This window comes from Dermacentor variabilis, chromosome 2 (genome assembly GCF_050947875.1).
Source record: "Dermacentor variabilis isolate Ectoservices chromosome 2, ASM5094787v1, whole genome shotgun sequence".
Classification (NCBI taxonomy): domain Eukaryota; kingdom Metazoa; phylum Arthropoda; class Arachnida; order Ixodida; family Ixodidae; genus Dermacentor; species Dermacentor variabilis.
In genome coordinates, this window is record NC_134569.1 from 102,015,204 (window position 1) to 102,292,825 (window position 277,622).

Sequence of the window (277,622 nt, forward strand, 5' to 3'; positions counted from 1 at the left end):
TGGAAAAAGGACCCTACATTGTAATTTATTAACCCAATTTTCCTCCTTTTTTTTCGTAGTTTAAGATTCGGGGCCAACGATAACCTCGGAAATGATGCAAGTTTGCGGGTTCTCAGTGTGCGATGCTTCTCTTTTTTTTTTTTTGTGGAACTAACATAGCAGACAGAAAATACTACTTTCTATGCAATAGCTTTCAGCAACGCCGGAATAGCTGTAAAATAATTGTTCAGCCAAGCTAGGTGTGTCGAAGCAGACAGATTTATAGCTGATAAAAAGAAAGACTTTATATTTGTGCTACCTCGGTGGTGTAACCGGTCCGTCCAAAATATGTGCTAGCTTGCGTCTAAGCAAGAGATAAGCGAGCCCGTATACGCGAATTACTTCCCACGCCACCTGTGTTGTCCTAAAGTGGTGAGCAGTGGCCGGACAAGGAATGTCTCTGAAGAAAACGCCTCGACAAGGGCACACGTCTTCATCAGGCTCCAACAATTCGGATCCAGCGACATTCCCTGTTCGACCACTGCTCATCTTTTCGAACATCCATCTTCCTGCAAACTTCTGCCTTGTCTGCGTTGTTCTAATAACTTTTGTAGCAGTTAATACGTAGTGCTCGCCGTGTTCCAGCGCTCATTTTTTTACGCTTAGCATGAAAACTACAATAAACGAGACGTGACATGGGCAGGCTGTTTCCCAACACTGTGCGACTTTTGCGACCAGATCGAACGAAGGTTCATTGCAGCAGCCTTGGCGGAAGCAACAAGTGCAATAATGATATCCCAGGGGCGTGTAAGCTGTGCACCATGGCGCCAGGCATAATGGCGTATGAGATCGCACATATTAAGCAGCTTTCTAAATTTGACTTCTCTCTTTCTCTCTCTTTAGTAGTATTGCTATGGTGGAGAATATCGTAAATGAAAAAAATGGTATCTGCTGCGTCTAGCTACAAGGGTGGAAAAACAACAACTCGAGGTCATGTTCGCTTCAAACAAGCCAATTGTTGCATGTGACAAGCCTCGGAGGACTCGAAAGAAATGGGATGACGGGTTTGGCTAAATTGTGTAAATGCGACGAGTTTATTGCCAGTGGTTTTTCAAATGATAGGAATTCTTCACTGACGCAGAAACACAATTTTTGCACTAATCTTAACTAGGCTGTCAAAGCAGTCTTCACAGCACGGCTTTCAAATAGTCAGCCAAATAACGAGATTTTGCCAAAATGTCACCCGCGCTATTTTTTCAGCGGAGCTGTTATACGCTAGATTGTGGCAGTGTGTGCGCGTAGGAAAGAAAAGTGGCGGCCACCCCAGAGATTGAAGAGCTAAAGCATAAAGCAAAATCCTATCGCCGGGTATGTCTCAGCTGCGTTTAATCGCGAGAAGTGTCAAAGCGTATAGTGATAAAAAGATATCGTAATAAAGAAAGTAAAACCGTAAGAGACACCGCTTTATATGGATTCCGGTTTGACATCGCGGGCTCTATATGCAAACCACGCAACCTCATCTCAGTTGTCTTCCACGTGTGCAATGTGTAGGACGGGTCTGGTGAGGACTGCAAAAGAACAGCGCGCCTACGAAGAACACCGTCGTGAACAGAAGCTGGCGACGACGGGTGGCACACGTAATGCGGACGAAGATCGTGCTGCAAACGCCAAGCGTATGCAGGTTTAGTTAAATCACCCCTACCGACTCCACTACCATCGTAATTGTGGGTGACATCAACATAGGCGTGTCTTGGCCAGACGGAAAGTGCTTCGTGTCGTTTTTCTCGGAAAGGTTCGGCATGCAATGTGTGGGGTTCTCACACCCATGCTCTTGGGACAAAGGAACGACAACACAGTAGTACGAACAATCACAAGGGCATTTATTGCACCTTTCATAGATCAATGCCTGCTAGCCGAGTTGTTATCCACAAAACATGCCGATGGGCGCGTGACAAATCTAGAAGTCCGGCTCACCGCGACCGGATAGCGAGCGAATATGTTCGCCCCATGCTGGATCCCAACGCCTGGTCGTTCGCGTGTACGGTCACGCGAACGGTGGCGCGTTCCAAGGCGGCCACGCGAGACGGTCTCGCAGAAGAATGGATCGGCGCACGCGCGGCACGGCACGTCCGCACTGCTTGCTGTCCCGAACCCAAGAGGAAGCGCCTTGTCTTTCGGCGCCCAAGTAACCCCGCCTGTCGGCGGCGTTAGCAGTGCACCACTCGCACCATCTCTCGTACTGCGCCTCAACCACTCCGACCGCAGCGGGCGCCAGGCCACGCGGCGAAGCCGGATTACAGGAGACGCGCTATGCGGGAAAAACATATCAGGGGACGCGCGAGAGTCGCGCATCCCCACAAATGTTACACAAACATCAGTGTGTCCACGACGCGTCATCGATCGTGCATAGACCTCACATTGGCCGAGAACCTTTCCAGCGACGCCACAGAGCCACTAGTTTTATGATCGCTACGATAGCGATCATAAAGCGATAGTCACCTTGGTTACCAAATAATAAATCCAAAAAAGCAAGCAAAAGGAGGTTAAAAGCAAAAAATAAACAAAACATTGAGCATGCAATTGAATAAAACAAAAAAAGTCGTGAATAAACGAAATTTATTGTGGTATGTGTCTTATATATTGAAATCAACATATTTATTTTCAACATATTTAGCACCATGTATGCAGCTCCGCAGGTCATCCGCCCTCACAGAGTGGAATGGTTCTGAATTGTTTTCTCATATGGCAGTGTCTAGTATTTGTCACCAAACTTACAAAACTGTTTTTTGCGATAACCAGCTCGGTTACATTTCCTTTTATCTCCCTTCATTCCTCGTTGCGAAACACAGCAGCGATTTCGCAGGCTTCGGTGAACGAATGTCAGAGAAGTGGTTCTTGAAGGGATAAGGAAAGGTTGACGCTGTTTTCTGTAGCCCTTCCGGGAGCACGGCTCAGCGTCAACGAATGTCACCGACATCCGTCATCTCACCTTCATGTCCACGTTCCCCCTTCCCTTGCGCAGAGTAGCAGACTAGAGCGCGCTAGCTCAGGCCTACCTGTCTGCCTTTTTTCAAATGAAAATTTTTTCCTAAAGGAACTCGTCAAGTAGGTCACTGTATCTTTATTTAGCTCGATCGTGCACAGGAAACCGAAGTGAAGCACATGCGATCACTGCAAGACGAGAAACAATTCGCCGAATTGGAATTAAATAAAAAACAAACAGTCACCGTGGGAGTGGCCCACGCGTCATCCACCTGCGCACGCCAATATTGGCCCACGAGGCAACGCCATCAGTCCATCTTTGCGCACCCAAGTGCAATACTACGGCGATGAATGTTCTTCTGTCTCTTACCAGATATGCTTTCCTTCATAAAGGGCAGCAGCAGGCGGCGTGGTTACTCGCAACTCCCCACAGGAACTCAATATTATCTCACAGATAGATGTGTCTGCAGAGTTATCGTTCGGAGCACGAGCTGCATAGATGCTTGAGCACGGAGCACAGGAAACGAGTTGTGATGGCAGTGTTTGTGGCGCCGCATAGGAGTGAAGCGATGTAGACCTCACCAGCCGTGGCAGACTGCAGATACGGGAAGTTTCACCTCACGGCATTGTAAACTGTTGCCACGACCGACTCATCGTTATCGAAGGCCCTGTTGACTGCTGGCTGACCTGTGACCGGCATTTTCTTGTGGAAGGACAAGACTCCTCGCCTGCGGACAAAAAGAAAAAAAATACGGGAGACGGCACGCAACAGTACCAAGCTAAGCACAACCTAGTTTACAAATTATGTTGAATAAGCAAAATAGGACTTCACTAGCATGTTCGTGCACCGAAGGTCTAGTCTTACACATAATAGCTGCTGCTTGTACGAACATATTGGTCAACGCCGAATAGATTCTTACGCTTGCTGGGCGTAATTAATGAAGTTTATTGGCTCAAACTTGGACTGAAACGCAAAGATGACTTGCAGTGCGAAGTGCTTTATTGAAAATGAACTTTTTATTCAATAATCGGTGGTAGGTGTGATCTTTTGAATGTTCATAACTTTATCGAAATTCGCCCTTCCGGGTGATATATATCGTTTGGCTAGCTGAAACTACGGATATTTTTGCGTTGAAACCGTGTGCTTAGATTTAGGTGCACGTTAAAGAACCTTAGGTGGTCGAAATTTCCAGAGTCCTCCACTACGGCGTGCCTCATAATCAGAAAGTGGTTTTGGCACGTAAAACCCCAAATATTATTATTATTTTGCGTTGAAACTTCGGATATTCAAAGATGTCCAGACCAATGAGTAGCGGAAGCAATTATTTAAAACAAATTATTTTAGAAAAATAAGGAGGCCTTCCCTGAACGGCAATTGTTCAAGATATGCGTAGCATTTTATGGCGATAAGTGTGGTGCGGCATGTGTTGTGCGAAGTAATGATTTGTGTGGGGGTTATGCTGATGTAGTATGCATCATATGTACATATGCAGGAGTGCGACGATTAATATACACATATTTACATTGCCGAAGATATACATTCCGCACCACGCCGACCTCCATATATACAGAGTGTTTCAGCTAACTTTAGCCAGAGCTTAAAAAACATGCCGATGCACTCTAAGACGACGACACCAAATGCATTTTTCTCACTTTTGTATGTAGTGTGTCACGCTATGTTTTGTATGTTGCTTAATTATATAATTAGTCAAGATTAATTAACCAACTTTTGAAGCAACGAAGTTAGGCAAATATTTCTAACTATTAAGTATTTGTGTTTTTCAGCTTACTGCGGATGGTCCGCGAAATAAAAAAAATTACCATGTCACATACCTACTTGCGCGCCGTGTTTGTAGTGCAGCCAAACTGTCCGCGTACAAACGACATAGCATATAGCAGGACGTGATGCAGCTAAAAGGCGACAGGGCAGTGACGAAAGTGTTGGCTGCGCAATTTGCGCCAGCGATCTGCTTCCCTCGCGGCGGTTCATGATAGCGATAAGCAAACGCAGCGACAGCGCATCCGGCTAAATTCTATGTTCGTTTGTGCGCCTATCGCTTGGGAGTATAGTGCAATCACGGCATGCATTCGGGCATGTCGCGTGGCGTCTTTTTTTTTGTTTGTGTGTATTTCGCAAGCATCGGCAGTAAGCTGAAAAACACTCATACTTTTAGATAGAAAGAGAAGAACTGTTTATTCGGACGTTTTGCAAACCGCTCTGCAACTTTCTAATTGGAATTGTTTTCCTAGCTTCGTTGCTTCAGAAGTATGCTAATTAATCTTGACTAATTATCTAATTAGGCAAAATACAAAATATGGCGTGACACACTACATATAAAGGTGAACAACATGCATTTGGTCGTGTCGTCTTAGAGCGTATTGGCATATCTTTAATATCTGGCTAAAGTTAGCTAAAACAACCCACACTACGTTTTAAAACCTATGTTGAGTATGCACCCGGGACTAGCCCATGGCTATGGGTCCAGTAATGCTTTCATATTTTGTAAAATATGTTGTAAATAATGAATGAATGAATGCTGCACATATCTTCGGAAGTTCTCGTTCAGTGAGTTTCCAGTTGGCAATGGCCGGCGCGGCATAACCGATGCCGTCATAGGCAGCGGAGGGGAGGTGGGGGGGACGACTGCGTGTGCATGCGTAATTAATGCACGAGTGACGCATCCTCCCGTTTTGGTTTCCCTTTAGCCACCTTCCGTGCACTGGTCGTGTGTTTACCAGGGCGTCTAATACAACTTGCGATCCCCCATTCAGTATAAGCTTAGGCATTTCTGGCCTGCATTTAACTCCTCCCGTCTACCGATAGCATACATGGGAACGGCGAAAGCGGAGGGGCTCGTTGAATGTTTTGCGTCGACGCGCCCATCGTTAACGCGGACAAGGGGTCGTTTGTCACTTCACTCTGGTTGGCATCTATCAACTGCACACTCAATGCGGTTGAAGTGTGCACTCTCGGGCTGTACTGGGAAAGGTGTTTTCTGGCCTCACATGGAATTTTTCGACCGACTTCTCATCTAATGACATACATTAACGCTATCGATGACTTGTACTCATTTAGTCGTCGTCGCCGCTGTTGAAAACAGTGTTAATGGCGAATGTACCACTCATGGAAAAGTTATTGCCTAAGCTAGTCTCTGTTGGAAACTCCAAGCGAGTTTTTGCCGCAGATGTCAGCGTCGCCGTGAAGTTCCGTATATATTCAGGCATATATATGCTATATAGCATGCCATGATAAACGATATGTGGTATTTGCGGGTTATATTTCCACGCTATTCTGTCTCCAAAATGGCTCATACCAGATATTAAATTCTTGACAATATTATTCCTCAGAATTTTGAGAATGGCCCACAAACGAAATGTCATGAAACAATCATGAAGCAGAACACCGACAGCACATGCCTCTTATTTTAAATCTTCTCAGACTTAAAAATTAAAAGTGCGAAAGAATAACGGAGCGCAAACCTGAAAAGAACTTAACTTTATTGGCTCCTGTGCTTACTGCATTCGGGATCGACCCAGGAAAGAAGTTAGACACGTACCCGTTACGGAAAAGAGGGGTAAAGTCGCTAAGAAAGACGTTGGCTTTAATTAGTAAACCTAAGTGAAATTGTCCGATGGCAGTGATTCAAACAGTGGACCCCTAGCACAACAGCTCGCTTTTACGTAGCTTACGTTTACTTGAATTCACACTGACGCTACAGCTACGAGCCTTACACTTCCTGTGATATTCTGATATACTATCGCATTCATTGCTTCGCCCTTACGGTGAAACAGATTTTCTTTCTCTTTACTTGCCGACGATCAAGTTGAGGCATAGAATAGAATGGGCGGGCGCCGCAGCGGCATCCAAGGGAACAGATATAGAAGAAAGCATTTGCCGTTCCAGCTCTATAGGCCTGTACAGTCACTGCATCGGCAGGCCATTGGAGCGACCGCTATGGTGGCAAGTAAGTAACTGGTTCCCTGCTCTCTCTACAACCGCCTTGCAAGACTTTCCGATGTCCCTTGACATCAAATTCTATAGCGTCATGCTCCCTTGAACGCCGTCATCCCCGTCTTAGCTGACAGGTCACCAGTGGTGAACAATTCGTCTTTGACATGTGGAGCACACGGCAGTCAGGGAAGCAAAGGCACAGTGCGTAGTGCTGTCATCGTGTTTTCCCTCGACTTTAAAACATTTGCAGTTCTCACTTCTGCTTTCGAAGCTTCAAGGCGAAAAAAACCTGCCACCTGCTTAACTGGTGCGACGCGTACGAATTCAGTGCACGTCTATGAAGCATTGCTAGCTGAAACATAGTCCCCCACCAATAAATGCGTTGACCGAGTGACATGTTATGTTTGTATTTTCCTCAGTTTTTGTTCCACTATCTTTTTAGGGTTTTCATAGATGGATGGATGCAAACAACTTTATTACAAATCCGACAAAGTTTAACGACCCGGGCTCAGGTCTCCGAGAAAGGGACTTCGAGGCCTTGCCTCGTCGCCGCCTCTCAGGCCCGCTGGGCTGCCCGCTCTTGTGTATTGAGGTTGGAGCTGCGCAGAACGGCGGCCCACTTCGGCGCAAGAGCCTCCGGAGCTACTGCCATTTTAGCTGATGTAACAGGACGCTCCCACAACATGTGCGAGAGCGTCACTCTGGTTCCCTGACATAACTTGCAGAGAGCACACGGGTATTGAGCGGGGAAAATGTGCCGCAATCGCACCGGACTGGGGAAAGTGTGTGTCTGCAGTTGTCGCCAAACGACTACCTTGCGACGTCTCAGTTTGGGGTGAGGTGGGAACACTATCCGCCTGCCTAGGTTATAGTGGTTGGTGATATCATTGTATCTGAATAAGGGTTCTTGCGTGTTTCCAACCAGGAGATCCGAACTCGAAGAGGGGGTATCCACCTCTGCGCGGCGGGTCAGTTCTCGCGCAGATGGTCGCGCCTCGTTGCTGATGGAAGGTCGGAACCGATATCGCCGAAGCTGAATCGCGTCTCTGATTTCTTACTGTGCGTGTGCGTTTGCACTGCCTACAGTTATATTCACAATTCCAACGACAAGCTACAATAGGTTGCCAACTCAGGAATGCAACAAAAATTACCACAGAAGCAAACAAATCAAGAAGTGCTGTTTTAGATCACCCACCTAGACCAGATACGGCCACGTAAGATGTTGAAAAGCTCGAAAGTATGACTCCGCTGCTGGGACCTAAGGAAGCTCAGCGTAAGGAGAAGCTTGGGATGTAAAGGCGCGATGGACCTTTTTACTTCTTCAGAGGACAAGACCAAGTGCGAAAAAATTTTCAGACGTATACCTCTGGGCTGTTTAATGGATTTCGTGTTCGATAGAAAGTCAAAGAAATCTGTTCGTCTGCACGCTATCAATAAATCCTCTTTTCATGTTTGCATAACTGTTCACGCATTCCACTACGCATGAGGTGCGACAAAACTTCGCACGCCAACGCATACTGGCAATACGCGACAGGGGGGCGTCCCCCCCCCTCCATAGATCCGCTAGTGCCTCATGGTTACCATTCTATTCCTGTTATATCAGGAGAATGATTGTTACCTGAACTCATTGAACTTTGTTTGTTTGTTTGTTTGTTTGTTTGTTTGTTTGTTTGTTTGTTTGTTTGTTTGTCTGTTTGCTGGTGTTACTTTAATGCTTTGTAGCCGCTCCCCTATTCAATGCCTGATGGCCCTGAGTGTACTATAAATAAATAAATGTATCAATTTATTATCTAATTAATTATTGAAATATAAATAAACGTATCTAATCATGTACAACGACCAGAAAAGTCCACGGCTTCGTTGTAAAAGTGACGCCACACACCTTCGTTTGTTTGGTGACTCGTCCTGTGTGGTATCTTCTGCATCTCTAGTGAACAGAGGGCAGAACCACAGGCCCTGATCGCGGCCGAAGCGCTCGCCGTCCTCAATGGTCTGCGGCATGGCCGTCCCTACTGTCTCCGGCAGAAAGAAGACCAGCACGCTGCCGAGCAAAGCTAGGCAGCCCATCACCAGCATCGGCAAGTACTCATCCAGTTCAGCCTGAAAGAGCAGCACAAAAAGGAAAAGTCCATATCTGCAACGTGCTAACTCAAAGCGGTCGGCACACGCCTCACATAGGTTGAGAGAGCATGTCTGTCATAGGTCAGGAGAAGTAACCTCGTATCGGGTCATTTTAGTGGATCAAGAATAGCAGGGTATGGTGTCTATAAAATGCAAATCGAGGCCGTCGGAGCTCATCGAAGCTGCACTGAGGTGGTAGTGACCAACGGTTCATGCTTGTCGGAAGAATAAGGCGAAATCATAAGAAGGACGGAAACATGACAGGTATTGTTATTATTATATTAGCGCAGATGTAAAATAAGCAATGCTAGTCAAAAGACATCGAATGGTTGTCGAAAAATATCAAGGCGTGCTAAAGGTTTGCTATGAAGCGTAAAATTTAAACGCTGCGAAGAGGGTGTCTATGCAGAATTACGCTGTCCTTGCTCTAAACACAGCCGCAGCAAAATGGTAAACCGTGGCACTGGGCTCACAAGAAACGCAGAAAAGGGGGCCCGATGGGCAAGACAAATACTTCACTGAGGTGGCAGTTTGGGCTTGACAGACTTGACACTTTGGACTTGAAGGCGTAACAGGAGACAGCTGGTTGTGAGGTAACGCCAAGTGTGTCCAGTCACAGCTTCTTTTGTCCTCATTCGTGGCGCGCTGCGCATACTGCTCGTAATTAATCCCTAACAAGGCCAAATGGCCACTTTGGCCAATATGCATATGTTTTTTTTTTTTAGCGAAGTTTTCTTTGCCTCTTCTCGCGACTTTCCGGCAGCGTGTGCAGCAGCTGCTGCTGCTGTGGTCTTGCTCACACGCGCTGCTGGGTTTCTCGCAACGCCACCATATGGCGCTCGCCTCCACGCATGCTGGCCGGCGCCGAGATGCGTGATTAATTGAATTGCGTGTAGCCCCATAATGAAATTAAGCTTTAACACTTCTGCCGCGACGCGATGTGCCATCTGAGGCAATGATAATGCTCAACCCTCTCAGAGAATTTGAATAATGACGTCCAACAACGCCTCAAACAAACACGTATCCTTGTGTGTGCGTGGCCTACGCAGACAAACAGCAGTGTTGCACGCAAGGTAACGTTTAACACCAACTCATCACTGTCGTATTAGACAAACTCTGAAGAAATGACACATTCGCCGCCAACATCACCGCTAATTATCATCAGTCGAAGCAAACGGCATATAGAGCTTCGCTTTCAAGCTTTCTGTACATGTATATTTTCTTTTTGGAGTCAGTCGTTTCTGTAACAGTGTATCTCTGAAATGTCCCCCCCCCCCCAACTATAACGCCCTTGTGGCGCTGCAGGTATTCGAATAAATAAAAAAATCCGCAGTGCGTGGGATCTGCAGATATTTTTTTTCTTTACCATGCACGCAGCAGCATACCGTCAGACAGCATGCTCGAACGCAGATGCTAGTGAACAATGCCGAGAAGGATGTATAAAGTATTGTGGTATAAATAGTGGCAAAAGCATCTTCGCACATGAAGACCATGAGATCGTTCGACTTCATTACGAAATTATGGCGAAGCCATCCTCGCTCCTGAAGGCCATGACGTCGTTCGACTCCATTAAGAAATCATGGTGAAACTATCCTCGTACATGAAAACCATGACATCGTTCGACTTCATTACAAAATCGTAGCGAAACCAGCCTCGCGCTTCAAGCACATGACATCCTTCGACTTCATTACGAAATCGTGGCGAAACCATCTTCGCCCTTGAAGACTATGACATTGTTCGAATTTATTACGAAATCATGGCGAAACCATCCTCGCACTTGAAGACTATGACATTGTTCGACTTCGTTCAGAATACTGCTTCTGGCTCTATTGAAGTTCGGCACGAGTAAACAGCTGTATTTTCTATCCTCATTAACACGTCAACATTTCTTGCCCAGAAGTAGTATGTGTTATATTATTTTCCTTTTTCCTTCTTTTTTTTTTTCACTGGGCATTTTTCTGTACCACTGGCCGAACGTTCAGAGGGATGGCAACTACAGAGTATATTACAGTCCGGGACAACCGATAACAATGCAACGGCAAATGCACGACTGCTCAACTCAAAGGGAATTTGAATAGCCGCGCCACCCAATTACGTTCGCTCATTTCGACGGAGTCACAGTGAAGGGGAACTTTTTTTTCAACATTGGTGTCCCTCGAGAACTTTGTTTGGAGCGCGGGGAAAAAGGTGGAAGGTGCACTGATTTCTTAAATGGGCCGCCCAGCGTTGTGCTGAATTTCCTGATTCAGCGCATTTGTGTCTCGGCACTAACACTGTAGAGATCGTACCAGGGAGGCGACCTGTGCACCGAGCAGTCCACCAGCGTCTCCGAGCAGCCTCTGAAGAAGCACGGCGCGACCGCGGACGATGGTGGGGAATACTTCCGACGCCATCTGGTACGTGATGTTGTAGCCGCCGGCGAACGCCATAATGAGCATGGTCGCCATCACGAGCGTCCAAGTGGCCGACTCTGCAAGGTTAATGCCAGCAACAGGAAAATAAGGAGCGTTAGCACTGCCGCAAAAACAATGGCCCCATAATCTGATCGTTTATTACCAGAGGAAAATGGAGTTTCTTAAGCGGTTATAATGACATCGTAGCAGTCAGGTATCTGGCTATAAAAAGCCTACTTAGAGCATTAAAACATTTGAGAGGACATAGCTGATACGCTAGTTATGATCGCAAAATTAGAATTGCATTGCTTATGATGTGTCAGATATTCTTCTCCCAGTACTTGTGCAAGAAATTCGTGTTTTTCGGCCTTATGCGTAATCTTTTTGCGTCATGGTCGCGTTCTAATAGTTACTTGCTTAAATCCAAAGTAGCGCCGGATTAGTGCTTCAGACATTCTGTGAGTGCATGTATTTTTATTCATTCACTAATTTATTTTTGTTCTTGCTGCTGCTGCTTCTACTGCAACTATTACATGCTTCAGTTGCGACAAGAAATCAGAGAAGCAAGCATGGCTTTTATCCCACTGCGCCAGAGAACGCCCGCCTTCTAATGTGATGACGACACTCACCGCTCCTGAGTAGCCACATGATGAGGCAGACAGTGCCACCGATGAGTATAAAAATAGAATTCGGCCAGCGTCGTCCAAGCTTGTCCAGCGAAGAGATGCATATGATGTTCACGGGCAACTCGCATGCGATGGCGATCGAGTACGTTGAGTATATGTTCAGGCCAAGCCGTCCCAGCTCCAGGGTGGTCACGTTGTAGCACATGCAAACTATAAACCTGGATGTAGCGTATGAAATGCAACCAGGCATGTGTTTTATTTTGGTATTCTTTTACTAGGGGCGTGGCATTCACGATGCAGTGTCAATGAAGGCGTAGGAGTCACACGTTGGCTTCAGTTTGACACTTTGGAAGCTATTAATATCACACTTCCTTCTTCTGTATCACTCGCAACAGAACTTACGGAAAAAAGTATATTGAACACGACGAATCCCTGGGTTTAAAATCACTTTAGCTATTGGTCAACCCATGACACGCTTCCAATGCACCTCATGATCACCACTAAAGCGAAATCTTGCGCTCAGAAAAAAAATAAAGCAGAGGCACGTCATAACGAAAAAGCTATTTTACAAGCTGCAATTGAACACTTGTTATGAAATCGCAATGCGGTTAGCAAAATGCACTGGTGTGTCTAGTGCGTAAAAGATCTTGCGTCCACATACCAGCCAAGGTATATTAGCACCATGATCTTTCTGATGTTAGGCGACTTGAGCATCAGCAGAGTGCCTTTCCAGAAGCTCGGAGGCTCCTCAGCGGCGGCCTGGTTCTGCACATCGCTGGCTGTCTTCTGCAAGTCGCACAATGGTAGACAGGAGCAAATAATTAATGCCTGTTTTGTGGGGAAAGTACTGAAACAAAGTAACACTGGTAGGCTACTTAAATATTCTCGCGCTAGCGCCACTTCCTAACGTTATGCATGGTGTGCTTTATCAGTTTTATAATCAGAACAGAAGCCCAAACACCGAAACATTTCGCAATCGGCAGGCTTATTACAGCGAAGCTGTTTATGTCTAGGGTTCCGAGCCTTTTTCGCGTTCGTCAACAAATCTGTGTGAACAAAAACTATCATTAGCGATGGCTCGTGCTACTGCTCGCGCGTTCGTCGTCGTCTTCTGCCACTGCTGGTTCCGTTGCCGCTCATATTATGCGAGCCTTCCCATACTGCCCCTCGCTCTGCGAAGGCGCTGACGGCACTGGCCCATTGCCAGTCGGTGTGGTGATTTCGGTCATAAATTATTCGCCTCAATATATCACTCGCGACTTTGTCGTCGCCTTCGTCTACAGCTGGCTCCGATGCCGCTCACCATGGAAGCGTTCCCGTAACGGCTGCTGGCGTAAATCGCACATGAAGAAACAACTTGCTGCAGGTGCGGAACGATCCCGCGTCTTCGCATTACGCGTGCGCTGCTCTACCAATTGAGCTACCGTGGTGCCGTTTTCCCATCAACTTTCCGGAGTACTCATGTGTTACTACTATAACTAACTCTGGGAGTGATAGCCAGCTCCACCACTCACAAACCTTGACGGCGAATGTGGAGCATCCTTTCTGCCGCAGGCGTAGAGTACGTGATCTTTTCGGGTGAAGGCAACTGGTCTATAAACCCACACGTGCTACCTGAAGACATCAGTGCTTCTGGATTCGAAACCCTCGTTATGTAATGAACGAGAAGAAGGGGGGGGGGGGGGGGGTTAACCAAGGGGCCCGATTTTATTAATTATACCATAAGAAGCCAACAAACAAAGACACCAAAGACAACACAGGGGAAATTACTTGTACTTACTTGTCTAAAATAAAAAAAATTATAAAGTAATGGAATGGCAAGTGGATTACAAAACAACCTGCCGCAGGTGGGGAACGATCCCACGCCTTTGCATTACGCGTGCGATGCTTTACCAATGGAGTTACCGCGGCGACGTCTTCCCATCCACTTTCTGGGGTATTTATGAGTTACTACTACAACTAACCCTGGGAGTGTTTGATGGCTTTTTTTTTTATATTGCTACGAAATAGCCACCGCAGTGCGGCTGCACTGAAGAAGGGGAAGACGACGTGGACCCGCGTCGCCATTTTGGCCTTCCGTTAGCTTCCTCTAAATAAATTGTATATAGCATTGGGCTACAGCTACACGTAACAATATGATTAATAAAAGACGGGCCCCTCGGTTAACCTTCTTTCTTCTCGTTCATTACACAATGAGGGTCTCGAATCCGGCAACATTGATGCCTTCAGGTAGCATGTATGGGTTTATTGACCAGTTGTTCTCACCCGAAAAGATCACGTACTCGTGACGCCTGCGGCATAAAGGAAGTTACACATCCGCCACCAAGGTTTCTGAGTGGTGGCGCTGGCTAACACTCCCCGGGCTAGTTCTAGTAGTAACCCATAAATGCCCCAGAAAGTGTGCGGGAAGTTAGCGCCGGTGGTAGCTCAATTGGTAGAGCACCGCACGCGTAATGCGAAGACGTGGGATCATTCCCCACCTCAGGGAAGTTGTTTTTTCATTTACTTTCAATTCCAATTGTTTATCATTTCTTTATTTTCAATAAATAAGTATAAGTAATTTCCCTTGTGTTGTCCTTGGTGTCCTTGTTTGCTGGCTTCTTATGATAGAGTGGGTGAATTGTGGCATAAACATAGCTCCCACTTCTTAAAAGTTTCCCTACTAGTCTACTAGTATATAATTTTCGATATGCTGCTTCGATAGCTGTTTAAAAAGAACTCAATAGCAGGGGGAAAGGTGACTGCCACATAAAGAGTACGCCTATCCGCGTGGCGTTTTATTGATGTCAATTTTTCTTAGCAACCTTAGGGACCATATTCAGAATCAAGATGCTATACTGTGCGAATCGCACACAAGCCTTCACACTGCGCGCCTAAATGTTTCAGTGTGTTATAATTGAAAAAAAAATTATCCAATGTTCTCGAAGCGGTAAGGCATTCTTAATGTTTCCGCGACTGGGCGTACGTAATAACATGTCAGTGTTGCTGAACTCTGAGTGACAGGCTAAGCGTTATAGAGTCTCACGCACCTACAACGATATGACCGCTACAATGAAGCATTGACGATATCCTTTCAGAATGCGTATCTCTCAAATGCGTTGCGAACGCTTCTACAACGAAGATCACTACAACAGATTTGCCTGTAAAACGAAGGAACATAGGCTTCTCCAGCGGCTGCTTTGTTGCTTTACGACGAAGGTCACGTGATGGGGCCACCACTGCGCTCCACAGACTCCGCTCATTTGCGCTCCGTGCTAGCGCTAACGGTGGCGCTATAGCCACGCACTTGAAAAGGGTGCCGATGTAAGCGAGCGTTACAATCCTGCGGCCCTGCTCCTGGAATTTCTCACTTCGTACGCTGAATGTAACACAGAAGCGGGCGCGAAGGCTGACGAATGCGTCGCAGATGATGACGATGTTATAATGTACTACTAACTCGCGACCGACGACGTCGTCAAGGCCATCTAGAGCCGTAAAATTATCGACTCATTGGACTAATTATCTTTTGAATTCATCTCAATTAAAGGCTTTTCGGTCTCTTGTTGAACGGGCTTAGTTTTTCAACTGTCAGTAGTAGGGTGCGCGATTTTTAAAACAAAATGTAAGTATAACGAACCATCTTGGAGATCTCAAGCACTTCGTTAAGAGGGCGTTTGTCTGTATTGCAACGTACAGAAGGGTCGGTATGAGCCCTCCGAAGAGCACAACATTCGGCCAACCTTCATGGCTTATGATGACAAAAAAAGAACGGGGGGGGGGGGGGGGGGAGAGATGGGACCCATGCAGATGCGGGCTTTTCAGAGTTAACAAGCAGAATAATTATCTTTTTATGTAGCCAAGTGACTTGTGGAAATGTGCAATGTCTCTTGCGAGTACTTTCTTCTTTTAACTCTTTCAGTTTTCGCAGACGGGTCTATCTATTAGTTAAAGAAATATATAAGACATTATCAGAAGGTCATATTTATTAAGTTGCACCTTAAAAATTCACGATATTGTTAGAGAAAAGACGGGGAATGCGAAAGATGGAAATTCAAGACGATGAGCGAAACGTTGTTCACGTTTTGCTCACGATATTGTTAGCACACTTGCGTTGATTTTTAGACTGTCAATGGTTTTTTAGGTTGTCACGATATAGGAAAGGCAGTCAGGACGGCGCTGGTACTCCTGTCCCTTTTTTTATTTCTGCGCGGGCAGTTGCAGCAAGCCAGCCTCCATTTCACGACGATAGCTGTACGACTGGTGTTTTGCACCACCTATTCGCCATATGGGTTTCGCAACATCGCAACAACACATTTCATGTTTGTGTGACAGGAACTCAAAAAATCGGAGGCTCTCCGTCAGTTACGCTGCGAATTGTGCAGTGATCACTGCGTATAGGAAGCCATTTTAGTGTACATTACCTTACATTCGTATGCTGCTGAGATAACGCGTTTTCACTCCATGTTCGTATCTCTTCTATTTCCCTTAAAAATTGATGTGCAATAAAAGGCTGTTGGATTCACCTGTACAAATTTTGCCGCATTGTAATGGGGTTATCGTGAAGGACAAATTCGGCGTGATATTAAAGAAGAGAAAAAAAAGGAAGCTTCAGGATAAGAAAATATTCGTCACGGCAGAACTGACAGCTAATGTAAGCAGGTCTTCGGAAGGATGTCCCTGATTTAAATAGCCGTTGAAGTTTTTTGACAAGGTGTGGCCAAGTCGACTACAGCTGAAGTTAAAGGAGTGATTGCTGCAAAATCATGCACTCGAATTGCCCGAATCTGAAGTCAGTGATTTACATATTGAGGACGAAAATCAGGCTAGTGTGCTTGACTATTAAACAGAAATCAGCCCAATAATCATGCTATAAGAGCTCGGTTCTCCAGCATGGCACAAATAATTATGTAATCATTTAATTGGGCTACTTAAAGACATGCCTAATTCCAGTGTCCCGTCGCGGAGTAAAAGCGGTGGTACGGTAGTCACTGGTACTGATCGCATCGTATAACAAGCATTTGAATGCACCAATTGCCCTACTGCACTGGTTTCTTTCTGCAACTTGCCACTGTGCATCAAGACGTGCACTGCCAGTGGTGTTGATCTTGCGCCCCCTTGCGTACCGCTTGAATCTGTTTGGAATTTAGCACGGGATAAGTTTTGTCAAGAGGGCTCGAAGATGACTTTTCTGACGTCCCCCTCGATTCGTTTCGAATGCAAAGGAGGCCGAAAAGCATAATTTGTGAAAAAAGTGGTGCTCATGCAACGAACGCAACATGCAAATTGTAAGGCGAGGGGGACTGAACTCACGTAACGCGATATTTTCATTCACTTGCCTTCAGAAGCTTATCGAGTTGCTCTTCTGACGCGTCCTTGCCGTTTATACGCGCAATCCTCTGCAGGATCACAAGGGCTTCTTGCTTGCGGTTCACGGACAGCAGCCAGCTAGATGATTCTGGGACCCACCTTGAATAAAAAGGAAAACATCTTTAGCGATGTACATTTGTAACGTGAACAGCAATAATTGTCTAGGAGCCGGAGGAGGAGTGTTGCTTGCTGCAAGCGTTGCCAACATTGCCGGCAAACGGTTCACCCGAGCACCACTTATTACGAGCAGTATAGGGTCTGAAGCCCGTCACATTCCATCTGGTAACACAAGGGAATACAAATAGCGAGGGTGGATTTGAACCGGGGCCCGACAGGCTGCGCGGCATCCATTCCAGCACAACCAGCATCGCTGACCATTCACATTCTAGCCCTGATATCACGGGCGAACTTCAGGAGGAGCCGAAACAGCTCTCTCTTAAATACCCAGTGTCCTCACAGGAACAAAATGCCACTTGCGCTCGAGTTCGGGGCCATGTTGCGCTTCAGTTCCTCTATCAACACTTTATGCAATAAGCGAGTTGCGATGGAGTTCGGCAGTATATCGCGGACGTTCCACTTGCGAAGAAGATATTCAATTAAGTTTTCTTTTATTCATACACTTTTTGAAGTCGACACGGACTAAATTAGGGCATTATTAATGTTAATATATCGTCCTCATGAAACTGTCGTACGTCCAACTGCCGTCACGCTACTTTTTGCTCTCGTCGCGGATGCGCGTTGCCTCCTCTGGAAACGATGAGAGTAGAAGATGTGGCAGTATAGCAACGAAAGGCGGTGCATTGACAGCGGTAGCGATGTTTAGCGTTGCGCTTGAACCTCTCGGGCGATGTTGACGCGACGCAGCACGCAAAGCAACTGCTTCTGGGCCATGGCCTCTCAGGACGCTCGCGTGGTGCGCGTCGCAACTCGATGTGGCACGATGGGGCACTTCCACGTTGCACGAACTGTCGGCGCTAGTCAGCGCCCAGTGAAATACTTGACAAGCTTAAATTAACGCTTAATACGTAAAATAAATTTACATCATGGTACACATCTTTACATCGCGATATGTATTCTCCTGTATTTGAACTGTGCCCCCTACACTGTTATTTGGTACTCTGCTGTATTCACTTCCTTTTAGTTGACTTGTGAATCAACAACCAACACCTTTGTATATAGTTACTGTTGCTCTTTTTTTTTATTCCTGCTATGCTAGGATTTACTTTATATTTTTTTTTTTGTATCGGACCTTCAGCTAGCCTTCGGCTACAGGTCCGACAAGTGATTGTTACTTGTGTATTATAACCTGGGAAAAAATAAACATCAAACATCTAACATCAAACGCTTATTCGCCAGATCTTACACACAGCAGCCCAGCAGTGACGCTCATGGCAGCAGTGGAAGGCAGAACGCTGCCCTTAATTGCTCCGTCACCGAGGTGACTGAGCGTAGTGTTAACGCTGCGTCCACTCCTCTTCGTCGTTTTTTTCTTCCTGCCACACTCACTGCCCGCGTAAAGACCGTCCAACCTTCCACGCGCGAGCCGCGCATCAGGACACAGCGCCAGCAGTGGTGGCGGCGGTGTGAATAAGCTTCGAGCGTCCACACAATTACTGTCGCAATAATCAGGGAGTCATACTCACCAGAAGATGACGAGTAAAAACACGCTCATGGAGGCATTCGTAGCGATGAGCACCCTCCAGTTCTGCAAGAAGTACGCGTACCAGGGCAGCATGGTGGCCAGTACAGTCCAACTGGTGGCCCAGATGAAGGCAACCAGGGTCCTTTTTTCCGATATGGTGTACTCCATCACTGCGGAAATCACACTTCAACATCACGAAATCAGGCGTGTATTGGACAATGGCAAACAGATCTTACATACGGAACGCCTTGTGAATTCCGCGTTAGAACTGTAAAATATCACATTGATAACGCCTTTCATTACTGCATAAAGAGCCAGATTGCAATTTGGAACGCCGTGACGAGTACACATTTGCTTGGATGAAATATCGTGATTTGATGCATCACCCTTGTCATATGGAATAGCATACTAGGCGTGTGGCCTGGCAAACATCTGCAGCATCTCTCTCTCTCTCTCTCTGTTTGTCTCGATCTATCTGTCTAGCTGTCTGTCTGTGTATCCACCTATCAACATCGCAGCTGCATTTTCATGAGAAATTGACGAAACATTGACTTGCTCCCAGTGTCATGATCGAGCACAATTTGTATGTATTTTGCAAACGCAGGCTTCTTCCCTAACTGTTCACCAGGGAATAAAGCCCAGTGACGAGCACATTGTGACATTCGTTTTTTTTTTATTATTATCATTACCGCTTCGGTAATGCCAGATAGCAGTGGAAGTTAAACCCACGATCTACAGCGATATCATGGCTACGGCAAGTTCTGTCGGTTCTATAGCGCTGACATGCCATTACCCATCTACGAGCCTATATGATAGGGATCGCCGCAGTGGGGAACGAAGAGACAAGAAAGGCAGAAGGCGGGGATGTTAACCAGAAAAGCATCTTGTTGGCTACTCTAGGCGGCAGGAAGAAAATGGGGGAACATAAAGATGTGACGTTCCTTAGTAGCCAAGCACCTTGCCGCGAACGTGATTACACCAGCGTTGCACTGTTAAAGTTGCTTTTCAAAATTTCAAGTGTTGTTATAATTGTTGACATGTAGCGTTAATGTAACTTCACTATCGTAGTTCCGGCACAGGGCCCAGGGCCCTTTTCCTTAATAAGCGCACGAAATACATTTTTACATGATCATCGACTAGACGGTTTACATCAAAGCAGTTGTGAAAAGTGAAACGCTGCTTTTCACCCCTTCTAAGTTCCCTCTTTCGTCAGTCCTATAAGAAATAAGCTGCAAGATGCAACCTCCTGCGAACGAAGGCGATACTCTGCTTAGTGGCACTTGATAACGCCGCGCTTTTTTTTTCTTCTGTATATCTCGCTTTCTCTTGCACAAAACGGCTAGGCTGATTCTGCGCATGCAACTTATTTTCCAAATTATTTGCAAATTATTTGCAATTATTTGCAACAGACGTCCCTTTTCGTTAGCTTCTTGTTTCTGTTTGCCCGACATTGGCCCACTGCGGCCTCCGCCGTCACTGAATTCGTGCTGATTATTCGTTACATTTGACAAAATCTAGACTACGCCTGTTTTCTTCGCACGTAAGAAGACTCGTGTCAGGAATAATGCCCTGCTTTTCAGACCACTACCTCAGCAGAGACCTCAGTGCCATCTTATGACTCAATTTTCCAATCTCTGATGCATTCATACGCGCAGTATTTGGCTGATACAATTCTTGCAATATATGATCTGAAGGCTGGTTACATTAATTTAAGGCGTAGGGCTGCAAGGCTGGTTTTATCTGTTCTCGTTGCGCATACGAGGACAACACTAGTTTTGCGAAGCGTACTATTGACTGCACATTTGTTGCCGGCATAATAATGTGAACGTTGTGCTTTATCTCGCCAGTTGGAACTTCGTCCTCTAACGCGTATCCGTAAAGCAATGGCAGGTGTAGCGTTGTTCTGAGAGCGCTACTGACATTACATCATGCATGTTTCTCTGTAAGTTGAAAAAAAAGTAACCGCAGACTTGTAATTTGTGCGACTGAAAAAGAAATTCACACACTTGGAGAGTTGCGTCTTGAGTGTCCGTATAAGTGGCTATCGCAATAAAAACTATGCTGCGTACCATCCTTAGGGTAACCATATTGAGCGGCCTCGTGCCTTGAACTTGTGCCATGCAAATTTATTAAAAGACGAGGATGAAATTACAAAACGAATTCAGTAATATGTTCTTCTATTTATTCTTTTATGACGTGGTGCAGGCTGGCACCTTTAGGTGACGCCGACTACTCCTCGTTCATGGCAAACCGAATGAAACAGTAAATGTGTTGGAAGACACTCAATAGTCAGAGACCGTGAAGCGATACGAAGTTCTGCGCTCCAATCCAGAAAGCCCAGGAAGATAAGCATGTAGTGTTGTAAAAATAAATACAACAACTTAGAATTCTTTCTTACTCCTCGTTCTTTAGTACGCCTTTTATTTTTTATTTCGGAGCGTGTTCTAAAAATGATGACTTAGCACAACTGCTTCCCCCTACTCCAATGTAAGCTTTGAACGTCACTAAAGAAAAAGTCGCAGTTTCGCCCGAAAGGGGACGCATCGGTTGCGATAGCTAATTAGTAGACAGTTATAGAGAGCGAGATATAGAACACTTTTATTCGTATGGGCTCGTCAGGTTGGCCAGATGACCGCCAGGCGATGCGTGACGGCGACTTCTTCGGCTCGCACCACGGCTCGGAGTAGCACGTCCGGGCTGGAGCTAAGCGGCGCTTCCTCCCACGATGAAGGTGAGGGAGAGTCCAGGAGTTGGGGGCCGGGGGTTCCTCCTCACAGTCCCAGAGGATGTGACTGAGCGTAGCTAGCTCGCCGCACAGGTGACAGCACGGACATAGTCTGCCCGGGTAAATGTGTGAGTATACGTAGGGGTTCTGGTATGAGCGTGTCTGCAACCTACGCCAGGTGAACTCGTGACGCTTGTTTAGCTTACTGTGTGGTGCGGGCGCAGTGTGTCGTGTAAGACGGTGATATTGGGTTATGTCGTGATATGAGTGCAGGACTTGGATTAAGGTCTCCGGGTCCAGCAGGCCCACCGCACAGCCGACGAATCCTCGAGCGTGTTGGTGGGCCGCTTATTTCCCTGGATTTCCTGCGTGAGCCGGGGCCCATATTAACTCTATTGAGCGTGGTTCTTCATTGTAGTATAGTGAATTTAGGAGTGTTAGCATGGTGTGTGCCACTATCCCTCGCGGAAACTTTGTTATGGCGGTTTTGGATTCACTCATAACTATACAGGCGTCTGTTGAGGCCACTGCCAACGCAATGGCGGCTTCTTCTGCTTCGCTGGGGGTGGCAGCGCGTAGGGAGCTCGAAGCTGTCTGTGCCTGGAGCCCAGGGCCTTGAACGGCGCCAATGGCGTAGCTGTGTGGTCGATCAGAGTACTGCGCTGCGTAGACGTATGCCGCGGCGGAGTTGGTCCCGTACGTCTTGTGTAGAGCCTAGGCCCTCGCTGTTCTGCCGTCGTGGTAGTCGGCGAGTGTGTTTGGGGGCAGCGGTTTGATGACGAACATGCCCCTTATGTGTGGTGGGATATTGGCGGGGTCACTGCTAGTCGGGGACGCTCTGAGGCCCTTTCGAGCGAGGATCCAGCGGCTGGTCTTGCTGCCTCGGAGACGGTGAAGCTGTGATGCGCGGTGTGCTTAAATGAGTCCATCGACGGTGTCATGAACTCTCAGTTGAAGAGTTTCTCGGTGGACGTGTGTCTTGGTAAGGCCAGGGCTACCTTGTATGCGTGTAGTACAATGCAGTCGAGGCGAGCTCGTTCCGTCCTCTGTAACTGTAGGTATGGTACTGCATAGATGAGATGGCTGACGACAAAGGTCTGGACTAGTTGGAGCAGGTCCTTCTCCTTCATGCCTTGCTTACGCGCGCTCACTCTGTGTAGCAGTCTCGGGTTCTGGTTCACCATCATCTGGAGCTGGTCCATGGTGATGCCATTCCGCCGGTTCTGCTGTAGTATCATGCCCAGTGCTCGCATGTGCTCGATGTGGGTGACTGGCCGCCGGTCTGCGCGTATAGGGATGGGAGGTGAGGGGGAGTTTTGCTTGCTTCGGTTGGGTGGCCGGATCAGGAGGAGTTCCGATTTGTGCTGTGAGCACCCTAGTCCCAGTGCGTTCACCTGTCGCACGACGATGTCGGTGAGATAAAGGAACGTTTCTTGAACTGTGCCGTCCGACCCTTCACACGTCCAGAGCGCGATGTCATTGTCGTATAGCGTGTGTCTGAGTCCCGGGACTTCATTCAGTTTCAGAGGCAGGGTGCGCGTGTTAGGTTTAATAGGAATGGTGACAAGACTGCGTCTTGCGGCGTTCCTCTGTCCCCGAGCCGGATCACAGGAGAGCGCAGGTCCCCGACCGCGTGCTCGACCGTTCTGTATGTGAGGAAGGACCTCATATAGTTGCAGGTTTGTTCGCCGAGTTGTAAGTCGGCTAAGCTAAGCTAAGCTAAGCGCCGAGTTGCCGTACGTTTCATTCATAGCAATTACAGCCGTACATCAAGCGTAACTGCCATGAAAAACTCTCTGCTGCTTGCTCCTCTCTCGGGCCGGCGTAAGTGCTTTCGCCTTGCTTTATTTCATAAACTATATTTCCACAATTCGTAACCACGTGATAATCTAATATCACCTCCTACCTACATTTCCTCTCGCATCGACCATAGCCATAAGGCTGGAATCATTCAGTGCCGCACCAGAACCTGTAACGAATCATTCATTCCTAGGACTTCTCAGGAATGGAACCACCTTCCCGGCGCAGTTGTCGCAATCAAGGACAACTCAAGGTTTCGTTCGCCCTTATCAGACATCATTACTCCCGGATGCAATTAACTAATCACATCTGTTGTTTGTTGCTGCTTTGTTTATTTACTTGTGTATGTTTTTTTTACCCACTTCCCCCTGTAATACTTCGGTCTTGAGGGTACAATAAAAAAAACAATCAATAAGCTCTCGAGCACTACCGCGTGGAGCACGTTGTCAAAAGCCTTACGGACGTCCAGATTTACGACGGAGCTTTCGCGCTCGAACCCCTGTCTAGATGCAAGAGGTCATGGTGTAATTGGAGAAGGACGTCCTCTGCAGACAATTGTGCTCGAAAATCGAGCATTGTGGATGGTAGGAGATCGTGTTCCTCTGCAAAGATCTGCAAGCGGCAGAGTATTACATGCTCCATGAGCTTGTCTAGACAGGAGGTGAGTGAAATGGGGCTAAGATTCTCTAGGTTCAGCTTCTTGCCCGGTTTTGGTTTGAACACCACCCGTGCGTGTTTCCACTTAGGAGTTAAACGGCTGGAGCGCCAGCACTCTTTCCTGTATTCGGTTATTGCTCCCAAGGACTTCGGGTCGACGAGGTTACGCAGCGCCTTGTTCGTAACCCCGTCGGAACCAGGAGCTGACGTCGTGCGCAGCTTGTGCAGCGCAGCGTGGACCTCTGCGTCCGAAATATCAGCATCCAGCTGTTAATTGGGAGCTCCGACGTATGTGTCGCTCCGTCTCCAGATGTCCATGTACCGGCTGGCGAGCTCCGCCGGCAGCTCCTCGTCGGTGCCAGGGTATTGGTGTATTAGTTGTGTCAGCTTATCGCGTGCCGTTGACTTGGTGTTGCCGGGATCCAGTAGGTATCGCAGCAGGTGCCATGTCTCTTTGCAGCCCAGCTTGCCGTTGAGCCTGTTGCACATTTGGTTCCACTGCTGACATTCCAATGTAGAGGTGTGAGCCTCTCTCTCCCGTTCGAGCTTCGCTATGCACCGTCGCAGCTTGTGGTGACCTTGGCGCTGCCATCTGCGCGTGGAGCTTTCGCGCGCTTCCCACATGTGCAGGAGGCGGGAATCCGTCGATGGCTGCTCTTGAGGCTCCGCCATTTCGTATGTCGTGGAAGTCACGTCCCGGCTCACCGACATGATCAATTCGTTGAGATTCAATACGGAGTCGGGTGCTGTTTCTTCGCGTAGCTGACGGAATTTATCCCATATCGTAATGCGGGCCGTGGCCGTCTTCGCCCTGTTGGCGGCCGTTTCATAAGTCAGCGACAAAATGTAATGATCAATGCCGACCGTGTGGCCCGTGTTGTGGCAGCGGGGGCCCGCTGCGTTCTTGTAAAGAACGCCAGTGGTCTGGCATGGTGTTTTTGCGCACACTGTTACCGACCCGTGTGGGTTGTTGTGGGTCGTTGAGGATAGTAAGATCTAGACCGTCCGCGGCCTCCCATAACCGCTATACGAAGCAAGGATAGCAGTTTTCTCTGTCGCATAAACTTAGAAACATTCGCTTACTAACTGATATATCAAGGATGGTTTGACGTAATAGTTATGTGGAAACCCGCAAGGTGGCGAGAAGTAATCAATAAAAGGAAAATGAGACATCCACCCTATCGCAGAAACTGCTAGAAAGGGTACCCAAGGAAAACCTAACAAGGATAGTGCCAGCGCGCACAAGCATACATGAACGCATCACACTCGATTAGCGCTGACACTTGCTGTCGAAACGCTTGTGCGAACAAGCGCGGCAGCCGCAGCGAGCGAAGTGACCTTTGTTCGGTTTATCGCTTCAACCCAAGAGCGGCCAGAACACAGTGCGCACAACGGTATGGGCCGTCTGCAGATCCCTCTCAAGATACGACACGCGCGACGGCGCGGCCGTGCAAAGTACGCACTTGGCGGAGTCGAAGCCGCCCGCACCCTTTTGCACTCCCTCCCCACTTTCCTCCATATATGGCGCGCGAGATAGAGCCGCGATCGTCGGCTTCCCTCGCGTGCTTTCACTCGCACAGACAGCACACGACGCGCGGCAGCGGCGGCGACGGCAAGAATGCGCCTGGAGTGTCCATATAATTGCTATCGCAATAAAAGCGAAACAAAAAGAGGCTATCGTCTACCCATCCTTCGCGTTCGTTTCAACAAGCCTCATAACTAACTATTTCTTCAGACATTGAGCACAGTCACACACTCGGAGAGACTTCATAAAATGTACGGATCAGTCCCTGTAGTATGGACATCTTATAAGCAACTCTTTTGGAATTCTCATCTACGTTAAAGCGCACTTGCGGCACTACAAGTGGGTGAATGCTATCCTATGTCCCTTTATACATTCCAACAACTCACCTAACACAAATACTGTCGTCGTGACCGTGTAAGAGCCTGCGGCAGCGAAGAACTTGAGGATCGTGTAGCTAACGAACTGGGAGAAGAAGGCACCGAGCAGGTTGCACGTGGATCCCACCACTATTAGCAGCAGGGCCGTCTTCTTGCGGCCAATTCTGCAGCAAAAAAAAAAAGAAAAAGATAAGACAGGTGAGCCTATATGCTGACAGGAGCATAAGTATCTGGCCGGCAGCAAACGAACTGCGAGCCGACCGCCAAAGCAAGCCGTGGCGTTGCGTCTGTGTGCGGTGGGATACGGTTAAAACTTCGAAGCATAGAGGAAGCAATGAACTAGGAGGCAGCATTGCGAAAGACGAATGAAGCCAAACCAGTCAGCCCAACACGTGCTCGTAAAGTGAGGACACGCGGTAGGATTTAGTGCTCCCGTTCCGTCCACGCTCTGCAGGCAGAACTTCGAGCAACTAGTATAGTCTACGCATCGATTAAAGAACTACCAGGAACCAAACAGGTCCGGACAATACGCTAAACCACAGGGGTCACCACGTTGAGCATACTTTCGAGTAAAAAAGCGAAGGTGATGGCTTCACGGGAAGTTTGCTTGTCATGGCCAAGGCAACTGTGTTGACGTAATGCGGCCTTCCATAGTTTATTTGCTTGCTCGAAGCTTCGAAGCTATCGATACCAGCGCCCGTTTGGACGTCGCTCATGATAGTCACTGCGAAATGATAGTCATGATGAGAAATAATTATTTGTGTTTCTACTAGATCCCTCCGTGCACCTCCTTTAAGTCATCGCACACTTTAGTAGATGAAGGAAAGAAAAAAAAATGAACTTGGCTGGAGTATAGCTTCGTGAATTCAGCCTTCGCAAGGCAAGCTGCTCTCAATTCGTTGTCTCTCATGCTTACACTTGGGGAATCAACGGAAATGGGCACATTGCACGTTGAATCCTGAAAACAGCACGGCGGTTCGTGTTAGCTTTGAGTGCCGTTGGCCGACGAACTTGCCGCCGCTTTCTCCAGCTCATGCCACTCGCCTTCTGCTCGCCGCATTTGATGCCTTTAGTTCTTGGCCCCCTCGATAACAGGAAATTTCGTTGCCGTTGCAACGGCAACACTACCTCCGAAGTGTGAGCTCGGTTAGCCGCGCGTTACAACTTCCGCGTGGCGCAGCAGACAAGTAGCCGAAAAACCCAGCGCAGTCGCGCTCTGTCACCAGGAAACACCTGGGATGCCTCCACGTTCTTGGGCACGTTTCCCTGACTGCTCATTTTTATGTTTTTCTTTTAGGTTTCAAGAGTGTCACGTGATACGCCTTTCTTTTTTTTTCTCCTTTTCTGGCGAGACTTTGCAAGGGTGGTATGAAAGAATTGCAATCCAAGGAGTGGGGAACGTGGTCGGGCTTTTAACATTCTTCATTTGGTATCAGCTCTAGTTGGACTGCCTATAAGGCTCAAAATGTTTTGAAAAGCTTATTCTATTCGTTCTTTCACAAAGGTACCTTTTCTGTCGAAACTATTGGGAACTAGAACTAAGTATTTACGCAAGAAAATTAAGACAATCTTTTTTTCTGTTTTTTCATGGTGGAACGACGACTGGGACATTTTTTTCTTTTTATTTATTTATTTTTCTAGTAAGCGCCCATCAGCTTTCGCATATTCATTCTACTTCCGAAGTTGTACGAGGCACTTATTCAAGCAAATATTATTACAGTGGTGTCAAACTGATAATTTACCAAACCGTCCTCAGTATTACAGTCCTTCTTATGGTCAACATTATTGTAGCCTTCCTTTATGTTTCTGGTCTCCTTGCGTTGATGTTTTGCTTTCGCTTCCAGTTTGAATTCGCCTTTTTTTAGCCCCTCCGAGTCCATCGATCATGAAACACAAATCTGCAGGAGTAACCCATAGGTGCTCTAGCGCACTTGCACTGTAGCGGATGCGATAAATGTAGCGTTTTCGTGTCAGTCTTTGCGTTCTCCCCATCAGCAACACCGAAAAATGGCATGAAATAGGTCACTCACAGACGCGACGTATTCCCCGAAGAGAACGCGCCACCATAAATAAACAAACGAGGACCGCACAAGAGCTACAGAAACCTCTCTAACGAGCGTAAGATGCGCTACTTAGAAAAAGAAAGTCGCAATACCACAAGCGCAACTCGCGTCAAAAAAAAATGGAGGAAGATTAAGCTTCACCTTCAGAAGTGGAACGCCGATAGCATTCAAAGATCCACGAGTGCTTCTCACGTTTCCCGGTAACTGCAGCTTATGTAACCGTAATGTTTACTGGGAAATGCTGGCGGCGAACGCTATGCACGAAGGCGAGCCTTCAGGGCCGATCTTGGGGGCAGTGAAAAGCCGCGCCAAAAAATTTCAACATTTTCAGGTTTATGTTACTGTTTCGCGCTTTTAATGTTTAAGTCTAAGAATATTTAACATGCACTTTCGATGTTTTGTCTCGTGACGTATGTTTGTGGGTTGCCATTCTCAAAATTCCTAGGAATAGCTTTGCCAAGAATTTAAGACAAGCTGTGAGTAACTTAAGTGATAGAATGGTGCGGAAATATATCCCGTATATACCGCATGTCATATTGAAAGGCGTGGCATATACATATACCTAACTATGCGCGGAAATTTTTACTCACGGACAATTCCTCCGACGCCGACACCTGATTTTCTGCGACACGGATCCCTTAGTGCTGTCGCGTTAATACAAGTTTTTATTTGAATAAAGCTTTACACGAAATCTAGATTCGACGATGGGGCATATACGCACTGCCCAGTTGGCGCGACGAATAAAATGAATTAACTAATATTTTAGTAGTCACGCACAGTCAAGTGTTCTATAATTTTTGAAAGCAATAAAGACATGCTCTATCAAAAAAGAGCGCTAAATCAGAAAACATCAATATTTTGGACCACGGAAAGTCTCACCCGAAAGAACAAATTGCGATACAAGTTCCCATGTGATGTTTACTATATTCAATAAACATATAGCCGATCCATTTGTAACACGTCAAACAACTTAGTACCAATTAATTCTTACAGCGTTATATGTGTTACAAACTAAAGCATACGGCAAGCACACTTTATTTTGACTTTCAAACTGATAACTAATTTCTGAGAAAAACTCGTTATAATTGATAAATCACTAACTTGGCACGCCCGCAATACAAATGGCAGCGAAGGACACGAACTGGCTGAAACACAGACATGAGTCTGTTTCCAATATCCCAGCCAATAAGAATTCCACGAAGCAGGAGAGAATCCAACGAAAAATAAACTCCATCTTTCAAGAGAGTGGATTAACAGCATCGAACATCGCCCAGTTATGGACTGGAAGAAAACAGAGCGCTAACCACTTTTTATTTCATTTGTCCCTTTAATCAGGGAAAGTAGATTGCGTGTAACCACTTGAGTTTGTTTGAGAAGTGCAAGCGCCATCTCTGCAACGTGGGCGTGGTCACAGCGACAAATTTTTTAGATGAATATGCTCTGTTGATTTTTGATGATTTCTCTTGTTATGTTGGTTCTACGACGATCGGAGTGGTTCACCGGCTGGGCTTTTTCTCATAACATTTTTCTGTTTTTCCTACGGCTGTCCCTATGCGGAGACAACGCGGAGTCTGTAGGTTGTATCTTACAATAAAATTTCCTTACGGCCTTTTAATGATAGCTATAATCATACCGAAAGTCACATTAACATTTCCTGTTATTAATGATGAGACGTTTTCTGTTTTTGTTTTTTTACATGCTCCGAAACTTGAGTAATGAGCATATTTTCACATGCTAGGTTTTCAAGTCATGTAGGCAATGATGTGCTCCTTGTGCTCAAGCAAGTATGGAAGTCTAAAAACTAATAAAACACTGGAAAGCAATACCTCGTTTCATACAGTACTAGATCGATGATTCGGCTACCAAATAAACTGAGGAGGAAAGTCATAGCGCTCTGTAGAAGATCTACCAGTGGGTGTATTTCCGTTCTTAGTTCATAGATGACATACTTTGGCATGTTTTCGTTTTTAATTAAATGACAAGCTTAAAGGAACGGTGCACAATCCGTTGTAACCCTTCCTACTTGCCTTTCGTTCGCACACGTTTAACTGTATGTACAAGGGGTGTTAACCTTACTTGTCGGCGAGAAATCCTGACACGAAGTAACCCGTCATCGATCCTGACCAATAAGCGGTGTGGACAGCGTACATTTTCCAGCTTTCGCCGCATATCCACTGATTCTGGAAAATAAGAACGCAAAAAGGCAAACACTACAATGATTGTTCGCGTTCACTCGCAAATATGCGTGAACTCTGTGAAGTTGAGCAAATTTCTCGTAGGCTATGTGATCGTGCTTACTTCACATGAAATGTGGGAAGAGGAACGCGCATAAAGCAACGTATTGGAGTGGATCTTGCCCTTGCTACGATATACCTAATATACGTACTCAAATATTTCTATCATGGTCACAAAAGCGAGCACTTTGTTCTATTCGGCCTCCAAGGATGCTTGGCTGAAAATGTCAGCACTCGGAGAACACAGGCTGGTGCTTTTTCATGCACAATTTTCTATACAGGCATGGAGAACAGCAATCGCAGTACCCATGGTCTGTAGGGCAAAAATGCGAGTAGATGGATGAGATTTCACCTTAATGACGAGGGCCATGACTATACACCCTATATTTCACGCTATGGTCTGCTTGCTCGAAATGATTTGTTCTTCTCTGGGATTGATGTCGAGGACCTTCGTAGTTTCAACAGTAAAGCGTTACAATAGATTTCACTGGTTTCCTTAAAGCGAACCCTCAAGTCGCTCAGAAAAGTCTAACTACCTGCAGGAGTACCTAATTGAGACTTTCCCAGTACTTTCGCACCTACCGCGTGACAGCTTATTCGTCGGTTACTCTTCATTGGATCTATCTATACGATGAGCACCAAACAACCCTCCGGTGCTGGAAAAGTAGTTACCAAATTCACCGTGAGTACATATATTCATACATAAAGTCACAGCATTACTTTAGAGTTAGAACAAAATACCAATCCCGATCAACAAATTAAAGTGCTGAGGAAACCAGTTGATATATATTTGACCCAGCTAGGGAAAAGTTGGGAAGAAACATATATCTCTCAGCAAACAGCCCTGTTATTACAATGTTCCAAATAATCCCAGAAGTATGGCCGACTATCTTGATAACCCGAATGCTCAAAATAAACCCTAAAGCATGTCATAGCTGAGGACTTATATAGATTCGTTCCCATCAAGTTCATCAGTATGACAAAACTCTCAGCACAAAGGCGCTATTCCAATATGCTTGACGACACGATTCAAGCATCATCATTGTTTAGTTTCTTTTTCTTTTTTACATTTAATTCTCTGACACCCTCGTCACTGCCCCGAATCGATGCCGTGCACGCCACCATTATTCTTGATATCAACGAGATTGAATACGCAGTTGAATGTAAGGATCGCAAGCATGCAGAGATACCGTACGTGAACTAGACCTTACAATGAGAGTAATGTTCACAAACAGATACTAGATAGCCATCCTTTTTTATGCGCTCGAGGCCACAAGAAAAACAAAGTAGGCCAGCATTGCAACTTGTACATACCTCCATCGTGACCGACGTGAAGAACTCAATGGGATCGAACTTCCAACCCGTAGGGCAAGTTGCCGCACTGCCATCGGCGAAGCTGGCATTAGCGCCGTCACCGGATAAACTCACCATCTGGCAGCGCCGTCGAGGCAACGCGCTAGCATCCGAGAAGTCTTCGAGTGAAGTGCCGTTGACAAAGCACCACTGGCTGGGTGGTGCGATTAGCACGAATACATGAAAGAAGTAACACAGGGCCGTGTTCCAAGTTGCTAGCACCAGCGCTCCGACCATGATTGTCTTATTGAAAAGACCGAAGCCACCAACTTCCTTCAGCACTCTTTCAAACTCCATGGCCTCCTACTGCAGTGACCTCTGCGTAGAATGGAGGTCATCATCAACATTTCTGAAAAGTTAGCGACCTTCTATAATAGTTGCTAGGAATAAAAAAATAAAATTATGGGGTTTTACGGGCGGTAACCACGATTTTATTATGAGGAACGCTGTAGTGGGGAACTCCGGAATAACTTGGACCACCGTAGGTTCTTTAACGTGCACCTAAATCTAAGTACACCGGTGTTTTCGCATTTCGCTCCTATCGAAATACGGTCGCCGTGTGTTGCTAAGAACAGATACATAGCCACAATTATAATCACTACTGTGAGGATATCATCGCCCTTAATGTGAAATTAATGTGTTCACCATACTGCTTGATCTATGAAAATGTCAGGCGTAGTAGAGGTGCTCACTAACGTCTTTAATTCGAACAGGGTGTTTCCATACTTGATTTGTAAGAACACTAAGAACATTCGTACGATGTTCATGCGATGAAATACGCATTTCTGTAGATAACGTATGACGAGCACTAAGGTTTAAATAAAGTCATTGAGTATTGTGTTCTCAATGGCTGCTAAGAACACCACAGCTTCAGTTGTAAATTTTGCCCAGACCAGTAAATATGCCGTCACCGAGACAACAAAGCTGCTGGTTCGAGGCAAATGCTACTAGTTTCCTTCCCTTGCAGTCCATCTTCGAACTCCCCTATAGCGGGTGGTGTGCGTTAAAATGTTCACTAAGAATCCAAGGGCCATGGAGGTGTTGCGGATAACAAAGCACTGAGTCGTTGCGTGTCAAAGCGACTGGTTGGAGAAATATATGCAACGACAAGAGTGAATGGAAGTTCCTTTGTTTTCACAGTTAAACACACTTGCCGCTCTGCGTGCAGCAATTCAATTGATCGATCAGGAAATTCCCCAGAAATGGTCATTCTTCTGCGATTCTGAGGTCGCCCTTATAAGTTTGCTCTCTGCATTACGCCGTGGACCCCACGAACTACTTGTCGTGGTCACACGGGAAATTTACCATCGGGCAGTTGAGACAGGACATGACATCGTATTTCAATGGTTGCCAAGTCATTGTGGCATCCTTGGAAACGAGCAAGCAGACACAGCCGCTCGATCTTCTCATACCAGTGCCGATTTCGTTGCCGTCCCACTCTGAAGAACAGACGCAGCGGGAAAGCTCCATGGGCTTGCTCGCGAACTTACGTTGGTTTAGTGGAATTCGGCATACTTTAAAAGCTAACACCTTTGTTCCCTGGATCCTGATCTGAAGCTTCCCCTTCCCCATGGCTTACCACGTCTGGAGGTAACTATGATCTGTCACCTATGAATTGGAGTAGCTTTTACCTTGGAGTAGCTTACCTCATCGGAATGGCCACAAGTCCAGATTGTGAAGTTTGTGGATGCAAACAGACAGTAGCACACATTCTGTGCAGTTGTCGTTTCAAATTATAAAGAAAAGTCCTAGGCACCACACTCGACAAGATTGACAACCGTCCCCTTACGGAAACCAGAATTCTTGGACCCTGGTCCCAGCCGACGTCGGCACGAACTGCTTTGAAAGCGATAGCGTGTTATTAAAAGAAGCGGGACTCATCAAAATGCTGTAGGGATTACTTTGTAAATCGGCCAGCATTTTTAGACTTCACTATCCTCCCACGTTATTGGTGGGATGGCTAGACAGCTAGACAACTAGATAGCCGGTAAAAAAAAAACTGGTCTGATAATGCAATTATGCTATAGCATTAATGTTAATATCTAGCAGTGAGATATGTGGCTCGTATAACCTTTCAATATTTCTTTTAAATACCAACTTTCCCTCAATTCATGCAATGGCTAGAATAGTTTACTATATCGCCTCACGCCCTGTTTGAAAGCTCATAGTTTTATAAATCCCTTAAAGAATGCTGAGGTCGAAGCTGAGTTTGAACAACAGCCTTTAAAGCGATCACGAATAAATGTGGTTCTAGCTGTTACCAAAGCAGCGCAGCCACCAAAAAGTCACAGGCCTGCGCGTCAAAGACAGCACAGTTACAGCGTAAGCTGGAGGAGCGGCCCCATAGGAACTCCACTTTCGGCACCAAGCACTACAGGGTCTTCGCGGCGAAGTCTCTTCTCGTTGTTTTCACGAGAACGATCAGAACTCTCCGCCCGGCGTCGACGGCGAGCTGCGGCTTGTGCTGCGGCTTCTGTGTGATTGTCGTTGCTTCAATTCACAAAGAAAAGTCCTCAGCGCCACGCTCGACAGGATTGATAGCAGACCCCTTACGGAAGGCAGAATTCTTCGACCCTGGTCCCAGCCGACGTCGGAACGAACTGCTCTAAAAGCACTAGTGTGCTGTTTAAAGGAAACGGGCCCCATTGAAAAACTATAGAATGTGCGAACTGATGAATCCCTCTTTTCACTTTTTTTTTAATGTTCTCTTGTTGTCTTATCTTTCCTGCCCTTACCCCATCCCCCTTTGCAATGTAGCCAACCGGACACTTAATCTGATTAACCTCTCTGCCTTTCACCTCTTGTTTTCCTTCCTTCCTTGTACAGAACAGACAAGTGATACGTGGTATAAATTGAAGGCAAGATATCCACCATACAAATTAGACAATAGCTGCATTGCAAGCTGTTATGTATATCCGCCTCGTGTATCGCCATGAAGGTTGCCAAAATGGAGACTTTGGAAGTCAAAGCGCGAGAAAATTACCTTTCATTGCTACCGTAAAATGCAAGCATCATGTGGTACATAACAACGGAATAAGAAATTCCGGCAGAATTCATCTCATGATGAATGTCGACGTTAATGCTACTAGCATTGAAGCAATGTAGCGAAACATGGTATTACCGCGGCAGACACACGTACGTATATGGGATGTAAGCAGCAGGGTTCCTCTCTGTCCCCTCGATTCTAGGCATGCTGAGCCATCTAGGAATGCCTTCGCGAAGCCTTCGCATGTGTGTGAATATATACACAGACAAGATTGTCTATATAGATAGAATATATACACAGACAAGATATTACGACGCTGGTTCAATTCCACTCTGCACCGGAGAATGTTCTTACATTTTTTTTTGTCATTGAAGGTGTCGACATACCCAGTAGTACATACTCAGTGGTTTATACCCAGTGAACAAACTCGGCGTCAAAAAGATCGGCAGGAACCCAGTGATCCAAATTGGCATAAAGGAGGTTCGTTGAAGAGCAGCACGTACACACGTGAGCAAAAGCATACGGACCAAAGGGTCACCGAAAAAACAGGATTTATTTGTAATTGACACACATAAACGGAAACTTAGGAGTGCACTAGAAAATTCGTAATGCCAAATTTGGACCGCAGTCTTTCATTTCAAGCTGCATTCAGAGACAGAGGAGAAAATAAGTTTTATCGCCCAATCCCTGGTCCGTATATTTATGATCACGGGATGTACCTAGAGGGTCATACCTAGCGGTCTAAGTTGGCGTCAAAGAGGTTCTTTGAAGAGTGGCACATAGCTAGTGACTCAAGTTGGTCCGATGGTTGGTTTCGAACCCTGATCCCTCAGCAAAGTAGCCCGACGCTCTACACATTTGACAATGAACAACCCAGGGACCCTAATTCGTGGGAAAGTGCTTAGGCGCGGACACACATAAGTAGATACACAGAAACATACCGCAAACTGGGTGAAGCTCCCAAAGAATACCAATAACATTGTATATGATGTTGATAACAAGGACATCGATTTTGTAAGCATCATGCTTCAGTTCAGTGTGTCAGTGCTAAATATCATAGATACAGAACTCTGAGCATTTATACCACACCCACTGAAGAAAAACAATAGCGTGTTATTTCAGTGTTCCTGTTCCTTAAAGCTGTCCTGCTACATTCTTTGAAGGTGTCGAGTCATTAACTTTGTTAACAACTCAACCAGGGGTACCTACACACTCAGTAGAGGACACAAGTATATTTATAAATTTCCCTTGTAATGCTTACAGTGTAATCTTTCAAATAGTTGCCCTTAGTCTGGTTCTATGGCAACGTGGTGTGGCTGTCTACAGCATCATCTGGATCTATTTGGTCGCCTTTATGAATCAGTTCCAACTCATGAATATTAGGAGCCACGAAAAGCATGAAAAGCGCTAGTAAGGAAATCAAACGCCAGAGAATAACTTCATAGGCGGTTTACCCAATACCAGTCGCAGCCGACCTCAGGAAGTTGCACAGGCACCCAGGATTGCACAAGGCTGCGTTTTTCCACGTTTTTGCGAATGGCTACCTCTACTCTCGTTTTCTTTTTAATTCAAGCTCTCCTAACTAGCCGTATCACCTACGGAACTCCCTGCTTGACGCTCAAGCCTGCAGAAATCGAGAAACTCAATGTTGTCATTCGAAAGGCAATCAAGGTAGCCTTGACGCTCCCACCCATGGCTTCATCGGAGAAACTCCTCAAGCTCGGCGTCCATAATACGTGGGAAGAGCTTGTCGAGGGTCATAAGATCAGCCAACTAGAGCGGCTCAAGCTCACACCCACCGGACGTGCAGTTTTGCGCTACCTCAAATACAGTGAAAGCTTCATTGCAGACACAGACCACAAAGCAAGAATCCCACCTGCAGGCCGGTACTGCATCAGCGTTGCAAGTATATCGCGCAATATGCATCCAACTTATCATAAGGAGCGTCGGCAAAGCAGAATCCGCGCACTCAGCAAGAAATACGGGAGAGACCCTGATACGAGGTACACCGATGCTGCCCGGTATATTAAACGAAACGCCTTTGCCCTAAGCGTCACGGATCACCAAGGCAAAGAACTTGCAGCTGTCACCAACCGAGCAAGAGCCCCTGAGACTGCAGAGGAAACGGCAATTGCTCTGGCAATAACAACTTGCCCTGAAGTAGCAGTAATACTAACAGACTCCTAAGCAGCAGTTCGCAACTATCAAAAAGGCCGCGTATCAGAAACAGCGCTCAAAATACTAAGAAATCACATCGCACGCGCCCCGCTCCCCGACACCTACATCAACTGGATTCCAGGCCATCAAGGCATACAGTAAATGAGGCGGCACACGTCGCTGCCCGCGAGCATACCAGCCGGGCTTTCCTGCCATCTCACACTAGGCCAGCCACCAACGTTGATGACATCGCCCTAAAGTACTCGTAGCTTCTGCAAGACCACCGACTCAGCAGAAGAACGTGCGCTTTACCACACAAGAATCTGAGCAAAGAGGAAGAAGTCATCCTGCGCCGCCTAGAGACCAGCACCTACATGCACGGAATAATCATGCACAGACTGTATCCTACGCAGTACTCGTACATATGCCCTCATTGCGACGTTCCAGACACCCTGCAACACACGGTCCAGGATTGCCCACTGCGTGACACATCCACAGACCCTACCTCACAAGCTTCACAAGACGACTCCAAAGAAAGCCGTTCCATATAAGCACAAAAAGAGCGCCCCAACTCACCGCAGATCCATACGATAACTGAAACGTGGGAGGCCAAGCGTTCCTCCGATGACCTGGACGACCAACGCAGTCTCGTCACCCGGGCCAACGAGGCAGCCCAAGCCAGAGGGTTCTTGGAATAAGGAATCCTTCCACCTAGGGCAAACCGCTTTCTGACTCGGTTTACCGTTTCGGAAAATAAAAGTTTAGTTCTCTCTCTCTTTTTTCTGGCACCGTCCATCTTCAATTTATTCGCCATTGTTCTTGCGTCTTTGCCTGCTGATCCCTCTTTTGTCTATTGACAATCTGAACAATGTCCTTCCGCGTCTCAACTTACTGTTTGAGTGGTACGGAAACAGAAAAGCTTCGATAGAAATATTGCAGTAGCGGTAGGCGAGAGCAACGTTCATTGTCACTTGGGACAATCACACCCGTCTTCAGATTTTGCTTTCCCGCAGAAATTCTTTCCTTTAATAACACCGTGCCGTCGTCGCTCGCATTGTTTCAGTGACAAGCCTTTGGGTAGATCCCATGAGTTCATATTGTTACGACGCAACCAAGAGTGGCGCCAGTCGGAAGACGATTTAACGTGTGTGGGTGGAATCGGTCTCGACAGCCATCTTGTTTATGCATCGTTGTCTCTCTTGTAAATATTGTAAATACATCGTTATATGTGACTTCTGCAACGTAACAAAATGGTGGAGGTGCGGAGTACCCACGAGAAAGAACAACGGAGGTCCGCAGTGGTCGTCGTCTTGGACTGGACGACATGATGGACGAATGAGGACCCGACATGGCGCGGCCCACATCAACGCCTACAACCCCGACGATTGTACTGGCTCACCCGCGGGATCCAGGAACGTTCTGTGGCACCGACCACCTCGACTTCGAAGACTGGATCGCCACGTATGAGCGTATAAGAGCCCAAAACAAATGGGATCCGACGATTATATTGACTAACTTGGTCTTGTGCCTACAAGGTACGGCGAAGGTGTGGTATGACAACCACGAGGAAAAGCTTAACTGGGAAATTGCAAACCGAAGCTAACAGACTTGTTCGGCCGTCCCGCCGGGAGGAAGAGCGCCGCTAAGAAAGAACTAGCGAACCGCACCCACACGTCCACAGGATCATACGTCTCTTAAATTCAGGACGTGATGGCTCTGTGCCGTAAGGCAGACAGCGATATGTCTGAGTCGGACACGTTTGGGCATGCACTGAAGGGGATCGCTGACGATGCTTTCAACCTGCTCATGTGCAAAAATTTTGGAACAGTACAGGACAGAGCAGAACAGAACGCTTTGAGCAGGCCAAGAGTCGCCGCATTGTAACGCCGTTCACACGTCTGCCGAACACAGCCGCGACATCCTCTTGTGACGACAGGATAGAAGTGCAGCGACCATCATCATCAGATGACCTGCCCCAGTGAGTCGAGCAACTGGCCTGTAGCATCGTTTGTGAAGGCAATGATAGTCTGCGAAGAACTAGGTAATCTTGGAGTTCATTCTGTATGTGCCGTTGCCGCTTAACAGTTGTCTCATGCTCCAGGTCCATCGAGTGGTCCGCGGTATCCTGCATGCTACCGAAATCTAGCCGAGTGGCGAACCTCAGACGATCGGCCAATCTGTTTTGCCTGCTGTCGTATCGGTCACGTTGCATGCCATAGCACAACCGTACTGTCTCCTCTCCTCTGCGACTGGCATTCACCAGTTACTATCGCCCCGAACAGAGTGAGCGTTGTTACCTGCCTCCATTGGCACAGCAACAGCCAAACAATTAATGACAATCATGCTCATTGGAACAGTCCCTCGTCGTCATTCCGACGTCACCAGTCCCGTTCACCACCAGCTCGTCGACCATCATCGCCCCTATCGCCGCAGGCTAGTCGACCACCGTCCCCGATGCAGCCCCGACGCCCTTCTCCGGAAAACTAAGTAATGCAAATACCGGAGGTGACGGTGCTTTGACGACTCGACCGCAACACCCTCTGATCACTTTGCCGACCAAACAGAACTTAATGTACGTTTTAGTCGATGGCTTCAGTGTCCCAGCACTCATTGACACTGGCACGCGTGTATCTGTGATGAGTGCCCAATTGCGCCGACGCCTAAACAAAGTTCTTACACCCGCTGGATCACGCACCCTCCACGTCGCCGATGGAGGAATGCCTACCGTGCTTGGTATATGCACCGCTCATATTGGCATCGCGGGGCATCTAACGACTGTTTTGTTTGCCGTCTTGGAACAATGCCCCTACGACGTTATACATGGCTTCGACTTTTTACCGCCCCATCCAGCCATCTTTGATTGCGTGTCTAGTGTTATTCAGCTAGAACAGCCCCATGGCTGTTATAGTCCACCAGTCACGCAACCATGGTTATGTTCTCCCGAAGACATCCGCCTGTCGCCTCAAGACACTACGTACGTCACCTGACTATCGTTCCCATCTGTTCCTGACGGCGTCTATGTGCTATGTCCCACCGCTGACATACTGCTTGAAATAATTTTGGCCGGTTCCCATACCGTGTTCACTATCCCAGATAATCATACTTCGCTCCCTCTCCTTCATTTTAACTGCTCGACTCAAATTTTTCCCAGAGGCATGTCCTTGGGCGACATCTCGCCTATGAACGATTGCGAGATATCGGCTCTTGACGCCAAAATTCCGTTGCCCTCTACAGGAACCTCCAATTTACCGACTCTCACAGACAAATTTAGCAAGTTGATTGCGCCTGATCTTCCTCCGGCACAAGCTGCTGACCACCGCCGTCTCTTCGAAACTCACCTCGACATTTTTTACCTAGCCGGCCGCCCTTTAACCCAAACATCAATGGTCACCCATAGTATTTACACCGGAGACGCCAATCCGATACGCCGCCGGCCGTACAGTGTTTCACATACTGAACGAAAAGTGATACAACGAGAAGTCGATGTGATCTTGACTAAAGGCGTGATACAGCCATCTGGACATGACACCTACTATTGCGTCCTGGCCATTTCTGATCTGCACGACATCCGCACTGACAACGGCGTGATGACTGGTTACGTGTTCTGATCGATCATCTAAATTCTGGACATTCGGATCCCACGCTGCGCATGTTCGTGCTCCGCGACGACGTTCTCTACCGTCGCAGCTTACGCCCAGAAGGACCAGAACTTTTACTCGTTGTACCATGCTACCTCCGGACATCAGTTCTTGAGCAGTTGCATAACGCCCCTACTGCAGGCCACCTAGGTGTTACGCGTATACTTACGACCGCGTACGGCGCCGCGTCTACTGGCCAGGTTTGTACCGCTCTGTGCACCGCTACGCTGCAGCCTGTGCGCTCTGTCAGCGCCGCAGAAAACCTTCTTTGCTGCCCGCTGGACGCCTTAACCCCATCGATGTTCCCTCAGAACCATTCTTGCACGTCGGTCTCGATCTGCGCGGCCCTTTTCCGACGTCTAAATCTGGCAATAAGTGGGTCGTTGTCGCGACTGATTATGCGACCCGGTACACGATCACACGAGATTTGCGCACAAGTTGTGCAACTGGGGTGGCAGATTCTGCAACGTAACAATATGATAGGCGGAGAGGCACCGGAGTACAACAGCTCGGAATATCATTAAAGTTTACTCCCCTTACCGTTGACGAGAGCTTCTCCCTACACGGCTTGTACGTACATGTCCCCCTTTCCTTATTGAACATCCCTTTCCTCGCCTTCTACGCAACATCGCACAAACCTATGCCATGCCAAGGACCTGCAGTTGTGCTCGTGAGAGCGTGCCTGGTTTCCACTCATGTAAAACATAGGTGGCACTATTACGAAGTGCTGACTATTTAAGCTGAAAACGCTTTGTAATTGAGTAATCGCTATCTGAATGTGGCGTCGTCGTCGGGCAACGTTTCGCGTTGTGGCTGTCGTGACACAAAAGTGGTCACTCAGGCCATTTGGACAACTTTTCAGAATAATAAAGTGGGATAACAACACCCGAGGGCGTTCTAACGCATTCTTATTCTTGTCTGCCGACACCTCACATTAAGTAATAACAGCGTGTCTGCTTTTCCAAAGTGAGTTGGAGATTTCGAACGTGCGGCTCACGCATGATTTAAATGATTAAATTGCAAAGTACACAAAATCGATGAATTGCGCTAATTTCGGTTCTAACTGTTGCAAAAAAGTCGAGATTAGCTACACCACCATCGCAGTGGAGCGTGCTTCTTCTGTTGATTTTTTCTAAATAATAAACACTGAAAAATTTTTTTCGTTGATTCCTTTATCTTTTTTAACTTCACTGCGTATATTTCTGAAGATTAGTAATTCTGCATAGTTCCTAGCGAAAAAGAAAATACTAGTAGGAAAATGTTTCAATTCAATTGGTCGCAGCGCAACGTAATATTGAATAATCAAGATCTCCTGCCGAGAGACTTACCAGCACGCTGATTTGGCCGGTAATCTCTCTTGAACGACACTAAAATGTAGCTCGAGTGGCGATGAGCGACTTCCTGTCACGGCGAAGACACGAGCGCATCCACGTACCGTTAATTTCCCTAGAGAATCCCTGCAGTCCGGATCAGGCAAAGCGTTGCGCGCAGCGCACTGCGCGTGGCTGGGCTATCTTATAACCTCGCACGACTGCCGACGGCCCGTTATAAAGATACGCGTCATGCTAAGTGATCATCAGCGACGATAACGCGACCACGCAACCACTGCGCCACGACCCTGCGCCGGCGTGCGATCAGAGTATATCCTCTTTCATGGAGTCTCCTCAGAAACAGGCAGCCCCCTAGCAACTGAGGCTGAAACGAAAGTGTTGGTGGAACTTGAACGCATGGCATGCGGTGACACAGCGAGCAAGAATGGATGGGAGATGTGTATTCATTCGAAGATTATAACGGCTTACCCTTACGTCAGAGACATTGCACAAGTATGTAAGGCAAGAATGCGTCGATGCTGCGGTCGAGGCTTACATTCGATGTTTGCAGCCATCACTCTTACAAAATGTCTACACCCTTTGGGGTGTATCTTGCCCCACAACAATGACTGACATCTGTCTTGCCCGCATTTCCTTTCTTTAAGGCTGCGAGCCCGCTACTTCCAAGTCGCGAACGGCACGCACGTTATCAGCGTGACGTAGCGTTCTCGACAGCAAAAGTAGCGAGCGTAGCATTTTCAAGAAAGGCAAGGCAAGAAAAGCAGATGATTATTATCGTTGTGGGACAAATGTACGCCTCAGTGGGTGCTACTCCTTTAAGAGTGATTGCAGACAAACGACGGAGATAACGTTTTCTTGGAAGTAGCATCGCTTCCACTCAAGCATACGTACGTAGAAAGATAACATTTAAATATGTGATAGGGTTGCAAGTAATTTCTTGTCATTGTCACGTTGCCAGCATTCTAAAAGCGTAAGAGCGTAATGAAGTGCGCCGATTAGTGCATTGTTCAAACTCCAAAACAATGGCGTAATAGATAAGGAGGCAGATAAGTACAGATTCCTAAAATCTGTACAACGGCACACAGACAAAGTCGAGGTTGAAGGTAAGCAAAAAACGTCATTGACTAGATAGAACGGGAAACAATAGCTTTCTGCGACTGCCTTGCGATCGACACTCCACTGTAAGCAGTACGCTAAGGAGAGAGCTGCCGGCACCCAAATGTAGGAGTTCAAATAAGTGCGCGCAGTCAGTGCAAGCTGTCCGCCCCATTTCTTTTCCCTTAAAATTGCATAGGGTTAGCAAGAATATCTTTAAATATTGTGCTCTGGTACTACGTGTACCCGCACAGGAGCTCGACTCGGTTGAAGCTCCTTCTAACGCCAGAGGAATACTTCTGAAATGAAATGATAAGAAGAAACAAATGGCCAATCTGCAGTGGCAAGCGCAGTCACGACGTAGACGTGTTTCATCGTCTGCGATAAGGATACGGCCATCAGCACCATATATGACACACGTAAACTGCCGCTCCCTCCGCACGTACGTGGCGAGCTTGACGGACCGTCTGTCCGTACTACTCCACAGGTACGCCCATTTGTCAAAATAACGTGTCAGTCTTTACTGGGACCATTCGGAAACTGTAGTCTGAACGGTTAGCTTCTGCGTCAGCAGCACGGCTGACCATTCATGTTTCCCTCCCCTCTCCCCTCGGACAGGCAGGAGCACTTCGAAAGAGAAAGAGGGAGGCTTTACATCGAAAGTTGTGGAGGTTCGCCGGGTGACTGTCCTTGATTGCTTTAGTCTAAATGAAAGAGGTGTGCATGAAATGGCGCATGCACGCGAACGTATGCGCACACAATGATGTGCAGAGACACCCACGCTCAATTCTTAGCCACCGTGTCAGGCTGATGCTAGAGTTTCGAAGAGTGGCCAAACTTCATTATTAACTTGCAGACTGTTGCTTAAAGCAATCGTTATGAAAAAATACCATTCATTCGAATTCATCTCAGCTTACAATCCCTTTTGTATATTCATTTGCCCTGCAATTGCATCAAAACTTTTTTTTGCCATTGCGTGCCCCCGAAATACCTCTTGTGTGCACAGGGTCTCTTGCAGACCAACAAGCCGGCGACCAAACGCATAATCTTGAGCGTTCTAGTTGATCTGCGGCACTCTGAGGTTCTGAAACTAGAGGACAACGGCTTTATTTTTATTCACTGCCTTGCGCGTTTGAACTTTGGGTAAGCAGTATGAGGCGTAATACGCTCCTCGGTGGACAGTTCTCGTCAGGTTTAAGAGAGACTGGGCCGTGCGCTTTTAAAGCGAAGTTTGCGAATCCTCCCGGGCTTTCCTGCCCGCGGCTGCTGCTGCTGTCTTGCCCAGAAGCTCACACTTAAAAAAAACGACTTAGGTTCCCGACGGTGGAATCAAACCTCGGCCTCCCAATGCAGAAGCCCGATGTCATAACCACTAGGCCACAAACGGATGTGCACTTGCACGGTGCCAAAGCCAGCTAGCTCTCTGAGATGATCGCCGCATTTGTCACATTGTGTAGCACGGTTGCGCTCACCCACCTGACAGCTTGTAACGTGCATGATGGGGTTTTGAGCAAGTGCCTTCGGTATGACCTTGCCGGACCAGGAGAACGCAGGTTTCAGCGCCCTTTGCGCATTTAAACAAAGATTCGCTGTATGTAGATTCCAACAAGGTGCGCTGCATGGATCTGCCGCGATTTGTTGCAGTTGAAGTTCCCTATATACTTTTCGGAGTATCAGAGGTCAGTGTACTACAAGGAACAGACGTAAGCAGACTTCTGCTGGACAAGAATGCGACACTGACATCGTCATCTCAAAGCAGTGCAGGGGCTCGGCATAAAGAAAAATCATAGCAAATAAATCATTAGCGTTACATTAGCGCTTGGTAAATTCGCAATATTCCTCTCGCATTTGATATAACATCCAGTGTACCAATGAAGCACGCCCTGCTTTTCTATGTGTAATCCAAGTTTCTATCCAATGTCCACGTAAACAATTTTCAGGAGATTCGGCTTGTTCCATGTCTGCTACCCGTAATGCTTACGTATGCCTCACGTTAGACTGTCTGGGTGTTGTTCCCCAACAGAAGCTTGCCTCTAATATAGGGGGAGGAATCAAACATGTCCTATTAAATATCACGCCATTGAATTGAGGGTTGTTACGTGCGATCACGCGTGCGTCCTTATCACCTTTGGCAGAGTTATCATCGTTATCGTGTTGATGCTCTCGCTTAAAAAGCGCTGGCTGCGTCAGAATCTTCGTGAACGTTTTTGCCTATTCGACAGCGCGAAAGCCACGTTTAATCTGATTGCACGGTACATTTTTTGGAATTTGCGCGAGCACCGCCGCCTGATTTGGAATGCGCGATGACGTGTGCATAAAGTAGCGAACGAACTTGAGCGGCGGGATTAGATTCTGCGACGTGTGACCATAGAGTAACATAGCAAACAACAAGAGCGGACACTCGAGCCGTTTCGCGGCCAAGCTATAGAGCTTCGCCGATTCCGCTACGTGGTTGAGCACATCAATAAAAATGCGGCTGTGGCTGTGGCTAGCAGCTTGACAGGCGGCACGACGACTGGGCCACGACCCAACATGTGCGAAGCCTGGTCAGGCTCTTTCTGTAAAATGCACCTGAGCATCGTTGGTGGGTTCTTCTGCCAGCGTCTGCTTCGTCGCCGTTTCATGGTAAGGTCACCGCAACTTCTTTTGCGAGTTGTTAACGACTTATTCTCTTCGCATTGCGTTATGCCACTGTTAGCCGCATGAACGAGTGATGGCGGCCTTGCTGTCATGAATAGCTGCTGTCCATTTGCTACGCTGACTTTCATTTCATATTCCTTTTTTTATGCGCGGCAATGAGCCGTGATGCTAGCGATAACAGCGATGCGGCAGCGTCCGAGCAGCGAGGCACGTTCCATACAATGGCGAAGTTGGAAAATAAAATAAAACGGTTCGTTAAGAAATGCGGCCTATGAACACGTGCCGTTCGGGGCAAAAAGCTTTATGTTACGCGCAGCGACAGCTGAAAAAGTATGGTGTTCTACTTTTGCAAAAGAAATGTAGCTATTTCTAAAGCGGTACACGTGCAATATTTGCAGTATTGCAATAATGCGCTCTCTCTCTCAACCTCTGAGGCTATGTGCGCTCGAGCGTTGTTAGCTGTTCTGCATTGGGCTGAAGGTACGTGTTTTCGTGTTTTAATTGTGTATGGAGTCGTTACGGTAGAAAGTTCCTTGTTTCTTAGTATTTATAACTGTGTTCCCTTAACCAAAAAAAAAAATGCGCATTACATGAAGGAGCGCAGCATCTGCATTATAAAGCTTTGCAGGCTCCAGTGTTGCTTATACGAATGAACGTAGCGTCTACATACAATAGCTTTGAAGCCTCCAGTATTGCTTACCTTCTGTCTGTTATTCTACGTATTGCAGGAATCTCCACCATTTCCTCAAAATACACTGTACAGCCAAAGACATCGTGCATACATAAGGGCAAAATTCCAAGTATCAGAAGACGATTGCAAGGCTTCGAATACAGCAGGTGAAGACGCCCAGCACAAAGTGCTTAATTGCAGCTGTTTAATGACGGACACGCTGGCTTACACATTCGAGATAAGGATGCTGGTGCGTGCTCAATTATTTTTGCAGCCATTTTATTTCGGCACGCTACCATTTATATAATTTTGTTGCCCTAATTCACCCTCTTTCGCAGATGTACAAGAAAACACTTCATATTTCTTTTCCTTCTAAAACAATCCCATTTTTAGCAAATTAATTGCTGTCGTGTATGTGCAGTTTGTTTTCATTATCTGGATAGTTGCAACACGTCTTCTATGTGTTTTGCTTGTGCAAAGTTATTGCTATCACGCCATTAATGTCCGACTATTCTCCATTATACCGGTGTCACACGAACACTTTCGATCGCGATCAAGTCCGATCCGGATTGAAATTCTCGACTGCTATTGGCTCCATCGCGCAGCTTGCGCAAAAGAACCAATCGCGACCGAGAAATTCAAATCGGATTGGGCTTGATCGCGTTTAAAAGTGCACCGTGTGACACCCGTATTACTTGCATTTCGCGTATCCCGGCCACGGCGGCCGCATTTCGATGGGGGCGAAATGCGAAAACACCCGTGTGCTTAGATTTAGGTGCACGTTAAAGAACCCCAGGTGGTCAAAATTTCCGGAGTCCTCCACTACGGCGTGCCTCATAATCAGAAAGTGGTTTTGGCACGTAAAACCCCAAATATTATTATTATTACTTGCATTTCGCTGTTTCTTCCCGTTTTCATGTATCGGCCTCTTACAACCTTGCTGCCATAAATTGTCTGCTACTTTCGTGTTCTTGACTGTAAAACAAGTTGATTTATATTTAAGGAACATGGCACATTTATTTACGATACACCTTTTGTAGTGAGTTACTAGACGTACAATATCATAAGCGATAAAGTTCTACTTCCTCAACAGTTGGCATGATTGTTGCGCTAAGTTACAGCTTGAAACAGCAAATATGAATTTAAATGAAACTAACATGAGTGAAACACCTTTGCGCGCTCGTCGTCACAACATATAAACAGCGGCACAAGCGCCTGCATGAAATCACTCGATTTAAGCAACGGCACGGGTCACACAAGAAATACAAGAAACGAAACTGAAATTAGGGCCTTCGAGATTCGGCGGCGTACGCGACCATCTTGGAGGCTGGTGCGTTTCGCTGATTCCGCTAGGTGCGCTGAGAGGCCAAGTCGGCTAGAATTACTGTATATGCTACTGCAGGTAGCAGAGTTGCGCGTCTGTTTTATCACGCCGCTAGCGCCCCTATTGGCAGAGCGTCATCACGTGGTAGTCAAGCAACCGTGCATTGCGGAGAAGCAGATGCCCGGGCCAATTTTTGTATTTCCCAACGCCGCCGCTGCAGCGAACTGGATTGACACAAGTTATCGCCAGTCAAATTCAAAGCGAATCCGGCCGACCTTGGCGTTCGCTGTTCGCGTGCGCACTAGCTGCGGAGAAACAACACAACGTGCGCAGCGCATCTCACAGTTGGTTCATCGCAGTGTCCGCGCAGTCCCATCGGAATGATATAATGACCGGGTGCTCTGCTCCCGTCTGCACGAATCGCTCTGAAAGCGAAAAAGCTTTTTATTCGATCCCATTCAAACCCATGCACCACACTGCTTTCACAGAACTGTCATAAAAAATCCAGCTCACATTTTCAGGATAATGCACTGCTTTGGTTGCTGTTTCTGAACATAAAAAGGTTACACAACTAAGTACAGATATTTCATCTACTACTGCTTATGTGAAGTAGGATGCAAGAGGAATTAATGTCGTTATTTACCATACGGTAAGGGCCTTTACTGTGTTTTGCATCATTACCCATATTGTAGCTATGTCAATCCTGTGAGAGAAAAACTTTCACTACACTACCACAGGAGGTTACCTTTCGAATCCCTGCAGTGAAAAGGCACATAATGAAGTGGCACTTGAAGGTGTGGCTGATATCCAGTGCCTGCTAGTAGGTGGGTACGTTTCTACAGCAAATTTAATGGGGTACCAGAGTCGAACTACTAATGGTTGATCATTTATTCACCAGTAATATTTAAGACTGCCTACACGTTGAGAATTTTGGCACATAAGCAGGTACGCCTATTGCAAAACCCAGTATCCAGTGTCCAGTGCAGCGCCGGATTATGGGCCCAGTGCCGCGCGCTGGATGCTGGGGTGCTGGGCAGGCGCGGCGTACTGGGAGGAACTGGGTACTGGTGCGAAAAACAGCTCTAGCGCGTTAAATACGCGGTGCCTGGACACCGTATATATATTTTTTGAGAACAGAAAGAGAGAGCATTTTGGCGCAATAAAAAAAACCAAAAAGCTCCGACCAGGATTCGAACGTCGGACCTGCAAATCCCAAGCCCGGTACTTTACTACTACGCCACGCCAGAAGCCGAACATCGGCGCATGATTTTCTACGTCAAGGACCAAGAAGCAGTTTTAGTTTCACAGAGAGAAGTCTCGCTCAGTCATGGTAGATGCGCTATCCCTAAGCAACTAAAGCTCACGCCTGTACCACGAAGAAAATTTAGCTGTCCATATTCAGTAGCTTGCTCGGAAGTGCCACAACACCGATTTTCACTTGCGATTGGCATTTTAACTTCGAAAAAAGTCTTAAATGAACCACTGACCCGGGACGCTGTATTGGCTGTTACTACCGATTTGGATAGCCGTTTGTTGTTCTTCACGCGAAGGATATGCAACGTTTTCTTAGTTCAGTGATGCCTTTCAGTCGACACGTCTGTCTATTCATATATCTTCGTCAGAGAAGCGCAGGCTAGGACTGTGATCCTTCGGCGACAGCACATATATACCTGTGTTCATGACGCGTCACATCGGCGCTCATCGCTACTTGTGCTGTTTGTGCGCTCATGCTACTTGTGTTTATTTAAGGACACTGATGCGAAAGCTGAAATATGGTGATTTATCCTTGTTAGACTTCTTGATTCCTGAGCCTAGACGCGCCGAGAGCGTGCAGATGGACTCGGTGGATACGCTTGGCATGAGCTTCGGTGGGGACCGATCTCGGCGCCTTTTCTTGACGATCTTATTCAGTCAGCTGTTTCGATGCACTTTGTTTGCGATTAGGCGGAAAAGCAGTCCACAAGCGATGCAAAAGCGCCCACGGTCGATCGACAATACGGTAGGCAAGTCGCCTGCAAAAACAGAGTGTGGCTTCGCCGCATAGATTTGGTTGCTTGCTAGGCAAGATGGCGGACCTACGCGCAACTCTGCTACCTGTGGTAGCATATACAGTAACTCTAAAGTCGGCTAAAACCCCTTAAACTTCGTAAAGTAGTTCCACGCTTTGAAGAATACCGCCTCCTCCTCGCGCGCTCTGGCCGAGGCCAACGCCGCGTCGCTATTGGCCTATTAGCATCACATGGGCCCTTGCGCCTTGCTTCAGTGCCATTTTGCTACGGAGTCACGAGGAGCGCATGTCGGTGGCCTTGCTACGCTCGAGCAGTGTAGGTGGCGCCACGGTCGAGGAGGGAGCGTGGAAGAGAGGAGAAACGAGGAGGAATGCAGGCTGAGGAGGAGGGTGTCGCTACTTTACGAAGTTTAAGGGGTTTTAAAGTCGGCCGCAGGCGCCTTTGTGAGTGTCCACTCTTTACGTTTACTATGTTACTCTATGGAGTGACTGCTCTCGCTGCTATTGTCGTCAGTAAGGTGTTGACTTGCCTTTGGGTACGAGTTAATCGATGAAAAAGTTCCGAGTCTTTCTATCACTCTTCGCCGGTTTTTCTGCTTATGCAAAACCTGCGAGATGACTACGCCATCTCGTCTGACTAAGCAAGGATGGCAAACACCGCGCTAGTATTGTCGCTGCCCGAATTCCATCAGTTGACGTCATGCATGCCGCCTACGGTTCGCGCCCCATCCAAGCTTCTGAAACGCGTGTCTTAGCTTTAAAAGGGCTGTCAGCGGGACCGCGGCCATCTTAGATGGGGCAAGCTAGATGTACGAGACAGCCTCCTTACGGAATTTTGCATATTGTCTAACAATATTATAAAATCCGTAAGTACGCACGTGAAAGAGGTTAAACGCCTTCAAGTGAACCGAATAGCTGAATTCAGGTGTAAAACACTATATTAGGAAAATATTCGAGGTCGAAGTTCTGTGCTGGAAGAAAATAATTAAAAAGAGAGAAGTGAAAGTGTTTCATTCAACAAATAAAAGAAAATTACGACGATCTGTCCGGATTCCCAAACCGAGGACGCCAAACGATACACCTGCGCCGTCCATTGAAAGAATCCACGACATCCGTCACCCTCTTGACACGTGCTTCAATTTCCTTCGTCCTTTTGCTTTTATGGTCAGTACATAGCACCTGCCTTGCGTTTACGACAAGCGTTTGCAGAGAAAGGAGCCGGTCAAGTCCGGATTCAAGATAACAAACAGCGTGCAGAGAGGGTTCTCGGCCATTGCACTCCTCACCAGGTGCATTCTCTATTTAGTCGAGATTCCGAATACAAACCGAATGCTTTCTTTCTTCAGCTGAAGTCATCGAGTGGATTGTTTAATATTTTCTTTCCTTAGAACATTCGGCACGTTCGGTTTCGACCGAAAATTGTTACAGTTAAGGGCAGAAATAGCTCGATTATTGATTGACATCTTGCTTAAAACAAATATGAATGCCTAATCTGCGCAACCGATACATCAACCGCGGCGAAGCTATAAAAGAAAGTTATCACACCTTTCGAAAGTACTGGGAATCTGTTTGCTGGCTCACGGTCTCGTTCGCAAATGCAGAAACCGATGCGTGTGCTCGAGCTCTCTGTGGCTGGCTCCTCCTTTACGGTGGCGGCTACGACGCAGTCATGCGTTCCAGCAACACGGCGTCTGTATTCACCACCGCAGCTGTACCTCTTACATGGAGCTGATATAACGCATCACGGCAAGCATAAGTTACGGGTAACTGTCTAAAAATTAAAAAAAAACGAAACAGGCAGACTCCAGCTCCATTTGACATCTACGTAAAGCGAAGTATTCTTGCTGTGATTGGCTCATGAACCATGTGTGTGTGTACAATATGTGGAGTGTGGTTTTCGAGATATAAATATTAGTAAGGCTATTTTTCTTTTGCCTACGCTTCGTGTAGGCTCGTGCAGACGAGTGTTGTCTCGGCCAGAGGCTATGACGTCGTGTGCTGCCCTTGGTTCACTGGGCTGTAGCCAATCAGAGCAGACTGCGTGTCGTCTTCAGCACAAGCAGACGAAAAGCGCCCGATTTCGAACTTTTCAAGACTTCGCACTTACTGGCTTCGTATATGTGCCCTCGCGTGAAACTAAGAGCCAATGTACGAGCTTCCTTTCAGCAACAAATCTAGACAAATTGCAGCTAAATACATTGCGAACGCGCAGCGCACGAACACAACTTCTTTATGCATATAATACAGCGCGGAGTCTGAAAGAGCCTGTCCCATCCTCGAGTAAGATAAGTTTGCCTTCTTGAATGATTAGCTCACCTTCACCTGCGACAGTCTGCGACACACAGTAACGCCACCACTTAGCTCCCCATCGCTGCCGCGAACCTTCACTATCGTCACCATATGAGCGCCGACAGTGGCAGGAAAAATGGTGCCATGCGTGTGCGACGCCAGCTTATTTGTCGTCTGCTACCTACACTCATCGAAACCGCAATGTAAAAAATGTAGTTTTCATGCCACACGACTGCTATAAAGGATGACTTCGTACAGGTGGGCGGAGCTACGCTTTTTCTACGCCAGTTAAGAAAAATGGCGACTTCCTACACTACCTACACTTGTGTAGCCATTGTAGGTTTAAAAAAATAGCCCTAGTGTTAAAGAGCAGCATGTCGAACGATCAAATGATTTTACTTTCAGTGAATTACATGCAGGCTGGATATCATATACACATATTCACATAGAGTGTATATATATATATATATGTGTGTGTGTGTGTGTGTGTGTGTGTGTGTGTGTGTGTGTGTGTGTGTGTGTGTGTGTGTGTGTGTGTGTGTGTGTGTGTGTGTGTGTGTGTGTGTGTGTGTGTGTGTGTGTGTGTGTGTGTGTGTGTGTGTGTGTCGGCCTGGCCCCTTTTCATCAATTCATCCTTCAATAAACGCAACCCATCGCAACAGTTTTGGTGGAGGTGCGGGGTAAAACAACGGCACCCCCGTCGAACGACAACGAACCGCCCGCAGAAGCGCAATCCGTGGAGCCGGAGTCGCCGAATTAGCGACCTGCCACCGCATACCCGCCGTGGTTGCTCAGTTGCTATGGTGTTGGGCTGCCGAGTACGAGGTCGCGGGATCGAATCCCGGCCATAGCGGCCGCATTTTCGATGGGAACGAAATGCGAAAACACCCTTGTACTTAGATTTAGGTGCACGTTAAGGAACCCCAGGTGGTCAAAATTTCTGGAGTCCTCCCCTACGGCGTGCCTCATAATCAGAAAGTGGTTTTGGCAAGTAAAACCCCATAATTTCAGATCTGCCACCACAGATAACTTCCGACGGCGACAAACCGCCACCTTCTTCCAGCTACCCACGGCAGCCCTACATCGAACCTTCGCCGGAAAAGCCGGGGTCGCGTTAGTATATGTACAGGGTGTCCCAGCTAACTTGGACGAAGATTTTAAAAATACCCGAGAGATATAGAAAAATCGTACCGACTGTATAGTAGTCGTATGTACTTATCGCCAGTAGTTTTTCATCACTAAGTATTACTTGATTAATTAGTTTTAATTAGCTAACGTTTTAATTATTGCTTGAATCGCGAACATATGAATTACAAAGTTGTAGGGCAACTTAACCTCCGAATCAAGCATTCATATCGTGCTGAAGTGATCCTGGTTGTTTTTTCCAAGAAAAGACAAATGCCCGCGAAATACGAAATAGATGCGCACTCGCACGCCGCTACTATAAAGCGCCTACAACCAACCATGCATTGAAAGATATACGGCTGCATTCTCTTATCGACGCATCTCACAAGGCTCGGCTACGCTTATCAATGCGTCAGCGGCGTGTTGTCTTGATGCCGCGACTATCACATAGCGTGAAGCCCTGTATCGAGCTGCCGCCGCTAGTAAAGCCGTGTATCTGTGGCTATTCGCTTGGGAGCGCTTGAGTAGCGGTTCGCGAGAGCGTATGTATTTCGTATTTTGGATGTTTCGCGCGCTTTTGTTTTTTCTCAGGATAACCAACGAGACAACGCTGAGCACTAAACAAATGCTTGATTCGGAGGTTCTTTGAGGTTCCCAACAACTTTGTAATTGATATGTTTGCGATTCAAGCAATAGTTAAAGCATTCACTAATTAACAGTAATTAATTAGGTAATACTTCGTGATGAAAAATATACTGGCCGTAAGTGCATACGACACCGTGTGTGTGTGTGTGTGTGTGTGTGTGTGTAGTCATTACTTATAGTGTTGTGTTGCACTCTTGGGGTGTGTTCCGATTCTCGCCAGCGTTCCGAGGCGGTAGCTAAGGGGACAGCTGAGAAAGCTTCGAGCTCACATAACGAACGCGTTTCGAGCCGTCTGGAAGACGCTTCTGCTACATGACGCCATCTCGCGGCCACAAAAATTGTTGAATAAATCACACATTATTTCTGTATTTTAAGTGTTTGCGACCGCGAACCTCTGCCAAACGCGAAGGCGTGGGATAGCGCGTCTGCGTTTCCTTGTGCGCAGACAACCTTCCTGTCGCCTTTCCAAGCATCCTGCTCAGCCGCCATCTTATTTGGATGGGAAAATACCCTGCATCGTTTATAACGCGACAGCGTTAAGGAGCTGGTGACGCAGAAAAGCCGGTGTCGGCGGCGTTGGCCATCAGCGAAAAATCCGCGAAGGTAATTCATAAATAAAAAGAACTTTCTAGTTGGGCTGGGTGGGAATCGAACCAGGCTCTCCGGAGTGTGAGACGGAGACGCTAACCCTCAGCCATGAGTTCGATGCTTCTAAGCAGGACAAAAGCGCCTCTAGTGAATGCGGTGTTGCCTTAGAAATGTGCCGTGGAAAGTTATATTGCGGTGTATATCGGTAATTATGAGCATGTAAATTACAGAAGTCGCAGTTAAACGAGTAGCGAAGTGCTTTTCCGATACATTTCTTCTGCGCTTAGCGCACGCGCAGAGCAATCTTGCGGCAAACACAGAAGACCCCCTCCTCGCAATTTACGGCGCTGCCCCGACAGGTGGCGCGCCACTCGCCCGCTTCTCCCCTTCGTCTCGTTTGAGCGCATTGGGGCCGTGCGGGGACCGGTGCGAGGATGAAGTTAGGGAAAACCCAGACGAGGTAACGGGTAACAGTCATCACTGCTTATGGGCGTAAGGGTTATTGCAGGGTTTGATGATGGACGCTGTTTCGCATGATTTTATTTTCCAGCTTATCTAACCCATATCACCCGCCGTGGTTGCTCAGTGGCTATGGTGTTGGGCTGTTCAGTACGAGGTCGCGGGATCGAATCTCGGTCACAGCGGCCGCATTTGGATAGGGGCGAAAACACCCGTGTACTTAGATTTAGGTGCACATTAAAAATACCCAGGTGGTCGAAATTTCCGGAGTCCCCCACTACAGCGTGCCTCATAATCAGGAAGCGGTTTTGGCACATAAAAACCCATAATTTTAATCTAACTCATATCGCGGGTATATGGTTCCGAGGATCTGCCAACGTCGCGGCGAGCAGTCAGGCAAGGAAATAATGACGCAACAAACGGAAAAGTTATACGCAACTGGCGCTTTCTCCGGCCGCAACTCGTTCCACGAGCATGCAGACCAGTTGACTATGAACTGAATCCCTCTCCTGGTCCCTGGATCAGTCTGAGCAAAGAACGTTCAACTAACGAAGCAATAGCGATGCGTCTGAGGTTTGCAATAGCTGATGACAACTGAACGGAACTGAACGATGTGCAACTGAACGCGAAGAGTAGATACTTATAATATCACCAAAGGCCGATTATCATAGCTGAAAAAAGGCAACCTTTTTTTCTTTATTCTTCACGCAAATCATATACCCGCATTGCCCAGCAGCGTTACTTCAGGGGCATGCGGTACAGTTTTGCAAAAAATGCGACTTCATTCGCAATTAACACTTACGCACTTGACAAACTATTCCACTCGATAATACTTCTTCAAAAAAAACTGAATTAGTGAGCAGGCTCCGCCCTGGCTCGATACTCCCTAATTTTAAACAGATAGTCAATTCGTGCAGACATGTAATTTGGTGGCTGAAAATAATTATGACTATTTATCCCAGTTTTCTTGTCATATACTGCTTAGAAAAGCGTTAGCCTCAACTTTCTTTTACTGGATGACAACTCCTCCTTCTGTCCCTTCCGTCCTTTCTTGTTTGCGCCAAAGCGATCATATTTATGGTCTACTCAGTATTAACCTGGTAGCCACTCGTTCCAGGCACGCTTCAGTAGTTATTTGCAGACCCGTACGTTTGACTACCGAACTTTAGAAGAAATTAGGGAACCGTTTAATTCGTGTACTTCCAGTCTAAACGGAAGTACTCGATATATACGTATTAGCAATGTCGAAGATTTGGACAAAGCTAATTTTCTTAAACGACAACAAGTACAGGAACCACAAATGCGTTTCTTTATTATTATTAAGGGGAAGAGCGGTATCCGTTTACGAATATTATGTTGATTGACCAACATTTCGCTGTGTTCGCTGAGTTATCGTGGTTTGCCTCGTTAAGATGATGTATTGCGTTGTTGTCATATTAATGTTCGTTAAATCCCGACGCGCTAGGCCGATCTTTACCACACAATGGCTAAACCCATTTCACCTAAAGAAAGATTAGAACAACCTGTTCACCTTTACTTCGCGTGATGTTGAGTACATTCGTGCAAATAGAATGGTAAATATTTTAACAAAAAATAGTTGGAGTAGTAATTAATTATGAGTAATTGGTTTTCACACCTATCCAAAGCTTAAACTGCGCTTCAGCGCATAAAAAGGCCTACTATGTGATTTCCGTTAAGTTTCTTGCACTTATATCAGAATTTTGAGGTACCATACTCAGCGTCTCAAAAGTTTCACGTTGGGCTTTGGGGGTAAATATGGAGAAAATATTGTTCTAATGTGTAACCGGCCTGTGCTTTGCTTGCCATGGATGAATGGTGCGCCCTGTCTCAACTATTTGCTCATTTAACACGCTCATTTGCTCCGTTTACAAGGAGCTACGTTTAACCAAGTTTTTCGATGGCAAAATGTAAATGAAATCCTTGCTATTCTTTCTTTTACTTTTGTTTTATACTCCTTCGAAACTTAGACAAAAAGTTTACGGCTTTCGATGCGCTATTTAAAGCCCGTTTATTCATTTTCTTTGTTTTTCTTTGTTAGAATTTTTTCTTTTTGTCGTGAAGTTCGAAAATTGCACTCTAAGCGAAACCCTACCATTTAGATTTATTTTCCATTACTCCTAGGTAATGTTTGAAATAAGGCATGATATACTTTTTGCTGTGGTATTACATGACGCCTATCCGCGGTGTTTATGTCACGAGGGCCCGTTCATAATAAAGCCCCCGCGAAAATTACATAAATTTCTTCTGACACATCACAAGTGTTTTCGATCGCTATCTCAGCTCCTTGAGTGTTTCCCTAATCAGGACGCGTTTATTATCCTGACGAATTCCTTCTACACTTTCTTCAATGACTCAGAGAACGGCGCCACCTAACGAATATCTTATAACTTATTCAAGGCGTATTCTGTCTGTAGAATTACGGGGAAGGCGAAAGTTTCATTTCGTCCCGTCTGCTGCTCTTCACGGGCGAGGGCGATGATCCACGTCATTGCGGGTCACTGGCAGGAGGACAGCGTAGTATGTTGGCCCTTCTGCTTCCTTTTCTCATATCTAGCGAGCCTGAACCGGTTACAAGCAGTCTGAGGCGCCCAGGTCGCCGCGCTCACTCTCTGCTCGTTTTCGTCACCGCTGTGCCCGGTTTATAGCTCTTTGCTTCGTCCGCGGCTATCCCGGCGGTTACTGTGTCCAGCGCTCTGCAAGCAGGTGGGGATTCGTCGCCGCAACAAAATAAACATCTGGCTCTTCCGGGCCGTATTCTGTTTGATGTGGAGTGATGGGAGAACATGAACGGTGGCTTCTCGACACTATCTGAAACTGCCGACTTTTCGAGCCAGTATTACGCATCTATCGCCATGTGTTTTTCCACATTCAACGTGCGCGCATATGCGACTATTCGGGCGCGTTGACTCCGTTTTGAAACATTCCTCCTCATTCACGCACTGTTCATCGATTGATTCGTTTATACGTGACCCTGTCAATGACAGTGCTCTATTTTGCCTGTCAGACTTGCGATGTCTATATTATGAAACTGAGACACTGCCATTTCAGTGGACCTGCGCCAGCCACGTCCATAGAATATGGCGCTCAGTTCGTTTATTGTATCCTTCTATCGGTTTTGTGACGTTGTCGTATTTTCCCGTGCTGAAATATTTTTTTTCTGCGACGGCAGTTAGGTGCTCGAAAGTGAACTTGCCTTTTCCGTACGTCCATTCTGTTACGCTGACGACGACAGTAGTTGTGACGAGGTCGCCTTCTCATCCTGAGCTTCCCCCCCCCCCCCACCATTGGCCGAAAAACAAAAAAACACATCCACGTGGACCGCCCACGCCCAGCCAAGCACCACCGGCTTCTTGGCCACTCCACCGAAGTTAGCGAGCGCAAGTAGACGAAGAAAAAAGCGAGCAAGTAAAATCAAGATGTGGTTCTTCACTGTGGGAGTATGCTGATATCACAGTAAATTACTTCAATGTCGGAGGAGTCGCTAAATTATGCCGTTTCCTGGCTATGCATTCTTGCATCCGAAAGGCCACAAAAGCTCTTGCGCAATTCTCGAAAGCTACTGGACTGTATACGAGGGCTTGTGACAGTGGACATTCTTTTGCGACTGGCTCTGTGAATGACTGCCTCTTTATTATTTTTCTCTCTCCTTTTTACCTTGTATTCCCCTCTCTTCCTTCCAAAGTGTAGGGTAGCCAACCGGGCACTCCCTTGGTTCATCCTCCCTACCTCTTTCTCTTCGTTTCTATCTATCTATCTATCTATCTATCTATCTATCTATCTATCTATCTATCTATCTATCTATCTATCTATCTATCTATCTATCTATCTCTCTCTCTCTCTCTCTCGCTGATGTGTTTTTTTTTTCTGTAAACAAATATGTAGGTTTTCTGCTCGTTCAGAAAAGTAATGTTTGGCTCAGGTATTCATCGGCATTGTATATCGAACGATAGAACGGGTTTGTTAGGATTTTTGAAAACTACGTTCCACGGATATATTTGACTTGCATTTGATATCTCCATTTTTCATCGTTTAGTCTCCTGTTCATTTTCCCCCTTCGTTTGGAATTTGGAATTTAAAGATTAGTGAAGTAAGGTACCTCGATTCCTTTTCCCAAGGAAAAAGTAATGTATGCATGATTTGTCTCATGAAAATGCTTTGAAACGAAGCGGCCATACGCTTGGAAACAAAATCATCATAGTTTAAATCGATCAACGCAGAAAAAGAGTTTATGTAATTTACGTTAGACAATGGGAAAATTTCCGAGAGGAATCTTGACAACTCCTTTAGTGCCTTTTGTTTTTCGGAACTAGAGTTCTCGCAACAGGCCTCCTGTAGATGGCCTCAGAAATATAGTTCTTTTTTTTTAGACAATACAGACAAATTGGAAGTATGACAACAGTTTCGAGATTATGAGTTCCCAACTTGTGCGACGAAATACATCGGTGGTCCAATTATTTTTGAGCTTCAGTGTATAAAAAGAGATTTTGTTAGAGAAGTAAATCGAAGAACAGCGCATTTTTTATGAGTGCTCAAAACTGCTACTAGTTTCAAAATTTGTTTCATGTATATGCGCTTTGAAAACACACCGCTTTCAACCTGCAAACTGCTGTAGGTGCACTCAAGTAATAACTAAAAGTCAGTTTTGTAAAAATATTTTTGTTAGTCAATTATATTTGCGTTAAATTTGTTTGATTTCTTGTGCAAGTAATGTGACCCTCTAAGAGTAATCCAACTTCGTGTGATCCAACCTTGTGCATCTTCGAGTAATCAGAAAATTCTATTAACGTCAAAAAACTAAATAACTGATACCATGCGGGGTGATTAATTCCGATCTTTATGAAATTTTTAATTATCGCGTCTTGCAGATACCATAATTCTAGTCCTTGAACTGTATTATTCAGAGAGGTGGACATTAGTTGCACGCGAAATCAAAACATATATTCATCTAATTAGAAAATCACTAATTAACTTCTTAATTAATTACTTTACGGTACATATCGCAATTTACGAATTGTAGCCGGTAAGTTTGCTAGGCCTATTCACTTGGGATGGATTTCCAGACTGACATCAGTTTGGGTGTATGCGCCATCAAACTCGCCGTAAATTGGTACTGTTGTTCTGCTTACTTCATTAACAAAACGCTCTTTTATGCATTGAAGCACGATGTAACTGGAAGGCCCGTGTATTTAATCTCGCACTTAGGGAATGATATATCGAAACTGCTGTCATACTGGAAAGTAACTCCAAGTGGATACGCCTTGCAAACTCAGTGACAAATCGTAAATTGCAATGTGCCGTTGTAACTATAGCGCCGTAAATTAATTAATAAGAAGTTACTTCGTGAATTTCTGTTAATTAGTAGAATATATGTTTTGTTTCACGTGCTATTATTGTCAGCCTGTTCTAATAATCCAGCTCGATGCTATCGGCCACAGACGGTTTTTTAAAATTTCTGGAAAACTTAAAAATGGTCATCCCGCATTAGCCACCAGTATAATAAGCTGAGCTTGCGCGTTGGGCCTGTTCGTGCGTCACATTAAATGCCACTGGCCTAACGCATGTAAGAGGATACGCAGCGGGACAGAAAAACGCACACAGCGCTAGCTTTCAACAATATATTTCCGAGATGAGCTGTACATATATCCTTCACAAGGTGCGTCGCTGGACACGTGCTCCGAAAATGTCAGCAAGCGCAAAAAAGAAAACAAAACGCTCAAAACACACGCCACAACGGCAGGCTCGTGTATGCGTTTATGACATGCGCAAAGTTATAATTAATTTGTTGATAATGTAAATATTATTCCTGCACCAACTGGCGCAAAAGAACTTTATTATTATTATCATTATTCTGAAGATGACTGGCTAATTTCACTTTAGAAGGTTCTTTCAAATAAGTTATCGTTGGTCTGGCTCTCATTGCCTGACAGAGGCTTGTTCGTGGGAACGAAATACTTGCGCCGTCATGTTCGTCTGAGTATACATGAATCTTGACTCACTAGCGGGGAGTCAAACGGAGCATTCCTAGCTGTCCGTACAAAGGCTCGCTAGTCAGGTGTGTGTGAGCATGGCGGCTTGTATAGAGAGCCACTAAAATGGTATATCCGTCGTTTATGCTTTAAACTGACGAGTCCGCGGCCAGAGGAGTAGCTGCTGATCCCAGCTCGTCTTCATTAGAATTCCGTGCCGCTATCCTTGCCTGCTTCTCAAGCCACCTGCAAAGAAGAAGAGCCCCTCTAAGCATAATATAATCGTGTGTTTCTTCAAGAACACACCTCTCAGAAATGCTGCACAACCGTTCCTGAAAAAGGTTAACGGAATTGGATCTTTAGGAAAACTTGTATATAGGCCATGTGCACCAACGATGAAGCAGGAAAGTACAGCGCAATGGCAGGCGAAGACATCCGCACATTCATCTGCTTCCGGTTAAACTGCCGGTTTCGACATTCTAAAATGCATGTAAGGTGTACAAGGTTTATATCGTTTACACGAGAGGTCCCAAACGCAGCTTCCTGACATGTTAATATTCTAACAAGGCGGCAGCGGTGAAGTCTGTGCTCCATATTATCACGTTTACATTGTTCTTTCTTTTTTTTTTTTGACGGTGAGCATTTTTCATTGGGTTATCACTGTTATCAAGTTGTCATTTGGTGCATGATTTAACTGTCGCGCTTTCGTGCTGTCATGTTTCTGCTTTACGCTGTTTCTCGACGCACCAGTACACCAAGGCGGTGGCGACGATGACGTCAGTGCAAGCCATCGTGTGGTACACAAGGTCAGGCAAACGTTCTGGGAGGGGGGGGGGGGGCAGCTTGGTCCTTCAAGTTCGCAAGAGTATTCCTATAGGCTTAGCGCCGGTACGTGTGCCACGAGCCTCTTGAAGGGCCCCTCACCAGGCCCCGCATGAAATTTTTCTTATACTTGAAGTTGGAAATCCCCCGTCGGAGGGAGCTTTCTACCTCAATAATTTCTCGCAAAGTCTCGGTAATACGGGAGATGGTAGCAAACGAAGTGTTGCGTCGCGATGGTATACGGGTAAGGCCAGCTATACCCTAGCCGCAGCACAGGCTCTCTCGCACCACCCTGCGCCAGCACCCACAGGGAACATTCGTCACCTGCTTTCTTCTATGCATGGTAATCGAGAGCTTACGTCCCCATTACGTCACGAGCACCGCGTCTTGTTCCTTTAATGCGAGCAGCTTTCTCTGGCTCTTTCGTCCGTTTTCGTACTTGGAGGCGGTCGGTGGTCGAACTTGCGGTACAAAGGCGGCGAGGGAGAAAGCGCGTGCCCTCGAACAAACGAGTTGCGGGGAGGGGCGCGGGAAAGGAGTGAGACCTGTCGCGCAGCCGAATTGCGATGTGTGGGGTGAGGAAGGGAGATCGGGGAATTTGGCTCTCGTTCGTTCGGGCTATTCGTTGACATTGAAAATAACCGTCGATGGTTTCTGCACATTTCTTTCTCTTCGTACGTTGATGCGCGGCGCGTTTTCGTTGCAGTTTTCCGAGCTCAGCACTTACCGGGAATTCATGTGTTCCCGTTACTGCTGCCTATTGGACTCAAAGACACCTACGGGATGCGTTTAGCTTGGCTAATAAATAACAAGGATGCCAGGAGGTGTCGCTCCGCATGGCAGTGACCATCTCAGCAGCAGAGATCCCGTTGTTTTCTGTCCGTTGATCACGTATTGTTTGTTGATTGTTTATTAACTGCAGACGAATGGGAAGGCAGCCTGAATTATAACCAACTATCTCAATACGCAGTTAAGAAAGTGAAGATCAACCCCTTTTCCATATAACACTCACACGCATACGCAAAACACATAAAGAGGCTCCGCTTACAAAAAACATAAATGCAAACAAGACAAAAGAATAACGCTAACCAGAAGAAACTAGCCGTATCCGACCTCGTTAAGAATTATAAGTTCACTCCTACTGTGCAATAAGAACACTATTGTACGCGCACACACGAATGCCATTGTTGAAGCAGTCCTGAAAGTGAACACTCGCTATAAGCATAAAGTTCGCCAGAATGTATTGTTCAATTAAAATGGTTAGCTTGCTGTGAACGAGAAAACCTCTTAGGTGTGTCAAAGCACATCGCTGTTCAGCTGGATGTGACCATGGACCACATGCTTTCGTTACAGGATAATCACGTCTATCCAAGTGGCTCACTTTCACACTCTAATCGACCCACTGCTCGCCCTATTCGCGGGAATCTTTAAGTTTTCTGAGAGACTCTGATTCCAGTGATATATTTTACTAATCTTGTAGGTCGTGTTACAGTGTTTTGTTTACGTTGCAGATCTGTGATCTGCAGTGAGTATCATTTGATTTCTCGTCATTTCCAATCGTAGTGGTATGCCAGGCGTGTGGTTAGGCAAAAGACGCAATAGGAAACATTGGTTGCGCTTTCTAGACAATCACATGTAAGAAGACAGGACAGGCGCCTGTCCTGTCTTCTTACATGTGATTGTCTAGAAAGCGCAACCAATGTTTCCTATTACAATGAACCAACTTGCCCAACAACGCATCCTGCTAAAAGACGCAAAGATTCAGTAAAGAGCATCTCTCTCTCTCTCTCTCTCTCTCTCTCTCTCTCTCTCTCTCTCTCTCTCTCTCTCTCTCTCTCTACATGAGAAAGTGCTCCGGAGAAGCGTTTGAATTTCAGCGGTCTCAGCCCACTACGACTCATCACACATTACACTTACTCATGTGTTTTAATTTAACGCCTAGAAGCAGAACGCAGAAAAACAAAGCGATACAAGTTTATTATAACTCAACTACAGGATCGTCGTGAAGAGCTTTAATGATGTCTACAAAGAGTGGGCCCTCAGCCTCTTATTGGTTTGGACACATTCATTGCCGCGCACCACAAGTTGCGTGGCAATGTAAACGGCACTATATCGTCTGTTACAGCAGAGAATTCCAGCAGAACTTTTTGTTGGGCTAGTTGGTGCATGTTACTGAAGTACTATAGGCGTTTCTCCGTGTCTCTTCTTGTGTCGTCTGTTTGGCGCTATAGTACTTCAGTAACAGCAGAGAACACCCGGCCCTTTTATTAGTCATTTAAGTATGCGCATCGCCCCAATTGTCGTCTGGCCAAACGATGGAGAAAATCAAGGCCTTGGTGGGCCGCTTTCCAATTTTTCGATTTCTTTCATGCGTGGCAAACGCACGGGCAAGAACTTTTACTGGTTAAAGGCCCAGTATTTCTATTACACAAAGTGTGAAGAAACTCTATTATTCCGGGTGCAGCTGGGTGTCGCGTTTACCAAGTCATACTCGTTTATAAGTGGAGGGGGCGGTGCTCTTAACCTGTGACACTTGCGGCTGTGATGGAAAAAAAAAATAATCGCTCGTCTTCCGTGCATCTGCCTACGTTATATTACGGAGGGGTAGAGCCTGTGTACTGCGTTAGAGACAGTGCACAGCCGGCCATGGTCAGAGCAAAATGCACTATAGGACAGTGGTCACGAAAGACGTACTTGCTAATACCAGCCACAGCGCTAGTTCGCTACTTGTGGTCCACAGGACCACGAGACAGGCTTTGATGGTGATGTGTACCAGCTCATAATTCTGTGCTAAGATTTTCGTTTCGCAACTAATTTTGCTCTCTTCATATCGGACGAAATCTCTTTCTTGTCGTGTCGGGTAGCGGCGATGGCTATAGAGTCCAACACTTTTTGTGTGCGTGTAGTGGATCTTTTGGCGGAAATAAAGAAATTGAAAAAATATAAAGAAATGAAAACAACCCCTTTTTTCTAGTTAATCTCTCCGCTTTGTTTTGTTTTACTCTCCCGTTATGAGTCTTAAGTTTCGTACCGCGCGCAGCTAAAGGGACCGAAATGCATTTTGACGTAAATTCGGCCCAACCCTTCCTTCCAAGCTGCGCGCGGCGGCTAAAATCAAGCGTAAACATATAGGTCCAGAACACCGTGGCCCAGAGTCAACGTCGCGCTAGAAAAACACACTTGTAAAGCCCAGCGACGAAAACCAAGAGCACAGCCATAAATCTCAGCAGGGGAGAAGACGCAGCCCAGTGAATGCAAGAAGCAGAATCCGTGAGACAGATGAGAAAATATTTAGATGCAGCCGACAGTGTGACACACAAATGAACAAAAATAGCATTTCTGAGTGTATGCATATAGTTCAATTAGTTTTGCAGCATTAAGTAATAAAGTAGGTACAGACAAAAGCCTATCAGCAGGGCATTATTATGCAGTGTACAAAAAGAAACCTACAAATTTAGTCACCTGTTAAACACCACCTCGGCCAAAAAAGGTCTGGTGGACCAATCGATGCTGTCTCACACGGCGCGAAGTCATCCACTACCTATCTATGGCGTATTAAATGGTAAAATATTCCTTCGCAGATGCATGTCATTCTGACAACTGGTGCATCAAACCCAGCGAAGCTGTACGGGCGATTTCTCACGCCCTTCTGAAGTACTATTAGCCCCGAAGTCTCGTTGAGTGGCGCCCTCTCGCGTCTGACGTCAGCGGGGAGACTCCGCTGCAGCGACGTAAAGGCAACTTTACGCAGTCGGCTGATCTGTTCTGCTCGAGTGTTTGAAATGCGACTCGATAGGTTAGCAGAACAGTGTATGTGGAACGTTTCCGAACAATATTGCCTGCGAAATCGAGCGGAGTCGCAGTCATTTCCACACTTAGTGTGGATTGCTCATGGTGTCGTCTGCTAGGAATAAGTAGGTGCGCGCGCCTGCACGGGCGTTGATTTCTCGTCATTGCTGTTCGTTGTCGGGGTCCACTCATAGTGACTTGTCGACCATGTTTTGACGATGAACTGCAGCATTTGGGCCTCGGCTATCGGTTCTGAGCTGTAATACTGTCTTTTTCTTCGTCTAGTGCACGTGGCGTGTTCGGTCGCCCGCTCCATTGGCCAAAAATATTTCAATTTTGTTGCTTCCGAGCGCTTTGGGCATATCATGAAAGACATCTGATGCCATTCTCAATAAATTAGGTCGTCGATGGGTCAATGCACATCAATGAACGTGCTACTTTAGCGGCTGTGGCACGAGCATAAAATTGCATTAGGTAAGTGATGCATCAGCAGCTTTAAATTGTTTGGCACGATGCAAATAGCCCAAGCCTATCAGAAAACAGGAAAAAATTGTGAAAACATAAAATGTGTGGCTGAGTATTGGATCTCAGATTTGCCTGACATTTTGTGCATCTTTCACTTTCAACCGGAAGTTTCTAAGCATGCCGTCAAAAAAAAGGAAAAGTGATGTACGAGCGGAGGTTTCAGGGCCACAAAATTCACCAAACAGTGATGGGCGCAATAAATTTTTGGCGCAATTAACAAAGCCGGCTAGTCTCCCTTGCATGGCTGAAGGACAGCTGCTCTGTGCTTTTGTGGGTGAAGGTCGTTAGTAATTAGGTTGTCACCGACTTTATAGGGGTCTGTTTCCTGATTGCGTTGCTGCGGCGTTTGAGCAAGGTCATGGATGGCTCTGGCATATCGCCTACAGCTTTCACTGCGCAGCCACCCACAGGCGCGCTCGAACACAGTTCAGCGACGTGACGCTACGCTACAGTACTAAGCCGGTTGCTTTTCCCGCCGCAGCCTTGAACTCCAAGCGGACCTCCAACGCGGACTCGGTAAATCGCGACGTAAAAAAGAGAAATTCCGCATTAGCGCTAAAAATGGAACTGCGCCAATTAGTTGCTGTCTATTCAAGTGAGGTATACACAAGGCAACTTTTATTTCTTAATTATTGAATACGTTTCAAAACAGATTGGCAATCTCGCCCGAAGGGCGAAGCACTGACTGCGAGAGCAATGTTTAGCCCCGCGCTTGAATTTATCGGACGGTGTCCTAAAACGTTTATTCATCTAATGCGGACGCGACATAGGCGGCTGCAGCTAAATTTCTGACACCTTTGAACGCTTTAACACGCCGTGTAGAGCCGGTAATCGAATCGCACAGGCGTCACTACGCTGCACGCGTAAAGAACCATACCAGTAAAATTGCATACCTTTCAAGTTTCATCACTGAGATTGTTTTGCACTTTTAACATTTAGTAGTCTGAAAAGATTTAAGGTGAAATGTATGCGCTGTGAATGTTATGCTTCATGATATTCGTGTTGGGGTTGCCGTTTTGAAAATTCTGAGGAATAATTTAGTCGAGAACGTAAGACTTGGTATGAGCAACGTTAGAGCTTGAATAGTGTAGCAATCTAACCAGCATATACGGCATAGACGAGCCTATAGCGTACATAAACTGAAGTATATACGGAGCTCCATGACGGCGCCGACGACGAAACTTAGCGTGAAGTATCTATATAATTGCTATCGAATAAAACGCGGCACTTCGGCTGTGATTTTAATCATTTGATACCTTTTACGCAGTAGCACGCCGAAGGAAACGGCTGAACTGCCCTATAACTTCGCTGTGGAATGCACGCCAGGCCAAGCAAAGCATTTTAACAAAACAAAAAGTTCGGCAAGTGATACACACTTCTACCACAAGAAGGCGAAAGCCTGCTGCACATTTGGCAATACATGGAGTTATACAATCAATGTTAGACTTCTTTGTAAGACATATTGGTAATGCATTAAGTTATACAATAGGGGCTGGAGTTCTTGCAAGACATAACGAGCCGCAATGGGAAGTACACGTGTGGCACTAAGGCGACCTCCTCACTAAGGCGCAGCGGCACGCGATTCTTCCGAAGTCGCGTACTTGCGCGGCCGTCCTCGCGAGCCGCAAGAGCGTGCATGCTCCTCCATCGCTCGCCGCCAACAACCGCCGCCGCCGCCCCGACTGCGACGTCAATGCGCAGAGCGCGCGCGCCCGCTATTCTGCGCAACCTGGCGCGACAGCAATTACTAAACTTAAAATTCGCAGACTGCTTACGAGTGGGAATGCGAAAGCATTATACTGTTTGTAGACCTCGGAACGTCATCAGCGCGCTCATTTTATACACTCATGACGTGGCACCACTTCCTCCGCACCAGGATCAGGTGTGCCGCCCAATGACGGACGCACTGGTCAGCGAGATGGCTGTGACGCGACGTGTGCAATCAGGCACTCACTAGGCACACATCGGTGGAACGATGAAGGTGATATCAGGACTGCGGCATGACAATGGGAAGGCGTTGATGATGTCATGACAATGACAAAACGACAATGGCATCACAAATGTATGGCGAGGATCGCGTGACGACGACCGCATGACAACGATTGCGTAACGACGATTGTACGACGTTGACACAAATGGCGATGGCATGACAATGGTGTGACGACTAGTGTGTGTGACGACAATAGCGCGACGACTGTATTAGGAAGCCTGTATGAGGAATATAGCGTGACGACGACGGTACGACGCAGTCAGATGACTAAGCTGGAGTGAGGACGATGCAACGACCACGATGACATCACGGCTGCATAATCACAACGAATGCAAGACTACTGTATGACAACGATGGCTACACGACGACGGCTTGACAAGAGTGACATTACTGATCTAGAATGACGACGATGGAACTATCACGACCTGATCACTCACCCGTGCACATTGCTAGTGGCCCAAGCTGGTAGACAACTTGGACTACTGAGCGATATCAATTGGAAGACTTCAATAATGTTTTCCCATTGTCATGCCGCAGTCCTCATATCACCTTCATCATTCCACCGATGTCGATGTAAGAGGCGTGACAATGACAGAATGCGTGACGAGTTTGATGACGAAGCTGGAATGAAAATGACGGCACGATCACGGCGGCATGACGACGACAGTATGACAAAGGATGCATGGCAGTGATTGTTTAGCGATGACATTACGGTGGAATGAGGAAGAAGAAATGACAACGATGGAACGATGAAAGTAGTATGACGACAGCTACATGACGACAATGGGATGAAGTTCCTGAAGTGATGATGGTAGTGAAACCACTGCGTGACGGCGAGGGCATGACGACAATGGTACGACGCCGATGGCATAATGGTAGCCGGATGACGAAGCTTGAATGAAGACGATAGGACGGCAACAACGGCATCACGATCACGGTGCGACACAGCGACATTATGACGACGTGGCAGTGACATCGATGACATTAACAACGGTATGTGGGAAATTGGTTGAAGGTGAGTGTATTAAGACGATAACATGACGATGACTGCATCAGAAAGACTGTATGACGACGCTGGAATGACGACGACAGCATGACAAGAGTCTGATGATGAAGCTTGAACGACGACGGTGAAACGACCATGATGGCATTTAAGACCAGGAGCGCAGACAACGTGACCCAAGGTGGTAGACTACTTGGGCCACTGAGTGGCTGTACAAGGCGTGACGATGACGGCATGAAGAGAGTCAGATGACGAAGTTGGAATGATGATGATGAAACGACCGCGATGGCATCACGAACACATACGTAGTGACCCAAGCTAATAGACAATTTGTGCCGCTGAGTCGGCGCAAGAGGCATGACACCGATGGCGTGACGAGAGCCATATGATGAAGCCGGAGTGACGACGATGGAACAACCACAATGGCACCACGCCCAGGTGCCTAGTGGCCCAAGTTGACGGACAACCTAGGCCGCTGGATTGGCGTAAGTAGACAGACAGACAGACAGACAGACAGACAGACAGACAGACAGACAGACAGACAGACAGATAGATAGATAGATAGATAGATAGATAGATAGATAGATAGATAGATAGATAGATAGATAGATAGATAGATAGATAGATAGATAGATAGATAGATAGATAGATAGATAGATAGATGTGCTTAAAACGCCTAAACTTGGCAAAGAATGCTTATCGCATTAAAGGACGAGACGTTTCGGACCCCGCACGTGTCTTGCTCACGAATACCAAGACGCTCAAGCTATTCCAGATAGAGTGGAAAGGCAGGAAGGTTAACCAGATGCGAATTTCCTGTTTGCTACCCTGCACTGGGGTGCGGGAAGTATGGTTCGGAAAGAGGGCAAGGATATAGAAACACTCATTCCGTGCAAACTGATATGTGTTCATTCCCAACTTAATTGTTTTTAATTTCGCGGTAATATGTTGACTTTTAGCTAAGGAAATGGACTAAATCCAGTTTCTTTTTTTTATTTTGCGCAGAAACCCTTGCGCCGGCGAGCGAGTGTGACGTCTCTTACATTGAAATATTTATTTCATGCTTGTGCCATTGGGGCTCCCTAAAAGTACTTGACCTTTTCGAAGTTCAATCTATGGTTCTTTTAGAATACCATGAATTCCATTTATACAATTAAACAATTAAGTAAGTCCGGGCAGACGGCGTCAAAGTATGTGACGTCACGGCTGGCTGTTACACAATCTTCAAGCCTATTCTCGGGGTAAGGGCGAGCTTTTTTTTTTCTTTGTATTGTAGCGGCGTCATTCACTAAGGATGCTCAAATAACTTTCATCTGTGGTGTCCTTTTAACCAGGCCTCGACACGTGGCGGATGGGTCGAGCATAAACAGACGGGAGATAGCCGTCACTGCTATCAATAGTTCTTGTAGCTGTAGCATTTTTAGCCCTGTACCTGGTTCGACGTAAATGTTGGTCGTGTATTGTCACCGGATGTAGATTGTGAGCATGGGGGTGCACCACGAGCACTTACCTATTCTTCCTCGCGCGCTTGGCCACCGATACGGGGCAGAAGCAGAGCGTCTGGTCCTTTCCAAAGTTCTCGCCGTCTTCTATGCTCTGCGGCAGCGCCTGCTCCAGGGTTTCCGGGAGGAAAAACACCACCACAGTGGCAGCCAGGGACAGCGCTCCCATCACCAGCACGGGCGTGTACGTGTCGCGCTCCACCTGCAGTGGCAGCAGCAGCAGTGCATGGCGCTCTCAGAGTCTTGTCCTTGCTACACTCCGTAATCGTGAAAAATGGTCTCATTCTTGTGCGCCTGTAATCACAGGTCCATACGAAGCCAACGGCGTTCGCGGAATACGGAAAATGAAATTGAGGAACGGTTGGCAAACGAAAGAAGCCTCAACCAGGAGCAAAAATTTCTGCGAAGCGTTGTCCTGACAACGACGAGTTTCTCTCGGGCTAAGGCTTCCCTTGTTCGCCCACTGCTAATAATATTACAGGTAACACATGTGGTGCTTAGCTTCACTACCTATGCGTCAGAAATTCATAGCACTGGCAAAGTTCAGGACTTAGGAGGAGGGGGAGGTGGTGGTAGTAAAGCCATCGAGTTTTGTACGGAACCAAAGCTTATGCTGACACCGAGGAAGGCGCTTCAAAAGCTTCAACTCTGGTCATCCAAGTTTTACTCTATACGCCGGTCTAGAAGAAAACTTGTTTCTCTTTCTTTCTCTCTGTCATTCATGTGGGAATCCGTGTCCCAAGACGGTCGCACGCGTGGCAAGCGTCGCGTCGGGCACGGGCGCCCACAGGTTTAGGGGAAGCGGAGAAGCCGTCCTTTCGCAAGCGGCGCACGGGAATGTTGTTGATTATTATTATTGTTGTTGTTGTTGTTGTTGTTGTTGTTGTTGTTGTTGTTGTTGTTGTTGTTGTTGTTGTTGTTGTTGTTGTTGTTGTTGTTTATTGGCATCCGCTTTGAAACGGGGTGGTGGCAAATAGTTACTAGTCTGCTTGATTTAATCAGGTATGCTGTACATGTTTTTCCTTCCAGCATTTTCGATACATATCCTTAATACTTTATTTTCTTGTTCCTCAAAACGTCTCTATCTACCTTGTGCCGCTATTTATGCCTGTAACGGATCTGGTCGTATCAATCTCTTCCCTGTTTTTTTTTTTCACCAATACTCTAAATGTCGCTTGCTTATCTGGACTGCTGACCGGTTGATGCTTCCGTACACTTTAAATACAAGCGCTTCTGGAAGGCGTAGATTACCTCCGAGTCTCACTGGGTGAATCCGTTCCCGTCCACTTACGATGTCCTGAGTAGTGTCCGTATTTTTGCTGCAGCATACACATGCCTCGCACATACACATGAATCGCAAGCGCTGTCAGCGCCAACGGCCGTCTCACCTGAGAACTCTCCGACATTGCCCGAGGCTCTTTGGTCAGCAGCAAGCGGCGAATGCGGAAGCCTCCGTCGCCGCTCCAGTTTTCCCGCAGGGGGTTAGCCAACCACATTTCTGCGTTGGGGTATGGCCGCCCGTACCCCAACTGGAAAGTAGGAAGGCCTTCTTCACATATAACGTGTTATTCTCTCCGAAGGAACCCTGAGTGATGGAAACTGTAGCTAGCTGGCCTGCTCAAAGTGTTAGTTGCAATCGTATTAAATATTTTCTGAGTGTGCACGTGGTTGTCGTCCATTGTTTCCTCGAGATTTAATGTGCAGCGGTTGATGGGCAGGCGCGTGGCAGCCGCGGTGCGCTGTGTGCCGAAGCGTAACGTCATTGGCGCCCTCTCATTACATTTTTGGGGCCCCTTCGGAAGGCATTTATTGCGATTGCGACTAACACTATGAGCAGGCCAGCTAGCCATAGTTCACATCACTGAGGGTGCCCTCGATGAGAATAACATTCCAGCTAAGAAAGGGTTTCCGAATTACCAGCTGAGGTAGAGGCGTCCGTGGCGACTGCCACTGCAGAAATGTGGTTGACTAACGACGTGCCTGAAAACGGTAGTGGCGGCGGAGCCCTCCGCACCCGCTGGCGACAAAAAAGGTTCATGCCTTCTCGACGAGAACTCACCTGAGTCGCCTGGTGGCGCTGACAGCGCTTGCGCAACCGCGCGCAACCCGCGTAAACTAAGTTTTTTTTTTTTTTCCTCCTTTACCCAAACCTGCTTGGCGCACCCACCCAGAGTTTGCCGCGTGGGTGACCGTCTGGGAACAGGGATTCCCAAAACCGTGGCCAGTGATTATTATTTTTTCTTTTGCGAGATAGTAAGGGGTGTGCGTTCGCGCAACAGTACATTATGTGCTTGCTCACCAGCGAGGCCACTTGGATGCCCGTGAGTCCGCCGACGTCTCCGATGAGCTTTTGAAGAAGCACCGCCCTGCCCCGTATAACGGTGGGGAACGCCTCTGGCGCCAGCTGGTTGGTGATGTTGTAGGCGCCAGCCATCGCCATGATGGCCGCCACGGCTAGGACCAGCGTCCATGTGCTGGACTCTGGTATAGGGAGCGTGAGCAGTGATTAAACGATCCCAGGTGCCGCCGCCGTGTTTCGATGGCGACGAAATGCAAAAGCGCTCGTGTACTTAGGTTTAATGCACGTTAGAAACACCCAGCTGATCAAAATGCCCCATTTGCCGCAACGAGCCCACACGGGCCCCCTGTGTCGCCGCTGCGGTCACGTATATTCAGTCGCATTGATGGCTTTGTATACCGAAATGGAGCAAATAATGGATAATTATTTTCCAGATTACATTAGTTTGTCAGAAATTACATATCTTGGGATTATTTTTAATCAGCAACGGCTTTTAAAATGATATCTAAAGTACCGTTTATTTGCTAACATGCCTAAACATGCCCTTATCATAGATATTCTGTACCAACGAAGTCACAGATATCTGCATAAAATTCAGACTTTTTTTATGGCAGCATGTAGAAACATACTGAGAACCACATTCTTTTCAGATTCGAAGAAAACAAATCTGGACTTTATGCGATACGGCGCCATTTTTTTACTTTCGTATCATCGCGGGGATGTGTCATGGTAACTAGAATCAATGCTATTCAGCCACAGCATGTAACTAAATATCTTTAGAGTCGTAGCGGCAACACTTTTTCTTTGGGAGCCAACCAAAATGCAGATTAGGCAATATCCGCAAAAAGCGCTTGTGACTAAGCGGACGCTTGTTGATATTTCTTTTCTTTGGAGCAAATTTTTTTTTTTTTACTAAGCAAGGATTGATGTTGTTGTCATTGGCACTCATGCAGCAAAATATTTTAATGATAATTAATAAATGGTAAGCGCACGCACCCTTAATCATAAGTTCGGTACGGCAAAAAAACATGGGCTTAAATGTGTTTTTAAAAAGTCGCAGTTCCGCCCGCAATGCGAAGCATCGATTGCGATAGCAAATTACTCCACAGCCATAATAAGTAAGGATAGCAGATTTATCGGCCGTATAAACTTGTAAATACTCGCTTACTAACTAAATTGACGAGCATGGTGTCAGCGCGCACAGGCACACATACACACTCGATGACCGCTGACACTCGCTGTCAAAACACTGGCGCGGCGGCAGCGACAGAAGTGCACCTTCGTGCTATCTACCGCTTCAAAGCACACTGAACGGTTGGAACACAGCACACGCAAAGCTACGAGCCGTCGGCCCACGTAGACTCTGCCCCTAGATAGATCGCTTTCGATATAAAGCCCGCGTGATCGAGCGCCATACGCAGTCACTGCCGAAGTACAAAGTCCCTCTTACCTACCCTGCCCCCCCCCCCCCCCGTTTCCTTACGCGCGGACGGCCTCCTGGAGGATGGCCTCCTACCGAGTTTCGACCCTTGTACACGCGAGGTTGAGCCCTGATCGTCGGCTCACCCTCGCGCGCTTTCACACGCACATACAGCATACGACGCGTGTGGACGGTGTTATCGCCCTTGGACTTTACACTGAACATCGTGACGACAACGACGGCAAAAATGCGCATGAAGTGTCCCTATAATTGCTGCAAAAATGAAATTACAGAAACTCCACTAGAGTTGTATAAGTATATGCGTAAGCATTGTGCCACTTGCTCGTATCCGCGCAGCCTGGTGTCATTACTAATCTTATCAAACTTGATACGACCAGTATTAACCTTTATCAACCCGTATCGGTCGTTATCAGCTTTATCAGTCTCGATCCGATCCTTATCAACCCCTATCGGTCGTTGTCAACCTTATCTCGATCTATCCGATCCTTCGCAAGTCTTATGTGGCCTTATCCACCTTATCGGAGATGGATAGATGGATGGATGGATGGATGGATGGATGGATGGATGGATGGATAACTTTATTGAGGTCCCTCGGTGCGCGCGATTAGTGCGCAGCGGGCCGCTCCCACGTCGGGACAGAGAGGCCATGCCCCTCCGCAACGTCGCAGGCCCGATGGACAGCCCAGAGCTGTGCTTCAAGGTCCGAGCTCCGTAGAGCTCGTTCCTACTCTTCCTTGGTGGTCCTGACCCGACCTTTATCAACCCCCATCGGTCCATATAAACGTCAGAATTGTTCCGACCATTATAAGCCCTTATCGCACTTCAGCACCTTATCCATCCGCGTCGAACCATTATCAACCGTGATGAGACCCATGTAAACCCTCATCACTCCTTATCATCGTTATCAACTCATTGACTGCTTATCTGTATAGACCAAAGCACACGTACGCTTGCGGACGCGCGCAAGCTCGCGTTCGCACGCCCACGCATGCGCAGACGGTGTGGCATGGCTCGTACGCGTCGAAACGCAGCGTGATCTCGAGGAACAGCTCCTCCCTGTTATCGCGCGCTTGCGTTGCCTCTCATCGGCGCGCCTGGATACGCAGGTACGGCGCGGAACGCTCAACTCTGAGTGAAGCAGATTTATATCATATAAGAAAGTGCTTCTTCTTTCCTTATTGTGGTGATCTAACAGGTATAAAAATATAACAATTACGTTTATAGATATCGAAGAATTTTGAAACGTTGTAAATAAAAAAGTACGAAGCGGCATCTGCCAAGGCGTCTGTGAGTGAGCCCAGTGAGCGCGAGCTGTCGCGCGTCTTTGTGGATGCAAACCGCCATTCCCCACGAGGCGCGGCAGGCGCAAGGCGCGCGGACGTGAGCTTGCGCACGTCTGCAAGCATACGCGTGGTCTCGGCTTATGTGTTACGCGACGCGAAGCGCATGAGGCCCCAGAGATCGGTGGAATTTTTCGGTCGGTGAAAAAACGTCGCAACGAACGGCGCATCCCGCGACCACAGAAACTCATCTAGGATGTGGCACTTTTGGCATGAAATTTTTGGAAAAACGAATTTTTTTTTAATGTCTGCAAGGCTCTAAGTCGGTTCTACATGAGGTCCTAGAGATGGCTTTTATTCCACGTGATTGTTTAGCCCAGTGGGTAAGATCATTGGGTGAGGCACTAGGCTTTTGAGCGGGAGGTCGTAAGTTCGAAACTCACCACTGCCAACGCTTCAGAGCGCAGCCCTTGGGTGCCCATTATTGCGTTAAGCGCTGGCGAGCCTCGTCTTCCCTCAGCGTAACCGAGCAAACGTGGAGCGCAGCAGGGAATGAAATACGGTGGTAGCGAAGAGAGCACAAGGAGGAAAGCGGAGGAGGAGAGTATGGCAATAAGGTGAAGAGAAAAGCAGAAGACTGCGATAGCGAGGAGAGGGCGAAGAGAAAAGTGCAGGAAGCCACTTTGAAGCGACGCTGACGGCCGCGCATCCGCGACAGCGGCGGCACCGGCGAGCCGGGGAAAGAAGAAAAAGAACCAGAAAGCTCACCTTCGCGCATAGCGTTCGCCACCAAGCGCTTCGCGGTGAAGAATACGGTTACATAAGGGGCAGTTGCCGGGAAGCGGCAAGTGTAGCATACGAAGCAAGGGGGTGACGCAACTACACCTTCGTATGTTAAAGAAGAACCCGCCTTGCAAGTGATTTGTGTTGTGGCAGTTCTATGTGAAGGCCACGTCTAGTGAGGACTCCTGAAGAGCAGCGAGCATACGAAACACGGCTAAAGAGAGTTTAAGTGCGATTCTTTTGCCTCGTCAATGCTTTGTCCATGCACGAAGTAACGGCACAGGCAGTTGAAACGTCTTATACAGGTGTGACAGGTACACTCCTGATGGCGATCGGGGCTGATCCAGATCGTATTTCTCGATCGCGATCAACAATAGTCACTGCTACACTGTCCAACGATCCGGATCGAGTTATTATCGTCTGCTGATCGTCAGAAACTCTCAGAACTGCATAACCTATCAGCTACAAATTCAGATTTGCAAAATATGGTTAAATTTGGACAACAGTTTTACAGCTTATTATTGCTGGTAAAAGAGTTTTAAACATTTTTTGTTGAGCTGGCTTCACTTGCTTTTTTGAGCGTTTTCAGAATACTGAGCTAGAGAGCGCAAACATCAGCCTGCGATCGTGATTAGGGGGCTTACCGCGATTCTCGAATCGCGATCGCCCAGATCCGAATCCCGCAGGATCGCGATTGCAAATGATCGTGTAGCGGCACCCAATACGGATCAAGCTCGATCCGGACCGGCGCCGATCGCGATCAGAAGTCTGCGTGTGACAACGGTATTAGGCTATTCGTTAGGTAAAGTGCATGTGAATGTCGCCATGTGAATAATATCACGCTACGTCGCAATGGGTAATTGTTTTACTTGCCGTTTACAGTTGTCTAACCAGCCTCACAGCGCAGATTGGAGACCTTTTTTTTTCTTTTTCGGGGGGCATCGTGTTACGGACGGACACATTTTCTTGTTGGGTCGCTTAAGAATGCTTATGTATTAACTGTATTTTTCAACACAAGTCTATAGAACAATATCTATCCGTGGCTCATATTTTAAAATGTTTTAAATAAAGTCCCCGGCTGCGGGGTCCTTCTCAGTCGTCGTCGCCGCAAATGGGAAGCGGCTGGGAAAAGTTCGTAGCCGGAAGACCAGTTCTCGTCTAGTAAGCCGCAGAAGGTGCCCGAGTCCAAGGACTTCGAGCCGCCACCTGAGGCCACCGCAACGAAAACTGACAGACCATTCGCCTTAATAGGGTTTTTCTCTCTTTAACAAATGATGATACAAAATTTAGCCACTATGAAGGTACAATGCCCTCGACTGTAGCTGCGAAGTGCTTACGCGAAGGAAGCCATTAAATTAGGTGCACCAATAGTCTTTCGTTTCAGCAACAGCATTACCACGAGGTGCTTCTATTACTTTTCCAAAACAACTTATCTTAATTACAAATGTTTCCTTGAAATATTAACTAGTTAGACTACTTCTTTTTAGAAGCACTGAATCTTACTTTAAACTCTTGGATATAGCGAACGAAAGTTGATTTAACACTTAATTAACAAGAAAGAATTTGTGACACTAGTTTTCAAGAAGTAGGGCGTTGGACAGCTGGCAACTTGGGCAGTTTCGCCTAAGGTGTGTACTCATGGGTGTACTAGAATAAGGTTGAGTGGAACGAGCGACCGGGGTGTCGCATGCTTTGCTGTGAGCAAGGAAGTTGGCAGTGAGGCGGCCGACGACGAAAAATACCGTGGCGCCGGTGCGATCGAAGTACAGCGGGCCGCATCATGGTCACGCCGTTGGAAACTGCTGGCGATACTGATCGGCGTGCTCGTTCGTACTATTTCACGCGCTCGTATATTTGCGATCGAGCCGCTCCAAACGGCGTTCCTTGCTACATATTATGGCTATTCATGTCTTAAGAATAAATGTATTCCTTTTTCTTTTCCTTTTCTTTTGTGTGTGTGTGTGTGTGTGTGTGTGTGTGTGTGTGTGTGCGTGTGCGTGTGTGTGTGTGTGTGTGTGTGTGTGTGTGTGTGTGTGTGTGTGTGTGTGTGTGTGTGTGTGTGTGTGTGTGTGTGTGTGTGTGTGTGTGCCGCACAGTGATTGCACGTTCATTGCGCGCGCAGTGTCGACTGTCATCCTACCCTGGGAGAACAAACATTTTGCTTTTTCTTCAAGCAGCATGCGTATACGTCGTGTGCATTTTTGCGCATCCGGGTGTAGTTTCCCATCAGTAGGTATTGCGAAACGCAGGCGCAAAACATGTAATCTGTAAACATGTAATTCGGAGTAATTGGTGCGGGACTTTTATTGCTGTCGGACCTCGGGCGTCGAAAACAGTTTTATTTACCTATTCTATACACTATATACCGCTATACACACAGTGTACTGGCGGTACAGAGTCTAAGTTTTAACCCGTACACCGTGCTTGCCGCTAACAGCCTCCTCCGAAAGAGCTACCTATGCGCAAATAGCAGCAAAGATCAAGAACCTCTACGTGTTTTTTGTTGTTTTTTTTCGCGCAGATTTCACGCCACTACCAAGCGGAAAGGCGTGGTGGTGCCGTGTTTGTCACTGCAAACACGCTTATTCCGTTGGAGAGTTTTCATTTTTTCAATTGATTCATTTACGGCATCTCATAATTTTTCTATTATGCCGGGTGTTTTATTTTAACCTTAGCAGAATTTCTTTTAATCACCTTTGGCACATAGCACAGATTTGCTCATTAGTCTGTAGTCTGCTCATTGAGCTGGATTATTCGAAGAGGCCGACATTACTTACACGGGAATCAATATAATTATTCACTAATTAACAAAATTTTAATTATCAACTTTTTATACTCACTTTAGCACAAATATTCCAATACGCGAATTGACGCCAGTGATGTCACAAGGCACATCCACATTAAACAAATTTTTAAGTTAGCAGCAATTTTTAGATAAGCACTGTAAAAATTGTGGTAACAATGCACTGCTGTTCCACTTGTTTACCAAAACACCTTATTAAACATTGAAGCTCAAAAATTACTGGAACACCAATGCATTTCGTCGCAAATTTGGCAACGCATATCCTAGAACTGGTGTCTTCCTCGAAATTCCTTCCAAGTTGGTATGACTTTCGAAATCCCCGGCTACAATTTGTAGATTTCAATATGTGCCGTAAAGTAATTAGTTCAGAAGTTAATAAACAAAACATTGTTAGTCAAATATTGATCATGGGTTCTCACGCAAATAGCGTCTGCCTCTGAGAGTATCTAGCTCAAGCAGTAGAATTGTGCTACATGCTGCAGGTTATTTTCAAAATTTTTGGTAACTCGCATCCTCCTATTCGCACAACGACCACTGTCCCTTGTGGGTCGGCCAAGATGTCTTCAACGCACTGCACCAGCTATGTAACTTTGGTGTTACGGCGCTCCGCTGCAAGCACAGTGTTAACTCTCTTCCTCTTTCTATTCCCCCTTTCCCTTACCCCCCGTGCAGGGTAGCAAACCGGACGCTCGTCTGGTTGACCTCCCTGCCATTCTTCTTGCTTTCTCTCGCTCTCTCTCTCTCTTCACGGGTGGGGCCGGCCCTTGGTGTTTTCGAGGCTCTCCTAGCGCTGAACAGCAGGCTTGTGCTGACAAATGCACGGGGGACCCAATCTCGAAGCCCGCACTGCCGTACACAACACGCCTACGCGACCGCGCTACCTGGCGACGTCTTCATTTCCTCCCGCGAGCGGTGCTGCCCAGCAGCGTCCGTAGCGCCGCCTAGCTCAGGTTGGGAAGTCTTTACGCGGGGGCGATACCTTGGCACGACGCGGCACACGGGGCAACTATTGCCGCGCAGCAGAATATGCGCCCTGTGAGCTATTTTAGGCGCCTCACAACGCTGGCGTGTTAAGGACCGCCACCAGCTGTAATAACGCACTTAATAATGCGTTAGCATTAGGAGGGTCAAAGTGGAAAACTTCAGCGGTGATTTAGCAGTAAACGTCGGAGAAATGCGATAGAAATACGTCGCACATCTTTGAAGTCCCAGATCCATGATTAGAACAGCGCTCACCACATGGCAAAATGTTCAGTTCACTCGATAGAGGTCCTGCCCTTTGGAGGAGCGAAGTGCAATTAACGGTGGTCCTGCAGGCGACGAATAAATCAGTCAAGACTAGAAAACCTGGTCAGAGCAACTTTTCTCTTTGAGTAGTACAGCATCTACCTAGCATATCAAACAACATATATGGAGCCTCCAGCCTCAGCCACATCCATAGACCTAACCTTGCATTCATCTGACGTCCGCGTGAAGTGGTCAACTGCACCTGACCGCATGGGAAGTGATCACTATCCAATTTTAGTGTTTACTGCCGACTTCCATATGCGCGGCTCTAAAATTAGCCATGTCGTTAATTGGGACACATACAGGGAACAACTTGCATGTGTTTCTGGTGATGTCATAGACAAAATGATTTCTGGTAAGATGGCTGTTACCACAGCGGTCAAGTTGCCTAATCATTTTCCGACTCCGGATTTAAAACTCAGGAACCTCCTTCATGGAAGGTGGCTCACGTTGTCCCAGTGCTGAAGCCCGGCAAAGAAATGACAGACTTGGCCTCGTGTCGTCCTGTATCACTGACGTCGTGCGTGGCTAAGCTCATGGAGAAGCTGGCAAGTAAGCGTTTATCTTGGTGGCTCGAAGATAGAAGGGTTCTGCCAACATGCATGACTGGATTCCGAACAGGTTTAAGCGCGCAAGATAGCGTCTTGGACTTGATAAGCCATATTGAACATCAAAGAGCTTTCGGCCTTTCAACACTAGTTATTTTCCTAGACGTATCAAAGGCTTATGATAACGTCCTTCAGAGCTCAATACTAAATAGTTTGCAGGCCATGGGCGTACAGGGCTATCTTCTGCGATTCATTCACTCATTTATCAGTCATCGGAAAATTCAAGTACGATTAGGAAGTACCACAAGCACCGAAAGGGCGGTATCGCGAGGTGTACCTCAGGGAAGTGTTCTTTCCCCAACGCTCTTTAACGTTGCAATGGCTGGTCTTCCCGCTGAAGTGCAAAAACATTGCAGGCATGTCCATATGTCGATATACGCGGACGACATTTGTCTTTGGTTAACCGGATATCAACACAAGCGTTTAGCTCTGATAGCTCGACAGGCATTACTTTCAGTTCAAAATTACCTTCAAGGTGTTGGGTTGACTCTCTCGGTAGAAAAATCTGGCTTCATCATGTTTCCAGGTAGAGGAAGAAGGTATGCGCGGCTGAAGATAGACCTTAATCAATCTTGTCTTCGACAATTGCAACACAAGCGCTTTTTGGGCGTCATTATTGACTACCGCCTACAGTGGCGACGAGCTGTGGACTCGGTTGTGACATCGATATCTTCGCGTCTCAATGTGATCCGTAGAGTTGCAAGTGAGCAATGGGGAAATCACCCTTCTTCTATGGTCAGGTTGCACGATGCACTAGTGACGAGTCGAATAATGTATCAGCTCCCTTTAATTTCCCCAGCGATATCACAGCTGGAACGACTTGAGATTCTGCACAGAAAGGGCCTAAGAAGGGCTCTTGGCGTTCCGCAGACTGCTCCTAACAATGCAGTACTTTATGCATCTCTATCGAGACCTCTTACCTTAGTCGCTTCACAAAGGTTATTGATGCAAATTGGCCGCCTCAAACAGACGGCAGCCGGCCGAACCCTTCTACAGCGCCTTCGAAAAAGATCCGAGTCCCGAGCGTACTTGGCCCTTAATACTCTTGGTTACCTGGGTCTTGACGCTAGAGGTCGAACTAAGAGGTTGAAGCCACCTTGGTCTTTTGCGAGCCTCGATTGTTCGTTGGCAGTTCCTCACGTTCGTGCTAAGCGGAGTTCTCCTTTGGCGGCAACGCGTTCGCTCGTACTGGAACATCTTGAAACTGAATATGCACGTCATCTTCAAATTTTTACTGATGGCTCTGTGGACAAGGTCACAGGATCTAGTGCAGCTGCTTTTCACATTACCTCTTTGAAGTATGATTGGTCCGTTCGCTTCACTGCAGTCGTGTCCTCCACAACGGCAGAAAGCGTTGCCATTGAGGCAGCTCTCAAAAAGCTACGGTTTTGTACGCCTCAATCTGTTGTCATTCTTACAGATTCGAAATCCGCCCTTCAAAGGTTAGAGCACGGGTTCCCTACTGATGCCTTATCTCTAAGCTCCTTACGTTCAGTGCAAAATCTCCGTGTCAAAGGCTTCTCCATACGATTCCAATGGGTGCCATCACACATAGGTATCATAGGCAACGAGATGGCGGACAGCCTCGCCCATCGAGCGCTGTCTGGGAATCCTTTGAGAAAAGTGCCTCAAGAAGACAAGAGACTCTTCAGAGAAGCGGTGTCGTGCCACTTCAGTTCTTTGTGGAGCTCACCTCACAAGCCATGTGTGATCAAGGGTCTCAAAAGAAACCAAGCCACCTTACTGCTCCGCATTCGCACGGGCTCTGCTCGTACCCCTGCGTGGAAGTATAAGACTGTCCTGGCGTTATCACCATTATGTTCAACGTGTGGTGTGTGCGGTGACATAGAACATTACCTAATGTGCTGTATTGTGTATAACGCGGAAAGGAGGGTGTTATTCGGGTCCCTCAAGAACACAGGACTTCCTCACAGCTCTCTTCAGGACATTGTTTTCCCGCGCAGGAACCGATTGTGTAGGAAGGAGGTCTCTCGCCTTCTGTTAAATTACCTACAAGACACGGATTTGGCTTCCACATGGTGAACTGAGGAGTGACCATTTGTAATTGGGAGGTCTGTGTCTGATTATGTGATTTATTTATTTCAAGTGTCGCTACGGTGGAGCAATTGCCGGCAGCAACTGCAAGGCTAATCCCACCAGTAGCCTACAACAACCCAACTCAACTCAACTCAACTCAACTCAACATATATGGACCACCACACCAACGCCGCCGACGATGACGACGGCGAAAATTCGTCAGGAGTGTCCATGTAATTGTTATTGCAATACTGCTGAGTGAAATTTCAAGTACTGGCGAATAGATAGATAGATAGATAGATAGATAGATATATAGATAGATAGATAGATAGATAGATAGATAGATAGATAGATAGATAGATAGATAGATAGATAGATAGATAGATAGATAGATAGATAGATAGATAGATAGATAGATAGATAGATAGATAGATAGATAGATAGATAGATCTGACTTCCGCTGCTGGCATTAGCGTTGTGCGCGAGCGCGCTATAGCGTGCCTGTTAAGTTCCTGTTTGTGAGCATTGGTCTGAGCACAACGGACAGTAAAGGTCAAGCTGACGTTGCCTAATATTTCACTAGGGGTTGACTATAACATCCGCGATTTCCCGTCGGTCTCATCTCGTGCGGAATCGAGGTATATGGGGTGGTGTGACGCTCTTCAACACGCTCTGCGTCACACCAGCGCTGTGAGACCCCTGGTAGCTTCCAGGGGCCTGCTCCTTCCGCCCAGCAGCAGTTGCTTTGCGTGCTGCATGCGTCGAACCAACACGTCGCACCTGCGTTTAATTTGAATACTGTCCAAGGAGATCAAGCGCAACGCTAAGCATTGCTAGCGGTGTCGATGATTTTGCCTTCGGGCGATACTGCGACTTTTTTCCGAACTTGTGCCAAGAAAAAATAATTATGCGGATCCAAAGCACCCCTCGCTGTCTACGGGAAGCAAAGCTTTCGTGATGTGATTAATCAAATGCTATATAAGTTGTCCATTTCATTACTTTGGCGTAAACGGAGCTCGCGCACGCGCATGTGCTCTTGTAGCATCTGTGCTATACGATGTGACAGACGCCACGATCATCTCAAAGAGCAAGTTGGCGTTGGCACGATAAAAGTATACGTGCGAGTGTGGCCTATTCGCTAGAGCATTGGGCTGCATTCCAGCGTAATCACTATCGGCGTCGCGCACGCGATATTATTCAAGGTTATTTCGCCTTCGAATCAGGGACAACATTCTAGAATGTTTCGGTGTATGCAGACGCGGGGGGCATCGAGCGATAACCTTGTAACAGTAGCTAGTCGGTTAAAAACGGTCACCGGGAGAAAAAAAACGCAATGTACGCATGTCAATATGTCCTTGGCCGAATCCAACAATAATTTAGCTACAAGTCTTATCTATTCAACTATATATTCGACTTATTTCATCTCCGTGTAAGTTTTATCCAAAAGAGCAGATATTCAAGGCATTGAGAACAGCTCAGCGAAGCTTGCAGAAATTTCTAGGGCTTTCGTGATAACTCTGTGGACCGTATCACATGGCACACAAAAAGGGGTGTGGAGAGGGGAGATTTCAATGTATCGTTGTGAACTTGAATATTTTCCACATGACGCTACAGCAAGAAATGAAAAGAAAGCCTGAGCGCTGCGTAAACTAACAGAGAAGATTTCCAGTCCACTTTCAGTGCCTCCCGCAGCATGATTCCACCAGGAGAACTGCGTTTGACACACGTTATAGTCGCAAGCAAAAGCTCTGCGATCAAGGCACCAGCAAAAAAAAAAAATTAAAAATCGCCAAGCGCAGCAGACGTCGCATTGCTTCAGTACATTCATTGCATTGGGCGAACGTGAGCTTGTAGGCTGCACCATTTTATTTCTTTTTCGTGTAGCATGTAGGCTGCATCATTCTTTTTTTATCCGCGGCTGCATTGATCTCCAAACTTTTACTCGCAAGTGTAGAAAACATTGGCAGTTTCGCCCAACGGGCGAAGCATTTACAGTGATAGCAAGGTTTAGCGTTGGCCTTGAAATCCTTGGACGGCGTTTTGAGTAAATGCGGGTACGACGTGGCTTGAAGCAGCACGCAAGGCAACTTCTGTTGGGCAGAAGGAACATCGCCCTGGCGGCTACTAGGCATCTGAGAAATCTAGCCTCACGAGAGCCCCCAGTGGCGCTGTAGGGGTCACTCTTCGACGATGCATGACATTAGACTGGAGCAACGGGAAGCTATCGACATTAGAGATGGCACAGTTAAACATTAGATCAGTAAAGAGCACTGGCTCCGGTACCGGTGAAATTGCATCACTTTGAGCTTGTGAGCCGACGTATTGTTTTGTATCTTTAATACCTTAGGATAAAATCCACGCACTGCGAATGAAATGTTTTATTACTGTTCTTTGCACTCAGAGATTGCCAATATTCTGACGAATATATCAGTCAAGACTAGAAAACCTGTTCAGAGCAACTTTTCTGTTTGAATAATATAGCATCCATCTAGTATATCAAAGGACATATACGGACCACCACACCATTTCCGACGACTATATCGACGGCGAAAATTCGTCAGGAGTCTTGATGTAACTGATATCGCAATAATATTGAATGAAAAGCTCTGGCGAATCGTTACGTGTCCTGGCCTACCACGCCACTGGCGCAATGCTGATTTTTAGGTCGATTGCACCGATGAGACAGACGTGCGAGGAAAAGAGATTATTTTACAAATATTTCAAGAGAAACTGGTACACGTTTCTTCAACTATAGCTGTATTTACTACTTTTATCATGTTTTAAGTGCTCGCTGTCTATATAAACATACACAACTGGCAGCCTTATGGTAAACTGAAGATGTCAGCACCTCAGTGGGATCGGCATATGTTACTCCCGATGAGGGCGCATGGTCTGGCTGAACAAGCAGAGGAATCAAAAAAGAGTAAATGCATTGCATAGGGTCGCATAGAAAGTCTCGTAGAACTGTGGGAACCTCCGGAAAGGAGGAAAGCAAAACCCATACGGCGCAGACAATCGAAGTGTCCCTACCTGGACGCAGTAGGCCTAGGAGGAAACAGGCGACAGCCGAGAGGAACAGGAAGCCGGTGTTGGACCATCGACGACCCACCGAATCCATGAGGACGAGACAGAGGACATTCACGGGCAGCTCGAAAGCGATGGCGATGGCGTAGGTCGAGTATATGTTCAGGTCGAGTCTGCCGAGCTGCAGCGTGATCACATTGTAGCACAGCGTAATGACGAACCTGTGCATACAAAATCATGGCGCGCGTTCGTCTATGAGGGAGGCAGAAACAATCATACTAAATGTCAAACTGATATTTCAGTCTAGAAAGGCGAAGTTGTCATTGAAAACTGGAACAAACTGCCAGATTCAACAGTAAATTAACATAGCCTTTCAAGATTCTGAGAGTCACGTACTCCTTTCTGAGAGTCACCCAGCCGCACGTCACCAGTTGATTCATTTGTTTCCTCATATTATATAATGCGTCTTTGGAATTACACGATGCTTTTTGCAACATGTGATTTCCTGTCGTTCTTTTGGACCGAAATTATTGCTATATTATAGCTAAGCTTGTGTCCTGTGGAAGATTTTTCACAATTGTACAACCTATTAGAATCGTTATTTCCTTATTGATTATTCCCGTTTTCCTCATGTAATGCCCCATCAATGTCATTTAGATTCAATAACCTACAATTATGAAGTATGAGCAGGTGACAGTCTTTATTCGACAGCAGTGAACTTAAGTGTTCGTGCGATTAGGAAATTACGGGAGAAGGGGGGAGGGGGAAAGTTATTCCCTTCAATGAGCGGTGAAAAATAAAGCTTGTGCTCTTGGTTACTCGCAGTAAATATGAAATTGTGGGGATAGAGATGAAAAGTAGGCTCATTTGCTTGATTATTACTCTCGGGATTCGTAACACATTAAACATCAAAACATTTTGTTTTGCTTCGAGAGCACACTGAGTTTTCGTTTAATATATTAGTCGAGACGAAATTTTCATCACAGCAGCTGCTCAGGCATTCTCTGCGGGCTATACAATATGTGTTTAATGAATGAAATCTGCAATCTATTTTTCGATTCAACACGTTATAACGATTCAATCAATTTACGCTATCTCTCATGCAGCACGATTTGCGCACCATCGGCAGCACATTGCGGTAAATTACTTATATTCAAGCTCAATTTGCTTAAACGGGCCCCCGAAACGCTTTTAGAACATAACAAAACGTCGTTGTTGTGTTAACGACGCTCCTGTGAATATGTGAGCCAAATATTATTGCACTACATGCAGCAGGTAATTTACAATCTCTTGTCAAAAGCAGTGAGGAGTCGCTTGCTCTCTCGCATCCGCAGTGTCGTCATCGAAAGCAGTTGGCCAACCAACGCTGCTGGCTGATTTCGTAATCGAAAGAATATTGTCAGTAATACATAATTCTCAATATTCAGGTATATATATATATATATATATATATATATATATATATATATATATATATATATATATATATATATATATATATACCTGAATATTGAGAATTATGTATTACTGACAATATTCTTTATTACTTTATTCTTTATACTGACAATATATATATATATATATATATATATATATATATATATATATATATATATATATATATTATAGTACCGAGACCGATCAAGTTGTCCAGCGCTGTTTATTCCAAAGAAGGCAACGCTCTCTGCTCACGCGCGAAGAAGTAGAACAGGGAAGATGATGGTGGCTATGTACAAATGAAAACGACGAAGTACGTTAGTAGTGCTTACACTACATATATATATATACAGATAAATATATATATATATATATATATATATATATATATATATATATATATATATATATATATATATATATATATATCTGTATATATATATATATATGTAGTGTAAGCACTACTAACGTACTTCGTCGTTTTCATTTGTACATAGCCACCATCATCTTCGCTGTTCTACTTCTTCGCGCGTGAGCTGAGAGCGTTGCCTTCTTTGGAATAAACAGCGCTGGACAACTTGATCGGTCTCGGTACTATAATATATATATATATATATATATATATATATATATATATATATATATATATATATATATATATATATATATATATATATATATATATATATATATATATATATATATCGCCTCTGCGCTGCGCGACAGCTGCGTCTGCTGCGTGTAGCCCCCGAGATGGCGACGGCGTGCTGCGTGGCCTAGCGGGCGCCAAGGGCTGCCGCGACGAGCCCTTTCACCGCCACGACACCCAACTTTTGGCCGGGGCTTTGCCCTCTTGGCTCCTCCGCTGAGTAGCTTCCAGCGTACTAGCGGAGACGAAAAGAGAGGGAAAGCCGGGGATTGGTGCGATAAATCGACTTATTGTTGAAGGATTCGAAACAAAAATTTGCAACAAAAGATTTGCGCAACGACGTGCATTAATATTGAGGCCCATTAAGTTAAGTAAGTTAATATTGAGGCCCATAATTAAGTTAGAAAAATGTTTCAGAGCCCCGTTAATGGCGCTGCGCATATTACAGTCTCGAGTTCCGTGGCGAAAATGTTGCGAAACCCGCAACCTCGGCCTACAACACGAAGGTTAGGGTACAGGAAAATTTTGTTGCCGTACCATGCAAAATAAATAAATATTGTGAGTCGTCGGATTCTTGGTGATTTCACGAGCAGCAGCGTCGTCTGAAAGAAGCTTGGCGGTTTCCTCGACGGCGCGACTTGCTCGTCGCTCTCTTCGCTTGCTTCTTGTTGCTGTGTTTAAGAATGTTAAAGAAAGCATAAGTACCAGTCATGGGGCTCGACCTCGGATTCATGTGCACAGCCACTTAGACGTGAGTACGCAACACTCCGAACATTATTTACTGACAGTGCTGGCGAACTTACCCAGTTCAGAGCAAGAAAAATTCGCACAAAGTTGATCTTACAACGATGGAACACTGAAACAACAGAACACAGGAACTAAGGAACATGCAATACAGGGGTAAGAATGAAGACCCGAATGTTGCACTTCCGACTACCGAATTCTTAAACGGCGTTACGTCGTAAGACCCCGTCAAGCAGCAGGCTATAGTACGATAGCGCCTAAGGTGCGCACATGCCGGAAAGCACTTTCATGCCAAATTTTAAAGTATGCATATGAAAATTTTAACAAACTTTTTTTCTCACATGGCATACGCTCACGCGTTGCTTACATCTAGGTTTTTTTTCTTTCTTTTAATGATCAAAGAAATTTTTCAGCGCACATTTAGAGTTCAAAGCTAAACATGCGTTGTTTATACGCTGAACTAAAAGTCTACAAATGCAAGTTGTTATTTTTGCGCAACGAGCACAGCCTTACTTCATCCATCGATGCTTCCTTTAGCCAGAGAGTTATCCAACCACTATAAAGCTGGACATCCCACTACAGTAAAGTAGAAGGAAGATGTCTTTGCAAGGAACGGCCGGCTAACCATAACTGCAATGCTACCTTGACTCAACTTCTCGGCATTAGGGCATCCCGACCTGCCTGTATGCGTGCTTATACCTTCGAATGAATCATTCAGATATGATGTACGGAAATCCGTACTCATAATTTACTATAAGCTTACTCTACGTTGCTCATTTTCGTAACCTTAATTTAATGATTGATTTGATTTAGCTTCCTGGAGGGGAGGGGGGAGGAGGAGGCATAGAGTTGTTCGTTAATTCGGTCTCGCGCTTCCACCCGCTAGCCTACTGGTTAGCTCAAATGGCACAGAGCGACCATCCTGCCCAGTGTACGATCCCCGGAACAAGAATTTTTCTTCAGCGAAATTTGCTTTTTGGGGACACCGAATTAGGTCCACTAGGGGTACTGTGAAGAACTCACGTGGGTGGCAGTTTTACCTTGCGTTAAACTTCCTTCACTTTAAAATTTCCGCAGAACTTGCTTGAATAATGGCAACATTGGCGTTTGATTCGTGGTATGTCTATATACATGCAAGCTCCTAGCAGGAAATGCGAGGCCACCTCGCGCGCAGGCAGCCATTGCGTAAGCGTTGGCAATGTTTATCTTACGAGCAGCAGTTTGTTGAGGGTTTCCCTGGGCATTTTCTTTCCGTTAATGTGAGAAATCCGTTCCAGAGAGGCCAGCGCTTCCTCCTTACGGCCAACAGACAGGAGCCATCGGGGTGATTCTGGTACCCAGAAGCTGCAGGACCAAAATAGCGGCATAATGTACGTTTACGTATAGATAGGGCATGGTAAATGGTAAGCAAAGCGCATAAAGAGGGACAGCAGCTTGTCTAGTTGGTCTCGTATGCTATCCACAGTTGGGAATTGGCGCTAAATAGAACGGCACGCATATAAATGCAGACAAATGTGAGTGGTCTAGTTCGTCCCCTTATCTGTGTGTGGGTCTATTTAGCGCTAATTCACCAAGCAAGCAGGTACTTAAAGAACATTCGGGCATTACTGGACTGCAACATCAATGAGCACGTGGAACCATGGCGTCTTCTTCCAACATCTAACCACGACATTAGGTTTGTTTGTTTGTTTGTTTCAAGCACGCCAGCTCGGTACACTCGGTCTAATTGCAGTAAATAAAAGTTAGCCATCAAAGAGCTGGCATTATCGGCGTAACGCCAGCCTTGTGGCCGCACCTTTCCGAGTTGAAATAAAATGTCACTGCAACTGCGGCAAAGCCCGCTAATGTTAAGACACTCAGGGCGCTTCTCATTAAGAAAGCGAGAATTAGCTAGGCACAAAGACTAATAAGACAGGACTGGCCCTGATAAATTTGTACGAGAAAGAAATGGTAAAACACGAGTCATGTAAAGAAAATACTGCTCCAGCCTTTAGTGAGTTTTACATTCGCATTATACGCGTAATACATGACAAATTATTTCGTGAAAATGCTACTAAGCTTTGCGAGAAAGATACCCTTCATTCTTCCTTTTGTGTATGTTCGTGTAAAGGAATGCTACATTAGCGATATTTATATCCCCAAGCTCTTAGCTTAATTATGTTGCGATTCAGTAGGGCACACGCTTGTGAGCGTTTTGCTTAAACAGCAATGGCAGAAAAAGCTAGTTTCACAACAAACTCACTGCGAACACTGTCTAGGAGGGTTTGCCAGATCGCTGTCCATAAACTATTTCAGCATTGGTTTGGTGGAGAATGGTCTCATATTAGCACACAAAACCTGACCTGAAGACCAAAAATTCTTTCCTGTAATGTATCGTGCCCGATTCGCAGAATTTGATGATGCCTTATGGACGTCGCACAGGTCATTAGTCATTAAAAAATAAACTCAAGAATTGTTGTCCGACATCGGCTGCATATAGCCTTAAATTCAATAAATGAGTATCTAAGGTAACGGAGCATGCAGATATCTCATGCCAAATCGGTGGTCTTGCACTTCGCGAGAAATTAAGTTAGAAACATTTTTCCTTCCACAGATGGTCAGCGGATCGAACTGGTTCTGAAACACTGTTTCCTGGTCACGACTTCACACCGCCAGAATCGCTGGTACCAAATGGCGGGAACGACTGCGTCCCTGCACCCGCACCCATTCAGCTCTTGTCTGCCATAGAATTGCTTACTCTGCGTGTTTTTCAAAACTTATCTGCGACTTCACCTGACCGACAAAGCTGTTACAAGCTCGAGCCCTTAGGAGTCCTATCCTAGTCCGTGCGCCTAAGAGTCCTGTGTGCTACGTCGAGTCACGTCAATATGGCAGAAGCACAGGAGCTACATTTGACTATTGAAACTCACAGTTCGGAAACATGCCGGCCGGCAACTCTTCAGACTTGCTACTCGACATTCTGCTCAACTCCGTGCACTCGTTCCACAAATGCAGAGCTGTCCGGGTGCACAGATAAAGGTCTTGCTTCAAACGTATAAATCACGACTTCTACGGCCGATTTTTTTTTATTGAAAATGTCCCTGTGCATCATCCAACGTGCACTCTATACTCACTATCTCCCTCTTTTTACTCACCCTTTCCCTTACCACCAGTGTAGGGCAGCAAACCGGGCTCTCGCCTGGTTGGCCTTCCTTCCTTTCCTCTCTTTACCCTCCCTCTCTCTTTTGAAAAGAATGCCTGCATTGACAAAAAGCTTTACGCTAGAACTACTCGTAAGAGTAAATTCTAGCCAATCCTGGTGCTCGACATATCAGCAAAGGCGGCCGACCAAAGACAAACTACACTTATGAAAAGTTTCGTGAATACGGGCTCAGGTCTCTGCTATCCTCCATGGCTAGAAGAGTCAGTTGAAGTTTTCAAAAGAAAAGAGAAGTTTTTCTATAATCAGCGAAACAACTGACATTACATAAACCATACCAAAGTATCATTGCCAGTATTTACAAGACCCATTTAAGGTAGAACTGTTCGTAAGAGCAAATTCCAGCCAATCCTGATGCTCGACACATCATTAGCGAATGCGGCCAGCCAGCGGTAAAGAGAAATTATGAATGAAAAGCTTTCTTAGCTCCGCCCCAGGACTAAATTTCAAGCTTGTAAGGACGGTTCCGTCAACAAAACAGGTGCGGCAGAAGCTCTTTACCATCTTACAAGCGTCTTTACATACCACCTTTACAAGAGAAGTACGCCTGTCGACTAGGGCGCACGTTCTTGTTAATAACAGCAAAATTGGTGGCGATTCTCGAAACCAGAGCTTTCATCAGCACTTAAGAGGCCCCCAAAAAAAGTGGATAATCTATGTACCTCGCATCGTGAAATATGTTCTTGCACGCTTGTGGTCCTTTGCCTAGCAAGCACATTACAACTTCCATATCGTTGCATATAAGTAGTTGCATAGTGCCCACCGGCTCCGGCAATACAAGTAATTCAGAAGTAGCGCAAGGACAGGCGTAGTTTTTTTTTTTTTTTCACTTACATAAACCATAGCGTCCCATTACCACGTTCTTTTAGGCCCTTTTGTGTCCACATACTTGAGGAAAACACTTTTTCGTGCACATGCACTCACCAGACTAGTGCCGCGAGCATGAAGTCGATAACCGTGGTGGACAGAAGCAGGATCCTCCAGCTCTGCACCAGATAACCGTACCAGGGAAGCGCGGCGGAGAGGCACGACCAACTCATGGCGAAGATCAGTGTAATCAGGGACCTTCTGTGGGACACCGTGAACTCGATCGCTGCGAGAGTGCGCGCGGTACGTTAAATGCTTGTATAGTGCGCACCGCGCCAGCCGTAGAGAAGGCGTCGCGACGCCAGTCCATCGTGAAAGCGACACAGTGAATTCCGCACAAGAGATGGCGTCGCAGCTTGTTTTGGGGCAGACAATTTTCCTTTCTACAGCCGCTCTCAAATGTGCCGTTGTGAAGAGCACGTGCTGTTGTACTGGTTGTACTGGCCCCCTTGCAGTCTTTGACGATCGGCATCGTTCACATTAACGCGAATAAGGCGCGCTCACGCAAGTTAGCTGTAAATCTGGCCAGAGGGTCAAGGCAAACGTGCTCGCCGTGAGACTCTGCACTGTCGCACCAGCCATTAGCAATGGAGTGGAATACCTATGACGAATGTCGCACTGCAAACGGTGCCGGCTCCAAGACCAGTAATGAAACGCAGAGCCGTGAAGCCCACGAAGCTGGAAAACAGGGCGCTGAATGCGTTGCCGCTCCCGCCTAGGGCAAGAAGTATCAGGATGGTCTTCTTCCTTCCCAGCCTGCGAGTATGAACTTGGTCTCAAGTGTAGGCCGCACGAGTAGTCACGGTTGCTCTTACATAACAATGCGCAAATTAGTAATTTACATATATACACACGTATATATATATATATATATATATATATATATATATATATATACACACACACAGTAGAGCGCCACTATTCATATATAGCAAGAGACATTGCGCTTGTGTATGGGTTTCCCTCTGTCTCGTTGATTGCTTCCGCGTTACAAAATTAGTTATGTACACAACTTCATATTATTTATTATGAGTTTGTTTAGAATTGTAGGCTATGTAGTTTGCTTTCAGTGTTGCAGAAGATATTCATCAAGCTAATTTTAAATATAATCAGGGCAACGTGAATTCAGTCAACCAAGAGAACAAAGTGGCTTCACGGAGGAGAATTCAACTGTGCATCACACCCATGTCATCAATCACGTAATTTAGAAATCTGCGAAATAAAATCAAGTTCTCTATATGGCTTTCATAGATTACGAAAAACCGTTTGATTCTGTAGAGATACCAAGCATGAGTGAATCATTGCGTAGTCAAGGGGTACAAAAAACACAGGTTAATATCTTAGCAAATATTTATAAAGGCTCCACAACTACATTAATTCTTTGCACGAAAAGCGGGAAAATACTGACTAAGAAAGGAGCAAGGCAAGGAGACTCAATCTGTCCAATGCTATTCACTGCAGGCTTAAGCCTGTTTCACACGGTGGGACATTACACTGCGTTACTCCCAGGTATACAATTTTTGCAAATGCGAACTTCGCTTAACCGTTCCGCATGAGCAGAGCGCGGCAGCTGTGATTTTCGCATTTGTAAGTACCTGCCGGAAGATTGAATTATTCTTGGCGTCAGTTTCCTTCGGTGAAAACAAAGTAACACAGCTTAGAAATTTTTTTCTGTGAAAGTGTGTGTGTGTGTGTGTGTGTGTGTGTGTGTGTGTGTGTGTGTGTGTGTGTGTGTGTGTGTGTGTGTGTGTGTGTGTGTGTGTGTGTGTGTGTGTGTGTGTGTGTGTGTGTGTGTGTGTGTGTGTGTGTGTGTGCGTGCGTGCGTGCGTGCGTGCGTGCGTGCGTGCGTGCGTGTGCGTTACTTTACCAAACAAAAATTAAATAGCCAGGTCGCAATGACGTACGTGTCTACGATCCACGTTGTGATTGGTTCCCCGTACTTGCCGCATGTGTGTTTTCACAGAGAAGTTCAGCACTCCGAACATCGAAAAATCGCACGCACGAAGGGTCCGACGGCCCATTTGCCACAACTATGATTTCGCAAGTTGGAAAACGCAAGGTTTTAAAAGTATTCAAGCAAGTAGGCTTCGAAGGATTAGCAGGGAAGATCAACAGGGGGTATCTCAGCAACCTGTGGTTTGAAGATGACATTGTTCAGCAACGATGGATATGACTTGCAAAAATTGATTGAGAGCCTTCGCCGACAAAGCTTAAGAGTAAGTTTTAACATCATTATGCACAAGACTCAAGTGTTCGGCAGCCTGGTAAGAGAACGATAATTTGTGATTGGCAGTAAGCTTCTAGAATCTGTTCAAGAGCGCGTTATCTGCGCCAAATAGTCACAGGCGATCCTCATCATGAAGGGTAAATTCACAGAAGAATAGAAAGGGGTCGCTGGCACATACGGTAGGCAGCAATAGTAATTGCTTCCCTGAAAATACGTTTGCACTATATGAGCCAAAATTTATACTGTCCTACAGAAACTGCCTTTACATAAACGCTCGACGCCCAGCGATCTACATAGCAGATCTACGTGATACGCTTTTGCGTAGGGAACAATCATATATCTACCGTAGGGCGTAAGAACATATGCTTCGATTAAGGTTAGCGGACAGCACGGTTCTTAAAACTCCACTTCGTTTGTCAGATAACAGATGTTTCTTTTTTTTTTTTTTTTTTTTTTGAACTTGGTTGATAGATTGGTGGCGCCATCTAGGCTGACAAGTGCTAGGCAAAACTCGACGCGGCATATTTGAGCAGTAACATTGTGTGCGTTGGACGGGGCTCGGGACAATGGGGAACTAAATTCGTCGGTCTTTTGAAGAACTGCGTGTCATGGGGCGTCCGTCATCGCTAACTTTATGCGCACTCTCACGAATCCTCGAATACCCACACCTTCAAAAGCCACTGAAGCTCTCGGGTACGAAATGTTTCATACGGGTTCTTAAGAGTCGAGTTGGCACCAGGCGTCTAGAAAATATTAACGTGTGCGTGGTGAGAAATAAGTGTCCGCACATGAACTAACTAGATGCCATGTCAATGCCTCTCTTGCGAAGCAGTAAAACTGCGCACCCAGCGATTCACGAAGCACTAACTTGCCCAAGGAAACTGTGGCATATACGCCAGTAAAGTAGTTTGCACCAGCAAGCTTGGATTCTTTTACGTCCTTCAAAGTTTTCAATACGCTGGCGTCTTTACATCCGCATCATATCGGTATCCCGCCACCGCATTCAGACGCTCCATATTGCCAGCCGCCATATTGCGCTTGACATTGGAGCGCCGCAGTTTTTACTTTGTCATCGATCCGTCAATGAACGTTGTCTACTTTCGTGCGAAGAGTAACTACTAGAATTTCATTTGAACTGATATGGTAGAAGTGATCCGGGGCTTGTGATTTGTTACGTTCGATTTCATTTTCATTTCTTTTTTTTTTTTTTCATTTCATCCGTTTCGCCGAGTGGCCGATGCAAGCGACAACCACGGTGCGGCAGAGTTCAATCCGCATCCGAGCGAATGATGAAAGGTGAAAATAGAGGAAAATAAAATGGATCGTTACAAATCTTTCCGACCTTCACCACTGGCTCTGGTTCTGACGACGCCGCGCCACCGTCATCGCCCGGCTACTCGGTATTGTAAATAATAAGAAAATGAAATGCAAAAAATAATAATAATAATCTGGCGCGAAACGTGGCCCCTGGTGCTTTATTATGCAACGACTCGTTACATATTCCCTTCGTCCTGCCGTTTGTAATTCGCTGGCACTACGTCAAGCTTTCAGTTATCGCCAATATCGGCCACTCACTGCGACGGGGGATAAGAAATGAATGGATGAAAAGAATCATTACTAACACTGCCACTGCATTGCAATGTAGTAAAATATAAGAGAGATCGTCTTGGTGCGTCTTTAGAAACGGGTTAAGCGCGGCCTTATTTCTTACTGCAATATGAAAGCTGGGATTGCGAACAAAAGCGTGCGCTAAAATTAGGCGATAATTGCTCAGGTCGCGACACCAACATAGAAATGCACGGCTGCGAAAAAATGATTAAATGCCTACCTGTCTGCGAGGAAACCGGAGATAAGGCATCCCGCCATTGATCCTACCCAATAGGCAGTGTGCGCGGCGTACATCTTCCAGTTGTCACCACATATCCACTCGTTCTGCGGTGTAAAACAATAAAGGCTGAAGACTAGCCGGGTCATAATTGCTGATTAGAACATCAGGCATGCATACTTAAGAAAAGAAAATGTTTTAAGGCTGGAAATGTCCGTAAGAGCAGGTGCCAGCATATCGTGACGTTGGATATATATATCAGTAGTGAAGGCGAGCAGCCAATGAGAAAGAGACCTTACAAAGGCTTTGTGAATCCGGCCTTAGGTTAGTTAGTCAAGGTTGGTTATTGTCAAGGAGTTTTTTGCTTATTATGGTTATTAAGTGCATTTTGAAGGCACGAGAGCAGGTGTATGGGCACGTGGCTATAGGATTATCACTTCGGAAGCCGGAAACGGAACTTAAAATGTCTGTTTTAGCAGCGTTCTTAGCTCAGTATTACCAGGTACTACCTTGGGTGGCTTCTTGCGCTAGAGCTCGTAGAAATGAATTAATACTAGGCACTGCGAAACATACATGCCACTGTAGTCTGCGTCCTATCATTCCTGGGCTGCTTAATTATGGGCATCAATTGATCGACAGTGCAGCAACAGGGGTTAATCCGAACCATTATTGCTATATATATATATATATATATATATATATATATATATATATATATAAGTGAGATACGAAAGACAGGCAGGTGAACCGGAAGATAGACATCCAGTTTGCTACCCTCCGCTGGGGCAGGGGAGACAAAACGAGGAAGAAAAAGAGCGCTGCCAATAGTTATGGCAATAAGTGAGTGAGTGAGTGAGTGAGTGAGTGAGTGAGTGAGTGAGTGAGTGAGTGAGTGAGTGAGTGAGTGAGTGAGTGAGTGAGTGAGTGAGTGAGTGAGTGAGTGAGTGAGTGAGTGAGTGAGTGAGCGAGTGAATAAACTTTTATTTGGTCCAGCAAAACACGATAAAACGCGCACCCGGCTAATCCCACGACGGGACTGACAGATCTAGTCTGCCTGCCCGATCGCGAGCGCGCTGGACTGCCAGGATTTGGTCCTCAAAGACGGGACTTCGCAGGAGCGCGTCCCACTCTTCCTTGGTGAACTTCAGGCCCAGCGACCCGCACTCCCAGAGCATATGAGGCAAAGTAGCAACCTCACCACAAGCCACGCAAGAACAACTCGGATAAATCTCGGGATATACGCTGTTAAGCGACGCCGGATTTGGGTAGGAGTTCGTTTGCAGGAGTCTGAGTGTAACCGCCTGCGGCCTGCTTAGCTTAGAGTGAGGCGGCGGGAAAACCCTTCTCTATAAGTTAAAGAATTTAGTAAGTTCATTATGCGTTATAGGAGCGCCTCTGTGTCCGGCGAGAGAGTCGCCCGATCCGAGGGCAGCACGGTCGGTAAAGCTACGCACAGCCTCGTGGGCAGACTCGTTGAGGTTCAGAGGAACCCCCTCAATCGCCCCAACACGTGCAGGGAACCAAAGGATCGAGTGCATGGAGGTGTTGCCATGTTTGGCGCCTTTCAGAATTTGAATTGCCTGCCGGGCTACCCGGCCTTTCGGGAATGCACTGACGGCCACTTTCGAATCGCTTACACCCTTTCTCTCCGACCGTCTTGCATGGCGAGTGCAACGGCCACTTGCTCGGCTATTTCGGGGTTCATCGTCCGGACGGAAGAACAGTTGATGACTTTGCCCAGCGTGTCCACGACGGAAACCGAAAAAGCCTTGCCGTCTCGGTATGCAGCTGCGTCCACGAAGCTTGCTTCGATCTCGTCCTTGTTTATTTGCTTCAGTATATTCAATGTTTCTGCCTTGCGACGACCTGCGTTGTGAACGGGATAAACGTTGCGGGGCAAAGGGGCGACCACGATCTTCTTCCCTATTTCCCTGGGGATATGGGCGTTTTCAGCCAAGTTCTTGGTAGGTGCGAGTCCGATCTCCTCGAGGATACGCCTGCCGGCCGGCGTGGTGGACAGCCGAGTTAGCTGGGCCTGTTCCTGAGCCTCGGCTATCTCCTCCGTGGTGTTGTGTATGCCCAGCCGAAGGAGGTCCTCGGTATGCGTTCTGACGGGTAGCCTGAGGGCTCTCTTGACGAATTTTCTAATGAGGGCATTAAGCTTTTCCCTTTCGGCTCTGAGCCAGTTGTGCATGGCCACCATGTAGGTGAAGTGACACAGCACAAAGGCGTTGATGGGCCGAAGCAGGTTGTCCTCCTTGAGGCCACGATGTCTGTTCGCGACCCTTCGGACGAGGCGAAAAGCACTGTCGCAAGGACTTCAGCTGTTCGAGCCCGGCCGAGGGAAAGGACGAGGTTAGACCCGACGCCATCAGCATTAATTCTATAGATTTCGATGTTTTCATTGCCATTTAGCATTGTGATTAGGCCCTTCCGCGTGTAGCTCATATTTGCGTAAGCCGACAAAACTTTTGAATGCTAGCAGTGCTGTTCTACGGTATATAACTCACTGATTTATTTATTTTAAAGAAGAGGTACCACTATCAGAAGTACGATAAATGACTGTAACGGGTGATTGAAACAATACGATAAATTTTCGAGTGGAGAGGGACGACATGGACGTGAAGTAGATCCGTTTACAGCAATAAAGCACTTTCCGATGGGGTGTAATATCATAACGCTCATGTACTTAGATTTGGGCGCATGTTGACGTACACCAGGTGGTCGATATGAATCCGAAGCCCCAGCACTACCGCGCCCTTCCTAAGTCATTGTGCAGTTCGAAGACGCTAAAATGCACATCTTTAAGGCTATGCTAAATATCCTCTACGCGTTACATACCTGGTTACGGCTGCTCATATATTCCTGATTAGTGTATTAAAAACTGTGACATTCTCACGTAGATATTTGTACGAAAGGCTGATCAGCTCGCTGTGTTTTGTGTTCACAATGGACAAGCCTAGAAAAGAAATGTGACCTCGTTGGCTTTTTCTGTAGTTACTGTCCTACCATATTTTCTTCCTCCTTGTTTCTTTGCGCCACAGCCCCGAAATAAAACATCGAACCGACACCTAACTCAAACCAACGTTTTTGCTGTAGCGGGAAAATTCTGCTATTTTTTATATGGACAAGGCGGGATGAGCTCGGAATGATACGTATACGACATTTATATGTGTCTTCTGAAGTTTTGTCCGAAGATTCGGGCCGTTGAGGCAGTCATTGTCGACGACAAGCGCCAAATCAGCGGCCTGCTGGCGCCGCACTAGCATTGTGCGCCGCCGTTTTATACTAAGACAACGGAGACCGGTTGAGGCAAGCAATGGATGCGTCCAGCGCTGGATTAAGGGGGGGGGGGGGGGGGACCTCGAACAGTAGGAGTAGAGGGCCCATTTATCCTAACCTGCTTAGTATGTGGGATCATGGGAAACGGAACTTCGAGCGACACGTGTGAAGCGAGAAAACCAGAACGAGCAGACGGGGCCCCCCGCCTAATGTAACAGCATGCGTTTAGCCTGATCATTTGGGGAGAGCTTGCCGAGCTGCAAAAACAGGAATCCCCCGCCACCCCGGCGGGGCCCTCTTTCTTACGAAACGAGGTGCGTTTGCTTGGAAGAGTTTTAGTGGTTTCTTGTCAGTCCGTCTGTCTAGTGCTGTCTGGAGAGGAGGGGCAAGCGGGAAACACCTAAAACATGTAATGTGGGATGAGGACCTAAATCTCCTTTGGCCCTCCTAACCACCACGCCCCCCTCCACCTCGCAAATAGTTCCGCAGGTGTCCTTCTCATAGAAAGGATGTGCTGCAGTACCCAACAGTGCCTCCCATTCGACTTTTCTTTACCGTGATGGTAATTTCGGCGGGCGAGGATGAGCCCGATAGCATATGATGATGAGTCTGATGGCAGAGTCAAGGCAGGCAAGGAAAGAAGATCTCACACGTGCTTTTGTCCGCGTGCCGTGGGGCATGGAATGTTCACTGTTCGGGCTAGGGTTGTGGAAGAGTAAAGGGGGAAGTTGGAGAGCTGGACACAAAGGCCTGTCTCCAGGGCCCATTCCTGCCTAGTGGCGGCGCACCCTCGCGCGCGCTCGACTGAAAAAGTAGGTCAGACCGACTGCCGAACTTTCCAGGAAGAAGTAGAAAAAGATTACTCAGAGGCGACGGAGGGCGCATAACTTCGCCCGCGCTAGGAGTCACCCTCTCCCCTTCGTTCTCGCGCTCGGCGTCGACGGGGCGAAAGAAAAATCGAGAAACTCCCAGAACAGACGATTGCTCCTAGCCAATAGGAAGACGAGACCGGAACGGGAGAAGGAGCGAGTTTGTACGGAGAAGGAGGGAATTTGTACAAGGAACGCTATGCGTGTGTGAACACCTGCTTTGGCGCCAGTTACATACACACGCGGCGCGCGTCTATAAAAGGAAGTTGATCGCGGGCTGCGATTCAGCCCCGAGCCGCCGGTTAAGCTTGCATAAGCTCGCCCGCTGAGGAGCTCCCGGGTGACGCACCACTCTTGGCCAGCCACGGACCATCCAGGCAGCGTGCGCCAGTCATCGGGACGGCCACCGTTGGACACCTGCCATTGCGTCGGGCTGACGAAGTGCCCGGTGAACAATTAACATCCATGCACGCGAAAATGCTCGGTCGGAAGCATCAAAGTGGTGCGTCTAAACGAAAGGCGAAGTTAGAAAGAGAAGAGCATGAAAAGAAGCTACCAAAGATGACAAAGTACCTACTGAATGCAGCTTCCGCGGAGCAGTATGATCGCTCTACCCAGAGTCCGTTTCAAACTCCCAATTTTTATAGAATACTGTCAATCCAACATGGGGATATTTACAGGGGTGAGCAACAAGTCACATCAATGAACACTACTAAAACATTCTATAGAAAAAGAGCACATAATGATTGAAGACTATTCAAGAATAGCAGTAGTACATTCATATATAATAAAACACACAATGAAGCCAATGTACATCCACCAGCAGGAAAACTGGAAAAAGAAATGTAGAATAGAAGGCATCCTTCAAATACAAAATGCCCAGAACAAAAAGTGTAGGCAAGTGCTTTTCTATCACAAACTGAATCGGGATGGATTGCCTGGCGAAAGCAATTTAGTTACTTATCTTGACAACTTTTTGGCTGATACAGCATGCTCAATTAAATCAATAAACTTTGCTAGCGTTGGCTGCTTCTTTGAGACTACATCCAGTATATTCCATTTACGAATTGAGCGTGGGAAGAAAGAATTGCGAAACGTATTATTAATAAACGGATATTCTACAAGTTCCCATGCATGCCGTCTTCCGGTCGGTCCAATATCACGAAATTTCAAGTAAGAGTCAGGGTTTATACGGAATGATCTATGCAATAGTTGGTATACAAATTTGAGCAGAGAAAGCTTTGCGCGACTTTCAAGGGTAGCTAGACTAGCACGTTGTAACAGAGCAGTAAGCGAGTCAAGGCGTCCGCATCTGTTAAAGATAAAACGCACCGCTTTCCGCTGCACCCTTTCCAAAATGGCGATATCGCTCGCAGTGTGAGGGAACCACTCAGTATTGGTGTATTCTAAGACTGGGCGGACAAAAGTGACGTATGCAAGAAGCTTTGTTTCATGTGTAGAATATGACAAGGCCCGTTTAATGAAGAACAGTTTGTTTAATGCTTTATTTGACACTTAACGCACGTGCTCTGTCCAGCTGAGATTAGACGATGTTATGAGACCTAGGTATTTATACTGGTTTACACTTCGAAGTGGCACATCATTAAAACGGTATGGAAAATCAAGCTTAGACGCTTTATTTGTAATGGACATGAATACAGTTTTATCAATGTTTATTGTCATTTGCCAATCTACACACCACTGAGCTATTTTATTTAAGGCATAATTTGATTTCTCCTGGTCATCGTGGTGTCGTACTTCATTATAGAGCATGCAGTCATCAGCAAAGAGCCTGAGTTTCACGTCAGCATGGTTAGTTATGTCATTTATAAATATTAAAAACAAAAGTGGACTTAATACAGATCCCTGGGGAACGCCCTATAACACTGGAGCAAGGTCGGAGGAGTGAAAGCCGTACTGTACAAATTGGTAGCGGCCAGTTAAGTAATTATTGATACATTGGTAAACTGGCCATCACCTAATATGTAATTAAGTTTAAGGAGTAGCTTAGTGTGCGAGACGCGGTCAAAAGCCTCCGTGAAATCGAGAAAAATGACGTCAGTTTGAATGCGCTCGTTAATGCCGAGGGCCAGGTCATGCAGTATTTCGACAAGCTGTGTAACAGTGGATAATCTAGATCCAAAGCCATGCTGATTCATGTGGAGGATATTGTTCCACTCAATGAAATTTATTAAAAATTTTAATACAATGTGTTCTAGAATTGTGCTGCAAGTGCAAGTGATAGAAATAGGCCGGTAATTAGAAGTAGACGCTGCATTACCTGATTTGAGTACGGGAGTAATTTTAGCAATTTTATATTCGGCAGGACGGCAACAGTTTTTCAAAGATTTGGAATATATGAGATAAAGATATTTGCTGACTGGCTCCGCGTACCGTTTAAAAAGCTGTTGGGAATTGCGTCTGGACCACTACTTTTCTTTTCATTGATGCCTAATAGGAGTGAAAGGATACCTGCCTGCGATAAAGTAGGCGTGCCTAGCAATCGATTATCCCGATTGTAAAAGGAAGGATTTAATTTCGCAGTACCATTATCAGTTGTGAAAACCGAACAAAAATAGTCGTTAAATTCATGAGCTCTAGCCTGATCTAGCGCATCTGGTGAAGCTGGATTAGTCAGCTTTGCATTCATATACTGCCAGAATTTGTGAGGCGCGTTCTCAATAAACTCGTGCAATGTAGAGCCGCAGAATTTTGTTTAGCGTTACGCACTTGTTCCTTAAGTAATCTGGTAAGGGAATTTACTTGAGAACGGCAGCCTGAAACATTCCGTTGCTTGCTAGTTTTTCGTAACCTCTTGATTTTACGTTTGGTATGAATTATTTCACGCGTGATCCACGGATTGCGTTTGTGAGTTGATTTTTACACAGTTGGGACGAAATTACGCATACAATGCATGACATGAAACTTGAATTTTATCCAAATCGCATTGATACTATAACGTTCATCGGTAAAAAAACTACGAAATTCAGGGTACTCGTGTGCAAGGTACGTCATTATAGCGTCATCATTGGCTTTGTTAGAGGCGGGTACTTGCTTTAATTGGCCACGTAATGTAGGTGGGCTAGTGAATGGCAATGAGCGTAAGACCATTTTGTGGTCGGATAGTCAATCAAGTATGTCTACTCGCGACTCATTTATAGGAAGGCTCGGACGGAAAAAGCGATAGTGCGCTACAAGGTAGAAAAAAGTTTATCGTAGAGACCTACAATGTTGTACTTGACAGTCTAGGCTCTGCTTTGCGAGTGCGAAAGGCTGCCTGCACCGAACTCTGCGAAACGTTGGGATTCTTAGTATTGCTAACAGAACTTGGGAGCGAGGCCCCTCTAGCACAACAGGCTGAGAATTTGGTGAAAACCTACAAAAAATGATTTGGAGTCAGCATTTTCCACTGAAGTCGTTTAGTTTGCGAACTTTCTGCACAACTCTGTGTGCCAGGACACGAGACCCCTGGAATTAATGAAGTTGCTGCACGAAAGAAAGCTTACTGATGTGTTTCCGAACCTTTCTATTGCTTTGCGAATGTACTTAAGCTTACCCGTGGCAAACTGTGAGACCGAGCGATCGTTTTCCAAGTCGTCGCTGATAAAAAATCGCCTTCGTTCGAGCCTCCTTGACGACAAGGTGAACTCGCTTGCTATCATGTCCACTGAAAGTGACCTCCTCCGCGATCTATCCTTCGAACAGACTATATCTGATTTCGCCAAAGCGAAGGCGCGAAAGATGCCATTTTAAAAGAGGACTGCTTGCGCTATACATGAATAGTTCCAATAAGTTCGTTGTGTCGCTTGCCAGCCTCCACTTTGCCAGTGAAACGCTGAGCAGTGTAATTCAAGTTACGCAAATCTTCGTTTTTCGTCTCTTGTTTGTTTTTCTTGTGATATTTAGCGTGCTTATACAGAACTGTATTTTTGTTGTTTTTGATAGTGCCACGCTTGTTTGGTGTTGTCCTTGCTTGTCTTACCTTTAACGAAAATATTTTCAAATAATGTTTGTAATTACAGTTGGTAATTTTCATCTGTATTCTAGTGCATTTTTATGGTGTTTGTATTGCCTTGATTATTGTATATATCGCATATTTATAGAGTAACGTGTGTAACGATTACTGCAGTCTGATGCTTGAATTTTAATAAAGAATGTAACAAAGCCTAGCTTCAGAAGGATAGACATCTGAGCTCTGTTGTCTTTTCTATGTTCTTCTTCGTCTTGAGCGCACTTAAAGCCTAGCTTTTGCTGAAAACAGAATGAAGATTAATCACAAAGTGAACATATGTGTTGTTGTTTACAACAGCACGTGTTTCAAGCAAGTTTTGTTGTTTTCCGTATAATAATAAAAATAATAATAATCCCCTTTATCGCACTTCGTTCTTTTTAATTTGGTGGAATTAAAATGAAACATGGCATATTTCCAGTAGCGTTGCAGGCGACGGGGGAGGGAGGGGGGGTCAGTATAGGGAAAGGGGGTCTGCATGTGCATTAGCCCAGGGCACCCATTCTTCTTAATCCGGCCCTGGATGCGTCAACACGTGATCCCACACGGCGGCGCCCACGTACAGGAGCACGAGATAAAGGTGTCTATACATTTATGGTCTTCGTTACAACGTGCTGGTGCGGCCACCACACGCTGCAGCCGTACCCGTTGTCACTGGGGAAGGGCGCGCGCTGAGGGCGGTGTCGGAAGACATCGAAACGTACCGCAACATGATCGTGAGCTTGGCTGACGTTCTTTCGCTTCAATTTAAGGCGAATGGAGGATGAGGATATCAAAACATCTCGTCAGCAAGCCTGCTCTAAAACGTACTACCTAATCAGGCTCAATACTTGAGTAGCTGCATCTTCGAAACACTATAGGCGACGGATTTGTGCGCTAAAATTACGAATGAGTGCAGAATAAGACTGACGACGGGCTCACCTCCATCGTGATGGATGTGAAGAACTCTGCGTTGTCGTACCTCCACCCCGTCGGACACGTGGCGCCGGTGTAGTGACGAGCCGTGAAGTTTGCGTAGTCGCCGCGCTCGACGGCGTCCGACATTTCGTCCACGAACTGGCAGCGTCCTCTGGGCAGCGACGTCATGTCCAAGGCTTCGCCACTCACCATCACTCCCTTGCCGAAACACCACTGGCTAGGCGGCGCAACAAGGACGAGCACGTGACCCAAGTAGCATATCGCCGCGTGCCACGTGCCAAGCACTACTGCGGCGGCGATGACAGTCTTGTTGAACATTCCGAAGCCGCCGATCTCCTTCAGCACTCGCTCGAATTCCATGGCTCCCGGCGTGGTAGGTGGGTGCCGTTGCTTAAACGCTCGTATGTAAGTCGCCGGATGTCAGCAGGGCAGATATGATCTGTAACTCGGAAGAAACATGGTACTTTGGCACCAACATCATGGAATACTTTCTCAGGGCGTCAAACTGGTGTAGCGCCCTTTCGTTCCACGTACAGCCGACAGCAAACATTTCAAAGCCCTAAACTAAAAAGAAATGGTAGGTAACCCTAATCTCTGACTTCGGTGTCTCTTAGTAGAACTCGCGCCTCGGCGTTGGTGTTCTTTAGGTTAACTTTAACCTAATTCGGAGGCAACTGTTCTTCATTAATTAAAGTGACGTTATTAGTGACGTCACTACTTCCGCGTTCTACTTCCGGGTTTCCAGGAATTTCGCCAAAGTCGTGCTCACGTGGCGGTCTCTAAAGTCTACGATTATGTGCTTTGGTGTGCAGCAATCAGTGATTTCTAATTAATTTTAATTATTGCAGACACTTCAATAATTCAACATCTAACTGAACTTATGCTGTGATATCATATATATAATGAAGCCCATGACTTTTGTACTGTACTACATTTTTCTTTTCTGATTTATCTTATATTCCATCCCCGTTCATTTCATCATCATCATCAGCCTGGTTACGCCCACTGCAGGGCAAAGGTCTCTCCCATACTTCTCCAACTAACCCGGTCATGTACTAATTGTGGCCATGTTGTCCCTGCAAACTTCTTAATCTCATCCGCCGACCTAACTTTCTGCCGCCCCCTGCTACGCTTCCCTTCCCTTGGAATCCTGTCCGTAACCCTTAATGACCATCGGTTATCTTCCCTCCTCATTACATGTCCTGCCCATGTCCATTTCTTTTTCTTGATTTCAACTAAGATGTCATTTACCCGCTTTTGTCCCCTCACCCCATCTGCTCTTTTCTTACCCTTAACGTTGCACCCATCATTCTTCTTTCCATAGCTCGTTGCGTCGTCCTCAATTTAAGCAGAACCCTTTTCGTAAACCTCCAGGTTTCTGCCCCATCTCAGTGATTTCTAATTATTTATAATTATTCCAGACACTTCAGTAACTCAACTTGTAACTAAACTTATGCTTTGATATAATACCTATAATGAAACCCATGAATTTTGCACTGTACTACTTTTTGTATTTCTTTTTCTTATTTATGTTGTATTTCCTCCCCGGTCATCTCAGGAGGTGAACCGTAAGTGCTGCGCAAGAAACAATAGTGTGTCTCGATGCTCGTGCCGCTAAAGAGAAACAGAAATAAAGAAAAACTGAATTTCGTTGTATTTTTGCCATTTCAGCTGGAAGTTCATGGGGGAATAAGAAGGTCCCATAGGATACGTTATCAGCGACGTAATTTAATTCTTTTCACGGACGCCGCACTGCGGACGCCGTTTTGCGATTAGGTGCACGTCTCTCACCATCGCTATAGGCAATGCGTCAGTACGCAATCCTGAAATGAAATGAAATGCCGGCTGAATGCGTGAATGGCTTGTCAGAATGAAATTACGCGAGACGTGGCCCACTGCAAACAATGAATTGGGTGGTTTAAAGCACAATTATCATTTCTATATCAAAATTCGCGCCTTCAATTCAGTAATTAGAAAGGTCGGTAATTAATATCATCTAATTAATGATAGCTCAATTATAAGAAAAAAATCCTCCTTCAGTGCGGTGGGTCACTTACTGACAGAATGTCATTGGTTGCGTCCTCGTATATTCAGTATTGTATATTTAAGAGCTTGGCCAACGTTAGCTAAGACACCCCAGTTGCACTGCACTCATTGAAGCAGATCTGATAAGACAAGCCACTTTGCACATTCCGCCACGGAGGAATACAGCTTGGCGTTTCGCGCGCTGGAACGCTTTGAGCGACAGCTAGAAGGCGAGATGCGAGAAGCCACATCGCACTGCTCATGCTTCGCGGAGTCCGGCACTGCAGCAGCGGAACGGTATGCGCGACATTGAATAGGCAGATTTACTTTATAAAGGATAAACATGACAGAGGGAAATGTAGTTGCACGGACAATCTCCATTGCGATGCTATGCAATGCATTGCGATGCGCTCGAGTAACCCCATTTATCAGAAAAAGAAGCTTTCGTGCCCCTATAATCTATCGCAGTCACATTTCGCTTGAACAGAATAGCTGAAGACAGAGCCCTGCTTGAGTGTTTCCTGACTGATGGATTGAAATACCGCCCGCAAGGCTGCAAGCCCGGCCGGCGGCCTTCGTCGATGTCAAGTGTAATGTTTTGAATTCGATCTCATTCGACTTAGCCGGGACGAACACTGTAGTTGCAGAGCTAGAGCGTGTGACCGATCTATATAGGAGCGAACACGCAAGCGGTCACTGTGGGTTCTAAGGCGGCTCTCCAAAACTCTGCATAGCGCCGTAGATCCTACGAACAACTTGCCGTGGGCACACGGGAAAATTGTCGTCGGGCAGTTCAGAAATGACACCATATATGAAACCATCGAACATAACTGGGCTGAACTTAAAACCGCTCTTACTGAACTAATTAATCGATTCGTCCCTCTAACAAAAATGGCCTGCACCGCGACAGCCCCGTGGTTTACCGTAAAGCTTCGGCGCCTTAATAATAAGAAAAAGCGTTTATATCGTAAAACCGATAAAGCCCGCGACTCAAATTCCTGGCACCGTTATAAGACCTGCGATAGGCAATATCAGTCACTGCTAAAATCATCTAAACGACATTTCTTTGCCCATGACCTATATTGTATGCTCACTAACAATCCTCAACGTTTTTGGCGCGTAATAAACCCGAAGAGCTATGCCGATTTAACACTAGTTGATAAGCACGGTGATATGGTATGCCACTGGGAATGTGCCGATTTATTGAATAGTGCATTTTAATCTGTATTTACACAGGAAGACACCACATCATCACCAACCCTTGACAATCTCATTAACATATCAATACCAGAAATAATTGTTAGCGAAGCAGGTATTTCTTCTTTATTAAATAAACTCAAATTTTCTTCCGGATCTGATCACACTGGCGTTAATAATAAAGTGTCAAAACATTTGTCACCTAGTTTGTCACCTATATTGTGTGCACTCTTCTCGCAGTCTTTATCAACTAACACTATTCCGCACGACTGGAACATGGCAAAAGTCATATTTATCTTTAAGTACGGAGACTGAACCCGCCCATTAAATTACTGCCCCATCTCCTTAGCTGGTACTGTTTGTAAATTACTTGAACACATATTGTATACTGAAATCATTAACTACTTAGAAGACCACAAAATTATTGTTGATTACCAACATGGCTTCCGTCGTGGTTATTCATGCAAAACACAGTTAGCCGGCTATTTACATGACTTACATTCATACCTAAACCTAGGGTTTCAAGTTGATGCAATCTTCCTGGATTTCTCCAAAGCTTTCGATCGTGTTGCTCACCATAGACTAGTACTGAAGCTAATGAACCTTAACATACACCCAACCGTTCTTGGATGGATTAAGGATTTCCTCTCATCCAGAGTACAATATACGTCTGTTAACAACAGAAATTCCTCTTCTACCAAAGTAACCTACGGTGTTCCGCAGGGCAGCATTCTTGGCCCTTTACTTTTCTTAATCTATATTAATGACCTGCCTAACTGTGTGTCTTCCCACATCAGACTTTTTGCCGATGACTGCCTAATATATTGATTAATTTCATGCGACAATGACAAAGATATTCTTCCAACCAATCTTAACGCTATTAACACATGGTGTTCAGCATGGTTAATGACTATCAATACAACTAAAACGAAGTTATTATCATTTACTAGGAGCAAACCACCGTATTCCAACATCGTGTGTAATATATAACAACATAATTAAACTTACAACTTCATATAAGTACCTTGGCGTTCACTTACAGTCTGATCTAACGTGGCATCATCACATCCGCCTGACGTTGGCATCAGTTAACCGCTCTTTAGGCCTTCTCAAACGCAACCTTAAGCATGCTCCATCTAAACTACGCAAACTAGCATACATCACATTAATACGCCCCAAAATCAAGTATGCATCAGCTATGTGGGATCCTTTTCAAACATATATCACCCAAGAAATCGAATCACTGCAAAACCGCGCGGCCCGTTTCATTTTTTCTGATTATTCACCCTATACTAGCATTTCAGCACTAAAAGCTCGCGCTCAGCTTGACGACTTGTCCCATCGCCGCAGAATTGCCCGCCTTTCGCCGCTGCGCAAACTTTATCATCATCCGCACCTTCACCGTATCTTTGAACCAGCGACAGCCTTCTTTCCACGCACAGACCATATCTTCAAGATAAAACGCATGAGTTGTCGCTCAGTTAACTATGCTAATTCCTTCGTTCCCCGAACAATTGTTGCATGGAATAACCTACCATCACACATTGCTACTCAAACCGATTTCGCAACATTTCAGGAACTTTTACGCAATAGTTGCGTGTAAATAGCCATCATGTACTGTTTCTTCATACGTTGTTCAGTCTATGTATTGTTTTGATGATTTGTCTTACCGTTCTGCGGGCGCATTGTACAAGTGTATTCATGTCTCATCAATTTGTTAAGGTGACAACTGAAGCAGTTTCGAGCAACACCTCGTTTTACTTGTTTTACATTGTCCCTATTTAATTCCCTTAATTTGTTTTCTCAGACAGTTTTGTATTTTCTATATGAGTTTCAGTTGACTCATGTATTTTGTATATTTTTTTGCTTGTGTGTTTTGCTAGGCATCGTACGTTTGTATAACATTTGTGTTTTTTTGTGAAAATTTTGTATAACTTTTGTGTACTTTAGTTGTTTTTTTTTCGTAACGCGCAAAGCTCGCATTTTTTCATGTATCGGTTCCCCCTACGTAATACCCCTTCTCGGCCTTTAAGGGTACTATGAAATAAATAAATAAAAATAAATATCATCTTTCAATTGCAAACAGACGCAGGCACTCGTCCTGTCCATGACAGTGTGGACTGTGTTGTTGTCATGACAACAAGCGGAAATGCAGTGGGAATGCTCCGCGTGTTCGCACGCTAGCTTACATTGGCCCAATATAATTCAGCGGAGTCACGAATCAAAGCCTTCGTTATCTGGATCCCAAACCTCCCACTCGGCTTACCACAGCATGACGTAACTTCCACATGTCTTCTATGACTTGGAGTAACGTTCGCGAGCCCCTACTCCTTTCTAATCGAAATGGACAATCGGGCTGCTAAGCACGGGGTCGCGCGATTGAATCCCGGCCATGGCGGCCGCATTTCGGTGGGGGCTAAATGCGAAAGCTTTAGGTGCACGGTGTGTGTGTGAAAACATTTATTGGAATGAGGTCCGGAGGCTCGACTTCTTAAGTCAAGGCGGGCCGCTCCCACGTTGGCACTGTCAGGCCAAGCCTTTCAGCGACATCATGGGCCCTCTGGACGGCCCTAAGTTGGTCCTGAAACAATGGACTTTGAATCCTTTTCTCCCACTGTGTCCATTCTTCAACGAGGTTGGGGAGAATCGCGGGGCACCCCGCCAGCATATGTCTGATTGCAATGATGCCATTACAATTGTTGCAGTCCATCTTAATCTCACTCTTTGGATATATTTTATTAATGGTGTACGGTGTGGGATATGTAGCTGTTTGCAATAAGCGCAGTGAGACTGCCTGAGCCCTGTTCAGTTTTGAATGTGGCAATGGGAATTGCCTGTGTCCTAAATAGTAGTGTTTGGTAATGATCGTGGTATTGGCACGTGAAACCCAATATTAATTTTTTTTCAAGATGGATAAATGTCCCAAATGTGTAGTTTGTAGCTGAAAGGAGATAATTGTGCATCTTTTCTATGAACTTCCTTGTCCTCAGCTTATGAAGAGGGCGTGCACGGACACGAACAAGTGCGTCAGAGAAAAGCTGCATACTTGCGAATGATGCCACATATTCTTTATGAAGCACACCAAGGTTCCAGCACATACGTCTGCATCGCCTTGACCCCTCTCTTCGACTCCGTCCTCCATCCGGACTATCACGTAAACTGTGGCTTGGCATTGTTTTTACAAAATACTTTCGCTTCCGCATGGGAATTCATGGCAGTGTTGCTTGCAACGACTGCGAGAGCGAGGGAACTGTGGAACGCAGAATTTGCATTTTCCTCAGTACAGTGCACACAGGCTCGCGACGGCGTTGGCCCGCCTGACCACCGGCCGTTTTCGGAGCTGCGGTCGCCACATCAGAGGCCGATCAAAGCGCTATTGAAGTTTCTACATTCGAGTGGCCTATTAGAAATTTTAATAATTCGGGAATCCGCCACCCCTTCTGTTCATTTTTCGCGCGTTTACTTTCCTTCTCCGCTAATCTCTCCGTCTTTCTTTCCTGCTTGTCCTTCCCCTAGTATATAGGACAGCAAAACCGAACCTTCTCTTCCTGTCAATCTCCCCGCCTGTCCCACGTCATTTCTCTCTCTCTCTCTCTCTCTCTTTCTATCTATCTATCTATCTATCTATCTATCTATCTATCTATCTATCTATCTATCTATCTATCTATCTATCTATCTATCTATCTATCTATCTATCTATCTATCTATCTATCTATCTATCTATCTATCTATCTATTATAATTTCAATTCACAAAAGACAGCGCTCTGTACCACGCTCGACAAATTGGACAACCTTGACCTCACGGATATCAAAATCTTTGAACACTGGTCCCAGCCGGCGGCAGCCCGAGTTTCTTTAAAAGCACTGTTGTGTTTTAAACACCTGAAATCTATGAAACACTGTAAACATTGCCAAACGCTTGCATTGTATTTATGCGGATATAATAGTTTCGTAACTTCGTTTACCTTATATTTCCTATTCTTTAGGTGACTCGCACAGCATTCTGGACCGCTATGCTGTGCGTCGGCTGTTCGCAAACATTCATTCCCTTTTTTTCTGCTTTAACAGGAATGTTTGCTCGCAAATTCACAGTAAGATAATGTTACCAGCAAGGATAATTACAAATAAACACACACGCGCAGTTAAACATGCTCACAAAGAAAAAGTTACTACCTTGGCAAACAAGTACAAAAGTCGAAAACATGCAGCCGCTCAGGAGGTGGTTTAATCGTTGTCAACTACACCACACGCACTCGGACAGCTTACTCTTGAAACACTTCGGTCAACCACGGGGATTCCGCGTTTTCGCTACGCGGATGAACTATCGATTTCGGAAGAACTATCGCACACGTGTTTATCATAACGAACATGGTCACAGACATTGTATTTGCCATCATCATTGTCATTCACGCAAAGCTTCAGTATGGACTGGTGAATTTTAAAGCGATACCTCTGGACTTTCCCCATGCTATTGTTCTATTGTCAGTTCATATACGCACATAAAGTACTGCTCACCAGCAGTACACGCTGCGTTGATACCCTCTGCCTAAGCGCTTATTCACAGCACTTTTTTTTTCCCTAGATGTCCGACTAAAATATGGCCCCGGCAGAGTAAAAAACAAAAATTCCAATTCAACTCACCTAGCGAGGGCTTGACTTGCACTTGACTCGCTTCGATCTTCTACAGTCTTGATACGTGCTCAAGGCGCAGACTGCATGCGTCGCTGATGCACACACAGGAACTGAAGAATCGGCTGTTGCCGACACAAACGGAAGACCGTAGTATGATGTTCGCGACTCTTTACCATATGCATAGAGTAGCTGCCGACACAACTGGTGACTAGCGCGGCTTCCTAAGTGCCTTCAGTGCGTTCTGCAAAAAATAAAAGCATGAATTCTCTGTGACACGTGCGTACTTTCAGGCTTCCAACAACAGCGGTGCATTGACTTCGGTAGATTTGTGCGCGTTTCTCGTAGTGAAAGCGATCTATAGCAAATTGGTTCCAGAGGTCAATACAAGCGGCGGTCGCTGCTTCAGTGTGCGGCTGTGCCTTACGGAGTCTGCTGCGGCGTTTGGGGGGGGGGGGGGGGGGCAGAGAGAGAGAGACAAACGGGGAAGGCGTCCAAGGAGGCGGCGAAGACCGACCACATACGTGCTGGAGCCGCGAACGGCTCCTCTGTAAACTGACTCCTCTGAACCTTCAACGTCAAAACATTAACTAAAAGGAAGGAAGATATCCCATGACGTACCCGATGCTCTGCGATTACGCTCGAGCCTCCGTCGTCATCGGCTGTTGCTGGCCGACTGTGCCTCTTGAAGGACCCGTAGTGTCGACAGCGGCTGTGAACGCCGTTGCGCGGTCTGCGTCAAGGCGAAAGGGTTGTGACGACTTGGGGCGCCATTTATTGAGAGAAATTGAAACTAATGACTCGGCCGCATTTCGACGCTCGCTTAGTGCGACGACACTGTGGTGTATAACAAACAAAGGCCGTTCGACAAGATGGCAGCCGGCGCAAAAGCCCACGGACACGGGGCGGTGGCGCATTCAGACCCAGCGAGCTTTGAGGCTTTCGCTGTCCCGCGGCAAAGTGTCTTTGGGCCAAAGTGGCCGCTGTGTTAACGCGAAAGTGCGAGAGCTTGTATTCTTGTCATAAAAAAACGCTGGATACCCGCACTTGCCTGCTCGGTGTCACGTTTGCATGTGCACGCCAAAGTTTAAAGGAAACCGCAATGCTGTTTACTCAAAAGGAATGATGAACACGTGAACTTATGGAAGCAGGTGTTCTTAGCTCGGAGCAGCCGCAAGTGCGTTAACCAGCCACTTGTTGTCCGCTCGCCTGCGTGTGGGCACGTGTCTGCAGACGCGCGCACACAAACACAACTGGTTCGCGTCGAATGAAAGCTTGAGTTCAACGCCTGGTCCAGATGTTTTCTTTCCCCTCTGTGTTTCGCCTTTTGCGCTGCTTCCTTCGTGATACATGTGTAACTCAACCAGGTGTCCATTCGTTGAAGCGGTTAGGTTTGAAGTATTTTCTGCAGTTCTTGCCCTCGGTCACTGAATGATCCTCGTACAGCTCTTAGTTCTAAGAATCTCGAGGGAGTGTCGGCGGTCACGGTGGTCGGCGCCGCGTCACGGAGCGCCTCTACGAAACTAACACCCCGCGCATGCGCGCGAAGCGTCCTCTTTGTCCGGACGTCGCTTGCTCGTTTATTCAACCGCTCATCCCGACATAGCTCCTGCTGCTTATCAGTTCACCTATGGCTTGCGACTAGAGTCGAGCGAACATCAACTTCTTCGAAATGCGAATCGAATACGACAGTATCGAATTTCGAATCGAATATCGAATAATCAGACGCTTATTATTACTGCAGGAACGTTTACTTAATTATTATTAGGTACCATGTCTGTATTGACTGACATGGTACCTAAAAAGAACTGAAAAGAAACTGAAACTGACTGAAAAGAAAGGTAACTATAAAAAACAAAAAGCCAGTTTTATGTACAAGACGTCTTTGTCGCCTCGTCTCCGTCCGTGTTCTTCTTCTTTTTATTTTTTTTTTGCGCTGTTCGCCTTTCAAATATCACAAATTATCATTTAAGAAGCTGCAAGAATATGCATTCAAGGTATTTAAGCACTGTTTTCTAAAACGCGAAATAACTATCAGAAGTTGTAACGAAAGAAAAAAAAAAGAAATAAAAGTTTCTGAAGGAGTTCTATGTCGTATCTATACGCGTAAACGGGCGTCTTGAAGAAAAACATCACATATTGTAACGTAAAAAAACTGTATCATGAGTAGACATCGAAAAAAAACTAAGTGACAGACTAAAAGCAGAAAACACTTATCTCAGGCATGCTTTCACTGGGAAGCCGAAAACAAAGCTTGCAGTATACATTTTGTATCTGTATTGCTTCGAAAACTTTGTTCGTTGTTTCCCTGCTGATAATTTGCGATAGTTTCTTAACCCGGCACAGAATAGCAGCAAGACTTTGACAGTCAGTTGTTACAAAACATATGGTTCGTTTCCAATATTAGAAACTACCGAATAGTTCTTTTTTTAAGTACGAATACGAATACATTGTTTGTCGAGTTCAATTCGCATTCGAAACTCTGAATATTCGTCCATCTCTACTTGCAACCGTTTATTCTAACTATTATTATTATTATTATTATTATTATTATTATTATTATTATTATTATTATTATTATTATTATTATTATTATTATTATTATTATTATTATTATTATTATTATTGTATTTATTTAGTTATTTTGAAAACATGTATAGACAGGAAACGGCAAGCGACGTTGGCAACTGCCACCGTAAGGGGCACACCACCTACATACTCTTCAAAAAGATGGTGACACAAACACAGAAATGGAAGATAGGAAGGAGGGAAGGAAAGAGGAAAGAAAGAGCAACAGGACAAATCTAAAAGAAGAAAGTAGAACACACAGCACAGGTCACACACAGTAAGGCCAGTCACTGGAGTTCACGCTACTACAATGTGTTGAATATAAGAAATAGCGTGAGAGACCCACCATTTTGTTGGGACATCTGCGATTTTGCTGCGTGCGCAATCCTCAATCAGAGACTGTATCACTCAAGTAGAGAGAGAAACAAAAGAAATAAGAAACGCGGCGAAGTCAACCACAGGAGAAATATTGGTTCGCTATCCTAGGCTGGAAAACGGGGGACGGGAAGGTATGAAGAAAAAGAAATAGAGAGGCACCACACACATGCACACCATCGCAGCCTTCGGTACAAGTCAACACCAATGTCTACTAAAATCATTAGTAAATGTCCATTGCCCTCAAACGAAACGCAAGACTGCCTTCATTACCAAAAAGTTGCCATCTCTTTAATTTGCTTGGCCGTATATTAACATTATCTTCTTTTTCATTTTGCAGAAAAATATCAGAAACATTACACTGCCCTTGCGCAAACAACCTCGAATTACTGCTAACGACGTCTACACTCGCTGACAACTTTCCATGGCAATGACGCAAAAGCTACACTTGTGCATTCTAGTCACCATACTACAGCGGGGAAGAGTCTGCACATTTATAACTGCACCAAGTAATCCGGCAGGGTTTGACAGTGCTTTCTGTTTCGGTCTCTCGTAAAAGGTGTTTAATCAGTGTAGCTTACTACGTCCGACGTTTTCGCATGTAATATAACGTGTAAGAGTAAACCTAAGAAATAAAAGCCACATTTAACCAGGCAGGTGTCATCATCATCACCATCAATCTATTTTATGTCCACTGCAGGACGAAGGCCTCTCCCTCCGATTTTAAATTACCCATGTCCTGCGCCAACCGATTCCAACTTACGCCTGCGAATTTCTTAATTTCATCACCCCACCTAGTCTTTTGCCGTCCTCGACTGCGTTTCCCTTCTCTTGGCACCGATTCTGTAACTCTTATGGTCCATCGGTTATCTAACCTACGCATTACATGACCTGCCCCAGCTCCTTTTCCTTCTCTTAATATCAATTAGAACATCGGCTATGCCCGTTTGCTCTCTGATCCACATCACTCTCTTCCTGTTTCTGAACGTTACGCCTATCATTCTTCATTCCATCGCATTTTGAGCGCTCCTTAACTTGTTTTCGAGCTTCTTTGTTAGTCTCCAAGTTTCTGCCCCATATGTTAGCACCGGTAGAATGCACTGATTGTACACCTTTCTTTTTAGTGATAATGGTATGCTTCGAGTAAGGATCTGAGTATATCTGCCGTATGCGCTCCAACCCAATTTTATTCTTCTGTAAATTTACTTCTCATGATCAGGGTCTCCTGTGAGTAATTGACCTAGTTAGACGTATTCCTTCGCAGAATCTAGAGGCTGACTGGCGATCCTGGACTCTTGTTCCCTTGCCAGGATATTGATCATTATCTTTGTTTTCTGCATGATAATCTTCAACCCCACTCTTACACTCTCTCTGCTAAGGTCCTCCTTCATTTGTTGTAACTCGTCCCCAATGTTGCCGAAGAGGACCAATGTCATCTGCAAACCGAAGATTGCTGAGATATTCGCCGTGATCCTTACTCCTAAGCCGTCTCCCAATTTAATAGCTTGAATACTTCTTCCAAGTACGCAGTGCACAGCATTAGGTATATTCTGTCTCCTTGTCTGACCCCTTTCTTTAAAGGTATCTTTCTACTTTTTTGTGGAGAATTAGGGTAACTGTGGAATCTTTGTAGATATTTTCCAAGATATTTACGTAAGCCTCCTGTACTCCTTGATTACGTAATGCCTTTATGACTGCTGGTATCTCTACTGAGTCAAATGCCTTTTCGTAATCTATAAAAACCATGTAGAGATGCCGATTGTAATCTGCAGATTTCTCGATTACCTGATTGATTGCACGGCTGTGATCCATTGCACAGTAACCCTTCCTGAAGCCAACCTGTTCCCTTGGTTGACTAAAGTCCAGTGTTGTCCTTATTCTATTGGAAATTATCTTGGTGAATATTTTATAGAATACTGGAAGTAAGCTAATGGGCCTATAACTTTTCAATCCTTTTATGTCTCCCTTTTTGTAGATTAATGTAATGTTGGCATTCTTCCAGTTCTCCGGGACCCTTGAAGTCGTGAGACATTTCGTGTAAACGGTCGCAAGCTTTTCAAGCGTAATGTCTCCTCCTTTTTTGATTACATGGACTGTTATTCCATCTTCTCTTGCTGCCTTTCCTCGTTTCATGTCTTCTAAGGCACTTCTGACAGCATCGCTAGTTATAGGAGGAGTTCCTGTATACTGTTCATTACTGTTTCTAATTGAGGTATCCTGACTCCTCTGGATACTGTACAGGTCAGTATAGTATTCTTCCGCTGCTTTTACTATATCTTCGAGATTGCTGATGATATTACCCTGCTTATCTTTTACTGAATACATCTTGGTTTGTCCTATTCCAAGCTTCTTTCTCACTTATTTCAGGCTGCGTCCATTTTTTACAGCTTCTTCAGTCTTTCTCACGTTATAGCTTTGAATATCCTTTATTTTCTCCTGGTGGATCAGTTTTCACATTTCCGCGAATTTTATCTGATCTCCTGAGTTGGACTGTTTCATTCTTTGTCGTTTCTTTATTAGGCTTTTCATTGCTTCAGAGAACTTACGTACTGGTTCTCTTGGTGCGTTGCCTCCCACTCCAAGTGCTACTTTTGAAGCTAGCCTAGTTACGGTTTCATTCATTACCTCTATGTCATCTACATCTCGCTTTTCTAAGGCTGCATATTTGCTTGCAAGTACCAGCCTGAATTGGTCCATTTTTATCCTTACTGCGTCTAGGTTGGCCTGTTTCTCCTTGGCCATTTTTGCTCTTTCTCTCTTCAATTTCACGTGACTCCTAGATCTCACCAACCTATGATCACAGCACTTAACCTTCAAGAGTCCCGGAGAACTAGAAGAATGCCAACATTATACTAATCTACAAAAAGGGGAACATTAAAGGATTTAAAAATTGTATGCCCATTAGCATACTTCCAGTATTGTATAAAATATTCACCAAGATCATTTTCAATAGAATAAGGGCAACAGGTGACTTCAGTCAACCAAGGGATCTTGGACATTACACTTCTATATCGTGCACTGTGCTGGGATCAGCAGAAAGTATGAAATCGATTTCATTCCTTGTTTCACTGTTAAGGCTTTTCCAGGTCCACTTTTTGTTGCTACGCTTTCTGAAGAAGGTGTTCATTATTCGCAACTTATTCCTTCCTGCGAATTCTACCAACACCTCTCCTGTAGCGTTTCCTAGAACCGATGCCGTAGTTTCCAACTGTTTGTTCGCCAGCCTGCTTTTTCACCACTTTTGCATTGAAGTTGCGCATTACTACAGTATACTGAGTTTTCACTTTTCTCATCGCTAACTCAACACCTTCATAAAACTGATCTACTTCATCATCACCGTGACTGGATGTTGGAGCGTAGGCTTGTACCACCTTTAATCTATACCTCTTATTAAGTTTTATTACGACTACTGCTATCCTACCCCGTACACCTACCCCGTACAACTTCCTATCTGGGAGTCGTCTATAGCAGAGAACGTGGCCGTTAGTCAACACTGTATAAGTCTCACCCGTTCTTCTAACCTCAATAAGGACGATCATATCCCAAACAATGCCTGAAAGTTCCTCAAACTGTCCTGCTAAGTTAGCCTCACTCGAAAGAGTTAGCCTCACTCGAAAAACTGTGAACGACAGCTCGTGTTTTCTCAGCAGGCTTAATCTTGGTTTTGCTTCGTGGTCAGAAATTTCTCTCATCTCTCTCTCTCTCTCTCTACATGATGCGGCTTTTCGTGACTAAGCTTCGGTTTATGCTTCAGCGACGTGTGTGACAACCTTGCATGCCTCCGTCAGGAGTGTTGGCTGCACCCACGGCGAAGAATTCAACGGAGCGCTCCAGGTTCTGCTGCCAGAGAAAGCGTACGGATGGCAATCAAGTAGGAACTTGCTAACTATCACGGAAAGCTGGACTGGGCTAGAGGAATAAGCTATGCAGATCGGCGACCGCACGCTAATACACATTCCAATTACAAATACTTGCAAATCAATTTGTCCCAACTTTCACTGTTTCTATGTCACACAGCGGCCGCAGCTCTTAACCTACTTTGTTTCAGAACTAACAGTCCTGAAATTTATTTTCAACCCCAAACACTGGCTTTCTGTTTTTACTCTCCCCGACGCCTTAATAAACTCACGAAGAGAGGCAGGCTAACCACATTCCTCGCACACGGCTGTCAGATAAAAAAAGACAAGAAAAAAGCATTGACTGTCCATCATACATGTAGGCAGCAGTTGTACTTGGGAATCAAGGTTGAAAGTGGGGACGTGCAACCTTGGGCTCGAAATCCAGCGGCAGCAGTAGGAAATACAGCGCTTCCCAAAACTTGCATGGACGCCCAAATCCACCTAACCTTACAGCACTCAGGTTCATTATGACCCCGGACTCACTCTGTTGCTGCAGAAAAAAAAAAAGGCAAAGGAACCTGAGACGTGAAAGCTCGGTTTGAAGGGAAGTGTTCGGGTTCAAGATATGCGCAAAACGAGAAAATCTATCAAAACTTGTATAGTCATCCCTACGACAACGAAGGATGAGCATCTGCAATTCTGTGTGTATATATATATTTGTACACTAAGACATATGTGAATAAATTTAACACTGCGTCTATTCATAAAAGATATTTCGAATATGTACCCCCGTGAACATTTCCAGTGAGCGCTGGAGCAAGGATCATCAGTTTTTTTTTTTTAACCTTTGATGTCTGTCACACCAGCCAGGGTGGCTAATTGGGCTATATAGCAGTTGGTAGTTCATCTTAGTAAGTGAACAGCGGAAATTCCGACAAGGGCATAAACGTGTGGCTGCAGACCATGGTCAGAACAAAGCGCTTTAATTCATCAACACAGGTACGACCGCACCTGCGCATTCACAGAGGCAGCGTAAATGGCGCGGCAATAAGGCGCGTGCATACAGTAGAAAGCCATCCATGCATAGCCGCTTCGGGCAAGGAGAGGTGGAAAACTGTTACGTGGAAGAGTGTATGTTTCGCACATACGCAGTATACGTGCACGATTTACGCACAGTATACTTCACATGTATAAGCCACAGTATATGCCACGTGTACAAGAGTATCACAGTACAGGGGCCCTATAATATAAAACTATTCCAATATGCTTTTATTCCAATCTCCTGATGCCAGATTTGCGTAACTGCCGACGCAAGCATCGAGCGGTCACCCGCAGGGTTGTCTGAAGAGACTGATCAAACGCTCTCCTCGTTGATAGGGATCACTTTTGCTTGCTTGAAAAACTAAAAACATTGCCTACACTGAGCGTCTTGTCTTATCTAATTGGCTGACAACAGGCGAGGAGCATGCTCAAGTGGAGAGGGATTCGATGCGGCCGAGCCACTGCATTGAAAATCGATAACCGGATGATGAGGGTGGTGCCGGCGTTTGCAACTGGTCCGCTTTCCCTTACTTAGCTTGCGGTGGCTGGTCGAAAGTCGCGGCGGCAGGCAACGGAAGTTTAAGAATGTCGCTAAAAGGGATCCTCAGCAAAGAAGAGTTTGTAGAACGAGGTCGTAAGCGTGCCGAAAGGGCTCGAAAACGTTACGCGGCCACGCAAAAGGCTTTATTATACGCAAATGAACCCATGCTATCTGGCAGGTGCTAGTAGCCCGTGCCTGAACGATCGGAGACAGCCATCTTTTATGCCTTTCTGAACGGGGCAGCCTGCGGCTATTAAAAAAAAGTCAGTTTTGTTCGGAATATTAATGCATCTTTAACGCGTACACGTCACTTTGACGCGGCGAGTCTTTGTGGTTTTGTGACGTCGCGTGACAGGCAGGTGAAGTGGGTGCAGCCCGAAAACTTTTGACCAATAGCCGAGGACTAATGGCGAAAAGGCGTCCAATCAGAAATACCTATTTTTCTTTTGTTCCGTCAAATCATGCATATTCAGTGCGGACGCGTCATATCAGATGGCGAGCTATCGCGGTTTTCGTGACGCTACGTGACAGACAGGTGAAGTGGGGGTGGCCCAAAATGTTTTTGAGCAACCGCGGAAGGCTGATGGCAGAATTGAAATAGAAAACGTTTGGAATAGCTTTAGGTTATAGCGCCCCACTAGAGCACCATATAGAAAAGCAATCATTATTGAGACGAGCACCCTGGCGCTGCATTCCTGTACCATCTCCTTTTTATTATGCCAATAAAATAAAAGAGATGAGCGAGAGGCGATATTGATGATGCATGGTTGTTATATATAAATATATATATATATATATATATATATATATATATATATATATATATATATATATATATATATATATATATATATATATATATATATATATACACAATTCTTGGTTACGCCTTTGTTGCCAGAAATGTTTTCCCGATTAGAGTTCTTTCCATAGGTGGCATAAATTCGTCACATTAATACTTAAGCTTCCGTTGGCAGTCAGCACTTGTCTTCGTCCCGTTTGTTGTCCTTGTAGGCATCTGCACTGTTAACTTGGTCAACCTTGGGTGACCAAGAGTCTCAGAAAGATGTGAGCAGCTCTGCTGGTTTCGTAAGGCGCCTGCTCGAATTCAAGCGCGGCAGTGAAAGATATGATAGCCCGCGTCGCCATTGCGCGCGTCCTCTTTGATGCGCGGTTACGAGCAACATTATTTCTCTGAGTGCACCAGTATCCCCAAGAGCGAAGAAGGGCTTCGATGTACAGACTTATGTCTAGACGAGATGCACATGGTAATGTAGGCGATATAGCGTTACCACAAGTATACCTTAATGATTTAAGGTCAAGTGAAGTACGCCAGCTCTCTTTCGCCTACTTGAATCCGACTGATTAGTCTTGTAGAAATTAATAGCAATAAAGAAATCGAAAGAATAATAGAAAATATAGATTGCCAATTTAAATGCAATTTTCGCGGTTAATGGACCTTGTATGTCGCGCGGGAGAAGCCTCGTCACTATTTCGATGGACAGCTTCTTGTAGAATCTCTCTACATGGGTGCCAATCATGAGACACCCTCGCTTTTAGTTCGTGTTTTGCGCACGCCTCGCAATGCTGTAATTTAACACCAGAGACAAGCCTGAGGGGTCTCGTCGATAATCTAATTGGCAGTGGCGCGGTCCAGTTACTACCATTTACTGTGTTACTCATTTTGCTCTCCCATGATTCCTGAGCCGCTGCAAGTCGGCCTGATGTGGACATCTGCGCTGGGGCAAGAAGCTTGAAAATGTATCAGTTGGCTCGTCGCCTGCTGATGACCATTACATAGCCAACGTCCCTGACGTCATCGACACGTCTCCGTGCCGGCGTACAAATTGCGTCAGAGTGAGTTCCCTTTCACCAGTCGGCAGTGGCGCGGCCCAAACACTGCGAGTGACTAAGGTGCAGGTTGGAGCCGCTGCCGACTGAACACTTTAAGCTTTCTGAGCACTATGGAAAAAAGAGGTGAGGCGTGCAGACAGGACACAAGAGTAGAGAAGTGGACAACACGAACGCCGACTATCAACTGAAGGGAGCACTTTAGCCTCAGTGCTCTCTTCAGTTGATAGTTGGCGTTCGTGTTGTCCACTTCTCTACTCTTGTGTCCTGTATGCACGCCTCACCTCTTTTTTGCATAATGAATCCTTACCAACTAGCTCAGCTTTCTCTCGTTCTTTCTCAGCACAATGTCTTGCTGTTTGGTGCAGTACGTGAGACTAGTTCTGACGTAGCTGAACTAACCAAGGAGTTCAATGACTTCAGAAGAAAAATGCGAGACGAGATCAGAGTCATGCATGACAGAGCCTCCAGTACCGCTCTGACTATGCTTATAAATTTAAGACGGCCGTAAAGGAGCTTCAGGTGCTCGTTTCCGACCTGAAAAAAGGTCAGCGAAGCTTACCATTTCTTAAAGAAAGGAAGATCAGCATCTAACAGAGAAAGTGGCGAAAGCTGAAGGGCCTATCCCTATGCTCGAGCAGTGCAGCCGGATCCAAAGTGTAGAGATCAAAGCCTTGCCAACCACTGTGAAAGAAAGAGCATGCGACAGGGCAAAGAGAAAGTAGCTGAGGCTTGCCGTCTCACTCTGCTTGACCCTGTCATCGACATCGCGCACAGTGCATCAAAGAGGACTGACAAGAATATGAACTTGTTACGTTTGCGACTAGGTAACAAAGGTGACATGTTTCTAGCTGCGCCCCCCCCCCCCAAAAGTAAGTAAAACTGTCAACCTCGATACTCGAGTTCACTGGCTCTGACCAGCGGGTATACGTCAGCGAGCATCCCACGCCACAAAACCAGCGTCTTCTCGGTGCTATACGATTTCAAAAAGGCGAGAAATGTTTTGAAAGCATCTGTGGACGAGGAATGTCGCTATTTTCGACAAAGGACAGGTTACTGCAGTGCGAATTGGTTGCCGATATGACCTGATCAAAATGTCGTGGATGGTTTCTTTTACGATGCAGAGTGTATCTATCTTGTTTAAAATGGGCACTGACATTCTATTCATACTGTATCAGTCTTGCGAACAATATTGGCATAAGGCCGGTGGTAAGCTGCTGCAAATCGTTCACCTTAACCATGCAGTCGATCTGCCGTCAATGCGAAAAATCAAGGGGTGTTTTTCTTAGACAGGTCACGCAAGCTTTCGCCTTTCTTTTCTTCCTTTTAGCAGAAGCGTGGTTTCAAGCTGAAACAGATGCTTTTTTTTCGTTATACAACTCGTTTTTTTTTTTCGAAACTGCGTTGCAAAACTAGGGCCTGGCGTTATGTCTCTGATAAAAGAAAGTCGGAGTTTCGCCCGAAAGGCGAAGCATTGATTGCGGTAACAGATTAGTAGACAGCTAAATGAAGTAAGAATAGCGTTTATCGGCCGTATAAGCTTGTAAACATTCGCTTACTAACTAAATAACAAGCATGGTGTCACGCGCGCACAAGCAAACTTGAACGCATCGTACTCTATGACTGCGCACGCTCGCCGTGAGAACGCTGGAGTGAGAAAGCGCAGCAGCAGCAGCGAGCGAATTGACCCTTTGTGCTGCCACTCGTTTAAACGCTAATTAAGCGGCGACAACACAGCGCGCACGAAGCTATCAGCACTCTGCGCACTCTGTCCCCATCGGAACGCTTTCAAGATAAGGCCCGCGCGGCCACGCCATACGCAACCGCCGCCGGGGTAGAACCCTCCCCTCTGCCCGGTGTCTTCCGCGCGACGGAAAACGGCGCGCTCCCTCGCCGCTTTCCTTCCTTGCGCGCGCGGGAGATTTAAACCACTATCGTTGGTTCACCGTCGCGCGCTTTCACTGGCGCATACAGAATACGGCGCGCGGCAAGGATGTTATCGCGCTTGGATTTTATATGGAGCATCATGGCCATGGCGACGGCGACGGCAGAAATGCGTCTGGGGTGTCCATATAATTCCTATCGCAATAAAAATAGATACTGTGGCAAATTCTTCTTCTAGCGCAAACCGACATTTCGGAGCTGCTGCGTCGTCGGAATTATTGATTACTTCTGATTATTTGCGCGTCAAGCAAGCTTTGCACTAAATTGGGCTTGGAAGTTCAGTGAACGCGACGCATTGAACAGGAAAGCGGGAAACCTACGCAAACGCACACACTATAGAGAGGAAAGCGCGTAACACACCAGAAAATAGTCCAAATTTAACCGTCGTTCTACAACCTTCAACAACGAAATGCAACGAATTTAACGAAATAAAACGGCAGGTTTCTTCGTTATAACGCTGTATACGGGATTACTAGCGGTGCTATAAAATGTATGCGTTAATGAGAATTCGTGCAAGAAATTTCGACGATTAGGCAACCTCGCTTGGCAAGAAATAAATCGCCAGCAAACATGAAATAGGAGGAAACAGAAACGGAAATACCCCTGCAATTATAACTAGTTCACATGCTAAAAGTTCCTTGCATAACGTGTCCACATTCGTACACGTTCAGATGTTTGAATCACCGAGATTAGTTACCTGCTGGCTCATAATAATGCAATGCCAAAAATTAAGCATTTGCAAAGCTTCGCGTGTGGGAAGCAAAAATCGACCTACCGAATCGACACTGGTTCACAGCTGTACAGCGCGCGCACCTGCGCAACGCCTGATACAGCGCACATGACCCGCCACCGCTCATCGCCCTTGTGTGGCCGCCGCACTCACAAGAGTCGTCGAAGTCGCACTGCCTTCCCGCTATTTCCGGTAACATCGGTGGTACGGAACATCACCGAGAGCGTTCATCAATGCCGCCAGATGACTCCACAACACGAACACGGTCGAATAACGTCGCCGGTACAAAGAAATGATGGTAATTGCCACCGAAAGCAATCGACTCTTCCGCGCGCTCACGCCATGTTTACGTTCCTTAATGACCGGCGCCGTCTTTCCTCCTCTCCGGCGTCTCATGATGACTCAAAGCAACGCGCAGAGGCGACGACTCCTTTCTTGGTTACCCGACGCGGAGGCTTAGCGGCAGTGGTTTGGCGCTGCTAAGCACGAGGTCGCTGGATCAAATTGCGGCAGCATTTCGATGGGGGCGAAATGCAAAAAAAGCCCGTGTCCCGTGCCTTGGGGATGCGTTAAAGATCCCCTCGTTAAACCCCTGACGGTCAAAATTAATCCTGCGGGGTGCCTGATAATCAACTCATGGTTATGGCTCTTAAAACCCCAGAATTCAAGTCAAGTTCAGTTCCTTTCTTAGTCTATCTTTCCGTTTTCTTTCTCTTATGAGACCGCATTCCTCAAGGCATAAAGCATTTCCCTCTCCGCTCCTTACACCTTTGGTTTCTAACGCTCTCTCAAAGCCTAGGCGCGCTGTTTGACCGCCAAATTACCAGGGTTGCATTAAACATGGCTGAATATACACACTTCGTTTGTGAATTGGCTGCATCCGACTGCGACCAGCGGGTCGACCGCGTTTTGTCACGTATGTTCTCGCTTGAAAGTACGCTTATATGTGGTGGTCTGGGCTAAAATGAGGACGTTATGGCGAGGTCGTTATGCAGGACTTGACTAAGAGTGTAAAATCGCGATCTACTAGAACTGGATCATGTAAAATTGTGGTCGAAAATGCCCGCGTAGAAGCACCCGATCCGGATCAGACTCGATCGCGACCCAAAGAGTTTGTGTGACAGAAGCATACTATAGGACAAGGAAAGCTCGCCAACGGCACGCTAACGACAGTTTTTGCTAGACATTGCCGCGGTGGCATCTCGCTACCTCGATTCAGCGGTGCAGATTATCGCTCAGAATCCGTCACCGAGCGCTGGCCTCGATCTCACATTGTCAAAAGGGTCGGCGCTCGGCGACGCAGACTGTACAAAAGGCACGCGCTCCGCCGTTCACATTTCAATGTTTGTGTGAAGTAGATCCGTGGGCAAAGGTATACGGGCCACAGGTTCGCCGTAAAAAAAATAGAATTTCTTCGTAATTAACTCGCACAAACGGCAACTGACGAATGCACTATCGAAATCGTAATGCCAAGTTTGGCCTGCAGTCTTTCATTTCAAGTTGCATTCACAGATAGAGGAGAAAATTAGTTTCATCGCGCAATCCCTGTTCCGTATACTTTTGCTCACGGGTGTACGTAACATAGCCCCGACAGAGACGGACACGAGCACCGCTCCCGCCACTCACTGTGCATCTGCACAAAGCTTTCACCGGCGCTCAGCGGTGGCCTCCAGCCGAGGCCACGAACTCCAGTGCCCCCTTTAATAACGGATCCGATTTAATACGCGAGAGCCCACTCCACTGACTGCACAATACGGATAAAAATCTTGCATGCGAACAAGCGCTACTTACTTGGCTTTGCCAACAGCAGTAGTGGTTCACGCTTCTCTCCTCTCTTTTGTGAAATACCTGCCCGGAAACATGTAGACTTTCACCGGCGTCTATAGGCCCTCAGTGTTTTCGATGCATCTTTTTTTTTTTTTGCCTTTTGCACTGAACGGCAGACTTGTGCAGACAAATGCGCGGGAGACACAATGTCGGAGCGCGTACACCCGTACACAACTCGCCTACGTGACCATGCCGTCTAGCGACATCTTCATTTGCTCCCGCAGTCGGCGCCGCTCAGCCTATAACCCCTCGATGACTTGAAAGTAGCGACACTCTCCTCCCCTCGGCGCTTTCCTCCTCGATTCTCCTCTAGCGCCGGCTGCGTGCGTTGCGCACGGCACGCTCTTTCTTTTTGTCATCCGCGAAGGGGCCACGGTATTCGATGGAGGCGCATGATTTTGGGCCTATTGCGCGCTCCAGTGGTGTCGAAAATTTTGGAATATGGTGATAACAGCATCGAGAACGCTGAAGGTAAGGTTTATGAGGAGGCTGGTTTCTTCTTAAAGTTGTATAAGTAGGGAATACTGATGTAAAAGGAGCTTTGGCGCGAGTTCTATACTGCAGACATTTGTTTCTGCTACATAATAATACGATGCTTTACTTTGGGTATCTGATCTAGTATTGCTTGTGGCACATCCCTCTGTGTTTCGATATTTTTCTTGGCTGTGCGCGCATGTGAACCGCAGATATTATATTCAGTGTGCCTTCTTATAAAGAATTAGTCGCGAATGCATCGTCCGGCCATGTATTTGTCTTCTTAACGTAAAAATAGCTTTGGCGCTGTTGTCTCTAAACTGAGTAGGATGTGTGCGCGATTTCAATGCGAGCGAGCGTGCGCGATCATGTGAACACCCCCTGCACATCAATGACGTAGGCAGAAATTTCATTCGTGGGGGAGGGGGGGTTGCTCACGTTGCAGCTCGCCCTCCTACTTATAGAGTTTGTCGAGGCATGAAATACATGAATAATAACTGCGTTGCCATTGCCACTTCAAAAGAATTATTGAACGCTACCCAATGTCGAGACATGTAAAATATGTACTTTTTCATAAAAGAATATATTCGTGTGTCACAAATTTTGAGCCAGAAATAACTTATATCAATTGTTTCCTGTTTTTGTCTGTTTAAAGAAAGTATCACGCGAACTTCAGAACTATATCAGTTCGAAACCAGCAAAGCAGTGCATGCCGCATAAGAAAAACTTAAAGGCCATGTAATGAACAAGTTGAGGAAAAATATTGTAATGAAACTTTGTCATTCGTGAAATTTGTTTACATTTTTGTACGTATGCAACGGCCAGGGAAAAATCTCAGTGACGCTGTCCTTCGTTCCAATGTATTGCACAGGAGTAGCTGTGACCGGTCGTGTATAGTAATTGCACTGAAAATATCATTGCAATAGAGAGCACATATAGAAAGCAGAAGTTATGTAAAATATTCATTAAGAATGCGAAGATAGAGCTTGATAAAGGGCAAAAAAAGTGTCACTGGAAACTAAGTTTACTGCATGTATACAAAAAGATCTCGCAACAAGATATTTAACTATACGTATTATTCTGCAATAAATCTACGTATCTAAGCAAAAGCCAATGTATATAATGCGTCAAACAAGGCAAATAAACATTTTGTGCAACCACAAATTCGCAGATCACAGGTCACAGATCACAATAACGAAGTTACCTTTGCTAGTTTTAGTGTCTTGAGATGGATGTTTTAGCACTGGTGAAAAAATTTTGACATTCTTTTCTGTGACATGACGGCACAAATGAATCACCACGACGCTTCGTCTCATCGGACCTCGCTGCGTGCTTTGTCAACTTGTCTGATAATGTGATGATTTGGCTTGTATCGTTGTATTGTACGATGTACGACTTTAGAAAAGTCAGTGCACCCTTGGCAGCAAATGTTTACGACATTAAACCCACACAGTTCCGCAATTGAAAATCTAAAGCACAATTTTGGAAATATCAATGCATTTTAGCATCAAATGTTTCTGAGAACTTCATAGCCATAAAGTTTCGGAATTCAAATCCATGTGCTCCGTAGATTCCGCTGCCTCTGCGAGATGCCGCGAGGAGCCCACTCGCTATAAAAACGCCCTTCAAACTTTGTGCTCGAATACCTGGGGCTCCTTGAATTATGTGACTCCAGGTTCATGGGCGTTGACACGAAATCCAGCCCGAGTTCGCAATGTTCGCGGTGAAACGTCTTGTCGAGCGTGAAAAAGACCACCACATTCTATACAAAATCCGGAATTATTTCCTGTGCCAGGGGTTGTTTTAGTCGGCGGTGCATGACAATAGGAAAAAAATTTGGGGGGAGGGGGCTGAAGCCCCTTAAGACCCCCTCCCCTGGCTACGCCCCTGCTGCACATTGCCTGTATCCATGAGAAAACCAATTAATAATCGTCTCCCATTCGTGCGTGCGTGGTAGCCCAATTCTAAGCAGATTCAAGAACGGAAAAATAATGCAAAAACTACACTGAAGTTGTCTAAGTATGCGTAAGCATATCACCAAATTTCAGTTGGCCCACTGCCAAATTTAAGTTTGCTCATCCCCAAACTTCAAGTTGGCCCACCACCAAGTTTCAGATGGCCCACCCCCAAACTTCAACTTGGCTTATCCCCAAGTTGAAGTTGGCCAACCCCTAAATTTCAATTTGGGGCACCCCCAAATTTCTGTTGGCCCAACCTCGAACTTCAAGTTGAGCCATACCTACTAAAACCTTGCCCATGCATTTTTTGAGGAGCCTTATGTATCTCTATGATATTCTCTTTCTGTGTATTTTTGTCAGGGTTATGTTCCTTATCGTTTATAAAGCTATCTACATTGATGCTATTATAACGATTAAACGTCTTAAGTTGACAAATTACGCATTTTTGTGCCCATACAAGGCATTACACTTTTCTCGTGACAGGGCTGGGGTTCTCACCAAAGAATGCTTACGCAATTAAAACGCAATGTAGACTAGCTAGTACTCATCACCTGCAACGCCACGGGTGTACTTGCCGCTATTTCTTTCAGGGCCTGCATTCATTGTATATAAGTGACTGACGCACACACAGAAGTAAGCTCGAAAGAACGCTCCTCTACACGCCACTATTTCGTTTTTCAGTGATCCTAACAATCACGAAAAGTGCGATCGAGAGGCTGTATCTTCTTACATAATTGTTCACCGCGGAAATAGAACCTATAGTGCTGCATTATCGACTGAATAGCAATTGACGACGTGCGAGGTTATGGAGCCCCAGCAGAATAATCAGAATGACCACCTTATTTTTCTTCAGGGCACAAATTGACTGATGAGCAGGCCGGAGGAAAGAAAAAAAATGAAACATTAGGGGATGTTTTGGTACGAGTAATAAGAAAGGCACCTTACCTCGCGAAGAACACTGTTCTTTGTCGGAACAATGTTCTTTAGGCCAATGTTATGCAGTCACTACTTCTTGCACAAGCCATCACGCTTTCGTTGTGGTATCATAAAAGCTGCATAACCATCTTCAGGCTTCTTGCTGCAGTTATATGCGCTACAGCATGGCATAGCGCTAGCACAACACCGCAAGAAACACAGCGCACAACGTTCACGGCGCCGAGACAGCCGACCTAAGGAGAAAAATGGCGCCAACGAGCTGTGCGCCATTTTGCGAACGAGTTGTGTGCCAGTCTTGCTAAACGCAAGATCCGCGCGTTTCCAGGGGCAACGGCAGGGAGAGCAATCGCCGTGCAGAAAAACGGGCGTGAAACTGATTCCCGCGGAGGGGACGCGCAAGGGTCGAGGAGGAGACGAGGAGGTCGCGCGATGACGGCAGAGTTTAAAGAGTGGCGATACTTTCAAATTATCAAGGTACTTTATCTCAGCAGCACCTGTGGCACCGCCTGGACCAGGTTAGGGAGCCTATAGCGAAGTTCCGGGCGTTTGATGAATGGCTGCGCGGCCACCGCGGTTTCTCTCTCGCCTTCGCTACCTTCCCCACAGGGGCTCTCTCCTCCTCGCTACACACTCTCACAACTCCTCTACGTACACGCATGAGCACACCAAAAGAAAGGTTCCTCCATTATCCGTCCTTAATAGACTTCCGCGCACTTAAGCAAGCTAGCGCACGGTATGACATTGGAGAAGAGGAACACACCTGAATTCACCCAACATCGATTGCATTCCCTCGACTCATGTGTGTTACTGTGGCTGTTACCTGGGCTTCCGCAAAATGAGGAAACGATGCTGTGCTGCTTACGCTTGGGCGTCGCATTCACCAGTGCATATACGTGTTTGATCGGAATGGCTGTTAGCGCTGAGGGCAATGCCTGCGGTGTCGAGAAGACTATAGAACATCTACTGTGATACTGCCCATCTTTTGAAAATGAAAGGCATGGCCTCTGCACAGTTCTAAATCAGTTAGATAGAAAACCGTTCACATTGAACAAGATCTTGAGACCATGGCCTCGCGTATCGCAATGCGTAATTATGCGTTTTCTTTTGTTATTGTGCCTAATTTTTATTTATTTTTACTTGTGATACGCTCAGAGCCAAAGCATTACATATGAGAGTAGTAAACAAAAAGACACAAACCGGTAAAAAAGGAAATTTATTTATCAAACCAAACGTATATGTATAACATTAGCCAGCGCATTCTAAAAAGAACAATGAACATGAACTATTAATACGGGAAAAGGAAACAGGTACGGAAGTGGATGCTATTCGTACAATGTTAGCTAAGGCATTTTTAAAGTAGTTATGGTTTTGAATCATTGTAATTTTCCTGCGTACATTCAACAGAAATACATTGAAGGTATCAAATAGAAAGGAAGTTCGTTCTACAATATGGGGCCCTATAACGTAAAACTACTCCAATCTGTTTTTATTCCAATCTCCTGACGTCAAATTTACGTTACCACAGACATAAGCACCGGGCGTTGCTTGAAAAGCCCAATCAAACGAACTCCTCGTTTATAGGAGGTCACATTTCTTGCTTTCTAAGGAAATAGCATTGCCTACATTGAGCAGATTTTCTTATGGAGTTTGCCGACAGGAGACGAGGCGCACGCTTAAGTGGAGGGGTTTTCGATGGGGCTGAGCCAACACAGTGAAAATAGATAACACGTTGAAGAGGATGGCGCCGGCGTCTGCGATTGATCGGCTTCCCCTTAGCTTGCGGTGGCTAGTCGAAAATCGCGGCGGCGTGCAACGGAACGTTAAAAATGCCGCCAGAACGGATCCTCAGCAAAAGAAGAGTTGGTAAAGTGATGTCTTATATGCGCCGAAAGGGCTCGATAACATTATACTGCGACGGAAAAAATATTATGCGCAAATAAATCCATGCTCTCCGTCCGCTCCGACTAGCTGTAGCGCCAGAGCAATTGGCGAGCAGCCATCTTCTTTTCCTTTCGGAACGGGACAGTCTCCGGCTATTCGGAAAAAAAACTCAGTTGTGTTCGGCATAGTAATGCGTCTTTAACACGTACACGTCACTTTGACGCAGTGAGTTCTCGCGGTTTTGTGACGTCGCGTTAAAGAGAGGCGACGTGGGCGCAGACCAAGAACGTCTGGTCAAACGTCGAATCAGAAATAATTATTTTTCGTTCGTTCGTTCTAATCTTGCATAATCAGTATGCTCACATGATATCAGGTGGGGCGTTTTTGCAATTTTCGTGACGTCGCGTGAGAGACAGACGAAGTGGCCGGTGGCCCGAAAATTTTTTGACCAATCATGGAGGGCTGATTGCACAATTGGAATATAAATGTTTGGAATAGTTTTACGTTATAGCGGCCACTATATGCTGATCTTGTTAGCGTGATCTAAAGTTCGAGCTATGAATTGCGGTGACAAAATCAATTCGCTGTGTAGCTGAGAGTGATGAACGTTTTGTGAAGAAAGGGTGAGGAAATGGAGTTTGAGACGCGATGCAATAAAGGGTAAGTAAAGTTTGGATTTCGTTGCGGTTATGCTTCATTTCCATTATAAGGTAACCATATAAGGTCAAGGTAACCTATTAGGTTTCCTTGACCAGGATCCCAACAGACATCGCGTATTCCACTTTTGTTCCTATTAAGGTCTTTTAGAGCATCTGTTTAGAGGGAAAAAAACAGTAAAAAGTTCAGGCTAGGGAGACTTAATTTTGTTAACGTTGTTAACAACGATACCATTTGTGTTCCTTGTGAGTAAGTCTTTCTGAAGCCGTGTTGCGCATTAGTGAAAAGGGAGGCATGGATCCAAGAAAACTAGCGAGACGAGAAAATAAGATGCGTTCTAAAATTTTACAAGGGATAGTAGTTAATGGAGTCGTGCGGTACTTAAGTGGGGAATACTTGGCACTTGATTTGTAGAGTGGAATCAACGTACCAACTTTCCACTCTGCCGACATAGAACTTGTGTCAAGAGACAGATAAAATATATTATGGTTAGTAGCGTAGCAGAAATTACAGCGGCGCTTTTTATGAACTTTGGGCTAATAGAATAACAGCCCGGAGATGAAGAAGATTTAATTTTGGTAATGGCACTGTAGACGCCACTTGACTCGATTAATACAAAGATTAAGATATAGCTGCAAAACTGCGCGACAGGCAGAAAAGTGTCGGCAATGTCAGAACAGTTTTGTATGAAAGCATCTGTTAAAGCAGACGCACATTTGCTCGATGCAAGAGCGTTTCCTGGGCCGTCAAGCAAGCTTACGTCACAGTTATCGCTGTGATTCATAAACTAAAATGATTCATAGTTTCTTGGTATCTGTTTAGTATCGATGGGAGCAAAGTATTTTGAAGGAAGCTTTTGGCATCTTTAAGTACACTAACGTAATCTTTAAAGTCAAGCATATAGGCGATCCAACATGTGTTGCACAGATCCCTTACGTGTATTCACTGCTACTGCTGATTTCTTGGGATTGTAAGGTCAGTTAAGCAGCACTGCTTTTTTTTTTCGCTACCCTCAGTTTTGTAGAAACTGTAATTGAGTGAGTGAGTGAGTGAGTGAGTGAGTGAGTGAGTGAGTGAGTGAGTGAGTGAGTGAGTGAGTGAGTGAGTGAGTGAGTGAGTGAGTGAGTGAGTGAGTGAGTGAGTGAGTGAGTGAGTGAGTGAGTGAGTGAGTGAGTGAGTGAGTGAGTGAGTGAGTGAGTGATTGTGGCAGTAACGACCGCTGCGTTATCTTAGATGGCGTGCTGTTTGCTTTATCTGCAGACTACGCCATACTTTCGAGTTCGTTCTTGTCAACATGATTCTCATGGCGACGGCACTGTCCATTTCGGCGATTGTGCTGCCTTTTGGCCGATAAGGTGCAGAAGCAGACACCTCTATCCACGGCCAGAGACTCGCCGTCGTCGAGCGTCTGTGGCAACGCCAGGTGCACTGTCTCTGGAAGAAAGAACACGAGCACAGACGCTGCCAGCGAGACGGCACCCATCACTGTCACTGGAAGGCAGCGGTCCCGTTCTGCCTGCGATCGTTGGGGAGAAGAAGAATCAACGAATGGAATGTTGCATATAGTAATCATTTATATAAATCTTGCCCCGAGCAGAAGGCGTTTGGAGGATACATGCATACTTTATTAGCGGTGATTTACCTGTAGACGCAGCACACAAGCTGCAACGAACAGCAAAGACTGACAAGCAACGCAGTTTTTATGTCGTGGTGATTTTTTTACCAGCTTTGCTGTTGCCGACTTAATTTTCTGCAAAAACGTACCCTCTTGCGCCTTCTCAGCAACAGAAGAATTCTAACGGAAGGCTCGGAGACCAACGAACGAAACTTTTTCGCAAGCAGAAGTTATTTTTCGCAAGAGCTACAGGACATTCGTAAAATTGTAGAGAAAGCCCAAATTCGTAAACATTAAACAAAAATTCGGGAGAGCTTGTAGGTATGTAGTTTGTGGGTAAGCGGGCAACCAAGTAGTTACCAACATTCAAGTAAATCAATCACCCGAAATCCGGCAATGTTTAACAACTCCGATGGTGGAGCAGGAGTGCTCGAACTGAACACGTCCAATGATTAAAACACTACACGTGGAGAGAGAGAGGGGGGGGGCAAAAGGGAAGGAAAGACAGAGAGGTTAGCCAGTGTAAATACCGGCTGGCTACGCTGTGCTGGGGAAAGGGGTAAGAGGAATAAAAGGAGAAAGAAGAGAAAAAAACGAGAAAAATTCACGCAGTAACGCGATGTTACGCGCAACAACAGTCAAAGGCAGTCGCACAATTCACAGGCCCTTAAAAACTTCAGCAAAGCCCTTAAGGCCTTGAGTGTCGAAACCCGTCTGGACCAGTGTCCTAGAACTTGCTCTTCTGTGAAGGGGCGATTGTCCAGTTTTTCAAGCGCGATCACGAGCACTTTTCTTGGCACATTGTAATGTGGGTAGTCACAGAGGAGGTGCGCGATCGTCTCCTCGCAGCCGCAGGTGTCGCAAGCAGTGCTGTCTGCAATTCCAATGCGGAAAGGATAGGAGTTCGTAAATGCCACGCCGAGCCACAGGCGGCACAGAAGTGTTGCTTCCGCTCGTGGCAACCCTGGTGGAAGACGGAGTTGCAAACTTGGATCCAATCTGTGATGATGTGCGTTCGTGAATTCACCGGTGTTCCACAAAGTGCGTAAGCTCGCGTGCGAGGGAGCGAAGACTTGTGGCTGCATCTGTTCTTGACAGCGGTATGAGTACACCATCGTGGGCCGACCGGGCAGCGTCATCTGCACTGTGATTTCCCGAAATTCCGCAGTGACCCGGTATCCACTGGTGAATGACGTTGTGTCCCTTGTCGATTGCGTAATGGTGGAATAGTCGGATGTCTGCGACTAATTGCACATAAGGTCCGTGGTTGAAAGGGGACAGCAGACACTGGATAGCTGCCTTTGAATCACAAAAGACCGATCATGAATGTGTTGATTTGGGACCAGTAAACTCCAGAGCAGCACCGATAGCTGCGAGTTCTGCAGCCGTCGATGATGTAACGTGAGACGTCTTGAATTTGATGGTGACAGATTCAGTGGGAAGTACCACTGCTCCAGCTGAACTTTTAGAGGCGACAGAGCCGTCCGTGTAAACGTGGGTGCGTTCGTTGTGTTTGTCATGTAGGAATGAAAGCACGGTTTGTTTGAGGGCTAAAGATGACATCTCCGTTTTCGTTTTGATGCCGGGAATGACAGGAAGTGCCTGGAGTGGATGCAGGCACCACAGTGGTAGAGATGGTCGTGCTGCAGGTGTGAAGTTTGACTGTTAACTCTTCTAAACGCTGGACGAGGTCGAGAAGCAGGAATATACGTATTGATTGGGTGGTCATGTGCGACGGCTATTGTTGCTGCCGTGGATGCACGCCTGGGAAGGCCTAGACAAATTCGCAGAGCATGAGCTTGTACAGACTGGAGGGCTCGGAAGTTCGTTTTACCGGTCCCACTTAGTACAGGTAAGCAGTAGCGTAGGAGACCCAGGAACAGTGCGTTATAGAGTTGGAGCATCGCACTGACAGACGCACCCCATGACTTTCCTGCAAGAAATCTGAGCACGTCTGTTATCATCACTAGCTTCCTTTTTAGGTAAGAGACGTGAGGACTCCAGGAGATGTCTCGATCTATTATCACTCCTAGAAAGCGGTGCGTCTTTTCGTAGGCAATAGACTGTCCATTAATTCTAACAACGTATGGTCTCATTGCTTTGCGCGTGAAAGTGACCATAGAGCACTTCTCGGAGGACACCTCCAAACCTCGTGCTCGAAGATGGCTTGATGTTAGTGTGACCACTTTTTGGAGTCTGGCGCGCACCTGTGGACGGGTTGCTACTGATGACCAAATGCATAAATCGTCTGCATATATCGACACATGGACGGACTGTGGACGGGTGTGAACCAGGTCGATGAGCACGAGATTAAATAGAGTTGGGCTCACGACAACGCCTTGTGGTACACCACGGTAGGTGTTGTGTTGTGATGATGTACCATCCTCTGCTTGTACAAAGAATGGCCTGTCCTTCAAGTAGCTGAATATCCATCGAAACACAAGGCCACCAAGGCTGACATCGCCCAAGGCGTCCAGGATGGCTCGATGTGTTAAGTTGCCATAAGCGCCTTTAACGTCCAGGAACATCGCCGCTGACAGTCTCCTTAGGGTTTTTCGTGCTGAACAGACGAGACAAGATATATGACGTTGTCTACCGAAGAGCGTCCGCGTCGGAAGCCTGCCATAGCGTCAGGTTATATCTTGTAGTGTTCTAGATACTACTCTATACGCGTCAGCACCATCTTCTCCATCACCATTAATAGACAACTGGCCAGAGCAGTGGGAACTACATGTGGAGGTGGCTCGATAACTACATGGCGATCTTCTGCCGAGTCTATATGAGCGCGAAATGCTAAAACGATCCCGTGACAGGCTACGCAGAACACGCTGTAGGAGTGAATGCCGCTATTTCGGGAACTGCTGGTGAGGTGGGAAACAATGCGACTTTGCTCATGTTCGCTAAATTGTGTCAAAGGTCATATTACTACTCCGACAGGCAACTTCCTGTGGGATCGAAGTTGTTCACATAGCAGTAGCGTCCAATAATCTGTTGTTCAATATAATAAGTTTTCAATTTACAGTTCTCAGGAGGCTGGACAAGATGTGGCTGCTGACGTGGATCTTAGTGTCGGTAAATATGTGATGATGTTAAATTATACGTAACGTATCTTTAAAGTCTTCATAACTATTCGTGGCTTTTCGAAATAGTCAATATTTTACTTGAATTTTGTTTTATAGCATCCCATACTTCTCGTATTTTTCCTGATGAATTAAGTAGCCTCTTCTGACGGACTACACTCCTTTCACATGCCCACCTAAGTACAGTAAAGATACTACATAGGAAATTGCAGGGAGCCTCCGAAATACGTATATATATATATATATATATATATATATATATATATATATATATATATATATATATATATATATATATATACGGACGGATGGACGGGATCTCCGGAATAGACAACGCACTCACCCTGACCACACTTATCACGCCTGCCTATCTAACCATGACTGTTACGAAACGAACGAAACGACACGCGTCCGCTTTAATGCCTCATGAAAAGCGTACGTCCTTTTAGACTAGGTCGGCGTCGCCTTATGCCGCACTTGACAGTCACGAACCAAAGTCGCTCAAGAAACGGCAAAAAGTTGTTACTCATATTTCCGCTTATATCTCGTTAGCTTTGTTTGCTCTAAAGCGTCATTTGTCGCACCATGGAGGACCTGGAATTCGTTACCAAATCCAGTCATTACAGTTCCAATGTCACGCTCGCGTCCGTACACCGGCCGACCATCATCTGCCTTCATGCACGCGCACGCGCCCTCACCGTCCCATAAACTTTTGCGACAGCCTCACGTCTTCTAAAGTATAATTCTAACGTCGCCATGGCGCAGCGCGCCGTCACAATCTCACCAGTGCCGCCACTTGCATGCCCACGAGTCCACCGAGGTCACCTATGAAGCGCTGGAGCTGCACCGCTCTCCCGCGGACCACGGTAGGGAAGACCTCTGATGCCACCTGGTACGTGATGGCGTAGCTACCGGCGATCGAAGCGATGCCCAGACCAGCCATCGCCATTGTCCAAGCGCCCGAGCCTGAAAAGTGCACGTGGATGCAAGTGCCATTTGGCTGCCGAGGTGGTAGGCCGCTGCAGTGACGTTAGGAAGCAGTATCGAAATCGTACCTAACGTCACATTGATTTTGTAAAAGTATGTTGCTCACACTGAATGATTTGCGTGCGACAAGTTCGCACGCAGTAAACATAGCCTAATAAACAGGATGTCAGAACACGTTACAACGGTTCTGTCTAGTACATTCATTCAGCGAGCACTGTATTTCACCTCCCGTTCGCGCAATTGCATCCATTCATGTAACGGCTAGGACGAGTCTTAACGCACCCGTTGAAGTGCACAAGATTATCCAATGTTTGTCAAACATTACCGCATTGTCCGTGCAGTGTCATCACAGTTTAGCTAACGCCGGCTTCCTCGTTAACTTCCAGTGCTAAGAACCGTGTAATGTTTTCTTTGAAGAGATGGAGAGATCAAATCAAAGGAAAAAATGTAGGTTAACCAAAGGAAAATGATACGTGTAGAAGCAAGCATAAATGAAAATGTCAAAGGTAAAAGGGACGCCGACCAAAAACATTAAAAGAGACGAAACCAAGACGTTTCGGCTGCCGTACGGGGGCCTTGTTCACAATGTGATAGTTTGCTAATACGCCCAGTAAAGATTAATGAAATCAAGAGTTCGACGAAAACTCTTCTGGTCGGGAATGCTCATAGTCAAGGATAAAAGGGACGCCTACCAAAAATATTAAAAGAAAAAAAATCAAGATGTCAAAAGAGAAACCAAGAACAAGGCCTCCGTATTGGAGCCGGAACATCTTGGTTTCTTTACTTTTAATGTTCTTGGTCGGCGTCCCTTTTACACTTGACTATGAGCAATTCCTACCAGACCAGTTTTCGTCCAACTCTTTATTTCATAAATGAACATGCATTTAATATTTATAAGCTATATAGTACAACACAGCCAGTATGGCAGTTAGAAGATGATGATGATCCCTAATTTATTGACACAAACCCACTGTGATCGTCCACAAACCGGGTGGTCATATAGTTTAGCCTAGCAGCAATGTGTCGTACTGTTATTGTTGACGCGAGTGGTTGTCCCATTGATGACTGTCGTCCTTGTCGGTCGTTCTGCTCGTGCTACGTTGGCATTACCACTGACGGCGAAAGCAGCGACACGGCGCCTGCCAGAAAGCGGCTGAACGGTATACAATAGCTTGAGGCGAGCAACGTGAACAACGTCGAATATAGGTGACGACGTGGAAGCATCGAGTGGTACTATTTCATAAGTGACGTTGCTCACTTGCCGGAGGACACTGTAGATGCCGTGTTGCCTAGTAGATGCCGAGTAAACTTACACTGCAAGCATATCGGTGATTGTTCGAGCCAGGCGCTCAGTAGGGCCGCTCGTTTGAGGGCGGTACGCTGTTGTGAGGATGTGTTCAGTGACACAAGAGCTAAGCAAACCTTCGACCACCCCAGATAAAAAGTAGGGGGGCCTCGGTCTGTGAGAAGTTGTAGAGGAGCCCCGTGGTGTAAAATGGCGTCTTTCAGCAGGAATACAGCAACGTCTGCAGCGCAACTGGTCGGGATAGCTCGTGTGATGGCGTAGCTGGTCTATAATCCGCAGCAACTGCAATCCAATTATTTCCCAGACTGACGGCTGAGGAGGTCGAGGCCAAGGCACGATAATATGGATTTATGGACATCTCACTTAGCTTGAGGAATCCAGTAGGAAGCAATACCGACTTTTTACGGCGTTGTCATGACTCGCGGGCAGCGACATAACGTCGTATGGAACGGTAGAGCCCAGGCCGGAAGAGTAGTCCACCGGAAGAAAGAACAAATAACCTGGTCTCATACCTCACCATGATGGTGCGTCCTAAAAACACCAGCGTGGCCAGCAGTGGGGACATCGTGGAGCTGCGTGAGCACAATCAACCGGAGATGCAATCAACGAGCAGCAATTCATTCCCATCGGGTTGCATGCCCGACTCGTTGCCCGACTCGTTGCACCAATGCGCAGGCTGTGCGTGAGACAGAGACATATGTCACGATATAGAATGTCTAAACTCTGCCTTTACGTTCATTAAAATAATCAACTAGGAAATGCGACGCGCTACCGGCACGAATTCCATGTAAAAGCTGAGGGGCGCATTGGCCCACGAACTGTTCTACATATTTAATGAGGCAGAAGCCACTTTAGCGAATTCATTATAATTGTACACCGGTGCATCGTACCTAAAGTGACAAATTTTATTCCGAGAAGAGGAGAAGGCTATTGTGATCTAACCTGCTATTCTGCAGAATGGAAAGCATTGCATTAAAATTGTCATGTTCAGAGCAAGGCAAATGCCTTGAATTGCAGACTTAGCTTATGTGCTTACGGAAGCATGAAATCGTCGATCATAGCTAAGGAGAAGTCGTTGTCGTGGATGCCTGACTGAAACTGATTTTAAAAGAATTACTACTCGAGCCGCCCCGCCTCCCTAAAGAAGAAACAGTCACTTAAGTATCCTTACGTGATTTGAATGCGAAAGCATTATGACTTCTCTAATTGAGGGGTTACGTCCATGATGAAGACATCATACCTTGTCACGTGTCCTTCCCAACTTGACCTCCTCCTCCTCCTCCTCCTCCTCCTCATCATCATCATCATCATCATCATCATCATCATCATCATCATCAGCCTAGTTACGCCCACGGCAGGGCAAAGTCCTCTCCCATACTTCTCCAACTACCCCGGTCATGTACTAATTGTGGCCATGTTGTCCCTGCAAACGTCTTAATGTCATCCGCCCACCTAACTTTCTGCCGCCCCCTGCTACGCTTCCCTTCCCTTGGAATCCAGTCCGTAACCCTTAATGACCATCGGTTATCTTCCCTCCTCATTACATGTCCGGCCCATGCCCATTTCTTTTTCTTGATTTCAACTAAGATGTCATTTACCCGCGTTTGTTGCCTCACCCAATCTGCTCTTTTCTTATCCCTTAACGTTACACCCATCATTCTTCTTTCCATAGCTCGTTGCGTCGTCCTCAATTTCAGCAGAACCCTTTTCGTAAGCCTCCAGGTTTCTGCCCCATATGTGAGTACTGGTAACACACAGCTGTTATACACTTTCCTTTTGAGGGATAGTGGCAACCTGCTGTTCATGATCTGCGAATGCCTGCCAAACGCACCCCAGCCCATTCTTATTCTTCTGGTTATTTCAGTCTCATGATCCAGATCCGTGGTCACTACCTGCCCTAAGTAGATGTATTCCCTTACCACTTCCAGTGCCTCGCTACCTATCGTAGACTGCTGTTCTCTTCCGAGACTGTTAAACATTACTTTAGTTTTCTGCAGATTAATTTTCAGACCCACCCTTCTGCTTTGCCTCTCCAGGTCAGTGAGCATGCATTGCAATTGGTCTCCTGAGTTACTAAGCAAGGCAATATCATCAGCGAATCGCAAGTTGCTAAGGTATTCTCCATCAATCTTTATCCCCAATTCTTCCCACTCCAGGTCTCTGAATACCTCCTGTAAACATGCTGTGAATAGCGTTGGAGAGATCGTATCTCCCTGTCTGACGCCTTTCTTTATTGGGATTTTGTTGCTTTCTTTGTGGAGGACTACGGTGGCTGTGGAGCCGCTATAGATATCTTCCAGTATTTTTACATATGGCTCATCTACACCCTGATTCCGTAATGCCTCCATGACTGCTGAGGTTTCGACTGAATCAAACGCTTTCTGGTAATCAATGAAAGGTACATATAAGGGTTGGTTATATTCTGCACATTTCTCTATCACTTGATTGATAGTGTGAATATGGTCTATTGTTGAGTAGCCTTTACGGAATCCTGCCTGGTCCTTTGGTTGACAGAAGTCTAAGGTGTTCCTGATTCTATTTGCGATTACCTTAGTAAATACTTTGTAGGCAACGGACAGTAAGCTGATCGGTCTATAATTTTTCAAGTCTTTGGCATCCCCTTTCTTATGGATTAGGATTATGTTAGCGTTCTTCCAAGATTCCGGTACGCTCGAGGTTATGAGGCATTGCGTATACAGGGTGGTGTTTGGATCGCACCGCTGGTACGATCTGTTGGGAACTCGGCGCTGACGCCCGTGGTTGTACCTGGGTCGCAAGCCCCAAGGGTAGCGTTGGCCTGGCGGCCTGGGGTACAACTGGAAGCATCCGAAGGTCCCGGCAAAGCATGAGTCGACTGGTAACAACAAAACAACTTGTTTATTTTAACATCGCAAAGAGTTGGCGGTCAGGTTGACCGAAGTAGAGAGACGGGAGAGCACTTTACTCAACAGAAGAAATCGGAGCCCTCCTTTTGGCGTCCGGGGGCAGCTGTTTTTATACTCTCGCAGTTGAGGGCAAGAAGGAACCCCTCAATAGACGAGCACGTCAATGTACAATGGGCTAATGGTGACGCACACTGTCGTAGCGCTGCCGGTCGGGCACAATGACTGGAATGAGAGGGTGATCCCTGCTTTCGCATCGCCTGGTTCGGGCACAATGACTGGAATGAGAGGGTGATCCCTGCTTTCGCATCGCCTGGTCCGGGCACAATGGCACATACACTCACACACGCACATGAAGACACGTGGCATCGGAACATGCCTGGAAACGCCTGGAAACGCCTGGCGGGGAGCGTTGCGGCGACGACGAACGGGCCAAAATGTCTGCCGCCCCGCCGCAGTCGCGCCGGCAAAACCGCGTGTCGCAGGCGAAACGCAACAGACCGCCCCGCCGGGGGAAGGAGATCCCGATGGACAGGGGACTGCATCCGCTGTCCGGAGGGATGTCGCTCGATGATGCTCATAACCGAAGTCGGGCGTCCCTTGACGTTTCTTGAGCGCAGCGCACAGAGAAGGCCTCGTTCTCTCGTTCAGGTTCGCACGGGACACTGCAAAGTGACTTCGGGAGAGTTCACATTTTTGTTCTCGTTCCCGGCAAGCGTTAGAACTACGCTGAAACTCAACCGCTCAGTCAGCAAGCACGGCACAACCCTCACTAAGCCCTGCCAGGCTCTTTCCCCTTTTTATACCACTGCCTAGTTCCTTACAGTAGTCTAGCATCACTCAGAACGCGTCCACAAATTGGAAAATTGCACTAGGAAGCATATCATCACTTTGAAACACTAAACAAAAGCAATATGTTAAAAAAAATCCTGCCTCAGGAAGAAAAACATCAGTAACCAACAATTTTGAGGCTGATTCCTACGTTAGGGGCTTCGACTTAAGCCATCGGCGTTACCGTTGAGACTCCCCTTTTTGTAACGCACCTCAAAGGAATATTGTTGTAAAGCGAGGCTCCAGCGCAGGAGGCGGCCATTTTTGGGAGAGATGGTCTGCAGCCATTGGAGAGGGCAGTGATCCGTCTCAATGATAAACCTCGAGCCGGCTAGATAGCATGACAATTTCTGAACGGCCCACACGAGACATGCACACTCTTTCTCGGTGGCGCTATACGCCTGCTCACGACTGGTCAGCTTACGACTAGCATACAGGACGGGGTGTTCTACTTCTCCCTTTTCCCGTTGGCACAGTACAACGCCCATGCCTCGCTCACTAGCATCGCACTGAACAATGAACCCTTTTGTATAGTCTGGCGATCGTAGCACAGGCTGGTTTGTTAGGGCACTCTTTAGGGCGCTAAAAGCTCTTTCCTTTGTCTCGTCCCAGACGACTGTTTGAGGCTCTGACTTTCTTAGAGCATCCGTCAGGGGAGCCGCGATATCAGAGTACCTGGGGATGTACCTCTGATAGTAGCCGGCGACACCTAAGAACGACCGAATATCGGTCTTTGTGCGCGGTTGCGGAAAGTCTCGCACAGCGGCCACTTTTATTTCAGAGGGGCGGCGACGACCCTGACCAATCACGTGACCGAGGTAGACAACCTCGGCCTGTGCTAACTGGCACTTAGGAGCCTTGACTGTCAAGCCCGCTTCGCGCAGGCGGGTTAGCACTGCCCGCAAGTGTGCCATATGCTCAGACCAGGATGCGGAGAATATCGCTACGTCGTCTAGATACGGTAAAGCGAATTCTTGCTGTCCCCGCAACACTTTATCCATGAGGCTTGAAAAACAGTATGGCGCGTTCTTCAAACCAAAACTCAACACTTTAGGACGGAATGTTCCCATTGGTGAAATGAACGCCGCATACCTACTAGCCTCTTCTGTAAGTGGAACCTGCCAATAACCCCTGACAAGATCTAGGGTGGAAATAAACTGAGCGCTACTAACTTTCTCAAGGCGCTCCTCGATGTTAGGGATCGGATAAATTTGATCCTTAGTGATGGAATTAAGCCTGCGGTAGTCGACGCAAGGACGAGGTTCCTTGCCCGGTACCTCAACTAAAATCAAAGGGGAGGTATAATCACTCTCACCTGCCTCAATAACACCGAGCTGTAGCATTTTCTTTACCTCAGCCTCCATAATATCGCTCTGGCGGGGTGACACCCGATACGCCTTGGATCGTACTGGCTCTGGGGAGGTAAGTTCTATATCATGAGTAAGTACAGAAGTCCTACCAGGCCTCTCAGAGAACAGACCTTGAAACTCTTGTAATAGCTGGTGTAGTTCGGTTTTCTGCTCAGGCGACAGCGCTGCTTTACTGATAAGGTCACTAATGACTTGACCGGTGTCTTCCCTGTTCGTCACTGAGCCTAGTCCCGGAAGCTCGACCGGAAGCTCTTCAGGAACGTTTACCATCATGCAGACCACTGCTTCCCTTTGTCTATAAGGTTTGAGCAGATTACAGTGGTAAACTTGCTGTGCTTTCCGCTTTCCTGGCAGACTTACCACGTAGTTAACGTCCGACAGTTTCTGAACAATTCGTGCTGGGCCCTCCCACTGCACGTCTAGTTTGTTGTTTAGCGATGTGCGCAATATCATGACCTCATCGCCCACCTCAAAACGACGGGCCCTGGCTGTCCGATCATAATAAACCTTGGCCCTCTGCTGGGCCTTTGTCATTGCTTCACCTGACAACTCCTGTGCCCTTCTTAAGCGTTCGAGGAGCTTAAGCACGTACTCCACCACGACTGGGTCGTCGCCCCTACCTTCCCACGATTCTCGAAGCATGCGAAGCGGAGATCGAAGCGAGCGACCGTACACCAGTTCAGCTGGCGAAAACCCCGTAGCTGCATGCGGCGCGGTCCTTAAAGCAAACATCACCCCAGGCAGACACAGCTCCCAGTCAGTTCGATGTTCAAAACACAACGCTCTCAACACGCGCTTCATGACGGAGTGGAGCTTCTCAACGGAATTCGACTGTGGGTGGTACACTGAGCTGTGTAGCAGCTTTACCCCACACCTTTCGAGAAAAGTTGTCGTCAAAGCGCTAGTAAACACTGTGCCCTGATCTGATTGGATTTCCGCAGGAAAACCAACTCGCGCAAATATGGACAGTAGTGCATTGACTATCTCAACGGAGCTGAGTTCTTTAAGCGGCACTGCTTCAGGGAACTTTGTCGCTGGGCAGATCACAGTCAAAATGTGTCTGTACCCCGTGGCTGTTACCGGCAGAGGTCCCACTGTATCAATAACGAGCCGTCTAAAAGGCTCCGTAATGATAGGTACCAATTTCAACGGCGCCCTCGATTTGTCCCCTGGTTTGCCCACCCACTGACAGGTGTCACATGACCTCACGAAGTGGTCTGCGTCCCGAAAACACCCTGGCCAATAGTACTCTTGCAAGAGACGGTCCTTAGTTTTCTTAACTCCTAGGTGTCCGGACCACGAACCCCCGTGTGACAAGCGCAACAGATCCTGACGATAGCATTGAGGCACGATCAGCTGATCGAACTCCACTCCTCTGCGGTCTAGATACTTCCGGTACAGGACTCCACCTCTTTCCACAAAACGCGCATTTTTCCTGGCGATACCTTCCTTGACATTGCAGCGAATGTTTTCTAGGCTGCCATCCTTCTTTTGCTCGGCTATCAGAGCCGACCGGCTGACTTTTAGCAACCTATCAAGTCCGTCTGACGTAGGCGCGATGAGCAAATCAGTAGATAGCTCTTCTAACTTTCCCTTATCGGGCATTTCCTCTCCAGTATCTGGCGCCTTCAACGCTACAGACTCAATTTTATTCAGTTCGGGCGTGCTCTGAATATCAGCTTGCTGCGCCTCTGACCCTTTTTCGTTGTTTGATAACGTCGGCCCCGCAACTACCGCCTTTGCAGCGAGCTCCCGAACCTTCGATCTGGTTAAGGCCTGAACACTAGCTTCACCAAACAAAAGCCCCTTCTCGCGCAGGAGGTGATCGGACCTGTTTGAAAATAGGTACGGGTACTGGGGGGGCAGCATAGATGACACTGCCGCCTCCGTCTCAAGCGCTCCGAAAGGTCCTTCAATAAGCACTTTTGCTACCGGCAGACACACGCTATGAGCTTCCACGGCTTGCTTGATCCACGCGCACTCGCCAGTGAACATATGGGGTTCTACGTAAGACGGGTGAACTACATCCATCGTAGCTGCGGAATCGCGAAGCACTCGGCACTCTTTCCCGTTCACGAGGAGGTCTCGCATGTAAGGCTCGAGAAGCTTCATGTTCTCGTCAGTGCTGCCTATTGAAAAAAACACAACTTTTGGTGTTGTTTCCGGACACTGCGCCGAAAAGTGACCCGGCTTCTGGCACGTATAACAAACGCGCGCTCGCCTCATCTCGAACCGCTTCCTGCGTTTGGCTGCCGCCGTCTCTTTACGTTTGGTCGGACTGCTTTCACTCGCATCCTCCCTACGCGTGTCCCCCTTTAATCTCATGGGCGTGAACCTCGGCCTCTCAAACTTCGAGCCAAATTCACCCTTTTGACCGTCCTTAGCTCCGCGAGCCCGACGCGTCACAAACTCCTCGGCTAGCTCAGCGGCTTTAGCCACCGTACAAACGTCTGGCCTATCCAAGACCCAGTATCGCACGATCTCCGGTAACCGACTATAAAACTGTTCTAGCCCAAAACACTGCAGAACTTTATCGTGGTCACCAAACGCTTTCTCTTCTTTGAGCCACTCCTGCATGTTCGACATAAGCCTATACGCAAACTCTGTATATGACTCACTTTTGCCTTTCTCATTTTCCCGAAACTTCCGACGGAACGCCTCCGCAGACAGCCGGTACTTTTTTAGAAGACTCGATTTCACTGTGTCGAAATCCTCTGCCTCCTCTCTATCCAAGCGAGCGACTACGTCGGCCGCCTCGCCGGGTAACAAAGTGAGCAAGCGCTGTGGCCACGTTTCCCGAGAGAACCCCTGCTTCTCGCACGTTCGCTCAAAGTTAACCAGGAACAAACCAATGTCCTCTCCAAGCTTAAACGGCCGCATCAGGTCAGTCATTTTGAACAATACGCGTTCTCCTGCACCGTGTGCCTGACTTCCATTACGAGCGCGTTCCATCTCTACCTCAAGACGCTTCATTTCCAAAGCGTGTTGACGGTCACGCTCTTGTTGCTCTCGCTCTTTCTGTTCTTTACGTTCACGCTCTTCTTTTTCTTTCTGTTCTTTAAGTTCGCGCTCTTCTTTTTCTTTTTGCTCTTTAAGTTTGCGCTCCTGTCTTTTTGCAGTCTCCCTCTCTTCAATGGTCTCAAGGCATTCCGACAGCTCGTCATCCTCAGCCTCTAACTCAAGAATAGCCTTTAGCAGTTCAGGTTTTCTTAGTTTGTCTGAGACATCCAGACCCAACTCTCTTGCAAGCTCCAACAGTTTCGGTTTGCGCAACGACTTCAAATCCATGGCTGCTCTGAATGCTGCTTTCTCTACTGCTTACTATTGTCTTGCCGCAAACTAACCCGGCAGCAACGACAACCACAATTACCAGCTCTGTTTCTGACACTAACAAAAGCCTGGCAAAGCTCAGAAGAAGAAAGTCCCGCACTCACCAAACCTCGCAGGCAGGAATTCCGCGCAGTCGTTCCGCTGCAGGCAACCAGTCGTCACACAGGGCTCGTTGCACTGCTCCCGGATCGTCGTTGAGCTGCTCAGCATACAGTCAACTGCATCTCTTCGCTGCTGGCCTCCGTTGTCGTGATCTCACCGCTGGCAGACAGTTGTTTGAAGTCGGAGGCGATCTCACCGCTGCCAACCAGATGTTTGGATCGCACCGCTGGTACGATCTGTTGGGAACTCGGCGCTGACGCCCGTGGTTGTACCTGGGTCGCAAGCCCCAAGGGTAGCGTTGGCCTGGCGGCCTGGGGTACAACTGGAAGCATCCGAAGGTCCCGGCAAAGCATGAGTCGACTGGTAACAACAAAACAACTTGTTTATTTTAACATCGCAAAGAGTTGGCGGTCAGGTTGACCGAAGTAGAGAGACGGGAGAGCACTTTACTCAACAGAAGAAATCGGAGCCCTCCTTTTGGCGTCCGGGGGCAGCTGTTTTTATACTCTCGCAGTTGAGGGCAAGAAGGAACCCCTCAATAGACGAGCACGTGAATGTACAATGGGCTAATGGTGACGCACACTGTCGTAGCGCTGCCGGTCGGGCACAATGACTGGAATGAGAGGGTGATCCCTGCTTTCGCATCGCCTGGTCCGGGCACAATGGCACATACACTCACACACGCACATGAAGACACGTGGCATCGGAACATGCCTGGAAACGCCTGGAAACGCCTGGCGGGGAGCGTTGCGGCGACGACGAAAGGGGCAAAATGTCTGCCGCCCCGCCGCAGTCGCACCGGCAAAACCGCGTGTCGCAGGCGAAACGCAACAGTGGCCAGTTTCTCTAGAACAATCTGACCACCATCCTTCAACAAATCTGCTGTTACCTGATCCTCCCCAGCTGCCTTCCCCTTTGCATAGCTCCTAAGGCTTTCTTTACTTCTTCTGGCGTTACCTGTGGGATTTCGAATTCCTCTAGGCTATTCTCTCTTCCACTATCGTCGTGGGTGCCACTGGTACTGTATAAATCTCTATAGAACTCCTCAGCCACTTGAACTATCTCATCCATATTAGTAACGATATTGCCGGCTTTGTCTCTTAACGCACACATCTGATTCTTGCCTATTCCTAGTTTCTTCTTCACTGTTTTTAGGCTTCGTCCGTTACTGAGAGCCTGTTCAATTCTATCCATATTATAGTTCCTGATGTCCGCCGTCTTACGCTTGTTGATTAGCTTAGAAAGTTCTGCCAGTTCTATTAACTTGACCTTAATCCACCGTGATACAGCTTGCTCTAATTTTACCAACGTTAACCCACCTTATTCCACTTTAATTCATATTAGTCAATTTTATTCCACCCTAATGCACCTTAATGCACCTTGGTCTAATTTGTACCAACCATAATCCACCTTAATCCCTTCTAACGCCTTATCCAGGTTGCTGCAACAAGACGTGTGCAATGACGCACGCATTACTCACACCTTTATTAGTCAGCCAGAACCGTGGAGCCGCCGAGGCGTCGGGAAAGCGCGCACTCGTCTCGCACCGCCGAGGCACGGGCTCGACTCCCACCCAGCCCCAAATGTACGAAATTTATTTTTCAAAGCCATTAATTTAGTACTTTGTTTAGAGGAACCTTTTTTACTCCTTGCGCCATCGGCCATTTTTCCAATCATCGCTTCATCACGCCGGATTTTCTCTCTCATATAGACATATCCTGTTTTCGCATTAAAAGACTATCGGTATCTGCAGCATTTGCACGGTGACGAGGGTTTGAAGATGCAGAACGGGAAGCTTCAGGAGATGTGCAGCTGGTAGCAAGCAGCGGTGTCGAAGGGAGCAGTACCTTGTTAGGACTTGGAGCAGCAGTGACCAAGACGGCGAGGCATCGGTGGAGACGGCTTGATGGCGAAGCGCACATTTGTCAATATAAAGCCGATCTTTTGGTCTTATACAAAAGCGGCATCAAGGTCGCGGCGTCATCTAGGACGTGCTGAATCGCACTGTCAAACTCGCGTAGCTCCGCCTGTTTCTTTATCTTTAACACAAAGAGCGCTTCAGGGCCCTCAAGGCCCGTGTGGTGATGTTAGTGGATCAGAGAAAGCCTATAATTAGTCTTAGCCCATAAGTCTTAGCCCATAATTACGGCCCCACAAACTGCCCTGAGATCATATGGCTTAGTGGTTGCGCCATAGAAAAGGCGAGAGCTGTGAATTTAAGGTGTCCAAAACTTGTTTCGTATGCTACTGTGTTCGGTCTGTCACTTTTACCTAGTGTTCCTGTATATGCTCCCGCAGGGAGCAGAGTTGCGCATAGGTCCGCCGTCGTGATCCAGCTCTGCAGCGAAGCCCCTCCTCGCGCGCGCAGGAGCCAAATGCCGCGCGGTGTTCCGCCTTTTTCTCTGGTGGTCGCGAGCTACAGGCGCCAATTGTTCGCAGGCGCTTAGTAAAGGGCAATTCTTTATACAGGCTACACTCGAATGAGTCATTCGTGCAGTCGGAGGGGGTGGGCTTCCAACCAACCGAAACTTTGTATGTACCTATGTAAACACGCATATACAAACACACACATGAACGTACAAATAGGGGGTAGGACCGCCTTCAGTTCCCCAAAATAAAATACTCCCGTGGCTCGAACAGCTCCAAAGTTCGCTCGCAAACGCGCAGTACGTTGCCACAAAAGGCGGTGCAATGATTTTCATGCATATGAAGTTGTCTTATCATTGTCAGAAAGCAAGAAATGTTTTAGAGAGTGTTTAAAACTTCACACACGTAAGCTGGACACTTAGCGCATATTGGCTGCCGAAACCAGCCGATTAATGACCGTCGCCAAGAGAGCTATCGTGCCTGCAGTTATGTCAGTGACCGTTAACAGAGCGTCATTTATCACTAACCATCGTTCAAAACAGCTGCACGTTCTCGATACATGCGGTGCAGACACAGATTTAAGCGCATTTCAAATGTTCACATGCGCACACTTTAAGCAAAGCTTACTTTTACGATTCATTCATACCGCAGACTAATCAGCTATATAGTATCAGCAAATCTGCAAGTAGAAAAAGATTCAAGATGCAAGAGCTTCTAGATCAAATTTATTTCATATAAGGGAATGCATGAACGGCTGCTGGCAGCACGCCAAGTGTGCTGGTTCTTGGAACCTTGGGGGCAGAATTCAAAGAAAATGGAAAGGCAACAAGCTATTAAGAGTAACAACAGGTTATTTTTATTGCACTAATCACATCAAGATGGCAAACTTGCAGAGTAATTATTCACACAGTGCAGACTGTAATCTGACAACACATTTTTGGCATCGTAATGGCACAATACAAGTGCCAGTACGATGTGTTTCGTATCACTTCACCAAGGTCCTTGACTTCACATCGTCGAATACCGCACCTGAAACCCGCAGCTGCTCCTCTCAACGCACGAGTGACGGTCCGCTGATTGCAATGGCGATGACACTGACGGAAACGACGAGTTCGCATGAGCCGGCGATGCGCCCGTAAAGTTGGCTTCGCAGCAACGCGGATCATTTGACGTCATTTTTCGCGCTCGGCCAATAGCTGTGCGAGCGGCGCCGGAAAAGGTATGCGCAACTCTGCTCCCTGCGGGAGCATATACAGGAACACTACTTTTACCTGCGTACCAGCGCCGCCTTGTGACAGCGCTCGAAATGAACGCACGGAATATTCTAAGGCGCCTAACCCACCTGTACGTGCAAGCCCCATGGTGATGCAGGCGGCGCCTCCGATTGCCAGAAAGACTGTGTTAGGCCAACGACGACCCAGCACGTCCAGAGTGAGGATGCAGAAGACGTTCACCGGAAACTCGAAGGCCATGGCGATCGAATAAGTTGTGTAAATATTAAGATCGAGCCTCCCCAGCTCAAGGATGCAACCATTGTAGCAGAGGCATATGCAGAACCTGCAGCGGGGTGCGAGGCAAAAGAACGATGTGTTTCTTTAATGTTTGTATAATGTTCCATTGTAATGTTTGTTGCACGTGCCAGATTGCAGCAAACTCTGGAGCACTCTCGTGCCCTCTACTTGGGGGCCACTGGTTCTAGGAAGGAGCCATCTTTGTCGCAACCGTGTATAATCAACGTCCTTGCCCTTACCAGCCTGTTCGTGTTCACTGCAAGACGAAGGCCTCTGCCAGCGATCTCCAATTTTGCCATGTCTTGAGTTAGCTGACCCGATATGATTAAAAACTATCTGCCCAAGCACTCTGTACAGATGGTTAACCACCAAAGCCGAAACGTGCGGCCTCGGTGTTTATTACTGGGTAAACCCTGATGGTTCAATAAAGTCTTTCTCTAGTATTGGTTACGTCTTTGTATTTCGTAATGAGGTTACACACACGTTCGGCTGCGATGGAGAGAACGACGTCAGTGGCGGTATGCCCGAAGTCCGCCGTTGTCACTTGCTTTCGATGTATTGAGTTTGTTCGGTGGCTTGGTTAGCAGCATCCGCCCGGCATTGCCGCTTGCTATTCTTCAGAATTAAATTGCTTCAGAATTAAATCTGTCCGTCACGTAAGACAATGAATGGCTCATACCCCCTTAAGCAATAGCCCACACCCCCGTAAACGTGATCTTCCCATTACGACAACAGAAGTGAAATTCTACGCTTAAATGACGAGTAGCAACGGATCCATATGTGGAAGAAGACAACGGCGACGACGAACGCTAGAGCAGTGGCACGAGCTCGTTCGCGCGGTAGCGCCGAGGGGCGCCAACGAGCCAGCTATGGAAGAAGACGCCGACGCTGAAGCAATTACTGCTGATGATAGCTTTTCAACACACGGACACGATATTGGGGAAGCTAGCCGTTAACAGCTTTCCTGTAAAAATTAATTAAACTATGTGTTTGACGTGCCAAAACCACGATTTGATTATTGAGCACGCCGTAGTGGGGGACTCCGGAAATTCGGGCCACCTGGGGTTCTCTGACGTGCACCTAAATCTAACTACACGGGTGTTTTCGCGTTTCGCCCCCATCCAAATGCGGCTGCCGTAGCCTAAATTAGATCCCGCGACCTCGCGCTTAGCAACCCAATACCATAACCTAATGCATTACAATTTCCGAAATTCATTACACCGCCGAATTTACTGCTCTCCCCTGCTGCACTTCCTTTCTCTTTGCGCCCGTTCTCTTATAGAACACCGGATACCTGCCATACGTATTACATGGCCTGTCCAACTCAATTTATTCATCTTAATGTGATTAGAATATCGCCTACTGCTGTCTTCCTGTACTTTAACGTTACGCCTATATTTTGTTGTTGTTGTCGTTGTTGTTGTCGTTGTTGTTGTTTCATCGAGCGTTGCGTGGTCCTTAACTACATATCAAGCTTTTCTGTTAACCTCCAAGATTTGCTCCACATGTTACTAGAAGTAGAACGCAACCATTTTACACATTCCTCTTCAAGGATAGCGATAAGCTGCCGCTCATAACTTGATAAGGCCTGCCGTACGTTTTCTAACCAATTTTTATTTTGTAAATGCCTTTCTTATGGTATAAATTCCCTTTGAGTAATTGGCCTGGTTAAATGTACCCTTGCACAGATTCTAGAGGCTGATGGCCAATCACGAATTTTCGTTCTCTTGCCAGGCTATTGAACGTAGCCTTTGTCATCTACATATTAATATTCAACCCTACTATTGCATTTTGTCTGCTAATGTTCCAAGTCATATACAGCGTTGCTGAACAAGATAATGTCGTCTTGTATAGCCGGCTGGAAACCTATAAGAGCGAGAAGCACACCTGGCTAGCTTGAAAATAATCGCCAGCGTTCTTAAAGGCAAGAAGGTCTAGATTTGCAAATTCTCCACCCAACTGACACATGTCAAAAGCGTTACACGCTTCACGCCAGACTAATATAAAAGCTAGATGTAAGTGGACTTCATCTATGTCAGAAACTCGTCAGGAGACGTACAGACAAGGTCAATGCAAATGATGTGCTTGAACAAGACGCACTGGTCAAGGCTGCGCACTTTCCATCACACTTCTAATAAGCTCGCCCACTCGGCTCGATGTTCGCTAACCCAGTAACGAAAAAAAAAAGTGTTGGGGAGCTGGAACACGTTGCTTCTCAATATTCAGTGCGCTGTGCAAAAGCCTGAAGGTGGTTCCTGTCACTCGCGCATTAGCTTCAAAACTTCAAGTCTGGGCTCTGCAGGACAGGGTCGCAGGAGACAACACAAGCACAAGCACTTGTGATGTGTTTATCGTTTCTTTCGTCCGCATTTAATGTGTGCCCAGTCTTTCGGGATGCACATATGCCAGCTAAGCCGACAAGAGGTCTTGATGAAGGACATACTTTGATCCGTAAGCGTGTTTCGTGACGCGAGGGAAGTGATATGTGAAAACGCCGACTTCTGCTGTCGTTGTGCTCAAGCACACCACATATATATAAGAGTTTCACCGGCAGCGCGACGGGAACATACGCAATTTCACATTTCTTTGGCTTTTGGTCTCAAGCTTGTGTATGTCACCATCATTATTATCAGCCTATATTTATGTCCACTACCCCAGCTCCAAGGCCTTTCCCAGCAATCTCCTATTATCCATGTGCTACTGTAGGTGATTACAAGATATGCCTGCAAATTTCCTAGTTTCATCATACCACCTAATTCTCCGCCGTCCTCAACTGCGCTTCCCTGCCTTTGGCACTGTCAGAGTTGTCGGACGATCTCGCCGCTGCCACCAGTTGAAGGGTTGTAGGTCGTAGGGAGGAACTTGGGAGGAACTAGGCGTACAGGATTTATTTACAGATATTTGCATTACAACAAGATACATTCGACAATCTAGCGTGACTCCCAAATGGAGCACGCAAGACGAAGCATACAGCATACGAGCACGAAGCTCCAAACACACTGACGAGCACGCAGCTCACGAGCACGATGACGAGCACAATGACGAGAACACTGACGAGCACGATGACGAGCATACTGACGAGTACACCCTAGCAGGCGACAAACAGCCGCTTATAAAGAGTCCGTGTTTCCTAGATCCTTAGGTGACAGAACCGTTCGACCAGTCAACATAGCCGAGCCGCCTTTCAGCGGGAGGGCTTACACTAACGCGTACGCACAGCTTTCACTGCCCCCACCGAGGCCAGACGGGCTTCGCAGAACTCGGGGCTTACTTTTGGACCAAAGGAGGCGCCTCTTATTACCCAAGCTGACCCCCGACGCGTGGCCCGCGGTTCTCCATTGTCTTGTGCATTGAAAGGCGCGTGCGACGTTGCCGCCAGATGCATTCCTTCGGGAACTCCCTTGCCCACAGCAGACCAGATCGGCGGTGGCGGGTTCAGTCACAAAGCCCGCTCCGTCGAACTCATCTCGGCAATCCCGCGACGAAGGGCCGAGGACGCTGCGTATTGTTCTCCGCACACAGTAGACTTAGTGACGCCGTGTGCCTAGACGGTGGCGGTCGCTTTCCAGGAAAGGTCGACGCCGCTGTCGCACCTGGCTAGCAAAACCTTGCATGGCGGCATCTGGGCAGGCCATTCCTAACAGCACCCACTCCGTAGCTCCAAAAGACCACCGGTTATCTGCTCTACGCGTTATGCGGCCTGCCCATATCGGCTGGCACGTTAGCTCTTTGATCTACACCGCTCTCTTCCCGTCTCTTAACGTTACGCTTAAATCGTTCGTTCCATCGCTGGCTGCGCAGTCCTTAACTTGTTCTCAGGTTTCTTTGATAACCTCCAAGTTTTTGCCCCATATGTTGTGCCAGTAGGATGCATGATTGTACGCTCTCTTTTTTTTTTTTCGAGAATAGTGGTGGTCTGCAGCTCATGACTTGACAAAGTGTGGCGTATGCGCTCCAACCCATTTTTATTCTTCAGTAAGTTTCCTTCTCGTAATCAGGGTGTCATGTGAGTAATCGACCAAGATAAACGTACGTATTTAGTAATCCTCTACGCACACTGCCGGTCAGGAGGACATCACAATTACGCGTACGTGCTAGCCCTCTATCTTGATTTACTGAGCAAACAAGTACATGATTAAGTAATGCAGGTCATTTTACGTGCTGCTAGCAACTACTATTTGCGCTTCGAAGTATTATCTGGCTTCCAGAAAGGGCCCAAAGAAAATTTATTAAGCGTGGCCTTATCCGTTTTGATGTGATCACAGAAATACGTTACGAATGCCGAAGCGAATGACTAACAAGTTTACAAAAGGTGACAAAGGAACATGCCCCAAGTGCTCGGCTCCTGTGAAAATGTCAGATGCTCGACAGCTACTTTGGATGTGACCTGGAACGCCAGTGAGGAAAGGAGACTTGAAAAATCAGGAAAGGCTGCAACGAAGGCAGAGCTACCTAAAAACTACGGTTTGTTTGTGATAAGTTTACAATGACACTGCTCCAGTTCTTGAGCGACGCGAAGTTGGAAGCTTTTATTTAACGGTCTTTTATGCTTATTGCCTTCGGCAAAATCCTGCCAAAAAAAGTAAAAAGGATGTCCCAGGGAACGTTAGCCAAGTTGTTAAGAAAAGGCTTGCACAACGTACAATCATTAGACCTACGGTTTCCGGTCATAAGTCCTCTTCCGCCACCACGAATGTACTTTTTCACATGTTACCCGGCTAATTATAGAAGAATATTTTTAATTGTTATTTTTTAATTCAGAGCATGGCTCTCGATAGGAAAACTGTTACTGCTTCTTAAAACAACCTATTCAGTCGATTTCAACGAACTATGCCCTGCGTAATTATTATTATTATTATTTAGTTTCTTGAGCTCGCTGTACGCGTAGCGCCCGAAATACGAAAACTGTCGCGTGATTTCACACCGAGACGTCAGTGTTTCTAAAAGTGACTGGACACCAACGACCATGTTTCTTTATTCACCGCTTTGGTAGCGATAACATCCTCATTCTTCTGCGGAATAATAACTATTCTTCAAAAATGTCGCACCTCGTTCAGTGCTTCTCGGTTATACAGCAACTCTCATGCAGGTACAGTTTACTGTAACATGTCCTAGTTCTACGCGATCAACTTGAAATAATAAATAGGCATTCCTTATGAGCATCCCCACACCCGATATTGAATCTGCCCTTTCTGCATTTTCTGAATATAAATACCCGTTTCTCCTGAAAACTCTGTAAAAAGGCAAACGAGTCCGTCGCTGACAGCAAATCAAAAGGAAAGAAATGTGTAGCGGTCAAACCACGTGCCTCTTCTAGAAGTGACTGGTGTAAAGAAAAAAAAGAACATGCTTGTTTTAGCTCCTACGGGCCAACATGGTGAGATGAAATTGGTCATTTGGGCGGACAGCATTCGTAAGGATTCAGGGCTCACCATGCTGCGTAAATCAGCAAAGTTCTTCGTCGAAGCCGGGGCCGCTTCAGCATGGCTTTAGTACTTTCCCAAAAGCTCAAGTTCTCCCTGGTCATGCCTTTGTCGCCGCCCTGCAAATATAGGCCAGTCAAGTTGCGTGAGGACGTTCCTAGTACTTGAAAAGGGCGCGGGGAATTTTGGTGGAGGGGAGTGGGGCCAGATTGAAAATATTCGCGCCTAATAGGTTACGCCGTACCCATCTTTACATAGTATAAGTGCAAACAAAAGCGAAATTTTCACGTACGTGACTATTTCACATCATTATGCTGCAGTGTATACCATCCTACTGATGCGCGCCACCATCTAAATACCACAACAGTTGTTCGCACCCCGTGCTCGAGAGGGAAATCCACATTGCGCACAATAAAAAAAGGAATAAAACCGGGCTACGTATTGCAAGTCCTGAGGCTGAACCGTCTTTTCACAGTGATCAGCCATTTAGTAGACAAAATTCTGAGAGAGAGCCGGTTTCTTCGCTCTCTTTAGCATAATAAGAGGTCTCCTGTTCAGGCGGCAAATGAAAGAAAACGAGGGCAGCAGGGGCTACCAGATTTGTTGCAATCTGCGACTACGAGATTCTGCAATGAACTGAGAATAACCAACGCACCCCCATGCCTGGAAACGCATATGGAACCAACGCAGCGTGCAAACATTATTTGTTTCCATTGTCGCAAAATGCAATAATATTGGCCCATTTGGCAGCCTTCGAGGTCTTTTCTGCAAGGACAGTCATTTTAACATCGTGAACTAACTAGATACCAAATATGACTCTGTTGCTTCTTGAAACGGCAAAACAAGTTAACCTAGTTCCTCCCCGCTACACGTTTAGTGATATTTTGTTCTTTTTAGAAGAATACAAATGATAGCCCAATGCTGAGGAAGTGCGCCAGCGTTAGTAGCAAATTCTGACTGCTAAATCTGCTTATAGCAATAGCAATAGATATTGTGATAGCAATAGCCGTCGCCGTTGGTGTCGCCGCGCTGTCCTCTGCTATCGACGCCCCCATCGCATTTCGCCCCCATCGAAATGCGGCCCCCATATCCGGGATTCGATCCGGCGACCTCATGCTCAGCAGTCCAACACCATAGCCACTAAGCAACCAAGGCAGGTGTCATCCCATTGTCTTCATGCCGTCGTCGTCATACCACCTTCGTCGTTTCAACGATGTAACTGTTTCTCCGTCATTGTATTGTAATCATACTGTCGTCATTCAATCGTGATTATGCCGCCCTTGTCATGCCGTCATCGTCAGGAAGTCACTATCAGACCTCTACTGTCAGACCGTCGTCGTAATGCCGCCGTAGTCGTGCCATCATCACCACTACAGCTTCCTCATCGCCTTCTCGCCATGCATTTGTCGTCATAAGGGTTTCGTGATACTGTCGTCGTCGCGTCATTGTCATCATACACTCGTCGACATCCCACTGTTCTCATGCCGTTATGCCATCGTCGCAGTTGCCGCTTCCCGCAACTGCAGCTTATGCAACCGTAATCTTTACCGGGAAACGCTTGCGGCGAACTCAATGAGCGAAGGTGAGTTTTCTGGTTCTTTTCTTTTTTTTTCCCCCGCACGGCCAGCACCGCCGCTGTCACGAGTGCGCGGAGGCGAGCGCCATCTGATGGTGCTGTTAGGAACCCAGCGGCGCAACCGGCGCGCGCCTCCCGCTGTGAGTGGTTGTGTTGTTGCCCGCGGACACAACGAATGCATTGGGAGGTAGATGTATACAGCTTCACTGTAAAGAGGAAGCGCGCAAACTACAGTAGACAAATAAAGGAAATGATCGTCCTGTCTGTTGTTCTTTCTGGGTCTTCTGTCATTCGCACTCTTACTTATCTTTTGGCTTTGAACGGGCAGTACAATTCAGAAAGGTTCTTAAGCTCCCTCGATTTTGCGAAGGCGTGGATACACTTTAGAGACGTGTAACGACCGGAACTTTGTGCTGACCATAGATGTGCATGCGTGGACGACATCCGGGTTGTTTCTTCACACTGCGTTCTCTGTCACCACTTATGTCTGGGTAGCCTTACGCCGATAGGAGGGAGCTTTGTCCCCTCGTATAAATTACTTTCGAGTGAGTGAAAACACGCGCCTTTCTCAGAGATTTAACAGAATGCGGATTTGTAATTACTCGGTTAAATAGCTTATAACTCGTCACACTCAAAGAACGGAGAAACCGTAGAGAGGTTATGAACACGTCATAAGCACGCCATTTCTTTACTGTATTATTTTGTCAGTCGAGAATCACGCAGTATCCTTTTATAGTCGAGTTTATCATGGAGTACAGTTTATCAAGAAATAAAAAAATTCTGAATTTTCTTTTATGTTCTATAAGTTTCAATACTCACAATTAAAAGTTCCAAAATTTGTTCTCTTGTGACGTTTCTTCTATTCCTTGATGCGAGGCGCTGGAGGGAATGGACCGCCTCAGCAACGCGACCAACTGACACAAGCCAGCTGGAAGACTCTGGAATCCAGCTGTGGTGCAACATTCACATCATATCAATCGCAGTATTTATATTTCAGACCAAGCACGTTACATTGCGATAAGTTCACTATACTTCGTCGTACCGAAGTATGGTGAAACGAATGTGCAGAATGGTAATTTGGCAGCCTTGTAACAACGCTCAGGTTCGGCATTATGACAGCACATGATTTCTATTTGTGTTCTTAAACGTGAAATTTATATGTATTGACGCTGCGTCATAAAATGGAGCACCATTTAAATCCGCATTTAAATGATTACCGACTGATAACACGACAGGTACGGCACTAGACAAGCAGATGCCTGGAAATTCACAAACATGGCGCAATACGCCGTGCCTAAACACGTGAAGTTTAAAGGCAACAACAACCATACGTTTAGCACCGTTTCCTGTAAAGTCGTTCTTCGCACCTGCTTGTTGAGATTATTGTCATTCTCAGACTTGAAAAAGCAATGAAGAAATGTAGCATCTTAAATTTGGTACTGACAAGGGTCTGACAGTCTGAGGGACAGATTTGTGTTGAAAAGTTTCTCAGGACAGTGACAATAACACATGTACCTAGATGTTGGTAAATCTACTCGCGCATAACAACAAAGAAATTAGAACTGAGGAATATAGTCGCACAAGGGCGTCAAGCATAACAATTAGTTCCTTATTAAACAATATTGAAATATATACCAGTAGTTATCTTGCAAGGGCAAAAAAGTTTAGTGTATGAGAATGCCTAATAGGAAAGCTAAGCAGTGCGCTAGGTGTGTCTCCCAAGCGGTCACGCGTGGTACACTTCGTCTGGACTCATGAAACAGCTGTCTGAACGTGTCCCGATGGGCATTGAAGCCGAACGCGGCTAAATTTCCGGCCAATCATGAGCCGTCGTATAAAATAGAAATATGGGTCAACCGTAACGGCACAAGGATCACAAACTTCCTTCCTATGCAAATTTTTTGAGCCCGTGTACGCACTGATGTGTACGTTCATTCCAGCTGGCTTATGCGACAACAGCAAGCTCTCTTTTGGGGTTTTATGCTGCTTCTAGACTGCTGAGAACATGTTCTTTAGCCCCTAGAAATCTTAGACTTGTCAATGAAAAAAAGGAACGTACAATAGACAAAGCAGCAGCAGTACGTCGGAAATTGCTGCACCGTAGAGGAAGGCCCGCCAGTTCTGTGTCAGGTAGCCGTACCATGGTACCGCACAGCCCACCAGTCCCCACGCGGTGGCCCACACAAAGGCCACCAGTGTCCTTCTCTGAGCTACTGTGTACTCCAGCACTGCGTCATGCGCCACACAAACGAATCGTTGCGCAACACGGCAAAGCGCAATTACGAAAAAGTAAATGGAACATATCGTACTAGGCCCGCATTCCCAAAGATCTCTTAATATATAAGTGTTGGTACGAAAACGTTTCAGCCAATCCTGATGCTAGCGAAGGCGGCCCGCCGATGCCAAAGAGCACCTATACGAACGAAAAGTCTTGTGAATTTGACCCCTGGTTACAAGGAACACGGAAAACATATGAAAGGTAAAATAGGTCAACGAGACTCTCGGTCAGTCGGCTAGCCTACAGAGGAAGAAAGTATAGGGGTACAAGTTATGAAGGGAATAATGCAAGCAGTTAATTCACAAAGGTGTAGACACATCATGTCTAGATACAATTAGTGTGCATTAGATCATGTAGACCGAATATTGCAACACTGCTATGCCACATTTTAGCGCAAATTAATGTTGATGTCATGCCTTCGCAATCCGCATAGCAACAAAATGGCAGTTCGCCGCGAGGCCACAGTACCGATGCTTGTAAAAGTTATCAGAAACAAATGCAAACATGAGACAGAAGCCACCAGGACACCACGGCATGCTTTAGACGTTTGCAAAACATGCGAGCAACTGCAACTGGCGGCGCTGTATCTATAATGCAGTCGATTTATGGTCAATCTTTGACGTCCGAAAGTAAAACATGTATATGAGAGATGCTGAAGCAATGGGCACCGAAATAATTTGAAATCGAATAATAATTACAGAATAATTGCAGTTGGATGCCAACAACCGCGACCGCGTTTTAATGTACAGCTCTCGCTTTTGCATCTTTTTCGACACGAATGTGTATACGTGTTCATTGCTGGCGCCCTTGTGCGCGCATACGTACATTGCGAGATAATTGAATACCGTCGCCATAATCGAAGATCCAGTTTTCGTTTTGCCAGCCATACGCGACGTTTACGACCATCGCCGTGTGTGCTCTGTCAGTTTGCTTTTTGACTTTTCTTTTTCTTTCTTTAAATGGTTCACCAAGGCTTCAAGTCGTAGCTTGTGTGTTACACACGGCACCACCGAAAAAGCCAGTACCTAGTTCTTCCATTAGGACCTTTTTATTTGCTTTTTCTGGGAACGCTAATAGAAATACAGTATATCTACTACGTGCATGCGTGAACCTCCTTTGGTGCGGTAGGCAAACAGTCGTATAGAGATCGTTTCCCAAAAATTTCTCATTTTGCCTCGTCGAGGATCACAAGGTCTCGCACATTTCCTTGCCCAAGACAGGACCAGTTGTACATTGTGAAGCAACGAACACGATAACCGTAAGACCCACGGTCATGGTAAATTAGTTATCTCCCTGTACGACGGCGGCACACTACCGTGTGTCATTCCCGTGGTCTGTCATACGTCTGTGACGGGAGCCATCAGTCTGCTACATTTGTGCTGCTCACTACGATGCTGCAGAATAGTAGTACGGGGCATCCGAAAGTTTCTACGTGCGTTTATTTTCTCTCTTGTGTATAGTGACTTGATAATAGGTTTACAATACGTCGGGCGTTGTGGGGCGAACCCCGCAAAGCACAATATATAATTTATGATACGCTGTTTGGTACCTTAAAATGGTGACTTAAGCTAAGCTTAACACAATACACATGGTAGCGTTTTTGGCAAGCTTGTGCGTAGTTTCACTTGGGGAAATGTCAGTAAACCAACTAGGTAATGTCTAATTACTATGGTGAAATAAAATTTCACAGTTTTTTTTTTTCATACACAGCACGGCCAGAAATAAATGTGGCGAAGTTGTTCAACTTTTCCTTCGGGTGGAATGGTGCTTGTGCTTTGTGGGGCTAATTAAGTAAGTAACACCGCTTATATTCATTAGAGTATTTGTTATTTCACCGCTTCGAAAAATAGATAAATTGTTACAGAAGCTCAACAGTTTAAAAGTAGCTGTGTTAGAACGATATATTGGAGGCCTTGCACTCCAACATATATATATATATATATATATATATATATATATATATATATATATATATATATATATATATATATATATATATATATATATATATATATATACACAGTGGCATTAAAGCCAGCCGATGAAACTGAACTTGACACTCACTCTGTTTCAATATAAGGTGTCCCTGCGTGTTCGATGCATTTTTCTCGTCAGAGTCCGTAGCAGGTGTACCGCCGTTTCTACTAGTAATGTCACATTCTACCTATGGTGACAGCTGCCATAAAAATAACAATTAGAGGGATCTGCATGACTTACCCAGGACAAATATCGCACTATTAACGCTCAGTGAGCTCATGCCAGTAAAACACCGAAGCACTGCGAATCCCACAAGATCGATGAAAAACGTCCCAGCGATGTTGGCACCAGTTCCGATAAGCGTTAATATCGCGGCAGTCTTCTTCCGTCCAATTCTGCACTGGAGCAAGAAAGCATGCGTTAGGGAGAGCGCATTTCACTGAACATATTAAAAAGTCACTGATCAGAAGTTTGTTACGAACGTGAACGCATGAAAGAAGGATCAACAAAAAAAACGGAGAGACAGACATAAAAATAGACGAGAGTAAAGGAAGGAAGGTTAGCCAGACGCACGTACGGTTTGCTGCCCAACACCAAAAACGGAATGCTCCTTATGGTCATGCGTTGCTTTCCTGCTTTCTTTTCAGCTTTTACGCTCAGTTGTTATTTCTTCCGCCGTTTAGTCTATCTATCTATCTATCTATCTATCTATCTATCTATCTATCTATCTATCTATCTATCTATCTAGTGACATTGTTTGAACTAGAAGCCTCCTATATACACGAATGTACATTTTTCGCTGAAACTCATTTAAAAAAGATTTTGCGCCTACGTTGTTCAGCACTTGCTCTAATTTTGCAGAAAGATCGCATTTGGTGGCCTACATTCTTCAATGTAACACCCCGTACGATTACTTGCGTGGTTTTTTTTAAAAAAAAATCTGCGAAGTTGCGCCATTGCCTGTTGGGAAGTTAGCTGCTGCGAAGGCAGGGCAAGCATGACTGTCGGCACCTGCGGAAAGCAGCCGTTCCAGGAGGGCTGCCGCGTGCTGCCCGCTCCCATGGAGCACGCAGCAACACTCCCGGAACGACTGCTTTCCTCAGCTTCCGACAGATGGTGACACAAGCTCATGCTAAAGGCTGCTAGCGCTGTGTTTGAAGCGACTGCCATAGACAAAGGCAATCTCGAATTTTTTTTAGTCAGGCAAGTAACTCTACCAAGTGTAAAAGTGAACGATTCTGCCCGCGGAATGCGACCTTTCTGTAAAATTTCACTGAGAACAGAACAGCAAGAAGCGCAAGATAATATTTTTATAATATTTTCAGCTAAAAACGCAGGTTCCTATATGTTTAACTGTGAGTTTTTGTATTCGCTTTCCGTACTAGCAACAATTCCAAAACACGTTTCAATATAAATGCATATTGCCGACGCTCATACGACAAAGAAAGCTGAACGTAACCATTAAAATGAACGTTTGTGGCTGCCATGACTTGCCTAAAATACCCACTTCGCTCGTTCCTTGTTCCAGCAAGATAATTTAAAACCTCCGCTGATATTTAATCGGTACTCATTCGCCACGTATAATGTTTTAGAACAGTCAGCGATGTAAGACAGGGGCGGGGGGCATTGCACTCATGGGGGTGGTGACGACGAGCGGCGCCGCTGACTTGGTCTGTCGACTTGCTATATGTTGCGTGTCAGTTCTCTGTATACTTTATGTTTCCGTGACAGCTTGGTGGAAGGCGCGTGGTTCTCTGGCAACCTGAAGCTGACCAGTGAACACCTCGCGGGAGCAAGAAACCGTGCTGTCTGATGACTTGAACGGTTCCTCACTCGCCATTTCATCGGTAATGCGGCCGGAAAATAAACGTTATGTGGTTTTACGTGCCAAACATACCGCAGTAGCCAAACTGCTATGGGAAATAACTGGTTTATTTTAAGTCTGAGTATATATTTACATATATGCTGCCTACAGAGTAGAAGCAGCAGTCAGTATGGTGAACCAATAGAGGAAGCAGGTCTGCACCTTTTCGTCTTCATAACTTTCATAAAGATGTCTGGCCACGCTTCAATTAGGCTGTATACATGCTGCTTTATACGTCGCGAAGCTTTGTGCTCTGACGAGAGATCATACCAAAGCGCTTGTTCTGTCACTGAAATTCTGAGCGATGAAGTAGTTGCATTGCGCTCGTACCTGTGTGAAGGTGCGATGTAAAGGCGGTATTCAAGTAGGAGGGCTTCAGTTGAAGGCTTTCCGTCTGAATAACCGCCTTCAATATGACAGCTGACAGGAAGCTGACCTCTGAGATGTCTATTTATTCAACCAATAAATGCACACGACGCAGCTATATTCTATACCACCAGTCACTTGATACCTAAAGTACATACCTATCTGATAACGTTCCGCAGATCAAGTACCCGGCCATGGAACCAAGCCAAAATGCAGTGTGGACCGTGTACAACTGCCAGCTCTCTCCACAAAACCACTGGTTCTGCCAAGAATCGAAACAAAGAGCACGTCCATCTCACGCTTCTGAAATGAGGAAGCTTTTACGTGCAGGCCGATCTATAGCTGCTCAAAAGCAATATGGGCATTCTTCGTTTCTGATTTTACAAACGTGTCTGGTAATATAGTTTAGCAGCAGACACATTCGAAACGTGTCTTATAAAGTATAGTATCATACTTTACTCTACATGACAAGTGGGACAAGTCTGTGAAAAATTTCATCAGGGTGCTGCAAGATCATCTGAAGTGATGGGAATTAGACATGCCATAGCTTTATTGTCACGAGCCACTAACCGCGATAACGTATTCTCCTCAATGAAACATATAAGCAGCTATAAGTCCAAGGCTGTGTACCTGCCGGAGAAAAACAACTATCTAGCTTTACAAAGTGAGTTAGGCAAAGGTTCACCAACTGGTAACTAGAAAACCGATACTTGCGATGTTCTTTAGGATTAAAGTTTACAGTCAACACCTCACGTTTTGCTGTCTGTGAACTACCTACAAATATCTATGCATGTATCCAAGACAAACTAAATGCGAAGGACCCGTCACTTTTTTTCTGATTGGTTGGACAACGGCTCTCCAGGCGATATGTAAAAACATCAGGTCCACGATAAATGCCCTGCGTGCTACAGCTCACAATTCTTTCCGGCGGTAAGAGAGTTCTCGAGCGGCAATTTTCTCAGACAGCATACGTTACACGCGTGAGCAAATAAATGTGATTTGTCATTTCTATTGCTTACCTCCATAGTTATCGTCTGGAAAAACTCGCTCCGGTCGTACTGCCATCCTTCAGGACACGACTTGAGATATCCCTGAACGGTTATTTCATTGCGATAAGCGTGTTCTGATGTAGAAAGTGCACGGAGGTCCAGACACTTGCCCCTGGGTAGACGGCTTATCTCATCGACAGATGGTATGCTGCCATTCGGGAAGCACCATTGGCTGAACGGCGTCACCGTGATTAGGAAATGGCCGAACACGTACAGAGCTGTGTGGAAGCCGCTCAGCACCAGGAGTAGCAACATGGCGGTCTTGTTGAACAAGCCGAACCCACCGGCCTTGACGAGGACTTGCTCAAAATCCATGCCTCAGATTTGAAAGTGCGTTTAGTTTCCAATAATGTTCCTTTACCCTTGAACTCTACATCTGGACCTGAAAACGAAGCAGATGAAGTATGGCTTACATTATTCCACTGTTTCATGCGTCACCAGCAATGCAAAACTGGTAGATTTTCTGGCAATGCCATTATTCGCTGGTCGGTTCTGTGCAATCACATGGATGTGGTAAGCCTGTGGCAACGCGCATGAGATGAATTCTGTTTGTCACAACGGGGTCAGGCAGGGCTACCACCAGTGGTAGATCGAAGACATTATCGCTGCAAAAAAACTACTTTTAGGTATTCAGCCAACTTTATGCACGCCTATGACTGGGTAGACTTCATGTTTGACTCGAGTACCGATGACTGTCAGAAACTCAGTGCTAGCAATACTGTTCAGGGGCATAGCGAGGGGGCGGGGGGGGGGGACTAATGGGGCTTCAGCCATCCCCCCTTCCACGAAATTTTTTCGTTCTGTCATGCGCCGCCGACCAAAACAACCGCCGGCGCCAGAAATCATTCTAGATTGTGTCTTTTTCACGCTCGAAAAGACATATCAGCGCCAACATTGCGAACTCGGGCTGGATTTCGTAGCAGCGCTCATGCACCGGGAGTCACATAACGCAATGAGCCCCATCCAGAGCACAAAGTTTCAAGGGCGTTTTGATAGCGAACGGGCTCGTCTCGGCATTTCGTGGAGGCCGCGGAATCTACGGATCCAATGGATTTCAATTCCGAAACTTTGTGGGTACAAAGTTCTCATAAACTTTTGATGCGAAGGGTGCATTGATGTTTCGAAAGTCGTGCTTTAGACTTTCAATTCCGGAACTTTGTGGGTTTAATATTGCTATAAACATTTCACCGCAAAGTCGCATTGACTTTTCTAAAGTCGTACATTGTACCATACAACGAGACAAAACAGATCAACACACTATCAGACAAGCTGACAAAGCACGCAGCGAGGCCCGATGAGACGAAGCGTTGTGTTGGTTTATTTGTGTCGTCATGTCACACAAAAGAATGTAAACATTTTTTCCCCTGCGCCAAAGCATCCATGTCAAGACACTAAAGCCAGCAAAGGTAACTACGTTCTCATTTATTTTTCTACTTCGACTTTTATTCGCGAGGACACATTAAGCCTCTTCAATTTTCTTGTTCTCGCTACCCGCGGGCTCGGTGGCATCGGTGAGCCAACGATGGTAACTCAGTTTTGTGTGCGCAAGGGAGAAAAACGGGGAGGAAGCGCGTCGCCTTCCCTCGCGCGCGATACATCAGGGGGAGAGGAGGGAGGGGGCGTGGGGCCTTAGCATTCTGTGATCTGTGAATCTGTAATCGCGCAACACGTTAATTTTGCTTGTTTGACGAATTATATAGAGTGACTTCTTCTTAGATCATCATCATCACCCTATTTTATGTCCGTTGCAGGACGAAGGCCTCTCCATGTGATCTCCAATTACCCCTGTCGTGCCCCAATAGATTCCAACTAGCACCCACGAATTTCCTAATTTCATCCCCCCACCTAGTCTTCTACCGTGCTCGACTGCACTTCTCTTCTCTTGGCACCCATTCTATAACCTTAATGGTCCACCGGTTATCTAACCTACGCGTTACATGACCTACCGACGTTCATTTTTTTCTCTTGATGTCAATTAGAACATAGGTTATACCCGTTTGCTCTCTGATCCAAACCGCTCTCTTGCTGTCTCTCAACCTTATGCCTAGAATTCGTTCCATCGCTCTTGGCGCGGTCCTTAACTTGTTCTCAAGCTTCTTTGTCAGTCTCCAAGTTTCTGTCCCATATGTCAGCGCCGGTAAAATGCAGATTCTACTCGTTCCTTTTCAATGACAATGGTAAGCATCCAGTCAGAAGCTGACAATGTTTGCCGTATGCGCTTTAACCCATTTTTATTCTTCTGTAAATTTCCTTGTCATAATAAGGGTTCCCTGTGAGTAATTGACCTAGGTAAACGTACTCCTTCACAGACTCTAGACGCTGACTGGCCATCCTGAACTCTTGTTCCCTTGGCCGGCTATTCATCATTATCTTTGTCTTCTGCATATTAATATTCAACACCACTCTTACACTCTGTCTGTTAGGGTCCTCAATCATTTGTTGTAACTCGTCTCCAGTGCTGCTGAACAGGACAATGTTATGTGCAAACCAAAGGTTGCTGAGATATTCGCCGTTAGTCCTTACTCCTAAGCCTTCGCAGTTTAATAGCTTGACTACTTCTTCCAGGCACGCAGTGAATAACATTGGAGAGATTGTGCCTCCTTGTCTGACCCCTTTCTTTATAGGTATCTTCCTACTTTTCTTGTGGAGAATTAAGGTAGCTGTGGAATCTCTGTAGATATTATCGAAAATATTTATGTAAGCGTACTCCTGTACTCCTTGATTACGTAATGCCTCTATGACTGCTGGTGTCTCTTCTGAATCAAATGCATTTTCATAATCTAGGAAACCCATATAGAGAGGTTGATTGTACTCTGCGGATTTCTCGATTATCTGATTAATGACATGGATGTATCCGTTGTAGAGTATCCGTTCGTAAAGCCAGCCTGTTCCCTTGGTTGACTAAAGTTCAGTGTTGCCCTTATTTTATTGGAAATTATCTTGGTGAATATTTTATATAATACTAGGAGTAAGATAATGAGCCTATAATTTTCCAATTCTTTAACGTCTACATTTTTGTGAATTAGTATCATGTTTGCATTCTTCCAGTTCTCTGGGACCCTTGAAGTCGATAGACATTTTGTATAGAGAGCCGCCAGTTTTTTAAGCATTATGTTTCCTCCATCTCTGATTTATTCGACTGTTATTCCATCGTCTCCTGTCATTTTTCCCGTTTCATGTATTGCAAGGCCTTTCTAACAACATGGCTAGTTATGTATGGAGTCTCTACAACCCGTTCATTACTCCTTCGAATAGAGTTATCGTGGCTCCTCTGGGTACTGTACAGGTCAGTATAGAATTATTACGCAGATTTTACTATACCTTCGACATTGCAGATGATATTACCGTGCTTATCTTTCAGGGCATACATCTTGGTTTCTCTTATGCCAAGTTTCCTTCTCACCGATTTCATGCTGCGTCAACTTTTTACAGCTTCCTCAGTCTTTCTCACGTTGTAATTTCGAATATCCCTTATTTTCTCATTTGTTATCAGTTTTGACAGTTCCGCGAATTCTCTCTTATCTCTTGAGTTGGACACTTTCATTCTTTGTCGTTTCTATATTAGGTCATTTGTTGCTTGGGAGAACTTGCCTACTCGCTGCCTTGGTGCCTTACCTCCCACTTCAATTGCTACATCTGAAGCCAGCCTTGTTACGGTTTCATTCATTATCTCTATGTCATTATCTCTCTGTTCTAAGGCTCCATATTTGTTTACAAGTAGCAGCCTGAATTGATCTGTTCTTGCCCTTACTGCATCTTGGTTGGCCTATTTCTTCCTGACCAATTTTATTCTTTCTCATTTCAAATTGAGGTGAATCCTAGATTTCACCAATCTATGATCACTGCACTTTACATAGTACTTCAACATCCTTCGCTATGCTGGAATTGGCAGAAAGCATGAAGTTTATTTGATTTTTTGTTTCACCATTAGAGATTTTACAGATCCACTTTCTGTTACTACGCTTCCTGAAGAAGGTGTTCTTTATTCGCAACTTATTCCTTTCCGCGAATTCTACCAGCATCTCTCCTCTAGCGTTCCTAGAATGGACGCCGTAGTTGCCAATCGCTTAGATACGTACATTTATCGGAGACTTATACGTATATTTGAATATCTTGTTGTGGAATGTTGTGTATGCGTGCAGCGAACTTTGTTTCCAATGACACTTTTTCGCCCTTTATCAGGCTGTATCTTCGCATTTGTATATTCCATTTTATCTTTGCATTTCCAATGTACGAGGGCGAGTCAAATGAAATGGAGCCAACCCATCCCGCGCAATAATGCTTCGGTTCATTATCTGCGAGGCATGCGCGTAGCACACAGGCATCTCTCATTTATGGTAACATTGTATTTCATTGGCCACTGTGAAGCGTTGGAGTAAACGGTTGAAAGAAGGGCGTGAAAGTTGCAAAGACGATCCATGACTGCGCCAAAGCCACCGTGTAATCACCCCCAACACAATTGCAAGGTTGATGAGCTGATTAGACAAGAACGTATGATGAGCATCGATGAACTGGCAAAGCGTGTAAATATCAATCAGAGTTCAGTTCACACCATAATTCATGAACATCTCGGTTATCGGCTCTTACGTGCGCAATGGATGAACAAGATTTTGAACCACCGTCAGAATACGGAGAGGTTCGGTACTGCCTTGACTCATCTGATCATGTATAACAATGAGGGTGACGACTCCTTGTCTACACTTGCGACTGGGGACGAATTATGGTGTCCCTATTGTCCCTACTACACGAGCCTGAAACACGACGACAAAGCTTACAGTGGAAATATTCGAATTCACCACTCCCAAAGAAAGCAAAGGCTGTCATTTCTGCCGCAAAGGTGTTGTTGACTTTTTTTTTAACGTCAGGGGCCATTACTGATCAAATTTGCTAAACCTGGAGTGACTATCAATCATTTCCGATATTGTGAAACGCCGGATCGGCTGCGTATCGCAATCAAGAACGAACGACGTGGAAGATTGACGAGGGAGGTCATGCTCCACGACAAAGCCCATCCCTACGTCGCTGATGTGGTTGACCAAAACGGGCAAAGTTCAAGTAGGGAACCGCTGCAACGTTCGCCATACAGACCAGGACTGTCGCCTTGCGACTTCCAAATTTTGGGGAAATTGAAGAAACAGGTCAAGGGAACCAGATTGATGTCGGACAATGATGTGAAAAAGTCAGTACAGACTTTACAAAGCAGCAACCCAATAAATTTTATGACATGGCAATCACGCAGCTCGTGAGTCTAAATGCTGATGGAGACTACTTTTCAATAAAGTACCCCGTTAGCCGTATATTCGCATTAGTTCACTTTCATTTGACTCGCCCTCGTATATTTTGCAGAATTGCTTTCTATATGTGCGCCCTGTTTCGACTATAATTTCGGTGCAATTACTCACAATACACGACCGGTGACGGCTGCTCCTGCGCAATACATGGGGACAAAGGACAGCGTCATTGAGATTTTTCCTTGGCCGTTGTATATGTACAAAAATGTAACCAGGGTTCTTGAATGACAAAGTTTCATTAAAATATTTGTCCTCAACTTGGTCACTCCATGGCCTTTACATTTTTCATATCAGCGGCATGCACTGATTTGCTGGTTGCGAACTGATGTAGTGCTAAAGTTCGTGTGATATTTTCTTTACTTATTCAATAGACGAAAAACATGGAAGCATTGATATCAGTTATTTCTGGCACAATTTTTGGGACATACGAGTATATTTTTTATCTAAAAATACATATTTTACTTGCCTTGACAGAGGGTAGCGTTCAAGAATACGTTTGCAGCATCTTTAGTAGTGGCAACGCAGTTATTATTCATGTGTTTGATCCCTCGGCAAATTCTGTAAGAAAGAGGCCGAGCTTCAACGTGAGCCCCCAGCCCTCTCCGAATGAAATTTCTGGCTACGCCACTGGTACTGTTCAAAGCCTCCCACCTCCGCCTTTTCTTCGCCAAGCCTTGTCAGTTGCTGGGGTTAATCTGAAAGCTTGCATCCAGTGCTGTACCTTACTTCATTCTGCAGCTGTCTTCCTTACCGAGCCGATAACTCATTCTATTGCTGAAATGGGGCAGCGATCTCTACATAACGACGTAAATCATTTATTACGGTTATTTCTTTCGGCAAGCCATTCTTACTCTTCTGGCTTAACATTCACAAGTGCTAGAAACAAATGAACTATCTGCTACTGATTGGGATGCTCAAAATTAAAAATGCCTATAGTCGTTATACATGCCTTGAATGAAGTTGACTCCTTTAACTCAGTATGCATAGCACTGAATGAATCAAACAATCAATCAATGAGTAAATAAATAAATAAATAAATACATAACTGGCAGCTATAGGCGCAAATGAAGTGAGCTCGCCCGCAAAAAAATTTATTTCTTCTGATTGACCTTAATCCCGCTGTCATCTTATCGCGCGCTTTCTCCAAAGTCCTGTGCGATGTACCAAAAGCCGCAGCAGTGATATGCCGCTTACAGTTGGGCAGTTGCGAGTAAAATATGCGAAAAGAAATACGCAGTGCACGTGAAATCGGAAATCTCCTCTAGTAAAAGCACAAAGCTGCTCATGATTCCTTCGCCACTCACGCGCACGAAGGCGGAAGACTTTCGCTTAACGGCACTCCCTCGTGACTCAGCGATAGTGCACACGTCAACAGCTCGGCGATTAATCATTCCAGGTGGCAGCGGTCGGTCGCCCCTTTCAAAACTGTGCGCGCGCGAGGTGACGACGAGGTACGCGGCGTCGAAAGAAAGAGACAGACGATACGACACCCATGCGCTGTCACTCAAGGGCGTTCAAGGTAAACGTCACTTTCATTCAATGCGCGCCGTGGCAGTCGCACGACTTACGTAACGAAGCAACGATGTGTCGTAGTCTGCTCAAAGTGTCCCGAGTTCCTTTATATGTCCAGGATCGCAGTCCGCTGAGCACATTCGTTCGCCACCATATCCGACGTGTACATGCGTCAGTTTTTGTCTTGGCTGCCAGTAATCCGAAACTCACGTCGCTCGCATCGGTCGGATATCTGAGCGCTTCCCGGTCTGCGTCCTGGCTGCATCTTATACTACGTACGAGTGCTTGCAGATAGCTGCCTGCCGATTAGCTGCATAATTTTTCCGCGTAAAGCAGAGTGTGCTTCGTCGGAGTGCGGGTTCGAAATGGAGCACTTGGCGAAAATGCCAAAACGCAGCAGCCGCTCGTCGGCGAATGAGGTAACGATGCCAAGGCGCGGCACGCAGTTGTTGGCGGTGACGACGTGCGGTGGCCCCGACCGTGGCTCAGAAATAGGCTCTTGGCCCCGGAGAAGTTGCTGCGTGTGCAGAGTAAGGAAAATGAAGCAACACGACATACAGTGGTGGCGCACCGAGGGTTAAATAAAAGAGACTGACAGAAGTATCCGCGAAAGCTGCAGAACGAGATAACGTGCACCGGAGTAATCCGTCAAGGCCCCGCCAATGAATCCCACGCAAATATCAGCCGCTGGCATTCATTTTCAACGTGCCTAATAAGATATGAATATCAAGACCGCTTACGGCTATTTCTTCGATAACTTGTTCTAAGGACACCGCATATGCAGTACTTTCGTTTACACTGTTTTAGGCACGTAAGTAAATTTGTAAGCGTTCCTTCAAAAGTTGCCGTATTATTTCAGGACATCAACCTCACTCTCCCACTCGCCCCCTCTCCTCACCAAAATGCATAATATTGGAACCACATCTGCTGAAGACAGTGTAATGAAGATGGTGTAATTAGCCATTGCGTTTTTTGCTTACTTACGAGGGTATGAGCCATTGCTTACGGGGATATGAGCCATTGTTTACGGAGATGTGAGCCATTGAGAAGGTCACTTAGCTTTTTTTTTTTTTGTGCCACTCGACTAGACGCCGCGTTTCTGTACGTTGTATGCGTTATTCCAATGAATGTATGCACTTTACGCTTCGCTTTGATGAGTGCTTGTAGCCTCTGCATTACGAAAGGAATGAGTCACTGCATTTTTTGCTTGCTCAGGGGCTTATGAGCCATCGCTGATGATGATAGTTTTTTACCATCGTGCCGGACGACGTGTTTTTTTTTTTCTATGCCATCGGGGGTATGAGCCACTTTTTCGCCTTAAAACGAGGACCACATTGTCACACGTACAGTTGACGTGTATTTAACACCAACCAAATCATAGCACCTCGGGGTCATGCGGGGCAAAATGCTTAAGTTGCATGTATTACACAGGTCCGTACAGATAGGAAAAAAAAATCAAACGAGAACAACACATCGCACAATAGAATGATCGGGATACTGCACGCGACACATTTCTAAGAACGACTTTATGAGTATATATAGCCATAGCCTTTAGGAGCGCAGGTTGCACTGGCGGACACTTATGTATTTGAATACATAAACAAATTTATCAACCTATATTTGTGTAACGTACAACGTGTGCGCCACAACGCAGAACATAACTATTATTCCAACATAATGATAAGGACCATAGTTTATCTAAGCAACGCATTAAGACAGTCCCTTCACAGCATAATAGACCATGGATGACACAAGATAGCACCTTTTACTAACTGGCCTGTGAAACCTAGTAATTCCTTAGTAAAAGCAGCACCTATCCTAAGTCTAAATTATTGAAGGTGGTAAACAGCTAGCAAATAGGTAATAGCCCGCGGCAAAGTAACTGCACCAGTTACTACCTCATCACTAACATATTTTTGATAAGAGAGCATTATGTGAAACCTATTATCCTAGCGATGATGATGTGATACGCCTTCCGGAATACGATTGTTTCTTTTTTTTTATCTGAACCACTGTTCGAAACGTAGCGGGGGTGTTGCTATATTGAGAAAATGTAGCTACAAGTGTAACATATTGCCTGATCATTGCCACATGAATTTCAATATCAAACAGCAGGCAGTAACATCTGGCTAAAAGGCAATTGACCTTTTAAGATGCCGCATTGCGTTAGTAAACTGGGACCCCGTTTATAATTCAACAATGGTCGATGAAGCCTACAAAAAAATTTTGGAACAGGTTATTGTGATATATGATTAATGTTTTCTTGGGACACATACGCCACCCACTAAAACTTCATGTTCACTGTGAATTACGCGTAGTCTCATTCGATTTAATATTTAAAAAAAAACAAATTATTCGCGTTACTTATCAAATCTAGAAGTGAGGAGACTCCTTCAAGCTCTAAAACACTCTGAAACCGACTTAACAATCATCTAAGATCAGGAAAAAGGGAACATTACAATAATTTTTATAAACAGTTTTCTGGGAACCCAAAAGAAGAATAAAAACAGTTTAATTGATATCTTAATAGACATTCACAAGCCATGGTAACAGCTTGGCTAACAATAAATGGCGAAGAGATGAAGGATGCAAGACTGCCAGCGGCATTCAATAACATTTTGTGAGGTTGTTAGATGTAAAAGAATCCGGACACATTTCAAGTTTTAGGCGACACAGCTATCACAGTCCTTATTTTACACCTCTAAACAGACTATACGACCCAAAAGGTGTAAACTTCTTTAAGCGTGTAGCTTTATTATTTGAACTGTGATCCATTGCAAAAGAAAAGGTTTTGTTTTGGACAGTGCATTTCATTTTGCATTTAGTTTTCCATTCTATTTTGCAACTAGCCGTAAAGGATGAGCAGCGACTGTTATACATCCATCTGCATCATGCACTCACACTGTCCGACTGTGCGGGATGACGAGGCACTGCTTCCACTAACTACACATCCCAGAAACAATACAATGCGCCTGCAGCCGCTACAAAGGACACCCGTGTGCATAAGTAAGGTTTGGCTTTCGAGCGGATTCTTTGGAAGTGAATAATAGGGTCACCTAGGTGCATTTTCCTTAATTTATTCATTACAAAAGAAAATTCAGAGTGATCGATGTAACAAGTCGAGCAATGACTCGGACCATTACGGCATGTAAAGAGAACGCGTGTGATGTCACATACGGCATACTGTTGCCTTATTCACAGCTTCCACTGTTCTGCTGAATATAAGGGATAAGGGGACAGAAGAAAGAAGAGGGAGGAGTACAAAAGAAGTAAACCGTCTACACGATCGCTCGGTAGCAGGCAGCGTACTGAAAGTCTCAAAGTGTCAAGATTTCAATTCTCAAAATCGAACGAAGAAACTCAATAGTTACAGCGCAGGGCTTCCCGTAGACGAAAAGCGCGACTAGGACATAGACAGCGTTATCTGTGTCCTATAGTCTCTTCTTTCATCCACGTGGAGCCTGGCGCTGTAAGCATAATTAAGGATAACCCACCAACTAGCCCAAACTTTTGCATACTCAAAAGATCATGAAAACACCGCTAAACCGAAGAAAATTTTGTTTATCTTTGTGATTAAAAAAGTGCTAATTTGGAAGGTTCTATCGAAAGGTAAAAAACACGAAGTGGCACACTTTTCACTTGAAATTAAGGATATAGGGTGACTGGAGTCGTCATTCGAAGGCTTCGTAAGCTCCTGCTTCGAGTTTTCGATACCCCGAGCGGGTTAATCGTGCAGCCAGTTTTACGAACCCTAAGAGCGTGACTAACCTAGCACGATTACGCTGCTATACGCGTCACTGTTACTTCCGGTACCACGGCCTTCCAATAATATTCAAGCACTTTCTGACAGAGAGTTTCACAACACACTAAGCGACGAACAAGTTACAGGTTTCCTTCCGGAGTTGACGCGTAACTATTTTAAGGAAAATATATATCTTCAAGAACTGTTCATAACTTACTATATATTTGCTTTCCTTCTAACGATGAGCGAGAAATGAAACAGTCGATCGCCACCTTTCCTACAGAGAAAGGGAAATCACACGAGACCTGTCTGCGGTGAGACCAGTGCTGTCACACGTCGCGAGGGGCTCGCTTGATTTCGCCTTAATAGGTCGCTTGTTTACGCGTTCAAATGCCGACACCTGCAGCCTGTGCGCATTGCACCTGTACGCGAAAAACGATTTCCTTTAAATCAGCTTGCAGCCCGCTCAGACTGCAAAAAAAAAAAAGAAGTGCGTATAAAAACGAATATGCAACGCACCGAAAAGAATAGCTCATGGTCGCGAACGCCGGTACACAGACGCGGGTTTTGTGCAGTATGCGCACAGCAGGTACTGAGCCTCAGTGCCCCTTTTTTGGGGCGCGTGAACATCGAGCGAGGTTTCCAGTAGGAAAGCCAGATTATCTTTTTTTAAGCGTGAAATGTTTTTAGCTCCCGTTGTAGGCGACCTTCGAGTGACCTTGAACCAATAGCCAGAGCCGTTATTCGGGCACACAAACGAGAACATCCGAGCAAGCTGCCAGAACAAAACGAGATCCCCTCACCCTTTGTACAGGACTGCGTTACATACACTAGTTATTCCCAAACAAGTTACAAAAAATATTTCTTCCAAGTTCTTCCTGGTGTTTGTTCGCAATATCATCATCAGCAGCAGCAGCAGCCTATCTTATGTCCACTGCAGGACGAAGGCCTCTCCCTGCGATCTCCAATTACCCCTGTCCTGCGTCAACCGATTCCAAGTAGCGCCTGCGAATTTCTTAATTTCATCGCCCCACCTAATCTTCTGCCGTCCTCAACTGCGCTTCCCTTCTCTTGTTACCAATTCTGTAACCCTAATGGTCCAACGGTTATGTAACCTGCGCATTACATGACCTGCCCAGCACCATTTTTTCTCTTAATGTCAACTAGAATATCGGCTATACCCATTTGCTCTCTGATCCAAGCCGCTCTATTTCTGTCTCTTAACGTTATACCAAGCATTTTTCGTTCCATGGCTCTTTGCGCGGACCTTAACTTGTTCTCAAGGTTCTTTGCCAGTCTCCAAATTTTTGCCCCATATGCCAGCACCGATAAAATGCGGATTGTACTCGCTCCTTTTCAATGACAATGGTAAGCATCCAGTCAGGAGCTGACAATGTTTGCCGTATATGCGCCAGCGGATTTTTATTCTTCTGTAAATTTCCTTCTCGTAATCAGGGTTCCCTGTGAGTAATTGACCTAGGTAAACGTTCTCCTTCACCGACTCTAGAGGCTGACTGGCGATCCTCAGCTCTTGTTCCCTTGCGCGGGAACAAGAGCTGAGGATCGTTACATCATTATCTTGGTCTTCTGCATATTAATCTTCAACCCCACTCTTACACTACCTCTGTTAAAGTCCTCAAAGATTTGTCGTAAATCATCTCTAGTGTTGCTGAACAGGACAATGTCATAGGCAAACCGAAGGTTGCTGAGATATTCGCCGTTGATCCTTACTCCTAAGCCTTCCCAGTTTAATAGCTTGAATACTTCTTCCAGGCACGCAGTGAATAACATTGGAGGGATTGTGTCTCCTTATCTGACCCCTTTCTTTATAGGTCTCTTCGTACCTTTCTTGGGGAGAATAAAGGTAGCTGTCGAATATCTGTAGCTATCTTCGAAGATATTTACGTAAGCGTACTCCTGTACTCCTTGATTACGTTTTGCCTCTATGACTGCTGGTATCTCTACTGAATAAAATGCCTTTTCGTAATCTATGAAAGCCATATATAGAGGCTGATTGTACTCTGCGGACTTCTCAATTACCTGATTGATGACATGGATGTGATCCATCGTAGAGCATCTCTTTCTGCAACCTGCCTGTTCCCTTTGTTGACTAAAGTCCAGTGTTGCCGTTATTTTATTGCAGATTATTTTGGTAAATATTTTATACAATAATGGGAGTAAGATTGCCGATAATTTTTCTATTTCTTTAATGTCTCCCGCTTTGTTGATTGGTATAAAGTTTGCATTCTTCCAGTTTTCTGGGACCCTTGCAGTCAATAGACATTTCGCGTGGAGAGCCGCCAGTTTTAGAAGCATTACATCTCCTCCATCTCTGATTAAATTGACTGTTATTCCATCTTCTACTGCCGCTCTTCCCCGTTTCATGTCTTGCTAGGCCCTTCTGACTTCATCGCTAGTTATAGGAGCAGTTTCTGTGCATTGTTCATTACTGCTTCGAATGGAGGCATTCTGACTTCTCTGGGTACTGTACAGGTCAGTATACTATTCTTCCGCTGCTGTTACTATACCTTCGAGATTGCTCATGATATTACCCTGCTTATCATTCAGTGCATAGATCTTGGTTTGTCATATGCCAAGTTTCCTACTCACTGATTTCAGGCTGCGTCCATGTTTTACTGCTTCTTCAGTCTTTCTAACGTTATAATTTCGAATATCCCTTGCTTTCGCCTTGTTGATTAATTTTTACAGTTCCGCAAATTCTATCTTATCTCTTGAATTGGACACTTTCATTCCTTGTCGTTTGTTTATTAGGCCGTTTGTTATTTGGGAGAGCTTGCCTACTGGTTGTCTTGGTGCCTTGCCTCTCACTTCAATTGCTGCCACTGAAGCCAGCCTAGTTGCATTTGCATTTCCCTTCTCTTGGTACCCATTTTGTAACCCTAATGGTCAAACGGTTATCTAAACTGTGCATTACATGACCTGCCCAGCTCCATTTTTTTCTCTTGATGCCAATTAGAATGTCGTCTATACCCGTTAGCTCTCTGATCCAAACCACTCTTTTTCTGTCTCTTAACGCTATGCCTAGCAATGTTCGTTTCATCGCTCTTTGTGCGGTCCTTAACTTGGTCTCAAGCTTCTTTGTCAGTCTCCAAGGCACTGCCCCATATGTCAGCACTGGTAAAATGCACTGATTGTACATCTTTCTTTTCAATGATAATGGTAAGCTTCCAATCAGGAGCTGACAATAGAGAGTTTTAGCCCAGCGGGTTTACGGCCAGCGGAGCGGAGCGGGCGAGCGGAGACACGACTGCGCATGCGCACAACGCTGAGGCGGCCAGCGGTTTTACGGAGCAGCGTTTACGCCCGCTGGAAAGCACTCCCCAGCGGAGGGTATACGCAGCGCGCGAGCGTGCGTAAGCGCGCGGGAAATGCAAGATGGCAGCCGCGAACATGAACGCCGGCAGTTCTGCATCGACGACGGCGACTGCGGCGCTGACCCGTACATTAGTACTCATTATATTATTAACAAATAATGTACTGAGAACATGTAATATATCTTTATTCAACATTTCTTGCATTATAAAAGCAAGCGTAATTGAAATTCATTTCTCAGTAACTCCTATTCGGACCACTAGGTGGGGAAGCAGAGCGCCCCGCTCTCTCCGCTCGAGCGGGTGAGTGATCCGCCGAGCTAAAATTCTTTTTTCGCGAGCCGCTCCGCTGGCGCAACGGTGGAGACCGCGAGCGGAGCGAAACGTAAACCCGCTGAGCTAAAGCTCTCTAATGTCTGCCGTATGCGATGCAACCCCATTTTTATTCTTCTATAGATTTCATTCTAATGATCAGGGTTCCCTGTGATTAATTGACCTAAGTAAACGTACTCCTTCACAGACTCCAGAGGCTGACTGGCGCTCTTGAACTCTTGTTCCCTGGCCCGGTTATTCATCATTATCATTGTCTTCTGCATATTAATCTTTAACCCCACTCTTACACTCTCTCTGTTAAGGTCCTCAATCATTCGTTGTAACTCGTCTGCATTGTTTCTGAACAGAACAATGTCGTCGGTAAACTGAAGGTTGCTGAGATACTCGACGTTGACCCTCACTCCAGTGCCTTCCACGAATTCTATCTCATCTCTTTAGTTGGACACTTTCATGTTTGTCGTTTGTTTATTAGGTCCTTTGTTACTTGGGAGAGCTTACCTACTGGTAAGCTACTGATATGGTATGTACGTAGTGGTATGGTACGCACTTACTGGTATGGTAGGTTGACTGGTTGCCTTAGTACCTTACGTCCCACTTCAATTGCTGCTTCTGAGGCCAGCCTAGTTAGGATTACACTCGTTACCTCTATTTCATCTTCCGCTCTCTATTCTAAAGCTGCATATTTGTTTTCAAGCACCAGCCTCAATTGGTTTTCTTTTACCCTTACCGCGCCTAGGTTGGCCTGTTTCTTCTTAAATAATTTTACTCTTTTTCCCTTCATTTTGAGGGAAATCGTAGACCTCACTTTGCCCTACCTAACACTTCTACATCCTTCACTATGCTGGGATCGGCAGAGAGTATGAAGGCTATTTCATTTCTTGTTTCTCTATTAGGGCTTTTCCAGGTCCACATCCTGTTGCTACGTTTCCTGAAGAAGTTATTCATTATTCGGAGCTTATTCCTTTTCGCGAATTCTACCGACATTTCACCTCTAGTGTTCTTAGAATCGATTCCGTAGTTGCCAATTGCATGTTCACCAGCCGGCTTTATCCCCACTTTTACATTGAAGTCGACCATGACTACAGTAAACTGAGTTTGAACTTTTCCCATCGGTAATTCAACATGTTCGTAAAACTGTTCTATTTCTTCATCATCGTGACTGGAGGTTGGGGCGTAGGCTTGTGCAGCCTTTATTGTATACCTCCTATTCAGTTTTATTACGACTACTGCTGTCCTCTTATTAATGCTGTAGAGGTCGCAGATGTCGCCCGCTATGTCCTTGTGCATTAGGAGTCCTACTTATACGTGACCGTTAGTCAGCACTGTATAAGCCTCCCTAGTTCCTCTGACCTCACTAAGGCCAATAACATCCCACATAATATCGGATGGTTCCTCAAAGAGTCCTGCTAAACTAGCTTCAGTCGAGAGGGTCCGTGTGTTGAACGTTGCCAGGTTCAGTTTGCAGTGACGGCCTGTCCAGGTCCAGAGATTCTTAGCACCCTCTGCCGCGTCGCAGATATGACCGGCGCCTTGTACAGCTGCCACGCAGCCGCTGAGTACTGAGAACCATGGGTTAATTGTAGGAGTCATGAGGGAGGTATAGTGGCCGAATACGGCACCAGGGAGGCCAATTCTTGTTCTGGTGAGGGAGTGTCTTGGTTTAAGCTTAGTGGCCTTCCTAATTTGATTGCACCTGAACTAGTATGACCTCACTTGCTCTCGGCATTTTTTACCGGTGTCAGGCGCCACTCTAAGCCTGTAGATGTAGTGTACTGGAGGAGGATTCAAACTTACGATCTTTCAGATTAGAGGCCGGACGTTCTTCTCTGCTCCACGCCACCGCCTCAGTCACATGGCTACAAATGGAACACTTCAAAAACACATAGCTAAAAGAAAAAAAAAAGATATGAACTTCCGACTATAGCAACCGAGCATATGAGATATCTGAGTCAAATAATCCTACAGGCGCTGAGGCCACCTTAAAGCGCAGAAGACAATCCCAGAGGATCCTACCTGCCTAAAAACTTACTTGAATCATCCGCGATATACTGGTGATGGGCGCGACCTAGGTTAATTGGATGGACAAAGCTGCAACTAATTTATGCTAGACAGCAGGGCGAGGCTAACGAAGCGCGACTTATTGCGATAGGTAGGCCGATATTATTTATACATTCCATTGTCTCTGGTCGCGTCGAGAGGCGCGCAAGAAAAAATAATAATAATAATAAAAAGGGAGAAGAGATACCTCCCTACATATCAGCATCGCCAAGATCGGCGCCAGACCAGATGAGTGCTACAGAGCGTCGATATGGATATACCCATTGCATGTGCGACATCTATATTTCTTTCTCTGGTGTTTGTTGTATTAAATTAATTCCTTACGTTAATATGACACCGTGTGGAGCTTTTTAGACCAAGTGCTTTGGTGCTCGCGTGTATGTACTACTGACTGTCTACTGATTTCCTGCTGCTCTGGGAATGGCTCGTCGTCTACTGACAGAGAATTGAGAACTGCGCCGATACAACGGTACCAATACTTCGGCAAGAATTTCTAAAGAGTATACACAATATACTTTTTAAGAGGCTGTACGGAAACGTTTCCCGTGTGCAACACGATATCAAGTACGATAACAGTGCCACCTGATATGGGATAACTGCGTATGGTAACTGTCACCATTCGTTGGCTAAACAGAGTTTTAAAGAATTCCAGTCTTTACCAGTAAATATTTGGTGTCACTTACACCATATGGACGTTAGCGATGTCTTTACGGCAGTAAGGCTATTGAACTTGAACACTTTGCTTACGGCAACTGCTACCTTGAAACTCGTCTTGTCCAGCCGGTGTAAAGCTTCGTGTGCTCGTACTCAATGCCTCAAGTGCGAAGTCCGCTATGTTGCAACATCCCGTTGTAACTAGCGATACGGAAAAAGAACTCGTAGTAACTGTGGGCGTTCCAGTGCCGTAGCAACACGCTGTGCGACTCCCTGTCGATATGTCCTTCGCGTACGAAACAGCTGCTCTACCAGCTGGCAGTCTTCTGGCAGTCAACAGTTTGATGTTTGGGATCATTGTTTTTCGATTCGGTGTTTTTCTTTCTCTGATTCGATAGCCCGGTTATGATTCATTTGAACTCATTCTTGGTATTTTTTTTTTTTGCGCTCGCAGATGAGAAATACAACAAAGCTCTCCTCGGAGAATACGAGCAGCCCCTACACCTTCTGTAACCAGAGCTTGGGTTCCAACACCTGAAGACCCAGTAAACGGACCAAGGTGTGTTATTCTAGTACTGTAGCTTCTACAGCAGCGTTTTACCATCTCTTGTGGCTCTACGTAAAAACGATGACTTCTCGAGAGAAGATATCAATAGCTCCCAAGTTACAAACAAATCAGACGGACAGTTACAGGCGTTGGCTCAGGGACAATAAGTTCGCTATGCCAATACTGTACTTTCAGCGGAAGGAGGACTTTCACGCTTTTATTTAGACAACTATATGTGCCGTAGGGCGAACGGCACGGAAGAAAAAGGCAGCTGGCTTGTGCGACTTCGCAGGATCACAAACCAATTCCCAGCGAAGCTGTTTATTTCGAGCAGTTTTAATAAGAATTTCATTTGCCGGAAACCAAATCATATATTTAAAAACGTTTTTCCCTATTTGACTGGCCCGCTTGAAACCTTGCAGGCATATAATGCTTCTGGACACTTGTCAAGGAATTTTTCCAAAATCAGTAACTCAGCCACACATATTTTACTTGGCGATAACGTCGACCGTAATATTCCTCCAATTCTCACTATATGCGATCTTTATGGCGTTTATAGTTTATCGCACAGGAGGGTATATTCTGCATTGCTTGTAAATCACACTTAACACGCTCCGTAATTTAGTGCTAAGGACGTCATTTCTCCACACACTAATAACTTCGTCTACGTATAACCCATAACCTACCTTTCGCTTTAAAGAAATATAAACAAGGTGCCTTTCTTTAGTTTACTAAGGACGCCGCAGAAACATACTAAATACTAATTACCTCTTATAACACATAACATAAAAGAAGAAAAAAATTACGCGGATCCCACGCACTGTGGGAATCGATGTAAGCGAAGCTTTCTGTGATGTTTGCGTTGCTAGGCGATAATAGCCAGTGATGTTTACGGCGAATGCGTAAATTGTCCTTTAGTGCAATGCTAGAGTGGTGAGTTGATGTTAAACGTCACTTACGTGCAGTTGGGTTTGTCTACGTAGTGCACAGAACACAAAGCGAGACGGGTTTGCTTGAGGCGTTGTCGTGCGCCATTGTTCACATACCCTGCGAGAAGGTCAGCGCTGTCGTTGCCTCACATGGTGCAACACATCGAGGGAGAACTGTTAAACATCAGTTAAATTATGCGGCTTACAGGGTAAGCCCACAATCTGATTATAAGGCACGCGGCATCGGGGGACTCCGTTTTAATTTTGGCCACCTGGGATTGTTTAACGCAACCTAAATCTGAGTATACGGGTGCTTTTGCGTTTCGCCTCCTTCTAAATGTGGCTGCCGCGGTCGGTATCCAACCCGCTACCTCGAGCAATGCCATAGCCACGAAGGTGCTGCGGCGAGCACAAAAGTGTTGATTGGATGTACGGCCACTTCTATAGTGCAGTTCAGGCCCTAAATTTTCACAGTGTTTGTTTGTTTCTTTAGAAAAGGTAGAAACGTACCGTATCGTACCCCGAGTAGATATCTCCCTGTTTTGCAAACGGTGTGACGTCACTGCAAGTGCCCCTCCCATCTGCCGCACGTTCGAAGTGGGCGCTGGTTGGCAAAAAAAAAAAATGTTCATACGACCTTGTTCCCTCAGCATAGGAGCGCTGCTCGTATATCAACTGCCGCAATCGTATTTCGGGCATATTGCTATTTTTGATGGGACAGCATCTAGAAACTGTGCTTAAAAAATATTATCGTCCCGGTTTTACCGGCACAACAACGCATAATGGAGTTGCCGAGTGCATGGTTCCCTTGAGTCAGCATGCATGATGTCATAAGAATGTGCCTCTTGCGTACATCAAACAGCCCCCAATATTGATTACCCTTCGAAAGCGCGCACTTTACCACAGAAGAAGCACATTTTCCCTCTGCTGAAATGACAGTTCACTAAAATGTCTTGGGACAAAAAATGTGTATTACATATTGCCGTGAATGTACTTGTAGTTGCGACACTTACACTGTATCGTTAAACGCTACGCAAGATCGACTTAGTCTACAACTATCAGCCATAGCCATCACGTGGGCTCAGTGGAGCCGTACCCAGTGGCGGCGCCTAAATTCAGATGCGGGAGGAATGCAAAAAACACTTGTTACCGCATTTTAGGAACGTGGTAAGAAACCCCAACTTGTCAGGATTGATCCGAAGCCTTTCCTTGCAGTGTGGCTCATAAGCCGCTGTGCAGCTTAGTAGTGTTAAACACCATAAGTTAATTTTCATTACTTGTCATGATCGTGTGAATGTACAAAGTGAAAGCATGCATAAATGCATAACCCGTTGCGCGTTACCTTCACGGTGCCTCCATATTGTCAGCTGCCTCCCTTTGCTGCTGTCAAATTTAAAGGACCCAACTTTTGCATGTTTATGTGCGTCATCACAGCATAAAGTTCGGTTCGTAAACGTAAGTATAGCAATAAAGAAAAATATAAAGTTCAGTTTTACTTGAGACCCATGAGATCTGCGTTAAAACGCGATAATTTCAGTGGTTTGCCATTTGTGCATTCCCCGTTGTTAAATGTATACACGCAGCTTCGACAGTGGTTGAAACATGGAAGGAACTAATCTATAGTCATACGTTTCAGCCGATAGATAATGTCTAAATGAAAGTCTTTTTCCCCATTTTTTTTTCTTTTCTTTCTTTCTCTTCTGCACAGAGCGAAGATGGCACCGAGATACATGCGCTCACTAATAATCGCGTCTCATTCATTCTCACCTGTTCAACAACTACGGCTCCTGGAGTTCTATCAGCGCCTGATCACTACGATTAGCCTTATCACATGCAACACGCGTGCAGAGTGTCTCGCAAGCGAGATGTATTGCTAATTGCGTAGTACACCACGCACACACTCACCTACACAAAATGTGGTCCGTTCCCCTTCACAAGTATGAGCCGATATCGACGCTGTTTTTCGCCGCACACTTTACCACATCACAACAAACGTGGCACGCCTCCATGAAAAAGCCGATGTTCTTCATCGCACAATGCATCACAGGCCACCGCGTGGTTCACGTTTGCAAGTAACAAAGACCGGCGTCGCCAGATATTCCTTACGCATTTTACCACACACTCATGTTCTACAACAGACAATACTGCTAATCCGGCTGACACGAGAATTTTGGAGGTTTACATGAAAAATAATGCTGGCACTCCTATAATCAAGAGCAGATGTAAGCGTGAAAAAGCTACCGGCAAATTATATTGGTTGGAGATGATACTCGCCACAATATTAAAATAGGTGTAGTGCATGTTCGCAAGGCCAGACCCCACCATACCACACCGTACCACGCCATAATGTATACTGGTCCATATGGACGCCATAGCTTCCTCTCACCGACACAACCTCCATTGCAAGTCTCGTCTCGACCAAACAGCAACCCGCGGCGCGGCGGGCGCGCCGAGGAACTCACGGACCGCTGGCGTTGAAAAGAGCACAGGCAACCCAGTCGCAGCGCCAAAACATGACAGCCAAGTGTATAGTGCCCTGTATCTGCCTTTTGAACATCGCTATTCGAAATGACAAATAAAATTTCAGCGTACTACAAGTTACAGCTTGAGTGAAATTGAGAACAAATATTAGGAAGAACTCGGAAGCAACATTTTTTATAACTTGTTTGGGCACTAACTAGAGTATGTAAGGCGGTCCTGTACAAAGAGTTGGGGGCCAAAGGCCGCATTTTTTAAGTTTTGACTGCTTGCCCGGATGTTCTCGTTCCATACTCGTCTTGCCCGGATAGCAGCTCAGGATTTTGGCTCAAGGTCGCTTGAAGGGCGCCGACTACGGGAGCTACAAGCAGTGGGTGGACAGTGGGGCTAGTTTCGTATTGACGATAAGGCGTCGCCATGATACTGGTACCCAAAGGAAAATTCATCAACTTTTGCATGTGTGGCCTTATCTTTTCAAGTTACACAGTAATAAAATAAAATGATGCAATAATGTGTAGAAATAAAATGTGATTTCGGCTATCTCCTTTTTCGGCATCCTATATCTTTACCTAGGCGCTTCATTCTTACCGCCAAATCGTGGCGCTTTCGCTCTTATCGCTTCGGCTGCCAAGCTGTTCGTGTTCTCCTGCCGCTTTCTATGCACGTGCATGTTTTTTCCGTATGCTGTGCACTTAAAATTTTCTCCTTTCTGTGCCCGCGAACATTGCGGCAATGTCGGAAAAACTCGGGAAAGGACGCAAGGCGTGCTGTGCGGCTGTGTGGCGTGGCAACTCGGGGAGCAACACAAACGCGAAATTTTTCCGTTTCCCAGCGGACGAGAGGTAAGCACACATTTTTTTGCAGAAACAAGCGCTATCCTTATCAAAACAGCTACAGGGCGCGGTTTGGAGCGGCGCATTTTTCTGCGGTGTTCGAAGAAACTGAAGCTACTTGTTGGCAGTCGCTCATGAGCGGATCGATGCTAGTTGACGCGCAGATGGAAATTTCGCTCCGGTTTATGTTAGCGGTTGCTCTTAATTTTTTGCACGAGTAGAAAACTTGCAATTTATAATTTCCGAAGGTTTTTGAATGCTTTCTGCACAAACTGGTTACGCTGAAGACCCTTCCGGTGACCAGTTTCTTGTTTTGGCATTACCAGCTTTATATGTTCATGAACAATGCAGAAGCAAAAAAAAATCACTTACGTAGCAGTCACCATTTACTTGGAATCACAACAAGAACTCACGCAAGAAAGGACTTGTCGTCGACGTGTCGACCCCGCCGTGAGAGAGCCGCGGATCCCGAGCTTCGATCAAGGCAGAAAGCTGGGCTAGCTAGTTGGTGTGTCATCATTATTCAAAAGACTAGCGCAAAATAGCAGGAACAAAGACAGAGAAGACGACAGGGCGAGCGCTCGTCCTGTCGTCTTCTCTGTCTTTGTCCCTGCTATTTTGCGCTAGTCTTTTGAATAACCCGAGCTTCGCTTGCACCCACCTTCACAGCTATAGTGGAAGTGCAGTCGTCTTTTTTTACCGCAGACACTTTCAAATTTTCCTGCATCTTGACCCAAATATTCTTCGTGATTCCTTAAAACATAAGCTACGTAAGTGTTCAAGCACTCTTTTTTTTCAGAAAACCATGAAAACTGACGTACCTGTATAACGTTTTCGCGCGCTTGTAGTCGCATTAACAGCTTCGCTGTAAAAGAATACAGCGAAGTCACTGGTGTAAAATAAAAAGTTTATTGCTAACTTCAGCAGATGTCTCTCTTCTTAACTCAGGCATGTATGTGGCGATCAAATTGTTGTTAGCTTGTATTCCTATAAGTGTGTGACGATTTGTTGCTCCTTTACAGGCTCTCCATTCGACTTGTCGCTCCTGCAAGGAAACCAAAATGACATTGAATGACGCGTTTCTTCTTTTCCTTCTGTTTGACATAGTAATAACAATGGTAATCTAAATATTCAATATATCCAGCATAGGTCTCATGCCTGCTTCGCACTGCCTAGACTCTGAAGTAGGTCCGCTTCTTTAACGGCGTGAGAGATTCTTTAATAAACAGAACGCACTGCTTTCACATAGGTGCGGATGTCGTGGTGGAGGAGAGGCTACATAATTTTCGTCGTCTAATATATTTTTGGAAATATCCAATGTAATACAAGTTAATTTGGCTCCACTTAGACAAGTATGTAACCTTTTCAGAACTTGGCGCCTTATCGCCAAGATGTTTTATTTGCCTACTATTTACGTCGCAGTTAAATGTGGAATTTTCCTTTTTCACCTCCTCTAGCCTGCGATATCTGCCTTAGTGAAGGCATCACCACAGCCGCGTTCCAGATTGCACTGTCTCTATTGTGCGCGCGCGCGCACGCACACGCACACACGCACACGCACGCACGCACGCACGCACGCACGCACGCACACACACCTGCACGCACCACACACACACCACACACACACACACCACACGCACACACGCACACACACACACCACACACACACACGCACACACATGCACACACACGCACACACGCGCACACACACACACACACACACACACACACATGCGCACGCGCACGCGCACATATACATACATACATTAAGAGTGGACGCATTAGCCTCTATTTTCTTTCTTTCTCAGTGAGAGCTTCGCAAAACTGTGGGTTATAGTTTTTTATAATTACAAGACGTCTTTTCGTCCCTGAAGATCGACCAAGCAATGAAAACATTCGCGGTGTGAAGCAAAGCATTAATCTTCTCCTAGTCACCGCCATTATTAAAACGACATAGGCTACGTGTGTCGCTGATAGCCTTTAGGTTGCTCTCCATCTTTTCGACGATAGTTACCCGTCTATGTGCACGTAACATTCTAAGTCACCTGGAAACTTCAGCATAAGACTAATGAATGATGAAAACATGTACTGGCAAGACCAAAATAAACGCGACGAGTGACTGATGAACTTTACGAGCAACTCAGCGAAAACAACAAGACCACATCCTTTTATCATAAGCCCAACATGTCGCCCTGAAACATAGCGCGTTCGGCGATAAGACTGCAGAAAATTGCGACACGACATTTCGTATTGCTATGCTTTTAGAATAATATGAATTGAGAGGTTCCTTTAATTACTCATAAGAGGGCCGTCGCACTTTTTTCTCTACGGAGCGTTCTGAAATAAAATTTTTTTAAAGAAGTCTTTACGACCAATCGGGCCTGGCTATAGTTTCTGCCCCGAGCGTCTAATTAAAAGCGAAAGCTGTCGCGACGGTTGCGCACTCGCCTTTCCCAGTCCTGCCGGTCGGGCAACCTGGTGACGAGCACGGGGCAGAAGCAGAGCCCCTGGCCCTTTGCGAACTCCTCGCCGTCCTCGATAGTCTGCGGCAGCGGCTCGTGCACCGTGTCCGGCACGAAGAAGAGCAGCAGCGCCGCCAGCAGCGACAACACGCCCATCACCAGCAGCGGCAGGTACCGGTCATATTCCACCTGCAATGCGCAAAGCGTGTGCACTGTGCGAAGGACCGCAGAACAAAAAGTGATATCGAAAAACGCGACCCCCCGAGCATTTAACCAGTACGATGATATCGTCCTCTTGACACCCCAGTGGGGATTCCCACTTCGTTTAAACTTCTAGACGCAAAGTTCTTGCGGGAGCTTTTGTTTTTTATCTCGATTTAACTATTGTACACTGCCGTCTCTGCTTCATTATGTATGTAGTCCCTATGAGCCAAAGATGTGTACGACATCAGGCTCAACGGAAAGCCTCAATGGCTTTCTAGCGAGGCTTTCCCGAACTCAAAATATGTGAGGGAATGCATTTATGGTATAATTTAAACTTATCAGCACAGGGATTCCTACACTGTTGATCAAGGTTGACTGGATCATTATTGTATTTCGCCACAGATTTCGAGGCCGTAGCTCTTGAAACTGTTGTTAAGCACAAGATTTTTGAAAATCGATATGTCTTATTACTGTTGAGCTTCAAATCTGCACTTGAGACATGCGTCCTTGAAAGGAAACTCGGTGCCTCTTATTAAATACATCGAAAAGGAAACACCGTTATTCTCGGAAATCACGGCCCCGAAATTGATTAGGTTTGTTACATTTAAAAGAAAAGGTTAAAGTATAGCTGCTGTTGGGTGGGGATAATTTACTTAGGCCTTCGATATTTTTACAAAAATAGTAAAATATCAGGAAAGAACGCTAACAAGTCAACTCTGTAGCTCAGCAATGAGAAGCGATATCACAATTCTACAAACTGAATATAATAATATATCTAACGCATACAAAATTCTTATATTATACACCCTTGGGATACACAATAAGTAGGACTTTTGCAAAATTCACACGAACATTGTAACAAATCCACGTAAGCTGTAGTTTAATACACCAATTTTGTCCACTTTCGGTTCTCTAACGGGCGCATATTAAACAACTGGGATATCTGTTATTGGTGTTATTGGTGTTATTGGTCTTATTGGACATCTACGAATTTGTAAATTTCGTGTTCCTATTTTTCTTTCCAACTCACCAATTTTGGACAATTTTTTATACACAATCAGGCCACAGATCTAATACCGCTTTCTTTAGTCACTGTAATTACACTTGATCACTGAAATGCAACAAATTTCATTAAAATCGGTCTAGATGTTATCCAAGAAAAACATTTCTCCGTTTTAATTAAACTTGAATAGGCGGCATCGGAGTTTGGCCCGATCTAAAGTTTCCTCTTCAGTGATTAATTAAATATGACTAGTAAAACATTGGTAATTAGCTAAACTCACATTGGGATTCATTGAACAAGTGATGTTTAGCTACGTCTTCAGGTAATCCAGTTGATGTGACCGAATCACGATCAAGAATTTTGGACATTGCCACTTCGACTATCCGTCATACTTCACCGCAGTGCACCAGCGTAACTTAATGAGCAGCATTAAAAAAATTGTTTCAAAAGAACGCCCGAGTTTCAACAGCGTTCAGTTGACAACGTTGACAGGGTACACCCTTTATTAACATGTGCATTCACGGCACTTACTCGTAACGCACTTGTTGCGTTATAGCAGTAGTTCGGTCAGGATTGAAACACTGCTTTAACGCAGCAGGAAAGCTACAAATAAGTGCCGCAAATACACCTGTTATTAGAAGGGCACACGCTTTCGATGTTGCAAACTTAAAGTTATTGAAGTTCGGGCGGCCTTTCGAAATATGATTTTTTTTAAAATATGCTGTCCATTCAGTTACGCAGGCACATAGTTGTGAAGTTTGACAGGTGGTCGCAGGGGGAATCTCCAATATTTCTGGGTATGTTGCGAATAAGTGTGGCTGCCATTGACAGGAAGGTTAAATACTCGCTGGCTACCATGAGCTGGGTAACAAGATCATCTAGTATATGTATATATGCCCTCTGGACTGTTGTCAGGTCACGACAGCACAACCTCGAGTCCACTAGGACAGGGCGTACCTACGAGCTACAGTGCAGGCAGAAGTAGTTCTCGCTCCCTGGTGGAAACCGTGTTCGGACTGCCAATCCGTAGCCTTAGAAAATGATGCCCGGCATCCAAGTCACGACATGGCATGACAGTCATGTACTCGGCGCAGTACCGTGGTTCAGCCGGGATGAGCAAACCAAATCTGTAGATTATTTTACTGTCGTAACGCACGATCGACTGGCACAACCAAAGCTTCAATGCGCAAGGGCCTCGGATATTATGAAATGCGAGGAGTCAGCGCGTCGGGCATGCCCGCTGCGGGACCCATGATCATCCTCTCGTCTCACCAAGTAAGCGACGTCCGCACCCAGGCAGCTGCCGATGTCGCCGAAGAGCCGCTTGATGAGCACACCCCGACCTCGTATCTCGGTGGGGAAGATCTCGGAGGCCAGCTGGTACGTGATATTGTAGCCGCCCGCGTAACAGACGATCGTGATCACAGCCATGACTAGCGTGGCTGCCGATGAATCTGCGCCCGTTAAAAGCGACAAAAGGGTAAGATAAACGAGATGATACGTGATTGAACTGTTCTGTCGTGTATGCGTACAGAAAAACTGCCACGCACTGAAGTTTCGTGGGATTAAACCAATATATTCACTACATTCTTACTAACAGTTCCAGCGGTGCTGCGGTCATCGACAAGAGGAATAACACTACGGTTGAAAACTTCGCATGTCACGACATCTACGGCTACAGAACTTACGGCTCTGCGCGGTGCACTTAATTTTATTACTACAAAGAGACTCTGTGAATGGACCATGTTTTGTGACTCAAGGTCGGCACTACAATGTCTGCAGTCGGCTCTTCAGCATGGAGCTCAGGGTCAGTTTACGTGCTAAATCGTGAGGACGTCAAGAAAAATTCAACGAAATTTATTTAGAATGATTACGGGGCCTTTGCAGGATCACTGGAAATTGTTACTCAGACAATGCTGCTCGAGCGTCACATGAAGACTACGTTCAGATCAACTGACACAGACACTGCGAGGCGGCTTCGCCAACTGGCACGTGCACTCTCGTTTGCACAGTGAAATACCCCAAATGGAAGTGCACCAGATTACACGAACTAAAGTCTTACCTGCAACTACTGCCTTCACCCAGACTACAACGGCGTGAGGCCTCACTTCTGTGTCGGCTGTGTGAGAAATTACCTTCACGAAGAGTTATACAACATTTCTTGGGATGGCTAACAACGCATCGTGCGGTATCTGCGGCTTCGAAGAGAAAGTCAACCACTTTTTCTCCTTCCCCCCCTCAATATGATTTGGAAAGACAATTACTCGCCAGCGAATTGAGACGCTACTGGCACATCGTCCTCGCCGATTGTCGGCCCCGAAGGCAGTGAAGGCATTTTTGACAATTTAAAGCGAAACCTCCAAGAGGTGCCCGTACAGCTTCAAAAAGTGAAGAAGTAGTGCACCTACCTGTTCTGAGCAGGGCCATGACAAGGGCGATGATGCCCCCGATGAACATAAAGGCCACGTTGGGCCACCGCCGCCCCAGCCTGTCGAGGGCCAGGATGGTGAACAGGTTGACGGGAAGCTCGAACGCGACGGCCGTCGAATACGTGCCATACACGTTCAAGCCGAGGTGGCTCAGCTCCAGCGTGTTGGCGTTGTAGACGAGGCAGATGAGGAACCTGCATCACGTGTCCGGTCACCTAGGAGGTCGCGAGTCCCCATCGATCGGCTCGCCCAACTGTGCGCTACCAGATCAGTGCATGCATTTGGACTGCATTAGTTTCAGCCGAGTGTGTTGAGTGCTTCAATTGTGACTGCATTCGACTACGCCGGTAGTGATGTGAGCCTGTAGCCGTTTGCTGCCGTTTTAAAAGCGACAGCTTTCTTTGGTTCTTCCGCCCACTTGGTTGTGTGCGTATTTTTTTCCCTTTATGAGAGGAGAGTCAACTTGGGCCGCTATAGGTATGTGCTGACCACTGTCTGGCGAAAAACATACCTTTCCCCAGTACAAGGCAGCCAGCCGATCTGAGAACTGGCTAACCTACTTGTCTTTTTGTCTATTCCTGCTTCCCTTCCCCTTCTCTGTCTTGCCGATCAGGTAACGTGGGCCACCGGTGTGTGCCCAGATAGACAAATTGCTACTGGCTCCTCTCCGGTCTATAGAAGATGGCTTGGGTCACTGGGTATATGCCACTGAATATGTGCCCGAACAGACTAGTTCGGCACCACGTGCCTAATATTCCTATATGCCCGTCCTTGGCCAGTCCCCCGAAATTGACATGCCATGATGACACAAGGGGTGCGCAACCTTAAATATTAAAATGTATTAAATTGTTAGCGCCCCATCCGCAACAGAATCACAAGTGCCAAACGCGGCCGGTTGATGGACAGACATTGAAAGGAAGCTTCTTTTTGACGTATTAATCGATCGCGTTTATCGCGTTTTCTTAGAACGCCCTTTTATAGATAGCATTTACGTTGTTACCTTTCTTTTCTTTCCTCATCAATTGATCGTTGCGTATCTTGTTGTTGTAATATCTTTAACGGTCTTTTTTTCCTGATTGCGTATCTTGCAAAATATATGCCGGAGCCTTGGCTTCATACACTTGTTCGCGATGCGGTAGCGTGGCAGACTTAGAGCATACGCTTTGGCGGTGCTCCGCGTTACGCAGCGACAAGGACAACATCAAAGAGCGTTGGGACGCGGCTCTCCGCCGCCCCGAACTAGAAGAACGGACATGGGCAGTCCATCGGGCCCGCGATGTGGCCCAGAGGCTAGGCCTTTCGGTCCCGAAGTGGGAGCGGCCCGCTTCGAGCTAGGAAACTAAAAAATAATAATAATAAATTATGAGATTTTACATGCCAGAACCGCGATCTGATTGTGAGGCACGCCGTAGTGAGGGACTCCGGAAATTTGGACCACGTGGGGTTCTTTAACGTGAACCTAAATCTAAGTACACGGGTGTTTTCGCATTTCGCCCCCATCGAAATGCGGCCGCCGAGGCCGGGATTCGACCCCGCGACCACGTGCTTAGCAGCCCAACACCATAGCCACTAAGCAACGACGGCCGGTGGGCTAGGAAAGTAGCGCGACCTGAAGGACCTGAATAAAGTTTTTCATACCACGCCATACTCCCCTCTCTATTGTTATGACCTTGAAGGTGCGACTAATAAATAATAAATATTAGGCACAATAAGATTGAAAAATGCCTAATTACATGCTAAAAATTTGCAGGCGCGGGAACATAATGTTACAAAGGTATTTTTGGTAAGATTTGCTCTTATTTGTCGGGCATTTTGACAGGTTGAGGAATTTTGGTAGTATATACACTTTAACCTCACGAAACCACAGTTAGCTCCGTAGTATACAGGGAGGCGCCTGGTATTCTGGTCAGACACGGTGTTCTTCAGTGTTCAACTGCGAAAATATTCGGCAAAAAAGCATATTTTTTGGAAACTGCCTTTTTACGGAAACGCTCTAGCCTACGATCAGAAAGCTCAATCAAGTGTAACACATTGAAATGCACATAAATATGTGTAGATTGAGAATCATAAGGACATTAGGTCATAAGGTCATGATAATCATTAGCAATAATCTGCAAAACATTTTTGCAAAGTGACAAGTTTTTTTGTTTTTTTTAGTATTCGACGCAGTACCATTGCCCCAAACAAGAAAATAGCACCTCAAGAATGGTTAGAAAAGGGCGTGATACAAATCTAGCTCGGGGCACCTCACACAAGGAAGTGGTCGCTGACATTGGCAATCATCTTCAATGGTTTCTGCCACAATTTTTACAGCGAAGCTGTTTACGGCTAGGTTCTGTAAAAATTGCGTGCGTCTATTGAGCCGTGTAGATCGAGAATTTGTCCCCACACTTGGGCCGATCCCGAAGATAGTACAATACCGGGCCGACCCGCGGCAGAGGTGAAGCAAGCTTTATGCACTTTGCCCACTTGCAAAAATAAGCTTCATATAAATACAACCCGTATTAGATATTAAGCTAAGAACAGATACAATACTTTGACCCGCGTCCGCCATGTCTGCGTTCGCACTGCCCTCTCTTTGTCGGCGTTCCAAGCGCTCGTCTATCTCCTTTCCTTCCGCTTTCGCGTGCTGGCGGTCCCATAAGCGTGCGCCAGGACCGCCAGGCGGAAAGAAATGCGAGCCGTCCATGTGGCCCCGATCCCGCAAACTTAGAACGTTTCACCAGAGCAACGGCCAGGTTTCAGAGGGAGTTTGTGGGGAACCAATTTTGTGTGGCCTGTGTTGTGCGTGACCATTTCTGGTTTTCGAGTGACCCCACAACCATTACTGCACTGCGGGACATCGACCAACGCACGATCACCTTGGCTACGGTGAGGCAGTGTGTCCCGTTGGACTGCGGTGAGGTGCGTGTCTGTTCTACGTGCCGGGATTCATTAGTAAAAGGTGTCGTGCCGCGTTTAGCAAGAATACATGGTTATGTATACCCCCCGGTGCCTCATCATCTTCCGAGGCTCAACATCGTGGAGGAGCGACTCGTCGCCCCTCGCTTTCCATTGGGTGCATGCGGCGTTCGAAGCACGGCAATGGACAGTTCGCCTTTAAGGGGCGCACATACACAGCTTTGCTGGTCATCCACCTGCACAGAGTGCAATAGCACTGAATTTTTTGTGACCACTTCAGTTACCCTTAGGGTCTCTTGCTCACTCTTTTTTTGTCCATCCTGGCCACGTTAACCTAATGCTACCTGATGCTACTGAACCGAATCTTGGGGCTGTTGTTAGTGCTTGTCGGTCCTACGATGCTGTGGTGATGGTAGGGGAGCTTTCCACAGCCTCCATGACTCTATATAGCTCTGCAGTTACTCTAGTGAGCCAAACTACACAAAACACTAGCCAAAAATGGTGAGCCTAGCATCTACGGCCCCTGAAACTGAGGCAGGTTGGATACAGATTAACTGTCGAATGTACGTACTGTATAACAGGCCTTCGAGACGTTTTGTGGCTCCCTGTGCATCTCACCTTTCGTTCGTTCGTTCGTTCGTTCGTTCGTTCGTTCGTTCGTTCGTTAGTTCGTTCGTTCTGTCGTTCGTTCGTTTGTTTGTTTGTTTGTTTGTTTGTTTGTTTGTTTGTTTGTTTGTTTGTTTGTTGGCTTCTTTCACACTCGATATGAGTAGCACGTACTGAACAACAGAAAGTTGTATCTGGAGTTTATTTTCATGTCGCTCTACAGTTTTCTCACTGACACTTTTAATCTAAATTTAATATTTGAAAAGTTGATTAAATAAGTAAGACTAATTATTTAACTAGGCGTAATAAAAAGATAGGCAAACAACATTACCTTAGTTCTGTCCAGCTACGTGGCATTTGCATATTTTCGACTCTGACTAAAGTCAGCTGGGACACCTTGTATAGAAATTGCTTATAGTGCCTTTGTCATGGACTGTGGCCTGGATTTTCTCATGCATGAGATCGCGACCAACCTAGACCTGGCGGCCAATACCAGCACCGATTCATTGTCAACAAAGATACAGCTATTCGCCTGGTAGTCGTGGGGGTAAAGTGTGAGCTTAAGGACACTGAGGTGAACATAAGTTGGCCGCCTTACCATCCGCCGAACAGCACCAGAGTATTCCTCCGAAGCCGGGGAGTCGCCACCAGAGCTAGGGTGTCCTTCCAGAAGCTCCTTTTCTGCTCCGTCGGTGCCACTTCCGACGGCTTTATCTGCGGTTTCAAAAGGTTTGCAAAACCATATGTGTGATCAGCGTAAAATATTGTTGTTTTTTTTTGTTCTTCCAAATTTTTCGCACTGTTCTTTTTTTTTTTTTTTGCTACGATAACTAACGCTTCCACTGACTAGAAACGAGGCCCAATCAACTAGACAATTGAAGTGCGCAACAACTACGATGGAAATGCCCGGTCGTTGCTTTTCTGTATCGTGTTCAGTATCTTCATGGGGTGTACGGTAGCGCTATTAAAATACGGCACAAAAGAAGACACACAGGGACACACAGCGCCTGTGTGTCTTCTTTTGTCCCGTCTTTTAATCGCGCTACCGTGCACCCCTTGAAGATGCATTACCAACAAGCCCACATTGCAACCCTCGTATTCAGTACTTGCACTTAGATATTTCTCTGAGACATTCCTGATTACGAAATCCCCTGCAGTTAGTTCTGTTTCGAGATCAACTTGAAGTTGTTGCCTGATGGTGAAGCGTAATCAAATTTAACGTGAGCTGCTCACTTGTACTGTATAAATGGAAGCGCAGCTGCCGAGTAGAAAGATACGGAGGTGATCCAACATGGACTTTCACGAATTGAGGCATGCGTCATTATGCGACGCGCTTAGATTACCGTTTTTTATATGCCATAAAGAACGCGAACAGTCACTCGATTTTAGACTGTCTCTCTTTAGAAGTTTTACCTGTTATACTGTATACTTTGGCTGCATTGTATAAGCGGCGCCCGACCTCTGCGCGTACGACGATAAAACTGTGCCACGGGAACAAGTGCGAAGCACCATTGGGGAAATAATGCCCTCAGGCTTATGCGCTGTATTGAAATTTGTAAGCATTCGAAAGCTTGACTGACCGTCTGGCTAGTGGAACTGAAGAGCATTTATGTATGTCGGACGCATAGTATATCGTATCATCAGCAGCAGCAGCGGCAGCCTATTTTATGTCCACTGCAAGACGAAGGCCTTTCCCTGCGATCTCCAGTTACCCCTATCCTGCGCCAACCGATTCCAACTAGCGCCCGGGAACTTCCCAATTTCATGGTATATATATATATATATATATATATATATATATATATATATATATATATATATATATATATATATATATATATATATATATATATATATATATATATATATATATATATATAATGTAGCGAGCGCAACACATGCTTGACTTCCAACTTCATCTTCTACACATCTCATCATCCATTGTACAGGCGCCGACAAAAGTGGTATACTCCACGCAGCGGGTGCTGGAGCAACGGCAAACTGCATCGCAACGCCATCTACAGGCAGCATCTGGGATCGAGTCAGCCAAAGGGTGTCCTTTATTATTCGCAGGCATCGGTCATTGGCTGTCTAGATCCCAGATGCCGCCTGTAGATGGCATCGCGATGCAGTGTGCCGTTGCTCCGGCTCCCGCTGCGTGGAGTATACAACTTTTGTCGGCGCCTGTACATCTGTATATATCATCACCAGCAGCACAGCTAGAATCTCGTGGTAGTAGCACGAGCTCGGCTGGAATAAAGCGGTTTGTTACAATTGGTGGACGGTGCTTTTCGTTCACCCAAGACCTCTCGCATGTTCTCACTGGAGCTCCGCATAACACCACCGGCCATGCTCGCTTCAGCGAGTCCAGGCACGTCCGGGGCGACTGCTCCACTGCAGCCTTCGCCGTCCGTCGTGACCATCAACTGCCGCCAGCGCGACCCTCAAGTCTTAGCTGGCCTACGCGGGGATGACGTGGAGGAATGGCTCCGAAACTAGGACCTCGTAAACGACTTCAACAAGTGGGACAGTTCACAGAAATTACGGAACGTCCCGTTCTACCTGTCCAATGTCGCGAAAACCCGGTTTTGGAACCATGAGTGATATATTCCTGACGGGGCGACGTTCACGCTACAGCTTCGGCAGATTTCAGGTGCCCCAGCTGTTCGCGCTGAGGCCGCGAAGAAGCTCGGTGAGCGCGTACGATTTGCTGGGGAATCGTACACCTCATACATTGAGGATGTGCTTGCATTGTGCAAGCTTGTGAACGCCACCATGTCCCAGGGTGACCGAATACGCCACATTATTAAAGGCATAAACACCGTCGGCTTCAATGTCCTTGCAACGCAAAATCCTGCTACCATCCAGGGTGTGATAACTACTTGCCAGCGTCTTGAGGAACTACAGTCCCTTCGGCTACGCCCTGATACCTCCGACATTCGTCTCCCTTCGACCATGGACTTGCGCACGCTTATCCGCGACATCGTCCGTGTAGAGCTTCACGGGCGGTGCTCTTCCTGCGCTCTGCAAAGTACCGTCCCTTCTCCACCGACCGGCTTGCGCGACTTCATTCGGCAAGAGATCACGCCCGCATCGCGTCTACCGTGCTCTGACGGCCCCTGCACTCATCAGGTACCAACGTATGCCGACGTTGCGGCGCTCTGTCCAGCCATTACTGCCCCTCCGCCTACACCAGGGGACCACCCTCCAGTGGCTTCGTTGTCACCGCCAGCGCGTGTACAGCGTTACTACGCTCCACGTCGTGCCAGGCCCATTTGCTACTACTGTGGCTATCGAGGGCACATTTCCCAATTTTGTCGAAGGCGTCAACAGGGTGAGCAAAGGGGCTACGCTCCCGAGGAACGTACAAGCGTCCATCCAGCATTAGGGTATCAGTGCACGTCTTACCGCTTCCTCTTATCACGGGTCACCTTCTCCTTCCTACCCTACTGATATGCCTGTGAATTCTCGTCAATCTCGCCGCAGGTCGCCGTCTCCAAGTCGTCGTTCGGTGTCGCCTCTCCGACCCGCTTCTCGTGTCACGAACACCCTCTCGGAAAACTCCCCGTCGCAGTTTTAGGAGGGGAAACTGCATCCACTGGGCAGCCTACAATTCCTCCGCAGCGACCGTCCAACTTGTCAGTGTTTGTAGAAGGTGTATACGTCGAAGCTCTCGCTGATACAGGTGCTGCCACTTCGATTATTCGTGCTGACTTTTGTTCCCGCCTCCGAAAAGTGACCACGCCTTACTCCGGCTCTTCTCTTCGTGCAGTGACCAACGCTGTTATTCGTCCAATCGCGCGTTCGTGTTTCCGTAGAAGGAATTCGACACCGCATTGTTTTTTGCGGTATTTCGTGAGTTTACCCACGAACTCATCTCGGGGTGGGTCTTCTGCGTCCGCTTCTATCTCTTGTCGTCAGCACTCCATACAACTACATGCCACCGGCAATTCTCTTCCTAACGACGAAGAACGCATTCGTCTTGTCACCTCTTTCGATTACGTTCTTTGGCCATCTATAGAAGAGATTGTAAATGTCAACTCATGCAACATTGTGAATGGCGACGTACTCATTCCACCCTACGACCACACCATATCTTGAGGGATCCTGATTACTCCTGGCCTTATTCGCTTCTCTGAGGGGTCTGGATTGTTTACGACCTTCGACCCAACTCCCGAACCCCAACTGTTGCCTCGTGGATCAACTGTCACTTGCGCTGTTGACACTCATCCAGCTGCAAATTGACACACTTTCGATAGTGCCACCCTAGTCAAGATCGCCGCCAAGTAATGCCTCTTCCACACCATTGTTGGCAACCATGAGCCCTAACCTAACGCCTGCCCAGGGTCAAGATCTCCTCGCACTACTGAACAAACACCGTTTCTTGTTCGACGCCAATTCGCCAGTCCTCGGTATGACTATCACCGCTACTCAGTGCATACAGAGTGATGGCTCCCGCATTGTTCAGAGGCGCCCATATCGCGTGTCTCTTACAGATGGCAAAACCATTGAGGAAAACGTATCAGACATGCTTAGACGAAATATCAAACGTCCTCCCCCGAGTTCCTGGTCCTCCCCAGTTGTTCTAGCGCAGAAGAAAGACGTCTCGTTGCGTATTTGCGTTGATTACCGTGTGCTGAACAATGTCACGGGCAAAGATGGTGTTTACCCCCTGCCACGGATGAGCTGTAGCATTCCAATCACGAGAGCTCTACCAAACCAGTCATCAAATTACAAAAGTATTTATACCGAGAATTACGCGCTCTAGAAGCACGTTTTTTGAGCGGGACTATATATTAGTCGCGGAGGCAATCAGCTGTCGCGGTTCGGTCATCTGGACGGGGCCTAACCTTTTTCTAAAGTTGTACTTGACTATAGATCTACAGTCGAGAGCAAAAGTCTAGATACCACGCCATCAGCAAATAATAATAATAATAATTTCTTCTGGTGCAGCCGTGCACCATGAAATTGTCTTAATGCATGACGCTGGTCAGACAGATGTATACGTAGGCAGTACCACTTGATTTCAGTCTATATGCCTACGCTGGGAAGAAAACAACATTTATAGTGGCACTTCTGGTCCCCAGGCTTTTGCTCTCGACTGTGTCTCAAGGCTTATGCCTTGAGCTACAAACATGTACTCGGACCATGGATTATCTGCCACTCATGCGTATCGCGTTACGAAGGCGCTATTAACTTTTCTGAGGCACTGGTCTCGACAAGGTATTTTAATACTGCGTGTGTGTGTTTTGCGCGTGTTACATGTGTCAAGTGTCGTGTGTCTTGTGTGTATCATTTCATTTACCATTGCGTTCATCTGGAAGCAGCGGGCTAGGTGTGCCTCCAGGCGAACATCTCATTAGTTTTTATTAATAGCCTTTCTTTCATGCATACTAACCGATTTCAATCAGTGATCGCAAAATGTGCCATAAATTTACTAATTACGAAGTGAGCATTATTAATTACATATTGTATCGTAGCAGTGACGGTGAAGAAGGCAGCAAAATTGTAGTTAACGAAACTAGCGTTTTATTGGACGAACTTGTGCAGTCAAAAGCAGGCTATACTCAAAGAACAACGATGGCGGCGAACACACTCGGCGATCACCGAAAATCCGATCGGCGGGTCAAGCGCGTCGACTTTTATACATCAGTCGTCGAATGTTCCAAAGTAATCGCTGGGACCCGCGTGCCTTCCACAAAGTTCTACATTGTTCGCGTCGCGCATATGTGCAATCAGATTACGCAAGGTTCGGTCACACATAGCGGATGGAACCATCGATAACATTCCAGAAACTTCCTATACATGCAGGCGTGTCTTGCGCCGTGCGATAACATTTGTTAGGCGGTGAAACGTGGTCGCCCGATAAAGATAAACAAGCACACGTGTCACTATTTAAAGGGACACTAAAGAGAAAAATGATTTCTTCATCAGCAAATTACCTTTCTGCAACACCAAAAACGCCACTCTTACCACGATAAGACACTTGGTAAGCCAGAAAAAGCGCAAGAACGAAAGACGGGTGGCGACACCTCCTTCAAGTTCCCGCACCTGGTCGCTGTGACGTCAGGGATTTTGATGGCATCTTCTAGGGCTTAATTAAATATATAGCGGTACAGATTGACTGCATTGTGTTCTAAAGGAACCAAATATTAAACATGGCAACTTTCGAAAACCTTTACTCAGCCAACGCGGCCCAAATGCGAAAACATACTTTGAAATCCCTGACGTCACACTGACGTGCCGGCGTCGGGGATTCGGCGCGAAATTCAAATACTGATACTTCGACCTTCATTTTCTCACCTAATAATCAGCCTATTATTTTGAAATGGCTGCCTGCAGGATTCTCAAACAATGCTTTATTAGTCTCAACTGATTTATTGTTTCGCTTTAGTGCCCCTTTAATCAGTCATGTTCGCTAAATTTCTCATACCCCGTTATGTATCCCCAAAGAAGCCTCTTTGTCTCTGCTGTGCTGTTTACAGCCATTACTTCGAGCCTTCGCAGAATCAGCCGACACCTCCGGCCCTGGTCTGGATTGTCGGTGCCGTCGGTGCTATTGTCTACCTTTTTTACGACCCTATTCGTCGGCGTCCTATAGAACGACGACGGAAACGCGCAAACAAGACTATAGTCTCGTTTGCGCCTTTCCGTAGTTATATAGTAGCTATAGGGAACGAAACTACCCCAGCACAAGGTTCTCGTAAGTGCTATTCTGCGAATTAGTTTAGCGGAGCTCCGTGACACTAAGATATTGTAAAGGTTAAGCGCGTGAATGCATACTACGTACGGTGCGTTTCTCACTCGCCGGCGCGTTAGGAAACACGTCGGCAAGCAAGCACGCTCTCCATTCCGCACGGTATAGTAATTGCAGCTGTGTCACCGCCGACCTCAATGGCCCCACGCTGCAATGAAAGAAAGACAAAAATTTTTTCTGCGTCTGTCGGAACGGTCGTCTCCTTATCGCGTAACGACTGCTCGCTGACAGGTCGCTTCACGCCGGGCAATACGAGGAGGGTTCGCGAACGTGCAACAATTCGCGCCTTTCTGAGCAGCGCTCGCTCACTTTCGCGATAGTTCGTCGCGCTTTTTTAATTTTCTTTCTTAGCGTTTCTCATATTTTATTCTTATAGCGTACTGGGTGACTCCGACGCTTGAACGCTCCTAAAGCCTTGCAATTGTTTTTCTGATCGCATGAGTGCGCTGAGGCGAAAATGCTTGTTTCAGACTAATAGTTTGAGCAATGGGCGGTTAATGAAGGACGTGCGCGCGAGCTCTTCGTACCAGTAGTGCGGACACATACTGATACCGCACTTGCTGCTATACAATGCCCAACTTTTAACTGCTGTCGCTCTCGCTCGCCGAGCAAGTTCCGTTCTCGACCCGCACTCAATCGTTTCTCATTTTCGAAAGGTCGTGCTTCAACTCGAAACGACGCTCTTCGACGACGTATTCTTTTGTGTTATGTACGTATGGGTTGTGCTTATACGTCTACCTCTTCTTTTCCGCTTGTTTTATATCTTCTTCATATTCTCTTTGTCTCTGAGTGGGGTTTATATATATATATATATATATATATATATATATATATATATATATATATATATATATATATATATATATATATATAATGTTTACATTATTGGTATTAATGATGATGATAATACTAATGATGTCCCATGCAACTACGAGCGAAGAATACCGATGAAGACAGACCAGCGCTGTTTGATGGCAAAGCAACTGCTGATAGCCCAACTGTTTAATTTTTGTAGTCTCGGACACGTTAGCGAGGTTTCTATGTCCGCTAGACCGGAGGAGTAACTCCGGCTACTGTATGCGCTCATCCAGCGGCTAGCATGCTTGGGTGAGGCCGGTTCACCTGGCAACTGCTGCTGCTAATGGGTCGTTTCTTGAAGCTTTTTCTTTTTTTTTCGCGGAACGCATCAAATCGTCTATTATCGCACATCGCGCGGTGCCAGCGTGTTCTGGCGTTTCGCTTTGGTGCTCTGTGACATGAGCCACGGAACACATGTCCACAACATTAAACAGCTAAAATGATTAAATATTAGATCGTTTTAGGCTGCCACTAAAGTGCCGTGCACGATGTGAAATCTTGGCAACGCCTTCAAGACCATTCATTAAAGTGCTCTCTTCCGTGCATGCAAATGACGGAAATGCAGTACATTCAATGACATAATGGTGTTTAAAGATTAACCGCTGTAAAAATTACCGCTGATGCATTGGACGTGAATAAACGAAGCGAGTTTCTGCGTAAATAGACTGCTTCGGACGCTAATTGTTGTTGCTGGGAGGTACCAGACAGCGATCAAAACACGATACCATCCTATACCGCGAAACAGGTATGCTGAGAAATTTCCTTGCCACATTTCAAGATATTTATGTAGGGGATCTGGGACGGTCGACAAAATGAAATTCTCCTCTTCATATTAATTCAAAAATTATATTTGACAGTACTACTTAAAATCAGACATCCTTTCTACAGGCCAGTAGAATCACGTATAACAGCTGTCGTCGTCGTCGTCGTCGTTGTTGTTTCCCATGCAATAAACTCATAATCCAGCCAGAGAAGAGTGCCATCAGAGGCTTTAGTAAGGCTTTAAGGTGAAATCATTAAATGCTTGATTTAAACTGAGCGCGCAATGGTGTCGGCGCCTCGCACTCTGGGCGCGACCGCCGCCCTCCGACCTGGTTTTCATTTCGGGCTGCAGATGGCGCTACCAGCCGCAAAAGTTTGGCCTACCTGGACTCGATAGCGCACCACGTCGCGAGGCGCGCTGCTTGCGAACGCTGCCAACAGCCGCGCTTTTTTCGCACGCTGCAGCTGTCGCGCGCACTCGTAGCGTTCCATGTTGGTAGAGTGACGCTTTTCCTATCGCGTGCGTTTTTATTTAACTCATACGCTAGCACATCTGGAGCCGAAATGCCTGTCCAACGGTGAGGCAACGACGGCAGTTCAGATGTGAGCAAAGCGAGACAGAAGAATTCGAGGTATGTCGCACATAATTGTTTGTGCGTCCACGCACAGACGACGCACACTTGTGTGACGCGCAGGGAAGCTCCGCGTGCGACTGAAGGCATCCCGTGCGTCATCGAAGCGAGTATTGCGGCTGGCGTGTTTGTCTGTCTGCACTGCGCAGGAAAGGCAATCGCTTCGCGCGCCTCCGATCTCCGCAAGCACGTGGAAGTGGGAAACTCGCGAAGGCATGCCATACGGTAGCTCAGAATAGAGTTTGAACATGTAAAACAGCGCGTGTATTACCCAGAAGGAAAAAAGAGATACGGTAAAGTGGAAGGCAATGCTTATGTTCATTCCAGTAGCTAACTTCTGGTAAGGAATATCCCGCTGACAGGAATGTCAGACGAATTCTGTCGAAAATTGCACGTTGCACAGAATATTCCGCCCTCCAGAAACACTGCAGTGTTTCACTCCATTTATTCAGGGCAACGATACAGTATACTCATTGCTCACCGGGTGAAATTGCCTACGAGTGTAGTAGATACGTCAGTGCTTGCGCACTGACGTATATGTGTGGACATGTGATAGCCTGTTGGCTGGCGCGCGTGAAACTGGCCGTACACGAAACGTTCGTGACGCGAAGGCATTTTTTGGCATTGCAGCGGTCAGGGCTCTAATACGGCAAGTGTACTTGCATGAAACGAACTTCCGATGGGGTTCGGACGTGCCTTCGTCGGTCGTAAAGTGGCGCGACCGCTTCACAATGAGCCACAAACCCGCTGGTTTCAAGGCCGGGAAGCACGCGCCATTTCGTTGTAGGCGTTTTCTTCTTTAGGTGTGTGCCTTTCTTTCTTTAAGTGATCACACCTAGCGCATTTTTGTCGGCATCACAGTGAGGTCATCCCACAACGTAGCGTATGGAATGACCGCGCCGTCGTCCGCCGACGCCACGCCCTACATCCACCGGAAACGCGCGTTCTCGTGTGGTTGCCGGTGCCAGCTGCCATCGCAGCGTTCAACGACGCGCGCGCACGCAGGTGCGCGTCTAATTACTATCGAAGAGAGAGAGAATGCGGGAAGGTGAGTTTAGTTTTTGCGTATATATGGCTACGTTTCATCACAAGGGGGACAATGGAAGCCACAGAGAGAAGAGACAAGAGTGCATCGAATTCAGGTTCCGCCTGAAGAATGAACGGCGTAACATGACGATTGCTCCGCGCTGTAGTAACAGCTGAATGTTTCGGTCGTCGCGGTCAATTAGCCGCCATGACAGTATACACCACCCATAAACACACTGTTACCACCACATTAATAAAAAAAAAATTACCCGCCTCGCGATTTTAAATAGTAACTGGAAGGGCTTTGAGAGAGCGCTTACTCCCTTTCCCCGCCCTACGAAACGGGAATGAGCTAAGCTTAAAGAGAGAAGGAAATAAACGTGAGAGAGGGTGAACAATGCGCGCATGCATGAGTACATTGTGAGTCTTGTTGACATCGGAAACCACGACAAGCCTCGGCTTGGTTTCTGCACGCGAGGAGGTTGGCCGTGATCCAGATTTTACCGTGGGATGGAAACGCTTACAGGGTTGAGAATGTAAACACGTGAGGTGAGCGCAGCGAGGGAACACGGCAAAACGTTTCACGTTCATGGAGCGAACGCACGGCTATAGGTACTGTTGTCGAAGCTCTAGTATGCATACACGATTTCTGCGTTGCGAATATTCTTCTGCGTCTGACTCTGTGCATGACTGACGCTATTATTTTCTTTTTTTCTCCTTATCTCTTCTTCGCCTTTCCACCTCCCCAAGCCGAGGGAAGCCAACCGGGCGCGTCCTTAGTTATAACCTCCATACCCCCCCTCCCTATCTCTCTCTCTCTCTCTCTCTCTCTCTCTCTCTCTCTCTGTTGTTGTTGTTGTCGTTATCGTCGTCGTCGTCGTTGTCGGTGTTGTTATTGCTGCAAAGGTTTCTGTGTATCTTACGTACGGAGTAGTCCATATCACAATCTACAGGGTAAGAGGCCAAATCCACTGGCTTACCTGGAGTGCCTTGAAGTCATCCACCGTGATCTCGCGCCGCCCATTCACCCTAGCGATCTTGGTGAGGGTACGAATGGCCTCGTCCCTCCGCCCTACTGTCAGGTGCCAGCTAGGAGATTCGGGCACGAACCTGCAGGGTGAGAGCGCGACGTGAAAACATACGGCGATGAGCAGCTTTGACTGTGTAGGCAAAAGTTCAGAATCAGGAAACAGTTGCTGTGACTTTAGTGGCGAATTAAATCGTAGTTACGGTGGCGGGCTGCGGATTTAGCACCTTTACGCTTGGCCGTATCTGTCATATACACTAAGGTCTAGCAAGCACGGCAAGACTCGTAGCCATAAGCGCAAGAATGGCGCTCCAAAATCACCGGCGTGTAGCAACGCGTTACGTTGCGGACTTCGGAGGTGATGCCGCGCAACTTGCTATAACAGAGACGAAATGGGAAGGAAAGGTAGCCATAAGCGCAAGAATGGCGCTCCAAAATCACCGGCGTGTAGCAACGCGTTACGTTGCGGACTTCGGAGGTGATGCCGCGCAACTTGCTATAACAGAGACGAAATGGGAAGGAAAGGTGCGGTGGTCAAAAAGACGCACTTTCGGCTTACTGCCCTACAGAGGAAGAGGATTAGGGTTCACAAAAAAAAAAATTAAGGAGAGATATAACGACTGCACGCACATCCGGTGTTCTAGAAGATCGTACTGTTCCACCCATCAGTTGTAATATCAGGTTCTCAGTAAAATACTCGTCCCTTGGTGGCCGGCTCACGCTTCAGACCTGGCCGGTGTGATGTCTATCTTTTTTTTCATCGTGCTACTGATATAAAGTGCGGAAACAAGTTCTCACGTTCCAAAGAACGGAATGACCAAGCATAATCATCTATCTATCGTAGGCAGCACGCAAAAGGATGAAGCCGACTTGGGGACAACAGAGGACCAGAGGTCGTCCTGTGATGACAGGTTAAATTGACAGCTTGAGAGCTCTTCCTTGATTCGGTGGATAGTGGTGCGTGATAGTAGTGATAGTGGTGCTTGGTTGGTGGAGCGACGTGTCTGGTTAATTTCGATAGCGAGCGAGAATCTAGCTTATAATATATAATCCCGGGGTTCTCAGCACCGCACAGCCTTTTCAGAGGGGCAAGCGGCTCCTACATAGCCGCACGAAATAGAGCAATAGCAGGTCTGTGTGATGCCCTTGTAGATGTCCAGGGCAGCACACGCGTTGCACTGAAGGATTTAGCGTGTCCTTATCTCTGTCTACAAGGAGTGGGTGACCCGCGGAACTTACTTCGTGACTGCGATATGGGCTGGCAATGATTCTCCTTAAATTAGGATTCCGAGTAAGCGCGAGTCGTATAAGATAGCGTTGATTCCCAGAGCCTCCAGCAGACTCGCCTCGTAAGAAAGGTAGAGAAGGTAGAGTGGGGATGGCTATCTAGCGATGGTCGAATCATCCATCAGAAAGTTTGGATCTGCGGGCAGTCAATGCGCGTCTTTCCGAGGACGTCTGCTGAAGAACACGTTCGGCGGCCCTTCCGCGAGTCCCGAAGTGTGCAGCGTGAGCACACATCAAACGGTTTCTTGGCTTGCCCATCATCGGGACAGCTAAGAATGTGGCCTTCATGGTCTTCAGCTACACCCAAACGTCGCTGTGTCCCACGGCAATGTTGCTCAGCCCCTGCCCGCCATCCGGCTTGAGGTTTACCAATACAGACGGGGCGGCGCAGAATCACAAGATAAATCGCAACATGTTTAGTCCAGTCGTAACTACCGATTAAAGATCCCTGAGTCGTATGCGTCCGTTTGCGCACTACATGCGATCGGAATAACTTCCAGCTTGCCCGCTTCACTGTCCACAAACACTTATTCGCTTTAAAGCATGGGAATAGTACGGGAAACGAGGAAAGACACAGCTCTGTTGAAGCCGACGTTCCGACGAGGGTACTCGTCTTTGTCAAGACCTTCGGTGAAGTATGGGCTCCGACACCTCTTGCTTGCAGCCCCTCCGCCCCCCCCCCCCCCGTAGTCGGCGCCTACGGCGATAGCAATGTCTGCCTATTGCACCTTCCTTATTTATTTTTCTTCTTTCTTCTTTCCGTGGTGCTCTTCTGGCAAGCCTTCAAAGTTGACGTCTGATAAATGTGTCAGAGAGCAACAAAGGTGCGGTTACAAGACGGGTTAACAACCGCCGCTTCCCCGTTTGCTAGCAGAACTTGCATGTGTGAGGTTTCGCGCGGAAGGGACTCTTGATAATGCACAATCGCCAGTGGCGTGCATCCATCGCCAGTGGCTTGAATCCCTGCTGGTCTTCGCTGAACCTAACAAACTGTAAAATGCTTCCACGTGTGTCTTATGCAGCAGGACAAGCTTGCGAATGAGAATATTCAACAAACAGTGACCTCGTGTAGAAGTGGGAAATGTATGGTCCGAGAGAAGTAGACTGTGCTGAGATATTAACGAATTGGACAAACACTGTCTGCTAATCCACTTGCCGGTCTGGCCATGGTCTGGCTGTCTCCTCGTTCGTCGCACAGCGCAGGGAAAGCGCAGCTAGAAAGGAGTAGAGGCCATTGGTCCCCAGACGAGTCTATACGGGAGGATGACCAACATGGGAATGAAAACATACCCCGAACCTGTACGCGGCACGATTAAACGGCGGGCTGCAAGTATATCTGCGCTCATCCCGCGGTCGTGCAGTCGGCGGCGTGGTCGTGCGATTGCGCTGCAAGCCACTAATCTCTCGCCCGCAAAAAAAAAAAAAAGAAGAACTTCGTCCAAGTCTTCGTTGCCAGCAAAGGCCACCATATCGCACAAAGAAACAAAAAAAGGGGCGACAAAGAGAGAGCAATGCTGCAGTCTCTCCTCCAGTCCAAGCAAGTCTTATCATTAGCGGCGAGTTCGTGGTGGAGGTTAAAAAAAAAAGAAGACAAAACGAAGACAAGAACAAAAAAATACCGGTGTGATCGCCTCTCCGTGAATGAGTATCGATAAATATAGCAAAGCCCGGCGGCCGACGCAGCGTTGCTGCTGCTGTCAGTGTTTATCGCTTCGACGGCGGTGTCTCGCGCGTGGTCTTTCCCAAGGGTGATTCCCCGCTGGACTTTTTCTATTTCCTGGGCACGAAAATAGACCGCCAGACAGCGCGCGTGCGTGCGCGCGCGCGAGTTGGTGTGTTCTACTCGCGCGTATACGCTCGTGCCTTGGCCAAGACGCAGAGATCGAGATCTTGGCCTCCCAGAGCGCAGACTTCTAAATGGGAAATTCTCGGACTTCGCAAGTAGATGCGTTGACGTCAAGACATAGTCCGTTGCTGTTACTCACTGCTGGAGTCACTCGCTTGCGTTCTCTCCTTCTTTTTTCTTCATTTCTTCCTTTCTTTCTTTCTTTCTTTCAGGCTTATAAGCTACAGCCTGTAACATGATGCTAATACAAACGTACACGAGAGGAACTTTTTGGGTGCTCAAGAAAGCATTCATCAGCAACATGCGGAGACAAAAACTTCGCAGAGCAAGGTAGCTTCGATATGCATGACTTAGTAATATAGTTAGCGGGATCTTTAAGTTTCATGTACATATACGGAGAAAACTGATTTGAACACCAACAATAAGCTTGTTCCAGAACACAATTCATCTAAGTCTATGGGATTACAGATGTTTAGACAACATTTTAGTATAACATGGCGTATGGGGGGCATTCATTAAAACAACGCAGCGCATAAATGCAAAATTCCATATTATTATTATTATTATTATTATTATTATTATTATTATTATTATTATTATTATTATTATTATTATTATTATTATTATTATTAGTGGCGCCGCCTCCTGGCATAGTAAGTTTTTCACACGTTATCTACACGCGTCAACCCCAACTCGCGCGCAAACATACGCCCGCTCTATCGCCAACTTATCAAGCATAATTGAACGGGCGCACGCTTGAACCAACGTGCCGAAGTATGGGTGACGGCGACTACCCCAACAACACACGAATGTTCGAAGCTGAACGTTTCGTGACGGTCCATAGAGTAAGCAAGTGACTAGCGATGATACGTATTTGCTACAAGCCATTACAAAGTGCGGAACATCTGCGTTCTAAGTCTTGCGCACAGCGAGAACAAATCTATCGCAACTGAGCACATCCGTGAGCCATTAGGCAGAAAAAACGCCATCGGATAGTGACCGCACCAAGGAACGTTACCGAATCAAACACATGGCAAGCCGCTGCTTCAAAGTGTTTGAAATTAGGGAGGGAAGAGCAAAAGACATTCATCCTGATTTATTTCATAAACGGGAAGTTTGGGCAGCCTGGACTGCATTTGTAGCACCGTTTTTAGTATAAGCACCTTATACGCTGCTCGCGCAGTTTGGACGAGGCATAATGAACTCAGAAAGCGCTTACATGTCCTCTGAGGCTGAGGCCAAAGCTTCGTGTCGTTCACTCAGTCATCGTCCACGATATCCACCGAAACAGAGGTTTGCTGAGTCGCACCGGGGTGCCATGCACTTCCATTGTAAACACGGAGGCAGCTGAGGCAAGATGGACGCGTCACCACGTGATCAAACATGGCGGCGCCTACGGGATCACCGCGAAAAGAGCCTATAGGGCCTACTCGTGTGACGTCCCGGCTCGAAGCACCAAATCCTTATGCTTATTTAGAAGGTGGCGTGCACATAGCTACGCAACCCGGGTCTTATAGCCGATAAAGTGCCGGTGCTCGGCAGCACGGCAGTTGCTAATACAAAAAAACCTTCCAACACCTCCCATCGTGATACATCTTCGTAAATACTTCCCGTAGAAAATCTGAACAGTAGTTCACTAGTCTCGAAAGGTAAAAGTTAAAATTCACGACAGAGAAAGTCTGCAAACGTAATAATCGTACAGTCTACTTCTCTCGGACTTTACATTTCCCATTTCTACACGAGGCCACTGTTTGTTTAATTTTGTAGTTCGCAAGCTATAATGCTTAGAGGACAAACAGAAGCGTGGCCGCATCTCACTTCTCTACCACCTCCTCGCCCCCCCCCCCCCCCCCCGCCCTGTTCACACATACCATCTCTACGGCAACCACCACCACCCCTTGATTCTGATTCCATCTGCAATTCCCATGGTACTAGGGTGGCTTCTGCACCGTGAGAGCCGTGTAATCGTGCTGGGGCCACACTAAACTACACACTGGTGTGTTCCAGTTATGTGTTTTAAAGGGGCACTGACAAGATATTTTCGACCATTCATTTTCTGCCTTAAGTATAGGTCTTAGAGCTCTAAATCTTAGCGAAAACGGTGCGCGCTCCCGTGGAAGCAGGACATTGCGACGTTTGGACACTGGCACTGGCCCGCTTGGCCGTCCGTTATGTTCCTGCATCGGCCCTCACAATGAGTAGCAGCGTACGAGGTGACCTTGCGAGCCGGAGAGAGTGTCAAAACGCCGCAATGTTCTGCTCGGACGTACCGTGCCACGACGTCACGACATAGTATCCTCCTCAAAGCGAAACCGGAACTTGCCGCAGAAAAGCCATTTTATAAAATTATTAACGGCGCTTAGAGGCTTGTCACGATTCTTTCTGGGGTTTAGAGGTCCTCAGGCTTTCACTTAACACAAGAAATGAACAGTCGAAAATATCACGTCAGTACCCCCTTAAGACACCAAAATACTTTTCAATAGTTCCCAGAGCTCTGTGAAATAGTTCCATACTAAGACCTGAATATCTGGTCAACTTGCTGAAACGATGATTCACTCCTCACAGCTTTGGACTACAGATGATGCAACAGGATACCGTATATGCCGCAAGGCACGGAGCCTGAGAGAGTTGAGTGCGCAACGGCTTCTTACGTTTCGTAAAATCTGTTGTAGGCTACAAGTTTTCTTCCGTTCAACGGGCACCTAAGCGTCAACATCGTGGTTTTTGGATTGACTCATCTTCAGACGCTTAAAGCTGTAGGCGCACATCCGGAACAACTTGCAGTGGGAAGGCGTACATGTCACACCGTTATTGCCAAGGGACCCGGTTTTATGGGCACTTACCAAAGGATGACCAGGATGGCGACGCTGAGCGCGGAGTTGGTGAGGACCAGCCCTCGCCAGCTCTGGATGAGGTCGGCGTACCAGGGATAAGAAGACGACATGATGGTCCAGCTGAAGGCCCACACGAAGCCGATCAGCGTGCGCCGCTCGGGTATGGTGAACTCGATCACTGCGCGATGAAGTTGCAGCGAGTGGAGATGCATGTCCATGCGTGTGTGACATAGCAAAGCTTAGCGCAAAAGAACAGAAATATGATTGGGGGAGTAGGGGCGGACATTCTTCTGTGCACTCATGGATTCACGTGAAATGCGGGGGCACGAAACCGCTACTGGAAATGCTCCACACGGCAAGAAACGAAATGAGACGAAAATAGCTTTTTTTACTTCTCCTTAAACGTATTATCGTTCGCGGAATGCCATATTACTGGATTGGTGTACGGCAGCTACAACCTTGGTTAGTGTTAATGTGTATGCCCATACAGTAACTCTAACGTTGGTATAGCTTGGTAACGACATCTCGTGACGCAGAGTTTAATCCTGCTGTTACCTATCCGTCTCCCCTCCGCTCCTCCTCCACTTTCCTCCTCGTGCGCCCTTCTTTCATCTCCCGCTGCACTCCGCGTTCGCTTTCATCTTTCGCGGCGCTCGTTCGCTCGGTTACGAGGTACAACAACGCCGAGGCACGTCGACGCTCGACGGCGGAACGGGCGCCTGAGAGCTGTGCTCTAGAAAGAATTTGTGCGTTTTGCTTCGATGTGAGAGAAAGTAATAAAGGATTGTCTCTCGCGGGTGCTGGTCGCGACAGCAGGAGAAAACCTCTGTCGTGAAAGCAGCTCGCCTCCTCAAATCAGAGAAACCGGAGATCTTATTTGAAATATTTCATATCTCAGCCAACACTCAACCTTCTTTCTTTAATTATTGCGCTGGAACGCTCCCCGGACGACGTTTTACAAGTTAGTGTATATCAATAATGTTACGTTTCGCCTACGACGCGCGGTATAGCCGGCGCGGATGCAACGGACGCCGGGGCTTCGTTCAAAGCGGCGAACATTTTGGCCCGTTCAGCGCTGCTTCCTGCCAAGCGCGTCCAGGCATGTTTCAATGCCACGTGTCTTCGTGTGTGTGTGTGTGTGTGTGTGTGTGTGTGTGTGTGTGTGTGTGTGTGTGTGTGTGTGCGTGTGCGTGTGCGTGTGTGTGTGTGTGTGTGTGTGTGTGTGTGCGTGTGCGTGTGCGTGTGCGTGTGCGTGTGTGTGTGTGTGTGTGTGTGTGAGCTCCTCTCCCCATGCCGAGGAGAGGAGCTCCCCAACTGTGAAGCGAGGAGGTCTGGCCGGCGCCGGCCCGGCGGATGCGTCACTTCTCGTCTCAACGTGTCCAGGCGCCGCCGTCACGTGCGCCTCATCCCGAGCCGTTCCTTCTTGCCCTCGACTCCGAGAGTATAAAAGCAGCTGCCCCCGGACGCCAAGGGAGGCTTCGAATTCTTCCGTCGAGTAACGTGCTCTCCCGTTTCTCCACTTCGGTCGACCTGACCGGCCGCTCTTTTGCGTTGGCCGCCAGGCCAACGCTACCCTTGGGGCTTGCGACCCATTTGCAACAATAAGCAAAATTTCTGATGAAGCCTGGTGCGAGCTTTTTAACAATCTTCGAAATGTGCCGGGCGCTGTCCAAGTTGCAGCAAGGTATAAGAACAGGCTAGTTGATAATCCATAACTATCACCTACTATCATACCTGGGTATTGCGGCATGTATAGTGTTTCCCTGTAGATACTTAGCTTGTTTTTGGCTTTGTGCGGTTCCTTTCACTGTTCTTCCATTTCCCACGTGTATTTCAATCGGCCGTCATATGTTCATGAAGTATCTGTGAAATTGAGAATAAACATTGAGTTGCAAGCCAGCGCTTGTGTCTGTCCCCATTATTCGTCCCCTGTTTCGTTTATGCTCACTAGACGCTTTCATTGCTGCTTAAATGTCATGGACGTAGAAGTTTTCTCTGTGTTATACTTCGGAAATTAGCGACGGTGAGCCAGGAACCCTGGCTGTGCGCTTCGGTGAAAATAAGAACCGACGGGGTCCCCGTATCTTCTAACTGCTACAAGGCTGCTTGCGGACTGAAATGATTGATGATTCTGCGATTTATTAATAAAGGCACGTCCACAAGCGAACTTCCACAAGAATAATCGAAGCCGAGAACACCACTTGACTTATCTGCATACTGTCTTAGTGCAGTGAAAATGAGCGCACTGAAAGACGCTAACTGTTTAAAAGATCCTACAATATTTGCGGCGTATTTTGCTTTAGTTGTCTTTACCATGCTGTACTTTGCTTGTTTTAATAGTATATTCTAAATTCGTAAACAATTCACCTTGCGCGGCCTAAATGTCCGGCTTCCAATATGCTGAAGATGTTCATAAGTTATTTCCAAATATGCGCAAGATGTGCTCAGTCTGTTTACAACATGATAGCGTGTCACTTCAAATATTGATTCGACATATTTGATTCGACCATGCTCCTTTATTCAGTAAGTAAGCGCATGTTTCCAAGTTTATAAGACTAATATTCTTATTTCGCATACCTGTCTTCTACTTTGCTATCGCAATCTATGCCCCGCCTTTCGGACGAAACTGCGACTTTTTTTTATATATCAGCAAATTGTAAATTGAAAAACTGGTCATGAATTAAAAATAAAGATGAAAGCTCGGAACGACCACCTCCAATATTGTAGCTTCTTCCTGACGACAAAGGCTTTCTGCAGGAAAGCGACGCGATCTTCTAAGTGTTCCTTGGTGTAGAAGCACGACCCACGCAGCCCAGTGAAATGAAGTATAGTAGCAGGAAAATATAGCGCAGTGTCCTTGGGCACGCGCCGATTTCGAGCGTCTCGCAAATGCGAGATAACCGCGATAAAACCGGTGTACAAACTCCATAGCTGACCGCGCGACGTGTGCATGCTAAAACAAAAACGAGCACAGAAGAAAAAAAAAGTGCGGCTGTACATGCCATCGCCAACGATTTCTCGCTTGTTTCTGTGGCCGAAATCTGCCACGCCAAGCAACTTCGTTGTTGTCAACAACACAGGCATGTTGGTAAACCTGTTCCGCATCGCGAATAGGCCCTTAGACATTTGCATCACGGTGCCTTGCGTCTCTTTTGCCTTCCTTGGCGAGTTAGCGCCACTTTTCCGTATCGGGTATGTGTGTTTCTAACCTGTTTCTTCTATAGCCTCCTTCGCGGGCCGATTCCAAAGATAGCGCAGTTTAAATATAACTTCCACTGAGTATATGCTCCTGGGGCTGCTTGTTGTGGGATGATGATTATTATTATTTCTGTCGTCGTCGTCATCGTCATTGTTGTTGTTGTTGCAGTGATGATAATGATGATGACGACAAAATATGGAAGGCGACTCAACCTCTGGCTGACGTCGATCAAACGTCGCCCCAGCACAGCTGTCATAATAAATCACACGGTTCACAGACCTTTATCACCCCCAATACGACCAGGAAGACGTATTTCATCGACTTCAACTAGACGATGAATCGCCTTCCAACATTTTTATGGATACTCACTCGCAGAACTGTTAGCCCGGGTACAGTACTGCGCAATAAATTGAAAAATAACTTTAGCATGGTGCGCTTTGCTTGAACGACCACCTTGTCCATGTATGTACGCGTAGCCCCAAAAGCTTCCGATAAGTCAAAATAAAAAAAGGGTCAGAAGTTGCTAGCGATTCGTCCTGCTTTTTACTCAGTGACAGCGGCAACAGCTTGGTTTGTTTTGGTTTGGTGCCAACGGATACGGCTCATCCCACTACAGGGGATCGGCCATGAATCGGGTGGCAGTAGGTACAAAGGGCAGCACACTTGAGAGTGTGCTGCCCTTTGCGCATCTTGCGCATATTTGGAAATAACTTATGAACATCTTCATCATATTGGAAGCTGGACATTTAGGCCGCGCAAGGTGAATTGTTTACGAATTTAGAATATACTATTAAAACAAGCAAAGTACAGCATGGTAAAGACAACTAAAGCAAAATACGTCGCAAATATTGTAGGAGCGGGAACAGCCATTGTCGTCGTCGTCGTCGTCGTCGTCGTCTACGTTGCTGTTGGTGGTGGTGGCGCAAGACATGGCTCGTACCCACTGTAGGTGTTGGTCTCACAGAAGCCGCATACCCATGTGCCCTACAGCCATATGGCCATTCGCACAAGAAAAAAAAAGAAGAAAGAACTCCCCCCCCCCCCCTCCCAGTGGTGATCGAGCAATAAATGCGAAAGAATTTCCTTAGCATTACGTCGTACTTCTTTGAAGTCCCGTATCCATGATATAAAACCGTGTTCCCCACATTGCAAAGTGTTGTTCAGGAGCTCACTCACACGACACATCATGTCCTGCCTCGTCGAGGCGCTAAGTGTAAACTATATATATATATATATATATATATATATATATATATATATATCGGGTGATTCAGCGAGCACTTTCAAAAATTAGTAGAAATTGCCTGTGCCAGATAATTCATGAGCTGGTCTACTCGAAGAGGCGGACATTACTTTCACAAAAAGTTTGAACGTATAATCAAATAATTAACAAAAATTCACTAATTCCGTAACTAATTCCCTAATGGCCCATATTGGAATTTACACATTCCAGCCGTTGACTTCGCAAGGCGAATTTACTTGGAACGAATTCTCGGGATGAAACCAGTTTCGAGACATTTATTCCTGAACTTTGCGGAGAAATGCATTGGCGTTCCAGTTACTTTCTTAATTAACAAAACTCCGTTTTATGCATTAAAGCACAAAAGCAACTGCAACGCCAATGCATTTTCCCGGCAAGTTCGGGAATTATTATCTCGAAACTAGTGTCATCCAAGAGAGTTCGTTCCAAGTGGATCCACCTTGCGAGCACCATGTCTAGAATTTGTAAATTGCAGTACGGTCCATAAGTTGATTAGATAAAATCTTAATTCGTGAATTTTTGTTAATTAGTCGATTGTGCATTTGAATCTCTCGTGCAAGTAACATCCGCCTCTTCGAGCATACCAGCTCGCGAACTAGAATTGAGCTATCTGCCACATGCAACCTTTAAAAATTTTTGAAAGCGTTCGCTGAAACACCCTGCACCATACATGCTCTCCTACGCTCTCCCATCCACTCTCTACCACGCGACCGGCTTCCCATAAGTGCACTTCTTTTTTTCCACTTTTATACTCCTAGTGCGAACGCATTAAAAGAAAGAAAGGAAGAAAACATTTGAAGCCACCATGAAATTAGAACGTGATTTCGCAGCGCAGTAAGAGCGCACCACCATCGGCAACCCAAGTTGCGGAACTCTCCGTAGAATGAACTTGCGGAGAATTGATAGAGCGGTCCCGTGCCCTCAATGCATCCCGACTGAACTGCGTCGAATGATACGAGGGATTGGTGGTCTATAAACCTTGACGGAGGTTCGAGGAACATTCTGCGGCGGGAGGATAAGCAGCGGCAAGAAAGGTGGAAATGACCGATCCTTCAGGCACAAGAACCCATACTTTTCGATGCAGAGAGCATTGTCTTCGTCCCGTACGTTATTGCCTCGCCTAGCTTCCGAAATACGTGCACAGCAGCAGAGACACCCGACTCTCAGAGTCTACGTAGACAACCAAGCTCCGCACTTATTGTTAAGCGTCAATGCTGCGTCGGATATGCAGGGTAGTAGTTAGAGTGTGCGGCTAAGTTCAATTCCTACTGAGGAGGGTGTGGGTGGCGAAGTTTTAAACCCTAGCTTTCGTTGTCGCAGCATCACTCCCGCACTTTGGTGTCCGTTTATTCGTCTAACCTTTATCGAATGCGCAGGTGCACAATGACGTCATATAGTCTTATATCGGCTTATACGCTTCTACTTGCCTAATTCGGACCACGCACTCTGCACCCTTTCCGCACCATTATTTCTCACACCTAATCAGTCCCGATCTCCTGCGGCGTTTCTCGAAAGGTTGTGCGCTACATGTGTTCTTAGTTTGTTCTCGTGATTTGTGACGCATACGCAGAGTAGCGAAGCATATAAACGCGCGAAAATCGTCAGCACGGCGTCTGTTGGGCAAGAGCAGTTGCGCTTCGCAAATTACTGGAAAAGGAAGGTGCGCTGAACTATTAACCAATCAGAAAGGTGCAATTGACGTCATCAGATGTATATACATATGACTACAGAAGACCTTTTCTCTCAGTTGTGAATGATATGAATGACACCCCCTCGTGAGGTCCAGAAAGCTGCGGCAGAAGAAGAAAAGAAATCACCCAAAGCACGGATGCTTCCTCATCTGTAGGTAAGGAGACCTGCCTGCATGCACATTGGACATGCCATGTGCTGTGTTTTAGTGCATCGTTCTAAATGTTTCTCTCTCTCTCTCCCTCCCTCCTCTCTCTCTCTTTCTCTCTCTCTCTCTCTATCTATCTATCTATCTATCTATCTATCTATCTATCTATCTATCTATCTATCTATCTATCTATCTATCTATCTCAACTCTCTCCAAAACTAACAAAAACTTCGCTTAACATGGACAGACGTCAAGGATTTGTTCGGCATGACTTTTGTTCTTATTCATGAGGGTGAAACTGGGGATCAAGAAGTTGCCTGGGCAACCACAACAAAATAACGGTGACAAGTTGATGACGACAGCTTAACGGAAACGAGTGATGCCTCCCCCCCCCCCCCCCCCCGTCCCACTCCACCCATCCACCGCATTTTTGTTCGCTTGTTTGCTTGATTCCTTGCCTTTTTTTTTTTTTTTGAGCTTCTAGCGGCAGTCGCAGTAAGTTTGATGCTCCGAATTAAGGGCAAGTCTGTTGACGGCAGTTGACGTGTCCATGGCGTTTACCGCAGTCTCCGCATTACCAAAGGTTCTTTGCGGGTTGATGTAAGGCTTACATTCTTATGGAAATATCTGGGCCCGTATTCACAAGAAACTCTTATGTTAGAATTGTTCGTGAGAGCAAATTCCAGCGAGTGCTGATGCTGGAAATATTATTAGAGAAGGTGGCCAGCCAATGGCAAATAGCAATTGCGAACGAAAACCTTTGTGAATTCGGCGCCTGGATTTCTTTTTTATTTGATTCATTGAATACACACAATACAAAATACGGTTCGGACCCATAGCCTTCACGGCTAGCTTGGGGTTCAATAACAAAATATACATAAGAAGAACAGCGTACTTATTGTACGAGACAACTTAAACACACGTTATTAAAGCATTTTTACAGGGAAAATATAGGGTAAGCAAAAGACTATGTTATGACAACAGGGTATACAAACAGAAAGACCTTGTCAGCATTCATGAAAGAAGTTCTTTAAGCACTGTGCGATGTTATGGCCAGCCTTTACACTGTGTAGTAGTGCGTTCCATATTGTAGCACCGTTGAACTACATGAGACTCTGTCCATAAACATTGTGACAAGGTGGTAAGTTGATGCAGTTTTAGTAACTGCCCTCGTGTTTCATGACGGAAAATGTAACATTGTGATGGGTAGCGGATTATTAAAATGTATTATTGCATTAACTACCTGAGCAACCTTTACTTTATACGCCTCAATGAACGGCAGAACACGAAGCCGTTGAAAGACAGGTTTACTTGGATCAGTATGTTTAAAAAAAGGTAACTATTCGTAGCGCACGTTTTTGAAGACCGGCGACAGCTAGATTCTACGGTTTTTTATGTACTGCCCAAAGACCGTAAACAATAATAAATGCGACTCTGTATAAACGCAAAGTAAAGCATCGTAAAACTCGAAAGTCAAGACATTGACGGGCTTTTAACAATACATGACAACCATACGCCAATTTGTAACATGCCTTACCAATTCGATATTTCCGATGCATATCCGATTCAAACCAAATTCCTATATACTTCTAGCGGCATACTCTGTTCCGTCGGACATTACTTAAATATATAGACAGGGAGTCACAATTCGTTTCCTTCCTCCTGGCATAGAGGACTACAAAATTGGTTTTGTCGATGTTAAGTGTAACCTGATTCTGCGTGAACCATTTCGCGACACAACCGAGTTCTTGCTGTTAGTGTGACAGTTACCGTGCCTTTTGCTCTTTTCTTAAGAGCAACAACTACGACTTCTCAACCTCCTTCTTCTCCTCCTCCTCCTACTACTACAACTACTACAGTTACTACTACTACTACTAATTCGCGACGCTTCGCACCAATTACTGCGCGGCGTCATTATAGGTGCGATTTGAGATTGCATCGCTGGGCTGTGTTCATCCCTTGGCGCGCTGCCAGTGCGTGCTTGCGTATGCGCGCCTCGAACGACTGCCCTGCCCTTGGGTCCCGTCGTCACGTAGGCGGAACCACGCGCAAAGAATGGGCAATGCTAAGACCGTTGCTCGCAAGGGCTTGTGCGGCGTGCGGCAACGGCAATAAATTCTGGGAATGCGCCCGAGAAAACTCTTTCCGCGCACGCTCAACGCTCCGCTATGGTATAGCGAGGAAACATACCTGCTGTCTGTGGCAGAGGCTCCGCATTGCGCAAGTGTCTAGTGGTGTCGGCAGTCGCGAAAATATTGCCGCACATAGGGCGTTTTGGGTCCCCCGTTGTTTTGGACTAGACTGCAATGGGCTAAACGAGTCAGCATTTTCTAGGAACGCCATTAGAGGACGAGGAGTCACTCGTCTGTGGTCGAAGAACAGCTTCGCGCACCCACTGCCTTTACCTTGGCGTCTCGAAAGTAGCCAATAGTAAACGCCCAACGAGAAGTGAAGTCTTTTCTTTTTTTACTTTCTTTCCTTTTTTTCCTTTTTAGTCGCTAGGAAAACTCAGATGACTGTTTGCTCGAAGGAAGAGCTAAACTGCGGGGTGTAATAGGTAGAGTCGAGTCCTACGCTTGTGCACACACCGGTGGCAATATACAGGCCTGCTCCGTGGGCCACCTGGTTGTTTTCAGCTTTGTGGTACTTAGGGGCGAAATATTTCATTCGACAATGAATCTGGGTCGTCGTCACAACATTCTACTCTGCATCTTTGCTTACAGACCCAGAGCGCATACACGTATACGCAGTCTGTGTACATGTATACATGTATATAGACTGCACCGCTTCGAAGAATAGGTGCCCCGCCACGCAACGGAAGATCAACGTCTCCCCTTCGCTCACGGCGACTGTTTCGCCTCAAGTGCGCCGGGAGCACACGAGACGCAATGCTTGCCGGCGCAACGGGCGCAATAGGCGCAATGCAGAAGAGCTACCTTCACTTCGACAAGTATCTTTCGCTGTCAATAGAGCCACAGCTTGTTCAAGATTACACGGTTAATATGCCCTCATGTGCAATGTAAGTGTACTGCGATGAAAGCAAAGATAATACACGCTTTATAATTGCACACGGTGTGCAGTGCCCCCACTGGGATGTAGACATCTATGGCATTCTGGCGTGCGACACCTACGTTATGGGCCTTGCAACGCTGCTGTAGCATTCGTGTTGAATTCAGCGCAAAAAAAAAGAAACTAACAGGGACGGCGAGCAGAGCACGAGCGTTTTCTGTCGTTGTTTGGAACTTCAATATGAATGCGAATCAACAGTCCCAGTTTAGCTTTCTAAATGTTTGTCTGCTAAGAACACCTGTCCTCTACTTAGATGCTAGTGCAATGGGCTCCTCACACATGTGTTTTTGATTGATTGATTGATTGATTGATTGATTGATTGATTGATTGATTGATTGATTGATTGATTGATTGATTGATTGATTGATTGTGTTTGTGTGCGTGCGTGTGTGCGTGTGTGCGTGTGTGTGTGTGTGTGTGTGTGTGTGTGTGTGTGTGTGTGTGTGTGTGTGTGTGTGTGAGAGAGAGAGAGAGAGAGAGAGAGAGAGAGAGAGACAGACAGACAGACAGACAGACAGACAGACAGACAGACAGATAGACAGACAGATAGACAGATAGATAGACAGATAGACAGATAGACAGAGAGACAGATAGATAGAGAGACAGATAGATAGATAGATAGATAGATAGATAGATAGATAGATAGATAGATAGATAGATAGATAGATAGATAGATAGATAGATAGATAGATAGATAGATAGATAGATAGATAGATAGATAGATAGATAGATAGATAGATAGATAGATAGATAGATAGATAGATAGATAGATAGACGACGTAATGAATTGCAGGATTCCGGATAAATTTTGACCACCAGTTTTCTTTTGTTTTCTTTTAGATGATCTTAGAAGAGCTATGAATTCGGTTGGTTGGTGAGCATTCATCTTCCTGGCGCTATGTACTGGAAGACACTAACAGAGACGAAAGAAAGGCAGCAGTAAATAAGTCACGAAGTGACACGGAGGAGCGCAATCTTACTTTTGCGCGTGTTTTGCGCAACATGTTCATCTGGGCGCGCTTCTTATCTGAATTTACTTCCTTGCACGTGCCCCTTAGCTTGAGCTCCCCCGTGTCACTTGGCGTCCTCTTTACAACCAGTGCTCGTTTCGTTCCTGTTAGTGTCTTCCAGTACAAAGCGCAATGAAAATAAATGAACACCGTAAGCTCCTTACGCGAGCGTCTTTTTTTTTTTAGATTCTATCTCTATCAAAATTCGGCCCCCGCGAACGCGAAATGATCCTGCGACGCAGTACTCATTATAGTACACAAAAACGCCCTATGGCCGCTTTTCCTTGTCCTTTATGTTATTATTTATTTATTTGTTTGTTTGTTTATTTATTTATTTTTGAAACTGGTGTCATCATCGAATTTTATTTCAAGTAGACATGACGAAGTCACCGGCTACAATTCGTACAATATAATATGTGCCATAATATACTTTGTTTAAAAGTTAATTAGCTGAAAAAAATAAATTATGTGGTTTTACGTGCCAAAAGCACTTCTGATTATGAGGTGCGCCTTAGTGGTGGACTCCGGAAATTTCGACCACCTGGGGTTCTTTAAGGTGCACTTAATTCTAAGTACACGGGTGTTTTCGCATTTCGCCCCCATCGAAATGCGGCCGCCGTGGCCGGGATTTGATCCCGCGACCTCGTACTCAGCAGCCTAACACCATAGCCACTGAGCAACCACGGCGGGTGTTAATGAGCTAAATTTGTTAATCACTCAGCAGCCTAACACCATAGCCACTGAGCAACCACGGCGGGTGTTAATGAGCTAAATTTGTTAATCAAATATTCACTTTTACTTCATGTGCAAATAACGTCCACCTCTGAGAGTAATCCATCTCAAGAAGTAAAATTGCGCTACCTGCCACGGGGTATTTTTTAAAATTCTGCTAATGATGTGAAAAAAAAAGGAGAAAAAAAAACACCCTGCATAGTGCCTTACCGCACAAGCGATTTACAAGTGCGTAATTGGCGGCTGAGTACGGAGCGGAATGCAGGAGGAAAAGCACTGCTAAAGGAGGAGTGAGAAATTCCCTAGCGGGCGCCTATATGTCCTCATTGGTAATCGCGCATCATAAGTGGCGCTAACGTCTCTCGCATGCCGCCGCGGTAAAAGAAACAAAAAGAGGCGGCGATAGAAACGCGAGAAAAAAGAAAATAAGTATACACCCCACGGTATCTTGCATGAAGTACACGTATACGTTCGTGGGGAATGAGAGTGTAGAGCTGGGAAAGAGGCGGAAAAGCGAAATGAAGGAATAAAGAATGGCTGGAGCGAAGAGCAATCATACCTCCGAATGCCAATGCAAATTTCGCCGCGCATATCGAAACGAAGGCGGGAATGCATCGCGCCTCAAAACCGACCGCACCTCCGCAATGCCGTTGCGACAGATATACGTATGTATGCGCATATACGTGGCGAGTTTGCGTGTGTGTGTGCGCTAGAGAATATACTATTACATGTCAGGCCTTCCTCCTTCCGCCTCTTAGTCGTCGGACGAGGTCGCCGCGTTTGGAAACGTAACGCGACCGCGATGCCTCCCAGCGTGAAGCTCAGTCTTGGTTTTGGTCTTCCTTTCTTTTATGCGCGTTCTTCTCCTTCTTCTTTTTATTATTATTATTATTATGGATATTATCATTCTCGTAACGTCCGCGTGCTCGGTTCCAGTCTCTTGAAGCTTTTTCACTTGCTGTCCGTGCAGCAATCGCGATTGTGCAAGCAATTCTGTCGCCAGCTTCGCCTCCCTAAGAGCTGGACGTATGCGTTGCGCGCTGTCTTGCATGAAGAATTCGTGCCTGCGGACGCACGCATGTTCGGATGCATACGCGTACCGACGTGTGAAGTCGGAGGCATCAAGTGCAATACAGGCATATATGTTGGTTAAGAAAGCATGGAAATCACTTCGCCCGAAGGAAATTGCGCTGGCACAACCTAAACTGGCACGTGCCGAAGTGAGGCTGCTAGGTTAATTCGTTTATTGTCAATATCGTATAAGCTGTTCTATAGTTATACCGGAGTATACGATGCAGCAAGCCCATTGTTTCCATTACTCCTATAAGCTGTTAGAACTATAGAACTATAGAACTATTGTACGTACTATACTATGCGGTATCGTACGTACTATACCGCAGGTATACTACGAACGATACTGTGTAGTATAGCACGATCGGCCAAACCAGGACACAGCCGGGTCGACTCACCGAGAACGAAGATGGTGGAGCAGACACTTTCGGCGCCCATGCCGGCGATGAGCCTAGCCACAGCCAGGCCCCAGTGCTGCGAGATGAAGAGCGGCATCAAGTTGGCCAGAGCGCTCACCGCAGAGAGGCAACCGATGGCCACCCGACGACCGAACCTGCATGCACAAGCGCGCAAGCCGAGTGAGTCTTTAAGCACGGGTATCCGTATGCTACGCTTATACGTGACGGGATGTTCACATCTGTCATGTTCACTGCTGAGAGACCTGGGAGTTGCGCGATTATGTAACACGACAATCCCGAAAACAACGATGAATTCAATAAACCACACCGAATGTTTTAACCATTATCGATCTTAGGAAATAGGCGGCCGAATTCGCAAGGTTTTTTTCGCTCGTACGAGCCTTCTGTTATTGGCCGGCCGTTCGCTATCGCAACTGTCAGGCTCCTGTTTTTACAAAATTCGTTCTAGCGTAGCAAGCGCTTTGTGAATGCTCGCCCAGGGTTTATCTCTACGTCTGTGATCCGATCGGTGTCCCGCCCAAAGTTACCACCGGGATCGGCCTACAGTGAACGCTGGATGATAATAAAGGAGCAGAATCGAACGAAAGGAACCCTTACATCATACCGGTCCATTGCCAGTATTCACAAAAATGTCTTACGCTAGAATTATTCGTAAGAGAAAATTTCAACCAATCCTGATGACGGACATATCTTTAATGAAGCCTGCTGGCAAATGGCAAGGGACACTCACGAAAGAAAAGATTTGTTAATTCGCCCATTATCTCTTACGGCACCATTCCACGTGATCATGTCTTAAATTCCCTGAACGCCACTGTTCTAAAGAATACAGACTTTACATACACGCCTCCTCCCCCCCCCCCCCCCCATGATGGTCTTACCGTAAAAAAAAAAAAAGGAAGAAGTAGGATCACAATCGGCATTCAGCTCGGTCTACCAGCACGTACTTCACCCTCACGTTAGCATTTTCCTGCAATTGGTTCACCGACTGCATATATAGCAGGACCCGTATTCACAAACCAATTCTTCCGCCTGAACTGTTAGTAAAGGTAGGTCCCATGAAATCGCGACGTTGGTAATAGTGTTAGCCAAGGCCAAAGGCAAACAGCTTTTACGAGCGAAAAGCTTTCTGAAATCTATGGCCAATGTTCTGGCGAAGTCAACTTTGAAGAAAATGTTCCAAAAGCCAAGGGAACTCATACTTTAACGTTTTTTTTTTTTTTATCACTGACTTTACTCAATGATAAAGTATAACAAAAACAGACGTTTCGCCACCTATGCGGGTGACATCGTCAGTACACAAATGACACCAAACATGGAAATACATCCTATTTATGTATGACATAGCGCCGCAAACATCCGGCAGGGGACCACGCTCTAATTCATCCGAGTACAAGTAAAATTTGTGTGGTTGAATTACTGAATTCGTAAATATTTCTTAACAGCTCCTAAAAACTTAGAATGCGTTATATGCGGACAAGGTTTCGAACAGGCCAAGTCATATGCTGGCAACGTTTTAAAAGGTATGTGATTTAATTTTAGATAACTGAACTTCTTATTGCAACTGCTCCAAAGAAACAAGGCCCGTATTCACAAAAAAGCTCTTACGCTATAATTGTTCGTGAGAGAAAAATTCCAGCCAATACTAATGCTGGACATATCATTAGCGAATGCGGCCGACTAATGGCAAAGAGCACCTACGAAGTAAAACTTTTGTGAATTAGCTGGAAATTGTATTGTGATTCTGCTAGGTCACACAAATCTCGGCCCATATTGGCGAAAAGCTCTTACGCTCGATTTTTTCTTGAGAGCAAATTCTAACCAATCCTGGTGCTGGACATACGATTACCGAAGGAAAATCCGATTACCGAATTTCTTTGTAAATTCGGCCCTACTGTCCTCGTCTTTTCTTTCTTTTTTTTTTCCAGCTTTCTTTAGTGCGGCTCGATTTCGAATTTTACGGCATAATGCAGGGACCAGCATTCACGAAGTCTTTACTGTACATTAGAACTGCAGAAGGGAAAGCCTTTGAATACTTGTCCGGGTTCGCATTCAGAATCTAGGGCCAAATTCACAAAGCTTTTCGTTGGTAAGGGCTGCTTTTCATTGGGCGATCGCCTTCGCTAATAATATGTCCTACATCACTATTGGCTAGCACGAACGCATTTAGCGTAATAACTTTTTGTGAATACGGGCCCTGATTCTTACTCTGTAGCAGTTTGTGACAAGCGCTAGGCCATAGTGTCAGTTAACATATATATAGCTTTGCGCAGAGGCGGTGTCGTACCCAATGAAGTGATAACTGAGGGGCGACTATTGCTAGTTGAACATATATGGCTAACGAAAGCCGCTGGCCAATGATACCGTTCTTGCGAACCGTACAGGTTTTGTGAATTCGACCCTATAGTATATTATGATGTTGACATTTGCCCATAAACGGTTACAGACGATGTTAAAAGAAAGTCTCCACGTGCTCCATGGTCACGCGTACACTCGTTTTACTTTTCGCCGGTAACTGTATTTCCCTTGTCCAGCTGTCACTCGGCGCAAGACAGGCCTTTACGGCGGTGTCCGAAATTTATCGAATGTTGTCGTAATTTCTGTAGCGAAAGAGGCTTGTCTAATTAAATTGCGCGCTCGACGCGAATAGTATTGTAGGTTCTAGGACGTATACGTGAGCACCAGCAGTTAATCTAGGATGTGCGGTGTTACATGTGCAAATAGCGGGAACACTTGACCCCTCAGTTCAGATGAGACGCGGTCGACGAATGTGCTCGCCGCTGTAGTTCTGATTCGAGCGTTGCTTGTCTTTCCGGGTTGGAATTCGCCCAATAAATAGGTCCTTCACTCATACTTTTGGCATTGCTTGTTTTTTTTTTTTCTATTTCATCGCAACGCGCTGTTTCATAGTTCAGTATAAAGTGACTAAAGTGAGTAATGTACGCGGAGTTATTGCCTCGCGCTATAAACCTTCCATTATTTAAACTTTTATGACTGCAAGCTGCGCATACCTGGTATGATAAATCTGTAGCAAAGCGACGTAGCTGTTCTTGAGATGTCTAAAAAAAAACCACGAGTTCAAAGGGAAGACAAGCGCCCCGAACTCGAACCCCAAAGTATTCGCGAATCTTGCGGTACACGTGCTCTACCAAAAACGAAGCCCGGTTACCCACCTGTCCGCGAGGAATCCGGATGTGACGTATCCGGCCATCGAGCCGATCCAGAAGGTTGTGTGGAGCACATATTGCTTCCAGCTGTCGCCGCAAACCCAGTTGTGCTGAGAAAATAGAAGGGAGTTTCTCTTATAGCATCTGTCCTGTTGTGTATATTTCTGATATGTACACAAAATTTTGCGCTTTCTTTATGCGTGGAACTGTAAAAACGTATTGCGTTCTTTATTGAGTGTAAGCGAAGGGCCAACCCTATTGGGGATTCCGACGCAACGTGTCGGCTCAGTGACAGCTGCCGGAGGAGTGCATACTAGGTTCATTCGGAGCGCGGTGCGGTACTCAATCATTCGTAGTGCGTACCAGTGTAACATACGGGCAGATGGCAAATAAACAAATCTAGTACCACTGCAGGAAGTTTTGTTTCTCGTAAAAAATGAAATTTCGGAGCAATCTTACTCTTCAACTTTCCAAATAAGCGCACGTATATTTTTTTACGCAATAACACCACATGGCACATTGAGGGGAAAATCCGGCGTCTGTAGCAGCGAAATCGGCACCTAAATTCCTACTAGCTGCGACGCCGCGTCACGTGCATCGTCACGTGACGCTGGCGCGCCAGCTGTTGCGTGAGGGCACCGCCGCGATGCCACGCCACCCTCGCTCTCGGAGGCCTGTGTTATCCGCCAGTTCCTTCTCCGCGCAAGCTCTCGCTTGAGTTTATAACTTCGCCTGTGTAATCGCTATTAAGAAATTAAAGTGTAAAGAAAACATAATTCGAAAGTAAAAACGTTGGCGGTAGTGAGTCTCGAACATATACGACCGCACGCTCAGAAGCCGAGTGGCTTAGCCACTGGGCTAAACCAGCGCCTCTCAGATAGCAGGCCTGTGCACTCTGTTTTATTACATCATGCTACTCGGACGTCCAAATCACCGCAGCTTACTCGGAAGCGCCCCCCCATTAGATTCTTTGGCAGTCGGGCGATATAGCATGACGTCACGGATCAAAGGGCGCCGGACTTGTGCTATCAGTGAGGCGTTGATCAAGCGTCTTAACGCGCTCGCTTGCCCGCGAGCAGTTCATAACTCGAAGGACCGTTCAGCGGCATTCAATGGGGCATTAATGTTTTAACACTCACGACTCATAAGAACTGCTTAGGCGTCCTCGGATTTTCTTTTCTTCTTACGCGCATTTGAATATGAAGAGCCACAATGTAGAGCATCCTCTTAATCGTTCCTCTTTTGATGTCGCAGTTCTCGATGTTATGCTGGCCTCCATGTGCCTTGGAAAGTTTGTAAACAAGGATTGTCTCTTTTCGCTGCGCCCGCCGTGGCCTTGTTTAGCTCTAATTTGCCGTACAGTCCCTAAGAACACCCGCGACATGCGTATGATATGAAGCTCATTTTTGCGTTGAGTGTTGTTCGCAGGCTTGGCCAGAAGATCATGTGGAGCTTCTCAATCTCTCAATTGCTTCATATGACATATTCAACATCGCTCTTTTTTGTATGAAAGTGAGAAATGGTGGTATGCATTAGTATTTATGCATTCAAGCTATGGTATTCGTGTGCTAGTACTATTAGTGTGTATTAGTATTAGAAGTATTTATACAGGGTGTCCCCAAGTATCATGCATCAAGCTGTAAAATATTCAAATGCCACGTGGCTGGACAGAACCAAAGTAATGTTGTTTTCCGTCGCTTGGAGATACTCAGATTATTTTTTTGCATACCACCTAATCACATAATTAGCCTTAATTAATTATTCAGTTTCTCAAATATTAAAATTTATTTATTTATTTATTCATTTATTTATTTACACTAATTATGCAGTTAGAAGGAATGCAAAAAAAAAAAAAAGCCGACAGATCCCACTCCCTGTGGGAATCGATGTCGTGTGAAGCAGTGTGCGGGGAAGCCTACCAACTTGACGAAACGACCATGAGAGCACCAAGGCGTAGGCTGCTGTTTCATGACCCACATGACACACATGTCATGATATTCATGGCATGACCTATCATTTATGTTCGTCATACACTCTTGTCATATTGTGCCAATTTTTATACGTACGAAGTTAACGAAACGACCATGAGAGCACCAAGACATAGGCGGCTAGATGTCCGCCAAGAATTGCTTTGCATTTAAAATAATCGATCTCTAAGCGACTGCAAACAACATTAGTTCTGTTCAGCTACGTGGCAGTTGCATATTTTAAATCTTGGGTGCATAATAGTTGAGGCACCCTGTATATATTCCAGCTATTATATTTGTAGTAGTGGTAGTACTAGTATTCAAGCTATAGTGCAAGTTTGTAATTAAGAAACATTTAGTTACGACTTCCTGAAATAACTCATGCAGCACTGTATGAGCCGATACACTTCAGCAATGCAAGAAGGGGTCTAGTTACTGCGAAGCGAACTATAGAGCACCAAGTACTCCGTATTTAATACTCAGCTGCCGATTTCTGTTGCCAGTTGCACTTTCTGCGAGCCTGCTCAGAAGGTATCATTTACGTCTACCCACCGTATAGCTTCATTTCCATTACGTGGACCCGTCGATTCAGAGTGAAGTGACCGCATTTCGTCTATGCGAATTCGTGTTTAACCGAAAAGGGCCTTCTAAGAGAAGATTCCCAGTGGCTCTCAAGTTTCCACTTAACGTTGACATTTAGACCATTAATCTACACAGACACCACTGGCGGAAAAGGAAACAACCAAAGAGCGAGGTACGCCATAAAGGCGCCAACCTCTCCTAATATTCATTTCAATCAAAAAAAAACCCCGGAAGGGCAAATAGATGGTTCAAGTTACGCCTCTCCTCTGCCTCACTCCCATATCTATAGACCGCCAATATAACGCTGGGTACAGGTATCTGCAGCTTCCACGTTACCTCAGTGGACATAGTCGCGTACAGGTCACCGTACTCGTAGTGCCAGCCTTCGGGGCATTGCTCTGTAGTGGTCCCATTAATATCCACGGCACCGATGCCCAGTTCGAGACGGCAAGTTTGTCTCGACAGCAGGAGCGAGCCGTTCCACGAGTCTCCTTCTGAGAAGCCGACCGCGAAGCTCGAGTTGGCACCGCCGCCTTCGGGCGCCGCGGCGGGACACCAGTAGTGCTCGGGCACGATGAGTATGAACACCTGGGCCATGTGGTTGAACGAGAAATGTGCTGTGGCCGTGGTGAGGAACACGAGGGCGAGCGTCGTTTGAAAGCGGCCGAAGCCGCCGGTCTTCATCAGGGCCCCGTCAAAATCCATGGCGACCTTCGAACTTCCGGCGAAGCTCGTCCGGTGCTTCGACTTCCTTCCTGGACCGGCGATGTGAAGATACAAAAGAACTATGTCCTTGGAGGCGCAGGTGTGCTTGATCAAGGACGATGGTCCGCGGCGGTGGTCTGAAAACTGGAGCACTATAACTGTATCGTAACGTATAACCAGGAGAGCTTAGTTCTGTTGTTCTTGCGTTTTTCTTCAATGCATTATTTTGTTTAGTGACAGTTCTGACTGACAGGTAGGTGTGCTCTCATACAGTTCAGGCAAATTTGACGGGAAATCCCGTTTCGTCCTGCGTTCGTATGGTGGGCGGTGGGTGAGGTTAGAAAACAAAAGAAATTTAGTAATAAAACAGGTTCAGTGGTGCCGGTGTCAGGTTATTGTCCAACAGGCTTTTAAATATGCGTTCTGGAGTAAGTACTTCCGCGATAACTGCACGTCGTAGGCGCAGCGAAATCGATCTCAGTTGTCTGTCGGCGCCGGTTCAGTGAAAAGCGTTATCAACGCTGAGCTCGCAGCAATTCATTGCGCACAAGACACATGAGTAACTTAAATTTCGCATTGAAAGCAATTACCCAGCGGTTGTACGTTTAGTGCAGCCTATAGCTAACTTTAAGCGCTGGAGGCGAAACGTTCTCCGTGGCAGATGTCGACACCGTTAACCACGTCAAACTTCGTTGAATGCTTAATTGTTTTAGTGTTGACAGAAGACGACGCACAGTTGCTTATTGTTATCTTACCGTCTTCGATTATGTTACGATTCTGAGTTCTAACGATCAGGCAGGAAATTATTTCTGCGATCTGCGGCTTTACAGGTTCTAAACTACGATAAGCTGGCTGCGTTCGACAGAACTGTCAGTTGTACTTATTTTTATATCTGTATAACTCTGAAAGCGCGCTTCTGCCTTGAACGTGCGCTCGTCAGTACAAACTTGGGCAGTTGACCTACTCGAAGCAATTGTCAGTGTAACAAAAGGATGGACGTACGATGTCGGCATTCAAATGTAAAGATAACTTCCTTGTCACTCTCAAAGCAACCACGCACGAAGGCACCCAATTTGGCGACCGCTTGTACGATACATTCGAAGATATTTTCAACACGACGCTCCTGAAGCCGCACGTGCCTCTCGCTGAGTTTAGGACGCCCTTATTTGTCAACCACACCTTGGCGCACACAAATTACACGGACGGGTCCAGACGGCGCCTCCAGCTGCCAATCGAGGTGGAAGGCTTAGCTTGAGACAGAGCAGCAGTTGCTTCCGGTGTTCGATCAGCTCGACTTGGATCGCTGGTTTCGGCCGATGCAGCGCGGATTCCGGGTCCAGGTGGGGCACCATGTAGATTTCAACTACCAAGCCGCTGCGTAGAAACGCCGGCAGTGCCCTAGTGGTCCCAGTTACTGCGCACCACCTCTCCGCGCATACCTAGACCGCAGTCTGCCCGCAGGCTCATTCGAACCCGCCACGCTCTCTTCTTTCCTCCGCAGTGGTTGTTTGCACCGCGGGAAAGGGAGACTGGCAGTAAAATTAAACAACAACGTTAAGACAGGGCGAAAGAATTGCACGCGCTGGGACGAGGCACGTCGGCTGCCGGACACGCGAACTTATCTCAACAACCTCTTGGCTGCATCGTAAAGGCCGCGGAGAAGGCGCTTGGCTGACGACACTGGCACTTGTGATGCGAGCGGAAATGGCGAACGAGTGAGTCCTCCCACGAAGTGTCGATCGCATAACGCCTGCACGTAGCAAAAATAAATCAACGTGCTAAATACAGTGACCTGGAATCGTCGTGTATGGTATAGTTCCGCGCTATGCCAGAGAACCAGGTCGAAATAAATGGACTCTGGCAAAACCTCAATGAATAAAAGTATTTATTTTTCCTTCTGGCTTATTCCTCACCGCACTTCGACGCGCGCATCGAAAAGTGCTCATATATTTACGTGTAGCGACGATGTCGCCCGAGTAGGAGTATGGTGCCGCCCAAGGCTGCTGAAGATATATCTAAGGACTCATTGGGCTTGGCCCACGGTCTCCGCAAAATTAGTCCAATTTTAAGGAAAGATACTGGAACCTATTTAAAAAGAGGTAATGGAAAATTTAAAAAAAAATTCGTTTGCAAAAGATGGCTGTCAACTTCCGTTGCGCAGATTGTTTGTCATAAAGTGCACGAGCACTTGACAGAGCTGTAACGGCCACTTCCGTTTGCCATTTCGTATGTATCGGAAAATAGTTTCACGAAAATCCTATCGTGCGTCACAAGTGCATACGACGTTTGGCGGGGATTAGTTCCCACAAACGACGCTCTATATATTTGCCTCGACGGTGTACTTTGCCGGAGTGTCGCGCATCGCGAAAACCTGCTGTCAGATGTCAACTGCCAAATTCCAGAAAATCAGAGCCCGAGAATGCCACAGAGGCCTGCATTTGTGTCCTGTGCGGTTCTATATGCACTGCGCACTTACTTGCTCTCGCTCGCCACGCGTTCAGCTTGGGTTCGTTGGGTCACTAGTTTTTCTAAAGGCGCAAGTTGCTAAGACGGCGAAGTGCGCATGCGGCAACCAGTAAAATAACGAAGTTTAATGCACCAGCTATAGGCTGCAAAACGTTTCATGTTTTGCGGTAACTTGTCGCAGCATTGTGGTGGAGTCTGAGAGCCGCCGGTGCATGTCCCTCCCCCCCCCCCCCCCCACCCCATTCCTACCTGCCCAATGCCTCAGACCTTGCTTTCGCTTTCCTTTTTCTTTCTTTCTCTTCTTATTCTTTCTTTTTGAACGGGATGCATTTCAGGAGCGTTAAAAAAACGAGAACATTTCTAGTGCAGTACATATTACAAAAAGTAACACTGAAGAGGCAGTAAAGTTTATGACATCGCAAAGATCATCTGGGATAGATAAGAAGTCTTCACGAAGTTCTTGTTTGCGCATTCCTGCTATACCTAACGACGTAATTACCTGCCGTATACGCAGCCGTTATCTGGGACCTTAAACTACTCGCAGTCCTTTAGTTGAGTCGCGCCAACACTAAAAATCGCGGCTACTTCGCTCGCTAGCAGTCCTTGGCCTTCAGCTCCTGATATAAAGCTCTTGGAAATTGTCACCTCGCTACCATCGATTCAGAAGCTTAAATGGCAATGTTAGAGGCGCAGGACATCTGTGTCATTGCAAGTTTCTGGAATCGTTACGGAAGAAGTCACGGCCGTTGGACGCTTCTTTAAAAATCTGGCAGGCTGCGTATCAGGGACGCATGCCCAGTGCATGCGCTACGTGAAACGTGTTGTGCGCGCCGCAGAGGGTGTATGCCGGCACTGGGCGCAGAAACGAGGTCACCAAATACACAGGTTAGGTTTATTCACGCACTGAAAGACTTGCAGCCTTAACTTGCGTTACGTCTGGGGGGTCATACGGTGCAATTGTGCAATCGTGCTTCCTCCCTATGCACTATATAGCGTACAGAAACGACCCCTCGCACTGGCATGGGCACTGCCCGGGACTGCCTGCACCGCTCGAACCTGCCCCACTCCGGCACGGTTAGGGCTCCTGCGCTTGCGCTTCCTATGGAGACGGACACGTTAAGCCTCAGTCGAAGGTATTGGGTATCGCCCTGTCTTGCTGCCCCAGTCTTTTCACGCCCTTTCTGGACCCTATACGTGTCGAGCGCAGGGGCGCCATATTAACCGAACAAGCGAGACGTTTCGGCAACCAATTGAACGCTTGTAGGCCTTAAAACTTCTGATAAGCGCCAGTTTGAGTTCGATGGATTATGTATAAGGTGTCCCAGCTAGTGTTAGCCAACCTTTTCAATGAAAAAAGAAAAGGATTAAAGAAACAAGTTACAAGATACGATTTCAAGACCTACGGTATTCAGTTGTCGGAACGCAGACGACCGAACACCTTAGCGTTATGATGATGATGATGATGAACCTCTGTCATGGCTCGCACCCACTAAGGGGGATAGGACAAGAATCGGGCGGCAGGAGATAGCTAAAGGAAATTCTTATTTCAACACGACAAAAGCAAAGTAAAATCAGTACAAAAAAGGAGATGATGCAATGACTAGACTAGTATGCGAGCGAGCAGTCAGACTAACTTAAAGGTGAATGTTGTAATCGTATCTTGCGCCGTGTTGCTTAAACTTTTCTTCTTTAGTTGAGCAACTTGGCGAACGTTAGCTGGGACACACGGTATATTATCGCACAGTGAGCTCTCTCAGACTCGACTACTCGTGTTTAGTTCGACAAACGTACCGCCGTTCGTGAACGCCGTGCGCGAGACTAAATTTAGCTTCGACTGCGACATGCCTGGTGCGACAACGGCACCATCTGTGCACGCAACGCGTGCATGATCAAGTAATGGCTCCTTTCCTTCACACAACGATACCAAATAATGGCGTTATATGTTTTCGTCGTACGCGGTTTTAGCAAGCGACACCCTACGCTGACCGAAATGGATGACGTTCCTCGTCAAAAATCGAGAAAGCTTCTTGAATGGAAATGCTGGTGGTGTCGACAACATTATGAGACTCTGCATAAGGGACTGAGGTCCCGTACCAAAACGAATAATCTGACTCCAGGCCATCAGGGCCTCCGAGGTAATGAAGCTGTCCACGCACTCATTCCCCGGGCACCTCCTTGTTGCCCTAAACAGCCTCAATGTCCTACCCCTCTACTACGGTTCAAAGCAATCCGAGATTATTTCTGCGAGCAGCGCCGGGTGTATCCCAATCCGGCGAAAGGCCCATCCGAAACAGAAGAAGGCAACCCTACGGCGCCTTCAAACTAACACGTTGCTCTACCCAACTATAGTTAAACATTTCGATCCAAAAAGCAAGGGACAATGCCAGCACTTCGGTGATTTGGCAGATGCACATCACATGGTCTGGGCCTGCCAACAGAATCCCAAGCTATCTCCTATTTGTCTCCCCACTCGAGAGGACTGGGAGGGGCCCTGCTAAGCAGCTCCGGACTAGCAGAACAACGAGCTTTGGTCCAACGGGCTCGAGCGGCGACTTCGACCAATGACGTCCCGGACACCTAGTCGTCGCGACATCCCGCGGCGGCCGCGGTATCTACGCTACGATAGCAGACCGCAGCTACATGCAACTGAAGATGCGCAGCGTTTGCTCTGTGCACGACAGGGTTTGAGTGACTGCCCACTCACGCTCATATGCTCCAGTCTAGCCGTGCTACGTGGTGCAGAGACCGGCTTTGTCCTGCACCAGCGTGGCCGATGGATACCAGCCACATCCGGTTTGCGCATTTCGAAGCGCTATCGATAGCTCAATATGAAGCGAACTCTGCCAAGGCGTCTAACCAGGAGAGGCCAGGAGTGAGCACGCTCTTGCAAAGTGCACGTGTTGTCTGAGCTTAAGATTCGCGTCGTTCGAGGCTATGAATCGTCACTTAATTACAGCGCACACATAGACGAGGGACAAAAAGGACGACGAAGACAAGCGCAAAAACGAGACGAAGACGTCATCCTTTTTGTCCCTCGTCTATGTATGCGCTGCAAGTGACGATTGATACCATGGAATACCAACTAGCCCGTGATGATGATGATGATGATGATGATGATGATGATGATGATGATGATGATGTGAATCTGCTGTATAACGAAATAAAGCGTCCGGTAAAGAGGGATGAGCAGGCTTCTCTTGGAAAGAGAACGTTTGAGCGAGAGGTGACTTCACGCTCCGCTTGCGAGCCCCACGCGCCGCGCACGACTGCAAAATTTGACTGAGATGTTGGCAGTCAGCGCTTCTCTGTGGCATTTGTTTCCTCGTGTCCTTGTCTTATTTGCGCTGTTCAACCTCAGTTCTAAATATGAACCAACTAGCCCTCATCAAGATCTCACATACCTCTTGAGCGCAGCTCTAGCTGTGGGCGCCCGGCTAAGATTCCTCACAATCGTTTTATTTGGTCAGAATAACTTCGTAAAATAAAAAAAAATCAAATCGTCGCCTTGCAATTGAATGTCGCAAAAATTTGCTCGAGAATGCTCAATTTCTTTAAAATCTGCATTTTAGAAGGGTTGAAATAGTTGGTACGTAGTTGAAGGAAAAACCTCTCTTCTTGTCTTTTGTTTTTTGTGACTGGTTTTTTCCTTCGATCTGTATTGTAATACAGGTGCTGAGATACTTAGCAAGCACTTCCCTTTGGTCACTTTTATTTATTTATTTATTTATTTATTTATTTATTTATTTATTTATTTATTTATTTATTTATTTATTTATTTATTTATTTATTTTATATAAGTCTCCCAGCAGGGCTGACTGAGTTCACTGTTCTTGTGCTGCGTTGTGTGAACTTGGTGCTTCCTTGTGCAAGATTTCTTGTGAGAACAGGTCTGCCCATTAGGTATACGCTTGACATTTTATGTTCATGTGCACTAATCTGGTATAGCACCATTGCGCTTGTCAAGATATACCTGCTAATTTAGAGTGATTCTTCATTTTATTAGTGCGTCAAGGTATAGCCAGTACACATTTTGTGGCCCCAACATCTCCTTTTCTATTAATATCAGTTTTCTTCTAAAGAAACGTGACGTGCGTCACATCCTGCACAGCCTACAGAACCGCACGATGGGTCATCCATTTTCAGGTCGCCAACAGCATCCAACCCGTTGAGGTCATAGGGATCTTGCACCATGACAGATCAGTCAGTTAGATGTCTAAATGAATGCTGGCAAATAATGCCGTGTTCTTTGTCATCGGGTCCGAAATGACGCGCTATAATGCTCTGCGTCTTTGCGTTTACAAACAGGACGGCCCAACCGCAAAGAAAGGCGCTAGCATGACCTTTAAAGTAAAGGTATCCCGCAAATACCAAGAAACCCTGCTCGCTGCACGGAGTAAATAACATATACTCGAGAGCTGTCGCGAGTGCCCTTAGTTTTAAATTTCAGAAGAAGCTCAGGCAACGGAGTAACTGCACCTGTGCACCTGAGGTGATCGATTACAGGCGTGAGTAAGATGCACAGCAGTAAATGACATTCGAAAACGCTTGCCGGACTAACTGGCCTACGGGTTTTATCCATCGTATATTTGCAATCACCTGGGGAAGCATGCTAGGCGTCCCGCTAGGCAAACCTCCCCAGTTTTCATTACAGTGCTCATCTCTCTCTCTCTCTCTCTCTCTCTCTCTCTCTCTCTCTCTCTCTCTCTCTCTCTCGCGCGCGCGCGCGCGCGCGCATATTTTGCAAAACTACAGATGCCTGCTCAACCGGAGCACACCGGCACACTACATGCACTGGCAGCCGACTATGTGTCCCAAAGAATATTCCACGCCTAACATAATGCGAATTGAGCGCTGTGAGCCATGTGTTGCTCCAATGCATATCTCCAAGTGAGGCAATCGAATTATGCGCATGCACAACAAAATACGAACGAGAACTCTGTGTTGATGACGCACACTTTACGTTCAAACAACTTGTTCTGTATGGGATCAAGAACATTGGCATTTTGAGGCAAGTTTGGCTTTTATTGCGTTCAACATGAAGTGCTTCTTTAGCTAACAGAGACGTGGCGTTTTGTGTGCGCTGCAAAGATTGGCAGTCCTCCCCATTTATTATCCCAATGGGCCTATATTTCACCTCCGTCTGTCTGTCTGTCTGTCTGTCTGTCTGTCTGTCTGTCTGTCTGTCTGTCTGTCTGTCTGTCTGTCTGTCTGTCTGTCTGTCTGTCTGTCTGTCTGTCTGTCTGTGCGTGCGTGCGTGCGTGCGTGCGTGCGTGCGTGCGTGCGTGCTAAGAAAAGCAGTTGCTGTCACAAAGACGCCAAGTCCCTTTATCGAAACGTTGACTCCATCGACACTCCTTGTTCGGCCACTGATGATCACTTCGATCCTCCATCTTCCCGTGAACTTGTTTCGCTCTCTCTCACTCTTAGGCATGCAAGCTCTCAGATTACATGGTGCGCCCATATCGCAGAAGGAAATGTGTTATGAATATACATCTCCTCAGGGGACGGTACCAGCGCGGGCGGTAAGGCCGATGCACAAATGGTGCGAAAAAGTTCCACAAGAGCCGGATTTACGGGTGCCGCGGCGTCTTCGTCTGCTTGACCGGAATGTGGGCTCTGATTTCGCAACATCCCAGAAGACTGCTGCGTTTCCTGTGTTTGTTTGTCTGTGTATGTTTAGCTCGAGCGCTCTTGATGTTCACAGCAGTGCGCGGACCACTGAAGTTGCCGTAGCAAGGTCCTGTCGTCAAAGCACAGCATATCAGGATGGAGTGCGCACATATCCTGCTTGCGTCCTCTGTTGCGCAAACAGGAGACTGCTGATAGGGTTGCGTTGTGGTGACGGCTGATACGCTTTCCTCCACGTTGTATTGTTTAACGGAGATAACCACATCCCTTGCGTGGAAATTACGAGCCGACTTCGAAACGCCCTGTCCTCGGGCCAAAGTCTCCCTTCTCCCCGATTGTGCAGGAGGTCGCTGAAGCTGACGTTGCGGCATTAAACTTTTGTAGAAAGGTGAAATACTTCTTCTTACGTTTGTCTGGGGGTTCGAGAGAGGATATCCCGAGTACAAGCAAAGTTCATGCGAATCCAGTGGAGGTCAGTGCTAACCGAAAGGTAAGACGCTGTAATTCAATGAAAGTCATCCGTTAATAAGTAAATTTCGCTTGTGGCCGGCAGCGGGTATCGAACCAATGGCAAATTACCCATTTTCACCTGGCAGCACTACATGCCAGTCACTGAGCTGTCGTCCACGTACGCGTATGCATATAGAGCGGCAGTGTTCGCGTAGCTGTGCACCACGTTTCTTTAAGACAGCTGGATCGTGTAGGCGCGTATCTCAGAGAAAGAACGAACCAGAAATCCTTCGTAGACACGCAGCATATTTTATGTGGCGTAAAGTGCGGGCTACAAACGATGAAAAGACAGAACAATAGCATAAAAAACACCTTAAGGGAGAATGTGTCGTCCATGTCGCTACGTCGACCGCGAAAATTTCTGCGCTGGCACAAACACGGGGATGAGAGTGAATGTTAGCGGCAACACGTTTCGTGTCCGTAGGACAACATACTCCATGTTTCTGCGAAAACTTCAGCAATCTTCAAATTTCACCTGTGACGGATAAGATAATTCTAGTCCTTAAGCTACATTTATAGTTACTCAAGGAGGAGGACATTATTTGCATGAGGCGCTGAAATGCATAATTACTAAAAATAGGTAATTAAGCGTTGAATTAGTTAGCTTGTGGCACGTATATTGCAATTTACACCTTGTAGCCGGTGAGACTACAAGGCATATTCACGAGAATAAAACTATGTATCTCGTTACGTTTGACCGGCGGGGGCTGGCGATCTTCAGGGAAACAACCACGGCGGAAAGGCGCCACCACGTCTGCTGCAACGACTCGCTTTGAAAGGACGAAATCTGCCTGGCCCGCTACGATGACTTTCTTTGTGAGGACTACAATGCGCGAGTCAAAAGTCCTTCGACGCCGGCAGATTGCGGAGACGACCTGCTTTGTGAGGACACGAATGCGCCACTTCAACACGGGGGACGGGGCCGAGATGTCTGGACGTAGTCGGCGGTGCAAGTGTTGTTAGTGTGTACGCCGACAACGTCATGGTCTGATTGGAGCAGGGGAAGTCCTGGAAGAGGATATTTGGAGGTGCCGTCTCACGCAGCTTAGAATGGATAGACGCGGCGGCCATCGTGTGCGGCGTCGACTCTGGGATAAAGAGGTGCCTGCTCGGGTCAAGCCCCGTGCCTGCGAGAACCCACTCACCTCGGTGTGGTCAGTGCCACCTGTGTGGAAGTGAGTGCGTAAACCCTCCCCCTCAAAGGCGAGTCGGCTACGATGACTTTGGATGCTGAGAAGTGCTTCTTGTGGGGAAGGAGAAAAGGCTAGCGCTATTTTCTGCAACCCATGCGGGAGCACGGCTCAGCGCCAGCAGGGTGGAGGGGATGGGGTTAAAAGAGAGAGAGGGTAGGAGGGAGGAAGGTAGAGGGTCGTAGAGATGGAAGCGAAGTAGTGGCCGATCAGGAAGCCCGAGGTGGTGGGATGGCCGTTAGGCCATCCGTCTTTGTAGAAATGTCCTATAGTTTCGCCGAGAGCCCCGACGAGTCGAGGTACTCGACGACACTTAGGAAGGCTGGTAGCTGATTACGACAGGGGAAGAGGATATCTTCCTGTCGTGAACATGGGAGCCCCAGGCGGTGGAACTCTTGCAGAAGTCGACCGCGGTGCTGCAGGTGAGCAGGGCAGGCCAGCAGGAGGTGCTCCAGAGTTTCTGGTTCACCACAGGAGGCACAGGCTGGCGAGGTGGCTTTCCCAAGGCGGTGCCGGCGGGCTGCCGTCCAGTAGCAGCCAACTCGCAGTCGGAGCAGCAACGAGGCATCCCTTCGTAGGAGGCCATCCTGTGGAAGAGGCCGTGGAGGCCAGCCCAGGGATACCCGTTTGTGCGGGTGGCAGGCGATGATGTGCCGGCGCAGCCTGTGTCTCGAGAAGTCTGTGGTCGTTACAGCAGGGCTGAGGGGGACGCTTGAGTGGTGGGCACTTTTTGCCAGAGTGTCCGCCTCTTCATTGCCTGGGATCCCCACGTGTGCCGGTAGCCAATGCAGAGACAGTGAGCATCCTGCGTCCTGAAGGGCCGTCAGTCTTGAAGAGAGCAGCGCTACCCCAAGGCTAGCCCTGTCAGGGTTCTGCAGGCAGAACATCGCCGCCTTGGAGTCGCAGAAGATGGCTGCCGAGGTCGCTGGTAGCTCCTCTGCAAGTAGGTCCACAGCAAGGTGGAGTCCTGCTAACTCTGCTGCGGTAGAACTTGCGTGCCCCGGGAGACGGCACAGCTTGCTCTTTCGTAGGGCCGGTGCAACGCAGGCTGCTGTGGATGAGCCAGTCTCCGGTATCACGGATCCATCAACGAAGATGTGAAGGTGGTCCCCAAGTCTCTCTTGGAGGAGAGAGGCTGCCGTCTGCTGTAGGGCACATGTTGGGGAACGGTTCTTCGAGACACCTGGCAGCTCCGTCGAGATAGGGATTGGTGGTCGATGTGGGGGCGAGGCTGTACAGCGTTTGCAGGCGTGTCCCCTATGACCTCCTTATAGAGGCCACACAGCCGTCCCATGTGTGATGCTGGCCGGGAGCGTAGGCGGGTCATGAGTGCTTGACCATCTGCGGCATGGTGTTGGCGATCAATGTGTCTTAGCCCCTGTTGTAGGAAGAGTAATGACAGGGGCAAGGCACCTGCCTCAGCCAAAGTGGCGGCCACTTGTGAGGTTCGGGGAACGCCAAGACAGAGCAGTATTGCTGACCGATGCTGCAGCTCCAGTTTCCGCAGGCGGGGTGGGGGCAGCGCCACAAGAGGGAGGGCATACAGTAGCCGTGAAATGACTGCAGCTTCAAATAGCTGCATGGCCCACGTGGTGGTACAGCGCTGTCCACGGCAAGGAGCTGTGAGATATCCTTGCGGACCCGAAGCGCCTGGGCGCACAGGGCCTTGGTAGCCGGCAGCCAGTTCAGCCGACGGTCAATGCGCAGCCCCAGGTAGGTGACTGCCTTGTTCCATGGGATCTGGACGCCCTCCAACCGCAGCCGGCCAGCTGAGCGGTGGGCTGATGCTCTGGGGTGCAGTAGCAAGGCCTCGGTCTTCCTGGCCGAGATGGTAAGGCCGATGCTGCACAAGTAGGCAGCCGCAGTGTCCAGGGCTCTCTGTAGGGCCGCACGTGCCTTGCGGATGTGATGCGGTGGTCCCCGCACCCATAGGGCGATGTGGTCCGCGTATATTGAGGACTGCAAGGTGAAGTGATGGTCTCGTCGTTCCTGCACAACCGCACCCTCAGGGTACGTGTAGGTCAATCGAAGAGCACCCCCGTCCAGTCGCTGCAGGCGTGCCACAGGGGTCAGTGGTGAGCCCCTTCCTTTTCAACCTGGTCATGGCACGGTTGCCTGCTGCCCTGCCAATCGACTTTGGATGCTGCGTTTGGTCAAACGGCCGTTTTCCCTCACCTAAGGATCTAGTGAGGACAGTGTATTCAAGGAGCCGTTGGTGGCTCCTCAGTGTGCATTCCTCTTTCAGCCATGTTAGACTGATGAACTGTAACGTTCTCATGTAGATACTGTAAATAAATCCCATATTCATTGTTCTCGCTAAGAAGCAGTCCTTCCCTTCAACAATGTCCTCAGCGTGGATGAGTTGGATGACGGCATGGGCCAGCTACCTTCTATTTCAAGCCCGACCCCAACCATCGCAATATGACACCATTTTCGAGGATGCATGCCTTCAAAATTGCCGTAGAAATGTACTGTCATTCCGGTTACTTTTGTAACAAAAAACCATCTTATGCATTGAAGCACGGAAGTAACTGGATCACCAATGTATTCCTTTGCCAAGTTCGGGAATCAATATGTCGAAGCTGGTGTCATCCTGAGAATTGGTTCCAAGTGGATGCTCCTGGTGAACTCCCCAGCTACAGTTCTAAAATTGCAATATATGCCGTAAGATAATTAGTTAAAACTTGATGAGTGAATTTTAGCAATTGTTCAGTTATGCATTTCGACTTCCCATGCAAAACATGTACGCCTCTTTGAGCAATCCAGCTCAAAGATTAGAATTGTTTTATCTGCAACGGGTGATTTTGCAAAATTTATAAAGGTCTTCGCAGAAATGCCCAGTGGCTGCATGCTCGCTAAGCTGCGTGCCACAGCTTATGGCAATGTCCGGCGGCCTTGACTGGCGCACCCAAGTTGTCCAGGGCACCAGCTTACAGAATGCGTATAAGATGGTCGGAAAGCTGTTCTTAGCCACAGTTAAGAGGTCTGATCATTGTGTTAATTGTGCAATACGCCTGCTGTGTAAGAAGCAACCGCGACAGGCTATACCGGCGCCCTTGGCCCGAAGTCGGCCCATCCGTCTGAACGTGACGCACACTCCGCATAGCCAGATGGCCACCAGCTGAGGTATAGATAGAGAAGCTCAAGACAAGGCGGGCCGGCCAGCACGGGAGCCTCTCGTGTCACCTTTGACTTCACGTTAATGGCCTCGCAGATCCTTTATTGCGGAACAGGGGCGCACGCTCGCTAAGCTATGCCACAGCTAAGAGAAGCAGGAGCGTAGGCAGCTGATCGAGGCGTGGGCCGCTCTTTTTTTTACAGCCCCTTGGCGGAACTGCCATGTATTTGCGCTCCTTCGCGGCCGCCCTCGTGTGAGCGCTTATCTTCCTCCAACCCACCAGACGAGACTCATTCTGGTTATGGCTATCATTTTATGCGTCTCCGCTGCGCGCCGCCGCACCTCGTTGTCACTCTACGGCAGTCCTGCATTTAAGAGCGAAATCTGCATGAGAATAAAAATAAAGCGTAAACAAAGTCTATGGATAAGTGTCCGCGGTGGAGGGGATAGATCGGCACAGAAGCAGTAAGCACGCAGAAACTCACTCGACAAGTGCGTACGGAAGGAAGCGCCAGACAGGCAGACGCCCCACGTGCACGTATCTGTCGCTGTACACGTAGTGGACGCTTTGAATCCAAAGTAGTCTCGACTCGTTCACTGCTCTTACGCGTGGCACGCTTTTTTCCCACGCGTATATGGCGCGGTGTGCGAGACGCCGTTGATCATTGGGTGAATGAACTGAATGACCGGCTTCAGCTTATCGTAACGACTTGAGTGGTGTCATGCTTGTGCCAGCGGATAATACGAACCAAGAATTGGACGTATATGGAAATTGAGCCACTTGCAAAAAAAGAAGTCGCATTTTCGCCCGGGAGGCGCAGGATTGATAGTGATAGTAATGTATAAGACAGCTACACGAAGCGAGGTTCTTAGTTTTATCGGCCGTATAAATTTCAGTGAACATTCCCTTGCTAGTTAAATTAACAATCACGCTGTCACGCACGCATAGGTAAACATGAACATACCTCACTCGATGACTGCGAACACTCGATGACCGCGAACACTCGATGTCACAACGCTGGCGGGATGAAGAGCGTCCGCCTCGGGGATCGAACGCTTCGGGCTGCCTAACGCTTCAACGAGTGTCCGACATGTGATTAGACGACCTCCAGCACTATGCGCGCTTAAAAACAGAGCACGTGGATTGATCAACCACCACGGCTCGCCACAGCTAGATTACCTCCAAGATACGGCGCGGGGAAGCCCACGTATGCGCTCAGCCGCGCCGACAGACATGCGCAGCCACGACCGGGGTAGAAGAGAAGACGCGGAGTCTCAATGCACCCCCCCCCAACCCCGCTAGCACGCATTTGATCACGTGACCTCCAACATAGGGAACGCGGGGGGACGAGAGAGGGAGAGAGGTCGCACAGGAAAAGGGCGCTATTTCTGCTTCCCTGCAGGGAGGGAGCACGGCTCAGCGCCTGCGCAGTGGAACGACGCGTATCGAGCCGCCATCCTTCTCGGCTCACCCTCGCAAGCTTTTACTCGCAAAAGCAGCAAACAACGGCTTTACGTGGAACCTCACGGCGATGACGAAGGCGAATATTCGCCTGAAGTGTCCATATAATTGCTAGAGCAATAAAAAAAATGTAGCAGTGGGTCACACGCGCCCTTGCATTGTTCAAACGAGCGACCGAACGAAAATCAATAGTCATAACATTAGATATTGGAAGAATATAGCATGAATTAGAGAGCGAACACGGTTTCCTCCAATATTCCAGTTGAACTTAAGAGGAATTGAACACTATAGAGTAGGGCAAGTCACGCAATGTGTGGGGCAAGTATCGGTAACGGCGGTCGATATAGGAGCAGAACGTGCGTCAAGGAAAATGAAATGCAAATAGATTCGGTAAAAGATTAGATGGAGCGTTCACATAAGAAATTGTCATACATAAGATGGAGTCGGCTAAGGCAGGACAGGTACCAACGCATATCTCTGGGAGTATCGTTCCTCAAAGATAAGTAAATCAATAATTATAACGCTAACTGCAGTTGTCACATGTGAAGATACATTAGGGGCCGTACACTCTAATGCATGTAGTATATTGACGTTATAGCAAATTCTCCTTTGTTGCATGACCCGCTGTTGCATGCTGTCAGTTTCCTTGCTGGCGGCATGAAACTGAGATGCTGCCTTGTCAGTTGCGTACGGAAGCACTGACAACAGAACTAACGTCTCTAATTGAGTGCTATCACGGCCACCCTGCTACTATGTACGTAGGCAATCTCCTCTAAGGCTGATATAGGTGGAAATCCGTTGTTGCGAACAAGTGCGCCATGGACATTACTACATCGACGTCCTTCCATTACACCGGCATTACATCGGCGCCCAACGAGGAATCGGAACATTCTTGTTGAGCGTCTACATATCTGTGCACGGATATCCCTGTTGTAGTGGCATTCCTTTCTAAGAATTCTTAGAATTTTCTTTCTTTCTTTCTTTTTCTTTCTTTTTTAGGTATCGGGATATCACAAACTTTTTCTCCGTGTCTGCGAATTCTTTGTCCGTTTTGCCGACGACATTTGTATTTGGACGTTGGAAAAACACTTTTATGCATGTAGCACGTATTGAGCAACAGAAACCTGTATCGGGAGTTTTCATATCGCTCTACAATTTTCTCGTTGAAACTTTACACCTAATTATAGTATTTGAGAAATTGATTAATTAATTAAGATATTATTTAATTAGGCGGAATGAAACAAATAACCGGAATATCTCCAAGCGACGGCAAAGAACATTAACTTGCGGTTCTGTCCAGGTACGTGACATTTGCATATTTTTAATGTTTGGCTCAAGTCACGTGAGACACCCTTTGTACTGATGGCTCTACTACATCAGCCAGTTCTGGTGGCGCTGTAGTTATGCCAACAAGGAGAATAATCCAACGCTTCCAGACTTGCCATACCACTACGTCTAAAGCTGCAGAACTCGCGGCTCTCCGCGTTGCGCTTCATGTAATTAATACAGAGAGTCCTTGAAAATGGACCGTCTTCTGCGATTCAAGGCCGTCCTTACAATGTTTGCAGTCGTTTCTCCCACATGGAACTAATGATCAACTGGCGTGCGAAATCGTGGAACTTACCCATCACTTGGGAGAAAGAGGCCATGATATCTCTTTTCGATTCATACCAAGCTATTGCAGTATCATTGGAAATGATGACGCAGATAAGGCAGCTTGCACATCAAACCAAGAAGATCGCTGCGTCCCCATTTCTCTATCAAGTACAGACGCTGCGAAACAGCTTCGCATTCTAGCACGCACATTCTCGTTAGCTGAATGAAATACCGCGCATACAAGATGCACCACTCTGCACAGACTCAACCCTTCGCTGCAACTCGGACCTCCGGCTGGACTGCACCGACGCGAAGCGTATCTTCTGTGCCGGTTGTGGTTGGGAGTGGCCTCAGCAAAAGCTCGTTCAGCACTAATTGGAATGGCTAACACTCCTCCATGTGATGCCTGCGGCTGCGAGGAGAACATTGACAACCTATTGTGCCAGTGTCCACAATTTGAAGCACGAAGACAATCTATGTCCAGCGCATCTGGGAAATTAGGTGATCAGCCTCTGAGTGAATAGACAATGCTATAACACCGTTCCCACCAATCATCGGCTCAGAAGACAGTGAAGGCACTTTTGTGCTTTCTGAGAACGTCTGGTTTGTGCGAGCGCCTTTGACTCATGCTGTTGACTAGTGCTCTCTGTGCACGTCTCTCTCTCTCTCTCTCTCTCTCTCTCTCTCTCTCTCTCTCTCTCTCTCTCTCTCTCTCTCTCTCTCTCACTCTTTATATATATATCTTTATATCACTCTTTATATATATATATATATATATATATATATATATATATATATATATATATATCCCTCCCTCTCTTCCTTCTTTCCGTTCCCGGACTATTGACTGGTTAATGTCCCTGTCTTCTCCCTCTCTCTCTCTCTCTCTGTTTGTTCTTGTTATGAATGAGAAGCGACAAGAAACACATCGACTAGAGTGTGATACAAAATGAACTCGGCAGTAGGACGACTCCAGGGCCGGTATTTTGTAGCGATGCCTTTTCCGATTCTATGCTTTTTCAGGCTTTTCGCGCTTGGCCAGTGGTGAGAGCGACGGTCTGCCCACATTACCAACGGGATCAGGCGGCCGTGTGTCGTGGATGATAAGAATAGCATAGAATAATGCATAAGGCATAAGGCATCGCTACAAAATAGCGGCCCTGGATAGTAAGTAAAGATGACACGCCCACACCACTTTGATAATAAATTTATCGGGTAATAAGAGAACTGTCGCAGAAGGTTTTTGTCCTGCAGTGAGGTCCAGTTAGTCTGTTTTAATTAATGAAATGGTCGAGTTGGAGTCGGAGTGCTGAGCACTCGGACTCCCACTCGAGGAGCAAGAGACGTTTTAATATTTCGGCTCCGACGAATACGACGGCGTACTTTGGAGGGTCAGCTCTTGTAAGGCCTGGCCCCGTAGATCTCGCAGTCGAATTCGTCGGAGCAGAAAAATCAATGTATAGGGCCAGGTCCTGTAGGGCCGAGACCTGCAGGCCCAGATCTGTAGGTTCCAGATTCAAATAACTATGTTCAGACACCCGCTAATACTAAAGGGAATACTGAAGAGAGCTCACATGGAGAAAAGAAAATGGCACAGAACGCGGCTTCGGGATTCTTTTTTTTTTTTCAGTTGCGGCTGTAGAGCTTATGAGAGATAAGAAGTGAAGGTGGAACAAGAGGAAGGCTAATAAGGTCATGAATTAGCACAGGTTGGTTGAAAGCGTTCTCTCTGCTGACTCAGGGGGCCCATGTTTTCGCTTTGACATCACTGCACAGAATCAGCAAAAGATACTGGACGCACCCTCTCTATGGGAAAGTTGTAGGGCTCTCGACACGCCATTTCGCTCATGCTTGCCGTAGAGTGGTCGTGCGGCTCGGTGAGAAGCAGCTCGCAAAAGTGTTTGTATCTTTACGCGTCGAACTGTTGCAGATGAAAAATTTAATAGAAGAACAAAACACGGAAAGCAAACCGAATAAAGCGTACTCCAGTTTAGAGCGAGCACATCCCTTTGTCCTTTCTCTACAGCGTCAGTACGCCAAACCGTTGAAAGCGCCGAATGTCCGCATCTTAACATCATCACCAGAAATCTGGGAATCTGTCTAGTATAATGTTTCTCGCTCATGGTGAAAGTGCAGGCAAGGTTGGCGCTATATACTGGCATTCTTGAGCTCATATGTCAGAAGATAGCCAGTGGGCAACGTGAGCACGTGAAAGACGCGTGTAGGAAATTCCTCCCTCCAGAACCGTGACAAGACCAAACAGAAGACGCCGTTGCACATCTGTATGTAAGGATTGCTCTAACTCGATTCTATTCCTTTGTTATCATCCACCGTTCACTGCCGGCTGATCCCGGTGATAGGATAAGTGGAGCGGAGCTCGGACCATTGACGAAGTATGCATAGTGTCCCTGTACGTGGCTCCCGAAGCACGGAAATCAATAGAATTGGGACAGGACCGTCACATTATCCCGGGCCTCATCTTTATTCGTTTAAACATCTCTCTGAGCGAATATTTCCTATTCGTAACCTCACATATCCTGCGAACATTTAGCGCGTTTAAATTTCGTTTGCTCAAAGCGCACACGAGTTGCCAACGGGGCCTCAATGACTGCGTAAAGAAGATCGAGCGTATAAACAACACGAAAAGCATGACTTCGACAAATGGCAGGTAGAGTGGCGTGACAGGTATTATGAATATCGAACAGCTACGTTCACATCCCTGCATATAGTGTTTACACACACACACACTAGCAGTGCCGTCACGAGTCAGGAAAAAAAGAAGGCTTTGGCGACGGGCAGAGTAACCTATATGGAGTAACGGTAAGAAACAAGGACTTGCAACATGTTATGTGTGACGACCGCCGCTATCTTGTCAGCGAGACAATCTTTGAAGGCCGCACAAATCTTGCTGCGCTACTCGAGCTTGTAAATGCGGCACATTTTTGCCCCGTGGAAAAGCACCACCAGCGTGTTTCGCGCTGCGAGGGCGAAAGCGGTCTCTATGGACTACAAGTCTTAACGAGACTTTGTGAAGAGATTTATTTCATTTGTAAACCGCCGTGGTTGCTCAGTGGCTATGGTGTTGGGCTGCTGAGCAGGAGGTCGCGGGATCGAATCCCGACCACGGCGGCCCCATTTCGATGGGGGCGAAGGGCGAAAACACACGTGTACTTAGATTTAGGTGCACGTTAAGGAACCCCAGGTGGTCGAAATTTCCGGAGTCCTCTATACTACGGCGTGCCTCATAATAGGAAAGTGGTTTTGGCACGTTAAACCCCATAATTAATTAAATTATTGCATTTGTGCATGTCTGTGAGTGTATGTGAGGTTTGTATGTTTATGTAACCACACGTACATGCCATAACTATCACCAGGGTAGCATTTCAAGCTTTTCACTAAATTATGTATCTCTCTTTCTCTCTCTTTCTCTGTCTATCTCTCTCTTGAATGTAGTTGAGCATTCGCCAGTACGGAGTTCATGCCATGGCTGCTTAACGATTCGCTGACTGGCAGAAGCAGACAACATGACCTGTACGCCTAGGCCGACAAGTTCACCTTCTTGTTTTTATTATTTCACTGTGCTGCCCTCTGGCGCACGCCGTTGGAAACATTTTGAAAGGGTGCCAGAACTTTCGACTTTTGATTTGTGTACCTGCACCCACCTTGAGCGTGCGTCGATTGTGCCTTTCGTGGATCGCGATTAATTATTAATGGCTTCTCCGCGGCAGCATGTCGTTCGTTAAAGTTATGTAGCACTCACGGACTACTCGGTAAGACCTTGAGAAGGCACGACTGCGCTATTGTGCTAACAGTGTGGCCGATAAAAGAATGCTGAGGTTCCGTCTGCCAACGCGGCTGTCTTGGAATTTGCTGTTGCTGATTTCTGGCCCTTGCAGTTCGCTTATTCGGTTTCGTTTACACATTCATTAGACATTTCGCATATTCAACAAGCCTTCGAGTGCAGCCATCCGCGTCGCATTTACCAAAGAGGTACATTTGTTTACATCAACATATATAGCTTCAGAGCGTTGTTAGCTTCAAATATTATATAGAAACGCGTCGCATCGCTGATATGAAATAATGTGAAAGCATACATATCTGCGCATATGAGCCACATTTCTCCGCCCTGAAACGAGTCAATATGAGCGTCGAGCCCATTAAACAACTGCGACTGTGAACCAGCTAATACTTATATTACGAGCAGTTATTATTGATTGTTTCTTTTCTTTAAGTTCATCATAATTACACTGTGCGCTTTCATGAAGTACTATTAGAGAAAACTATGCCCGCATAAGCGCTCAAGTGTCGGCCGTGTACCCTCGCGAAAATGCGGATGTCATGGCTGACACCGTTGGCAATTTTTTTTTAATGCGAGGGTAAATGCCTCAGGGCATACAGGGGTATGGGATGGGGTAAATAAGTATGATTAAATGAATGAAAAAAGATTTGCTGATCTAATGTAGTCCAAGAGGGATCGATAATGTGGTCCCTGCGTCCAAGCAGTGTAAACGCTCGGATTATGCGGCGAGAGTCCCGCTGCTGCGAGGTGCCGGAGCCTCGTCGGTTTCAGTGCAGGGCAAACCCACAGCAGGTGGTGGATGTCCGCTTCAGTATTTCGCGACTTGCAGAGTGGACACTCAGGGCGAGGATATAACGGGCGAAAGTGCGGCCACTTCCGAGTCACGGCAGGAGTGAGGGCAACCCCGAGCCTGATCCTCCGAAGAACAACCTCCTCTGCACGGGTGAGACCGCGGGGGAGGTTTACCGCACACGGAGGTATGAGAGCACGTGTGCGGCGCCGGAGGTGCTCCTTTCTTGATAAAAGGAGGGTGGCATCATCTAGATGAAAGAGTTGAGGCAGTGACGATGGAGAGGTCGCTAGACGGGTCGCAGAATCCGCACGGCTTTGGAAGCTTAGAAGGTCGCGTGGGATCCACTCTACAGATATTGGCTGCGGGATGCGTGCCGCCAGAAGATGGATCTGTTGGCATATGTCAGGGCTGCGACTGGCGCGTCGCAGAAGCCGCGTCGCCTGGAGGGCATCGATGCGGATGACGATGAGGGCCGTAGGGACCATAGGAAAGGTGGCCGCAGAGCACAACACTTCTCGGACAGCAAGGAGCTCAGCACAAAAGGAGGAAGGAGGCTCTTGTATTTCAAACCGCGTCGTCTTATTAAGGGCAGGTGCGCATGGGTAATAAATTGGGCTTGATAAACAAGGCGTGGTTGCACTAATTGAACGAGGCGTTTGTTAATGCTATTGTACCGAATGCACCGGCTCTTGTTTCCCACTTCACGTAGAGATAAACAGTGCGTCGATGGAATTAAGACATGCGTCAGGATCACAACACGTGCAGACCCACCCATCTACGTATAACGAATGCGACTGGCAGCCTTCGGGAAAGGGGACGTACAGATGTTGGTACAGCGCTCTCACCGCTTCCAGCGCTTATTGTGTGTGCGCTGTGCGAAGTGAAGAGCAGTTCATTTCAAGCCGCCAAGGCCATAGCTGAACCATAAAACCAGTTTCCTACGTCCTAACTGCCTTTCAGCTCAGGTCTACCGGTAGCCGGAGTACTAACTGAACGGCTCCGCTATATGCCTAACCTTCGCTGTGCAGGCTCAACATCGGCTCATATTTCCTGTGCACGGCTTTATCGAGAAGGCTGAAGCTTGTGCGTTTCAACTATGAAAGCACGTTCCGACTCATTTCGAGTGCAAAAAAAATATAATATATGTACAAGCGAAGGTGCTGCGGCTGTCGCGTTGTTGGTTCGGCAGCCGATCCCGCGGGGGTCGGTCGATGGTTGGTCGGCACGTTGGTTTTGTCGGTGCCGTCGACACGAAACCCCGTCGCACAATACAACTCGACTTCGTCGGTTGCGTTGTGGTCGGGTCGGTGTGATAAAATGGTCTCAACGATTTACTGTGCTCAATAGTCGGCAATTCGTTGGCGTCGGCGTCTCGGCGGTCTCGTATCGAACCATGTGTCACCGCTCCTTAAACGAGTACGTGAAGTCAGGCACGCGCTGCCACCACCAGCAAGAGAGGGCCGATGCTGCAAGAACACATCGTCATAAACGTGATTTTTTTAAGCGTCACCCCTGGTTAACGCAAGGGCTTTTCGTTAAATTTGCTTGTCATGAATGACAGGCAGCTTCTGCGTGGTTCACGGTGCAGTCAATCCGGACGAAGCCCTGGCCACTTTCCGTTTTAAACGTGGAGTAGCCGTCTTAGGCTATAGACGCACGCTTTCGGCACCGCACCAACGTACAATGTAAAAATGATTGCACGTTTGCTTGTCGCACGGGTGACATCCCCACCGTTAAGGTCTCACAAAAATAAGTTTAAGAGGCAAGATGAAATTGTTGGCGGAAACCAATGATGGCATCTTGTTTGTCAACTTTTTCTTGCAAGTAAAAATGATGACTGCTGTTCCATGGCGACATAATAAGTGCATTAAATAAGGTTTCATATCTATCCCTGTGAAATTTATGTGTGCCCAAGGCTCTCAGAATGATTACGTAGTTTTCAAGTACGTTTTTTGTCATTGCACGTCTAGTTAGAGCTCCGTTGTCGTCCTCTATAAATGTTTTAAGGCCCTAACGGTAGAGGTGTTACCCGCGTGACCAGCAAATACCCTTAAAGGTGTAAACGTTTTTACGATGTAGAGCTGCCGTTGGAGTGGCAACGCGGTACACGGCACGATTGTTCGCAGCGTCTGTGCGAGTGGGCGTCTGTGCGCGTTTTGGAGCACAGCTCTTAGGTGCCCGTTCCTGCGTTGAGCCTCGGCATCGGCGTAACCGAGCGAACAAGCACACTGAAGAATGAAAGAGCGAACGCGGAGCGCAGCGGGGTATGAAAGACGGCGAGAGCGAAGAGAGCGCGAGGAGGAAAGCTATGGAGGAGGGTGTTTAGCGAGAGCAAAGGAGGGGCGAATAGCGGAAGCGAAGGCGCCCTGCAGGGGTACTGACCTGCGAAGCTTTCTCGGCCTGCTGCAGCAGTTCCGATCGTTCTGCGGGGGCGGCGTCCTTCAGAGAACCGCCGACGCCAGCTAGGTTAACCGACCATGCACCTCCTTCAGAGAACCGGCGACGCCAGCGACGTTAACCGACCATGCACTTCCTTCGGAGAACTGGAGCCCACGGCAAAGCTAATCAACCATGCGCCTCCTTCGTCAAGTCGACGGCGCCTGCAAGTCAAGCCACGTTTGGCGGACCGTGTATTGTTACCTGGTTCGCTGTCGCCTTCATGGTCTATTCGCAGCAAGAGAGCTTCTCTGAAAAGGGTGTTTTGCGGTGCATTCTTTCTCGGGCCCCAGGATTCGTCCCAGTCTGCTGACACTCGTGGCGGCTATCTGAGAAGTCAGCTCTGGAATTAAGAGGCGCCGACTGGAGTCAAGCGTGACAACCTGGCTACGAGAACCCGCTCAACTCAGTGGGTTCTGGGAATCCAAAGTGCGGACTTGAGTGTGTGAGCCCTCCCCCTCAAAGGCGGGTCGACTACGCCTCCAACGACTGTGGACGGTCCGATTGGAGGAAGGTTAGACAGCAGCTTTCCCTCACCTAGGGATCTAGGGAGGACAGAGCGTTTTTAAGCAGCTATGTGCTCGACAAGCGGTGTGCTTGGTGCTTGGAGCTTTGTGCTCGGGAGCTGTGTGCTTCGTGCTCCTTTTTGCAGTAATGTTAGACTGTGGAAATATATCTCATGTTTTAATGTAAATATTGTAATTAAATCCTGTACTCCTAGTTCTCGATTAGAGCAAGTTCTTCCCTACAACCACGTCCCAAGCGTGGGTGATTTGGACGACGGCATGGGCCAGCTACCACATAGTTCATGCCCGACTACAACCCTTACAACTGGTCGCCACCGGTGGGATCGCCCTCGAAACCTCACAGCATGCAGCCGCGCCGCCGTCAAGACGCAGTCCGTGCGGAGTCGAAGCAGTGTTGAACGTTCCCTCCTGGTTAAGCCACCCTCTGTAAGTGGCCTGGGACCCTTGTGATTGGTCACTCTGGCAGCCGGGTGGACGGTTGTGAGCAGTTTTTTTCGGCGCTGCCTCGAAAAATCAGCGGCAGCGACTGCTCATGTGAGCGGCACGTCATGATGGTGGGTGTCCGAGAGTGTCCGCTTCTTCATTACCGGCTTTTCCCACATGGGAACCAGTGAGAGGAGGTGGTGATTCCCTCGGCAGCCAATGCTGAGAACTTGGAGATGAGCAAGACCCCTGTAAGCCCTGATCGGTGGTGGTTGATGAGGCTCTGGAGCGCTGGCTTATTGTCGCAGAGCGCTGCCACCGGTTGCCCAGGAGGGTCCTCAGCCTGGACGTTGGGCGCTAGATGAGCCCCGCTAGTTCTACCGCGGCGAAGCTCGCAGTGAAGGGGATCCAGCGTTGTTTGTTGACCTCCTTAGTTGGAATGGTGCAAGCTGCCGCGGTGAATCCGTTCGCCAGGACTGATCCATCTGTGAAGACCAGCAGCCTTCCCTACAGCTGTTCGCGAAGTTTGCAGGCTGCAGCCCGCTGCAGTGTGGCAGCTGGTGTCCTACACAGCAAAAGAAGCACCCTCGCACCATTAAAAAGGCGCGTTGGAAGGAGGAAAAGGCTGGGGCCGTTGAGAGAAACACTTGTCGTGGGTCGTTGAGGTCGTTGAACTGACGCAAAAACTGCAGTTTATGTCAAAGTGGGATGCAATGGCATCGATACATAGCGCACAGTATTGCGCACTAGGCCGCCAGACGCTCGTGCCAGCCGAGCCTGAGCAACACAGTGCAATACTTGGCTAATGTCGCATATGGCTAAACGCTACAGTTTTCGATTGTTATTTTATGTATCCATGGTGTTAACTGCATTGAAAATTCTTTATCTTGATTGTAATGTATAGATTCTGTTATTTCTTTAAGTTTAACTATTTCACGTTTCTGTTTATATTGTATAACTTCTTTTCTTTTCCTCCTTTTTTTCATTATCTGAACCACCCTGCCTGCATGCAATATCTGGAGCCTGTGAGGTGTATGAATAAATAAATGTCAGAATTCGTGGTGCCTCCCGTCGATCCGATATCTCACTCAGAGAAGTGAAACAATCCTGTTAGTTGCAGGAACCCGTGATGGAATCCCGCTTTTGCTTCTACATCTCCTTTCGTGTTCTGTGCAGGAAGATATGTAATGCGTGGACCTACGACAGGCATATGTGCGACGGTGCAAGACGGCTATGGGGTCAGTAGCTATGTGTGCACGATTAATCACCATGGCTTAGTCTCCCCAGGGCGCGTTTCCCACTGCCCCCCATCCCTACAAAAAATTAAAAAATAAGTGAAGCATGTACAGAGTGCAACGGAGCTATGAGCAACGTCGCTGTATTATACCTGGGCAGTAAAAATTTCTGCCGCGACTGCGCAGGTGCTGTGTAATATACATATATCGGCCCTCATTTATGTCATTCCTTTGAAGACGCATATAGTTCGTGTTCAGGCGACTGCAATGGCACAAAATAATTAAGGAAATGTGGTTTTAAAGAGGCTGTGAGCTTACAATCAATATCCTGTTACGTTTCGCCTACGACGCGCGGTATAGCCGGCGCGGATGCAACGGACGCCGGGGCTTCGTTCAAAGCGGCAGACATTTTGGCCCGTTCGGCGCCGCCGCTACGCCTCCCCGCCAAGCGCGTCCAGGCATGTTCCAATGCCACGTGTCTTCATGTGCGTGTGTGTGTGTGTGTGTGTGCATGTTGGTGCCCACGCTTGTCGAAGCGCGGCAGCCGGGGAGAGGAGCTCCCCCACCTGTGAGGCGAGGAGGTCCGAGCGGCGCCGGCCCGGCGGATGCGTCACCTACTCGTCCCAACGTTCCCGAGCGGCGCCGGCCCGGCGGATGCGTCACCTACTCTTCCCAACGTTGCCGAGCGGCGCCGGCCCGGCGGATGCGTCACCTACTCGTCCCAACGCGCCCGAGCGGCACAGTCACGTGCGCGTCTATAGAGGCGTTCCTTCTTGCCCTCAACTGCGAGAGTATAAAAGCAGCTGCCCCCGGACGCCGAGAGAGGCTCCGATTTCTTCTGTTGAGTAACGTGCACTCCCGTCTCTCTACTTCGGTCGACCTGACCGCCCGCTCTTATGCGATGCTAGAATAAACAAGTTGTTCTGTTACCAGTCGACTCATGCTTTGCCGGGACCTTCGGATGCTTCCAGTTGTGCCCCAGGCCGCCAGGCCAACGCTACCCTTGGGGCTTGCGACCCAGGTGCAACAACGGGCGTCAGCGCTGAGTTTCCAACAATCCCCAAATCATATATTCTAAAACATTGTGGGAAAAAACAGAGTTCACTGCGCTGTCGCACAGGGGAAGTGCGATGATCTGCGGTTTACGACATGCTTTCGCTTTTCTCAGTAAGTACGCTGTGTGGGATATACCTTTGACAACCCACGAGCTATGTGTCAGTCAACCAGCACAGACGCGTATAACTATAGCTTACGTCTACACTCGTAAATTTCTACCAACTGACTTTCTTTTTCTCTATTTCTGTGGCCTGCGCCGAAATCTCTGTACTAGGGCGCTTTTGCATTCCTCATTGGACTGCTGCAACTGACGGTCGGGCATTAAACCGGCAACCTCATGCTCTAAAGCAGAACGCTGATCCATCACTGCGGCTGTTTCGTTATACAAGTGGAGCCCGTCACACGTTCGTTATCCACGGAAACGAAGCAACGAAACGAAAACGTCGGCATGCAACGTCTGCTTATCTACAATAAAGTTGCGCAATTTCGACGATTCTTAGTTGCTTGTACGCTGCTTACAGCGCTAGCGTCAGGAAGTACGGGTCGACGGGGTGGTCGCACCATACATCATTGTATATTCGGTGTTTATCCCACGGCGCGAAGGCCCTTATCCCACGCACAGGGTGCAAGGCCACCTGCACAAGTACATGAGCCGAGCCTATCGTATCCTGGAAACAGCAGTGAAAGGCATCAGCACTTGTTTTTGGACTGCACATCTTTCAGCAGTCTTCGCGCGCGCTGTTGAGAAGGTGTCATCACTTTGTTTCACCAAAATCTTCGCCCGCAGACTTCTTATTTCCAAGATATCGAGCTTCAAGTCCCAGCGTGGCGCACGAGCCTTCTGTGTAATTTTTCTCGGCCATAATTCTTGACTGTCGCTTATAACGATTTTCGTGCGCCTCTGTTTGATGTGAGGTGTTCTACTCCGCTCCTTCTTCTCCATTTTCCCTTTTTTTTATTTCCTCCTCCTCAAGCAGATGGACGTAGTGTTGCGTTCTGCAAACAGTTGGCAGCCTGGGCCCGCATTCTCAACAAAGGTATTACGCCAAACCTGTTCACAAGTAGCAGGTGTCAGCCAATCGTGATCTTCGACACATCAATAGTGATAACTCACTGGCTTCAGGCTCCTCGCAGTGTATGCATGAGAGCGTCCGCAACGGGACCCTTGAAGCAAATGGTCAACACGTCGAACATTGCATTTTTCTTTTGCGGCACACCTCTCGCAAGTCGACTTTTTATTCTTGACTTCCTGTTGGAAAATCCCATAGCTATATGGATCGATGTGCAAAGATGACATGACGGAAACCTAATACTGGGGTGTTTTCGCAACTATGGTGCTCTACAAGCAGTATTTTGGCGCATGTTAACAATGTGACGGACATAAACAAATAAAATCATCTAAGGGACGCGACACGAATACCCCGAGAAGAACGACTGCTCCGCCGATACCTTTCTCTCCTTTGGTGCGGTTCGCCTCGCAGAAATAGCTCTCTCTAATTCACTTGACCTGAATGCAAACTTTCCGTCAGGAAAAAAAAAATGAAACCACATGGCCCTGTTTAAACTGTCCCTCCCTCGTCTGTCTCAATTATGTAAAAAGCGTAAATAATATCGTTAGCATCTAAAGCCTTCTCCATTATCTGCGCGCTTACTCAAAATTCCGTTGATCAAAAGGTGAATGATGGCCCACTTGACCTCATGAACTCATTAAATCGGTTGAACAATCTTTTCTGAAACGCTGCATTCCGACTGACGCCCTCGAGCAGCTGGCGGCACCGGGCCCGGCAATTCTCGCGGTATCTCCTCCCACAAAAAATAAAGGAAAAGAGAGAGAGAGACAAAAAAAGAAAAGAAAGAAACCAGCAGGTAGAAGCAGAAATGAAACAAAAGCTCAGAGAAGAGACAATCGCAGAGAAGTTTCTGCTCGGAAGTGCAAGGTGCAACCCCGATATCTTTACGCTCCGTGCCTGCGCGACCGCAGACGCGCAACTGTAAACCGAGCCCACGGCGCGCATACGCACCCCCCCTCCCCCTTCCTCCCCCGCCCCCCTCGAGTCTCCCCAACACTGGCCCCAAGATGCGCTCGCGCTACGCGTCCACCCATCCTTCTTCTCCGGTGCCCGGCACGCAACCTCGCGAGGTGGGCAGGATGTGCGACCTTGAGAGTCGTGACCTCTGGGAGGCCTGCGCGCGTAATGGAGGCCTCCCCTTCTGGGCAGGATGCGCGAGCATAAAAGGCGAAAAGAAAAGGTGCTGCCTCAGTTCGGAGTGCGTGAGGGACGGGCGGGTATGGAAAGAGAGAGAGGAGGAGGTAGTGGAATCCATGCAGAACACCGTCCGGGACTGGCCGTGGTGAGACAAAAGCACAAAAAGAAACGCGCAAATAAATAGGGACGACGAGTAGAATATAAGTGGGCAGAGGAGCAGACACGCGGCTATTAGACCCAGACGGGTTGGCGTCTTTGCTTTATGAGCGCCCAAGGCTGGCCGGCGCCCCGATGTACGGACACGCACTGGGGGCCGCCTTCTCTCTCTCTCCCCCGTTCCTGCGTCCTCTCCATCCCGAAAATATCAAGGCCGTTTACCGACCTTGCGTCCGGAGAAGGAGGACAAAAAATACAAAGAACCGGACAGGAATGTTTATGTTTGGTGAGTTCAAGTGGGATAATGTGTTCTCGGCGGCCGAGGAGGCCCCTCACCGCCGCCGCACCAGATGGCCGAAAAATCGCTTGGCTAGCACGTGTCCTGTCCGCGGTAGTACACGCGTGGGTTTCTTCCTCGTCTTTTTTTTCCCCCCGTTCAGGCACATATGTATAGATGGTAGTTGACATTAACCACTTTCACGTTGATGATCGCGCACCGGTATAAGGGCGCGTTTAACTTCGTAGTAATAATAATAATAATAATAATAATAATAAACCCTAAGTTACCAATAGGAACATGATGGAAAAAGCGCTACGAAAACGGAGACTAAGCAAGAACAGAAGGACAAGCTCCTATCTTGCTTATTCTCCGTTTTAGTAGCGTTTTTTCCATCATGAATGTTCACCAACACGCCCTACTGACAGCTGTCACCAAGCCATCTGTCTGCAAACTCTGTTTAACAGGGGGCCCCTCGGGTATGTGCCATTGCAGGCAACGTCGGAGCAGCCGATGTAGTTTCGACGGTGGAAGTCTATTAGTCTCAGCCCCCCGGATGTCTTCGCATTCATCAAATAGCACAACGCCAGAAACGAAAAACTCCGGATTGTCATCTGCGTACACGCAATGATCTCCATTGACTCATCGCCTACAAGTTGTGCCCCATGCGAGCGACGACTTCGAGCGACGTCTCCCCGGTGTTTTCGGTATGAGTGCAGCAAGTACGCGTCGTAACTGGTGTGACGCGTGCTTAATAAAATTAAATTGTTGTGTTTTACTGTAAAGAGCAGCATAAAATATTTCTGTGATCTTGCAGTAGGTTCTTATCCTTGCACGTATAAAAATTCAATCGTTTGCTCGTTCCGTGCGACAATCGGTAGTACTTCAGTGTACATCCAGTTCCGGCTTCGCGCTATTGGCTAGTCGCTCATAGCACTTCCGGGCGACGAGCGACGAATTCTAGATTTCCGGAACCGAGCGATCGAGCGACAAGACCGAGCGATCTGTTCAAATGACGGCCCGTTTCGTCGCTCGAAGCCGTCGCGCATCAGATCGCTCTCATGGGGTTTAGCCTTTAGCCTCGCTAATAAAGGGCTCTTGAGAAGTTCAGTGTCCCGCCCTTCCGATGGGCGGCTTATCTGTACAGCGCTCCATCCCGTCGTCGCTTTCTTTTATACTTGTTACAATTCCAAAATAGCGAGCGTATAGTGAGATACGTAGAGGAACGCAGCCTGATATATCCTAACATTTTGTTTTAAAGTGCAGCCGGCTGGAGCTGCAGACACCATTCGGTTAGAGTTACTGTATATATGCTTCCCTTGCATATGCCCCCCGCAGAGAGAGTCTACAGTAACTCTGCATTCGGTATCTGCAGATGAAACAAATACTCCTTAGACGGGACTCCTTAGGTGGAACAAATACCGAGAAAAGAAAAGAGCTGCGAGTGAGCTCGTGCAAGAGAAAATTAAATACACAAGTGAGCGTTGGGTGCAAAACATTCGCAAAAGAAACAAAGGTGCACCAAGAAGATTCTGGAACTATGTAAAAGCACTCGGCGCTCCAACTAAACATTTTAAGACGGCTATAAGGGATGGAAACAGAAACATCCTCGAAGGAGACGATGTGCTGCGGTACATCATAGCCACTGTTAGGGCTAATTTCGGCGCGAAGGAAAGCATAGTTCAGACCCAGACAGACTTAGTATCAACAGAAAAGCCTGAGAGATCGAAATTTGCCATAAAAAGCTTTTACTGTGAAAAAAAAGCAGAAGAAAATGTCCCTATAATAACACCGCCGCAGGACCCAACGAGATCTCAATGCAACTAACCAAAACCTCGGTCCAAAGAACAGGGCGCTGCTCAGTAATGCCATTGGAGAAATGATAAAAAACGAAGAAAATTCCAGTTGGATGGCGGGAAAGCAAGATAAGCCTCATCTACAAAGGCAAAGGCGATAATTACAGGAGGAGCTCGTACAGGCCAGTTGCAGTAACGTCGGTGCTGCATAGAATGGCAATGCAAGTCATAAAATTAGAACTGCCGAAATGGGCGGAAACAAATGATGTACTGGGGGAACTACAGAATGGGTCCAAATCAGGCAGACGCTTAGAAGATAGTATACTTGTTCCAACTCAGTGCATGGAGATTTCAGTAGCTCAGAATAGGCCTTTATGAATAGCACTTCTAGATATTAAGGGAACCTGTGACAAGGTGCACAGGGAGTTGTTACGGGATATTCTCAGGTACGAAGGCATAGCTGAAGATCTCGTGGAGCTGCTGAGGGAGATGTACGGAGACAACCGAGTAAAAATTGTATTGAATGACCGCAGATGTAATGAAGTGGGGTGGAAGTTCACCAAGGACTAAAGCAAGGCTGCCCTCTGTCTCCAACGTTGTTCACGCTTGCGTGTTCGAAAGGTTGCGTGTTCGAATCACGTCCGGGTCACCACTTGTAGGCTTGTGCCTCAGGCGCGAAGGAGAGAAACAGCTGACCCGAATTGACGCCGGGATAGAACTGCGAGCCGCGACTTCGCGTGCCAGGGCCAGGCGCCGTCTTTTTCTTCTCACGCGGGAAAGCGCTACCAGGGTCCTATAGGCGCTGCCCAAGGGAGGGCGCTACAATGTTGAGGGCACAGAAAGGCAACTGGAAAACAGTCAATTAGGACTTGATTTATTATACACGTATAATGGACAAATGGTGCGACAGGAGGTCCCCGGACTGGTGTATGCGGACGACCATATAATGCGACTAGCGGATAATGCAAGATATTCGCAGACAGTTGAGAACACGTGTGTCATTGCAGGGAAAAATATGGGCCTTAAATTTAGTACAGAGAAATCGGGACTTATGATCTTCAATGAATTACGGGGTGTCGGTTCAACGACAAGTCGTACTCATAGTCAAGCAATATAAATGCATCGGCGTATACATAAACGAAGGAAGGACTTGCTCAAGCACCCACCAAGATAATCTGAAAATAAAAGAGAAGCGTAATGCAGCGTTAGTGAAACAGAGAGCACTTTGGTGCCGCAATAAATATGAGGTGGTGCCCGGAATCTGGAATGGACAAATGGCACCAGCGCTAACGTTCGCAAATGCCATTCTGTGCTTAAAATTGGATAGCTTGTCGGGGCTGGAAGTTAGCCAAAGATCTGTAGGCCGGTTGGCTTTGGAGCCCACGGCTAAACCACAAATGAGGCAGCGCAGGGGGATATGGGTTGGGCCGGCCTCGTTTGAAGTCAGAGAAGCACAGAGCAAAATTTGTTTTGAAAGAAAACTCAGGGACGTGGATCAAAATGAACGGGCTGCTAAAATGCACAAGCATCTGTAACTGAAAAGCGTGAGCACAGGACGGAGGAAGAGGTCAAGAAGGTCGGCAACCAAGTGCAGGGTAATTGAAAGCGTAAATGGACAACCACGAGTCATCTGAAAGGAAGTGAGAGAAAAAGAGACAGTGAATTGGATGCAAAGAATAGAAACTAAAAAGACCATGGAGATTTACAAGGATGTGAAGAATTAAATTAGAAGGGAGAATCTGTACAATAACACGAAGGGAAGTGCTTTGCTATTTGAGGCTCGAGCTGATTGCCTAAGGACAAAAATATACTGGAGTAAATATTCGCAACTAGATGAGGCGTGTGTATGCTGCAGCAAAAGTCCGAAGACCACTCAACACATCCTAACGGAATGCGAAAGGATTCACGCATTCGCGTATACTCTTGAGCAAGCTGCATACTCCGTCAGTGCGAAGTCCACTGCAAGGGCTGGATGCTCTTAATCCAGCGTTCTGCTACTTTCGAGTAAGCCCCATGGCTCCCCCGCAGCCTCCTATTCGCCCAACGACCACTCCACCACCTCCACCACCAATCACCCCACATGACTTCAACACACATCACCAGCTATGTGACTTGACTTTGGTGTCACGGCGCTTCGCTGCACACACAGTGTTCACTATCTCCATGTTTCCTCTTTCCAGTTCCCCTTCCCCTTACCCTCAGTGTAGGGTAGCAAACCGAATGCTCGTCTGGTTGACATACCTGCCTTTCTTCTCCATGCTTTCTCTCTCTCTCTTGAGTCCAGTGAAAGCCAACTAAATGTTCACAACTGTCTTTCATATCCGAATATTTGGCTTAACCAAGGGTATACTATATATTTTGCTATGCTTAAATCGCGCTCCCAAATCGAGTTCGCATGAATGTTCCTTCGAAAGATAGTGGCGGCAGTGCCTCTGCCATCTTATAAGCCACAAGCTTAAGAAAAGCTCAAAATAAGACGTAGACGAGATGGATAGGACAGGCACAGAAAATTGATACAGACATTTAGTAACATTAAGAAAAAAATTGCTGCGGCTTAGCTCAGCTAACCCTGGATATGCAAAGCGAAAGCTTGGTTTAGCCTGGTTAAGTATTGGTTTCACGTGGTTGAGAAGACGGCCTAGCCTCGCTCTCATCCATGGCCAAGCATGCTCTGATTAAGTGAGCGCGGCGCTCCAGCCAGGCGCGCGGCGAGTCACGTGGTCAGGCGGCGGCTAGCGCACAGCATAGAGTTTGTAAGAAACTCTTGGTGCACGCGGCGGCGGCGGAGCTCGGCGCGGCGAGTCATTTGATGCCTTACCAAGGCTACAGCGCAGCTGCGGTCAAATTAAGGTCCAATTCGCGGCGACGGCGAAACTCGGCTCCATGCGGTTAGTAAAGCTTTCGCTTTAAGAGGAAGCTTTAGCTCGGGTGCTCCTACGTAAATACTTGTAAAAGGAGAATTCGTTTTTCTCGGCAAAAACTGCACCAAATTTGACAAGGTTTGTTGCATTTAAAAGAAAAACTTAAGATCTATAGTGACTGTTGGTTGCGAATTTTTGAGTTAGGTTGTGAATTTCTTATCAAAAATTGGGAAAAATCGGAAATTTGCAAAAAAACGAAACTATAAAGTTTACAACTCTGTAGCTCAACAAGTAAGAACGATAATACAATTCTGTTGATCGTATCTAGTAGTACACCTAAAGCGGACAAAATTGGTATGTTATGCGTGAATGTAAAAAAATTTGGTAATAGGAAAATACAGCTTTTGCAGAACCCTCGCAAACAACGTAACAAATTCACTTAAGATGTAAAATGACATATCGAAATTGGCCGCTTTGAATGATGTAATGGATGCCGTTTACAGAACCACGATATCTGTTCTTGATGCAGAGATATGAATTTGTAAACTTCGTGCTTCTATTCTTTTCAACCTGCGGAATATTTGAAAAGCTTTTTAACAAAATTCAAGCCCTAAATAGAAATTTCGCTTCCAACAGTTACTAGAATTTACCTTCTCTCTCAAATGCAACAAATTTAATAAAAATCTGTCCAGGGGTTATCTCAGAAAAATTGGAGGACGCTTAAGCTTCGCCTTCAAGAGTGGAACGCGACAGCGTTCCCGTCGACCCGCCGAGGGGTGTAAGACAATGGGCTACGGCGCAGCGACTACTGTTTGGATCCCACCGCTGGTACGATCTGTTGGGAACTCGGCGCTGACGCCCGTGGTTGTACCTGGGTCGCAAGCCCCAAGGGTAGCGTTGGCCTGGCGGCCTGGGGTACAACTGGAAGCATCCGAAGGTCCCGGCAAAGCATGAGTCGACTGGTAACAACAAAACAACTTGTTTATTTTAACATCGCAAAGAGTTGGCGGTCAGGTTTGACCGAAGTAGAGAGACGGGAGAGCACTTCACTCAACAGAAGAAATCGGAGCCCTCCTTTTGGCGTCCGGGGGCAGCTGTTTTTATACTCTCGCAGTTGAGGGCAAGAAGGAACCCCTCAAAAGACGAGCACGTGAATGTACAATGGGCTAATGGTGACGCACACTGTCGTAGCGATGCCGTAGCACCATGTCGAGCACGATCTCGTAGCACCCTGTCGAGCACGATCTCGTAGCACCCTGTTGTAGCGCTGCCGGTCGGGCACAATGACTGTAATGAGAGGATGGTCCCTGCTTTGGCATCGCCTGTTTCGGGCACAATGGCTGTAATGAGGGGACGATCCCTGCTTTGGCATCGCCTGTTTCGGGCACAATGACTGGAATGCGAGGGTGATCCTTTGCGGTCGCATCGCCGCAGTCGCGCCTGGAAACACCTGGCGATGAGTGTTGCGGCGACGACGATCGGGCCAAAATGTCTGCCGCCCTGCCGCAGTCGCGCCGGCAAAACCACGTGTCGCAGGCGAAACGCAACAGACCGCCCCGCCGGGGGAAGGAGATCCCGATGGACAGGGGACTGCATCCGCTGGCCGGAGGGATGTCGCTCGATGATGCTCATAACCGAAGTCGGGCGTCCCTCGACGTTTCTTGAGCGCAGCGCACAGAGAAGGCCTCGTTCTCTCGTTCAGGTTCGCACGGGACACTGCAAAGTGACTTCGGGAGAGTTCACATTTTTGTTCTCGTTCCCGGCAAGCGTTAGAACTACGCTGAAACTCAACCGCTCAGTCCGCAAGCACGGCACAACCCTCACTAAGCCCTGCCAGGCTCTTTCCCCTTTTTATACCACTGCCTAGTTCCTTACAGTAGTCTAGCATCACTCAGAACGCGTCCACAAATTGAAAAATTGCACTAGAAAGCATATCATCACTTTGAAACACTAAACAAAAGCAATATGTTAAAAAAAAATCCTGCCTCAGGAAGAAAAACATCAGTAACAAACAATTTTGAGGCTGATTCCTACGTTAGGGGCTTCGACTTAAGCCATCGGCGTTACCGTTGAGACTCCCCTTTTTGTAACGCACCTCAAAGGAATATTGTTGTAAAGCGAGGCTCCAGCGCAGGAGGCGGCCATTTTTGGGAGAGATGGTCTGCAGCCATTGGAGAGGGCAGTGATCCGTCTCAATGATAAACCTCGAGCCGGCTAGATAGCATGACAATTTCTGAACGGCCCACACGAGACACGCACACTCTTTCTCGGTGGCGCTATACGCCTGCTCACGACTGGACAGCTTACGACTAGCATACAGGACGGGGTGTTCTACTTCTCCATTTTCCCGTTGGCACAGTACAACGCCCATGCCTCGCTCACTAGCATCGCACTGAACAATGAACCCTTTTGTATAGTCTGGCGATCGTAGCACAGGCTGGCTTGTTAGGGCACTCTTTAGGGCGCTAAAAGCTCTTTCCTTTGTCTCGTCCCAGACGACTGTTTGAGGCTCTGTCTTTCTTAGAGCATCCGTCAGGGGAGCCGCGATATCAGAGTACCTAGGGATGTACCTCTGATAGTAGCCGGCGACACCCAAGAACGACCGAATATCGGTCTTTGTGCGCGGTTGCGGAAAGTCTCGCACAGCGGCCACTTTTATTTCAGAGGGGCGGCGACGACCCTGACCAATCACGTGACCGAGGTAGACAACCTCGGCCTGTGCTAACTGGCACTTAGGAGCCTTGACTGTCAAGCCCGCTTCGCGCAGGCGGGTTAGCACTGCCCGCAAGTGTGCCATATGCTCAGACCAGGATGCGGAGAATATCGCTACGTCGTCTAGATACGGTAAAGCGAATTCTTGCTGTCCCCGCAACACTTTATCCATGAGGCTTGAAAAACAGTATGGCGCGTTCTTCAAACCAAAACTCAACACTTTAGGACGGAATGTTCCCATTGGTGAAATGAACGCCGCATACCTACTAGCCTCTTCTGTAAGTGGAACCTGCCAATAACCCCTGACAAGATCTAGGGTGGAAATAAACTGAGCGCTACTAACTTTCTCAAGGCGCTCCTCGATGTTAGGGATCGGATAAATTTGATCCTTAGTGATGGAATTAAGCCTGCGGTAGTCGACGCAAGGACGAGGTTCCTTGCCCGGTACCTCAACTAAAATCAAAGGGGAGGTATAATCACTCTCACCTGCCTCAATAACACCGAGCTGTAGCATTTTCTTTACCTCAGCCTCCATAATATCGCTCTGGCGGGGTGACACCCGATACGCCTTGGATCGTACTGGCTCTGGGGAGGTAAGTTCTATATCATGAGTAAGTACAGAAGTCCTACCAGGCCTCTCAGAGAACAGACCTTGAAACTCTTGTAATAGCTGGTGTAGTTCGGTTTTCTGCTCAGGCGACAGCGGTGCTTTACTGATAAGGTCACTAATGACTTGACCGGTGTCTTCCCTGTTCGTCACTGAGCCTAGTCCCGGAAGCTCGACCGGAAGCTCTTCAGGAACGTTTACCATCATGCACACCACTGCTTCCCTTTGTCTATAAGGTTTGAGCAGATTACAGTGGTAAACTTGCTGTGCTTTCCGCTTTCCTGGCAGACTTACCACGTAGTTAACGTCCGACAGTTTCTGAACAATTCGCGCTGGGCCCTCCCACTGCACGTCTAGTTTGTTGTTTAGCGATGTGCGCAATATCATGACCTCATCGCCAACCTCAAAACGACGGGCCCTGGCTGTCCGATCATAATAAACCTTGGCCCTCTGCTGGGCCTTTGTCATTGCTTCACCTGACAACTCCTGTGCCCTTCTTAAGCGTTCGAGGAGCTTAAGCACGTACTCCACCACGACTGGGTCGTCGCCCCTACCTTCCCATGATTCTCGAAGCATGCGAAGCGGAGACCGAAGCGAGCGACCGTACACCAGTTCAGCTGGCGAAAACCCCGTAGCCGCATGCGGCGCGGTTCTTAACGCAAACATCACCCCAGGCAGACACAGCTCCCAGTCAGTTTGATGTTCAAAACACAAGGCTCTCAACACGCGCTTCATGACGGAGTGGAGCTTCTCAACGGAATTCGACTGTGGGTGGTACACTGAGCTGTGTAGCAGCTTTACCCCACACCTTTCGAGAAAAGTTGTCGTCAAAGCGCTAGTAAACACTGTGCCCTGATCTGATTGGATTTCCGCAGGAAAACCAACTCGCGCAAATATGGACAGTAGTGCATTAACTATCTCAACTGAGCTGAGTTCTTTAAGCGGCACTGCTTCAGGGAACTTTGTCGCTGGGCAGATCACAGTCAAAATGTGTCTGTACCCCGTGGCTGTTACCGGCAGAGGTCCCACAGTATCAATAACGAGCCGTCTAAAAGGCTCCGTAATGATAGGTACCAATTTCAACGGCGCCCTCGATTTGTCCCCTGGTTTGCCCACCCGCTGACAAGTGTCACATGTCCTCACGAAATGGTCTGCGTCCCGAAAACACCCTGGCCAATAGTACTCTTGCAAGAGACGGTCCTTAGTTTTCTTAACTCCTAGGTGTCCGGACCACGAACCCCCATGCGACAAGCGCAACAGATCCTGACGATAGCATTGAGGCACGATCAGCTGATCGAACTCCACTCCTCTTCGGTCTAGATACTTCCGGTACAGGACTCCACCCCTTTCCACAAAACGCGCAGTTTTCCTGGCGATACCTTCTTTGACATTGCAGCGCACGTTTTCCAGGCTGCCATCCTTTTTTTGCTCGGCTATCAAAGCCGTCCGGCTGACTTTTAGCAACCTATCAAGTCCGTCTGACGTAGGCGCGATGAGCAAATCAGTAGATAGCTCTTCTAACTTTCCCGCGTCGGGCGTTTTCTCTCCAGTATCTGGCGCCTTTAACGTTACAGACTCTAGTTTATTCAGTTCGGGCGTGCTCGGCATATCAGCTTGCTGCGCCTCTGACCCTTTTTCGTTGTTTGATAACGTCGGCCCCGCAACTACCGCCTTTGCAGCGAGCTCCCGAACCTTCGATCTGGTTAAGGCCTGAACACTAGCTTCACCAAACAAAAGCCCCTTCTCGCGCAGGAGGTGATCGGACCTGTTTGAAAATAGGTACGGGTACTGGGGTGGCAGCATAGATGACACTGCCGCCTCTGTCTCAAGCGCTCCGAAAGGTCCTTCAATAAGCACCTTTGCTACTGGCAGACACACGCTATGAGCTTCCACGGCTTGCTTGATCCACGCGCACTCGCCCGTGAACATATGGGGTTCTACGTAAGATGGGTGAACTACATCCATCGTAGCTGCGGAATCGCGAAGCACTCGGCACTCTTTCCCGTTCACGAGGAGGTCTCGCATGTAAGGCTCGAGAAGCTTCATGTTCTCGTCAGTGCTGCCTATTGAAAAAAACACAACTTTTGGTGTTGTTTCCGGACACTGCGCCGAAAAGTGACCCGGCTTCTGGCACGTATAACAAACGCCCGCTCGCCTCATCTCGAACCGCTTTCTGCGTTCGGCTTCGGCTGCCGCCGTCTCCTTAGGTTCGGTCGCACTGCTTCCACTCGCATCCGCACTACGCGTGTTCCCCTTTGCTCTCATGGGTGTGAACTTCGGCCTCTCGAACTTCGAGCCAAATTCACCCTTTTGACCATCCTTAGCTCCGCGAGCCCGACGCGTCACAAACTCCTCGGCTAGCTCAGCGGCTTTAGCCACCGTACAAACGTCTGGCCTATCCAAGACCCAGTATCGCACGTTCTCCGGTAACCGACTATAAAACTGTTCTAGCCCGAAACACTGCAGAACTTTATCGTGGTCACCAAACGCTTTCTCTTCTTTGAGCCACTCCTGCATGTTCGACATAAGCCTATACGCAAACTCTGTATATGACTCACTTTTTCCTTTCTCATTTTCCCGAAACTTCCGACGGAACGCCTCCGCAGACAGCCGGTACTTTTTTAGCAGACTCGATTTTACTTTGTCGAAATCCTCTGCTTCCTCTCTATCCAAGCGAGCGACTACGTCGGCCGCCTCGCCGGGTAACAAAGTGAGCAAGCGCTGTGGCCACGTTTCCCGAGAGAACCCCTGCTTCTCGCACGTTCGCTCAAAGTTAACCAGGAACAAACCAATGTCCTCTCCAAGCTTAAACGGCCGCATCAGGTCAGTCATTTTGAACAATACTCGTTCTCCTGCACCGTGTGCCTGACTTCCATTACGAGCGCGTTCCATCTCTACCTCGAGACGCTTCATTTCCAAAGCGTGTTCGCGCTCTTCTTTTTCTTTCTGTTCTTTAAGTTCACGCTCTTCTTTTTCTTTCTGTTCTTTAAGTTCGCGCTCCTGTCTTTTTGACCTCTCCTCAATAGTCTCAAGGCATTCCGACAGCTCGTCATCCTCAGCCTCTAACTCAAGAATAGCCTTTAGCAGTTCAGGTTTTCTTAGTTTGTCTGAGACATCCAGACCCAACTCTCTTGCAAGCTCCAACAATTTCGGTTTGCGCAACGACTTCAAATCCATGGCTGCTCTGAATGCTGCTTTCTCTACTGCTTACTATTGTCTTGCCGCAAACTAACCCGGCAGCAACGACAACCACAATTACCAGCTCTGTTTCTGACACTAACAAAAGCCTGGCAAAGCTCAGAAGAAGAAAGTCCCGCACTCACCAAACCTCGCAGCCAAGAGTCCAGCGCAGTCGTTCCGCTGCAGGCAACCAGTCATCACACAGGGCTCGTTGCACTGCTCCCGGATCGTCGTTGAGCTGCTCAGCATACCGTCAACTGCATCTCTTCGCTGCTGGCCTCCGTTGTCGCGATCTCACCGCTGGCAGACAGTTGTTTGAAGTCGGAGGCGATCTCACCGCTGCCAACCAGATGTTTGGATCGGACTGCTGGTACGATCTGTTGGGAACTCGGCGCTGACGCCCGTGGTTGTACCTGGGTCGCAAGCCCCAAGGGTAGCGTTGGCCTGGCGGCCTGGGGTACAACTGGAAGCATCCGAAGGTCCCGGCAAAGCATGAGTCGACTGGTAACAACAAAACAACTTGTTTATTTTAACATCGCAAAGAGTTGGCGGTCAGGTTTGACCGAAGTAGAGAGACGGGAGAGCACTTCACTCAACAGAAGAAATCGGAGCCCTCCTTTTGGCGTCCGGGGGCAGCTGTTTTTATACTCTCGCAGTTGAGGGCAAGAAGGAACCCCTCAAAAGACGAGCACGTGAATGTACAATGGGCTAATGGTGACGCACACTGTCGTAGCGATGCCGTAGCACCATGTCGAGCACGATCTCGTAGCACCCTGTCGAGCACGATCTCGTAGCACCCTGTTGTAGCGCTGCCGGTCGGGCACAATGACTGTAATGAGAGGATGGTCCCTGCTTTGGCATCGCCTGTTTCGGGCACAATGGCTGTAATGAGGGGACGATCCCTGCTTTGGCATCGCCTGTTTCGGGCACAATGACTGGAATGCGAGGGTGATCCTTTGCGGTCGCATCGCCGCAGTCGCGCCTGGAAACACCTGGCGATGAGTGTTGCGGCGACGACGATCGGGCCAAAATGTCTGCCGCCCTGCCGCAGTCGCGCCGGCAAAACCACGTGTCGCAGGCGAAACGCAACACTACGCGCCCCGCATCGGACGCGGTGAGCGTCGAGCAACGAGCGTTCGGCGCGACAACGAAATGTCCGCCTGAGCAAGCGACGCACGCCTGAGCCTTAGAAACAGCTCGTTTCTAAGGCAACACCGCGTTCACTAGAGGCGCTTTTGTACCGCTTCGAAGCATCGAACTCGTGGCTCAGTATTGGCCAACGTGTCTGTCGAGTGCGCCGGACGCGGCCGTAATATGCAGCTGCCAGGACCCCTGCCCGCGTAAATCCGTTAAAACGCTCCTGCTCGCTTCGCACGATGGCCACGTACAGCGGCGTGCTAGATGACCTGGTGAAGTGCCCCTACAACCCGTCCCACAAAGTTAAAAGAGGAAGGCTCAACATACACATCACGAAGTGCCGCAGGGAACACAGCCGGTGCCGACTTAAGCCTTGCCCTTTCACCACTGACCACATGGCGCCCGCGAACGCCGAGGACTACCAGAGGCACCTCGCAAACTGCCCAGACCGGTCATCGACCTTCTGCACAGCGACAAGGGACGAGCCGGACCCAGCCTTTGACATTCCCGTACCGGGAGGGGCAAATGCGTTTGTTCCGGAGCCGGAGGAACAATTGGACGTGGGCCCGTGCGCCAGCAACAGCAGTGGCCCCATCAACCCCTTCCAGCCGGCTGTGCCGCCGATTTTCCGCACGGTCCAGGGGCTCAAGCCAGCAGAGCGTAAACGTTACTACCAGCCGCTGAGAGCGAGCGGCCCCCCCGGTTGTCTACGTTCCTGGGAAGTACCCAGAAATGGAAATGCCCCCCATGCCGAAAACTATGCCCAA

At 46.9% G+C, this 277,622-nt stretch overlaps 4 protein-coding genes, 1 long non-coding RNA gene and 2 pseudogenes across 12 annotated transcripts; 2 read left to right on the forward strand and 5 right to left on the reverse strand.

Annotated features, from left to right (window-relative positions):
* Positions 1-3,085: 3,085 nt before the first annotated feature.
* On the reverse strand, positions 3,086-42,084 carry LOC142570388 (solute carrier family 22 member 7-like). Its single transcript, XM_075678776.1, has 11 exons — positions 41,885-42,084; positions 31,737-32,093; positions 30,265-30,368; positions 26,135-26,289; positions 19,043-19,211; positions 17,369-17,498; positions 12,715-12,881; positions 12,057-12,271; positions 11,323-11,504; positions 8,796-9,013; positions 3,086-3,689 (listed from the first exon to the last, which is right to left on the reverse strand). The coding sequence occupies exons 2-11, from the start codon at positions 32,070-32,072 to the stop codon at positions 3,575-3,577; spliced, it is 1,791 nt and encodes a 596-aa protein (XP_075534891.1). The 5' UTR covers positions 32,073-32,093; positions 41,885-42,084; the 3' UTR covers positions 3,086-3,574.
* Positions 42,085-60,350: 18,266 nt separating this feature from the next.
* On the reverse strand, positions 60,351-175,528 carry LOC142572419 (solute carrier family 22 member 7-like). Of its 7 annotated transcripts, none has more exons than XM_075681513.1 (13): positions 175,184-175,528; positions 114,410-114,521; positions 113,801-114,032; positions 105,940-106,375; positions 96,862-96,965; positions 93,408-93,562; positions 92,864-93,032; positions 89,952-90,084; positions 88,534-88,667; positions 85,917-86,131; positions 72,648-72,829; positions 70,357-70,550; positions 60,351-60,963 (listed from the first exon to the last, which is right to left on the reverse strand). In XM_075681513.1, the coding sequence occupies exons 4-13, from the start codon at positions 106,294-106,296 to the stop codon at positions 60,867-60,869; spliced, it is 1,740 nt and encodes a 579-aa protein (XP_075537628.1). In that variant the 5' UTR covers positions 106,297-106,375; positions 113,801-114,032; positions 114,410-114,521; positions 175,184-175,528; the 3' UTR covers positions 60,351-60,866. The 7 variants fall into 7 exon arrangements, with proteins under 7 accessions (XP_075537628.1, XP_075537630.1, XP_075537627.1 ...); XM_075681515.1 differs by lacking the exon at positions 175,184-175,528 and adding an exon at positions 126,831-127,022; XM_075681512.1 differs by lacking the exon at positions 175,184-175,528 and adding an exon at positions 126,723-126,813.
* LOC142572421 (solute carrier family 22 member 12-like) lies at positions 133,069-167,522 on the reverse strand. 2 transcript variants are annotated; one of them, XM_075681518.1, is made up of 8 exons: positions 167,434-167,522; positions 165,286-165,445; positions 162,850-163,018; positions 161,610-161,739; positions 159,224-159,333; positions 153,623-153,837; positions 139,890-140,071; positions 133,069-135,926 (listed from the first exon to the last, which is right to left on the reverse strand). In XM_075681518.1, exons 2-8 carry the CDS (start codon positions 165,323-165,325, stop codon positions 135,672-135,674), a joined length of 1,101 nt encoding a protein of 366 aa, XP_075537633.1. In that variant the 5' UTR covers positions 165,326-165,445; positions 167,434-167,522; the 3' UTR covers positions 133,069-135,671. The 2 variants fall into 2 exon arrangements, with proteins under 2 accessions (XP_075537633.1, XP_075537634.1); XM_075681519.1 differs by lacking the exons at positions 165,286-165,445; positions 167,434-167,522 and adding an exon at positions 165,133-165,251.
* Positions 175,054-189,428, forward strand: LOC142572422 (uncharacterized). Its single transcript, XR_012826079.1, has 3 exons — positions 175,054-175,134; positions 185,701-185,805; positions 188,431-189,428. It is a non-coding gene; the product is annotated as an uncharacterized LOC142572422 (long non-coding RNA).
* Positions 189,429-190,919: 1,491 nt separating this feature from the next.
* On the reverse strand, positions 190,920-237,150 carry LOC142572424 (solute carrier family 22 member 3-like). Its single transcript, XM_075681526.1, has 10 exons — positions 235,315-237,150; positions 232,436-232,539; positions 229,245-229,399; positions 216,677-216,845; positions 210,654-210,783; positions 200,237-200,352; positions 196,111-196,325; positions 194,975-195,156; positions 192,482-192,684; positions 190,920-191,078 (listed from the first exon to the last, which is right to left on the reverse strand). Exons 1-10 carry the CDS (start codon positions 235,681-235,683, stop codon positions 191,021-191,023), a joined length of 1,701 nt encoding a protein of 566 aa, XP_075537641.1. The 5' UTR covers positions 235,684-237,150; the 3' UTR covers positions 190,920-191,020.
* Positions 198,518-198,685, reverse strand: LOC142573397 (U2 spliceosomal RNA; annotated as a pseudogene).
* On the forward strand, positions 231,524-231,604 carry LOC142573476 (U4 spliceosomal RNA; annotated as a pseudogene).
* Positions 237,151-277,622: the final 40,472 nt, after the last annotated feature.

Coding starts and splice junctions, on each gene's coding strand:
- LOC142572424 (XM_075681526.1), bottom strand. CDS start 235,683: ATGGATTTTGACGGGGCCCTGATGAAGACCGGCGGCTTCGGCCGCTTT. Junction 216,846..229,244: donor CTCCACCATCTTCGTTCTCG/GTGAGTCGACCC, acceptor TTCATCGCGCAG/TGATCGAGTTCACCATACCC. Junction 192,685..194,974: donor GTGCGGACGTCGCTTACTTG/GTGAGACGAGAG, acceptor TGCGCATTGCAG/GTGGAATATGACCGGTACCT.
- LOC142570388 (XM_075678776.1), bottom strand. CDS start 32,072: ATGGAGTTTGAAAGAGTGCTGAAGGAAGTTGGTGGCTTCGGTCTTTTC. Junction 30,369..31,736: donor TCACGTCGGTCACGATGGAG/GTATGTACAAGT, acceptor CTTATTTTCCAG/AATCAGTGGATATGCGGCGA. Junction 26,290..30,264: donor TCAGGATTTCTCGCCGACAA/GTAAGGTTAACA, acceptor TTTTTGCTGCAG/AATTGGCCGCAAGAAGACGG.
- LOC142572421 (XM_075681518.1), bottom strand. CDS start 165,325: ATGAGCTCACTGAGCGTTAATAGTGCGATATTTGTCCTGG. Junction 153,838..159,223: donor TTGCTGATTTACGCAGCATG/GTGAGCCCTGAA, acceptor ACCCCGCTGCAG/GTTCTGCATATGCCTCTGCT. Junction 135,927..139,889: donor GCATGCAAGTGGCGGCACTG/GTGAGATTGTGA, acceptor CAACGATCGCAG/GCAGAACGGGACCGCTGCCT.
- LOC142572419 (XM_075681513.1), bottom strand. CDS start 106,296: ATGGAATTCGAGCGAGTGCTGAAGGAGATCGGCGGCTTCGGAATGTTC. Junction 96,966..105,939: donor TCACATCCATCACGATGGAG/GTGAGCCCGTCG, acceptor TTTACACCGCAG/AACGAGTGGATATGTGGTGA. Junction 86,132..88,533: donor ATATTTATTTATTTTGCATG/GTACGGCAACAA, acceptor TTGTATGCACAG/GTTCGTCATTACGCTGTGCT.